This window comes from Panthera leo, chromosome E3 (genome assembly GCF_018350215.1).
Source record: "Panthera leo isolate Ple1 chromosome E3, P.leo_Ple1_pat1.1, whole genome shotgun sequence".
Lineage (NCBI taxonomy): Eukaryota > Metazoa > Chordata > Mammalia > Carnivora > Felidae > Panthera > Panthera leo.
This window is the reverse complement of record NC_056694.1, coordinates 3,343,211-3,587,003: the sequence shown is the minus strand read 5'-3', so window position 1 is coordinate 3,587,003 and position 243,793 is coordinate 3,343,211. Positions and strand designations below refer to the sequence as shown.

General features: G+C 52.7%; 1 protein-coding gene and 2 long non-coding RNA genes across 6 annotated transcripts in view; all 3 read right to left on the bottom strand.

Annotated features, from left to right (window-relative positions):
• Positions 1–4,210: 4,210 nt before the first annotated feature.
• On the bottom strand, positions 4,211–31,965 carry LOC122209546. Its single transcript, XR_006197657.1, has 3 exons — positions 31,745–31,965; positions 24,012–24,160; positions 4,211–5,340 (listed from the first exon to the last, which is right to left on the bottom strand). It is a non-coding gene; the product is annotated as an uncharacterized LOC122209546 (long non-coding RNA).
• A 20,984-nt stretch (positions 31,966–52,949) lies between these two features.
• On the bottom strand, positions 52,950–122,572 carry LOC122209544. 3 transcript variants are annotated; one of them, XR_006197655.1, is made up of 4 exons: positions 122,453–122,572; positions 121,791–121,939; positions 116,003–116,134; positions 52,950–53,092 (listed from the first exon to the last, which is right to left on the bottom strand). It is a non-coding gene; the product is annotated as an uncharacterized LOC122209544 (long non-coding RNA). The 3 variants fall into 3 exon arrangements; XR_006197654.1 differs by lacking the exon at positions 52,950–53,092 and adding an exon at positions 97,053–97,171; XR_006197656.1 differs by lacking the exon at positions 52,950–53,092 and adding an exon at positions 114,545–114,828.
• A 57,562-nt stretch (positions 122,573–180,134) lies between these two features.
• The window catches only part of SDK1 (sidekick cell adhesion molecule 1), a 531,480-nt gene continuing 467,821 nt past the window's right edge, over positions 180,135–243,793 (bottom strand). For both annotated transcript variants that reach the window (XM_042922245.1, XM_042922246.1), the window contains 13 exons: positions 242,834–242,969; positions 241,282–241,341; positions 239,256–239,357; positions 218,399–218,514; positions 216,662–216,848; positions 215,068–215,205; positions 209,270–209,431; positions 208,240–208,365; positions 199,147–199,311; positions 196,128–196,265; positions 193,240–193,360; positions 192,704–192,833; positions 180,135–180,558 (listed from right to left, as the gene is read on the bottom strand). In XM_042922245.1, the coding sequence (XP_042778179.1) occupies positions 180,307–180,558; positions 192,704–192,833; positions 193,240–193,360; positions 196,128–196,265; positions 199,147–199,311; positions 208,240–208,365; positions 209,270–209,431; positions 215,068–215,205; positions 216,662–216,848; positions 218,399–218,514; positions 239,256–239,357; positions 241,282–241,341; positions 242,834–242,969 (1,833 nt within the window). In that variant the 3' untranslated portion in view covers positions 180,135–180,306. The remainder of the gene's footprint in view (positions 180,559–192,703; positions 192,834–193,239; positions 193,361–196,127; positions 196,266–199,146; positions 199,312–208,239; positions 208,366–209,269; positions 209,432–215,067; positions 215,206–216,661; positions 216,849–218,398; positions 218,515–239,255; positions 239,358–241,281; positions 241,342–242,833; positions 242,970–243,793) is intronic.

Here is a 243,793-nt window from a genome sequence, read left to right as displayed (position 1 = left end):
TTACAGTAGCATCAGCCTGATCTTCAGGGTAAGTACTTCCTGCCTTTCCCTGATAACTTAACCAGCTTTAGAGCTGCCTCTTCCCTACACGTGACCCAGGCACCTCAAAGGCCGCAGCAACGGCCGGCACACAGTAGGCATCGACTAGATGTTGCTCAAGTGGGCAAACTAATTTTGACAGAGCAACCAGCAGCGGCAATGCAATGGTGAGCCTTTCCGATAAAATGGCAAAAAAAACAAGTAAGTCAGGGGAAGTCGGCTTTCTAACCTCGGCAAGCCTCCTCAAATCTTTTTTGAAGCAACAGGGCATAAAATCAAAGGCGGGCGGGGAAGCGACCGCTCTAACAGCAGCGCAGCCTGGGGGCTCCGCGAGCGCCCAGCCAGGTGACCAGAGAAGCCAGGCGCGTCGCCTCTCGTTGGCGCGGCCCCCTCGCATGAAGCGCGCACGGGGCACCCGGAGAGCGTCCGCGGGGCCGCCGCGCTCGAGCGCCAACTCGGGCTGGGCAGGCAGCGGCGGGGGCCGAGCGCTCCGCCGCCGGGGCCACGTGGACGCCGCAGGCCCCGCCCCCGCACGGCGCGGGGTCTTGGGGCCGACCCGGCGCCGCGCGTGTGACCTCGGGCGGGCCGCCCCCAGCTTCCCCTCGCCGAGACTCCGGGTGGGCGGGAGGACGCGCGGTTGTCGCAAGGACGCAACCGACCCACGCCCGGTCGCGCGCAGACCGGAAGGCGCGCCGTGACGCTTGGTGCGCAGGCGCGACGAGCGGCGCGGCGCGCGGGGCCGCCACCAGGGGGCGCTGCGGGCCGCCGGCGCCGTGGGGGGAAGGGAGGGTCCGCGCCGGGACCGGACCACGTGCGCACCACGTGGCGCACCCGGCAGCCCCGGACCGCGGTCGGACGGCCGGGCCGGCCGGGTCGCGCCGCCAGCAGCCTGCAAAGGCTAAGGGATCGGTCTGCCCCTGGCGCCCCTGCTGACCTCTGACCTCCGACCCCACTACCTTTCGGGTTGCCCCTCGCGGGTGGCCGCGCGGTGTGTTTATAAACAGAGCTCTCGGCGGCGCCCAAACCCCGGATCGCGGATCGACTCGCGGGGAGCGGAGCCTCCTGCGCATGCGCCCCGCGTCTTCCGCGGGGCTCTTCCTGCGCAAGCGCCTTGGCGGGCGGAGGGCGCCGCTGCGCCGGGCGGGGACCCGTCGGGAGCCGGAGGGCGGCGGCCGGCACGAGCTGGGTTCCGCGGTTGCGGCCCGGCTGGGCCCCGCCCGCTCCTTCCCGGGATGCGTTCCGCGGTTGCAGCCCGGTGTCCTGAGGCCGGGCCCCGTGTGGGAAGTAGGGCACAGGCGGCAGGTCGGGCAGATGAGCTCCTGATCTGCGCGCACCCCCCCCCCCCCCCCGGCTGTCCTCCCTGGCCCACGTGGCCCTGGGGCCAGTCCCCACCCAAGAGAGCCTTTAAACCCAGCAGCCCCCAGCCTCCCGCCCCCCCCCCCCCCCCCCCGTGCTGATGAATGGGTGCTCAAAAGGTGTTTACACACAGTGGGATACTGCTGAGCCTCAAAAAGCCAGAAAGATACTGTGTTAGCTGTATCTTGTCTCGATGAACAAGGAAGACAACTCTGACCCAAGCCACGAGGGCCACGAACCTGAGGCTGAGTGACAGAAGCCAGACACGGAAGGACCACTACTGCACGATTCCACTCACAGGAGGGCAAATTCATAAGGACAGAAAGAGTAGAGGTGCCCAGGGGATGGGAATTCTTTGATGGGGACGCGGCCTGAGTTTGCGAAGATGAAAAAAGTTCTGGAGACGGATGGTGTCAGCGGCTGCACAGCAATGTGAATGTGCTTAATGCCCCTGAATCCTGCACTTGAGAATGGTTATAAAATGGCAAAGGGTGTGCGGTGTGTGTGCTTTACCACATCCTCCCCAGTCAGTATCTCATCAAGTTCTGCCAGGCAAGATCCTTTCTATGTTCTCAAAGGCCCCGACCTCTCTCATCCCTGCCCACCTCATCTCGAACCCCTCCGGCCCCAACCAGTCGCCTTTCTTGCCTAGAACACACCATTTTTGCTGCTCCTTGCTGTTCTTGCTGACAGAAATGCTTTTCCCTCTCATCTTCGCAGGGCTGTTCCCTTCTCGTGGACTCGTCCATTTCATACACATGCTTATTTTCTGGTAGGCGTTATACAAGACCGGGCGATGCACAGGTGATCAAAACAGGTTAGGACTCTCCTCTCATGGACTTTATAATCTGGCAGAGGGTATAAACGCAGAAAAATGTCAGATGGTGTGAGTACCATTAAAAAAAAGGCATGAGGCAACCGTGGACCGGGGATCTAAGCTAGATGGGGTAGGCCTGAGCGACTCACTGAGAGCTGGTGGCCTGAGCTGAGACCCTGCAAGATTGGGAGAGGGGGAGAGAGGGGTTTCTCGGAGAGAGAGGGCAGCTGGTGCAAAAACCCTAGAGGCCAGAACCATTTTCGTGTGTTTGGGGAGCAGAAAAAGACCAGGTGGGAGGAGTATGCGAGTGAGAGAGAGGTTTAAGAAATGAAGGCAGACCCGGGGCACCTGGGTGGCTCAGTTGGTTAAGCGTCCTACTCTTGACTTTGGCTCAGGTCGTGATCTTGGGGTTCGTGAGTTCGAGCCCCGCGTCAGGCTCTGCACTCGTGGTGTGAAACCTGCTTGGGATCTGCTCTCTCTCCCCCTCTGTGTGCAGTCTCTCTCTTTCTCTCTCTCTCAAAATAAATACACTTAAAAACAAAAAAGAAATGGAGGCAGACAGGTAAGTGCTCCTGTTACTTTCCGGGAGGGAAGGACCCTCACACTCGCTTGGGAAAAGCAATTATTTTGTTTGGCCCGCAGTGTGCTAGGTCAAGAGTTCACTTAGGGCTTAGCTATTCCGGTTTTCGCTTGGGGGTCTCAGGCAGTTACCATCAGGTATTGGTGGGGGTATGGACATCTCTTTTTTTCTTTTCTTTTTAAATTTTTTTTAACGTTTATTTATTTATTTTTTGAGACAGAGAGAGACAGAGCATGAACAGGGGAGGGTCAGAGAGAGGGAGACACAGAATCTGAAACAGGCTCCAGGCTCTGAGCGGTCAGCACAGACGCGGGGCTCGAACTCACGGACCGGGAGATCATGACCTGAGCCGAAGTCGGCCGCTTAACCGACTGAGCCACCCAGGCGCCCCTCTTTTTTTCTGATTTTAGACATAAAAAAATCTATTTTACAGGCATGCACACACATGAGCGTGCACACACACACACACACACACACACACACACACACCAGGTGCTATGTAACTTACTGAGCCACGTTCCTGTGTTTCCCATAATCACTGCTGATGACTTTGCAGTAATAAACAGAATTTGGTAACTGGGCACAGAGAGGGTCCTAGAGGTGTGGAATCGCCACATCTAAAAATGTTAGAGAAGAGGTCTAAAGCAGTGATATTCGAAGTGAGGTTGTAGACCACCCCTGATCTGCCCGCTGTTTCCTGGTCTCTGACAAGAAAGTGCAGACGTTGGAAATAAACATGTAGAAAGTTCTTTAGGGGGCGCCCGGGTGACTCAGCCAGTTGAGCGTCCCACTTCGGTTCAGGTCGTGATCTCGCGGTCTTTGAGTTCAAGCCCTGTGTCGGGCTCTGTGCTGACAGCTCAGAGCCTGGAGCCTGCTTCAGATCCTGTCTCTCTCTCAAAAATAAATAAGCATTACAGGGGCGCCTGGGTGGCGCAGTCGGTTGAGCGTCCGACTTCAGCCAGGTCACAATCTCGCGGTCCGTGAGTTCGAGCCCCGCGTCGGGCTCTGGGCTGATGGCTCGGAGCCTGGAGCCTGTTTCCGATTCTGTGTCTCCCTCTCTCTCTGACCCTCCCCCGTTCATGCTCTGTCTCTCTCTGTCCCAAAAATAAATAAAAAACGTTGAAAAAAAAAAAAAAACAAAAATAAATAAGCATTACAAAAAAATTAAAACAAATAGTTCTTTAGGAATTTGACTCTTTTTTTAAAAAGGTGTTTATTTATTTTGAGCAAAAGAGAGCGACCAAGCACACTCGATCAGGGGAAGGGTGGTGGAGAGAGAGAGGGAGAGAGAGAGACAATCCTGAATCCCAAGCAGGCTCCGAGCTGTCAGCACGGAACCCGACACGGGGCTTGATCCCACAAGTCGTGAGATCATCACCTGAGCCAGAATCAAGAGTCAGATGCCCTACCGACTGAGCCACCCAGGTGCCCCTAGGAATTTGACATTTTAATGACATCCGAGAGTGGATCCCATGGACTCATCATCTGTTTTGTAAAACACATTGAGAAGAAGACCACAGTCTGGCCCTTCACTGCACATGGTTTGGGAAGGACTGGAATCAGTAAGTCGCCTAAAATGTTTGCGCACGGCATGAGCCGTATCTAGAAACACAAGACAACTGGAAAACTACCGTAAGATGAGTGGATATGAAAAAAAATCAATAGTATTTCTATGTACAAATAGCAGCTCCGCAGAAAATACAGTGGAAGAAAAGATCCCTTTTCCAGTGCAAAATAAATGGAGACACCCAGCAATAAAGCAAAAATGTGCAATGTCTGTATGAATGATTTTTTCCCTTTAAGAGCCGGAAGACACAAGAGGTTTTCTGGACAAAATTGAGGTTAAGAGGGACCTTCACTCACTTTGCAATAGGCCTAGAACACATCCAAGGAAGCCACGGTGTGGTTCTGGAAACTTCATGGTTTCTTGAAGGCACGCACGAACCCACGTCTGTCTCCTTGAACCTGCCTCGTCTCGATACTTCACGTAAATGGAATCACGCGGTATTCTTTTCTGTTTGTCTGGCTCCTTTCACCGGGTATCGTGTTTTCAAGGCTCGCCCACATTGTAGCAGGTGTCAGCCTTTCGTTCTCTTTTACAGCCGAATAATATTCCATTGTGCGGACAGACCACGTTTTGTTTCTCCACGCATCTATTGACAAGCACTTGTGGATGAACGTATTCCTTTCGGCTCTTGTGAATGATGCCGCTGTGAACATGTACCTACAGGTATCTGAGGCCCTGTTTTCAATTCTTTCGAGTATACAGCTGGGACTGCCAGTTGCTGGGTCACGTGGTGATTTCCGTTTTACTTTTTGAGGCACCGCCATCCTGTTTCGCACGGCAGCCGCACCTTTCTGCGTCCCCAACCGGCAACGTGTGAGGGTTCCAATTTCTGCACATCGTCACCTGCCCTTGTTAATTTCCGTTGTAAACGTTACATCCATCCATGCAAGGTGGTGTCTCACTGCATTTTGATTTGCACTTCCCTAGCGGTTAATGATGTTGAGCATCTTTTCACGTGCTGGCTGGACATTTGTGTTTTCCCTGGAGAAAGAAATGTCGGTAGATACTAAGAAGTATATTAGTAAAATTTAAGAAAATATTTTTTCTGTGTTTTTTAATGACACCCCAACAAACGTAATTCAACACATATTTCAGCAAACTTTATGAGCAACATCGAAAGATAACAGGAACCTAGACAAATGATGGTTAACACGCAACACAAAGGGCCTAGAATCTACAAGTCTCCAGTAATAGCATATCTAGCACCCAGAACTTGATCTTTTTTTAAACAAAATACTGAGAAAATATTCTTTAAATTTATTTTTATTTAAAAAAAATTTTTTTTAACATTTATTTTTGAGACAGAGAGATACAGAGCATGAACGGGAGAGGGTCAGAGAGAGAGGGAGACACAGAATCTGAAACAGGCTCCAGGCTCTGAGCTGTCAGCACAGAGCCCGACGCAGGGCTCGAACTCGCAGACCGCGAGATCATGACCTGAGTTGAAGTCGGACGCTCAACTGACTGAGCCACCCAGGTGCCCCTCTTTAAATTTTTTTAAATGTTTATTTATTTTAGAGAGAGAGAGAGCATGAGCATGCATCAGTGGGGGAGAGGCAGAGAGAGCGAGAGGGAGACACAGAATCTGAAACAGGCTCCAGGCTCCCAGCTGTCGGCACAGAGCCCAATGCGGGGCTTGAACTCCCGCCTGTGAGATCACGACCTGAGCCGAAGTTGGATGCTCAACCGACTGAGCCACGCAGGCACCCTGAGAAAATATTCTAATATAAAGCAAAAGCCCTCAAGCTTGGTTTTACCTTGGAATAACAGGGGAAGTTTAAAAAGAAATTAAACTGGGGTCTCTGGGAATGCTCACATCAGTATTTTTTTAAAGCCGCACAGGTGGTTTATTTCAACATGCAGATGGCCTTAAGACCGGCATTCTAGAACAGAGCATCTCAGACTTGACCGTGTCTGTCTGTGAATCACCTGGGGGACGGGTTCAAATGTGGCTTCTGATCCAGGAAGTCTGGGGTGGGGCCGAGCTCCGGGGTATTGCGGATGGAGTCAAATGAGGACCACATTTTGAGTCGCAGAAATCTCCCAGGTGCTGCTGATGCGGATGCTGTTGGTTGCTGGACCACGTTTTGAACATCAAGGATCGACTGGGGCCTAAGAGCAGTGGCCGCTGGGGCTTTCTAGAAATGCAGGCTCTCAGGCACCACCCCCGCCCGCTGCCTCGGATGCTGCATCTGACGAGGACCCAGGTGCCTGCTAGGCATGTAACCCTGGGATGAGCCCCGGTCGAGGGTCCTCCCTGTCTTGGCCCTGTGGTCTCACCAGCTCATAGCGGAGGGGACGGGCCGTGAGTGTCTGGGCTTCTGGCTTCTGTCCCTGGAAAGCTCTGAACAACTCCCTGCCCCCCACCTCCCCCCAACCAAGGGAGAATAGTGATAAGTGACTGTTTCTCAAGTGCCCCGACCTTTCTTGGATGGAATGCCCCCGGTTAGGAGGAGGATTTCGTGTTTGCGGGCCGAGTTGGCCGCGCCTCTTGTCATCCTGGAGATGGCAGTGCAGGACGGCAATTGAACAAGGCCGTGGCCGCAAACCCGCAGCAGCTCCTCCCAGATGCTGCCATCATCCCTCCCACTGTGATTGCCAGAACTGGCCCCGTTCTCCCCCCGGGGTCCCAGCCGTGAGGTCTGGTTTCCCCCGGCCACCGGCCACGGTGGGGGGTGTGAGGCAGGCGCCCCGCCCCGAGCCTGGTGGGGGGGGGTGGGGGAGGGCGGGGTTTGTGTATATCTGCCTCAACAGGAGATCGTTTGATATTCCACCAGCATTTCATTGACTGCCTACTGTGTGACATGAAGCCTGCTACGTGCTGGGGACCTAGAAGGCAAAGCTAGCCCACAGTGCTGGAGCCTGCCCAAAGCCACGAGCCAGTGCTGCTGCGGACAGCTGCCTGGTGCTCAGGGCGGGTGTAAGGAGGGTGGTGACCTCATCTGGGAGGTGAGATCTAAGGGACAGACAAGGAGCCCGGCAGGAAGCACACGTAGCGACTTTGAGGCAGAAACCGCATGCGTGTCAGCACATCCGTATAGTTTCCAAAGATCACTGGTACAAACTGGTCCCAGGCAATCAAAGCTGGGATTTATGGGCCATCCTGTTAGAAAGGGCACGCGCTTTTCGGCAGGAACGGCCCCAAACGGTGAGGAAATACCTGTCCTCAAAATAATGAGCGCGTGTTCCTAGAGCGGGGGCCGTGTGCAAGATGTGGCCCTCGGTCACGTGGAGAAGCGACGGCCCGGCTCTTGTCTGCAGAGGACTGCTGGTTTTACTGAAAAGGTTGGAAACCGCACGTGAAAAGCAAAAAACGAAACAGGAGGCCAGCGTGGTTTATGAGATGGCAGATGGGTGATGGAGGGTGTTGGGGTTGCGTGGAGTTCACAGGGGAGAAAGTGGGTGCAGGGGGAGGACGGGGGCGGTCTAGGTGGGTGAGAGGCGGGGGGTGCAGGTGAGGCCAGCGTGGGTGAGTTCTGAGGGACGGGCCGGGGGGCCCAAGCCTGACGCTGTAAGCCGGAGCCGTTTATCCCGGGCTCGTCCAGCCCGGTACCCGGTACCGGAGGAAGAGAAAGAAGTCTTCTAGGGTCAGTCCTGCTGAAACTCCCCCAAAGCATCCGCTTTATCTTGCAAAATGCTCATACGTTTTGGATTCGACTCTGTGACAGAGGCACGTTTAGCATAAAAATAATGTTTTGAATTACTAGCTACAAGATTTGAATTTTCTTCCTTAACACTTCCGACAGTCTGAGGTTTTAGGAAGGCAGACGTTTCCCTGTTTCCCTGACCCACTCCTCAGCAGGACACAGGGGCTGGGCGGAGGCTTCTTCTGGGGGGGGGGTGGGGGGGCATCAGGGCTTGATGGCCTGGGGTCAAATCCCGGCAAGGCCTCCCCATGTGACCTGGTGGGGGAGACCCTTGTCTGGCGGGTGCCTGGGCTCCCTGAGAGGGGAGGAATCTCAGGACCCACCTCACAGGTTTGGGTGAGTACTGAATGAGTGAGTACCCATAAAATACTTAGCACGGCACATAGCACACAGTTGATCAACGTCAGATGTTAAGATACTACGTTAGTCAGTAAATGGGAGATGTTATGGTCACCAGCATCACTGACAGGTCACGGGCATCTTGAATGGTTCCCACTTCAAAAAGTGTGTCCAGGTCTGGAGCGGGCAGTCGAGGTCCTAGGAGTTAAATTGTTGTGATTTTGGGGGCCGGTGGGGGTGGGGGGGCACGGTCTGACGCATGAGGACCTGGCTGCCTTTGGCTCTTGGAGAAACCACGCCACACCAAGTTCACCAGCTGGAAAGACCGGGGAGGGGCCCTCGTGAAGGGGGCAGGTTGCCCACCTGTCCTGGAAATCGATACGGGAATTGGATCTGGATGAATCTTTGCCCACCTGCCCGTTGGGTCTGGATGAATCCTTGTGTCCCTCTGAAATTCATCTGCTGAACCTGGGCCCTCGGGTGTGGCTGCATTTGGAGGCAGGGCCTCTGAGGAAGTAATTCAAGTTAACTGAGGTCCCGAGGGTGGGGCCCTGCTCCCACAGGATTAGCGTCCTTATTAGAGAGCTCGATGTGCTCTCTGTCACGTAAGGTCACGGCGAGGAGGTGGCTGTCCACAAACCAGGAAGAGAGGTCTCACCAGAAACGGCCTGTATGGGACTTGACCTCGGACTTCCAGCCTCCAGAACGGGGAGAAAGTAGATTTCTGTGGTTTAAGCCGCCCAGTCTGTGGTACTTTGTGACGGCAGTTGGAGCATAGCTGGTGCAGGGAAAGAGGCCATCATTTATTAGATACCTACTGTGTGCCATGCCCAGAAGGCTCTGCACAGATGCTATTTTTAGGCTCAGAGAAGTGTGTTCTCACCCTTTTCTCCAGCTCTCTCCCTCACTTTGTAATTATGCATTCTTCAGCTTCTTTCCTCATTTTATTGGTCTGTATGTGTGTGGGCCTTCTGCCGGACTCCCAGCCTCTCACGGGATACTTGGAAGGGCAGGTGGTGAATGGAGGCACCTGAGGTACACAGTGGGTCCTCACCGAGCCCTCGAAACACTGAGCCCTCGAAACAGGCAGGGGTGGGGTGCCTCGTGACAAATGCACACATTTGGACAGTTGTGGCTGCGGACGGGAACCGGGTTTGACTGGCTGCAAAGATCCCGGGCCCCCCACAGGACCCAGCCGTCTTCAGTGAGCTCGCGTGTAGACATGGTGAGCTTCCCAAGACGGTGGGGGTCGGGGGGTGCCGCTCTGGGGTCCAGAGGCTGCTCGTGGACGGGAAGGATGCTCGGTTTGGGAGGGACATCACCGCGCCCTTCCTCCAAGACTGCACTCTGGTCTTCACGGTCACGGAAGGCGGTCACCGGGGGCTTCGCCCACGTACCTGCTCATGGGATTCCCCACCACAAAGGGTCTATTGGACCTTTTTTCGGATCGTTTAAGTTCTTCCTCGTCCTGAGCTGATATCTATTTCCCTTGTTTTTTTTTTTTTAAAGATACACAGGACAGAGCCGTGAGGAGAACCTTGAGGTCTCGAGACCTTTCTCTGGCTTGAACAGCAGCCCATTAATCAAAGCTTTGCATTTAGTTTTTCGCCTCTTCTGAATCTGTCTCACTCCACTGCCCTCAGCCGGTATTTGTGGAACCCGCCCACGGGAGCCGCCTGAGGACCTCTCCCAAATGTCTGGCTACACGCCAGACGCATCGTCTCTGGAGTCTCCCCTCTCAGGAAGGGAGAGCTTCCTCTCGTATGAGTGGTCTCTGGGTCCAGGCGGTCCCCAGAGGACCCTCAGCTCCTGCCTTGTTCTCCTAGGGTTTACGAGACTTCAGGATTGTTGCCCAGCCAGACGTGGAGTTCTGAAGCTTCTGGAATCTGCCTTTTTTGGCAAAGAGGCACAGATGTTCATCTCTCCTCCGCTGGCACCTTCCCACTGCTCGGGGCTCTGGGAGGGCGGGGGCTACATCTGTCACGGTCACCGTCCCGCTGGCCCGCCGCGCCCCCAGAGCCTGGCAAAGAGGACGTGTGTCCTCGGTAACTGTGTCGATCTGCCCCGAGCTGAGCTGACGCCGGTCCGACAGTCTCACTCATAGGTTCTGTCGTGTGCATGATCCTTCCGATTTCCCAGCTCTTCTCAAAACGTGGCGTATTCCTTTTTGCGACTCTAAAAGGAGCACGTGCCCACTGGGGATCTTGAAGGTGACCGAACCAAAGGCAGTCCACGCTTAGGGCTCGAAGGTCACCAGTACCAACGGTTCCGACTCTGGCATCCACTCACCTACTGAATGTTTCTGCCAGGGTGTCTCGAACGCATCTCAAACCCTCCCTGACCCCAATCGGCCTTCTCATCTTCCCCTTCACACTGCTCCCGAGTTCCCAGATTGGTTCACAGCATCGCAATTCACCGGATCGCCCAAGACAGAAGTCTTACGTTACTTTCCACTTCACCCCCAACATCCAATTATTCATCAAGGCTTGCCCAGTCTTGCTCCCCGGAATGCGGCTTCTCATCATTACCGCAGCTTCCCCGGACTCTAAAGCAGCCCGTCATCACTGCTAATCTGAATCATCGCAGCCACACTCTTACTGGTCTCCCGACCTCTCTGGCCGGGGCGACCTCATCTCTCCAGTGCTGCTGGGATAAGACCATATTATCCCTCTGCTCAAAAAATGTCAGAGACGCACCGTTTTCCACCGAAAAATCCAGCATGACATTCAAAGCTGTGTCTTCATCCCCCATCTACTCAAGGGTCACCTCCTCCAGGAAGTCTCCTCTGATCTTCAGGACCAAAATTAACAACCCCATTTCCCTGTTCTCCCATGGTGCTTTCGCTGGGTGCCTTTAACAGGTCTTACCCATCATTTCATGGTTTGTCACGTAAATCTCTTGCTCCCTCTCTGGACTCAGGAGCTCATCAGTACCAGGGACCACTCCACTCACCGTCGTGTGACCCGAGAGAATCACAGTATTGCTCGGGTGGATTTCAGCACAGAATTCATCTGGACGTAGAAACTGGAACTTGTAAAGCACAGATATGCAATCTGAGTATCACCGTAGTTCCCTGGCACTTGTGTTTTCGAAAAGTTTTCAGTTAAAGTGTTACATGGATTTTTGTCTTTTAAATTTTTTTTTTAATGTTTATTTATTTTTGAGAGAGATAGAACAGGGGGGTGGGCAGAGAGAGAGGGAGACACAGAATCCGAAGCAGGCTCCAGGCTCTGAGCCATCAGCCCAGAGCCCCATGCAGGGCTTGAACTCATGAACTATGAGATCATGACCTGAGCCAAAGTTGGACACTTAACTGACTGAACCACCCAGGCTTCCCTGGATTTTTGTCTTTTAAACACTGAATTTAGATTTTCTCTATTTAAAGTTAAAATACATGTATTTCCCAGTTACCCACTTCCTCTGATTTTGCTTGAGGAATCTCCTGTCCCTTTCCCATTGGATACAGTTCAATGGCAGTGAGTGGGGTTTATAATCAGGAGGGAATCTGCCCTCCACCCAGCACACAAGGCATCACATGGCCCAAGCTAGACCCAACTGCATGCTTCTTCCTCTGGAGCTGAGTCCTGGGCAAAAGAACAAAGGGGCTACAAAATGAATGGAGTTCTTTGCCACGCCCCAACTTGTGGGATGTGCCACAATTAGGGCCTCGCCCCTTGCGGGCTTAGGCGACACTTAACCTTTTTGACAATTACAATGAGATGGAAATTTCAGGGCTCCAAAGGGTTTTGCCAATAATCTTCTTCCTGGTACTCCCAGCTCTCTGCTGGAGGCAGGTCTCATCACTTCCTGGACCTCCGAGCTGGCAGGGCTTACCTGGCGTGAGGGGTGGATGCAGGCAGCCCCCCATGCTTTACAGCTTGCCGTGGTGGGGAAGTCTTTTGTGACAGAGAAATGTGGGCACAGATATTCATGACTTCTGTTTTATCTGAGACACTGAGAAGGTAAGTTTCTCCCCGGAAATAGATAAGAATAAACCAGCAGGATCTCCAAAGAGGGACTTCTAGAAGGCAAATGGATAGACTTCTCTGTTTTTCTTCTTTTCCCAACCTAACGCTTGGGTTCCAGGAAAGGATGTGGTTTGCTTTCAGACACAGGTGACTGTTTACTAACCCAGCTGCTGCTCTCTCGAGAAGGAGGATTACCACACGCGGGTGAGGAGGTCACCCATAACTTTGTGGGTGTGGTTCTTGCTTCTTAACTCTCCAGCTGCCTCCATTCTTGCCTGTTTTTAAGCCAGGTTCTCCAGTTTCTTGTTGGTCCTGCGAGCCCTGGATGGCTCAGGGATGAGTTTGCAGGCAGTGGAAAAAGAGTGACTTAAATATCAGGCAGCTGGTCCGGTCTGTGGCTCCAGAGAGTCACTAATGTCACAGACTATTCTTGTCTCTCTGCTCTAACCATCCTCAGCATGGCGCTTCGATCCTTAAGGTCACGTAACGTCATCATTGCTGCTGCGGCACCAGCCATCATGTTGATATCCCATACAGGAGGAATGAGGAAGGAGGAGGGTCAAAAGGGCATTGCCAGCGCAGTCAGCCACTTAAAAACAAACAAACAAGCCAGAAAAACCCTTTCCCAGGATTCCAACCCATTGGACTTCCATTTATATCTTGTCTGCTGTAATAATGTCACACGACCACACGGAGTTTTAAGGGAAGCTGGGCAGTGGGGTTCAAATGGACATGTTCCCACTGTGACAAAGATCAGGCTTCTTTTAGAAAGGGAGAGAGAGAGAGAGCGAGCGAGCGAGAGAATGTTGGGTGGGCAAGTCTCACTCTTTGTTTTGCCTCAGCCCCCAACATCCTTCCTAGGACTTGTTTTTGATTAGATTAATTTGAGTTGCTTTCTGTGACTTCAACCAAAGAAGACTGAAACCGGAGCTTGTTTATCTAGACCTGTCGTGGGGGAAAAGGGAAAATACGTGAAAGAAAAAAAAATCAAAATCACCTGTAATGCTACTATCCAGGGATAAATGTCGTCAAGAATATGTTAATTACAGTAAATATTCTACTAACTTGTGGTTTTTCTTTTTCTTTTTTAACATTTATTCATTTTTGAGAGATAGGGAGGGACAGAGTGCAAGCAGGGGTGGGGGAGAGAGAGAGGCAGACACAGAATCCAAAGCAGGCTCCAGGCGCTGAGCTGTCACACAGAGCTCGACACGGGGCTCGAACCCACGTATTGTGAGATCGTGACCTGAGCCGAAGTCGGATGCTTAACCGACTGAGCCACCCAGGTGCCCCCCCAAATAAACACAATCTTAAAGAGATGCAGCCTTCCCCGCCACATTCAACACCTCGTTTTTTTTGGGTTTCACCCTGGGGTTTGTGTGCAGTCGACGGGCCACATTTATGGGGCTGGCCACGCTGGTTGCTCGTGGCTGGGCTCTGTTCTGACCGGCTCGTGCCAGGCCGTACTGACCGTTCAACATTTTTGTGAATACATGACCTATTTTTAAAACTCTTTATTTGGAACAAATTCCAGATTCTCAAGAAGTTGCAAAAATATATATATACGGGGGGGTCCCCTGAACTATACCCAGTTTTCCTCAATGGTAACATCTTGCATAATTATAGTACAATATCATACCCAGGAAAGTGACGTTTGTATAATCTGTAGAATCTCCTCGGATTTCACCAGTTGTGTGTGTGCGTGTGTGTGCGTGTGTGTGCACGTGCAGTTTTGTGTCATTTTATCTCATGAGTAGATCTGTTAACCAGCACCACAATCCAGACACAAAGAGCCCCCTTAGGCTGTGTCTTTCCTCTGTCACACCCACAGATTGGCTTTTCTCCTCCACTCGGCGTGATTCCCTTGAGATTCGTAAAAGTTACTGTGTGTATCCACGGTTTCTTCCTTTGTATTGCTAAGTAGTATCCGCGGTGTGGATGTAACGGTTTCCTTGAAGGGTACTGGCTGTTTCCAGTTTGGGGCCATTATGAAGAAAGCCACTATGAGCAGTCGTGCACAGGTTTTTGTGTGCACATAAGTTTTTATTTCTGGGCGAACGCCCAGGAGTGTTAATTTCTGGGCAAATATAAGTGCATATTTAGTTTTGTAAGAAATCGCCAATTTTCTAGATGGCTGCGTCATTTTACGTTTCTGTCAGCAACGTAGGCGGGATCTAGTTTTTCCGCGTCCTCACCGGCACAGGGTGTTGTCTGTTTCTTTTTGTTTTAGCCACCTCGGTAGGCGTGTAGCGATCGCTCACTGTGGTTTCAATTTGTGGCTAATATTGTCGAACTCTCTTCATGTGCTTAATTCCTGTCTATCTTTTTCAGTGAAAGGTCTTTTTGTTCCTTTTCCCCATCTTCCAAGTCGATTTTATTTTTGCTATGGATTTTTGAACGTTCTTTTTAATACGTATAGATTCTAAATACAAATCCTTTGCAAAATAAGTGGTTGGTAGAGGTGCCTGGGTGGCTCAGTCGTTAGATATCTGACTCTGGATTTCGGCTCAAGTCGCGATTTCGCGGTCATGAGATCAAGCCCAGCGTCTGCTTGAGAGTCTCTCTCTCCAAAAAAAAAAAAAAAAAAGTGTTTTGCAAATATTTTCTCTCCGTCTGTAACTTGTTTTTCATCCCATTAAGAGTCTTTTTTTCCCCCCTATTGAGATATAAATGACACACTGTAATTTCACGCTTTTAAAGCGCACGGTCCACTAGTGTTTAGTGTGTGCATAATTTTGTACAACAGTTAATCACTATAAAATTCCTGAGCATTTCCATCACTCCAGGAATAAACTCCAGACCCGTTAGGCAGCCCCTCCTCATTCTGCCCCTCCCTCCAGCCTTCACATCCACTTTTGTCTCTGGATTTGCCTGCTCTGAGTATTTTGCACAAGTGGAATCACGCCACACGGGATCTTGTGGGTCCGGCCTCTTTCTCTCAGCAGCATGTTTTCAGGCCTTACGTTTTGCAGGCTTTCCGTTCCTTTTGGGGCTGGACAGTATTCCCTTGTACGGACAGACCGCATGGCGTCGGTCCATTGTTCGGAGCTGGATTGTGTCCTCCAAAAAGGAAATGTTGAAATCCCAGCCCTCCGAACCTCAGAACCTGACCTTATTTGGATACAGGGTGGTTGCCCATGTGACTAGTAAAATACAGTCATACTGAGGATCAAGCCCTTAAGGACTCGCGTCCTAACAAGATACACAGAAGACGGCCACGTGACAACAGAGGCAGAAATTGAAGCGACACAGTCACAGCCCAGGAAATGCCGAGCTTGGCAAGAGAGGAGCCCCCTCCAGCTCCCGGAGGGGCGAGGCGCCTCCGACACCTTGGTTTCAGTCGTCTGGTCTCCAGAGCTGGGAGCCCGTACATTTCTGTGGTTTGAAATCACCTGGTTTGTGGCCGTGCCTTTCGGCAGCCGGAGGAAACTCACGCATCCACTCATTAGGGCCATTTGGATCGTCTCCACCCATTGGCTGTGGTGAATCATGCCGCTGTGAACGGTCCCGGACAGGTTTCTGTGTGGATATTTGCTTTCAATTCTCTCGGCTCTGTACTTCGGAGGGGAACTGCTGAGTCATATGGTTACTCTGTATTTAATTTTCTGTGTGTGTGTGTGTGTGTGTGTGTGTGTGTGTGAAAAATACGCGTAACGTGAAATCTATCATTTTAACCATTTTAAAGTGTAGGATTCAGGGGCACTAAGGAATCTGCAAATTGTGCAACCATCACCATGATCTAGGTCCAGAACTTTCCCCCCACAAACTGAAACCCTGTAACCAATCCCCCTCCCCCTCCCCCAGCCCCTGAAAATCACTACCCGGCTTTCTGTCCCTATGGATTTGTCATCCCCAGTATCTCATCTAAACGGTTATATCATATGCGTCCTCTCGTGTCTCATCCTCTCGTGTGTGGCTTCCTTCACTTCCACCTTCCAGTTCAGCCACGTTCTGGCCTGTGGCACCACTTTGTTCCTTCTGTGGAGGAGTGGTACCTTTGAGAGAGAGAGACAGAGCACGAGTAGGGGAGGCGTAGAGAGAGAGCAAGGCACAGAATCCGAAGCAGGCTCCAGGCTCCCAGCTGTCAGCACAGAGCCCGACGCGGGGCTCGAACTCACAGACGGCGAGATCGTGACCTGAGCCGAAGCCGGACGCTTAACCAACTGAGCCCCCCAGGCGCCCCGAGGGTTCTGTTGTCTATAAGCCACCCAGGCTGTGGAACTTTGTTGCAGCAGCCGGAACAGACTGAGACAGTTTTGCCCCGTTTTAGAACATAACTGGGCTCCCTTGCTCAGCATAGCGTCTCCCAGACTCCCAGATACTATGTTGCCAGAGACGGGACTTGTTTCTTCTCACTGCTGTACCAGGTTCCATCACCAGAACAGACCACAAGCGACCACCCACTCACTGTCGGGGACATCCGGGTGGTGTCCAGCTTTTGCCTGTCACAGATAAGGCCACAGGGGACATTCTGGAACGCGTCTTCGGGTGCGTCCGGGCTCTTGTTTGTCTTGGGGGACGTCATGGGGCACGTACGTAGCCCTAGCAGGTGCTGGCAGATGTATATCCGAGGTAGGCGTACCACGTGGTGCTCCTGTGTAAAGGGGGAGACTTTGCTTTTGCCCAGCCTCTTATGGAGTTGCAGTTTTTCTTCGCATTTCTTCGATGGGTAATAATGTACAACAACTCCTGGGGCACCTGGGGGGCCCCGTCGGGTAAGCATCCGACTTCGGCTCAGGTCATGATCGCCTGTGAGTTCGAGCCCCGCGTCGGGCTGTGTGCTGACAGCTTGGAACCTGGAGCCTGCTTCGGATTCTGTCTCCTGCTCTCTCTCTCTCTCTCTGTGCCCTTCCCCACTTATGCTCCCTCTCTCTCTCTCGCTCTCAAAATAAATAAACATTAAAAAAATAACGTGGGACACCTTTTCATATTCCAACTTCTCACTTAATGCTATGTTTGAACAGCACTCAGTATAAGCCTGAGAGGTTGGCATTCTTGTGTCGTTGGACGGATGGGGACGTTTGGAGGGCGGAAGGGGCCGGCGGCTCGCCTGAAGAGGAACAGCTGGTACAAGGTGGATCCCGGATAAACTCGGATGACAGGGCGTGAGCTCCTACCCGCTGAACTGCGGAGAAGCCTTGTTCTAGGACGGGAACGAGCTCTTCTGCCTCTCGAGCTGGAGGAAGACGGGCAGAACTCAGATCAGCCCTTTATTTATTTTCTTCAGATCAGCACGTGAATCACTGGAGCCTGGCAACACACGGGTTAAGAAGGCTCTTTGGGGAACAGGCTTTGCTCTCCCCGCGTTAGCCCCTGCTGTTATTTTTACGGGAAAGCATGTTCTGAGTTCCAAGCCCGGACGCCAGAAGGAGGCCCGGTGCATGGCCCGTGGGAGCCTGTCTGTGTACCCAACGCAAACATCACGACTTGAGTAATAGCGAGTCCTGGAAATGATGACGGCCGCTTCCAAGCTTGTTGCCAGCCACTTGCTGGCCTTTGCAGAAACCTGAGACGCAGGCATGTGTGTCGGGAGGCGGGAGGGAGGCGGGAGTCCCCGCCAAGGAGTCTCAGGTTTCGCAATCTCCACGACAACGATGCTAGAATCCGTTTTCCCCTCCTGTGTCCGTCAGGCTGCCCGGGAGCAAACCTGGAGACGGAGATTGGTGTGCAAGCTGTCCGCTGAGGTCACGGTCCCAGGGTGGTCTGCAAGGGGGGGAGGAGACCAAGAAGCCAAGGGGGGACGGGGTTTTCTTCGGCAAAGTCTCCCTGAGGGTTTGTCCAGGCCAGGCGGAGGCGCTGGGCCTTCATATCCAAGTACCTGCGTGTCAGTGACCAAGGGTTCACCAGGGGACAGAAGCCCGGGCAGCTCTCAGCATCCGCGTGTACACGCGAAGTAACTGCAGGTGCACGCCGTGCGAAGCAAAGCACCCCAAAGACCACGGAGGCCGGAAAGAATCACAAGGCTTCAGGGGAGCTCCCATAGCACACTGGGGGCCGCCCGTCTTGCTGGACTCACACAAATCAATCTCCTCGGGCTCCAACCGTGGGATAAGTTGTTCAGTGAGGTGCCGATACCTTGTAACATTTTCGTTGCTTCCAGAAAACAAGAGGCCAGTGATACTTGCCAATGGCAAATGCCAGAAACAATGTGAGCCGCAGCCAGAGGCAAGGATTCCTGGTCACCAATCCGGGAGGTCAGCCTGTTGACACAGCCGATCCGAGGAAGCTGGCCTCCTTCTGCAACCACACACCGTCTGTGATTCCCGGCAGCCGGGGAAAGAACGCTACTCCCAGAGGCTGGGACGGCGGCCCGGCGGTTTTCTCTCCCCGCCTCCTCCGAAGCCTTTCCCTGCCCGGCGATGCGTGGGACCATCTACCGTGACACTATTGATCGCAACTCAGCATGCTGATGGAAAAGTGCAAACGCGTGAGTGTGTGCAGACGGGTGGATTTTCCCAACGTGAACTCATCCATGTGACCCCCTCCCAGGAGCCCCTCAGGACTTCGGGAGATCCCCCGGGCGCCCTTTCGCTCCCCGCCCTCCGCGCCCTCCTTCCCAGGGAAGGTGCCATCCCGACGTCCGACCCCAGAGGCTAGCTCTGCCCGCCACGGACATTCTATACGAGCGACATCACGCGGGGTGTGCTCTTTCGCGGCCGGATTCGTTCACGCAGCCCCACCTTTGTGAGGCTCGTCTGTATGACGGTTTGCAACGGCGGTTTGTTCTTTTTCCATCGTTGTCTACTGTGCCGCAACTTCTGGATCCTTCCCACCGCTGACGGGCATCAGAGCTCGCTCCCGTTTGGGCCGTTGGAAACGGTGTGCCTGTGAGTGTTCTAGAACGTGTTTCTGGGTGCGCGTATGTGTGCATACTGTTGGGCGCACACCCAGGGGAATGCCTGGCTGTCCGGTATTTGCATGTTCAGCTTGATTAGGTGCAGCCTGTTTGCAAAGTGCACTGATTTACACGCTCGGAAAAGTGCAGCCGTTCTGGGGCCTGCACCACCTCGCCACCCAATCATAATGCAGGGAATGATACACTTCGATATTCTCCACCCTTACGACTGCGGCTGGTTTTTATAACATCTTTGTGGGAATCGGAAAAAGGACCCTCCTGCCTTAAGACCCTTCCGCCGGATGAAAATGTGATGAAAGCTGGTTTTGTCAGAGCGTGGCATGTGACTGCCCTCTGCTGGAAGACTGTTGAAATTCATAGTACAGAGCTTGGATGCCGGCGATGGAAATGGCAGCCTCTTAGGTGTGGTAGCCTTGGGCAGTGCACACCCTGGACAACCACACATGGTGACCCTGCCACTCTTCACTCTTGTTCACACACACTGGAGGTGACGGTCAGGACTGGGCAGAGGCGGCCCAATGAAAGCTCACAGAATGATGGCCCGGGGACTGAACCTGGTCTGCTGTTTTTATTCGACCCACAGAGGGGGAAAAAAAAATGGAGCTAATATTTTAAAATTTGGCAGATTGTGTCTAATGATCTGGAAAAATCTGAGACATCAGAGAAAGTAGAGAAGCTGGGCCCTCACTCCCAAATTATAACACAGAGCCTGCTCTCCATGTGTCTCCAGTTAGCCTTTGTCTCCGCCATGCCCGACTGTCCCTCAAGCCTCAGGCCTCTGTCAATGGCTATAGCGAAATGAAACTATGCTAATGCAGCGTCAGATGCCTTCCCCAAGTGTCTTCCCTTATGTATCAGCAATCTTCACTGCTGCTGGAGGCCTATAAATTTGTGACCACTGTCTTGACACTGATGAAAAAAACCCCACCCCAAGCTGATCCTTAGATCGTAAGATCAAGTAACCCCTATATTCTTTGTGCTCTAGTGAAAATCCCATCGGACAAGGTTTCGGTGGAATCATAGGGTCGAAAGGCTGGAGTCTGCCGGCCCCAACCCCTGCCCCAAGGGGTTGGTGCTTCACCAGCTGGTGGCCCAGGAAGGGGGGAGGTGGGGGGATGTGGCGGGAGGGCTGGGCGAGCAGGTGAGGGTGAGGGGGTTGCATCTAGAACTTGCTCGGAGGGAATCCGGTGTCCCAGGGATCGGGGCTGGGACAGTGTAGCAGCCTGACAGTTATGGGGCTGAGACAGAGTTGACGATTTCAGGTGTTCCCGTTACATTGTTCTAAGCTAGTCTCTTCATTAACTCAAGACTTTTTCACTCATTTCTCTCTCTCTCTCTCTCATCTATCTATCTATCTATCTATCTATCATCTATCTATCTATCTATCTATCTATATCTCTCATCTTTCTATCTATCTATCAGCATATACTGGCTAAATCAACTAACTTTCAAGTAATTTCTTCATCGTTTTTGTTAAAGATGAATGGTCCTAATACTGCATGTGTTTATGCAGCACCTATTTTTTTAAGTATTTTTTTAATGCTTATTTTTGAGGGAGAGAGAGAGAAAGAGAGAGATAGTGTGGGGGAGGGGCAGAGAGAGAGGGAGACACAGAGTCCGAAGCAGGCTCCAGGCTCTGAGCCGCCAGCACAGAGCCTGACGCGGGGCTCGAACTCATGAGCTGTGAGATCGTGACCTGAGCCGAAGTCGGATGCTGAACCGACTGAGCCACCCGGGCGCCCCATTATTGGGCACTTACCACGTTCCAGGAACTGCGTCACGTCAGGTAGCCTTCACAACGATGCTGTCTGCCCTACTGTGTGTCCTCTGATAAGCCCTGTTTTGTAGACAAACCGAAGCCCGAGGCCCAGATCACACTCAGGGGTGGCGGGAGGGCGGGTTTGAACCCAGACCTTCCTGATTGCGGGGCTCCAGCTTCAGACGCCTTTTCTCTTCTGCTCAGAGAGTGTCTGATTTAGAAGCAGAACCTCTTAACTTGTGGCACCAGGTGGAATCTAGGTGGGAAGACAGAACTTTGTAATCATCACAGATGTGTTGGTCTGGTTTTGCTGCTCTCTGGGAGATGTGAGTCCTTTTGATTTTCGATGTCACGAACTCTGAGCGCCCACAGGCTGAAAACCACTGATGTCCTACCTTATCTTTCTCTTGCAGGGCCTCCCAGAGTGACCTGACGCTTTGCACAAGGTCACACGTCCCGTCTGTGCCACAACCGGAATCGGGAGCCCGGGTCCTGACTCACTGATTTTTCTCCACCCGACGTGCAGTCTGAGTTTCCAAATCCGGCAGGCATCAGAGCACGCTGCTCTTTAGAAAGATGAGCCAATTTATATTCTTCACCGGCAGGCCACGGGCTGCCCCCTCTCCCGGAGAGGCCTTTTTCAAACTGACATCTGTCAGCAGCCTTGATCCGTGCGTGGCTTTTTCCAAGCGGTGGTCCTGCTCGGGGACCTCAGCTCAACTTTGATTCCAGCTGCGGCACACGGGCAGCCCCTCCCGGCTCCAGTAAGATGGGTCGTGCCCTGGCTGCGAGGGACAGCGTGGGGGCAACCGGGCCCGCGTTGTGCCCTTGCAGGGGTGGGGGAAGGCCCCCATGAGATGCGGGCACGCAAGTGTTTGGAAGAATCATGCGATGTTGGGCAAAGGCAGAGCGTTAGGATTGCGGTGGGTGGGGGAGCGGGCGGGAGGAGGAGGCAGATGGGCGGGTGCCGTGTCCTCTTCTGGAGTCGGGCCCAGAGCCCAGGGCTCCCCTCCCCTCCCTTCCCTCTGACAGTGCAGGGCTCGCCAGGTTCTGTGCCGGCAATCGAGGGAGCGGGGTCTTGGCCTTTGTAGGGAGGGGTGCGGGGGATGGGCAGGGGGCCGTGACGTGCGCGGGGTCCTTCCTTGGCGGGCAGAAGTCAAAACGGGTGGGACGTGTTCATTCACGTATTTCCTCATTAAAAAATAATCTACTGGCGTGCACGCCTCGCCTTCTGTATGGACCCAGCCCTCGGGGCCCAAAGTGCAGGCAGAGATGGATACCCACACGAGTGACTGAGGAGGGCACCGAGGCGGGAAGCGTCAGTGCTGCTGGGGAGGTGGGTGTCAGGGGATCTTCTGGAAATGAGGTGACGTTAGCATCTTAAAGGATGCATGAGATTTTCCCAATTAGACAAAGAAGGGAAAGGCGTTTAAGGTGGAGGAATGGCATGAGCAAAGGCCCTGTGGCTGGAAGGAGCAGGGAGGTTTTGAGCATAAGGGATCACCTGGGGTGGCTGGAGCATGAGGTGCTTGTAGAGGAGGGGGAAGCCCAAATCAGGCTGTGGAGACCCTCTGATACTGTGGTGGGGGGCTGTTACCACTCCTTGCCTCATATTTCCACGGGAAGGGGCTGTCTCTAGGAAGGAAAAGCACAGTTGGAAGACTTTGTCTGCCTGCCTGTCACCAGAGTGACACCGTGCGCTCAGAGGCACAGCAGACCTGTGGCCCTGGGTCCCCTCTCCCACTATGTTCCATGCGGACGGCCGGGGAGGTGTGCCTGTTGAGATCCAGACCCATCCACGGCAGCTAAGCTCCCGGGGAGGCTGGATCCTGGAATGTCTGGGCGGAGCAGAGGCCCCAGCCCATCAGGAACAGCCCTGCCCGGGTCTGGTCCAGGGATGAGAAGGGCATTCTTGCCGCTCTAAGCCCCAGCACATCTGGGGTTGGTTACAGCAGCTAGCCCGAGTCTGATACATCAGGTGTCGGGAGAGGAAAGGGCAGGAGGAGAGGAGCGGAAGTGACCCACGAGAGGGACTCCTTCCTTGGGGCGCCTGCAGGGTAGCCATGAACATGCGAGCACGCAGCAACATACTCACCACTAGGGGGCGCCGATTCACCCTGGGCACCAAGAGCGGCTGAAACTAAGCTTTAGGTAAAAACAAAGCACAAACACACACACACACACACACACACACACACACCGTGGAAAATGAATTCCAGCACTGCCTCTAATCTACAAGTTTTGTGTTTTTCAAAGAAGGTAACAGCCAATGATTTACTGCCCTAAAACTTGAAAATAGATTATTTGGGGTTTGGGCATGCTGACATACACCGAGTTGTCTCTCCTATTTGCATAAAACATGTGATTTCCTTGTCAGTGGTTGCCTTCCGTCTCCAGACAAAACCCTGAACGTGCCAAAGTGGTCTTACACACCGCACCACACACGCTCTGGATAAACCGCTCGCACTCAAATCTACATCTCAGCCCTGCCTCTGGGAGGACCCAGATGAAGACAGCCAGCTATGATCGCCAATTACATAGAAAATGGTGATAAGAAAACCCTTGACATTGGGGCTTTAGTTAAAATTGCGTTTCCAGGTCTGGGGCTGTACGTCCACCATAGACCTTGAAATGTGTGGATGTCTGATCTTATCTACTCAGGCTTCCGTGGAAACTGCCCCTTCTCACTCAGCCCGCCCCTCCAACAGCCGTCTGATGGTCGCAGTGGGAACCGCCATGTTTGTTCGGCGTCTGCTGTTGACGAAGTCCCTTGCTCTGGAGGCGACTTCACCACGGCTGATCCAGGCAGAGACTTTCCTGGCGCGAAGAGACTCCGGGTTGGCTGGACTTGGGCACAACTCTCTCGACCCCAGGTAGAGAAACCCTGAGTGCCTTTGGCAAAGACCATCTTCTCCCCGGTTGGCCAGGCGTTCCAAGAAGGCAGAACGGATGCCTGGGTTCCCTCAGGTGCTCTGGTTCCTGGCTGTGGTCCATTCTGGAGCCGACACTCACATTCTTACATCCCTCGTCTGAAACTCCCATCTGGTTTTGGTGGTAACCCAAAGAAGCCAACGAAGTCCTACCTCACATGGAAACAGAGGCTCCCAGGTGTCCACAGAGGCTTGTCATCAGCGTGGGATCCAAGTGTGTTTAGCAGCAGATACTAACGGAGTCTGCAGAGTAGAAAGCTCTACAACAGCAACAGTCAGAGCAGCATGGCTTCGGCTCGACTCTGTCAACCAGAAACGCAATTAATCAAAGCCGTGCATTTCCCAAGCTCCCCGTCGGCCTGACGCGTTACTGTGTTGGGAGATGATTTAAGAGGGAGCCGATGCTACAGAGGAAGGGGACAGGCGTGCATTAAATACAAGCAAACAAACAAACAAACAAGGGAGGAGAATGGCTGGTCACTCTGATTGCCCCAGGCTCCGTGTATGGTTCCGAGAGTGACATCGGATCTCCTATAACCCTATGGGGAGTCTAACGTGGGACGTTTCCTTCCTGCTGTAGCATCGACACAGCACAGATTCACAGGGAAGGGGGCAAGGACGGGGCATGAATGCAGTGCTGGGTCCACCTGGCACCTTGAGAGGCACCCCACTGGGTGTTCACAGGCAGCTTCCTCAAAGCAAACCAGGGAGCAGCTGTCGAGAGAGGAATTTCTCTCCTAGAAGGCAAAGGTGGAGTCTTAAGTATTTACAGTCTGAGCGAGGATCTGGGCCCATGGGCGGTGCTCAATACATACCTATAAAATAACGAATGAGTCAGTGGAGTCTAGTCTTCCCAAACTGCCCAAGTTCAAGGGGAGGGGACACAGGTCCCATCCCTCCACGGGAGGGGTGTCAAGCTAGAGCAGGTGGGATGAGAGATGATGTCTGTGGTCCCTTGTGGAAAACACAACCTGCCTTAAGACTAGAGGGAGACAGTGGCACAAGGGAACCAAAAGATTTGGAAGAACCTTCCGCCAATCCCACCGAGGATCCATGTTCCTGGTTTAGATAAAGGAAATGGGGTAGAGGGAGCGTGGTCTGTGGTCCAAACTCGGCCCGTCCACGTATTCCCAGAGTGACCTTTGACCTGCACCTCCCTGCACCTGTAAGAGCTGGCACGTGTGATGAGCGGTGGCTGGGATGCCTGTTAGGGTCACCGCTACCCGTTACAGCGGGTCGGATCTGCCGCAAGGCCCTTTGCCCTCTTAGTCACTGGGCGTGTGGTCTGTGTGTGACATGCCCTACGTCGTTATGAAGGCTGACACTCTCTGGCACTGACTTTGTGTTGGGACAAGGCGGATCCTGTGTGGGGGAGGAGTACCGCCAGAGGAGGGACATCTGGAGAGTCCAACGACACAGAGGTCCGGTGTTTGTCGAGAAGATGGCATGGACCCAGGGAGCCTGGGGAACAATGCTGGAGGGCAGCCTAGTGGGTTGCGTCTTGGCTGGGGACCTGCCCCGGGTGGGCTGTGTGCTTGCAAAATCGGAGTCGGGGGGGTTTAGCGGGGGCGGCCTCCGGACTCAGAGAGATTCCACGATTCTCTCCAGGTGGGCATTGCAGTGCTCTCGTTTTCATTTTTTTATTGTCTTCCCATCCCAACCTCCAGTAAGAGTCTCTGGGTCAGGGTCGGGGTCAGGGTCAGGGTCAGGGTCAGGGTCAGGAGAGGGCAGATTGTGTGTCCCGCCTTCTAAAGGGAGGTGTCCAGACTTGGCCTCCACCCAGAGGCTGGGCTTGGGCTGACTCTAGATTCCCCCAGGCAGTGGGGTGGGGACCCCTGCCCCTCTCTTGGGAGACGAAGCTCTGCACTGAACTTTGGCCAACGCTCAGCGCCGTCTTGTGTGAGCAGCACACCTCACACACGTCTTGTGCCTGCCTTTTCCCATCCGCAGTCTCTCCTCCTTCCCTAACTCCCTCGCAGGGATACAAAGTGCCTGCAAAGTACTTTTTTGTTCGTCAGACAAAAAGAAAAAAAAAAGGCACTACCGAAATAGAAGATATTATTAATACCTCACGATTGTAAAAATGGTGATCAGGGAATTGAATTAAGGCATTATGGGAGAGCTGCGGTAGTGAATATTTTAGAAATAAAACACACATGATAAAAGAATTATCAGAGCTACTAATTATAGAGCAGGGACTATTAAGGGAACAGAGGAAAGTCTGCGCTGAGGGGAAAACGGGAAGAAAATTGGTGAACGGAGAAATGGAAAATAAGCAGGAGGGAAATATTTATGTGCGTTGCCTTTTCTGTTAGCGTCATCTGAGATGTGATGTGTAGAATCGAAAGGAGTCGTTTAAAGAGGAAAGTGGTCGTTCGTTGAGTAGGAACGATTTATTTTATATTTTTACGCTGACGTCAGTTTCAATGAGGTATAATTTACATCTAGTGAAATGTACCCTTTTCAGTGTGCGGTTCCATGAATTTTGACAAAGATATTGTCATGGACGTTCCCCTGCAATGAAGATCTAGAATATTCCATCACCCCACTCAGTCTCCCACAATCTGCCTTATGCCACCACCTCATCCCTGGAGATGTCCTGCTCCAAGCCAGGAAGGACTTCTTGATGACTGAATCCAGCAGACGTCTTTGAGATGGTTCAGGTGTTCATTCAGCTGAGTGGGGCCGGGACGAGGGTGTGCACACAATGGAGGCACGGGTGTGTGGGGGGAGTAGAGGAGACATGGAGGAACTGAGACCACAGGGTCTTAATCCTCTTGAAGGGAGAGGCCAGACTGCCCCATCAGAGTGTTGAGGTTGGGACACTGGATAAGGTGTGAGGGGGGCCGGGAAAGCCGGGAAGGATCTGGAGGAAGAGGAGGAATGAAGAACGTCCCGCTTCCTTGTCATCAAGGGGACGGGAAGGTGAAGGGAAGGAGCGAGGCAGGGCTGGGTGTTGGGACAGAGGCAGGGGACAGGTGACGAAGACGCGGCTGTGTGTCAGCCTCGCCCACCAGATCCTTGGTCATCGGGGACTTTCTAAGTGCAGTGAGGAGCTTCAGGGACAGGACTTCCAAAACACCTGGCTACAACCTCTTCGTTTCAAGATAAACTTGAGCAGATGGTCCAGTTAGAGTCCCTCCGCACCTGTCTCCTGCCACTGTAGGATGGGGTGGATGTGGGCAGCCAGCTCGGACCAGAAGCCTTCTAGTCTTTCCTGTCTCCAGAGCTGAGTGTGACCTTGCACTCCAGGACAGCTCAGATGGCGAGACTGAGTGGCAGAAGCCAGCCTTCTGCCCTGATGTCCTCAAGAGTCAAAGAGGACACTTCTCAGGGCTCAGTCCTCGTTTCTTCCTGACATGCTCTCACTTCCTTGGTGACCTTGGCTGCACTCAGAGCAGATGCCCAGCTGGAGCTCTGTCCCACGCAGCTCCTGGGACCCTCCTCTGAGAGTCTGCCTGGTACTCTGCTCCCACCGTGCCCTGGCTCCCCTCCGTGTCCCTGTCATACCTGTCCACCCCCCGCCTGGGCACAGGCCCCTCTCCAGGAACACTGTCCCCTTCAGGCAGTTCTTTGTTGACATCGGCACCTTCCTCAGCTATCGGGCGTCCTCCCGGCCACCTGAGCAGAGAGAGTTCACCAAGTGTCCAGGGGCTGGTGGGGTCACAGATCCAAGGTCAAGACAGAGCTGCCTCTCCGGGCCTCATCCAAACCAGGTCAGGCCAAACAGAGCCAAACTGACGAGCCAAACAAAGCCACTTCCTGTAATTCAGATTCCGTGGCAACTGGCCTGTGCACGTCTCTAAGGATGTCTGTTTCGTTCAGCCACTGTCACGGCCAAATGACTTAATCTAGAACATTTTCTCGTTCGGTTTAAAACAGATTGCTCAGTTTCTTTAGAATTCAGAATACGAAACTCAAAAGTAGTTTCCACAGACTCAGGGATGCTGTACCAACGGCCCTCGAATCTCACGGAGGGCGACCTCGCCTTCTGACTGCAAACAGTTCACACCCCAATGCAAAAACACTTGAAAAAAGAAAAGAAAAGAAAAGAAAAGAAAAGAAAAGAAAAGAAAAGAAAAGAAAAGAAAACCTGGCCAAACAAAACCCCTAGACCAGCCCACAGAAAAAAACCAAAGATTAAGGATCTTTCATACACCTGCACACACACACACACACATACCTTACACAGACTTACAGGTTGTCCGTGATCTACGGGCAATGATGGAGTTCTGTTTGTGTAAAAGTACGAGCGTGCGTGTTTCCAAAGCTAATGGCATCGTCGGCAGCACATTTGAATGTCTCCCTTTTCCCTTCTGCAAGGGGTTATGAATTTCTTTTTGCATTGTAAGTATTCTTTCCTCAGTATCCGTTTCTATAGCCCTATGGTATTAATTGTCCAGTTAATTATTATTTTTTTTAATGTTTATTTATTTTTGAGAGAAAGAGAGCACGAGCAGGGGAGGGGCAGAGAGACACGGAATCTGAAGCAGCTCCAGGCTCCGAGCTGTCAGCACAGAGCCCGACGCGGGGCTCGAACCCACGAACCGCGAGATCATGACCTGAGCCGAAGTCAGATGCTTAACCAACTGAGCCACCCAGGTGCTCCAATGATTTTTAAAGGAGAAGTTTCTTGTGCATACTTTCGATCCTTGGGCACGTTCCCAGTTTCCATCTCATTTAGCTCTCCAGGCCACTGGAAGGGAAGTCTTCGGGCCGTTTCGTGGGAAACTAGGCCAATGGAGGCTCAGAGAAGCTGTATGGTTTTTTGTTTCTTGTTTGTACCTGGAGTTAGAATTCCTCACCAGGTCCTCTTTAACCAGCAGCCTCTTTCACTGTATCTCAGCTGCCTTTAACTCAGAGACAAATTAAAATTCTCCAGAAGTTATCTCTAAGGCGATTTTCACTTCTAAAATGATCTTTTAATAACTTTGAAGAGCCTAAGCAATCTCTCCAGACTTTAATGTACATTTTATATGCAAAGGATGCTGGAATTCATAAAGAAGCTTGATGTGTTGTTATGACTTAAATCACTGGTTCTCAAACTTTGTTCCTTGGAGCTGGGGTGCCCTGGGGCCATCACAGCACAGAGCACAGGGTGAAGGGGGCAAGTGGGAGTGTCCTCTGCCCATGTGGGCTTGGACCATCCCAGCTCTGATTGCCTGTGACTGTTCATACTGGGGGGGCGGTCTCTGACTGTATGTGCAGGGACGGTCTTTTTGAGAGAAGTATTTTGCTGCTAATAAATCAAATATAACAGACTAAGATGTTCTCTGTGAGTTTAGGACAGAATTGAAGACCTCAGATTCTATAATGAGATGATTGCAAAGGCGTGATCCCGTGGTCTAGCCTTACAGCCAGGCTCTGCTATTCAAAGGAATGAAGCAGAGAATTTGGCCCACGTACGATTTTAGGTGGCTTAGAAGAAGAATGTGTGTTAAAAATAGGAAAACACACATAGATTAAAATCTGCCTCAGGGGACAGCAGAGTAGAGTGTGGCCCTGGTGAAGGGCTGCCCCGGGAGGGAAGAAAGAGCAGAGAGGGCAACATGGGGACAGGGGCATCCACTCTAGCGGCCACTGGCCACACGTGGCTCATGAGCACAGGGAAGTGGCAAGTGTCACCAGGGAACCTCCGTGGGGGCTGGGGACAGGGAGACAGGGGTGAAGCTGGAGGGGGTGGTGCTGCTCAGAGGAGTGGGGTTTGGTAGCCACGGTTAGGATTTTGGACTTTGTCTTAAGAGAAATGGAAGCCACTGGCGGTAGTAAGAGGACAGCCAGAAGGACGGAGAGGGAACAGAACGTGCGTGCAGAGAGCAGTGCAGAGGGCGCAGGGGGCCAGGAGGGAGAGGAGGAGGAGGCGGACAGCTCGGGCTCAGGCACGGCTGGGGAGGCAGAGGGACGTGGATGGAGTCTGGAGGTCTTTGGGAGGTGACACTGGCAGGTCTCGGGTTGGGTCTGGTTACCCCGATTAAGGGACACAGCCTCAACCAACAGCATCGGGCAGAGAGGCTGCTGTGTGAGTCTGGAACCAGGGCAAAGAAACACGTGCACTCCCACCTGGTTCTTGTGTGACACTCGCTCTCGGATACGGCCACCGCGCTGCAAGGAGGCCCAAGCACCCCACAGAGGCCACGCGGGGATGCCAAGTGTAGGTGCCCGGGCGCCCTGGTGAGGTTGGGGCCTGTGGGCCAAGTGCCAGACGTTTGAGCAAAGACCTCCCCTCCCAAGTCACCTCTCCCTCCTGCCGCGATGCCAGCGCCTGGCCTCCAGCCGAGGCCCCCAGGTGGGAGGGCAGCAGACCCTTCTGTCCCCGCTGCGCCCGGCCCCATTCCAGACTCACAGAATCCACGCACAGAACAGCGCCATCTGGGCTCTCGGGTCTTGGGGGGGGCGGCGCCTCCTGGGATGCCCCTGACCTCTCGGCCTCTGACGCACAGCCTCACCTCCTGGGTGGAGGCCTCCCTTGGGCCAGGGAGCCCGTGCGGGCGGCTGCCGGGAACGGCTTGCTTTGGTTAGGCCGAGCCTTCCTGTGTTTTTATCCCGAGAGGGTCTTTGGGACCGTTGCACACCCTCTAAAACTCAAACTAATTAAGCTTCAAATTAATTAAAAACATAAGGCAATTGATCTGAAAAGCCATGTACTGAGAACAGAAAGGAGGTGGAACCCAAGTCTTAGACGGAGGGCTGGAGGCTGCTCTGCCCACCGAGTGGCTCCTGTGGGGGATGCGGCCGTTTCCAGTCAGGGCCCCTACTGCTTTCCTCCACGTCAAGGGGGCCTCGGTTCTGGAATGTTCCACCACACCACCGTGTGCATGAGGTCCCCGCTGCTGCTTCTCAGAGCCTGACAACCAGCCCATCTGTTAGATGAAGGCAAAGCCGGCCCAGACGAGGCCCGGGAAGTGACCCTTGCCCTGATGCAGTTGGAAAAGGTCCTGATAAGGAGTGCTGCTCCTACGTCTGCAGGCCCCCGTGTTCCTGACCCATCACATGCGTGAGCTCGTTCTGCTGTCAGAGCGACTCCATGCCAGGGAAGGTGCTGGGGGTGGGGGACTCACCCCTGGAAGGGCACCCAGTGCCCCTGAATGGGTCAACTTAAAACAGTTCACTTTATGTGATGTGAATCTCACCTCCATAAATGATGGACACATCAACAAAACAAACGCCTCCACGGAGCTGACTGTTACAAGCCATTGGACGGGGAAGGACTTTGGGCCCAGAGGTGACTGGCTTGGCTCCCAGCAAGTTCATGGGGGACCCGGGATCTAAATCCAGGTTTTAGCTCAGAGTCCGAGCTTTTTTTTTTTTTTTTTTTAAAGTTTATTTATTTATTCTGAGAGAGAGAGAGAGGGAGAGAGAGAGAGAGAGAGCGCCAGAGAATGGAATCAGGGCAGGGGCAGAAGGAGAAGGAGACAATTCCGAGCAGGCTCCATGCTGTCAGCGCAGAGCCTGATGCAGGGCTTGAACCCATGAATCGTGAGATCATGACCCGAGTGGAAACCAAGAATCAGACACTTAACTGACTGAACCACCCAGGTGCCCCAGCTTTTGGTTTTCTTTTAAAGGTTCCCCCACCTCTGCCTGTCCTGATCATTTCCACACTACCTCAGTTACAGTCGCTGTATGATAGGCCCCATCGTAGGTCTAACTCGGTAGCACAAACCCTCCGACTTTCTCCTCCTCCTGAGTCTTTCCCCTTCTCCACCATCGCCCTGTCCATGTCCAGCCTTCTGCATTTCCCTGTGAATTTTGGTGAAACTCCCCTAGAAGACCGTTTGGCAGGACCTCCCCGAGCTGAACCCGTTTGCACCCCACACCCCGGAAGTCCCACTCGGGGCCACGCCCTCGAATGAAACGCAAGCGCAGGTTCACCAAAAGACACGTACCGGCACGTTCCTGTTCAGCGGCACAGTTCAGGGAGGCCCCAAGCCGGAAACTGCGTGGCCGCCGGTAGGGGGCGGTTGAGTGCGTTGTGCACGGTCACACCTTGGACTGCTGCCCGGTGGTGGAAATGAAGGAGTTACCGCCACACGTGGATGAATGTCACAAACGTAACGTTCAGGGGGTGAACGAAGGCAGACAGAGTTGGAGTCATCCGTGTGATTGCATTTCTGCAAAACACAAAACCAGCCTCAGCTCATCTGTGCTGTTGGAAATCGAGAGAGAGGGTAGCATTTGGGGGCATAGTTGACCGGAAGGGGGCCCGGGAGGCTTCTGGGGTTCCCGTCACCTTCTCCTCCTGGATCTGGGTCCACGGCCGGATGGGGTTTGGGAAAATACACTGAGCTTCACGCTTGTCTTCTGTTTACATCTGCACGTAGGTGACGCCTCCGTAAAAGGTTTTTAAAAATAGGGGTGGGGGCGGGGGGGGGGGCGTTTCGCTGCTTTCCAAAGGAAGGACAGCTAGTGAACTGTCCCTTAGAAGCCTCCTGAACGGTACAAACGGGCAGCCCTGGGGGTGGACATTCTCTGGTCCCCTCGCCCTTAATGCCCTCCTCTTCTCTCCACCTCCTCCCAGCCGGGAGTACCCTATTCATCTTGTTTCTCCAATCTCATCTACGTGTGAGAGAACATTCTAGTTCTCGGGGCCCAGGCTTTTGAAACTCAAAAAGCCAAGAAATGACCGTCTCAGTCTGTTCAGATACCACAACAGGGAGGGGGTGGGGTAGCTTTTCTCACCGTCCTGCAGGCTGGACGTCCAGGTTCAAGCCACCTGCACGGTCATGTTCTGGTGAAGGCCTTCCTGGTTCATAGATGGCGGCCTGTCCCGCCGTGTCCTTATGGGGGGGGGGGCGCGGGGCGGGGAGCTCTGTGGGGCCTCTTGACGTGAATCCCGTGTTATAAGAACCCTCCACCTTCACAACCCGAGCACCTCCCAAACGCCCAACTTCCTAACACCATCACCTTTGGGGGTTAGGACTTGAACTCGCGAATTTTGGGGGGCCAATCTCTCAGAGGGTAGCTATGACTCACTTTCTTTCCGCATTTCTGCTTTGCCATTTATTTACTGAAGCACGACCGGCAAGGTCGAAGGAACTATCAGGCACGAAAAGGTAACCAGTGAGGTTTTGAAATCAGGCGGAGGTGATGGCTCGATCCCATTGTGAATGTGCCAAATTCCACCAGACTTCACCCTCTAAAAAAGTTCGTCTTATGTATGTGAATTTCAGCCCAATAAGAAAAAGAAGGGCATTCGTTAATAATTCAAAAACGGTATCGCATCGCATTACGGCATATTCTCTGAGCCAGGTGGAGGGGTGAACCCTGCACCTTTAAATCCATCCTTGTTAATTGTGGTGAGCTGAAGCTTCTGGCTGTAGCAAAGCAACTTTATGTGATTAATTTAGCAAATGTCATGGTCAAGAGGACAAGCTGTGGGGCAGGCTGAATGGGGTCGAGGCTCGGCTCTGCCACTTACGAGTTCTGTGACCCTGGCAAGATTTTTGATTAAAACAAAATTGTTCAATTATTATCAACGGCCCGAGAGGAAATGCCTGACTATTCTCCCACTGCCTGTGTTTAACTTGTAACGTCTGATGAACTTTCACCCGAAGAAATGGCGAGTCCAGCCACGAAACATCCAAGAAGGAAGAGGGTAGTCAGATGTCATAACATCCCCTGCATGGTTCCAAACGTTAAAAAAATGAACCACCGGCCGACGAAGAACGCTTCTGGGAGTCACAGATCCTGAAATTCTTTGTGCTTCTGTCTCTTTAACAGTGAATCGGGAAGTGATAACCCACCCTGTCTCGGGGCAGGGACAAGGGGGTTCGGCGCCCGTCTCGGCAGAGGGGAGCTTTGCTGCTATTGTTGTGACGATTATTTCTATTAATTCATCTGTCGGTTTTGAGCGAGCTCCGTGAGGGCAGGAACTTGTTTTCTAGAACTGGAGACTCCGCTTTTAATAGAGTGCCCAGCACTTGATAAATAGTTCAGTGAGTAATTGGATGAATTATGTTAATATTAAAATCCCCCAAAGTCTACGCTTTTATCTCTGAGGCTGGAGACTGAACACTTCTGTCTGCTATGCCAGTTCTCAAATTCTTTGTGACCCCCTTGTGGTGCCCAGCAGGGCGCCCAGGAGGCTCTAAGAACACGTTGGTTGAATGAATGGTTGCATCACGACGGACACTTTTCTTTTTTTAAAAGCTTATTCATTTTTGAGAGACAGAGAGAGACAGAGCATGAGCGGGGAAGGGGCAGAGAGAGAGGGAGACACAGGATCCGAAGCAGGCTCCAGGCTCCGAGCCGTCGGCACAGAGCCCGATGTGGGGCCCGAACTCACGAACCCGTGAGGTCACGATCTGAGCCGAAGTCGGACGCTTAACCCACTGAGCCACCCAGGCGCCCCAACGATGGACACTCTTACGGCTCTTTGCATACAGAGATTTTGATGAGCGTTACTTTGTGGTTGGAGAGAAGTATCCCTCGGGAGTCGAGCCTGGTGCGTAGAGCCCCTGATGCTCTGGGTGAGTCTGGGGGGTGTCAGCTGGTGGCACCGGCCAGCTTTGTCCCCGGCAGCTCGGGGAACCACGCAGCTCCGACCGGCTCCCGTGTCGTGGACCCACCAGCAGGGCTGGCTGAGCCGAACACACGGCCTGTGTGTCTTTTCCGTGGACGGCTCATCCTCGCGGCGGGAGTCACTCCTTACACGTGGAATCCTGCCAGGACTGGAGGGCCAGCCTCGGGGTGGGCAGTGATTGCTGTCCGGGGGCCCCCTGGGACCGCAGAGCTCTGAGGGGTTGGCGTGGACCAGTGTGCGTGGCTGAGGCCGCAGCAGACCGTGGCTTTGAGCATCTGAGGCCAGAGAAGCTCCCGAGAAGACGAAGCCGGCGATCCAGCAGGACCGGCACGGGGAAGCGGCCAGGGTGGTGGACACAGGCTGTCACCTTCTGCTTGTTGACAATGCTCTACCTCTGGCTTCTCCTGCCATTTCCGTAAGTAACTCTGACTTTTGCAGAACCCCACTTTGGTGCATGACTCACTGGCAGCCCTGATGGCCCTCCTCCGTTTTCTGAGAGGGAGAGAGGGAGAGAGGGAGAGAGGGAGAGAGAGAATCCCAAGAGGGGCACAGGGGGAGAGAGAGAGAGAGAAGCGGGGTTCACCCGAAGCGGGGCTCAAGCTCACCCAATGTGGGACTTGAGCTCAGACAGTGAGATCGTGACCTGAGTCCGGGTCAGATGCTTAACGAATGAGCCACCCAGGCGCCACGTCCTCCTCCTTTATGGTGACCCATCTGTCCCCCAGTAAAAGGATGCTTCCACCTCCTGTGTGCCAGGGCCCGGCCAGGTCACCACGGGGAGCCCCATGCCACCCTCACGTTCTGATGAGCAAGTCTTGTCTGCCCAGTTACCTGAACGCTTGACTGCATTTTGCCTTCGTCTTTCAAAATAGTACTCTTACAAATGACCTACTGCTAAAGCTGGGAGCTGGGGGGCTTCAAACAGAAACGTGTTCTCCCGCAGTTTCAAAATCCAGGCGTCCACAGGCCCACGTTCCCCTGAGGGCTCCAGGGGAGGATCCTTTCCTGCCTCCTCCAGGTTCCGGGGGCCCCTGGGCTTCCTTAGCTTGTGGCCGCGTCGCTCCGATCTCTGCCCCCCGTCTTCACACAACCTTCATCCGTGTGGCGCCCCTTGTCTCCAATCTCGCTTCCTTCTCTTACAAGGACACTGGCCATCGGGTACGAGACCCAGACGCAGGATGAGCTCATCTCAAGATTCTTCATCACGGCCTCAAGGACACGGTCTCCGAGTGAGGTCACATTCGCGGGGGCCTGCAGTGCAGGCTGGGGCGTATCTTCATGAGCGACACTGTGGCCGCCGAGGACGAGGAAAGCGCTTGAACGGATTCCTCTCTCACTGCCTGGCAGACAGCGGGGTCACGTAGCCTGGAGAAGGAGGTCAACTATTCCCACTTAGGATTATGCCGGTAACTTCCGTCTGCTAATGTGTTTTCCTCCCAACCTTGGTCGTCCTATTTTTGAACTTACACACACCTTTACAGAGAAACTTCTCAAGCGTTAGCTCTAGGCTCCCAGCTGCAGATCCGGGGGTTGGAGGTCCGATCGACTGGCCGCTATCCTGGGTGGGGGGAACGGGAAGGGACAGTTGGGTTGCGTCCAGCGCCTGGAACTGAAGGAGGCCCCGTATGCAGCAGACAGGTACTAAATTCTTAGCGACGGCTATTAAAATGATGTGAAAAACACAACCGCACCAGGAGGTTTGGGATTCCTGTCATCCACACGTGAATTACCATCTGGCAGGTAGAGGGCGGTATCCAGGAATGAGAGGGAGCCCGGGGGACAGATGTTGCAAGGAGAGATATTTATACATTCCCTTCTTTTGGCTAAAAGGTCGTTGGAAAGCCGGAGGTCCCCTCCCTCCCTCACCTGCTTCTAAATTGGGCGGACTCTCCTATTTAAATCTCTGCGAAAGTTTTGATTCTTTATGATAACACCATCCATTACGGAAGGCCTACTTTGGAGATCTAGGCATGGCCGCCACCTGCCTTGTAATTTATCCGCCTTCGCGTTTCATTTGGGATTTGGAAGGCCGAGATAGGTCAGAAGCTACACGCTTCTGCCTTTTTCGGTTTGGATTTACTGTCAGATGCAGCAACAGAGAACGAAGGCTGCAAATCCCCGCTCTCACCCCTCGGGCCCTGCAGAAGACTTGGGAAAATTCCTTATCAAAAATCAGATGCAGACATCCCTTCTCCATATTCAAGGACAGCAGCCTCGGGCAGGCCCGTCATCTGCTTTCACAAGGCTTTATCGAACCCTCAGACTCGGAATATTTTTCAGGTTGTAAATCTAACACTAGGCGTAGTATGAAAATACTATGTTCCTTGCATCAAAACATCACTCGTGTTTATAATTAGCTTCCTATCTGCACCCCTTTGTTCCTACTTTCCTGAGACGCCCTTATTTCCCAGGACCGCACAGATGGACCTCACGTTGTGTTTCCCACTTTCCCCCTCCTTCCTTCCTGTTTCTCGTAGTGTGGCCTTGATCACGTTGGTTCTCCTCTTGAATGTCTCATGGGCCACGTCGTGGCCACGATGCTCTGAGCATCTGACTCCCCTTCTTCTCCCGGTTCCCCGTAAATGAGGCGCCCAAAACTGTTTCTCCAGACATGCCTTCATGGCTCTCTTTCGTGCAAATTTTACTAACTGGCTCCCAAAACCGTCTGTCGTCAGGTGTTCATGGGCCCGGCTCGGAGACTCCCAGGGAGATAGTAAGACCGCTTAGAATAAGAGACAGGTCCAATAAGATTATGGGAAAAGAAAAACGAATCAAAGCCATGAAAAAGAACAAGTAAGATTCCTCAAGGACTAAGCTACTGTGATTACATTTTAAAACTTGCACCGGAAATCCTAGTGGTCTGGGCAGTGAGGGAAATAGCACTGCCCGAGTCACGTTATTTAGTGGGGAATAAAGCTGGCTTGTTTGTCATTTTCTGGTTTTAAACTATAAAAGGACTTTCTCGGTGGATGTCATACAAGGGACGACGCTGAGTAACACAAAATGCAAGACAGAGAAGACCTTGACCTGAAAGCTTCCTGCCCACCCCCCCACTCCCCGGGACCCGAGACATCCCCTCCTTGGGGACACTGCTGTGTGCCTGAACTACAATGCCCCCCGCCATGGGACTGAACGGGCCGACCACCCGAGCACAGGGGACAGAGGCGCCCGTTCCTTGTGGGGCAGCACTAGCCGAGCTCCGGCATAGACTCTGCTCTCCAACTACCTTCTGCTCCCTGTTGGTGCCACGAGGGGCATGGGGTGGGCTCCGGGCCGACTGCTCCCTGGAGCCACTCTGGGTCTCTGACAATAAGACAAGCTCATTAATTTTACCTGGGAAAGCGGGCAGCAAGCGGGTTTTTCCACAACCTTGGCTTCACCGCTGGCCAAAAATCATTACCTGGCCCAAGGGAAGGCCTCAAAAATGATGATGTGACGTCCGTGACCAATCAGCAAACCTCAGCCTCACCTTGGTTTACCTGTCCCTCGACCTTGGGGCTTTCCCTTTCTTGGTTTCTTCCCTCGTGTTGGTAGAGGGCACCTTCTTATTTTTATTCCCAGGCTTACTGAGATGTAATTTACAAAGGACACTGTGAAGGCATCAGGTGCACAACGCGACCGCCCAGCTACGTGCATACACAGCAGAGTGCTTCTCACGGGAAGGTTGCTTAACTCACCCTTTGCCTCACGTCTGGAGCTTTCTGAGAAGAGATGCATCATGGTACTTTTTTTTTTTTCCTTTAAGAGCTTGCACACCTGAATGTGATTCTGCTTGGGGGCTAGTTTAAGCATACAATTGTAGGAAGGTCCGTAGGCTTGGCGTAAAGCTCATCACTCGCCTCGGTGTGGGGGTGGGGGTGCTCATCTGGCCAGCTGACCAAAAACTGGGCAGCGGCTTGGCCAAGGGGACCCATAAAATTAACCATCACAGGAACAAAAAGACATTTCCCCCCTTTTTGCCTAGAAGAGAACTCCCCCTGGGCTATTACTGCTGGGTGAGTGCTGTCTGAACCCCCTCTTTTGCTGCGTATGGTTGCAAATCCCAGCTTAGTTCCTTAGTAAAAATGCTCCTTTTCGCGGGGGGACGTTCTGGGGTTTCAGACTTTCCAGAAATGGTGCCAGAGGCCCCACCCAGCAGTGGCCAGGTGTAGCCCAGGGCTCTCTTGTCTGCTGTGAGGAGTCTCAGGTTTCCCCTCAGCTGGCAGCCCGGCCCTCTGGCTGATTCAGCCCAGGACTTCCTCTTCCAACTTGTAAGCATCACCGAGAGGCTTTTTTCTTTCCTGGCAGGTGCAGATTCCCAGGGAGGCACAATCGTACTTGGTATTGGGAGAAGCGCGTCCAGGGGGACCCTGGTAGAGGCTTGTTAAGCTCGGTGTGCTAGAGTCAGGCTGTTCTGTTCCTGGCACACGCTCTTAAGGAGGCTTGTTTCCCTGGATGGTTCTGGAACTTCAGTTTCCCGAGCAGCCTGAGATTCACCTTTGGGGAGTTTGCACACATTTGCAAACTCTCCCCCCCCACCCCCCCTTATTTCCAAGGCTGCTTTTCTTCGGGCACCTTCTCAGGAGGCGCCCTGGGGCTGACTTGAGCAGGGAGGGAGTGTAACTGAGGTGAGATGGTGCTTGTCTATTGATTTCAAGTTTCAACCTCCCAATGAGGTGTGTGTGTGTGTGTGTGTGTGTGTGTGTGTGTGTGTTTAACACAAAGGGAGAATCACTGATACGCTAGAAAAGAGATGCTTTGGCAAAATTATTAGGAAGTTAATGTAACAATAGACTCGACACACAGACGGAATGTTGGTGGGGCTGTTGAGGCTAATCCAGCTGTGATCCTTCGCCCCAGGCCGGGCCCCTGCGCGGAAGGTTAGGCGCTCACGACCAGAAGGCCAGCAGCCAGGGTCTCTACTGCAGGAGGCTCTCCGCTTTGGATTTCCTTTCCTGCAGACCTGACCTGAGCCTTGTTTCTGAAATCCCACTTCTCCCGCTCAGGCCCTCAGTGCCCAATTACTGCCTAAGAACTTCCTGGACTTCCTTCCTCCGAAAAAAAAAAACCCAAAAAAAACCAAAAAAAAAAAAAAAAAAAAAAAACCCCGACAACAATAATTTCCTTTCCACTTTTCCCAGATCAACTCCTTCGTGGACGCACCCCCAGACTCACAATTCTGGGACCCTGTTTTGCACAGTGAAAACATCAAAATCACAGCCGGAACTCAGCGACGGGTAGTTTTGGTGTTATTTATTTAAGTGACAGAAGTGAAAACTCGGAGCAAGTGTTTTATTTATTTTTAAAATAACTGTATTCTTTTTTTAAGTTTATTTTGAGAGAGACAGAAACAGTGTGTGTGTGGGGGGGGAGGGGTGGGGAGAGAGAGAGAGAGAGAGAGAGAGAGAGAGAGAGAGAATTCTAAAATTCTAACCAGGCTTCACGCTGTCAGCACAGAGCCAGACCGGGGCTGGAACTCACGAACTGTGAGATCATGACCTGAGTGGAAACCAAGAGTCGGACGCTTAACCGACTGAGCCACCCAGGCGCCCCAGAGCATGTGTTTTAACATTAGCTCCATCTTTTTCGGAGAGGTGACACTGTCCCCTCTTGTCCGTTTGCGGTGGACGACTGGAGGGCAAGTCTCCCTTGTCATTCATTCATTCATTCATCCGTCCATCACTTTCTCAATCAACAAACACGTCTCAGACTTATGGAAATCTGCTAGACTGAAAGAGGTCACCGGTGTCTTAATTTCCTAAATCCCCTGGAAATCTAGCAGGGCTCCTGAGATCAGTGAACAGGGTGGTAACCGGGGGTTCTGAGCGTACAGGCCACGCTGGCTTTCCCTCAGCATCTGTTTTCCCATGTGGCCCTGGAGGTAAGAATTCAGACGGTTATGAGATTTAGAGACAACCCACGTCCCACCAAACACGTCAGAAAGCACGGGGTTATGCGGTCTTCACAGACAGGCTAAGATGTTCGGACTCTACAGTACTCGCAGACAGTTCGAGAGAGACTTGAAATTCTCCGTTTCGATATTTCCTGTGTCCTCTCTCCTTTTCCGTAAGACGTCACGAACCCCTGCGGTGACAGGTAGTAAGTCGCATTTCATCTGCTCTGGGTCAGTTCTGTCCTCATTAGGGGCAGGGCTCGTTACATTTAGATTAGTAATATGTTTTCTTTCTTCTCCCAGGGATTTTGTGATTTTGATGCAAGATGTTTTATAAAGCAATGTGGGGGTGAGTTCTGGAAACTTCCAGCTGACAGGCTTGCTAGGATGAGGCCCCTGTGGTGTGGACGGTCTCTGTCGAGAGCCCCTTGGGATGAAGCCTTCTAGCGAAAGCCGCTGGAGCCTTCCCTTCCTGGATCCCATGAGTCACCAGGTCGAATGTGAGTCAGGCCGGGAGACCTGCAGGGCGTCACTGATCTGCGGCCATTGGTGCCCAGGGACCCCCAGCATGGCTTTCTGTCTCGTGATTACCCTTCTTCTCCATTTCCCCTCCTTACGTCCCCTTTAAGTGCATAAAATGCATTATTTCAAGCCCTTGTAATGTTTGCCCATCAATGCATGTCATTACCTCTTTCCCACGTGATTCACTTTTCATTAAAAGCCCCAAATCCCTTATTGAAATTTTGGATTAAATATGTCATTTTGAAAAGTGGGCTATGGGGCCATCGGTGGGGAAACCATTTCTGTTCAACTTTTCTTACTTTCTCTGCAAGTGTGAGGTTTGTTTGTTTTATGTTTCAACATTAAGCCAAGATTTTTCTTTCAATAAAAAAATACGGAAGAGGGGCGCCTGGCTGGCTCAGTCGGTTGAGTGACCGACTTCGGCTCAGGACATGATCTCACGGCTCATGAGTTCAATTCCTGTGTCGGGCTCTGCTGACAGCTCAGAGCCTGGAGCCTGTTTCGGGTTCTGTGTCTCCCTCTCTCTCTGCCCCATCCCTGCTCGTGTTCTGTCTCTGTCTCTCTCAAAAATAAATAAACATTAAAAAAAATTAAAAAATATGCAGAAGATTGGGGCGCCTGGGTGGCTCAGTCCATTAAGTGTCTGTCTCTTGATTTGGGCTCAGGTCACGATCTCATGATCTGTGAGTTCGAACCCACATCAGGCTCTGTGCTGACAGCATGGAACCCGCTTGGGATTCCCTCTCTCTCCCTCCCTCTCTCTCTCTCTCTCTCTGCCCCTCACCTGCTCGGCTCTCTCTCTCAAAATAAATAAACGAACTTAAAAAATATTTATTAAAAAAAAGTATACATGAATATTTCTGTACTCCAGTCTATGGACTTGAAGGCATGTAGGATATTTCTAGATCACGGTGGTTACCGGTGCGCTGGGGTTTGGTGAGGCCGAGGGAGGGGTGGAGTGTGGGGCTGGGCTGTTCACAGCCAGCGGGGGTGCCCCTCCCTCCACCCCTCTTCATCTTCTCTCAGTGGCCAAAGAGAGGAAAGTTGAATATATTCACACAGAACTGATATAAATAATAAATAGAAATATAAATAATAATGGAAATATTTCTCTATCTACCCATATCTAGTGAGGTAAAGCAACGTTGTCGCTCTCTCAGAAAAGAGCAGATTTATCGTGTATTTCTGTGACATAAATACTCCCATTGTGGTCCATTTCAAGCTGGTTTGGCATCCAGCTCACAAAATTCCATGGTGGTGGTGGTTGTGGTGTGTGTGTGTGTGTGTGTGTGTCCATCCAGATGGGTGTTTGTTTACAGGTGTGTGTGTGTAAAAGGGTGTATGTGCATCAATATGGGTATGTTTGTGTATAAGTGTGTGTGTGTACAGATGTGCATACAGGTGTGTGTGTGTGTGTGTGTGTGTGTGTGTGAATATGTACGGGGTGTGTGCACACACATTAAAGGGCAGGATCCCAGCAGTTGTGTTGGGACATCGAGGTCCCTGGCGCCAGTGGGCTGTGCGGGTTGAGGGGCAGCGTCTCCCTGGATTCATTAGCCAGCTCGGCCACCTGAAAGCTGGGGGATGTAGTTATTCAATGCTGGGGAGCCTCAGTTTCCCCATCTGTGATACAGGGATGATAATGGCACCTATAGTGGGGTTTTGGTGACGTTGAGGACGTTAATGCAGTTGACGCTCTCCTGTGATACGAGACACCACTGAGCCACCTAGAGTGCTGGCCAAGGTCGCTGAGATTCGTACTTGCTGTGCAGGCTCTTGTCGGCTGCAGAAGCGACACAAGTTGCCTGGTTTGGCACAGATCTATTTTTTTTTAAAGTTTTTTTAAACGTTTATTTATTTTTGAGACAGAGACAGAGCATGAGCAGGGGAGGGGCAGAGAGACAGGGAGACACGGAATCTGAAACAGGCTCCAGGCTCCGAGCTGTCAGCACAGGGCCCGACGCGGGGCTCGAACTCACGGACCGCGAGATCGTGACCTGAGCCGAAGTCAGACGCTCAACCGACTGAGCCACCCAGGTGCCCCTAGCACAGATCTATTTGCTGAAGAGCCAGCTTGCTGAATGACTCAGTCCCTGGATTCCTGAAGATACTTTCTGAGGTTCAGTTCTTCCCCCACGCCTGACTCTGCTGCGAAGAAGACGGTTTTCCTGGAACACACTTTACTAATTTGCATCAGGACGTATGTCCTGCCGTGACACCTGCCCATCCCTTGCATTGTCCTTTCTTGGGCCCCCCTCGGCCCCCATTCTGTGGGCACACTACTGTTGTATTTTTGTGGAGTGATGTCTCTGTCTCTGACATTGAAACGAGAGTGATGGAAGTTTCTGGGCCTCACATCTTGCAGTTTTGGCGAACAGACTTATCTTGAGTTAAGAACGAGAAGGAAACGCTGGGCTTAAAGCCAGACCACGTTGTCATGGCCGCGGCCACACTGGCCAAAGCTTGACCCTCCTGATCGCGGTGGCTTTCAAGAAGCTTGCGTCATTAAGCCCACGAGCCTTTGTGTCATGCCACAGGAACGGGAACTAATGATTATTTAAGTGGCCTGTTTGCAGAGTAGTGTGGCCTCTGCACCCGCATCTGCCTCCGCGCACTCTGGCTGCTGTAACAAAATGGCATGGACGGGCCAGTGTATAAACAGCAGGCGTGCATTTCTTCAGTTCTGGGGGCCAGATGTCGAGGATCAAGACTTCGGCGGATTCGGTGTCTGGCGAGGCCACTTGCTGGCTCATCCCCTGGCACCTCACGTGGCGGGAGCAGAAGGGAGCTGGCAGGGGCGTCTTTTCTAAGAGCGTGAACCCCAGTCCTCAGGGCTCCACCCTCACGGCCCTCCTCTTAGTACCACCACTGTGGGGGGTAGGCTTTCAACCTGTGAATCTGGGGGGAGGGGACACGAGCCTCCAGATCACTGAATTAGAAGGTGGCCACGCAGAACAGATGATTCCTTCGTTCATGATTCGTTCAAAATCAGCGTGACCGCGGCGGTGCACCCAGGGCCCAGGAATGCAGAACTGAGCCAAGTGTGTTCCTACTCAGGGGGTCTCGTTATTATTATTTTATTTTATTATTATTATTATTTATTTATTTTTTTTTGAGACAGAGAGAGACAGAGCATGAATGGGGGAGGGGCAGAGAGAGAGGGAGACACAGAATCGGAAGCAGGCTCTAGGCTCTGAGCCATCAGCCCAGAGCCCGACGCGGGGCTTGAACTCACGGACCGCGAGATCGTGACCTGAGCCGAAGTCGGACGCCCAACCGACTGACCACCCAGGAGCCCCTCGTTATTATTATTAATGCAACGTCTTTAGTGTATATACAGTGTGACAGATGTCACCATAGGCACTTTCATGAGATGCCGCCAGGTTTTGGAGGAGGAAGTCAGGACAGGGGGCATGAAGCCATGCCCTCCGTGGTCCCATGCCACCTGTGTGGGAGGTGCCCCGGTGAGGGTGTTCTACAGGCATTTCTCCGGCTGGATGTCTGGCCCGTGGGACCTGCCAGTGAACGGTGACAGAATCGACAATCTCGGTCGTAAAAAAGGTGCCTTGGGACGCCTGGGTAGCTCAGTCGGTTCAGCGTCCGACTTCGGCTCAGGTCACGATCTCACAGTTCGTGGGTTCGAGCCCCACGTCGGGCTCTGTGCTGACAGCTCGGAGCCTAGAGCTGCTTCCGATTCTGTGTCCTTCTCTGCCCCTCCCCCGCTCACACTCTGCCTCTCTCTCTCAAAGATAAACATTAACATTTTTTTTAAAAACAAAAGAGGTGCCTCAATGTTTGGAAGGAGCTTTTGAAATATTGAAAAACATAAAGGCAAAGGTAGCCAGCACCACACCCTACTGCTCAGAACCCAGAATTTAAACCATTAATGTGTTGTTTTGATTTCAGATCAATATTTTCTAATATTTAAGGGCCTCAGGCTAATGCGATAGAGACGAAATACCCTCTGTACCCCTCCCCAGTTTCAATCTCTCTTTTTCGCTCCCCGGAGGCAGTATCATCATAAATTTGTTATGTGTTTGCCTACTCTATTTAAAATGATTTCATCACGTTTCAATGAATATGTATTTCTATACCATATTGCAGACTATCATTTCATGCATTTTCAACTTTTACACAAGTTATTCGTTATGCATAACATCCTAGAGCTTGATTTCTCATTCAATGTTGTGTTTTCCAAGCCACAGACATCTTGACACATATATTAGCTTACTAACTGTAAATGCTGGACGGCATTCTTTTTTCTGTCGAATGACTATTCTATGATTTATTTATAATTTTTTCCCTACTGATGGACATTTAGGTTGTTTCCACTTTTTTTTTTATTAATGTTTATTTATTTTTGAGAGAGAGAGAGAGACAGAGCACAAGTGGGGGAGGGCGGAGAGAGAGTGAGGGAGACACAGAATCTGAAACAGGCTCTAGGCTCTGAGCTGTCAGCACAGAGTCCAAAGCGGGGCTCGAACTCGGGAATCGCAAACGGCGAGATCGTGACCTGAGCCGAATTCGGACGCTGAACCCACTGAGCCACCCAGGCGCCCCGTCCACTTTTCTGCTCTTACCAACAGTGTTGCAAAGATGCCTGTACATTTCCTGGTGGAAGGCTGCAGTTTTGGACCGCAGCGTGCATGTGCCGTACCAGATCAAGCCACAGCGCTCTCCAAAGCCGCGGGACCAATGTACAGAGCTTGCACGTTTTAATGCATCTTTCTATTAAGCCCCCGGTGTCGTCAGGCTTTTTGATTTGCCAGTTAGATGTGCGAGATGGTAGCTCGTCGCCAGCCATGTGCTGAAGCTGGTCTGGATCCCAGGAGAGCCGATCGTGGCCGGGCTCGGGGATGTCACGATGTTAGCGTGGAATCGGCTCTGATGGGAGCACCGGCACCACGGAAGCCGGCCAACACCGCCAGTCAGGGTTTTCCTCTTGGGGGGCCAGGCGAGAAGCACTGACCAGCACAGCGCCGAGGTCCGCTTTCCTCCCCGAACCCCGTCTCCTTGACCCCCAGGTGACGAGGTTGAGGAGACTCCTCTTTTTGATGGCCGTAAGTCTTACACAGGGTAGCTGTGACAGCCGTCACCGTCACAGAATTTAACAAGGTGGCGGCCACCCCACTGTTCCAGACTGAAGGGGCGCCAGCGAGAGGCTCTCCTGTAAGCAAATTTTAAAATACATACAGACTGCACAGGTCTCTTTACCGAAAGGCTAGGCAAACACATATTTAAATACGTTACTACCCCCTGTTCTTAGAATCCTCTACTATCGAACTCTTTTGCAGCTTTATTTTTCTCAGTTAACAATATTTTTGGGAATCTGTTGTACAGATTATGTTATAATCCGCTTCGTGCCTTTTTACAGCGTCCAAATGCTCCATTTTAGGGGTCTACCACAGTAGGACTCAGTCCCCTACTCATGGACATTTGGGTTGTTTCCAGTCTTTTGCGTATACAAAAAATGCTACAGTAAATAGATTAACGCATGGCCATTTTGCATTTTTGCTAAGGTGTATTAAGGATCCATTCTTGGGTGCAGAGTTTCTGGGTAACGTATAGAACACGTTTGTTTGTTTGTTTTTAAACAGCTTTATTGAAGTATAATTTATATACCATAAAACCCAACTGTTGTAAGGGCAGGCTCACTGGTTTTTAGTAAATTAGTATGTTCTGCACCCACCTGTTATCCTGTTTTAGAACAATTCTGTCACCCCCCGCAAATTTTCTTGCGTCTGTTCCTAACCTCAAAGTCAGGCAATTATTGGTCTGCCTGCCATCTCTGAAGTGCTATCCTTTCTAGAAATTTCATATAAGTGAAATTATACAACATGTAGACTTTCGTGTTGAGCATAATGCTTTTGAGTTGCAATTGTGCTGTTTAATATATTAGCAATTTCTTCCTTTCTATTAGGGAGTCAGAGCCCAATGTGTGGATGTATCACTTTTTGCTTATCTATTCACCAGTTGATGGACCTATGGGTTGTCTATTATGAGTCATAATACCACGAACATTCGTGCACAAGTCTTAATGTGGACATATGTCTTCATTTCTCTCGGGTAGAGACGTACGAATGGAATTGCTGGCTTATAAGTGTACGCTTAACACTTAAAGCAACTTCCAAGTGTTTTCCGGTTTTACATTCCTACTGACAGTGTGTGAATTGAAGCCCCTCCAAGTCCTTGCCAACTGACAGTCCTCTCGATTACAGCTCCCTCAGGAGGTGTGATGGGGTTCCACAGTAGTTTTAACACGTGTCCCCTTGATGACTAATAATACCAAGCATTTTTGCTTGTGCTTATTAACTATTTTTTGGTGAAATGTCTCTTCAAACCTTTCACTCATTTCTAATTGGGTTGTCTTCTTATTATGGGCTTCCTAGAGGGGACTTACATATCATGCAGGTTCTTTGTCAGATACATGATTTGAAAATACCTTCTTGGGGCATCTGGGTGGCTCAGTTGGTTGAATGTCCGGCTCTTGATTTTGGCTCAGGTCATGATCCCGGGGTCATGGGATCGAGCCCTGCATCAGGCTCTGTGCTGAGTGTGGACCCTGTTTGGGATTCTCTCTCCCTCTCTCTCTCCCCTCTGCCCCTCCCCTCTGCTTGCATGTTCTCTCTCTAAAAAAAAACAAAAAACAAACTTTCTCTGTGGTTTGTCTTCTTAATGGTGTCTTTGGAAAGCAACAGTTTTTCATTTTGATAAAGTCTCATTTATCCTTTTTAAAAAGGATTGTGATTTTGTTGTCACACGTAAGACGCTTTGGCCTAACCCAAAGTCACAGGGCTTTTTTCTTCAATGCTTTTTTCCTTCTAGATGTTTAGGAATTTAATTCTTACAGTTAGGCCTAGGATCCATTTTGAGTTTGCTGTTGTACACAGTGTGAGGTAAGGATATCGACCTGTGCCATCACTGTTTATTGAAAAGGTGATTCTTTCCCTTTGGGTTGCCTTGGAGTCTTGGTGATAAATCAACAGGCTACCCATAGGTGGGTCTGTGTCTGAATTCATTTCTTGCTTCTGTGTATCTCTCTCCTTTCAATAGGCTTTTAAATATCCTTTGGATGGGATCACTTTCTTTTTCTTTGAATTGGTCTTTTTTTACTGTTCACTGTAGGGCCTCTTCTTCTTGGGAATCTGGCCCGGGTACCCTTAAGGTTTGGGTCAGGTGAGGTGTTCACGGGTGTCTAAGGCTGTCTTTTGAAAGCATTTTCGTTACTCAGCCCACCATTCCCAGTCCCGGTGGGCCCCTGCCCCATGGGACACAGTACTCAGCTGGGCCAGGAACCACCCATCTCCTCCAGTTTGCCTTTCCTTGGAGTCTTCCTAAGACCCTAGAGATGCCTAAAGTCTACGACCCTCTGCTATACACACCACAAAGTCATGAAGCGTGCATGTTTATGGTCATTATATGCCCACTGGAATTACATTCCATCTCCAAACATTTGGGTCTTTGCTCTCTGCCCTGGATGGCTGAGAAACTGCCCGGTTACCATCATTCCTTCATGCACCCTCCCCACAACAGCCCTGGCCTACCGGGGAGACACGTGTGGACCAGCAAACAAGTCGCCATAATAGTACTTGAAAGGATGGGGCATCTGACTGGCTCAGTTAGTTGAGTGTCCAGCTCTTGGTTTTGGCTCAGGTCATGATCTCGTGAGCCTATGAGTTTGAGCCTCCATCCAGCTCTGCACTGACAGCGTGGGGGGGGGGGGCTGCTTGGGATTCTCTCTCTCTCTCTCTCTCTGCCGCCCTCTCTCTCAAGATATGAAAGGACAACAACAGAAATACAGACAGGGCAAAGGGGTGGCTCCCAGAGAGACTGGTAAACTCTCCCAGCATGCTGTAGGTGGTCAGATGGGAGAGTCTTTGGAAAGTTGACGTGCGAACTGGGTTTGGTTAATAAGTAGGATAAGGAAAGGAAGATAACCCCGGGGAGAGGAAAGAGAATGGTCTACCCTACTCTGGCGTAGACCAGCAGAGTGTCACCAGGGAGTCTGGAATCGGTGGGATCGTGAAGCCCCAGGTTCGGCTGAGGGATTGCGGTAGCTGTGTGACTTCACCCCACTTAAAAAGATGTTATAGACTGTGATAAAATACATATAACAGCTTAACCATTCTTATGAGGAAGACTCCATGGTGCTGAGAGCATTCGCACTGTTGTGAGGCCATCACACCATCCATCTCTAGAACTCTTCATCTTGCAAAACTGGAACTCTGCCCCCATTAAATATGGACTCCCCACCCGCCTCCCCAGCCCTGAGGACCCACCCTTTCATCTTCTGTCTCTCTGAACTTGACTACTCTGAATCGAGGGGCACTCCATGATAGAATCACACAGTATTTGTCTTTTCGGGACCGACGTTTCACTCAGCACAACGTGCTTAAGGTTTATCCGCACTGGAGCGGGTGTCAGAATTTCCTTCCTTTTTAGGGCTGAGTACTATTCTTTTGCACGTATGTATAGGCCATATTTTGCTTATCTGTTCATCCGTCAACAGGTACCGGGTGGCTTTCGCCTGTAACAGCGTCACCAAGTAACGCTGCCATGAACATGGGTGTGAAAATACCCCTTCGAGGCTGTCGTTTCTCCTCTTTAGGGTGAATACCCAGAAGGAGAATTGCAGGACCATATGGTCATTCTCTTTTTAGTATTTTGCAGAACCATCATACTTTTCCCACAACCACAGTACCAATTTCACATGCCCACCTGGAACGAGGGTTCCAATTTCTTCACATCCTGGCAACACTTACGGTTTTCTGTGTTTATTTTTCTTTGGGTGGAAGCCATCCTAACAGGTATGTTCACCCCACTTTTGACAAGAGACTCATTTATCTCTGAGCCACTGGATTGTAAAGATTAGCTACAGTTAATGAATTTTTAAAAAAAAATTTTATGACCAAGGACTTGAGTGAGGTCAGTCAAAGCTTGGTTCTTTGCATAGCAACAAGTCAGTGAGGGTCATTTCTGGATCGTCAACCACCAGGTGGTATTTTCATTGCAAACCTTGCCAGATAGGTTCTAGTTCACCAGAGCTCTGACTGACCCCTGCTGCTGCTGAGCCCTCTGCTCTGTGAACATGAGCTGCTCCTTCTGGAACAAGGGAACAGGGCGGCGTACCGAACACAGGGAGGAGGAGAGAGAGCAGGTGAAAGTCAGGGAAACAAGGACTTATTTCTGAGCATCGCCACTGAAAGCTGGAAAAGGTTACCTTTTGGTCTCTCCTCTTTTTTTTCTCTAAGTGAAATTGTGTGAGTCCTTGGCTCCCTTTAATCAGATGAGAGAGTGTTGGATGTTCTTGACAAGCTCACGGGGCTGTTATAAGGATCAAATGAGATTGTAGATGAGCAAGCACTCAGGTTTGAAGTGCTACATCAATGTACAGGATTATTATTAATCTCCCATTGATCTCTTAATACAGAAAAAAATAAAGTCTCATCCCATGGGGTTTCCATGGCAAAGAGATGGCTGTGACTCTCCTCGCCCCGGCCCCGCCTCCCTTTGTCTGCTGGATCCAAAGTTCCGGCCCTGGAAATTTAATCGCCTTTGTGCATTATTACCCATTAGACTTCACTGAAATCGGAGGTTTCGAGTCTGTTCTGAATCGGGTGCATGTATTTGTTTTGGCTGGCTCGTAGAATGTTTAAGAATCTTTTTTGTTGGCAAATTACAGAAGTCAGGAGAGTCCCCGGCCAAAAAGCAAAAATCTGGGTTTCCGACATGTTGGGGAAAATGAGAAGACAGGGCCACGTCGGGACCGCATTTCTACCTGCTAACAAGGGTCCTTTCCCCTCCTGCCTGGCTCGCTCTGGGGGCTTGAACGGCAAGTCTGAGGTGAGCCAAGGACCTTCGTGAGGATGGCAAGCTTGAAACCGACCGGCAATCTCCTTGGGGAAGTTGTGGACAGCATTGAATGGGTTTGGCGAATGTCTGATTTTGGTGTGTCGTGGTGTGTGTGTCCTTCCTGGGGCCTGGATGTGGTCCTCGTCCCCGTCTCCTGGTGACTTAAGTCCCTCCGAAATGCTGGGAAGCAGTGTCAAGGCTCAGAGTGATTTTCAAAAACTCACTTTCAGGATAAGCCTACGTGACGGTTCGGTTTTAAGAGGAAACACATCCCAGACAAACTCGGAGTGTAATCGGATTAGGGGATCCGGAATGATGAAGGCGTCCAGAAACCAACGTGTGAAATAAAAAGTCCTGGGGTGATGCCAGCAAGATGGTCGAATAAGACGTTCCTCACACGTGCTCCCTGCCCCCAACATTCATGGACAAACACGTCTTTGTGGGAGCCCTGGAATCCACGTCGGAGACTGGAGCCTCGGCCCAGCCCGAGACCAAGGTGAGGATTTTGGGAAGGAGGGGTCTGAACCCAGGCAGCTGGTTTGCCAAGTGCAGTCCTTGCCACAGCCCCAGAAAGAGCTCTGTGCCCCCAAGAACTCGGCCACGCCCCACCGGGCTTGGTCCTGTCATCGGCACCGAGTGCACGGCACCGGTAAAAACAGACACGTAGACTGATGGAACAGAGTCGAGAACCCAGAAACAAACCCATGCGCATATGGTCAGCTAATATTTGACAGGGAAGCCAAGAATACTCAGTGGGGAAAAGACAGTATTTTCAGGAGCGTTGGGAGAACTGGGTGTTCACGTGTAAAAGACTGAAACTGGACCCCATCTCACACCACTCCCGAGAATGAACTCAAAATGGGTTGGAGATTTGGATGTAAGACCCGGAACTGGTCTAGAAGAAGAAAAGGGGGAAAAATCCCCTTGATATTGGACTTGGCAATAATGTGATGATGTTTTGGATATGACACCAAAAGCATAAGCAAAAAATAAAAAAAGGAAAATAAACACACAGGCTTCCATAAAACTAAAAAGCTTCTGCACGGGGTACCTGGGTAGCTCAGTTGGTTAAGCATCTGACTCGATTTTGGCTCAGGTCATGACCCCAGGGTCGTGAGATTCAGCCCCACATCAGGCTCTGTGCTGAGGTGGGGGGGGGGCCTGCTTGAAATTCTCTCTCTCTCTCTCTCTCTCTCTCTCTCTCTCTCTCTCTCTCCCCCCCCTTCTGCCCCTCCCCCACTTGTGCGTGCTCTTTATGTCTCTAAAATAAAATTAAAATAAAGTAAAATAAAATAAGCTTCTGCACAGCAAAAGAAACGATCAACAAAGAGAAGAAGCAACCTACAGAATGGGAGAAAATACTTGCAAATCATTTATCTGATAAAGGGTGAATGTCCAAAATACATAAAGAACTCACACAACTCAGCAGCAAGTTAATAACAATAATCAATAATAATCTGATTAAATAAAATGTGGACAGAGGGCATGAACAGACATTTTTCCCAAAGAAGCCGTACAAATGACCAAGATGTACATAAAAAGGTGCTCAACATCAGCCACCATCAGGGGAATGCAAATCAAAACCACAGTGAGGTCACCTCACACCTGTTCCAATGGGTGTCCACGGGGATGTGGGGAACAGGGAGCCCTTGTGCACTGGTGGTGGGAATGTGAATTGGTGTAGCCACTACAGAAGGCGGCATGGTGGTTCCTCAAAAAATTAACAACAGAACTACCACATGATCCATCAATCCCACCTCTGGGTATATATCCGAAGGAAAGGAAAGCACTATCCCCAAGACGTGTCTGCACCTCCATGCTTGTTTTAGCATTATTCACAATAGCCAAGACACGGAAACAACGTAAGTGTCCATCAATGGATAAATAGACAAAGAAAATGTGGTGTGTGTGTGTGTGTGTGTGTGTGTGAGAAAGAGAGAGAGAGAGAGATATGTGTGGTTTATATACATATAAAATGGAATATCATTCAGCCTTAAAATGATAAGGCACAATGCCATTTGTGACAACATGGATGAACACTTTGAGGGCATTGTGCTAAGTGAAATAAGTCAGACAGAGAAAGACAAATATGATACGACCTCACTCACATGTGGAATAAAAAAGAAGAGTCAAACTCATAGAAACGGAGAGTAGAATGGTGGTGGTCAGGGGTGGGTGGGGGGGGAAATGGGCAGACCCATCGGTCAAAGGGCACAAACTTCCAATGATGGCATGGCTACGTTCTGGGGATCTCGCGTTGAACATGGTGACTGTAGTTAACAACATCATATTATATACTTGAAAGTTGCTAAGAGAGTAGATCTTGAATGTTCTCACCGTCCCCCCCAAACACCATCGTAATTATGCGATGTGATGGATACGGTAACTAACCTGGTCGTGGGAACCATTGCGTAATGTATACTCGTACTTTCCGGCTTGTTGGTCCGTTGTCTTCTAGCACCAGTGCTGCCAATGAGAAGATAGAACCCAATTTGACTTTTGTCAAATTGACAACATTGTAGTCAATGGACAGATTGTAGGCAATCTGTTTCCTTTTATTTTTGTCTGCTTTTTAGGACTTCCCCTTTATCCTTGACGTTTTGAAATTTCCCAGCGGTGCTCTGTAGGTCCTTATGTGTTTCATGCATTCTGATCAACTTCCAGTGAACTCACTCAACCCCGATACTCGTGTGTTTATTTAGCTGTGGATAATTTTATTATTAATTTTTTCTCCCCTTCATTCCCACAATTCTCTGCACATGAAATTCATATTAGGTGGCTCTTGGAATGGTTTGATTATCCAGGAAGGAATTCGTTTTTAGCTGCATCGGCGTACTGGTCACCTGATCTGTTGAGTTTTGAGGTTTTAATATCGAATTTTAAACTCCTTTGACTTGTGTTAAACGTCTGATTCTTGGCTTCGGCTCAGGTCACCATCTCCCGATTCGTGGGATTGAGCCCCGCGTCGGGATCTGTGCTGATGGCTCAGAGCCTGGAGCCTGCTTCAGATTCTGTGTCTCCCTCTATCTCTGCCCCTCCTCTGCTTACGTGCACTCTCTCTCTCTCTCAAAATAAATAAACATTAAAAAAAAATAAGTTTCTTCGACTTGTACTTGGTCCTTTTGTAAAACTCATTCCCCTTCCACCTCCACTTCTACGCACATATCTGCTTTACTCTCACAAGGCGTTCTGTATCTGGGGCAACAAAAAACTTTACGAGAAAACAGAAACCTTTTCAGTGTTACCCAGTATTTCAAATAGCTTGAAGATTATGCATTCGCAGTTGACCTTCACCCTGGTCAAGTGCGGGAAGATCTGAAGGAAGTAAATCAGCCAGAAGCGCTGCTGTCTGAAAAAAAATTACTCCTGTCAAGGCTAACGTTACCGATCTTGAGATTCATTTTAAGCTGAAGCAGCATGGGACTTACTCTATTCCCCAAAGAGGGACAAGTAAGCGAAGCAGACATTGTCTAAAAAGATTCAGGAACTCTGCCATTGCTATTCCGACTTGTCACACAGCCCTATCCGTAAGCCTAATTTTAGAAGCGTTCCTTGTTACAAAACCAGGACATTCTGTTTTCGTTCAAAAAGGAATGACACACAAGTCAGTTCAGCTGCTTTTAATTCATAAAACAGATTTAAATTTAGCTGAGGAAATAGAGATGTTAATTACGGCATTATTTATAATAGCACACATTGGAAACAACCCAAATGGTCAAAAAGAAGGAAAGGAGAAAATAGATCATGCTACATTCAATCAAAGTATATTATGCAGACATCAAAAATGAGAGCTATGAGGAGTCAGTGGCAAGATGAAAAACACTTATATAAGGTTAAGTGAAAAGCGGGACATAAAATTATATATGTCTACAAATTATACATAAAAATGTATTATTATGCATATGTAAAATACACTCGAAAGTAGGGAAATAAAAAAGAAATATAAAATATAAAAGAAAAGGCAATGAACTGGGATGCTTTCCTATGAGGGAATCTTTTTATTTTTATTTTATTCATTTTAAAAGATTTTATTTATTTTTTATTTATTTTAATGTTTATTTTTGAGAGAGAGAGAGAGAGATACAGCATGAGTGGGGGAGGGGCAGAGAGACACGGAGACACAGAATCCCAAGCAGTCTCCAGGCTCTGAGTCATCAGCACAGAGCCTGACGCGGGGCTTGAACTCACAGACCGTGAGATCGTGACCTGAGCTGAAGCCGGATGCCCAACCGACTAAGCCACCAGGCGCCCCGAAAGATTTTATTTTTAAGCAATCTCCACATGCAATGTGAGGCTCAAATCACAACCCTGAGATCAAGAGTGACATGCCCCTCCCACAGCCAGCCAGGCACCCCTTGTTTGCTTTTTAACGCCGAAGTTTTGTAATCTGAGCTTACTTTTAAAGTATTAAATTATTTAGGAGAATATTTACCAGAGGTACAGAATGTGATAGAGAAGTCAGTGGACAGCCGGGAATTCTGGGTTCTGCTCTGGGCTTGGAGCGTCCCTGAATGGCTTTAGCTTTTGTGTTGCCTTTGGGCTATTTTTTGTTGTCTTTTCCCCTATAGTGTGTCATATCCTGTGTACTTCCTATTTTTTATTTTATTTTATTTTTTATTAATTTTTTTATTTTTGGGAGAGAGAGTGCGAGGGGAGAGGGGTAGAGAAAGAGAGAGAGAGACTCTTAAACAGGCTCCATGGTCAGTGCCGAGCCCAACTTGAGGCTCGATCCCACGACTCTAGGATCATGACCTGAGCCAAAATCAACAGCCGGATGCTCAACCAACTGAGCCACCCAGGCGTCCCATATCCTGTGAACTTTCTGTACTTCGAAAAACCTTCTAAAGTTCTGCTGTAGTACTATTACGTGTTTATTTTCTTTAAATTATATTTTCTGCCATTTTATGGGATTTGGAATCAGAGGACAGTGACACTTCGGTACGTCATTTTGTTATGTCTCCATTGTGTATTTTTCATAGACTAATCGCAGTCTGTGTTCTTCGAATGGCATTTCTCCCATAAATCTTTGTTTCTTTTAAACCATAAAGCCTCATTCAGTTGTTTCTAGAAACTTAACCCATGAAGCCAGGCATAGGATAGTATATGCTATTTGTAACTCAACTTTAAGATTTATTTCAGCCTTTAGTAATTTGTCGCCTCTTTGAGTTAAATGAACGTCTTATTGCTCATGGTATTGATTATGGATCTAGATTTTTGCTCTTTGTTCCACACAGCCTGGGTACGAGGAAATTTTCAGCACTTATTATGTGACATCACACTGAAAGTCACAATGCGTGGGCTCTGCTTTTAGCCGAGGCTCCATCTTACGGAGCAATTTAATCTCGCCGTATCAAGTTTTGTTTTACTTGACACGTATTTCACGATGAACCACCCCCTGTATTGGCCAGCCCAGGACCCATTCCTTAAAAAACAAACAAACAAACAAACAAACAAACAAACAGCGTCAGTGGGTAAATGTTCATGGGACTAAACTGTGGCTGATTAAGACGGCGGTTCCATAGCGGTCCACTTTTGAAAATGTGGCTACTAGAAAAATGTAAAATTACATATGTAGCTTACATTTACATCTTGCGTTGTATTTATATTAGGGCTGAAATAGAGAACCCAGAAATCGATCCATATGCATATGACTGATTTTTTTAGCCTTTGAAAAAAATGCTTATTTATTTATTTTGAGAGAGAGAGAAGGAAAAAATAGGAGTGGGGGAGGGGCGGAGAGAGAGACTGTGCTGTCAGTGCAGAGGGCACAAAAATGATTCAAAAGCAAATTATGAAACTTAAAGACATTGATAAATTGGACTTTAGAAGGCATTTAAAACTTCCTGTTACAAAACCATTAAGTAAACAACAGGGATCATTGGAGGGGTTTTTCATTTGTTTGCCACATTTGTAATATGTAGATTTTACAAAGGGCTCTGGTGATACATATCTTGTTACAGCTCGATGATAAGAAGATGAATTGCCAAATATTTGAAAAGACAATTCACAAAAGGTGATACTGTTGGAAGACAGCTCCTCATGGGTTTCTTGTATTCCTGCATGGTCCAGGCCACCTGCACAAAGAACACGCTGGAATAGCAAGCCCGTGCTGGAAGCGAGAGATGCTCCCACCAGAGAAACGTAGAGAAATACCTCCCTGGTGATGTCTCCAGATAGGAAAGATAAAATCTCCTTCCCCTTCTTGAAATATTTGCTTACGTTCCGGGGGAATGAATAATCTTTCTCTTCAGAGAGGAGGACAAGCAGATACGCCAGCAGCTTCACGAAAGTTCAGAGGCTTTCGAGTTTAGGGTCCTGTGGCGCCTGCACCCCACTGCACGTACGGATAACCTGGCCCTCGGTGCCTGGCCCTGTGGGGATTAGGGTAACACACAGGATGCTGCTCTGTTTATCGTTCTTGCTGTGAGTAGTAACCCCTCCCTGTCTCTGACCCAGGGGTCTTGTGTCCTTCTGCTAGGATATGGATATAAATTCTGGCAAACCAAGCACTTGGGATGCAAGTTCAGTAAAATCCCAGGCCCTTCCCAGATTCGGACTTAACGCTTTTGGCAATGAGGCTGGGGTACTGGGCTTCTGGACGAGGCAGATGAGGGCCCTGAAGACCAACTGGGGGGACCTGAGGGAAGTTCAGGAGAACTGGTACTTGACACAGTGGCCATCCTGTATGGTCAGGCGGGTGACACGGTGTCCTCTGGTTTGTTGCCCGCAGATAGGATGGTTTGGAGGTGGCCGTGGGGTGGAAGCAAGTAGCCCACATGGGGTTTTGGGTGTTGCCCTCTCCTGCAGGTAGAGGGAAAGGGTTGCGCGTCCCAGGGCTGGCAGAGGGCTTTGGGTGGATTGTGGACATTGGGAGACCGGTCGGTTGAGCCACAAGCGGTGGTCGTGCTGTTGAAGCCTGAATGCCAGAGACTCGTTCTCCATGTCACCCTCTGCCCCTCGGTGGCTTTCGCGGTTCAGGGTGGGGCCGAGGTCTCCTCGTGCCAAAGGAGGACTGGAAGCCTGGACATTCTGTGAGGAGAGCATCTCAACTTCTCTTTCTCTGTTGGCCATGGGTACCTGGGTCACCACCGTACCTGGTCCTGCGGGGGAAGGGGCCCCGGGCGTGGGGGGGGAGGAGAGAAGGTACTGTGACGGTTTATTTCATGCGTCACCTAGGAGGCTGGTTTTGGATGAGATTCACATTGAAAGTGGTGAACGCTGAGTAGGCGGGCCGCCCTCCAAATGTGGGAAAGCTGTATGTGCAGAACCGAAGTGCGTTAAGCCCCTACTGTTCGCTGCCATCGATGGATCGGCATCTTGCGGGAATGCTTTTAGCTGTAGGGGACAGACCAAGCATGAAGACATTGCTAACTGCAGTCCCTGGGCTCCAAAGGGAGGCAGGCTTCCCCAGGAGGACCTTTGGGGTTTTGGACTTGTGGCTTTGGCTTGCCTACTAGATACATGACTTTTGAAAAGCAGCTATTAATACCTTGCTACTGACCTTTTTCTGAAACTGAACGCCTGACCTCTAGATGTCTGGGATTCTCCGCCCGACATTCCTATTTTGGGGGGAGTGAGGAGCCCTGAAGATAGCAGACGGTCTTGTATGAGAACGTGGCCGCCGGTCTCCCACTCCGCTGCCTTTAGCAAAGGAGTCGCTGGCTCTTTTGGGGTCGTTCATTCACAAAATTTCCCCCAAACACCTGCGCTTGGCTAAGCTGACACCCACCAGTGTCTCACAGGGGAACACGGCCTCAGCATGGGCCGTGCAGGCTGAGCACGGACAGGTCTGTTCCACCAGCGAGGGGAGCTCAGACTCTCAGACCAGGGTAGATCAAGGACACCCCGATTTGAGGTCATGAACTGTGGAAACAGATCACGATTGCTGAGTGAGCTGGCTGGGTCCCTCCTGGAGGTGGGACAGGGCGGGACAGGGTTCCTGCCGTGGATGGTAAGGTCTGTGTTCACCGGGCACTCGCTGTGTTCTCTGAGGAGACCCACGGGAAGCACGTGGTGGACGGGGCTTGAGACTTGTCTTCAGTATTTCACAAACAAGGCCGTGTGAACATCCAAGGGCATGACTTCTGTGCATAAGGGGAGGTGTGCATCCAAAGAGACAGAGCTCTGGGGTTGCAGGGTGTGAGAATTGAAAACCTTTGGAGACGCTGATAAATTACCTTCCAAAGCAGGATAAAATGTGCTGTTTTTCCTTGTGCTTTTTAGTCTATGGCTTAAAATATATTTTCCTAAAACGTAGAGTGTCTGGCTTATGTTTCATAACAGTATTTTCGTTTGAAAAGCTCTAGTGCCGCCTAGCACCTGATACGTCGTTCTCCACTCGGAAACACTTCCCGAGCACCTACTCTCCGCCGGGTGCTGTCCTAGATGTGAAAATGCAGCCGGAAGCAAAACAAAGCCCCTCTCCCTCGGAGCTCCAGCTGGGAGTGGGTCAAGTCAGCAGCACAACGCACGCTAGCGGAACGGAGGTCAGGCAGTGGCGGGAGCTAGGAAGAGAAGCAGACGCGGTCGAGGGGGTGGGGGGTGCAAGGGGGTAGGGGGTGCAAGGGGGTAGGGGGCGCAGTCTTCTCTAATGTGGTGCCATACGCACTTAGAGCAGTACACGTCCAGGAGAGTCCACATGAGTGGCCCCAGCCAGAGGCCGTGGATGGAGGACCATGGATTTGGATGGACCCCAGACCCCTCCTGGACCAAGCTGACGACAGTTGCCAGACCAGGGAGCAATAGGGCTTTTTTTTTTTTTTTTTTTTTTAATGTTTATTTATTTATTTAGAGAGAGCTAGAGTGAGCGAGAGCATGTACGCAGGGGAGGGGCAGAGAAAGAGGGAGAGAGAGAATACCAAGTAGGCTCCACTCTGTCAGCACAGAGCTCGACATGGGACTCGACCTCACGAACCACAAGATCATGACCTGAGCCGAAATCAAGATCAACACTTAACCGCCTGGGCCCCACAGGTGCCCCACAATAGGGCTTGTTTTAACCAGTGGTGCACACACCGAGGGGATCATTCCGTTCTGTCCACGGCCGAAGTTGTCAATTGTTCATCAGCAACCCCCTGTCTGGGATTTAAACCTTGCCTTTCCGCTCAGGGCTTTTCCTCATGGGCACACTCTCCTCTGCCTTTTGAACAGACTCGACTTTGTGCATTTTATTTAAGCTCTGATTAGTCTTTGTTTTCATTTTTGACGGTATCCATGCCGATCTAAATAAAATAAAGACACAAAGAGTCAAAGATGTGAAAAGGTCAGAAGTAATTTTTATTCATCTGCAAAGCCTTGCACGGAGGATTAGCTTAATTTCGGTGTCTTTGTTGTCTGTGGCCTCTGAGCACTCGGCTGCCGATCCCTGCTGAAACGTGGTGCCCCGGCGGGCTCCCGCCCCGGCAGCCGTGCCATCAAAGATGACCACCAGCAGAAACTAACTCCCCAAAGGCTTTCCAAGCAGGCCTCTCAGACAGTGGAAGGCCAGACAAATGTCTCCATGACACTCAGGAAACCGGAGAGAATTTACTTTCCATAAGAGCAGGTGATCCGCTAGAGGTTTGCGCCGGGCTTCCAGCTGTCTGGGCTTCGGAGGCACGTCATTCTGGTGCTGACGGAGCCTCCGCGAGGCTACTCCGGATGCCCGGTGAGTGGAAACGCACGGAGCCAAGAGCTGAGCCAAGATTCGACAAAGTTTGCTCACGACGCTGAAGACGGCAGTGAACGTAGCAGCACTTGGGGCACAGACGGTGTCCTCGTGGCCTCCAGTATTATACTGTGCTCTTCAATAAAGATACGACATGGAAAATACTGTCTGATGCCTCGTACTTCTAAGTGGAATGTATATACTATGCTGCACTCTGATGTTACTTAATTTTGATGTGTTATGTTATGTTTATAACTTGATGATACGATATAACGTGACACAACATGGCACAACGTAATATAATACAACACAATATGATATTCATAGGATTACTTGGTTGTTTGGGCATCTCAGTCCTTGGAGGAAGAGCTTTAAATCAGATAGAAAGAGCAGAAATCCAATCTGATTGTTAAATAGCTGGGATTTAATCCACCCAAACTTTGCTCGCTAATTAGGCTGGAAGTGTGCTTCTTGAGCTCTAATGAGCACATAAATCGATGGTGATCCTGTTTAAGATGTGCAGTCTGGTTCAGAGCGTCTGGGGCGGGCCCTGAGAACCTGTGTGTCTGACCGGCTCCCGGGGGGCCGGATGCCGCGGGCCCGTGGACCACATGCTGAGCAGCAGGGACTTGGGGCCTCTCCGTGGCCAGCCTGGAGACGCCGTGTGCCTGGTGTGGGTCCTGCGGGTTGAGATCTCTCTCTGCAGCCAGGCAGACCCTCTTGAGCCAAGAGCAGCCCCCACTTTACTCCAGCTGTTCTGTTTTTCTATGCGTTACACCAGGCCAAGAACCAGCGGAACCATCTGTATCGTCAAATTCTTTGGATTTCAAGGGACAGAAAACCACAATCCAAGATGATTTTGACGAAAAGGAGGCATGGGTTCCTGCATTTGGAGTGTCTGGGAACAGGCCTGGCTTGCAGCATTTAAGTGGTGTCACCTCGATCCAGTGTTTCCCCACATTCTCCTGGGTCCACGTGGCACCAGGAAGGGGCTGGCTCCCTTGTGTCCACACGAGCGTGGGCTCCTATCCTTCCGTGACGGGCCCCAAACAGCTGGCCACGTCGGACCTCACGTCCTCCAAGCTCCAAGCTCTGACCCAGAATCTTAGCGGTGTGTTGTTGCATCTGATTGGCTCCTGTTGGGTCACATGTGCCCATGACTATACAAATCACAACTGTCAGCGGGGTGCCTGGCTGGCTCAGTCAGTAGAACATGTGACTCTCCTTCTTTCTTTCCTCTTCTTTCCTTTCCCTTTCCCTTCCTTTCCTTCCCTTTCCTTCCCCTTCCCTTCCCCTTCCCTTCCCTTCCCTTTCCTTTCCTTCTCTTCCTTCTTTTATGTTTATTTATTTATTTTTGAGAGAGAGATAAAGAGAGCCAAGCGGGTGAGAGGCAGAGAGAGGAGGACAGAGGATCCTGTGCTGACAGCAGAGAGCCCGACGCGGGGCTCGAACTCACGAACCTCGAGATCATGACCTGAGCAGAAGTCAGATGTTTAACCGACTGAGCCACCCAGGCGCCCCAGAACGTGTGACTCTTGATCTCAGGGTTATGAGTTCGAGCCCCACGTCGGGCACAGGGATAACTTAAAAATAAAATCTTAAAAAAAAAAAATCACCATTGTCAGTGATTGTGATTGAATTGTGTCCCCAAAGAGATGTCGAAGCCCTAACCCTTAGTAACTGTGAATGTGACCTTATTTGGAAATAGAGTCTTTGCAGATGTAATTAGTCAAGACGAGGTCTCGACGGTGGCCCGATGACTGGTGTCCTCATAGAAAGGGAAGTTTGGGCACAGGGACCGGAGGGCACACAGGGAGAAGGCGGAGATGGGGGGGATCCCTCCACAAGCCCAAGAAGGCCCAGAGTTGATGGCAAACCACCCGCGGCCGGGAGAGAGGACGGAGCACACGTCCCTCGCAGCCTCGCAGGACCCAACCCCACCACCCTGCCCTCAGACACCCGGCCTCCAGACCGGGAGACGGTAGGTGCCGCGGGGTAAGCCACAGGCTCCGTGGCCTCTGTTTTGGCGGGCTCAGGAGACCAATACCCGGGGCAGCGCGGGACCCACCACGCTCTCCCGGCACTGTCCTCCGCTCCGTGCCCAACCCGGTGACCACCCCGGGCTGCCCTTCCTTCTCCCCTCTGCGCGCTGCCCTGCTCCTTCAAGCGGCCGGCGAGGGACGCTCACCACGTGCTCATTGTCCATCTGGAATCCCCGGGGGTCAGGGGGCAGCTAGGACAAGGGCCTTGGAGGCCCGAGTCTCGGGAAGCCGGCCTGAGCCGTCCCGTCCTCAAGCCTCCCTCGTTTGGGGTGCTCAGCTCAAAATCTTAGCACTCACTCCTCGCGGCACTGCCTGGACCGTTGTCTCCTCTCATCGCGGCTGCAGCCAGGCCTGGGAGCGGAGGGCCTCCGTCTCACTCGGGCACCATAGGCACACCAACTGGCAACTGGGGTCTAGATTTGGGAGGAGAAAACTGAGACCTCCCCTGTGGCCTGTGTGTCAGGAGAGGGACCTGTTTACCCACGACCTCTTTCCTCTCCACATCCTGCCATCGTTCACATTTGTGTACGGCCCGACGTGCCTCGGCGCGGTTCTGGAGAACCTGGCCTAATTTACGACGTTAGGAGGCAAAACCGCTCCTGCTTTTCCGAGAGTTTTAAAGCGAGGAGTTATTAGCGGGAGCGCCGGCTGTTCATCAGCCAGAGGGAAGCGCGGGCACCGCTCCGGGGCTGGTGCTGTGTGTGACAGCTCGCCCGCCAGCCCCATGCCTGCTGCCGGCCACAGGCCCCTGCCACGGGTCTTCTCAGGCTGAAGGACAGGGGCTCCGTTCTTGCTCAGCCCGTAGGACTCTGGCCACACGCGTGGCTGGCGAGTCCCTCTGTGCCAGTCCCAGGGCTCTCCCCCGACTCCGGCTGCCAGGACTAAGAGACGAAAAGCTTACGCTAACGGTGGGGAGGGCCCTCCCTCTCCAAAGAGCCTTGAAACAGGATAAGAACTCGGTCAACAAAACATCAAATCGGCGTTTTATTTGCCCAAAAAGGACACCGAGCTTACCAGTGAGGCAAGGCTGGCTCTTTTCCTCCAGGCAGAATGGGTGGCTAGATAGGGCTGCGTGGGAACACCGGTGGACTCAGGAAGAGCGTAAGTGGTGACAGACACCTGCACAAGCAGCTATCATTGCTCCCCTCGAGTGCCCCCTTCTGTGGGCTTCCCCAGCCTGCTGCCGTCGGCACTGACCCTGGCCCAGGGGGTGTTGGCGGACATGACGTGAGCAGGAACGTGAAGCGTGCTTGTGTGACTGAGCATACACTCTTGACCTTGGCCTTCTACCCTGACAGAAGAAGAGCGTCCCCTAAGTTGCTTCTGTCCTTTAACCTGGACCCCAAGTGAACGCACGGAATCCCAGAGGAGGACGGGGAGAGGCCAGACAGACTCGCAGCTTGAAGAAGCTGGGACCCCCGATTGAGCCCAGCACAGGCCAATAAATGCATGTCATCTTTCTCTGCCACTGAGATTTTTGTGGCTGCTTATCAGGCAGCAACAGCTGACTGGTACAGGGGGGCAAAGGCACCGGGAAGGAGTTGACAGGCGAAACTGTCTTCTGCAGGGGCCCTGCTCCCGTATCAGAGACCACAGGCCCACGCGTGGATTTTTCAATCACCGAACTCTTCTTGCCTCCCTCATTATGATTTGCGGGATAATGATGTCATTAAACAGCTTTTAGAACTTTCACATTAGCCAAGTGATGCGATCGTAACCAACACTTTGGCGAGATTTCAAAACTGAAGGGGAGTTGTGAGGTGGGTTCGTTCGTAATAAAATGAAACGACTCAAAGGTTTTAGTTTTCAATTATGAAAAGTTCTAGTGCCAAAGGCTCAGCTATGCAGTCTGGTCCTCAGCTGTTTTCACTAATATCTCTTCTGTACCTGACACCCAGATACTCAGTCAGTGGCCATCAGGGAGCTCTTATCATGGGCAGGGCTGTGTGTGCAGCCGGCGGGTGGGGGGAGGAACACAAGTGAAAATCCTCCCCACTCTTCGGGAACTTATAACTTAGAATAAACCTGAGCTGCCAAAGAGATCAATTATTCATTTAAAATGCTAAAAGAGCTTTCACAATGGGCTCTTTAGGCACCTTCTTTTTATAAACCATCATAATGATTTGTGTTTATTTTAAATAACTTACCAAATATAAAAAGGCACAAAGAAAATACAGATTGCCAGTAATCCTAACACTCAAATAACTGTTGTTAATGTTTTGATGAATAACTTCTCAGGCATTTTTTTCAAGGCATGAACACAGTAATTTTGTACACGCATTTCCTTTTTTTTTTTTTTTTTTTTTTAAGTATCGTATTGTTCTTTTCACTTAACATGGCATGGCCATCTTTGCGTATCAGTGACCATCGATCTGTAGCGTAATTTTAATGGCTGCAAAGTAATCCTTTGCACAGATATGCCACGATTCGCTTCATCAATTTTCCATCAATTTAGATTGTTTTCTGATTTTCTGGTTATAAAGAGCAATGCAGTTCACACCCTCCTACATTTGGGTATGTCCAACGGTCCCCTTATGACCTTAAGACAAGTTGTGATGCCTAGAATTCTTAGGTCAAATGTAAGCTTTTTTGTATCAAGCATTGGATATATTTGGGTAGCCTGACTTGCAAGGGCTCAATTGCAAATGTCTTCTCTAAACAAAGTTAGTCATCATGATTAGATGATTATGTCACAATCCAAACATGTCATGGATCGGAGTCTCTCTCTTGAGGTCCAAGGCTGTTCTTTTCAAGTTTATAAGTTGGTTCTGAAAGCCTGATGCCCTCGTGACTCTGTCAAAAACTTTGAGGGTCGTTCCTTTCGACTGATGTTTGCCAGTCCTTCTCTTCCCTGTGGTAAGGTCTGGCCCGAGGTAGGGACGGCCATGCACGCGCATCCATGGAGGGACTGTCGTGCACGCGCACCTGCGGGAGGGACCCAGGTGCTACTCATCTCTGCCGACTTCGGCCCTAACTTGCTCTGCACACTTTATGCTTCCCCTCCCAGCCCACTGACCCACGATAACGCTTGTTTTCAGCAAACCAGTGCTGACCTCTCATCGCCACACACCTCTTTTTGAGCTGGGAAATTGTGGGTGTTGAAAACACGCAGCCTGTAGACTCACACGTCCCCACTGGTCCGCGATGGTTAAGGCTGCTGGGTTCACCCACCTTTGCTCCCGCCTTGTTTCTGTGGGTACATGGGCGTCGGCTCTCCTGTTTCCCACCCTTTTCCACCCGTCTCTTGTCTTTAAGAGGCACATCTAAAGCATAAGGCCCACAGAGGTTGAAAATAAAGAGGATGGACGAAAAGGCCTATCTGTAATACACCACCCAAAAGACACTGTACTCGGGTAAACAGTAGGCAGAAAGAGTTCAAGCCAGAACGCGTGGGAAAGCATGAAGCCAGTCTCTGTGCGACAGCCCGGGCTCTGCTCAGTGAGAAGAGACGGCCATCCCAGATGTGGAGTACCTAACAAGACCCATGCGGAGGAAGCCAAGAATGGACAGAGCTGCAGGGGAAATGGATAAATCCACCTTTACAATTATTCCCATTATTGGAAGTAATCAGACAGCAAATAAGCAAGGCTATGGGAAATCTGCACGGAGCTGAGCATTGGCCTAATTCAGCCTGAGGGCTGTAGACCAGCCTGGCGCCCACGGGTGGTGAGCGGAGTAGGGGCTGTCGGGTAGCCCCTACCTGTCTGACGGGATGGCTTTCAGACAGCCCATGTCATCCGATGGCATCGCTGTGAAGTCAGAAGCTAACACGGAAAGACAAGTTAAAAAATGCACACTGGGTGGGGGGTGCCTGGGTGGCTCAGTTGGTTAAGCATCCAACTCTTGGGTTTGGCTCAGGTCATGAGCTCCAAGTTTGTGGGTTTGAGCCCCACGTGGGGCTCTGCACTGATGGTGTGGAGCCTGCTTGGGATGCTTTCTCTCTACCCGCCCCCCCCTCCCCTGCTCAAGTTCTTTTTCTCTCTCTCAAAATAAATAAACTAAAAAAAATGCACACTGGTTGGGAATTTAATAACCTATGGCTGGATAACTTGGGGGTTAGAAAAGAATTCTGAATGGAAGTATAAAAAGAGCCAAAAAGTTGATTATCTTTGGGGGGAAAAAACCCCAAACTAAGGATTGCAGACAAATTTCTGGAGACACTGATCAAGGCCCAGATAAATCATGTTTTATATGAAGAATTACAATTATGGATGAGGTGGAGATTTAAAAAATAGAAGAATACTATTAATAGACACCGTTGATTTCAGTTCTTCCAGCAACTGTGTTCTTCAGAGAGAGAGAGAGAGAGAGAGAGAGAGAGAGAGAATGTGTGAGCAGGGGAGGAACAGAGTGACAGGGAGACACAGAGTCAGAAGCAGGCTCCAGGCTCCGAGCTGTCAGCACAGAGCCCGATGTGGGGCTCAAACTCATGAACCGTGAGATCATGACCTGAGCTGAAGTTGGACGCTTAACCACCGACTGAGCCACCCAGGCGTCCCCGGTGTCTGTGTTTTATAAAGTCACCACGAACACTGAGTTAGTGAATGCTGAACCGTGGCTCCCGGGCTGAAGTCGGGTTGTGTCACTGCCAGCCTCTCTGGTCACGACATTTTCATCAGCCGATCAATACATCACCTTGTTTTATGTGCATTTCTGTTTAAAGACACCTTATGGAATATATATTGTTGATTCATTAACATTGAACCCACAGCCAACAGCGCTATAATTCACGCCTGAATCAAGCTTAACTAAGTCGCGTATTTTCTCTGCAAACAGCCTCCTGGCACTTACGAATCCTAGAAAGCATGCTAGCACTGTGCTTTGGGGGCCTTTTAAATAGCAAAAAGCACAAAAATGCAAAAACCATGGCACCAAATAGATGCAGAAAGGACACTTGTTTGCACAGCGAGAACCAAACTAGAGGCCAAGGGCTGCCTCCCTCGACCGTAGCTAAGAATGCGTGGATTGTGCGAATCCAATCTTTCACTGCTCCGCCCATGTCTGTGGATGACCCCCCAAACTCTGCAGGTGTTTACCTTGAGGTTACAAATAGGTTTTAGTGTGTACGCAAAGCCAGAAATTTGGAATCTGTAAATAAGGAGAATCAACTCTATGTGCCAACGATTTTTTTTTTAGAGCAGTTTTAGGTTCATAACGAAATGGAGAGGCAGGTACAGAGGTTTCCCGAGTGCCCCCCACCCCCAACACAGCGTCCCCACTGTCAACATCACTCACCAGGATGGCACATCTTTTACAGAGGATGGACCGCACAGACGCATCATCACCCAAAGTTCATGGTTCACCTTCAAGTTCGTCCTTGGTGTGGTACGGCCCGTGGGCTTGGACAAATGGATAGTGACACTCATCCGTCACTGTAACATAACACGGGATGTTCGGTGCCCTGAAAACCCTCTGTGCTCCGCGTATTTATCTCTCCCCCCTCCCCCACCCAAGAAACCACTGATCTTTCTACTGTCTCCGTAGTTTTGCCTTTTCCAGAATGTCATATGGTTGGAATCACACAGTACGAAGCCTTTCAGACTGCTTCTTTCACTTCAAAATATGCATTTGAGTTTCCTCTATCTCTTTTCGCGGCTTGAAGGCTCATTTCTTTTCAGCACTGAATAATATCCTGCTGTCTGGATGGACTGTAGTGTATTTATCCGGCACCTACTGACGGGCATCTCGGTTGCTTCCAAGTTTGGCCGTGGTGAATGAAGCTGCCGTAAACATCTATGAGCAAGCTTTTGTGTGGACGGACCTTTCCCGTCGGTCTGGGTAAACTGCCAAGGAGCAGCACTGCTGGGTCCTACGGTAAGGGTGTGCATGGGTTTGTAAGAAACCACCACACTGTCTTCCACAGCGGCCGTCCCACCAGCCCCGAATTCGAGAGCGCCTGCTGTTCACATCTTGACAGCGATTGGCGGTCAGTGTTCAGGGTTTTGGTCGTTGTCATAGACGTGCAACAGAACCTCTGTTGCTTTAACGTGCGTTTCCCTGATGACGCCTAATTTGGCCAAGGTCCACTTTCGTCAAGGCAAAGCACAGAGCTGAGATGATGTGGAGAATTTTACCGAGTTCCTGGACTCAGCCAGACTCCAAGCTGAATGAGGGGGAAAACTGGTGTTTTAGTCACCGCTGACTTTCTAGTACTGAGAATGGGGCTCGTCGGATGATAGAAGCCTTATCTGCTGAGTGAATCCTGTTCGTTAAGCAAGACATTAGCACGGATTTGTTCAGGAGTCAGCAAATGTGGCCTCGGTCTGTCATTATAAATAAAGTTTTATTGGGATACAGACACACCCATTTATTTCCCTGTTGCCTAAGGCTGCTTTTGCACTAAATGGCGGAGTTAAATAGTTACAAATAAGACTGTCTGGCTCCCAAACCTGAAGGCTATTTATTATCTGGCCTTTCGCAGAAGTTTACCTGGCCTCGGATTATCTGCCAGGAGGGCAGCATTTTGCAGAACGGATGGGGCACCTATTTCGATTCCTCAACACTTCCTTTTACTTTGTCATTGGTTTAGTCACACGTTGTACCGAGGCCTCAGATTTTATGGACGGCCAGGGAGCCAACATGTCTTTGCTGGTGTTCAGGCTGGTGGGGTGGAAAGATATGTAAATGTCTTTTATATTTTATTTTATTAATTTTTTTCATGTTTATTCATTTTTTGACAGACAGAGACAGAATGCAAGGGGTGGCGGGAAGAGGAGACAGACAGGGAGACACAGACCTCGATGCGGGCTCCACCGATGCGGGGCTCAAACCCACGAACCGTGAGATCATGACCTGAGTTGAAGTCGGACGTATACCCGACTGAGCTACCCAAGTGCCCCAAGATATGCAAATATCTTAAAGGTCCACGATCCTCACATGTAACCCCGAAATCCGGAAGTTCTGCAGATGGAAAGAGTTTTGAGACTCTTTTGGTTGCAAAACCTGACCTGAACTGATGAGACACTACTTATAATCATTATTTTCCCCGCTTAGTCTGAATATTCATGTGTTTTCCTACAGAAATATTAATGGGTTTGATTACAGGGTGCTGTCCCCCTGGAGCCTTCGGGATTTTTAATGTAATACAGAGCACATGCATGCATTATCTTTTGGAAGCTGCAAAGTTCTGAATTCCCAAACACATCTGGCCCAAGGGTTTCAGATAAGGCACGTGGGCCTCTAATGGCAACACGACACAATGGAGTTCTAAGTGAGTTGTAATCAGCGCTCAGCTTGGAGCTGGAGGCCAGGTGCGCGCAGTTGGGGTTTTGGGGCCTCGAGGAACTTGGTGGGTACCTGGCAGCTGAACCCCGGCCGTGAGCGCACCTGAGGCACTCAGGGCACTGGGGCGAGACAGAGGAAAGATGGGGCAGCTGTGCCAGAGGAACTTTCTGACTGTTCCTAGGACTCATCCGCCTCCAGGCGAAGTCGTGATGTTTGTATCGCCCTGGTGTGCTGTCCATGCTCCCTCTCCCGGACACCTAGTGGTCTTGAGCTGGAGAAGCCCTGCCCCCCCATCACACTTCGGAACGGGTTCTGCCAGGACTGTGTGCCCCTGAAATGATAGGGAGCCCCCCTCCCTGGCTCCTGACGTCACTAGTGCAGGAGTCGGTGCGGGCAGCGCGTCCGGGGATGAGCCTGAGCTGCAGGTGGTCGAGGAGAGTGAGCGCCCAGCACTCGTCCTCAGCCCTTCCCCCACCACTGAGAAGCAGGGCCTCGTCGAATGTTCGGGCCGAGATGCTGGCTGGCAGGATGAACGGCAGGGCTGGAGTGTGTCAGAGAAGGGGGATGACAGGAAAGCAAGACGGAAGCAGAAAACCAATGAGGTTGTCCGCTATCCTTCGGTACCGGTTTTCTCTTCTTGTCCACGGCCGTCTTTGCATTTCCCCCCCTTCTCACTCGGGATCAAATTATGCTTTCAAAAGCTAGTCATTTTTTAGGGACTGATTGAATGACTTCATTGCCTTGAAAAGAACTTTCTGCCAACTGGCTTTAATTGCTTTTTTTCCTTTAAATCAAAGGTGCTTATATTCCGTCCTGGATCTCCTCCAAATTAAGTGATTATACGTTGTTGCCTCGATCCTCGCCTCTAATTTCCTCCAAGTAAATGGACTATTCACATCCCTGCCTAAAAGTAATGACCCATTCACGGAGGGAGCACCTGGCAGTGTGCGTGATTGCCTTCCCGGGGAGAGGTGAATTTGCACAGGTAGGAAACTCCCTCAGAATTCTGATACAAAGGACCAAACTAAAAAGGCAGAAAAAGGTCAGGGGAACAGGCGGGCACCAGGATGACAAATTGAGAAGCACGGTGGCCGTGATCAAGTTGCTTCCCCCCTTGGAGTCGACTCATTAAAACGCGGGGAGAGACAGCGCTCATCCTGCGAGCGCATCCCTGCAGGAATTGTCAGGGGGACTCGGTGGCGTCGTTGAGGAGGACGGTCCAGGAGGAGACACAGCTCCAGCACAGACACAAAGGCAGCCGTGAAAAGAGGCGTGATGGGGTATAACTGCGACGCCTCGGGCAGCCGACGCCGGGTCTCCGGCCCCACGTCTGTTTTCCCAGCCTCTGTGCCAGCAGCTTCTTGTGTGACACCAAACCCCTTGGAAAGTCAGTTTCTGGGGCGGCCTGCAAAGCACCGAATGCAAGTTGCTATCATGAAATATAATCTCGTTACAACAAATTGCCCAGGCATGAAGGTGAATTAGCTAGAGACGCCGACTGGTGGGGAACTGCCTGATTTGGTGATTGCCATCTGCTCAATTATCAGGGTGATGATTATCTGAAATGACCTCTCAGCCCATCTCTAGGATAGCACAGGAATAAATATATTCCCCGACACATTAACTGGTTTTATTTATTTTTTTTCCTTCTCGCTTTTGTGTCTTAGCTCAGTTTGAACGCAGGGAATTTAGGACAAACTGACACTAGATAGGGGCACGTGGGTGCCCGTGTGAGGTGGGGGGAGTTAGGAAATGTACCCCAACAGCATCCCCAGATGGGAGGCTTCTGCTATGGGAACAAAGGAGGGAAGAATCCAAGAAGGTATCACAGCCGAGAGAAGAAAGAGGAAACGAAGTTCCTGCCTCGTGAAAGTCACTCTCTACTCAGCCTGTCACCTCCTGCAAACATCGCCTTCCTTGGTGGCCTCTGTGGACATTCTTGGTGGCTCAGTCTGCAACGTGGGTGCCTTCGCTAACCTTTCCAGTGTCTCTCTCCTCCAGTGTTTCCAAGAAGAAGATGCCACCACGTGAGGGGTCAGGAAAACAGTGCTGAAAAGCAGACACAGTCCCCTCAAGGCCTCCAGTGCAGAGGAGGAGACAGAAGAAGCCTTCGTAAACCATGAATAAGTCATGGAATTACAGATTCTGAATGGCCACAAAGGAGAAAAGGCAGTGGAAGAGAGAAGCAGATGGAAAATGAGCTTAGGGAGGGTTTCCCAAGCCAAGACCTGGGGGAGGAGGCATCTGCTTTGCAAAGGAAAGATTGTTTTGAACAGGACCTACAAAAGTCCTGAGGCAGATTGCCGCAGGGTTGTGTCCAGTAAGTTTTTGGAGTTTCTCAAATAATTTGCTAGAGAAAAAAAAAAAAAAAAAAAAAAAAAAAAGAAAGAAAGAAAAGATAAGAAAAGAAAAAGAACAGACTGGGAGTGAGGAAATCTTCATGGAAGGAAGTTGTCAGCACCTTCCCAGAAACTCGAGGTGTGTGTCTTCAAAGGCTGACAATCCCACCTTTGGCTTTGCCTGCGGGTGAATTATTTTTCTTGTTCCCGTGTTGGCAAGAGAAAGAAGTAAATTAATAACCCCTATAAGAGCATGTCCGGGCCTTACGGTTTATGTTTAAAGATTTAACATCACCCATTTATAACATCTTCATTAATTTACGAGGTTACAATGCTGTAAGTTACCTAAAACTCTTGTAGAGATGTTGTAGGATGGGAATAAATACGTAAGTAATTACAATGATGGTGTCTTCTGAGCCTGGGGTCGGAGAAAATAAACCATCAACAGTTTCGGGCTATTTGCTCGGCTGACCGCAGACTGCTGCTTTGTTGTTAATAAGTTCAGTAATGGAGAGCTCTGGAAGCGTCAGGAATAAAACATAACACTTGGAGAAGAATTTCATAGAAATTAATGACATCATGCTCGAGGTGGGAAAGCGATCGATAAATACACAATAACAATACCCAGAGTAGCCAGAGGCCAGTCTCATGCGGTGTTGGAAGCTGGGCTCCAGGGGCAGACCCGATCGCTGCCACGCCACTCGTGACTGTCCGACCTTCCGGAGTCACTCAAAGTCTATGCCTCAGTTTCCTCATTGATCCAGGGGCAACTTCGCTATCACTCACCTCACCATTTTTTTTGGGCCCTCATGTAGTGTAATCTGACCTGACACTTTGTATGGGCTGTGAGCTGAGAATGGTTTATACATTTTTTTCTTCTAATTTTCTAATGTTTATTTATTTTCAAGAGACAGCACGAGCGGGGGAGGAGCAGAGAGAGAGGGAGACACAGAATCAGAAGCCGGCTCCAGGCTTTGAGCCGTCAGCACAGCTGACACGAGCCGTGAGATCGTGACCTGAGCTGAAGTCGGACGCTCAACCGACCGAGCCACCCACGCGCCCCTGTACATTTTTCAATGGTTGCGAACACGAAACAAAACAAAAACCCAGAAGAATAATATTTTGTGACACGTGAAAACTATGTGAAATTCAAATTTCAATGTCCGTAAATAAGCTTTTGTTGGAACACAGTCGCGCCCACCAGTTTAGGTACACCTTGTGGCTGCTTTTGCCCACACGGCAGCGTGGGCAGTCAGATCGAGACCGCACAGCCGGCCAAGCCGAGGGTGTTTTCACCAAACCCAGCTGCCCAGGGGTGTGGAGGTGCTAACCAGCACCTTGCCGTCAGAAACGCAAGCTGGACTGCGACAGACAGAAACCTGGTTTTGTGCCGAAGATACAATAAAGGTTACAATCATGCCGTGAACATTTAATTGTCAAGTAAATGAAAGGTAAGAATCACACCAGAAAAAAAATGAGTACACTTGAGGAAAAAAAATATATATACATATATATATATATACATATGCTCTCTAAGTATGGATTTCAATAGAAACACAAATACAAGTTCAGTAGGACATCTAGTTTTCAAGTTTTTTTTTTTTTTTGAGAGGGAGAGAGCTCACGTGGGAGAGCGACAGAAGGAGACAGAGAAAATCCCAAGCAGGCTCCACACTCAGCACGGAGCCCGATGCAGTGATTGATCTCAAGACCATTGAGATCACGACCCGAGCCAAAATCAAGAGTCAGACACTCAACTGACTGAGCCATCCAGGCGCCCCTCAACGGTTGATTTTTAAATGTGTATCAGGTTAATAAAACCGCCTTCTTTCCTGAACATCTCAAAATGAAGCTTTTCATTGCCTCTGAGCCCAGCTTTCTTTCTAACCAGCCCAACTGGCTGTTTATGCGGCATCATTGAGCAGTTGTGTGTTCTGTGGAAGTTGAAACTTTATCTTCCAATTACCTTCCGTGCTCACTGGGCTTCAGGTTCAGGCGGAGACAGCGGTCAGTTTTGGCATTTATGGCACCCGCGTTTGGGAGTTTTCCGTGACGCGACCCTTTCCCCCAAGGACGGGTCTCCCGGCGTGTGTTCCTGTGACACAGTATGAACCATGATGGGGCATCAACAGGGCAGGACGTGTCTTCGCCTTTCCCTGAAACATCTGCGGGAGGTAAGTCACGGTCTTCCTCTGAAAGTTCGAAGTTCTGTGCTTTTAGGTTTTCCAAAAATAGTCTCATGGCCTCTGCCTGCCAGAATCCCAGGCAGCCGTCTTCAGGATGCAGAGCTCATCTCAGAGAAATAGTAGTCACGCTGCTCTGGGGAGTTCTGCCCTTGGAGTGGGTACTTCCTTAATGCATATTCTGTCCAGGGTCTTGGCACAGATGGGAAAATTGCTTTAGCATTTCAGAGTATTCCTAATCGGCCCAAAATGTTTCACTGGCGCTCATAGCTATGCAATTCCACATGCGAGAATTTCTTTTTTTTTTTTAAAATTTTTTTTTCAACGTTTTTTATTTATTTTTGGGACAGAGAGAGACAGAGCATGAACGGGGGAGGGGCAGAGAGAGAGGGAGACACAGAATCGGAAACAGGCTCCAGGCTCCGAGCCATCAGCCCAGAGCCTGACGCGGGGCTCGAACTCACGGACCGCGAGATCGTGACCTGGCTGAAGTCGGACGCTTAACCGACTGCGCCACCCAGGCGCCCCAACATGCGAGAATTTCTGATACAGGGGAACCAGTGCCCCACTTCCTACATAGCTCACAATTCAGAGGAAGAGCAAGGAGAGAGACGGACTTTGTTCTGAAGAGTAAATCACAGAGCTGTCACAGGACGGGGACACGGAAATCTCCTGTCTCCAAGCTGGGCCGGGACAGGCAGATGTCTGGTGGTTCCATCAGCAGTAGCCTGCTTGGAGAGAAGGCAGAGAATTTACATGGGGCTTGAGAAGATGGGGAGAGGAGGAGCCCTTTGGAGCGGGAGCGGGTTGGGGTGCCTTTGCGAGAACGCTTGGGGTAACCTGACGCGAACTGTGTGGAGTGGGTACCAGGGTCCCTCCTGAGAAATGCAAGGTGACAGCCGTGTGGAGAGCCCCCTGGTGGCAGGGCAGAGAATGAGGGCTCCTCGGGAACAGGCTACACCCCGTCAATGGCGTCAATGGCGATGGGACCGAATGCACTCGCTGGTGGCGGTGAGCGGACGGTGACCCAATGGGGACTCAAGCACTGAGCCGCTCGAAAGTGACCCCCATCCTATGAAGACTGCCTGGTGGGCTTGGCGACTCAGCAGATGGGTGGACTGCAAAAAGCCTGGGGTTGTTGGAAGCAGTCAGATGGAGGAGGCCCTGCTTGGGCCGGGGAAGTGGAGTGAGATTTCCAGCAGTGAGTCCCTAAGGGGACCCCACAAACACCCTTCAGAGCATCTGCCGTATCCAGGACGCTCCGACCTAGATCACAACCATAGCAGCCAAGCAACAGCTTCCTTCTCGTTCCTCCCCTTCCCCCGACGGAGCCTGACCCTGGGGGACCGATGGTGACAGCTGGTGAGTGTGCATGGACACCGAGCAAGAAACAGGAAACATGGGGCCCTTCGTCTTCACACAGAGGTTGTTTCTGTTTTTGCTTTTGCTTTTTTTTTGTTTTTCGTTTTTGTTTTTTATTTTTTCCTAAAGGCAGCCAGCCCAGCTGATGGAGGAAAGACGTTTCAGAGCTAATGAAAATAGAAAACTTTTACGCTTTATCTCTGAAAAACAAATGCTGTTTGTTGATGGTTTCTGGAAGTGACCCCAACCGCTTTGCGATCTGCCTGAGATTTCACGAAGGGGTGAGAAGAAACGGAGTTCCAAGAGCCAGTAGCAGGAGAGAAGGAAGGTGCTTCTGTCTGCTCCTCTGAGGCCAGCTCCAGGATCAGAATCTTCTGTGGGCTTCTCCAGGAAGGACCGAAAGGCATAAGCCAAATGAGGAGTTCATTGTCCTAATTCAAGGGAGCCCATCCCTTCCAGGCCGTATGTGGGGATCCGCGGCTTATGGGGGGTCCTCAAACATCCACCCTAAGAGGCAAAATGTACCGGCACATACAGCCAACAGTGCCCCGAGTCCGAGGGGCTTACGAGAGGTGTCCTCAAGCTTGGGTGAGGGCAGGGGTTTAGCATTGGGGCCGTATCTCTCAGGGGCACACGGGTGGGCTTCAGAGGTTCTCCAGACCCCACAGGACCGCGGGCAGAGACCGTACACGCTAACGTACATTTTTGTGGGGGCAAAACGTAGCCTTCGTCATTTTCGCACAAGGGTGTTGAGGTTTCTAGGTCCAAGATGGAGCTGCTCCTGCCTGGGATGCCACGTCCGCAAACCCAAACGCTGGGGAGCGCTCGCGTCCCTGCGAATGCTGCGCTTGCCCAGACACGCACTACCACGGCAGCCAGTCCCCAGCCTGCACGGTTTCCTCGTTCCAGCCTCCGTGGTTTCCAAGGAACTCCATGAGTTCCTCACTCATGGTTTCCTCGTTCTAAATAAGGGCGGATTTGCAACCCCTCCAGTCGGCTAAGGACACACGCACGCTCCTCATTCCCTCGACTGACCTGCAAAGAAATCCCCGGCCTTCTGGCCAATCAGGCCGTTTCCTCACCGTGCTTCTAATGCCCCATAAAACTCGCTCTTGCCCGAAACCCCTGGGGAGGGGCCATGTTTTACAGTTTGTGGGGCCCTGCACTCCCCCACCCCATGGATTGCTTTCCCTGGAATGAAGGATGTCACCCTCACTACACAATTGCTTTATTTTTGTCACTTGACAAGGGTCTCTGACCTAAAAACGGCAGCGCTTTTGGTGCCAGGAGCCATTTGAGCCAGAAGGGACAAAAGTCCCACCCCAGTGGCCAGGGGGAACGGCTTGGGGTCTCCAGAAGCAGACACAGTGATGAAGTGTGGGGCAGGATGGTCACGGCAGCCCCCAGCACCTGCAAAGGGAACCGGAGGAAGCAGGAACAGTCAGGTGGCCGCCGTACGAGCCCAGGGGCCCTGGAATGAGCAGCACCCTGTCCCCAGGCTGGGGTGGCCCCGGAGGCTGCCCTGGAGCTCCTTCAGCAGATGTGGAGCCCCAGGAAGCGATGGCCTCTGCAGGGGAGGCTCCCCAAGCTGGGGGTCCCGTGGGCACAGCCCAGTATCCCCCACGGGGATGTTGCCTGTCGTTCAGGATCATCGAAACCAAGCCCTCCAGAAAGATGGTCTCCCTTCCCTGATTCGCCTTCCTTGCTCAGAGCATCGGGCGGGCACCTGTCCCTGCCATCCGGATAGCTTAGGCTCATGGCCACAGGCGGCTCATCTCACATGTGCTCTGGAACGCTACTGCAGAAGGTGCCCAGGCTTTTAAAGAGCGTCACGTTTGATGTTCAACTTGGTACCTTTCCCACGAGAGATGCACCATTCCAGTTTCCAGAGCGTCTCCACCGCGATTTCTAGAGCGCCAGAGAACAATCGGAAGAATCCGGAGAACGCCCAGCAAGGTGCCCAGAAGGGGCATCCGTGGCTCCTTCCAGCGCCAACCTGCTCCGCCTGGCGTGTCCGCCCCAGGACGGAGCGCCCGCCTGCGCCGGCTCACGGCCTTGTGGGGAAGTCTCGCCCCCGTCAGACTCAGCGTGGACTCCTCTGCTGGAGCACGTGTCTCACGCTGCACTTGGCCAACCCCACTTCTGTATGTGTCCCCTTGGGGTGAGGGGACAAGGCCCTCCTGTCTCAGCACGAGAGGGGCGTGGGTGGGCCACTGCCCCGCATCGGCTGCCGGGAGGGACCCGCGGGCCGTGGGGGACAGACGCCCATTGCTGAGGCTGCTCCCGCTAAGCCTCTTGTCTGTGTGAGCAGAATGTTCCATCCAACAGTGGACTGTGTTGTGTTTTCCTTGGCAACCCCGATGCCAAAGTGCAGTGGGCGAAAGAGCTTGGATGTCCACGCCTGGCGACCGGCAACGGGTGCCCCGTGCCCAGAAGTCTCGCCCTGCAAAGTACTGGTGTGAGAACCCCCTGTAGGAAAAATGTAAGGAGCAGTATATGCAAAAGAGCTAGAATATATCAGGTTGTACCTGAGTAAGCCGTACGTCATGCATATCATCGTGGCATTTCAAGAATCCTAGCCCAGTTGTAGGAGACACGGAACTGGTTTTATTTTCCCTATTAAGTAAGTTCCAGGGCCATAAATTTCATGGAACTGTCGCTGGTATGGAGATGAGGAACCATTGACCAACATGGCTGAGATGAACTCACAATTCTGAGATCTGATCTGACGTACCGCACAGACAATCGTAATCCTTCACTCCATCGCCCCCTTGGTCATGAATTTAGATCAGGATGCCGGGTCTGGGAGGGGGAGATGTCCGGAGGCTCCAAAGGAAGCGAATTCTGCGGTTTTGATTCACCGTCACCAGAGCCTGTGGCGGCTACAGACATAATGACCAGCGTGTGACCGGTGGGGGCGTGGGGGCAAATACTGATCCCTTGAGTAACCCAAGCATTGGATGGAAAACTCATTTGTATATTAGTTATCATTCTTAGAAAGTCGCTCTTAGAAGTGAGACTATATCGCTGCCTTGCTGTTGCAGAGAAGGAGAGAGACCACTCTTTCCAAGGCGGTGGGTCCGGGGCCACATGGCAGGCACCTCACTGAGGACTTCGGCATCCTTGACCATATTACTAATTCCCCTGATTTAGGGGAAACCAGCCCTGCTCACGTCCAGCTTCCCGGCGCCCTCATTCTGGCTGAGCCCCGAGCCCTCTGCTAACCTAGAGGTTGGAGAAGCGCAGGTTCTCCCGGGAGGCTAGGGAAGGCCCGCGTTTGATGTCATTCCCTTTCAAGAACTTTAAAGGCACCCAGCTCTGCAGGTGTGGGAGACAGAGATGTCACTTGGCAATGTTTTTTGTGGAGAAGATCTGTGAGCTCCAGTTAACCACAGGCTGCTTGGAGCCAAAGCAGCAATGTTCCCGTAAACAGACGGATAAACCGCTTCCCAATCACAGGAACTGCCACCACCAGTAAAATGTCCGTTTTCCAGAACACACTGGGGTATCGGGTTCGATTTCTCCTTCGCAGGTCAAGAGAGACGCTGACGGGGGTGCCTGGGTGGCTTAGTTGGGTGAGTGTGTCTGACTTGATTTCTCATAGTTCGCGAGATCAAGCCCCAAGTCTGTCAGCACAGAGCCCGCTTCAGATTCTCTCTCTCTCTCCCTCTGCCCCTTCCCTGTTCGTGCTCTCTCTCTTTCAAAATAAATAAATATTAAAAAAAAAGAGACACTAGCCAATTAAAGAGAATTGTGATGTCGGGAGGAGTGAGCCTGGAAAGCACGTCGCAAGAGAAGGGGACGGAAGGACTGGAGATACTTGTTGGTAAAGGCTAAGGCGCCTGCAGGCGGTGATTTGGTAGAGGAGGGTTCGTTCAACACCTGCGAGGAGACGCTTAGGGTGTGCTCTCCTCTGCTGTAGATGCCAGGATGTAGCAAGAACCAAATGGATATGGTACCCACCATCAGGGAACCGGCATCTGGGGGGCAGGGCAGGTAAGGGGACACATACTACAACAGACTAACCAGTATGGTGGGTCGGAGGGAGGTGGATAGGGCCTTGGGAGCATGGGGTGAGGCTGCAATTTTAAACGAAAGGGTCAGGGAAGACTCTAGAGATGATGTGATGTCAGAATGGCCCCCGAGAGGGGAGCCCGGGTGCCACGTGGGTGATGCAGGACTAGCACGCCAGGCAGAGGGACAGCTGGAGCAAAGGCCCTGAGGCACGAGCGGTGGGAGGGGGGATGGGGACTGGGTCAAGGAACTCCCTGTGGAACACTGAGCTACCTCCTAAGCTGGGACCTTGGAGGGTGCCGTCAGTGCTGACGTCAGCGTGGAGGCCCGAAGGGCAGCCCAGACAGCAGAGAGGGGCTGCGGGCTGGGTCCAGGCCAGTGGCAAGGAAGCGTCCGATTCTGAAGGGGCCTTGCGGGCAGAGGGACGGCGGGTCCTGATCAGTCCTCACTCCCCGGGCCTGAGCGTTGCAAGGACGGGGCCGTATTAGCTGAGCCAGGAGCACGGAGAGGGCCCGGGCCAGTGGCAGCGAGGAGGCCTGCTGGAATAGGAGGGAAGGGAGTGGGAATCTGAGTCTCAGGGGTGGGGGGGACTCGGCTGGGGCCCCACCAGCATGAAGATGGAACCGAGAGTCCCCAGCACGGGTGAGGCGGCCACCCAGGCACAGAGCTTATTGGCAGAGGGACCAGAGCCTGTGCCTGCCCGACGCGACAGGGAGGGGAGGACGGTGGGAGGTGGCAGAGGGGTCCGGGAAGGAGCCTCTCCCCTCCCCCCCACCGAGAGAGAGCCGGCAGGGAAGCCCAGGGGGCTGGTGTCCTTGTCCTGGGAGCCAGAGAAAGCGGCCGGACAAGAAGAGCGGGAGGGGGGCAGGGGACCAGTGATGTCACGTGTTGCTCCTGGGAGCAGCGAGACACAGGCTGCACACAGAGCACTGCTCAGGGCGCCATTCTGGTGAGTCCACAGAGGGCGGCTGAGCCGCAGTGAGCCGGGGAGATGGCAGAAGGGGAGCCGGCCGTGGTTCCAGGAGCAACATCAGGACCCGCGCTGGGTGGCGTCTGGAACAAAGAGCGAATGACCGCTAGGGTGGCCCGTGGCGGACACTGATCAACAGGAGCCCCTGTACCGGACCTGGTCCGCCCGAAACCCACGCGCACATTCGTCAGGAACGCCGTGGCAAGGATGTCTGCAGCACGTGGAAGGTGGCGAGAGGTGATCTGGAAGGCCACCTGCGGCCCTAAGGCTCTGTCGTTCACTCTGTCGTGGGCTCCGTGGAAGTCACCTGCGGTGGCCACACGGTCCGCGGGAGTGAGAACATCTCGTCCCGGTGGCAGCATTAAGGCAGACAGAAGCTCTCGCAGGAAGCCTCTGTTTCCGCCCTGCGTTCTTTTCTTTTCTACACTTGTATTTATATTCCCAGCTCCTCTTCTTAAGCTGCTGAATGATCCAACTCCCCAAAGAGGACGAGGATCCTTCGTCGGATCAATAAGCAAGATGGAAAGAAAACCGCCCAAAAGGAACTTGCACAGTAAGCAGGGCCTCCCGGCAGAGAGGGAACAAATGTTCTTAAATTAAAGATGAGAATGAAAAGTCTCTCCAAGATGGAGCTGCATGGGGTGTTCACAGGCCGGGCGCGTTGTTTCCCTGAAAGGAAGGTTTCCAGGAGCCGCGGAGGGGCCGGCTGGGGAGGGAAGCAAAGTCACGCCGTCACTTTCAGTAAGAAGGCGGCTGGAGTTTTGAAAAATGTGCGTGGTGCTCAGTGTGGCTTTTCACACACGTTACTCCATGTTTTGGCCCGAATGATTCGTGTCTCTGGTATCACGACCCCATCGTGCCCTTTTATTTTCTGCGAGGGTCTGTCACACTTGAAAATGATTACGTGCCTCCTGCCGATGTATCCTCCCTAAAATGTGAGTTCCACGAGGAACCTCAAAAACCGTCTCTGTCTTGTAGATGGCTTGGCATCTAACGGATGCTCACTGTGAATCTATTTACTAAATTTGATTCTAGGTGGTCGAGGCGATGGCACCAGCCTACTTCCCCAGGGTTGGGAGTAGGTGAAGCTCTGGGATGGGCCCTAATTAAAAGAGATGCTCACTGTCAGATAGCAACCATTCCCAGCTCCCTTCTCTATTATTTATCTTCCACCTTGAGAACGCAAAATGGCCAGATGTTGGCTTTCCAGTATCTTGTTTTTTCTTTTATTGCCACAAGGGATTGTCACATGTCATACTCCTAAGGGGATGCACTGATGGGCTTCAACAAAAGCTCTTCCTCTGGTGTTTATAAGAGAGAACAATTACAGGAAATAACCTTTGGCCACTGCCCCTATTGTTTCCTGCTTTTGAGGTCATGACGCCCGGAGCTGCAGCAGCCACCTTGTGACCATGAGGCAACAAGCATGAGATCAAAATCTCACATCTTAGAGATGAAGGAGCAGAAGAATGCAGTGATCTTGGATCTTTGACGACTCTTTTAAGCTAAGGGCAGCCACCACATGTCTCCTTGCCAAGTGAGTAAGGCTCTATTAGTTGAATTTTCTGTTACTTGCAGCTAAGCGCATTTTATGTGATATGACAGCTGGCACATGGATGGCATCTGTAAGGTCAACGCTAGGCCTTCCAGTCAGTTCCCAGGATGCTAATGAGTCAGGTTCTTGGTTGAGTCTTGAGTTCCCTATGTCTAGGGCCACGTGGATGCCTGGCCATTGGTGACCGACTTCTACAGAATGATGGAGAGAGCCTCTGCCTGCAGCAATGGGTCTGCTGTAGGCATCTCTGAGGCTTTGTGTTGTCACTTTAAACATTTTTTTAAAATGTTTATTTTTGAGAGAGAGAGAGAGAGAGAGAGAGAGAGAGAGACAGAGCACGAGATGGGGAGGGGCAGAGAGAGAGGGAGACACGGAATCGGAAGCAGCTCCAGGCTCCGAGCTGTCAGCACAGAGCCCGACGTGGGGCCCGAACCCACAAACTGCAAGCTCATGACCTGACCTGAGCTCATGACCTCACCTGGCAACTGAGCCACCCAGGTGCCCCCGTGGTGTCACTTTATACAGGGTTAAGATTTCGGGTGGATCCCTGATGGAGGTTTGGACCTTCCTCCTCTGAGTGTTTCTTGCTTCAGATTACTGATAACAACTTAACATGTAAATGCAGATATAAATTCAACTCCGCTCCTCCTGCATCAGAAACACCAGAAATACACATGCGGATAAAGGACAGTCTCTGCCCTTGAGATGCGGTGGGCATGAGAGCACAGAGGAGGGAGAAGACAGAATCGTAAAATAATTGGGATATCAAGTTACTTATAATAAAAGCATGCATAGGGAGTGGCGCTATCATCGAGTGGAATGTTGATGAGCATCTTTAACGGCTATATTCTACTCGGCAACGAGAAAGAACAAACTCCTGCCATTTGCAACCACGTGGATGGAACTGGAGGATATTATGCTAAGTGAAATAAGTCAGTCTGAGAAAGACAGCTATCATACGTTTTCACTTATATGTGGAACTTGAGAAACTTAACGGAGGACCATGGGAGAGGGGAAGGGGAAAAAATAGAGAGGGAGGCAAACCGTAAGGGACTCTTAAATACAGAGAACAAACTGAGGGTGGATGGGGAGGACAGGGGCAAATGGGTGATGGGCATTGAGGAGGGCACTTGCTGGGATGAACACTGGGTGTTGTATGTAAGCGACGAATGACGGGAATCTACCCCAAAACCAAGAGCACACCGTATATACACTGTATGTTAGCTAATGACAATAAATTTTAAAAATGAGTTAAAAAACCCAACTATATTCTATTTAATTCTTAGAATATTTTTGAAATAGGTGTTATTACATTTTTTGACTGAGGGCACTGGGGCACAAGAGTTTACTAACGTGTTTAGCCGTACACAGTGGGGAACTGGGTCACCAGAAATTGGCCTCAAACCTGCATTCCAATCAATTCCAATTTCCCCCGTACTTTCCAGCCATTGGAGGTAACGGATGAAGCCAGTGCACACGTAGTGGGTTGGGTGTGCGTGGTCTGTGACACCTGTGGAGGGGCTGTTTCCGAGGTGATGGCTTACTCCCCCCTGGTTCTCTTGGGGGGGCTCACTCCTGGAACCAGATGCCATGCGATGAGGGAGCCCAACTAGCCCCTGCCCAGGGACCGCAGAGAGGTCACAGGTGGGGATCCCGGCCACCAGCCCAGGGCGGGTCCCGGCGGCCAGCTGGCACCAGATGCCGACGCAGGAGTGAAATTGACTTTATGTGTGGGCTGTCCACGTGGTAAGCCATCAGCCACGTGACGCCATTTAAAGGTAAACTAATTGAAATTACGTAAAGTTTAAAATTCAGTTCCTTGGCTGCACAGGCCCTGTTTCAAAAATGCTCAAAGGCCGCATGATACTGTGTCACCCCAGCTTTCGAGTTTGCCCAGCGGAGGCCTCAGACCTGGTGGAGGAGACGTAGGTGACAAGCCGCCCCCAGTGACCCGAGTCTGGATCCACAGAACCTGGGAGCGTAAGAAGGTGGTCGCTTCCTGCCTCTAAGTCTTGGGTGGCCTGCTGGGACCCCGGGGAAGGGCATGCTGGGATTAGCACAGCTGGGTGTGCATGGGCAGTGCGTCCAGAGCTGAAGCCCATCCCAGCCACCTTGCATGTCAGTGTAGGGGCTGGAAGGGACCAGAGTCACGCGGCTCCCGTGTGGAACCTCCTGTTCTTGGGTGCGGGTTTCCCGGAAGGTTTGCATCCTGGCCTTGTTTTGGCAGTGGCCTTGGAGCCTCGCCGTGAATCATGAGAGGCTGGGTCGCCTAAGAGGCGGCATCCCGTGGACAAATTGCCTCGCTTCACCTCCATTTTATTCCCTATTTGCCGTCCACCAAGGTTACCGGTGATTCCTTTTATCGTGACTTTTGGAAAGTGATAATAATAAAAAAAAAAAAAAATATATATATATATATATATATATATAAATTTCACCTTGGGTGTAATAAAAATCACATATATTTTATAAATAGGAAAGCAGCGGCTATGACCGAGGTGTTCCTTGGGTAATAAGAATGAATGTGTTTGAACGCTTTTTTCTCTACCTGGCTGTCAGAAAATCTGTCATTCGGAGTAAAAATCAGTAACAAGAGTAAAAAGTGGAGGAAAAAAGGCTGTTGGTTTGGAGTAACATTTAAGGTGTAGGAGACAAAGTTTAGATCTATTAAAACCATGTGTTCGGTAGCGATTTTTCTCTGTGAGATTCCTCCCAGATGTAAGGTGCGGAGGCGTGGAAGGGGGTGTCTCTGGACAGTGGCCTGCAGGCTTCGCTCCCTCTGGTGTGGGCCCCACGCTCTCGCAACACAGAGCCGCGGGCTCTCACTGGCGTAACAGTCACTGTCGCGACTGCCGTCTTCCCCGCAGAGAAGGCCGAGTAGGAAAACAAACCAGGATGGTGGAGATCAGGCACTCGTTTACCAATATTTCTTCCTTTCTTTCTCCAGAATTGTTGTCTGTTGTAGGAAAGTCAGACAATGAACTCAACCAAAAGATACAAGAGGAAAGTTGCCCAGAACTCTGTCCACCCACCCCCGGAGCCCCCTGCCAAGGTCTTATGTCTCGCCTTATCTCCATGCAGATGTGTGTGCAGCGTTTAGAAACTCTGGGTTACACTACGTGGGTATGTGATGCTGTGATCTCTCTCGCTTGAAAATATATGCTACTTCCCATGCAGTTTTCTTCGAATTCAAAAGAACTTTCTAACCTGAGTTGAGGAAAACAGGATGAATAATCAGTGCTTTTTATGCTTCTTTGCCAGTTGAAAACTTTAAAAATTTTTTTTTTTAACGTTTATTTATTTTTGAGACAGAGAGAGACAGAGCATGAACGGGGGAGGGTCAGAGAGAGGGAGACACAGAATCTGAAACAGGCTCCAGGCTCTGAGCCATCAGCCCAGAGCCCGACGCGGGGCTCGAACCCACGGACCGTGAGATCATGACCTGAGCCGAAGTCGGCCGCTTAACCGACTGAGCCACCCAGGCGCCCCATGCCAGTTGAAAACTTTAAAGATATGGTCTCTTGGGTCACAGGATACAAATATATTACCTGAGAAGATGTTATTAACTGGAGGACTTAAATGGGTCAACAAGAAAAGGAAGTGACGATACGCATCTCTAAAGGATGCTGTCTGTGGGGCTGGGCCAATTCTAAAACAACTCTTTTGGATGCGAACCCAGAGTACTGAATTTCATCGACGGAAGCAAGAGGGTGGTCTGTTCGTAGTAAATGTTCTCTCTGGGATCTCTTTGTAAAAGTTTAGGGAATTTTGGCTGGCTCCTTGGGGTTAAGGCCCTAGCATTTCGGGGTGAGGGTGAAGGTCCTCCCTGGCTAGTGGTTGCTATGGACTCTGGGTCTCCTCCAAACTCCTGTGCCGAAGTCCTGGAAGTGATGGTTTCAGCAGGGGCCGGGAAGGTGGAGCCATCCTGAGGGGATGAGTGCCGAGTGGAGGAACTCGAAGGAGATGGCTTGTCTCCGTCTCTGCCCCGGGAGGGCGCAGCGGGAAGGCATCTATGTGCAAACCGGGCAGAGGACCCTCACCAAGAACCCGCGTATGCAGGCACCCCGCTTGGACTCTCAGCCTCCAGAGCAGCAACAAATAAATGTTTGTTGTTCAGGCGTCCAGGGTAGGGTAGTCCTGTTAGGGCAGCCGTAAGGTGTGCTGTGTGCTGTTGCCGTCCGGGCGCCTCCCAGACCGCCCCCAGGCCCAGCGATTCACCGGAAGGGCTCATGAACGAGAGAAGATGCTACACCCACAGGGAGGGTTTATGGCAGCAGAAGGATACTGGCTAAAATCGGCAGACGGCACCCATTTCTCCCAGCAACGACCCGTGACCATATGTGCGGAGTGCCGCCCACCGGGGACGTTCACTCACACCTCGGTGTCTAGAGTGCTCGTTGGGGTCCGTTTCGTAGGCGTGGCTGACCACCCACATGGCTGAACTTAGTCTCCGGGCCCTCCGGAGGCCAAGCTGATACCGTGTGGCCCAGGGATGCCACCATAAATCACGTCAGCAGTGTTGACTGTGTGGCCGGGCCCGGGGCCCCAGGTAGACAAAGACACTTGTGTCAGGCAGGATATCCTAAGAGCTTTAGCAGTCAAGGGCAAACCTTTCATGTGTGGCCTGTGGACGACCCAGAGCTGCTGCTTAATCCTTTACAGGCACAGGCCCCCTCTCACGAGCGGCCACCTTATCCACGCGCGCCGTGGTTTAGGCTTCTCCAGTGCCGTCCCTGCCCTTGACTTGGAGTTTGTCCGGGGGCCGAGATGACAGATGATGAGTGAGCTGTCAGGGATTCCCTCCCGCCCAGCTCTCGCCCTTGAGTCTAATTAAGAAACTAAGAAAGGACTTAAAAAACTTTTTTTTTTTTATGGCAGGTGGTGAGGTTCTTCCTGATGTGTCGGTAACCAAAGAATGGTTGGATAAAAAAGGAACGCCAGCTACACAGAGCCGGAAAAGCTCGGACTGTGGTCAAAACATGAGGGGGCTATTCAGAATCTCACGGGCCCAGGCAGAGAGCTGGTAGTGTTTAGACTCCCCGGGGCCTCGCGCGGTTTAACGAACACAAATGTAGGCTAGTGGTTCGAGGGAAAGCGTAGTGGATGTGAAGGAATCGTGATGTGGTTTTTCTGGGGGGGGCGGGGGGAGTAGGGCTCTCTTCTTATCGGGATGTTATCGTTTATACGTTAGTGTTCCAGTGGTTCATATCATTACTATGATCTCCCCGTTAAAGGCACTTTTAAGTATTTTGCGTAGATGACTTTTTTTTTTTTGCTTGAAAAAATCCTCAAGGTGAACAGAGAATCCACACACACACACACACACACACACACAACCCTCCCCATGCCGCACACATGGGTTAAGGAATCAAGCACTCAATACCAGACTTTTGCCGCAAAGCATTCAGTGGACGACAGGCACGTCCTCGTTAAAGACGATGGAAATGCAAATGACAGGCTTACGTATCAGTGGCAACACTTAGAGACACGGACTGTAGCAAAGGCTGGTGAGGACGTGAATCGGGAGGAATATTCATGAACCCGCCAGAGACCGCGGCAGTCGATGTGATGACCTTGCAGGCCATCTGCCGATACCCAGGGCTGGAGGGGCGCCCACACCCGCCTGAGAGCCACTCCAGCACCCGGGGCGGACCCTGGAGGAAATCCGGCCCACGTTTGCAGGGACTTGTTTGGGAACATGCAGCACAGCGGCGTCACGAAGGCAAAACCACGGGAAGAACACGAGTGTCTGTCACCAGGAGACTGGGCCACACGACGGTGCCCGTGGGTATGGCCCCTGCGTCCAGTCGCGGGGTCCCGTGACGGAGCCCAATCAGCACTCATGCGGCGGGACTGGAACTGCGGGGTGTCAGCAGCCCCCAAGAGCTGTCCCCGACGTCGGCCGCTGGAGGGTGGTGGCTACTGAGCTCACGGGCCTGTCCTGTGTCTCTCGGAGCCCCCGCAGGGTGGAGCCCCACGCTCCAAGCCTGAGCCAGGCTTTCCTTTCCCTTGTTTGTCTGGAGTGATCCCAACAGGCAGGGGTGCGGATTGTTATTTTAAGAGTTGTCATTTATTACTACTATTTTTATTTCCCTCCAAATAAATGACCTGGCCCCCAATCCCCGTCTGAGGGTCGGCCTTTGGGGAAGGGCAGCCTAAGACGCGGCTGGCAACAAGCTGTCTCTGGGAACATCCCGGAAATCCTCTGCAGATGTCCTGCTGGCTCCACCGCAAGAAGCACTAATGGTCTCTACTTCCCTCATTTCCCTCTGCTGACTCCCCGTACCCTCTTCTCTGTAGCCGCCCCCCCTCGAACCTCGGGCAGGAGAGGGGGGCTCTGGCCCCTGACCATGCCCTGTGTTGTTTCTGGACGGGAGCACCAGCTCGGAACTTGCTAACCACACTCCCCAGAGAGGTTTATCTCCATAAAATTCCTCCGGGAAATCTCCGCAGCTCTCAGTGCAAAAATCTCTCCTCTGCTCTCAGACGTTCAGACACCCGAGAACAGACTGACTTGTGTCCAAACAAAAGCACGTGGTTCTATCCGAATGTTTTCATAAAGGACCCTGCTGCTCACTGTGTCCCCTTGTCCTCATATTCTGGATGCTGGCTACCCCGCAGACTGGGGAGGAGCGTTCCTGCTGGAGTGACTGATCTTCAAATGGAACATGGACGGAAGCCCCTGAAGATTGTGTCCTCTCGGCAGTAAGGACGAGTCCGATAAATGATTAAGGATGAAATAAAAGAAAAACTACTCAGTGATCCTAATTTTATTTATAGTAACAACTCATCAAGTCAATGTCATTCTAGCTTGAAACTAGTCATTTTAACGAAACGCAGGACGAAGACTGGAAAGGGCTCTGGGCCCCCAAAGCTGAGTTAGTGAGGCTGAAAGCCGGGGTGGCCCAGGTCTTTTACGTGGCCTCAATCTCTTCTGGAACAAGAAGGGTTATACGACGGGCTGACCACATAATTGTTTTTGGCCCCAACTGGGAAAAATCTGAAATGAAAAATCAATGCTAAAATGGAGATAATGTGAAAAATACTTATTTTTTGGCTGACAAATTCGTTTCATTATCTTGGTGGACCTACAGTTCTTTTCAAAAACTGTTTTCAAAACATATATATTTTTTAAAAACCTCCAAAATCTATGTGCATTAAAGGAAAAACAATTTAGAATTCTTTATATTTAAGAACATATCTATACCATAACATACTTAAGATAGTGTTCATCTGAACACTGGATAATCACGTGGGAAGGATAATGATCCCTGACAGCTCTTCTCTTGACATATTTGTTTTTAGCCACATCTTCTCCTACTATAACATCACTGATGTTCTTCTGAAAAACAAAGTTTTTTAACGTGTTCTAGTTTATTTTTCATCAAATTGCCTGCAGACTTCTTCAAAGTGGTTTCTTTTATGGTCCATGAATTTGAAATCCTCGATACCTTCCATCAGTTTTTTTTTCCGTTTTTCATATTATTTAAAATTTTTATTATTTATTTTTGAGAGCACACAAGCGGAGGAGGGGCAGACAGAGACGGGGGACAGAGAATCCGAAGCAGGCTCTGTGCTGACAGCACTGAGCCTGACGTGGGGCTCAAACTCACAAACGGGGGGATCATGACCTGAGCCCGGGTTGGATGCTCAACCGACTGAGCCACTCAGGCGCCCCTCATAATATATTAGATTGCAAGAAGGCTTCCGGAAGGCTTCCCCGTGCAGGTGCTGAGGTACCTGTAAGCTCAGGACAATTCCAGTGAACAGAGACTATTGTATATTCTATTAATTTTGTGTTAAAATGTCTTAACATTTCAGTCCAAATTTTTATAGGTCCTTTTTGCTTCCATCCAGAATACTTTCTGCTGACAAATATTTTTGTGAATCAAAATTCGTGAACTAAGTTTACTCTATTTATGATTCTTTTGAGTGTCTCGCCGACCAAGGATGCTGGGAAGTTGTATGTACTAAGTATCAATGTATCCAATAAAAAAATAGAAGCTTTGTCAAAAGAGTCTTCCTGTAAGTCTCAGTACTCTTAGACACACTTTTAGAATTTTAAAATTAAATCTTGTCGTGGGTTGAACTCATATCGCGTAACGTGTTTACCTCCATGCTTGCTTCTGTGGGAACACGTTCAATACCTTCCTGATTGCAGACTGTATTTTCAATAATTGCATTTTGTGAACATCTTCAAGTGCTGAAGATCTTTTGGAACTCTGTGATTACTTTAATTAAATATTTCCAACTGATTTTTTTTTAAGTGGACACAAAATTTGGAGGATTCAGGTATTTTTTAAGAAGTCACTTACCACTGTAGGATACTTCAAGTTTTCTCTAAAGCTTCAGACATTTCTAAAACGCAACCATGGGAAACCAGGAGAGAAAGTGCCAAGTTTTAAAAAAGTTTGTCACCGGTTTCATTTCAGGATTTTTGTAGTCAGGTTCCTCTATGCCTAAGTAGAATATCGTAAACTGTGACAGGCAGGGTTTCTGTTTCTATGGGCAGAATATTGCTGCATATTTGGAAGTAACTGTGTGTGTACCTTATATGGGCATGTTTTTGTCCCGCAGATCTTAAAATTTAGTGCGAATGCTGGTTTTTTTTTTTAATTTTTTTTTAACGTTTATTCACTTTTTTGAGACAGAGAGAGACAGAGCATGAATGGGGGAAGGTCAGAGAGAGGGAGACACAGAATCTGAAACAGGCTCCAGGCTCTGAGCCGTCAGCACAGAGCCCGACGCGGGGCTCGAACTCACGGACCACGAGATCATGACCTGAGCCGAAGTCAGACGCCCAACCGACTGAGCCACCCAGGCGCCCCATGAATGCTGTTTTTATCTCAATGTTGTTCTCCATCAAACGTGTACTGTACGACCACCGGCCCCCACTTTTTAACTCTAACGTTGAACTTTTTAACTGAAGTTTCAAAGGCATTCATAAAAATTTTAGACATTTTACCTTCAACAATATGATGCATTTTCAAAGGCTTTATTTTGATCATAGGAATGGGATGCGAGAAAAAATCAAACTCTACTTGGAATGAACTGATTTTCTATTATAAAGATTTCAGGGTGCCTGGGCGGCTCAGCTGGTTGAGCTGCTGGCTCTCGATTTCGGCTCAGGTCACGATCTCGCAGTTCAGAAGTTCGGGCCCCGTGTCGGGCTCTGTGCCGGCAGTGCGGAGCCTGCTTGGGACTCCCTCTCTCCTATTCTCTCTGCCCCTCCCCAAGTTGCACGTGTGCCTTCTCTCTCTCTCTCAAAATAAATAAATAAACATTAAAAAACGGAAAGAAACATCTCACGACTCTGATACAGAAGTGGCATCACGTGGCTGCTTGTGAAATTCGTCCGCTAATGAAGTGAGCGCATTGGCAGCTACTCCTTCACTTCTGTGCAGAAGTGATGAAACTCAGGAGTAAAGATGAGCGACGCCAATTTAAAAGAGCGATCGTTTGATCCAAGGAGGAAGCCATGCTTGGAAGATTACTATGTGAACGTCACACCTGCACACGCGGTCACGTGGTCGTCTTTGAGCAAAGTTCAACGGCAGTGAACTTGTGCAGTGGATGCTAAGCTTCTCTGCCTTTTTCCCATTTGCACACGGGGCGGCGGGGGGTGGGGCTATCACAAAAGCCAGTTAGTTTGTGCTAAGTACGCACTTCGCCTTTTTATCTTCAGTTTATTACTATTTTAAGAGTTTGCTGCTAAATAACAAAAGCATCACTGAACCACGCGCTACACAACTATTTGCTGACTCACTCCGTGCAATCAACGTCCGAGCTGAGGCAGCAGCAGTATCCGGGTTCTTCTAACACACCCGCTGGCCGGGCTGCCTGGGCTGCATTTCCCACGCGAGTTTCGCCCGCTTGTCTGCCTTTCTCACCGGCCTCGCCAAATGGGCGCCCGGCAGTTAAAACCTTCTGCAGCCAAACCACAGCCAGCCAGGCTGAGTTCTTTCCCCCGCCCCCACGCTGGACGGAGTTAGCTGTGTCTGGCCTGTCCTGTCCGAGTCCCCCCCCCTTTCATCAGCAAGCCTGCTTTGTTTCACCAGCGAGACCCTCACTAGGAAGAGAGGCAACTGTTTGTGCCGGAAATACGTGAGAAGCAAGGGATGGGTCATCACCACGGGCGCTGCACGCCTGTCTGGCGCTCGGCCGGACCGCCGGGTGGCCCGGGTCTTGCGCACACAGAGCGTGCTCTCCGCACGCGGCCATCGCAGCAGGTGTTGCTGCAAGTGGGGAATCCGAGATGAACGCCAACCTGGGACAGAGGACGTAAACGGGTACTGTTCGAGGCACATCAGGAAGTGTCCCACCCTCGTGGTGATAGATGAAGACACAGATGGATGACAGAGACGAAGGCAGGGTAGCTGGTAGGTCGATACACAGGTGACAGATGGCACGGAGACCGGACAGATGACAGGTAAACGCATGACAGACGGACAGGTTTGCTAACGGGCAATTACTTCTAGAGCCAACTGTGTGCGAGTTGGTCGCTGATATTTGGCAAACTTTGCTCTTTTGTGATATGGGTGGTTTCACTGTGCGCTGAGAAGGCTTCTCTGCTAGGAATTTATAACTAAATTCCTTCCTGTTTGGTTTCCTTATTTTGTAACTGAAGGTAAGACACACTTCCTGCTCATAACATGAAGGTATGACATCGAATCGGACAATGTTTATGAGCGAGCACTGGAAAACGTGAACTAAAATCATTCTCTTTTCCTAAGAAAAGGATGTAAGAGCTCGGTCATTCCAGACTGTATCCACAACTCTGCCGGTTCCGTGAGGGGAGAAAAGGAAGGGATTTCTCATGCTGGCGAGATGGGAGACACGGGGTAGAGATGGCTGTTTTTCCACATTCTTAGGTGTGTTTCCTCTTCTTCCAACTAAAAGAGATCACTTACTGTGCTTGATCTTTTTTTAATGTTTTATTTATTTTTGAGACAGCGAGAGACAGAGCATGAGCCAGGGCGGGGCAGAGAGAAAGACACAGAATCCGAAGCAGGCTCCCAGCTCCGAGCTGTCAGCACAGAGCCCGACGTGGGGCTCGAACTCACAAACTGTGAGATCACGACCTGAGCTGAAGTCGGACGCTCAACCGACTGAGCCACCCAGGCGCCCCGTGCTTGATTTTTTAGTTGAAATATTTATCCAAGTATTATGGACATGTGGTTAAAAAGTCAAATACGTAGTATCACAGGGCTTACCCTGAAAACCAGTCCTCCTTACGCGCAAGTCCCGCTTCTCACAGATAACCACCCGTAACGTTACTATGGCAGGAGACACTAACATAAATTTTACCATCATAACCATATTTCAGTGCAGGGTTCTGTGGCGTTAAGCGTGTTCACACTGTCTGTCCGTCACCGCCATCCGTCTCCAGAACCCTTTTGTGTTCCCACACTGAGACCCTGTCCCGATCACACGCTACCCCACCCCCCTCAGCCCCTGGTTCCACCACCAACCTTCTGTCTGTGAATCAATGTCTCCTGGAACTCACAGAAGCACAATCATGCGGCATTCACCTTTTGGGCCTGGCTTATTTCACTTAGCATGTTTTCAAGGTTCATCCATGTGGTGGTAGCAGGTGTCAGAATTTCACCGCTTTTGAAGGCTGAGTAATCTTCCATTTATGTGTAAATATATGTTTCAATGGAACATACTATTTATAAAACAACACGTATAAAACATATATACCACATTTAGTTCATCCATTCCTCTGTCCCCGGGCACCTGGGTTGTTTCTATGTTTTCTACTGGGAACAGTGCTGCTGAGAACATGTAGGCTCCAGAGCAGGTGGTACATTTAAAACATAAGTTTAGGGGGGGCCTGGGTGGCTCGGTCGGTGAAGTGTTCAATTCTTGATTTCGGCTCAGGTCCTGATCTCATGGTTTGTGGGATCAAGAGCCATGTCAGGATCTGCGGTGATCATGGAGCCTGCTTGAGATTCTCTGTCTCTCTCTCTCTCTCTCTCTCTCTCCACTCCCTCTTTCTCTCCTTCTCCCTCTCCCTCTCTCCCCGACCCTCTCTCTCAAAAAAAATGTTTTAAACATTAAAAAAAAAACACAGACATTTACATTACAGACCACCCAGCTACTGACGGATGAGAGAACTATTCTTTAAGTCTTGACCAAATCTGATGCTGAGAGATCGTGGCACTGCTCCTTCGGTGTCCTCTGCACATGGGGAAAATTCTCTACTGTGAGCAAAGCCACGTGGTGGGAAAGTAATCGCTGTCGAGAGGTTGGTAACACCAGGAATGTGACTCTACGTGGAAACTCACGGTAGCCTCGAATGACGGCACGGGGCGTGTCGGTCCTCGAGTTCTCTCTTGGGTGTTAGGACGTCTGGGGATACGGAATCCAAGCAATGCTGGAAGGCTCCGCCCGGCCCCCCGCCTGCCAGAGGGGGAGGCCCGCCTGTAGGAGTGAGGGGCTCGGGGAGACGTGATTCAGCACACCTGTCAACACACCTGGTGAGGAGCCACCCGTGGTTACAGATCGGAGCAACCAGAGGTGACGCGTGAGGTCGTGGCGGGATCTGGAAACTCTGGGGCCCCGGAAACGGCTGACTCCACTCCGATCCCTCCACCAGGGATCTTACAAGTGCCGTCCCGAAAGTAGTGCTTTGGTGACTGTAATCATTTTGCATTTCTTAGCAACGCAAGTGAGAGGCCAGGCAGACTCTAATCCCTTCCCTTCGGGACGCTAGTTTTGGGGGAGACACAAAGTATGCAGGACAGTGGCCTCATCTCCAAGCACAGTCTTATTAGATCTGTAGGCCACTCCAGCTTCGGACACGGGACAAAGGGATGTCACCAACCCTGCCCTTTGGCCCTCCGGGCTCCAGTAGCACTCAGGGCGACACCGTGACCCGTTTCTCAAGATAAAGCCAAGTGGGCAGTGGTGACACCGTTCTGCCTTTCCAGAAAGAAATCCCTGTGGCTGATGAGCCAGAGACAGCGGACTTGTAAAGGCCAGACAAGCTCTAATGCTCCCAAGACCAAGGGCGTCTTGGGCTGGATGTGTATTGTCCAAGAGGACAAGGACAGAGACTCTCTGGGGAAAGTAGAGAGAGGGCAGACGCGGGGCGGAGGGACGGCCCAGGTGTTTTCCAGAACACTGCGGAGCTTGAGTTACCTGCTCCAGGGAGCCATGGCCGCTGCTGGCGGAGCAGGGAGGTGATGCTCTAGGGTGCCTTCCGGCGAGCCCGGAGCTTCCTAGTCTGGGCGCTTCTCAACCCCATTTTCACGGTGCATCTTCCACCATGTCTCCATCTTCCCCCCCAAGGAGGCATCTGTGGGTACAGAGGCGTCCCCACCCAGGGCACTGGGTCAGGGAGCGCCCTGGCCTCACTCCTGCCGGGCTCCAGCAGGAGGCGCTGCCTCTCCCTGTGTGCGTTTTCCGGCTGGCGTCCACTGAGCAGTGGTCCTTGTCCAGATCCCAGGATTCGGTGGGCATCCGCAGGTGACTCCCAGCTAGGATAATCACAGCCTGGCCAGTGCCCTTCTCAGCGGGGACGCTCCTTGTTGGGGTTGGTGCTGAGACCCCACCTCATGCCCGATGCCAACAGTTGTCTCGCTTTGGTATCGTGTGCTTCAGGAACTCCTCCAAAACCAACTTATCTGAACCACAGATTTCCCAAACAGACTTTTTCCAAGATATGAGGTTGCTCGACCGGTAAGACATTTGCTTATCAAACAACTGTATTCGCCAAAACTCCTTCTACATCCTTGCCTTACTGTGCCCACCAAACCTAAACTATTACGTCGAGAACTTCGCACAATCCCAGAGACGAGGGGGCCAAAGGCGAGGTGGGGGCAAAGCGCAAGCTAGCGACCTCCCCCCCGCCCCTGCCAGGTGGGGTATGTGTGACATTCCTCAGGCACTCGCAGCTGTCCGAGGGCAAAGGAAGGGAAGAACCAATGGCTAACTGTCAGAGATCAGTCACCCAGGACATGAGCTTCTATCAGTTTACAGAGGTCTCAGTACATCACGAGAAAAAGGCAATCTTACCAAGAGCCGAACCTCCAGAAACCCACAGACTCAATTTCCTGGAGCCCCCACATCATCCTCCCCTCCACAGTGATGGAGGGGACAAAGGTAAGACGAAAATAAAATAAAATAACATTTCTTTATAACCTGCAGCCCGCTGACAAACATTTGAGACAGGCAGAGTATAACATTCCTCCAATTAGCTCCCGACTGTCTTGTCTCAATGTTAATGCTTTACTAGAGGGAAAACAACCTCAGCTCGACAACAGCAAGGCCTCCAGTATCTTGTAGTAAACAGACACACGTGTGGTATCTCTGTAGCATACGAAAGTCCTTTCGCAAACCTCCCTTCTTCCTTACCTCCCCCAACTCCCAGGTCACTCCTCACAACCCCAGCACAGCTCTTTTTGCCCAGGGGTCCTGACCCTGTGCTCTGATGACATCGAAGTCCTTCTGCACCAAAGACGTCTCAAGAATTCTTTCCTGGCGGTCAGCTCCAGACCCGCCCCCACCACCCCCAAACCCCATCACCGGTACGGTCTCCCTGTCCAAAGCCCCACCCTAAACCAGTGAAGACGCGTAGGGGGCTGAATGGTGGCCCCCAGACGAACGTCCACAGCCTCATCCCTACAATCTGTGAATGTGGCCTTATTTGGACAAGGGGTGTTTGCAGATGGAAAGACGGGTCTCGAGATGAGGAGATTCTGCCGGGTTACGTCGACGGTGCCTGACTTCAGTGACGAGTGCCCTCACAAGGAACACGGGGGCGGGAGAGGAAGCAGCACTGCGGCCACAGAAGCAGAGACTGGAGTGCCAGCAGCCACGAGCAGCCGGGGGACAAAGACCGGATTCTCCCCTAGAGCCTTTGAGGGGAGTGTGGTCCTACCAACACTCAGCTTTGCACCTCCGGGCTCCGGAACCGTGGCAGAAGAAATCTGCATTTTCTTTTAAAGCCACCCGGTGTGTGGCGGTTTACCACAGCAGCCACAGGAAACGGATACAAGCCTCTCGCTGTGGGGACCCCACCCATGTGGGCCCCGGACCCCGCGTCCGAAGCGCGCCTACTGCCGACGAAGGGTCGTACCTCAGTTCCGGGGGTCCGACGCGCGGCTCTGCTGGCTCAGCAATTCCACGCGGGCCTCTGGGGGGCCGACGGCCGATCACTCTCTTCCCTCGTCCTGCACGCTGTGTCTCGGGGCTCCCGAGGCCCTACAAAGAGGACCAGCGACACTGGCGTAAAGACACGCGTGAAAGAGAGAGAAAGGCACAGGGAGGGGGCGTCGCTTCACGCGACGATTCTCGCTTTGGAATATGTTGCGTCTGTCCCGGGGCATCTCGATCCAGAACACCGGTAGAGTAATTCATTTGCTGTACCGGTCACACATTTACTGGGTTTGTATGTTTGTTTATACGACATTTTACCAGGGACCTTGGGAAACTAGGGTTAGGACAGAAAAACAGTTAATGGCGTGCAGAGTGGAGAATGCTTAAATAAAGTAGATTAAGTGGGAAGAAAACACACATCAAAAAGGTGCATTATGGAGGCTTAATGGGCTATATTGTATGAGTATTGATGCTTCGCCCAGGACGGGGCCACTTCCTGCTAACGGCGGTCACTGCGCACAACAGGAGAATTACCGCATGCCCGAAAATACCCAGAAAGGGAAGGAATCGCAAATTTAGCACCACTCAACGTGGCTGCTTAAAGACGTGCCGTTGTGTCGGTATCGATACAGATCAGCGTGGCACCCACGTGCCCAGATCGTCCATAACAGTCTTCCTTTCAAATCCTCGTCCTTCGGTCAGATCCTGTGTTGTCACGTGAGCACTGGGTTACAGGGAGAAGCCCAGCCAACCCTGGGAACGATCTGTTCGTCTATTCAAGAAATATCCGAGTGACACGAAGTGGAAAGTCACAGATGTCAGACTCTGGTACTGCATGACCTGTGACCTCGGGCCAGTCGCTTCGGCTCTCCCTGAATCTGTTTCCTCCTCGGTAAAGGAAGGTTGGTAACTGGTACGGAATAAATGAGATCACTCATGTGTAGGGATGACTTTGTGGCGAATTCACCCGGTTCCTCCTCTTCTCTGTTTGTCCCTGAACGTTGTCACTTATAGCCTGAGGACTCCACCCCCACCCACCCCCCCGCCCCTCGTGGGCCTTGGCCCAGGGGGACAGGAACATCAAATCAAATCATCGGATTTCAGGTTTTAAAGAATTAAAGCCTGGAGAGGAGGCGGCGAAATTTGGTGTAAGTACCGTGGAGTCAGCATCTCCAAACTGGTGTCACAACAGGGGAAATATATTTCCAAATCTGGGGTGAGAAGCCAGTTGGAAAGAGGCTTCTGCACCCCACGTCCTCCACCGGGTGGACAAGAAGGGTAGAATCTTCTGGAAAGTTCTGGATCTGAGCATAGAGGGGATGCCTGCCTTCCTTCCAACCTGGGAGGGGTCCTCTTCACCACTGAGGTGTGGGGACAGCAGAACAGAGGCGAAGCAGGTGGCTGGCAGCTCACTGTGCTTTCTGCGGCCCCTGAGTAGGAGGGGCAGCAGCCAGGTTTCCTTTGCAGTAGGCTGTGTGGAGAAGGCAGCAGAGGTCTGTGAGCTCAGAGACCCGGCGGGAACACGGGGCTCCCAGGGACTTCCGAGCACCCTTTGGAGCCGTCTGGAACCCTCTGGAACCTTCTGGAAGCTTGTAACGCCCAGGAAGAGGCAGAGTCTGTCTCCTCTCTTGCATCTGGGTGGGCTCTGACAGAGGAAGGGACAGCTTCTGCCATGCATGCTGGAACGCTGGATCTTCAGAGCCATGCAGGGAAGTCTGATTGTCCTGAGGTCACCATGTGGTGAGGAGGCCACGTGGAGAGGCCGTGAGACTGTGTGGAGTGCGCCCTGCCCCATCCTGCTGTTCCCGGCCCACATGCCGTGTGGGAATGAGAGACCCGTGGCCAGAAACGCCCAGCCAGACCCCTCGTGACTTCATGACCCACGAGAACTGCAAAAATTAAGAAATAGATGTTTTCGTTTTAAGCCTTTAAGTTTTTGGGTGACTTGTTAACGTCGCAATCGAAACCTAAAACCAAGGCTGACACCACCGAGGACGCCCAACACTGTGAGTAAACCTCTCACTGGAGGGAATGGAAGTTGAAGAAAAGCTCACTTTAAATAAACTTGTATTTTATTCTTTGCGTGGTGGTTTCGAGCCCTGGAAGTTTATACGCACGCTGCCTGCGTCCCTCGGCAGCTAGCAGGGTCCCGAGGGCCCCCCAGTGCTGGGTGCACAAGGCTGGGTGTGATCCAGGCTCGAGGGCCTCACGCTCGCCTGCCTGGAGCTCTGCTGAAGAGGTGGGGGGAGCGCAGCCCCGGTGGTCCTTCCGGAATTTATTGGAAGAGGAGCGTAGAGAGTCCAGCCCATGAGTGGTCTGAGGGCAACGTGACATCCCAGCACCCCAGGGTCCTCTAGAGCCCATCTCCGGCTTGGGGCCCAGCCCATAAGGGAACCCAAATCAGTAGCCCCTCAACGGGAGCCCAGCTAGCCCAGTCCTGAGCGTGGTGTGGGATGGGGGCTGGGGAGGGGACTCTGCAGCCCATCCCAGGCGGGTCTCACAACTTTGCCTTGTATCCTCACTCCTGCTCCCACCACCCCCAGCTTGACAAGCGTGAGCTCATTCTTCCCGGGAGCTGGATAAGGAGGAGGGCACGACATCACAGCTTACCAAAGCCTCCCAGAGCACGCAGATTTGAGTTTCAGTATTGCCTTTCCAAGATACTCCCCTGTCCTGCAAAACGAAAATATGGCCGTGTGTAACAAAAGGAATATGGTCACTGAAGACAGGAAAAGGGGAGTTCGAACCCCGTCTACGGTGGCCAGCCTCCGAGCGGGCCCCTGATGGATACCGTCCTGGTATTCACAGCTTGTGTTGTGCTGGGCTGGTCCGTGTGACCTGTAGGACACAGCAGAGGTGACGGCTTGTTTCTTTCTACATTGGGTTATTGAAGACACTGCCCGTCTGATGAGGAGCTGAGGCCTCCTGCCAATAGCCTATCCTCCAACCCAATCGAGCCTTCAGATAACGTCAGCCCTGGCTGACAACATGGCTGCAGTTTCCCGGGAAACCCCAAGCCAGGACCACCCAGCCAAGCCATTCCTGAATTCCTGATCCTTAGAAACCACGGGGGATCATCAGTGTTGCTGCTTATATCTTCTAGGTTGTGGGATAATTTGTTACACAGCAAATGTAACTACTACACCATCTCTCCCAGTTATTGTTGGGTAACCTTGAGCACGTGGCTTCCCGTTTTTCATCCATAAAATGGAGACATCAGTGCCCCACCCATATCCCCTTGGCCCTACCAGTGGGTCCCCACGGCTGGGTCTTACACTCACTAGCAGCTCCCCGTGTCCCCTGCCCAAGTCCATTCTTGTGCCACAGGCGTGTCCCTGGCCCACGCATGTTAATGCCCTGGGAGAGGCCCTCCGCCAGTGCAGACGGGGTGGTGGGTGGGCACCCCAGCTCCCCTGCTCCTGGCGGGAGGGCACTTCTGGATGCCGTGCACAGCTTTTCGGAGGGTCTCAGGGGACAGTTGTCACATTCACACACCGGCTACCCGTCCTCGTCTGTCTCGCTGGCCCACTCCCTGGCTGTGCTCCCTGGGGTCGCTCTCAGATGAAATACTTGTTCCCAAATCCTTGTCTCAGGCTTTGCTTTGTGGACAACCCAAACCAAGACGTCCTGATCAACTGAGGTGTCGTGGGTGATGGGTAGTTCTCTTCCTTTCAAGGAGCCTGGCCTGGAGGGCTTGGGGCAACGGTGTGCTGCCCCTGAGACACCTTATTCAGAGTGCTTCAATCATGGTGCGGCTTAGTCGTGGGTGACTTCCTGTGTATTGAGTCCCTTCCTCTCCCTCCTTTCTCCTTTCCTTTCCTCCCTCCCCCCCTTCCTCCCCCATCCCTCCATCTCCCCTTCCTTCCTTCCTTCCTAACTTCCTTCCCTCCCTCCCTCCTTCCTCCCTCCCTCCCTCTCTCCATCTCCCCTTCCTTCCCTCCTTCCTAACTTCCTTCCTTCCTCCCTCTCTCCTTCCCTCTCTCCCTCCCTTCCTTCCCCCCTCCCTCCTCACCTCCCTTCCTTCCTCCCTCCCTCCCTCCGTCTTCCCTTTCTTCCTTCTTCCCTCCTTCCTAACTTTTCCTTCCTTCCTCCCTCCCTCTCCTGTCCCTCCATCTCCCCTTCCTTCCTTCCTTCCTTCCTTCCTTCCTTCCTTCCTTCTTCCCTCCCCCGTCCCTCCATCTCCCATTCCTTCCTTCCTTCATTCCTTCCTTCCTTCCCTCCTTCCTTCCTCCCTCCCTCCCTCCTCACCTCCCTTCCTTCCTCCCTCCCTTTCTTCCTCTCTCCCTTCCTTCCTTCCTCTCTCCCTTCCCCCTCCCTCCCTTCCTTCCTTCCATCCTCCCTCCTCCCTCCCTCCCTTCCTTTCTTCCTCTCAATTACATTACGTGCTTTTTATTTCTTTTACATGTAAGAAACAATACCTAAGCATAGAAGGCTCAAATTTGAATGACGAGTTGATGCATGAATAGAAGAACTCAGGGAACAGTTTCTAAAATACATGTAATTAAATTCTTTCTTTCCTTGGTGGTCCCTCTTCTAAAGAAACAAACTGTACCGTAGTGATTTTTTAAATTTGTTTTTAATGTTTATCTTATTTCTGAGAGAGACAGAGTACAAGCAGGGGAGGGGCAGAGGGAGAGGAAGACACAGAATCCGAAGCAGGCTCCAGGCTCTGAGCCGTCAGCACAGAGCCCGACGTGGGGCTCAAACCCACAAACCGCGAGATCATAACCTGACCTGAAGTCAGACCTTTAACCCACCGAGCCGCCCAGGCCCCCGTGTACCCTAGTGATTTTAGGAAAACCTTTGTAAACTCCATAAAGGAGGTTGTGCAAACATCTGGACATTCAGCCTACGAGTGCTGAGAATTATCTGGGACCAGGGTGGGGGGTGGGCGGGCAATGAACGAATTAAACAACCCGAAAGGCAGCTCAAGCGGCTCCTTCATACTGAATGGGCTGAGCCAAGCTTCGGGGGGTTCTCTTATTCGTAGCTCTGTCCTATGAGGTGACTGAACACACAACTGGCAGATTCCGGAGCGACCTCGTTTACGTTCCGGCCGGTGCCTGGTCACACTTGGGTCGGTCAGTCAGGTCAGAACGTGACTCTGTGCCGTCTGTGTCCGGCTGGTGCGTCTTGGCCAGTATACGCTGAGGACGCGGGAGCTGAGCTCAGGACGGACAGCACCACGACCCCGGGCTGAACGGCGCTCAGCTCTCCGCGCCTCGGCCGCTCAGCTCGCGGCAACCTGAGCTTGGGGACACCGGCCGGCACCTCCGCGCCGTGCCCGAGGGCCACTGTGACGGCAAAACGCCCAACAGAAAGCACACAGAGGTGGAGCGCGTGCGCTACACGGGGACACTTGTGAAAGGGACACTTGTCGGCAGCGCGGGAGCAGCCGTGGCAGGCAGAGCGGTGGCCTCGGCCAGCCTCCGCCTGAAGCGAGTGTGTCGGGCCACCGTGAGGGGCGGGACGGTGGCCCCTCCGCAGGTCCGTGCCCGGAAGGGGTGACCCCAGCGCGGCAGGATCTGACTGTCGGGACTCAGGCCTCTAAAGAGGCGGTTCGGTTCACGTGAGGTCATGGGGTGGGCCCCCGCCCAACCCGACCGGGGTCCCAGGAGGAGCCCGGGACGCACAGAGGGACCCCAGCGGCCCCTGGCCGCACAGGAAAGGCCGGGCGAGGCCCCGGCGGACCGACGGGGACCCCTGTGCTGGCGGGACTGCACGTGTTCCCAGGCGAGCACGGAGGCGCCGTGAGCACCGAGGGCGGTTTTGAATCAATCTTAGCGGGGACGCGGACCCCCGAGTGTCGGGTGCACGCACCGCGGGGGTCTGCTGGACCGCCGCCCAGGCCGGCACCCGGGGTCTCTGTGCAGCCACCATTGACTCTGACGGCGCCACAGCCCCCCCAGAGACAACAGGCCGGGACCTCGGAGTCCCACACGAGCGGGTAAAACGGGGCCCGTCGGGGAGAATTTCTCACCAAGAGCCCGGCTCAGCGCTCTCTGGGGTCTGTGGTTCCCCAGCGCAGTTACACTTGGTTTTCCCTCCACAAAGGTCATTCACTTCGTTTTAAGTGCTGAACATCGTTTAGGGGCCAGAGCCCGAGGCGGGGGACACCCCAAACCCGAGGGGCGCGCGGGCTTTTCCCGCGCACCGATGCCACGTGGACGGGTGCCTGGCCGTGGGCCCCGGGCAGCCGCAGCTGGGCACCGAGCGCTGACCACTGAGCACTGGGTACTGAGCACTGACCGCCGAGCTCTGACCACCGAGCGCTGACCACTGAGTGCTGAGTACTGAGCACTGACCACCGAGTGCTGACCACTGAGCACTGGGTACTGAGCACTGACCACTGAGCTATGACCACCAAGCACTGACCACCGAGCGCTGGGTACAGAGCACTGACCACTGAGCACTGACCACTGAGCGCTGGGTACGGAGCACTGACCACTGAGCTCTGACCACCGAGCACTGGGTACTGAGCACTGACCACCGAGCGCCGACCACTGAGTGCTGACCACTGAGCACTGGGTACTGAGCACTGACCACTGAGCTATGACCACCGAGCACTGACCACCGAGCGCTGGGTACATAGCACTGACCACTGAGCTCTGACCACCGAGCACTGGGTACTGAGCACTGACCACTGAGCGTCGGCCACTGAGTGCTGGGTACGGAGCACTGACCACCGAGCGCTGGGTACCAAGTGCCGACCACCGGGACAGCGCATCCCACGGCCACATGGACACACCTCTCGACTCCTTCCCAGCAGTCATCAGGGATTTGCACGGACACATCTGCCCTTTTAGCCCGAAACCCCTCAGATCGCTGGCTGGGACTTAAAGGGTGACTGCAAGGGGTGAGCAGTACCTCTCGTGATTCCCCCCAAATACTGACCCTGTGACACTGGCCCCCTCAGCACCTGCTGCAGCAGCAAGGCTACGGCCCAGGTGGAGGCCCTCCCTAGCGACAAGTGGCCGTTACGTGCCCAGCTGCGGCGAAGAGCCTCTCCCTTTATTCCCCAAGCACACATCTTACTCCGCGTTTTGACCAAACGGCGCCATGCTTCACGCACCCCTGCGCGTTTCAGAGAAGCTCTCATCGCCTTAGCGAGGACCTTTTTTAATGAAATGTGTGGATGTACAATAATTATTTTTAAATCATGGAGACGACAAAACTTTGTATATCCTAAAATTAGATTTTTTTCCTTTTCAGAGTTGATCAATTAGCAATCTTCTAGATAGAAAATACATTTGCGTGGTTCCAAGTTCGGAAGATTCAACACGATCCGTGAGGAAAATCTTCCTTCCGCCCCTGTGTCCTGCTACCTACTTCCTCCCTAAAGAGGAAACCGATCTTACGGGTCCTCGTGTGTCTGTACGTTTCCACACTCTTGTTACGTGCAGGTGGCTAAATAGGTGTGTGCGTGTGAGCACATCTGTGTGTGTGGACACGTGCACACACACACACGTGCGCTCGGAGTCTAGCACATTCGCTGCTCCATTTCTTGTTTGCTCGACCACTCTCATGCGTAGGTTCTGAATTTGGGGATTCGCCTGCTTGCTAAAATCTGTTTGCACCCCGCACATCAACGCTCACGGTGTAGACGCTCCTCGGAATAGGGAAAATCCGAGTCTCGCCACTTCCACGCTCCCAGCTGAGGTCCAGCAAAGCTAAGCTCCACATTCTTGTCACTGTTACTACTTTTTTAGAGAGTGATTTTTGGTCACGCATTCGAATTAGCTGTTGTTTTATATGTTCCGTATTTTTTTTTAACCTGTATTTATTTTTGAGAGACAGAGAGGGACAGGGGAGGGAACAGGGGAGGGACAGAGAGAGACACACACAGAATCCGAGGCAGGCTCCAGGCTCCGAGCCGTCAGCACACTGCCCGACGTGGGGCTTGAATCGACCAACTGCGAGATCATGACCTGAGCTGAAGCTGGACACTCAAATGACTGAGCCACCTAGGTGCCCCTGGTCAATCGTTTTTTATATATTAATGTCCCCCTTCCTTCCTTCCTCTCTTCTTTTTTTAAAGTTTAAATAGAAGTTAGTTAACATACACTGTAGTCTTGGCTTCAGGAGTAGAACTCAGTGATTTATTTCTCACATGACACCCGGTGCTCATCCTGAAAAGTACCCTCCTCGGTACCCATCTTTTCTTTTCTTTCCTTCCTTCCTCTCCCTTGCTCTTTCTTTCTTCCTCCCTCTCTCTCTCCCTCCCTCTCCCTTTCCTTCCTTCCCGCTTTCCCTCCTTCCTTCCTTCCCTCCCTCCCTCCTTCCTTCTCACCCTCCCCCCTTTTTTCCTTCCTTCCTTCCTCCCCTCCTTCCCCCCTTCCCTTCCCTTCCTCTCTTTCTTCCTGTGGTTTTACATAAAGCACAAATCTCCCTTCCACTTGTGACCCAATTTCGCCCCACTTCCACTGCTGATTCTCAACATTCACCCTTCACTCCCAGGGGATTGTGTCTCCAGGGCTGGCATCCAGCTTCTGTGGTTGCGGACAGGCCAAGGCCCTCCCTTGCCAGAAGTGACCTTTATAAGGACTCTTTCTGAGACGTGCAGCCACAGTCGGCCACATTTCCTGTTATTCACCAAGACAGTCCCAACCAATAGAAAAGACAGCATGGTGACAGCCAGACCTCAGCGATGGGGCGGGGCTGGGCTGGGCCTGAGGACATTGTTGCACCTGGGCTGGGGAGAGGTAGACCTTGGAGGTTTCAGTTACAGGAGCCGGTAATGCTGTTTGGTGAGAAGCCATCCGGCCCCTGCACCAAAAGCTTCCTCAGTGACTCAGGAACGACCCTCTATTCATCCGTGTGGCTGCCATTCGCTGGGTGTCCTTTCGTGACGGGCACGTGTCCTGGCCTGGGGATTTCCATCGTCAGATAGCGGAGATCTATCTTGTTCCTTGGAATGTGTCACGTTTCCCTAGTTCTTCACGTTCCTTGTAGCTTGGCATTGGTGTCTGTGTATTTAAAGCAGCAGCCCTCTCCCAGGTTTAATGGACTGGCTTTGACTGGGACAGACCTTCACCATCAATGTGGCCTGACGTTCTGGGTCGTTCCTGGCCGCCCCAGATGTCCAGTCTTCCCGGCTCCCCTCCCCAGGAGCCCACAATCTCTTGCTCCTTCTGGTGTCCGACTATGCCAGCTCCATGCGGGGCAAGATAGAAATCGGCCCCTCGGGTACGTATTGAGCGAGCCTCCCCCTGCCAGTGGAGTGAGGAGGACCGTGGCCATCTCAACAACTCTCCTCCACCTGTCCTGTCACTCATGGAACGAATGACTCAGGCCACCGAGGTGGGTTGGACCATTGCAAAGTTTAAAATGGCTTTCGATCCCACAATTTGAAATGGTTGTCTTTAGCCATTTAATCTTTAGCCGTTGCTTCAGGCAGACACTGTTCAAAGGAGAGACACATATGGAACCCCGAATTTTAAATATAAGCTAAATAGAATAGAAAAGAAAAAGGAGTCTTTACATTTGACTCAGGTTGAAGCCCAACAGCCCTTTACTAGGTCCACAAGCTACGTTGTATAGAAAATGGCACAATGAGCTTCCTTTGTATGTTAACCACTGGCATTACGAAAAGACAGTGCAACCCTGGAGTCAGCTCCCTGGACGTGCGTGCCGTCCGTGGGGAACACGGTCTGTATTCCGTCGGCCTCTGCCCTGCCATGTGCAACTTGTGACAAACCCCTGGCGGCCTGAAACTCTCTCTCTAATCTTTTCACTTAAAAGTAAAACACAACACTGATTTAAAAACAATCATTTGAGGGGCACCTGGGTGCCTCGGTCAGTTAAGCATCGGACTTCGGCTCAGGTCATGATCTCATGGCTCGTGGGCTCGAGCCCCACATAGGGCTCTGTGCTGACAGCTGGGTGCCTGGAGCCTGCTTTGGATTCTGTGTCTCCCTCTCTCTCTGCCCCTCCCCCCACTCATGCTCTGTTTCTCTCTGTCTCCCTCTCTCGCTCTCAAAAATAAATAAACATTAAAAAAAAACCACAGTCATTTGTTTTGAAAGTAAAGATTCAGGAATTTCAAACATCAAGCCAATTTATGTCCATTTTTAGGATGTAATGAACAGTTGAATTTCAATTTATATTTCCATACTCGTTTACTTTTAGTAATTTTTTGCAAACAAATCAAGCCTTTTGTACAGAGTTTATTGGAAAATACCCGTTTCTCTAGATTTCATGAAATAAATATGGTTGCAAAATAACTTGTGTTTAGGTAGACTTGTGAAATCACAGTGCCTAAAATGAAGTATTTCGTCTTACAATTCCTTCTTCGTCATACACGGTGTGTGCAGAATTATCTGCTCATCTCGGCTGGGGCCGAGGACTGCCCTTCCTGGGGACCCCAGCCCCTCACGCTTCTGGCTAGACTTGGTGGTGGAGACCAGATGAGGAGGCAGTGACAGCCGCTGTTCCCAGAGGAACAGCAGGTCAGGTCGGAGGGGGCTGGACAGAGCCGAGGGGCCCCGGGGTCCCCCTGCCCTCCTTGCCTCCGCCCTGCCCGGGGCTCCACGTTACGGGCCCTCCACACTCACCACCTGCACACCCTCGGCTGCCTGTCCGGAGGGATGGCAGCCACACAGGATTCGTGGTCCTGTCCCCAGCCTTCCCGGGCGCAGCCCACTGGGGTTGTGGCTCGTACTGGGCTTGCTGACGTCCCCCCAGGAGCCACTCGCCCTGTGCTTCAGGGGGACGCTGAGTGACTTCTCCGGGATCTCCCAGTTCCGCCCTCTAAGTGTTCATCTCTCCAGCCTACCCCACATGTCTGTAAGTGTCCGACGCCTGTCATGCACCCCCCATCCTGTCACACTTGGGGTGGCTCTGCTCGGCTGGCTGAACCCTAACAGATACACTGAGAAGAAAATTTGTGAGATGGCTAAAATTCCCAAGGTGGTTCCCGTGATTCAGAATAGGCTGGAAAGCCCTTGACTCTCAGGCCTGCCACTTGACCTGCCAACTCTCCAGGAGCTGTTACTGCCGTGCACGAGACAGCGTGAGCAGGGGACATCTTGCCCTGAGTGTGGAAGCTTACATTTTGGTCAAATGACGCTTCGGTGGGTTTTTTTTTTTTTTTTTTCTGCCTGCGAGATCTCGGCCCACTAATAAGATTTTTATCCTTCTGTTTTCTTCTTTTTTCTTTCCAGTCCTTTGTGGGCTTGCAGAGCCTGTCCGTCTGGATGATATTGTCTGTTTCCGAGACCTTTGGTCTGTCTACGGCAGGCAGCGCCTAACGAGCAGGTCTCATCTGGAGGTTCCGGCGTTTTCCAAGGTTGTGATTTCATTTATTGTTGTACGGATTTCAGGTCAAGTTTTTCTTCCACTACTTCAAAGTCCCTCTTGAATCATTTTCAGGTTTTCATGGCAGGTTTTCCTGCAGCGATTTTGGGGCGGTCGATGTTACACTCGCGTCATAACGGCGTGCAGGGTGGTGCAAGCCCCCCGTTGTAACTCCATCCCTAGTATTCCTTCCCCTAGCGTTCCACGCTCCAGCCAGATCCACGGACACTGCACACATTTCCTTTCCGCGTAAGCCTTTCCCTTCCCTGAGCCGCCTGTGGACTCTCAGTCTCAGCTGTCGTCTTGGGAAGGTTCTCCGGTCTCCTGGGGGAGCGCAGCCCTCCACCATGTCTCTGGGTCTCTGTGGCCCCGGCTCATACATCTGTAACGGCACCTAAGTGTTTTGTGCATGGGGCACAAGTCTGCGTTTATTTCCGGCTCACTCGTCGGCTGGGATTTGCTCGAGGCCGGGGTTGGCGCTGCTTGGCTCCAATGTGAGCTCAGCCCAGGTCTGCTCTGTGTGTCTCTTACTCTTCTAGGATCTCGTTCAGGGGCACCTGAGGCGCGTTCTTCACGCGGGGACGGCCTACGTGCAAGGGGGCGAGCCCAACTGGATGAGCGTATTTTGACCCTTTGGATCTCACCCCGCTGGCCAAAACGTGATGTATGGCCAAGCCCTGTGTCCAGTCGTGGGGAAATCCTCTGCCTGCCATGAAGCCACGGCAGGGACGTGGATATACGATCTAACTACAAGAGAGCAAAGAGTTCACGCCAGCGATTCAGTCTACCCCAGCGCACTTAAATATGTGTTGCGTCCACAAATATGGAATGTTCAGGACATCCAGGAAGATTCCTCATGGTTGTATAGAATCTAGCAACTGCTAATTTACCCACATGCGAGACTAAGCTTCTTCTCACCTGTCCCCAGCACCACTCCATCCATTTCCCGTTTTTAAATTTATTTAATTAAAATTTTAAGGTTTATTTATTTTTCAGGGAGAGAGAGACAGAATGTGAGTGGGGCAGTGGCAGAGAGAGAGGGAGATACAGAATCCGAAGCAGGCTCCAGGCTCCCAGCTGTCAGCACAGAGCCTGACGCGGGGCTCGGACCCACGGACCGCGAGATCATGACCTGAGCCGAAGTCATACACTCGATGGACTGAGCCACACAGGTGCCTCCCCACCCCATCCGTTTCTAAAGCAGCAACGACTGCCTCAAATCAGCCTGAGGGTCAGCACCCCAGGGCTCAGTGTCATAAGCTGACAAGAGCCCCTTGGCTGGGGTTGTCCAGCCGCATCGTGAAGCCACACCACACAGCGCCATCTGGGTCACCCTACGTTCAGCCCTATTTCTCTGTGAACATTCCCTCCTGCATCAACAGGGAACAAAGGGCTGAAACCATATGAAATTTTTGAAGACCATCTTCCTTATTAGCTCATCGTGGTAAGACGAGTTTTGGCGTATGCATGGCATTATTAACGAAGCTTACAAAAGAGCAAATATTTTGGCTCTTTATTGTTCTTTTCTTAATGTTTGTTCTTTGGATTATTTGTGGAATTCTATTAAAGAAAACCGAGGGAGATGGGCCCTTTCCTGCTTCTGGCCCACTGATGTTAACCTGAGGGATTTTTTATACAGTGAAATTTGTTTTTCAGGTTCGCTTTTGTCATGTTGGTGCTGAATTTTCCATCACAATTTGCAGCGAGGCAGAGGTCAGGAATAATATGCATAAATATTTATTTCCTAAAAAGTTAATTCTTACTCCTAAAATGATTTTGGAAAGTTGAAGGGAATAAATTTTCATTATGTAGCAGAAAATGCTGAATAATTCAGTCGGCATTTTCAAACACCTGCCCACGAAGTAAAGGAAGGTGCATTAAGGGAAGGGATGTTTGGAGCTGTTCAGATGGGGAGATCGGCCGGCGGCACCGAGGGTGGGAGAGGGACGGGAGCGACACAAGGGATCGAACCAGTGAAGGACGCAAAGCCTACTGATCTGGTTCCCATCACTTGAAGCTGGAGAGGAGAGCAATGCCGACGCTGTCCTATTGTTCATTACTGGCACTGGGGCGTCCTGCCCGCCAGCCTGCCTGTGTACCTCCCTCGAGAGGGCAAAACTCCAGACTTGCGGAGGTGAGGAGGTTCTGCTGGGAAGTGTTTCATTATCATCATTTTCTACAGAAAGCACATGAACTGTTTTAGGGCGATGTCTCACTGCCATGGTACCGCGGCAATGATGAGTTTTATAAAACACCTCATCTGTGTGGGCGTCTTAGCTTGGGCAACGTTGACCTCGTTTGTGCGGCCGTGCGCTGCACCACAGAATGTGCAGTAGAAGCATCCCTGGTCCAGGGGGACAACCAAAAAATGTCCCCAGACATTGGCAAATTGTTCCTCGGGGTGGGGGGGCGGCGCAGGCAGGATCGCCTCTGGTTGAGAACCACTGCTCTCATCCAATCTCAAAACAATTATGTGGTTGGTAATCAGGGACATGCAAACCAAAACAGGAATTAAATACTATTTCCCCCACTAGGTTTGCAACCACATCGAGCTGGATGATGTAGAATGTTGGCAAAAGGACAGGGAACAGGTTGTTCCTGGCAGGAATGTTAGAACAAGTATTTAGGGGGAGGGCATTGGTAGTTTCGATTGAAATAAAAAATGCACATATCCAATGACAGAGACTTCTTTCCAGTATCAACCAGCAGAAATAGCGACACTTTTAGATAAGGAAGCACTGAAGCAACATTCACTGCAAAATTACTTGCTATAGGGAAAAATGGAAAGCCTACGTGTCCACCCACAGATAAGTAGCTAATTAAGTCATTGTGACTGGTGCTACGGACTATTTCGCAGCAGCTAAAAATAATTAGGTACATCTGTCTGTACTGACATGGAGTTCGACAGAACATCGAGACACAGCATTAAGAAATAAAAAGCAAAGTTACCAAATGAAAGGTACTGAATAATTTCACCCATGCTGCTCTCTGTCATGCACACAAACACCGCATTTTCTTTAGGTGCACGTTTCTGTACGCAAATAGGAATACGTAAAAAAAAGATGTAGAAACACTGGGAGTGGCAGGGCCACTATGACCCTCATCTCCTTTTCCTTAGGGATTGGTGAGGGCTGGGTGGCAACTACGCTGGGAGCCTGGAAGGAGAAGGACGGGGAGGATGAGTTGGAGAAGGAGAAGGAGTTGAGAGTCTGCCTTTCAGAGCAGTGCAGACATCGAAGAAGCTGAGGTGGGGGGGGCTCTGGGGAGAGAGACTAGGGGGAGGCATCAGGGGAGACAACGCAGACCAGCATTTGTGCAGAGGGCATCATAAGTGCGTGTTCACAGCAGCATCATTCACAACAGCCGAGATCTTGGAGGAAACAACCCAAGTGTCCACCAGTGGATGAATGAATCAACAAAATGGAATCCATCCAATGGCTCTTATTCAGCCACAGAAAGAAAGAACTCCTGACACCTGCTACAACCTAGATTAACCTTGAAAACATGATGCTGAGTGAAAGGAGGCAGACACTAAAGGCCATATACCGTGGGATTCCGTTTATGTGGAACGTTCAGAGTAGGCGGATCTGTAGAGGTAGAACGCTGGCTGGTGACTGCCAGGGGGTGGGAGTGAACGTCATCATCAGTCATTGGGAAAAGTGATTTTTTTTTTAAAAGTAGGCACCACTGATTCTGAGAACTAGGGAAGAAAACAGGCTAAGCAACTCTTCCATAACACCAGAGCCAAGAGCGAACCCTTTACGGATTCATGTCTGCTGTCGGGGATGTGGAAATTTTCACTCTGTTAATTGACAGAAGGCAAATACTTGGACTCCTGGCAAAACACCAAGGTAGTAACTCAACTTTGCCAAACGCTTCGTTGAAAAACATGGAGGAGGCATTGACCTGGTCCTCAAGGCCTCGGCAAGTACAAACAGTCACGAAAACAATTATGTGATAGACTGAGTGCCAAAAGGATGTTTCTCGTTTAGGGGAAACACAAAGAAGGAAATTCCGAACTCCCTGGGAAGCTTGGAAGAGGAGGAAAACTCCTGAGGGAGGTCCTCAGTCTTGCTGGGGGGAGAGGGCCGGCAGGGGAGAGCCTGAAGGTACCTCCAAGGGCACACAGAGCACCCGTTTGAGATGGCAGGAGACGAGGTTTACCTGCAGGCGGGCCTCTAGCGTGAGGGGAAGGCCGTCCGGACTCTGGCACGTCCGTTAGGTTCCAGTCATGTGCAACGTTGTCCGCTATCCCGTGAGAACTTCAGCTCTTTTCAAACCCATGTCCACGTCCCAACTACTCCTGCCCTCATTTTAAGAAGATGACTCTGTGTCCTTCCCCATGGAGAAAAGGGAGGTCACCAGCTTGAAACGCCTCTTGACTTCCCAGTCTGTGTCTATAGGTCTCCCTTCCTTCCACCTGCTATGGCGGGGGGGGGGGGCGGGGGGAGAAGGTGTTACCCCAAGTTAGGGCCCGGCCCTCCCCTGGGCCCTAGAGCCCCTCCTCCACAGTCTCCCTATGGTTTACATCTCACATGGTGTGGCACAAAAGGGGCACCTGGGTGGCTCAGTCAGTTAAGCATCCAACTTCAGCTCAGGTCATGATCTCACACTTGGGGAGTTTGAGCCCCACGTCGGGCTCTGTGCTGATAGATGGGAGCCCGGAGCCTGCTTCCCATTCTGTGTCTCCCTCTCTCTCTGCCCCTCCCCTGCTCACGCTCTGTCTCTCTCAAAAATGAAAAAAAGTTTAAAAAAATTAAAAAAAAAGGAAACACTGGAAGGCCCCGGTTGCTTCTGCTAACAGGCTGGGGGTCTCTGCAGCCGCGGCCAGGCTGAGTCTGGCCCGCTTACGCTGCTTCTCGGGCGCTGCCCGGTCCTGGGTCCCTGCTCACCTGGCCCTGCTGCCCCACGCCCTTGCGGTCCTGCGTCTTTTCCTGTGTTGCTCCTGTCGCGGTCTGTGAAGCGTCTCTGTTCTGGCTTCACTGGCTCCTGGTTCTCTCACGAGATCCTAAGGTCCAGTGGAGTCACGCCCCGCCCCCCCTTACTTCTGCAGCACCAAGCACCTCGCCCGGCTGGCGAAGATGTGCTCAGTACACGCTAAACACGTTTACTAACGTTAATGGAAACGCTGATTGGCTTTCACACACCTGGGAGGCTGTATCAATACTCTCCAAATGCGTGCAAAAATCATCACAATCGCTCTCGTCCTTGTTAGCCGAGAATAAATTTCTCACTATTGCCCATCTTTTGAGTTGGAAGGAAGTTTGGAGGAGACACGGTCATTGACCGTTTTAGGCCAACCAGCCCACAACCGAGCTAACCTTGTCGTCTGCAGGCTCCCGGTGGTGGGGGAGGGAAGGGTGTGTGGTTAAGTGGAGACTTGCACAGAAACCCGAGCTGGAACCCCGGAGTCCCCTTCATTTCCCTGTGAAAGGCAGGCCTCTGCCGGGATCTTGACGTGAACTTGGCAGACTCATTCACTCACGTCAGTCTTAGGTTTCAAGATCTTTATTGTTTCCCGAGAGCCTGTTATAAGAAGGTCGCAGAGAAGCATGAGAATGGGGGACTGATGTCAGGGCAACAGATTTTCCAAGGATAAAGTCGCACAACACTTAGCGAAGATCTTCTCTGACGGGGCCCAGCCTCCTGTCCAACCAGCAGCCCGTTATCGGTCTGAGCGGGCCGCCTAACAAGGCACCACAGGCTGGGCGACTTAAACTACAGACTGGTTTTCTCACACCTCTGGGGTCGTAAAGTGCAACACCAAGGTGTCAACAGGTCTGGTCTCCCCTGAGGCCTCTCTCCTTGGCACGGAGACAGCCACTGCCTCCCCGTGTCCTCACGCGGTCGTCCCTGTGTGTGTGTCTGTGTCCTGATCTCTTCTCGTAAGAACTTCAGTCCTCCTGGAGGAGGACCCACACTAATAACCTAATTGTAACCTAATTACCTCTTGAGTAGGAGACGCTGTCTCCCGATGCAGGCCTTGCGGGTTAGGACTTCAACATGTGAACTTGGGGCAGGGCACAATTCAGCCCATCTACGTGAGTAACAACGGACAAGGTCAGAGAGGACACAAGCACATACAACCCTGTCCCGAGGAGTAATGCCAGAATTAGATATTCTTTAAGTGATATTTGGATCAAAAGGAGAGAAAGCCCACCATGACTCATAGAATCAGCCTGACATGTTTACTTATCACCTAAATAAATTTGGAGAGCAGCCCCCACAATGTCAGCAAATCTGACAACGCAGTCACGGGGTATGACACAGATGGGGAGTAAATGTTTAAAGAATTAATCAAAGACATTTTCATCAGCGGGTGGCCCGTGCTCCTGTAAACAAAGCCCGTTTCTCATCCGATGGCAGGGCCGGGTACGGTCCTCTCCTCTCCGGGCATCTTCACACACCTCTGGAGACAATCCCTCTCCCCTTATTTTTCTATCCACTGCCTGGGGAAAGTGTTCAAGCTGCGCAGGTTGGATAAGAGGTATTTTTAGGCAAACGGAACCTGTGGCTCTTCCTTGGGTCTTTTCTCACCAAGGGTCCCTGATGGCGCATCATCTGGCGAGGGGCTGGGGCTAAACTATCCTATACTTGACATCTTTGCTGGTTTTTGATTTCATAAACAAAAAATATTTTGCCTTTAGGGTTTTCCTTAGCAGAAGACCTAGGGAAAAAAACCCCATTTGTTCTGCTCATAATGCTTGTGGAGCCATTAGTATTTGCCAAGCATGAAGTAGGGTGCTTGCCTGGGTGGACCCGCGAGCTTGTCTCTGCCTTGGGGTCGAGTCTCTCCATTCAACGGTGAAAAATTTTTAGATGTTTCCAGAAGCGTGGCCCAAAGATTTCTTTTGGTCAACTGGGACACTTGTTAAAAATTTAGATTAGAATTCCCTTATGAACATATCTGTGAAACTCCCATTTCCTCTATGCTCCAAAAAAAAAAAAAAAAAAAAGAAAAAGAAAAAGAAAAGACTAATAAAAGAAGCAAACTTTGTTTTCGGCAATGAAAGTAAAGAAGAGAAAGGGAGATGCTCCCGAGAGCATCTGCGTTGTGATGAGAGCTGGTGCAGGGAAACGGAGACACGCTGAGGCCAGATCTAAGGGGTGACAGTCCAGATGCCACAAAGCTCAGAAAACATCAGCAAAAACACAGTTCTGTAGGGCCAGAGACACATCCTGACGGGCACAGCTTTCATTTGTTGTTCCATTATGGGGGGAGGGGGGGGAAGGATTGACAAATGCCCCCACTGGAACCACGTGGGTTTAGAGATGTCAAGAATCACGAAGACAGGCCATACAGGAAGCTGTCTGTTCTGGTTGTAACTCACAAGCAAGAGCTGGCATCATGAAGGCTACAACCGGGTCCTCCCTGCCCTGATTCATGCAGTAGTAAGTAATACGTAGAGAGAAACATACGAATATGTCTTCTTACTTATGTTACTACATTTACGCCTACATATGTCTCTCTCTATGAATACATATACACATATATCTACACGATGTACTAAAAGAAAAAAAAAACAGCAGCAAATATTTATAAAGAATACTCAGATATTTTGCAACGTGTATTAGTTTCCTATTGCCACAAAAATTGCCACTAGATTAGTGGCTTTAAACAACACAAATTTATTATCTTACAGTTTTGGACGTCTGCTGAGACTGGAGTCGCTGGGCTGTGTTCCTTCTGGAGGCCCGGGGGCTGACTGTTTTCTTGTCTTTTCCAGCTTCTGGAGGCGCCTGCATTTCTGGGCCCACGGCCTCTTCCTCCAGCTGCAAAGCCAGCAACGGCCAGTTGAGTTTTGGTTCTATTTCACCACTCTGACCCTCCCCTTCCACACTCCAGGGTGCTTGTGATTACATTACACCTACCCAGATAATCCAGGGAAATATCCCTATATTGAGGTAATCCGATTAGCAACCTTAATTCCATTTGCAACATTTATTCCCCTTCGCTACATAACACAGTGCATTCACAGGGTCCATGACCTAGCACGTGGATATTGTCCTTGGGGGCGACACTATCCTGCCTAGGGCTCCACAGCATCGAGAGGAAAACGGCAAACAACCATCTCACCGTGAATTTTTAAAACCTTAAGGAAATGATCTCAAATAAAGGAGACCACAGATACAATGGCCAAAATATCAGGTGAGAGAGAAGGGGGATAAAACAAAAGTTGACAGAACTCAGGAAAAAGAAGAAAGAAAGAAAGAAAGAAAGAAAGAAAGAAAGAAAGAAAGAAAGAAAGAAAGAAAGAGAAAGAGAGAGAGAGAAAGAAAGAAAACCATCTCAGGAATGCAGAGAGAGTCGGAGGGAGCAAAAGGGATGCCACTGAGGCCAAAACTCATACAAAACAACAAAGCAGTAGCCTGCCTCTCATTAGAGGAGAGAAAGGAAAAGAAAAAAAAAACCGAAAAGAGACACAGTTTTAAAATGGAGTGCAGAGCGGAAGACACAGAAGCTGTGGGAGAAGAAACCACGCATGTTGTAACTGAAGTCCCGGAAGGAGGAAACCAGAAAGGGAGAGAAGAAATATTTGAAGACATGGTTCAAGAAAACGTCTTTGAAAGAAAAGAAGCCTTGAGCCTGCGGAGTGAAGGAGCACGTCAGGGTACGCGGAGCGGATAACGCTGGAACTAGCTGGTCGCTACGCTTCAAGGATAAAGAAAAACTTCCTTTGGGCAGCCATGCAAGAAAAGGGAGACAAGCTGAAGAAAAACCCAAGCAGGTCTCAGATGTTTTTATAGCAACATTTAAAGCAAAAAAAAAGAAAGAAAGAAATAAAGAAAGAAAAAAAGCAAGCAAGCAAGCAAGCAGAGAAATCCTTACAACATTCTCATGGAAAGAGGTTGTGAGCCACAATTTTACATCCATCCAAACTCTACATAGAGTGTAAAGGCTACCCACAAAATACCTCTGACATTAAAGACTAAGAAAACACCATTCTACGAGGGCTTCTTGGGGCAATTACCAGAGGATCTACTCCAGCCACGCAGTGTGTGCCCAGAAAAAGGAGGAGATGTTTCAAATTCTTTTTATGAAAAGAACGTAACCTTGACATTAATACCCACCAGATTGCGGTGGGAGCAGACACAGTGATGGCAACAATAAAAAAACACTCACGAATGCAGATGTAAAAACTCTAAATAAAATATATTAATGGCAAGATTTCATTCTTTTTTTATGGCTGAGTAATGTTAATTATACTTCAATGAAAATGTATTGGAATGAACTAACCCAGTAACATTTTCGAATCCATCATGACCAAGTATGTTACGTGAGGAGTATAGGAACAATTCAATTTGAGGAAATCTAATGAAATAATATAATTCAAGGGAAATGGAAAGATCATCTTCATTTTATGCTAAGGGGGCATCTGAAAAATTTCAATATCCGTTCCAATTAAAAAAAAAAGTACTCAGAGAAACAGGGGTAGATTCATACTAGCTTATCCACCATGGATACATAATAAAACATTTATCCTAGCTCAAAACCCAGCGTCATTCCTAATGGCAATCCCCTACAGGTGTTTTCACTAGAATCAGCAACATGAAGACGATGCTTTATTATTATTTAATGTTGCACGGGGCGGGGGGGGGGGTTCTAGCCTATGCAAGGACACAAGAGACACCACCTAGAGTCTCACCAAAAGGATGATACATGGGCCGCATCAAGCCTTTGGATTCAGTTGCCAATTAAGCGAGGGTCACGCTGAACTGTGCTGTGGGGTTGCAATCAGCCCCAGATGCCCCAGATACCCCAGAACTTTCCACAGGTAAATTGCAAGAAAAAAACGGATGTAAGGGAAATGGCGAAATTGAACGCAACTTAAGAGACATAGCACGATTTTTTAAAGTGGGCGAGACTGAACTGTAGTGTCCTAGGGATATGCACTGGGTGACCTGTTCAGGAATGACAAGAGGCGATGGCCACATAGCTCAGGAGAGTGGTCACTTTGTGCAGAGAGGGGGAAGTTGCGACGGGAAAGATGGCGATGGTTTCTGAGGCTGTTCCCGTCCCAGGCGTAGTTTACAAGGGTGTCTGCCTTAAGACCACTCATTAAGCTAGACATCTCTCTTATGTGCTTTCCTGTACAGAAATTTTATTTTGCAATAAAAAGGTTCTGAAAGTGCTCAGCTCTGCACAGCATAAACCACCATAAAAATACCAAGTCAAAAGACAAATTGCAACACTGTGTTGGCAACTTCGATCAGAGGCAAAGCACCGAAGACTTTCTTCAAATTAACAAGAAAAAAAAAAAACCCACCAGTTTATTGCAAAAACTGACAAAAGACACGAACACGGGGCCCCCAAATCTACAAAAGATCTATTGCTTTTCGCTTCACTTGTGGGGGTATCCACGATGGCGCTTGTCAGGATTTCTGGTTCCCCCTCTTTTCCGGCCCATGTGCCTTTGAGGTCATGTGACTGGCTCTGGCCAATGGCACGAAGCAGAAGGGAAACGTGTTAGTCGTAGGTAGAAGCATTTAAATGCCTGTGGAAGAGGGTCTGGCACTCCCCTCCCTCTCCCCTCCCTCCTGCCCAAGTGGTCCTGGGAGTGCGTTTACTCCCAAGAAACAAAAATGAGCCCCCGCACGGAGAGCAGCTGCAGAGACATCACTCAGTTCCGCCAGGACTTCAAGTGGGCAAGACACAGACCATTTCTGTTCCAAGGCACTGAAACCCAGGGGCAGTTTGTTGCACAGTGTCACCTAGCCTATCTGAGTGTTACGGATGTCCTAGGCGTGCCCTGTGACAATTATTATCTCGGTCCAGACTAGGGAGAAAAATGCCACCGTTCCCAGCGGTGAGCCATCGACTGCATTACAAAGTGGCGAGGCTTCTAAATGCAGCTGATAAGATGAAAAAAATGACAGCCATTTTCGTAAAGCGGAGTATCTTCGTATTTCAAAATGCTATGCTGCAGACAATACGTTTTGATGACCACACAATTTCATTTCCTTTGTGATCTCAACAAATGCACTCTATTATGAAAGAAATAACCGCCACTTTCTTTATTTCACTTATTTATTCAACAAATATTTATTGAGCGCCTACTCTGAGTCTGGCACTTTTCTGGGTGATATATCAGGGAATAAAGGAAGTAAAAATGCCTGCTGGCCTAGAGTTTACACTCTGGCGGGGAGACATGGACAGTAAACACACATAGTACATAAATAAAGGGCACAGCATGACACAAGGCATTAAGGGCTGTGGAGTAAAAACAGAGCAGGATAAGAAAGATCGGGAATTCTGGGGGAGGTGATGGTATTTTAAATGAATGGACAAGAGAGAACTTATTGAGAAAGTGACCTTCAAGCAAACATCTGAAGGTGGAGAGATGCCGAGCCATACAGCTGTCAGGGGAAGGGTGCTCTAGGGAGATGAAGCAGTCTGTGCAAAGGCACTGGGGTATTAGAGGAACAATGAGGAGGCTGGAATGGAATGAATGATAATGGATGAGTGAGAAACAAAAAAGGGTAGAGAGAGAGCAGTTGGAGGACCCTGCAATAACCCATCATACGGAAGCAGGGGAGGGGACGGAGGGGAGCTCACATTCTGGGTTCATGCTTTCAAGGTGGAGGCTACAAGATGTCTTGACAGTTTGTGAAATGTGCAAGAGCGAGAAATCAAGACCGTCTCCCAGGTTGTAGCCTGAGCAGCTGGCAGGAAGGATGCAACCGACTCGGGCAAGGTCCTGAGTACAGTGGCCCGGGGAGGAACCCAGAGCTCGGTTTCTGGCACGTCAACCATGAGACGACTATTAATCACGGTGTCGGATCCCTGTACGAACTCCCGTGAACCAGGCGGTCTAAAACAACAGAGATTTCTTCTCTCGCAGTTCAGGGCACTAGTCCCAAATCCCACAGGGGGCTCCAGGGGAGACTCTGTTCCTGGCCTCTTCCAGCTTTGGGGTGATCGGTATTTCTGGGCTTCCGGTACCACACCGAACTCCCCTTCTATGGTTACGCTGCTTCCTCTCCGTCTGTGTATCTTTCATAAGGGTGCTTGTCATTGGATTTAGGGCCCGTTGAGATAATTCAGGCTGCTCTCGTCACAAAGTCCCTCAGTTACATCAACAAAGACCCCTCCCCCCAACCCACCTTTTTTTTTTCTAAATAAGGTCACAGTCACAGATTTGAGAAATTAGGATGTGGACATATCTTTGGAGCCCCCATTCAGCCCCCCCCATGTGTCTTCAGTGGTTTAGGGAGGGTCTTTCCGTGGGGAGACTCTATGGGGATTGTGCAAAGCTCTCGACATAATGGTTTAGGTTTGGTGGGTACAATAAGGCAAGGATCTAGAAGGATCTGGCGGGAGGTCTAGGGGCAGATTTCCGAGTCCCCAAACACAGAAGGGGCCCAATGGGCACGACGGCCACAGTTAACAGCAATGGTCACAGCAAGAAGCTGGGGTGTGCCCACTTGAGACAGTAACAAAATAATCCTACCTTCCTAAAATGCAATTTGGGTCACGTCAACTTTCAGCGCATCCTATCTAGTGGCCAAACAGTCCGGTCACCTGCTCAGGGCTCGGCGGTCAGCTCCGGGCTGTCTGACCAGTCTAGCTCTCAGCACAGCCCCCACCTGTCTCCGCTTGCCTACCACAGGCCACTTACTCGCCCCACCTCACCCACTGGGTTTCTTTCTTTTTTTTTTTTTTTTTTTTAGGTAAAACGCACTAGTCTGAAGTGATATGATTTGATGGGTGCTGACAAGTACACACACCTGTGAAAGCCAGACCTCTATCAAGATCTAGACTTTTCTATCCCCTGGCTCATTCTCTCGTGCCCCCTCCCTGGTCAATCCCTGGAAACAACTACTGATTTGCTTTCTGTCACTACAGATTTGCGTGTTCTAGAACTCCACGTCCATGGAATAAAACAGTACATCCTTTTATCGTGTCCAGCTTCTTTCTCTTATCAAGATGCTTGTAAGCATCATTCAGGCCACCGTGTGTGTGAGCAGTTAGCCTAGGGTTTCTGCCCAGTGTGACAGGATGCAGTGGCCATGGCAGATCGCAGAGAAGCTGTGACCTCTGCCGTTTTCATTTGAATGAGGATGGTTCCGATCCCTGAGACCAGCTGAGAAAGGAGGAAAGGGGGTCGGGTGGGTTCAGAACCACCTTTCCCAAGCACCACAGGCAGGCCCTCTCGTGTCTCCTTAGACACTGACGCTTTTAGGTGAGTTTTCGTTTGGGGATGAAAAGAAGTTTCTTGTCTAAACGTCATCTGGGAGAGCGTGGGCTGGTAACCTAGGTGAGCTCACCGGCATCTGTTCTGAGAACTGAGCGCACCTCCAGATAGAAACCACCTTCAGTCGAGCGAGGTGGAGATTTTTAAAGTCAGCGAACAAACATTTGGCTGCCCCGCGTGGGCAAAGCACGTGCACGACTCCGTGGAAGATTCCCGAAACCTCTAGACTGTACCTGCAGTGGTCCACAGCCTCACTGGCGAGAGGAGCGACAACACTTGTCAGGAGCCCTTGCTGCGTTTCCACCGTGAGCTACACTCGGTCCCGTTCAGAGAGCGCAGGCCTCGCAGAAAGCCTAGGCCCCTGACAGGCCGTGGCTGAGCTCTGAAATAGAAGGAAAAGAGGAGAGGGGGTGACACGTGCCATATGCTCACCGTAGGGTTGTTGGCGACACATTTTTGTATTTCTGCACAGGTGCAGCTTTTTGGGCACACGCTCCTGAAACGGGATCCTGGATGAGGACCAACTTGGGGAGTTAACTGCAGAGGGAGAGAATTCCGGAGAGATTCGCCGAATGCTGCGGGAGGAGGAGGGGCGCAGTCCTGGGACGCCGGGCTTCCCTGGCCCCCAGAGAGGCTGATTTACACCCAGAGGGTTGGGGCAAAGACGCCCTCGGAGCCCTTCCCAGGCCACTAACTCACTACAGCTTTCTGTGTTGGCCACATCCCGCTTCTAGGTGCCAATTTACATAAGGGCACAAAACAGAGCCTATGGGTTAAGGACACATAACCCATGCGACAGCCCCACGGTCCTGCGTCCTGGCCGTGGGGTGGGTGGGGCTCCACACCACACGAAGTCACCCGAGACCCAGGTCCCTTCCCTCCTGCGCTCTCTCACCCCCTAGACTCCTGTCCACACGGAACACAGTGGAAGCGGCATTGCTCCCGCATCTGCTTCCCAGCCTCCGAACAGAACGGAAAACGGCAGACGTCTGAAACAAGCCGCCCGCGCTTACGCCTGACGCTGCTCACTTCTCTTCTCACACCCCATTGGCCCCTAATAGTCACATGACTACAAGGGGCTGAAAAGGAGGCTGGGAGAGTCCTTCTGCTTACCTCCCATTGGCCCCTAATAGTCACATGACCACATGTGCTGGGGGGAGGCTGGGAGCTACCCTTCCGCTCGCAACCCTCTAATTGGCCTCTAGTAGTCACATGGCCACACGAAGCTGAAAGGGAGGCTGGGAGATGTAGTCTCCAGGTTGGCGGCCCTGTGCCTGGCTGAAAACTCCATTAACATGGAAAAGGAGAGGGAGAATTTGGGAACACACTCAGCCCTAAGTCCTTGAGGGATGGCAGAATTAATTCGTCAACCTGGGTGGGTTTTCCTTCTCCCCTGCCAGGGTTAGGCTATAAACACAGCTCCGTTTTTTACAGCCCGGCCTCCCCTGCATCTCTGGACCAGATGAGGAGCCGGCAGGTGCGGCCGCCGGGTTTCGGGGTGAACCCCTCATCCTGGGACCTGCAGGTTACCCGGTGTGCTCCTCGGCTGCCAGCGGCCTTCCCGCATTCCTCCATTCCCCATCCCGCACGGTTCTGCTCCCTCCTGCCCGGTTGTCAGTCCGTACACGTCCTTTGAAGTCTGTGGGCTGTATCTATTTTCTGGTTTTCCCGAAAATGGAGTTTATGGGGTTTTTAAGTCCTCCTTGTTCTTTATGCATGATTTCCAGGAGGAGACGTAGAAAAATGGTCTTATGTGGCCACGTTCATTCCGAAAGGCAATGGACTAGTTTAACGAGTCACTTTATTCTGGTTAGGAGTCAAGGACTTAGCCTCTCTGGAGACGGTGTTAAAAGGGATTTCTCTGTGGGGCGAAGAGACTGCGGCAAGTAGCAATTTAGGCTGGCGACAGAAAATCGGCTTGATTAACGACGACAAGATCAGACAAGGAGGGGAGAATGCATCTGAGTTAGGGTGGAAAGCGGAACAACCTTGATAACATTGCTCTGGGCAAGATGTGAGCTGGTTTTCCAGCTCGGAAATTGGTCCAGATGTGCCTCGGGTAGGATCATAGGTAATGATCCCACAAAAAAAGTAAGAAACTACAGGAAGAGAATGTGTAAATGCCACTGAGTAAATGCAGAGAGATGTCCGTGGGCCCCGGCATCCTGCGTTGGGGGCAGGAACCAGCTTGTAGAGTTACCCAGAGCAGAGGTCAGGGAAATGTGCTGTGCGGGCCACACTGACTACGTCCTGTGTCCCCGACCCATTCTGGCGCCACGTGACTGTGCCTTGCAGCACATTTTCTCCACAGCATCCGGATTTTCCTTCTGAAGCAGAGTGCTGGTCTCAGAGCCAGAACCATGAACGCTTCTGTTATCATAATGAAAACCACCACCAGGTTAACTCTAGACATTTTGCGATGGATTTGGATAGATAAAAGCAGCATGGCTTTCTTCCCGGAGCGTCTCTGTTCAGGACATCCTCGGGAAGCCAGGTGCCCTGCGGGATGCTGGGGACGTGGTGTTGCACTTTACAGGTAAGTAACTGAAGCTCAGAGGCCTCGCGTGTCTTGCTCAAAGTCACTAGGATATGCAAGCGGTCAGGTGGCTTGGCTGGATACCACTAACTTGTCTGTAAAAATCCTCATCCCTTTCTTCCTTGCTAACAGGAACCCGGGTGTAAGGCTGCAATGCACCTAGCCCCAGATGATGACTTATGATGCAGACAATCATGACAAAGCTGTTTCCCAGTTCCTCAGTCCCTTCTGCAGCTAGGGGGAGCCATGTGATCCAGTTTTGGGCCATGAAACCTAAGGAAAACACTGTTACGTGTGGCTCTGAAAAGCTTTTTGGTAAAAAAAAAAAAAAAAAAAAAAAAAAAAAAAAAAAAAAAAAAAAAAAAAGATGTGGCTCACATGACTTTTCGCACTTCCTTCCTCTCACTGCCTTGTTAGCAGATGTGATATCTGGTGCTGCTGCAGCCATCTTGTGACCGTGAGTGGGGGAAAAAAAAGAAAGAAAGAGAAAGAAGGAAAATCCTGAGTCTCAGGCTTAACATGGCCTGGGTCCCTTATGGTATTATTAAAACAGGTAAAGCAATGCCAGCAGCTGCCTACCTCCAGATTTCTATGAGAAAAATAAGCCTCTCTTTTACTTATTTAAAGTGTCTTTATTTATTTATTTATTTATTTATTTATTTAGAGAGACAGAACGAGCGATCAGGGGAGGGGCAGAGAGAGAAGGAGAGAGAGAATCCCAAGGAGGCTCTGCACTGTCAGTGCAGAGCCTGACGTGGGGCTTGAACTCACCAACCACGAGATCATGACCTGAGCTGGAGTTGGAAGCTCAACCCACTGAGCCACGCAGGTGTCTCAAGCCTCTTTTAAAAACCCACGTTGTTCAAGCTGTCTCTTGATTGTAGGCAAATGCAAAATTAGAATGTCTTCAGAGCTGTCTGAGCCTAAAGTCCTGTGGTTTCCACTCTACCGTGGAGGCTGCTTGGCCAAAGACGCATAAGCAGGTTCTCAGACTCCCAGCGAGTCTGGCAAAAAAGTCACGCCACAAGGTCAGGCTGAAGGAGTCACGAGGCTGAGTCTCACCTTGTTGGATGCCAGTCACCCCGGTCCTTTTTGCCCAAGGCCTCACTCAGCCCTAAGCGGAGCCCGCCCACACGCGAGGTCTGCAGCGTGTGCGAGGGCGGGGCAGGTAGCTTTGCCGGCTGAGGACCAAGGGCACTGAGGCAGGGAATCGGTGGCGGGTCTCGTCCTAGAGGAGCGTTTGGAGTCTCCACCCCAGGCAGCCCTGGGTAGGCCAGCCTGCTGTTAACGCAGCACCGGCCCTTCCCGGATCCTTTGAAGCGACTGGCAAATTGCTGTTTTTCTTTGGAGAAATATAGTTTCCGTTTTTTGCAAAACAAATTACCCTAAAACTTAGGGGCGTGCAACGATACTTCTTTTATTTTTCTCATGATTTCGGGGACAAGAAGGTGAGGAGGGTTTCAGGCAGTTCTCAGTTGGGCCACTCATGCTGCGGCCGCCAGATGGTGGTTGACATTCAGCTGTATGAGGACCTGGCGGGACGGGCATCCGGGATGGCATGTCCAGTGGCCTCCCTCCTCAGGCTGGCGGTTAATGCGGCTGGTGGCGGAGCGCCTGTGGTGGCCTCTCCAACAAGGTAGTCTCAAAGCTGCTATATTTCTTTTATTTAAAAAATTTTTTAATGTTTATTTATTTTTGAGAGAGAGAGATGGAGCGCTAGCGGGGGAGGGCAGAGAGAGACGGGGACAAAGAATCCGGAACAGGCTGCAGGCTCCAGGCTCCGAGCTGTCAGCACACAGCCTGAAGCAGAGCTCGGACACATGAACCGTGAGATCATGACCTGAGCCAAAGTCGGATGCTTAACCGACTGAGCCACCCAGGCGCCCCTCAAAGCTGCTGTATTTCTAACATTGTGTCTGGTTTCCTCCAGATGCCTCCAGAGCAAGCATCCAAAGAGAGAGGGCTATTTCTGACCTGACCTTGGAAGTCATACAGCATCACTTTTCAATTCACCCTGCTGGGTCACGAGCAACTCACTGAGGTCAGCTTTGCTGTGGCAGGAGGGACATAGCAGCAAAGAATTCTGTGGATGAGTTTTTAAAACCAAACACAATCATCTGGAAGGAAATTCTTTCTGCTGGGGAACCATCTAGAAGGGAAATGCGCTGTTAGCCAAGAACACGGTACTGAAGGCAGAGATGTCCCTACACTGTAGGCCATTTTTATAATTGTTCTGTTATTTTTTTTATTTTTTCAACTTAGTTATTTTTAACTTAAAAAATTTTTAATTTTTTATTGATGTGGACTTTGTTTTTTTTTGAGCATCCATTGCCTCTTTCTGATAGAAAATCATATGTGTTAATTGTGGAAGCTCTGGAAAGCAGAAAGTTAAAATCATGCCGCACGTAATCTCATCAGAATTTGAACCACTGGTGACGTTCTGACAAGTTTCCTTTCAGCACTGTCGTCCCCAGGATAATCTCAGATCACATGTAGTTCTATGCAGGCAATGAAACGGGATGGTGACTGGAACTGGCCTGGGGACTGGGGAGTCACTGCCTTCGATGTTGTCAGGGAGGCCTCTCAAAGGGGGTTTCCACTGAGACCAAAATGAGGGGCGACTCGGTGGCTCAGTCACTTAAGCATCTGAGTCTTGATTTTGGCTCAGGTCATGATCTCACGGTTCGTGAGTTCGAGCCCCACTTTGGGCTCTGTGCTAACAGCTCGGAGCCTGGAGCCTGCTTCGGATTCTGTGTCTCCCTCTCTCTCTCTCTGCCCCTCCCCTGCCCAGGCTCTGTCTCTCTCTCTCTCTCTCAAAAATAAACATTAAAAAAAAATGATAAAAAGACTTGGACAAAGAACAGCCAGTGTAAAGGCCCTGAGGTAGCAGAAGATCTGGAAGGTCTGTGGATGAGAAGGGGGGTCCAGTGAGCTTGGAGGGCACTGCATTTCGGCAGGAGGCATAAAGCAGGGTAGGTGTCGTCAACGACTGGGCTGCGCAGGGCTTGTCTGCCTTGGTAAGGAGGGCGGATTTTATCCTAAGCATGATGGCGAATTTTAAGCAGAGTGGAGAAAGGGTCCAATTTAAAAACAATCTCTCTGCGTCTGATAGTTTGCTGGGGCCACCATAACAGAACACCACAAATGATGTGGCCTGAATAACAGAAATGGGTTGTCTCACCATTCTGGAGGCCACACGTCTGAGGTCAAGGCGCCTGTGTGGTGGGTTCCTTCTGAGGCTGAGAGGGAGGGTCCGCCACAGGCGTCTCCCGCTCTGCTTCTGACGGGGCTCCAGCAGCGTGTGGCCCTCCTTGGCTTGTAGGGGCATCGCCCCCATCTCTGCCTTCATATTGATGTGGCCTTTGCTCGTGTGATGTCTGGGTCCAAAGTTCTCTTTTTTACGAGGATGCCGGTTGTATTGGATTCGATCCCGTCCCGATGACCCCCTCTTTAGCCGATCCCCTACAAAGACCCTATTTCTGAATCAGGTCACATCACAAGTACCGGGGGTCAGGGCTTCAGCATCTTTTGGGGGCTAGGCGGCACAATTCAACCCATAAAATCGGTGTTGTGTGGGTAGATGAGTTTGGGAGCGAGGGTGCAAGGCAGAAGTCTGACCTCATTTCCTGAGCTTTGTTCTCTATTCTCCAGTGGTCAGAGGCCAGAGGCAGGCAGAGTCCCTGTGCTGGGCTGACCGTGTCCCCGCTGGTGGCCTACCCCCGGCCCACGGCTGTGAGGCTCCTGTGAAGAAATCAGGCTCGTGAAGGTCACCAGGGCCAGGCCTAGCAGGCCCCCCAGGACTCAGTGTCCAGGCTTCTTACCAGCATGAGCCTCGTTTTGGCCCCGCTGTGGCAAGGCTGCTCCGTTCTCTCCCGTCCCATGACTTTCGTGGGACAGGGTGACAGACACCTTGCTGGCAGGTCTGCTTTGTCTGATATGCTCTGTATCTTTGTCGTTATCATGGGCCCAGACCCGGTAGCCTGATCCCAGGTCTGATTAGAAGAAAGCTCTTTCTGCTTATACTTAAAATTCAACACAGTAACTCTGAGAAAGGAAATATTTAAGATCCCGACGTCTTGAGTTGAGATAGTAAATCCATGGGGCTTAGCAGGCGCTTGAGGGATGGGACTCATATGGGCTGAACTGCACATTAAGCCACATTTTACAGTCCTGACGGCCGGTATCTAAGAAGGGCTTGCGTCTGTAAGTGGTACCTTGGAAAAGGAAGGGGTAATTAAGGCCAAATGAGGTCCTGAGGGTGGGCCCTAATCCAGTCTGACTGGGGTCCTTCTAAGAAGAGGAGATCAGGACACAGACGCACGCGGAGGGACAACCACGTGAAGCCACGGGGAGAAGATGGTCATCTACACGCCAAGGAGATTGGCCTCGGAAGGAACCAGCCCTTTGGAGCCTTGATCTTGGACCTCCAGCCTCTGGAAGTGTAAGAAAATAAATTTGTGTTGTTCAAGCCCCCCAGTGTACGTGCTTTTTTTTATGGGGACCCCAGCACACTGATACGGGGACACAGGATGGAGATGTGTTGATAGGGAAGGTGAACAGAGGTTTAGAGTATGAGGACTGTCCCTTCATCCAGGGATTACACATTTACAAGTTTGCCAGCTCCTTTAAATTTATTTGTGACCCTGAGATGAACACCCATGGCGCTTTCGTGGTCATTCACAGACCTGTGCACGGTGGTGACAGATCTGAGTCACCCAGTGGGCATGTTCCCAGCTACGATGGAGACAGGCCACCCTCTGCCTTCTTGTTTCAGCTCATACCTTTGACTTTCATGCCTTTGGCTGGTGACTCCGCTGTTTAAAACGTCCCCAAGCTGAAGCCAGGAGTCCACGGTCCAGTGGTGATGATTCCACGATATATACGGGTGAGGTAGGCTGACCTTAAGCAGAAACGCACGTACGCAAGGTTATATATTGATCTGTTCACGAAAACCTTGTGACCAGAGGCTCCCTCGGGAAGAGTGTATTTCCCCCGGGAGCGATGGTTCTGCACTGGAGATTCAGCTTTAGCAGCGGCTTCATAGAACACTTTACGGAAGGGACGTATCTTGGCTGCTAGTGCGTGAGCGAGGCGCTTTGTGTTCACGTGCGGACGTCACCCACCCATCCGTTTCCATTGTTTCCGTCAGCAGAGATGATAACTGAGTGTTCTTTCCACATGGGTCGGTCCCGATATCAGCATTTTTGAGTCACCTACTGGCCTTTATATTTAAAAAAGTTTTTTTTTTAACGTTTATTCAAATTTTTTTTTGGGGGGGGAACAGGTGAGGGAGGGGGAGAGAGAGGGAGACACAGAATCCGAAGCAGGCTCCAGGCCCCGAGCTGTCAGCACAGAGCCCGACGTGGGGCTCGAACCCACAAACTGTGAGATCATGACCTGAGCCAAAGTCAGACGCTCAACCGACTGAGCCACCCAGTTGCCCGTTGGCCTTAATTTTATATCAATGAGCATTAGGAGAGAATACGGTTTGTGCTAGGATAGAGGCTAGAATGTCTTCATGTGCACGTGGCCACGAGCCCAAGTGCCATATGGTGGGTTTGTGGAATTAACACCTTCAGTTCTAGTAAGGTGGGGGCACTGGCATCTATTCACATTCTAAATTGGACAACAGGGGTACCTGGGAGGCTTAGTTGGTTAAGCATCTGACTTCAGGTCAGGTCACGATCTAGCAGTTTGTGGGTTTTGAGCCCCGCGTCGGGCTCTGTGCTGACAGCTCGGAGCCTGGAACCTGCTGCAGATTCCGTGTCTCCCTCTCTCTCTGCCCCTCCCCTGCTCGTGCTCTGTCTCTCGCTGTCTCTCGAAAACAAACATTAAAAAAAAAAAAAAAGTAAATTGGGAGAACAAATTCGTTTCTCTTTGAGAAAAGGTTTTCTTGGTTTTATTTTATTTTTTTTTAGTTCTTAGCTTGAACTTTGGTTTTACTTTTGATCATCTGGGGGCAGAGCTCTCTTTCCATAAGATGAACCACAGAAATTTCCCAGAAGGTAGACGAGAGAAATTTAGCAGATTTCTAGAAGGGAGGACTATTTTAAAATAAGGGGTTGAGAGTGCATTTCACTGGAAAGGGAAGGAGAATAAAGTCCTTTTATCCCTACATTAACTCTGGATTCTGAAGTCTGAAAAGAAAGTACCGCCAGGGTCTCCCCCTTTCTCCCGCATAAAGGACCCAGAGCCACGTGACTATTGATTACAGACCTTGGAAAGGCGGAGAGGGAGCTGAAAGTCAAAATGAAGGGCCATCAAATAAGGAGAAATACATTTTTCCTCTATTGAGATATGCTCTATATTTTAGCCCAGCGCCCATTGGGAGATATAATTAACGTTGGGCAGGCGGACAAGACAAATCACAGCAAACTGATTCAGCAGAAATCATATCGGAGCTGGTTACTGACCTCAGCAGGGGAGAGAAAAAGCAATCAAGGAGGCTCCTAGCTGCCAGTAAATGAAATGCACGCCGCCCCTCCCCCCCGGCAGCGCAGCCCTCTACTTGGGATGAACGATTGGTAATCTGCACGCAATAAAATAAGAACGGCACATAAACAATACTCAGTGTCTTAAAAAATGGAACCATTAGTGTTACTGCATATGCGGCCCATCCTTTCCCTCCTGAAACGTGTGAAAGATTCCTTCGCCAGGGCCAATTAGGATCTTCCACTCCGTGTGCGAGAAGGCCACTTAATATGGGTGACAACATAATGCTGAGAAGATGCTTAGAAATAAAATCCAAGCCGTAATCATTTGCCTGAGTAAGAGTCCCCGGCTTTGGCGGCCTCCTGTATTTGCTAAAAATTCTCCTTTCCACAAAGGTTAGGTCTCTGTTTACTATTTATTACTGTGCGTGTGTGTGGGGGGGGTGTGGGGGGACGGACGGGAAACTTGGTCCACAACTTGGGTGTGCCAGCAATGGTTTACGTCTTCCGTGTCTTTAAATCTGCGTAATTTTATCTCTGCTTGGCCGGTGGGAATACAAGAGGCATTTTTAGGACGCCCTCCCTCTGAAGCTTCTTCTATAGACTGAGCCTCGCCTTTGGAGTTCCAGGCAGGGCAGAGGCGGCTGAGAGGGTGCTTGGGGTCATGGATGGGTGAACGCAGGGACCCCATCGCCAGCCCCCACGGACCCTGCAAATCTGAAGCTTTACTGCTGCCTCGGAGCTAGGTCTGGGGTCCTGGAATCTCTGGTGAAGCCGGGAGTCCAGACTGAATCCACATCCCTGGGGACGGCTGTCTCTGAGGTCTGGGCACAGTTTGGCAGAGGTCCCCGTCTGTCCTGTGGCCTGTGCTCCACACACCCAGGAGATACTCCTTTTTTATCTAAGAGAAACTCTCTGCCTCCACATTTCCCTCAGGAGCTCACTTCTCTCTTCAAACTTCTCTTTCCAGCAAAAAGGGTGGATTCATACTAATCCACGTTTCTCTTCTCCTTTTGGTTTCTAAGACCCCATTCAGGTCCCGGTTCTGGGTAAGAACCTGTGTTTTCCCCTGTATCCAATGACCCTGATTTAAAGCATTACCAGTGGCGATGCCAGCGGCTGCCATGTTTTCCCTCCAGCCTGGCTTTAACGCAGCTGGAAACCCAGATGTGAGCTGTGGGGCACAGCCAGTGAGTGCTCAGGGGAAGCTTCTAGCCCTGGCTCAAAGTTGGAAAAAGGGAATCCTAGTACCCAGAAAGCACAGCAGTGCCCTGGGCTTCCTTTTCTCCCTTCCCTCTCCATTCCCCCATTGTCTCATCTCCCAGCCCCCGGACGGTCCCAGAGACAGTGGCTGGCGAAGGGGCCAGTGGGAGCCCAAACTCAGAGAGGGGCGCTTCCTTCTGTGTTCAGTGGAGCTGGGACCCTCAAAAGGGCGCCAACCCTGGGGACTTTTCTCTCCCTGTCCTCCCGCCACGTGGGCCCAGGTGCAGTCCTGATCGCACAGGTGGCCAGCAGACCGCAGTGACCGGGGCCGTGAGCCTTGGCCGGAGGACCATGAAGGGGAGCCTCAGAGATGTGGAGAAGTTGTACACTTAAGGTTGAAACGATCCTAAATACAGTTCCCAACAACAGTTGAATTACATGAGGGATTAATGGCGGGAGACAATTTGGGAAACTCAGAGAGACACAGAACCAAAACACACACTCCTAAGTAACCCATGGGTGAACGAAGAAATCACACAATTAAAAAGTATTTTAGCATGAACGAAAAAAAAATGCAACATACCAAGATTTACAGAATGCAGGCAAAGACTGCTTAAGGGAAATTTATAGGAGTTACACAAAGCAAAACAAAACACAAAGAGGGAGGGATGGTTCAAACCAATCACCAGCCTTTCCACCTTAAGAAACAAGAAAAAGAAAAGCAAGCAAAACCCAAAGCAAGTAGAAAGAAGGAAGTCTTAAAGATTACAGCAGGAATATGATAAAATAGAGACTAGAAAATCAGTGTAGAATAATATCAACAGAACAAAAATGGGTTCTTGAAAAGACCAACAAAATTGACAAACTGACCAAGAGAAAAAACCAGAAGAGTCAAAATACTAAAATCAAGACTGAAAGAGACGGCATGCTTAGTGACTTGACAATAATAAAAGAGATTATAAGAGAATTCTATGGTCAATTACAGAGATAACTGTGGTAACAGAGGAGAGAGACAAATACCTAGAAATTCTCAAACCACCAAGAGTGTCTCAGGAAAAAGTAGAAAATCTGAATGGATCTATAAAAAGTAAAGAGATTGAATTAGCAATAATAAGAATAAGAATAAGAATAAGAATAAGAATAAGAATAAGAATAAGAAGAACAACTTCCCATGAAGAAAAGCCCATAACCAAATGGCTTCATGGGTCAGTTCTGTCAAACATTTAAAGAAGAATTAACATTAGTGCCTAACGAACTCTTCCAAAAAAGAAGAGGAAGAACATTTATGAACTAATTCTGAGGCCAGAATTACCCTGATACCAAAACCAGACAAAGATATCACAAAAACAAAAACACCCCAACACTACCCATCAATATCCCTTATGGACAGTGATAAAAAGAATCCTTAACAAAATATTAGTAGATGAAGTCCAGCAATATATGAAAAATATTATATACTATGACCAACCGGATTGTACCCCGGAAAGGGAAGCTGGTTTAAGACATGAAAATAAATCAATATAGTAAAAATATTGATAGAATAAAGGACACAAACCATCTGATTGTCTCAATGGACACAGAAAAAGCATTTGACAAAATCCAATACTCTTTTGTAATACATTCAACAAACGAGGAATAGAAGGGAACTTCCTCCACCTGACACATAGCATTTATGAAAAACCTGTACTTATCACAGTTAATAGTGAAAAACTGAAAGATTTCCCACCAGGATCAGTAACAAGACCATTATGCCTGCTTTTACCACTTTTGTTCCACGTTGCACTGGAAGTTTCAGTCAGTGTAGTTAAGGAACAAAAAGATATAAAAGCATCCAGGTTTGAAAGGAAGAAGTAAAGCTCTCTCTATTTGCAGAGATGTGATCTTATATTTAGAAAATTTCAGAATATACACACACAAAAAAAAAACCCTATTAGGACAAAGGCCGAGGTTAGCAAGGTTTCAGGATGAAAGACTGACACACAGAAATCACTTGTATTTCTCTACACTAGCAGCGAACAATTCTAAAATAAAATGAAGAAAACAATTCCTTTTATAATAGCATCAGAAGAATAAAATAATTAGGAAGAAATTTAAAAAAGGAAGTTCAAAACTTGTACACGTTAAACTAGGAAGCACTGTTGAAAAAAAGTTCAAAAGATCTAAAGAAATGGAAAGACATCCCATATTCATGGATTAGAAGACTCATTTCTATGATGGCGATGCTCCCCACATTGGTCTACATATTCAATGCAATCCCTATCAAAATCCCAGCTACCTTTTTTTGTTGTTGTTGTTGAAATTCACACACTAATCCTAAAATCCATATGGAAATGTGAAGGACCCAGAATAGCCAAAAAAAGTCTTCAAAAGGAGAATAAAAATGAGTACTAACATTTCCTCATTTGAAAGCTTGCTACAAAGCTATAGTAATCAAGATAATATTGCACTGGCATAAGGATTGACATTTGGATCAAGGGAATGGAATTGAGAGTCCAGAAATAAATGCTTATATTTATGGTCGATTGATTTAGAAAAGGCTGCCAAGACAATTCAGTGGGAAACAATAGTCTTTTCAGGATATGGTGCTGGAATAAGTAAATAGCCACATGCAGAGGAACAAAGTGGGCCCCTTCCTCGCATGATACACAGGTATTAATTCAAATGGACTGTAAACCTAAGGACTAAGCTAACACTACAAAATTAGAAGAAAACACAGGAGCAAATCTTCATGGCCTTGGGTTAGCCAAGGGCTCCTTGGATATGACATCAAAAGCACAAATAATAAAAGAAAAAAAGAGAGAAATCTGACTTTATCAAAATTACAAACTTTTGTGTTTTCAATTAAAAAATTTTTTTTCATGTTTATTTTTGAGAGAGACAGAGCTCAAGCAGGGGAGGGGCAGAGAGAGAGGGAGACACAGAATCCAAAGCAGGCTCCAGGCTCTGAGCTGTCAGCACAGAGCCCGACACGGGGCTCAAACTCACGAACTGTGAGATCATGACCTGAGTTGAAGTCTGATGCTTCACCAACTGAGCCAGCCACCCAGGCGCCCCTTTTGTGCTTTAAAGGAAAACATCAAGAAAGGGAGAAGACAACCCACGGACTGGGACAAAACGTTTGCAGACTCGTATCTGATAAGGAACGTAAAACCTCTTAACAGCTCAGTGATAATTGATTTTTAAAAAATAACCCAACTTGGAAAAATGCGGGCAAAGGATCTGAACAGATATTTCTCTGGAGAACACATGCAAAGAGCCAAAAAGCACAGGAAACGATGCCTAACATCCTTACCATTAGGGGAATGTGATCAAAACCATGAGAAGCAACCACTCCCTCCCCCGCCCTCCCACCCACAATGGCTGCCGTCACTAAGACAGAAGACGCAAAGCGTGGGCGGGGACGTGAAGCCAATGGGACCCTCCCGCGGTGATGGCAGACACACGGAATGGACTGACCACGTTGGAAAGCACTTTGGCAGTTACTCGAGACGCTAAACACAGAGTGATCATCTAGCCCGGAAATTCTGCTCCTAGGTACATACCCAACAGAAACGAAGACACACAACCTTGTACGTCAGTGCGCAGGCAGCATTGGGATAAAAGCTCAAAAGTGGGACGCAACCCAAGTGTCCATCTTTACTGAGGAAATTATGTGCTATATCCATGCAGTGGGATCTTTTTCAGCGATAACAGAGAACGAATTACTGACACATGCTGCCATATGGAGGGGCCTCGAAAACATGTTAGATGAAAGAAACAGTGACCAAACAGCACATACTGTATGATGCCCTTTATCTCAAATGCCCAGAAGGCAGGTCTTTGGAGAGAAAGTAAATTAGTGTTTGCGTGGGGCTGGGGATGGAGGTGACGTGGGGGGTGAATCCTAAGGTACAGGGTTTCCGCTGGGGGTGATGAAACTCTTCTAAAATTAGATCGAGGTTGGTTGGTGTCAATATACTAAAATCCACTGAATTGTGCCCTTTAACTGGTGAATTGTATGGCACCTGAATTCTCTCTCTCCATCTCTCTCTGTCTCTGTCTCTCTCTCTTTCTATACATATATGTATTTAAAGAACCAGCACAGGATTCCGGCTGATTCTTATGACCTCTTTACCGCTGACATCAGAGTTTTTAAGTGTTAAAATATCACGGTATTCTGGGCTGAGGTCTCACTGGTCAGCTCCTGTTTTGGCATGTGAAACGGCACTGGACTTTGGCCCGGTATACTCATCAGGATGGAAGCCTCTGTCAATCTGGGCGAGAGCTAGCAGGTCTGTGACGCATACGTTCAGGTCCCAAGCAACCCCAAGCCCTGTCCTGGTTAGAAGCTCCACCTCTAGAGACGGCCATGGGCACAGAAGGGCCGCTGAAAAGGTAGAAGTCCTACCTTAAGGCGGCCCTGGCGCACAACTCCAGGGGGCACTGTTGACATTGCGATCTATGTAGGGGGCGACCTCTCGTGTGAATGACTGCACCTGCCGGCTCACAAGCTGTGTCCTTACACACTCTCCGTGAGTTCTCAAAGCCAACGATTGCAACCGGGGGATGTTTCTTTCTTTCTCGATGTTCATGTGGCCCATTTGAACCTGCAGAAAGGAAGACAGGACACTATACAGAAGCTCATGAAACCACCCCAGATTTATGACCCTTGCAGCCTCAGGTTGCTGCCTGAGGAAATGACGGGGTCGCCCCCGACAGCAAGCCACACGGGGAGTCATTAAGGGAGCCCTGAGGAAGGGGAAAGTCTGGTAGTAGTTGTGTTTTCAACAACCTCTTCCTAGTTTAACTTTTATCCGCCCCCCCCCCCCGCCATAGGATGGGCGTAGCGAATGACCTTCAGGCGAATGCTACAGGTGCCACACTGTTTTACCTTTCCCCAAATATCTAGACTCTGAAACCATAGTTTTAGGACCATGAGTATAAATGTGAATGAACAAACCAAAATCTACTGGAGTAGGTGGTGGGATAAACCAGACAGAATGACTGGGTTCATAACGCAGCTGGTTAATCCGAATCACATTATTTTGTTTGGCTCAAAAAATGACACTCAATCTTCTTTATTATCTGTGCCTCAGCTGCTCTCCAGGAACGTTTTAGTAACTGTTGTTGACAGATTATGAGACGGCCTGGCTCTCCGAGCTAAGAGGGTTTTTGGATTTCAGGGTTACATTTTATTTTTTCAACTCTCTAGAAATTTGGGTCACCTTGTGCATTATTAAGGACGTTTCACCATCCGTGTTCATCTGCGGTGGCCAAGGATGGAAAGTAAGCCAGGATTCTGCACAGCCAAATTCAAAATGTGGAGGAAGAGTGTTTTCCACGGGAGGCAAGTGGCCTTGAAGGACCAGCACCTGGTCCTGGTGTCCACAGGGACGTGCGTGCCTCTGAAGCGTTCTCCTGGTTTCTGACAAAACACCTGCCGTGAGCCAGGAGTGACAACCTCTTCCGATGAAAGAGATAGTAGATTATCAACTGGGAATCAAAAAAGAAAAAAGCAAACCCAATGACATGTTTTTGTTGTTGGTAACACTTCAGTTTTTGTTCTACACAGGGGTCTGGAACGGAAAATTAAACCCTGATCTCCTTCGTTAGAAACAAAGAGCCATTTCCTTATCCAGGTCCGACATCTGTCTGTTCTGCTTTTGCTTCGTCAGGATTTGTATTTGATTGTTTTTGCCTACTTGTGACTCATGGACAACTTTCAGTCTTTTTGTTTTTTTTAAATTTTTAGTGTTTATTTATTTTTGAGAGACAGAGAGAGACAGAGCGCAAGCAGGGGAGGAGCAGAGAGAAAGGGAGACACAGAATCCCCAGCAGGCTCTAGGCTCTGAGCTGTCAGCACGGAGCCCAACGAAGGGCTCGAACTCACAAACCACGAGATTATGACCTGAGCTGAAGTCGGATGCTCAACCAACTGAGCCACCCAGGTGCCCCAACTTTGAGGCTTTATCTGAGTTGACATCACTACAGACTTTTATTAAAAAAAATTTTTTTTTCTTAACGTTTATTTACTTTTGAGACAGAGAGAGACAGAACATAAACTGGGGAGGGTCAGAGAGAGAGGGAGACACAGAATCTGAGACAGGCTCCAGGTTCTGAGCTGTCAGCACAGAGCCCCACACAGGGCTCGAACTCATGGACCGTGAGATTATGACCCGAGCCAAAGTCGGATGCTCAACCAACTGAGCCACCCAGGCACCCCAACATCCCTACAGGCTTTGAAAACTGAATCACGTGATTTTCTGATTATAAGGTCAATTCACGTTAATGGTAGAAAATTGGGGAAATGCACAAAGTCATGGATGCAACAACAATCACACCTCCCAAAAGCGAGCGTTCCAATCTTGCTGTGCTCTTATTTCCAGGCAATCCTTGCACGCTATTACCCAGTGCTTGCCATACGTCAGGCACTGCTCTGTTCAGTATTTTTTTCCGTGCACATTTCTCTCTGTATTTACTTACTTTAGATTCGGATCTTGCTTTCTCCCCCCTAATGTTTTATCGGTTGCATTTCCCCAGGCCATTTGGTAGCGTTCTCACTGGTACGGAGAACTGCCATACAGGCTTATGGTTTATTTAACCGTTTACTTATTTTTACATATTTAGGAGATGTCTCATTTCTGGTTGTTAGTAACTCATATCTTCACCTAAGCTTTTGTGTGTTTATTTAACCGCTACTTAAGCATAAGTTGCTAAGTGAGACTCGTAGTCAAAGGTATAAACATTGTACACGTGGTGAATGCTTATGCCCCAATGGTGCTCCAGAAACATTGTGGGACTTTTCTCTTCTGTGAGCAGTTGAATGAAAACATCCATTTCATTGCACTTATACTCACGGTGTATGCTGTTTTTTTTTTTTTTAAATCTTGAGGCTTCAATTTTTAAAACTTCATTTTTGCATTGTTTTATATTTTTGATGAATATATCAAATATTGTACATGTCTGGTAGCTATTTATTTTTTCTAGTTTCAGAACTTTCTTTAAAAGTCAATTTTTTTGAGGGGGAGCCTGGGTGGTTCAGTCGGTTGAGCGTCCGACTCTTGATTTCGGCTCAGGTCATGATCCCAGGGTCGTGTGTGGGATTGAGTCCTGCATCGGGCTCTGTGCTGGGTGTGGGGCCCGCCTCAGATTCTCTCCCTTTCCCTCTCCCTGATTTCCTGCGCTCTCTTTCTCTCTCTCTCTCTCTCTCTCTCTCAAGAAAAAAAAGCCATCATTTTTCATACACACTGCAAATGTTTCTTCCCACTTTGACTTTCCTCTTTTAATTTGGTTTGTGGGGTTTTTTTTTCTCCCTGATATCAGCATGTTAGTATAATTTCATTGATCTCTGTTGCCATTTCTTTCACATTTTTATGCTTGGAAAATCCTTTCTACCTTCCTATATACTCCCTATATTTCTTGTTACATGTTGGCTTGGTTTTTGTATTTAACTCTTTAGACCATCCATCATTTATTCTGGCACATGATCCAAGGAGGGAAACCGACCATTTTTGTCCATTAGTCACCTATCTAGCTGCACGTCGCCAGTGAGTCGCGGGTGGTGTGAAACGCCCTGGCAGATACGGACGTAACGAAGCAGGATCTGGGGCCCCACTGCTGGCCTTCATGTCCCCAAACCTCTCTGTGCAATCCCTAAAATGCAGAGAATAGCAGACTTGTTTTAAACATCAAATTACTATTTTTAAATAGTTCTCCTTTGAGATGTAATTCACACACTTACGCAATTCACTGATTCAAAGTGTGTAATTCAAGGGCTTTTAAATATATTCACGTGGTGGCATGTCCGTTACCATAATCAGTTTTAGAACATTTTTATTACTCCCCAAAAGCATCCTTGAACCCTCAGGCGTCACCGTTCAATTCCTCCATCCACCCCAGCCCTAGGTACCACTAACTTACTTTTCCGTCTCTATAGAGTTGACTATTCTGGCTTTTTCTTACAGAGGGAATCACACAATAGGTGGTCTTTTGCGGTAAGTTTCTGCCACTTGGCATGTTTGCAAGGCTCTTGCATGCCCCCGCACGTACCCATACTTCCTTCCTTTCTTTGCCTGAATTCTGTTCAACTTCGTGGCTATACCGTGTCTCACTCACCCATTCGCCAGCTGACGGACATTTGAGCCGTTGCTCCTTTTTGGCTCTTACGAATTACGCTGCTGTGGATATTCCTGATGCATTTTTGGGTCATCGTTTACTTTCATGTCTCGTGGGTGCACGCCTAGGGATGGAAATGCTGGGTCATACGGTGACTCTGTTTAATTGTTCGACGAACGGCCGGACTGCTTCCGAAGTGGCTGTACCAGCCTACGTTCCTGCCGGCAGCGTGTGGGAGTTCTGATTCCCCCACGTCTTGGTCAACCCTCGCTATTTATCTGACTTCTTTAAAAAATTTTTTTTTTAAATTTTCTTAATGTTTACTTATTTTAGAGAGAGACAGAGTGCGGGCAGGGGAGGAGCAGACACACACACACACACACACAGAACTTGAAGCAGGCTCCAGGCTGCCAGCACAGAACCCGATGCAGGGCTCAAACTCATGAAGGGCGAGATGATGACCCGAGCCAAAGTCGGACGCTTAACCGACTGAGCCACCCAGGCCTATCTGACTTCTTGATTACAGCCGTCCTACCTGATGTGAAATGTGGGTGTGATCTGCATTTCTCTGCTGACTAAGGAAGCATTTTTTTCACGTGCTTATTGGCCATTTGTATATCTCCTTTGGGAAAAAAAAACATAGAATATATAGACAACCATGTCCTTTGCCCATTTTAAGTTGGGTTACTTGCTGATTATTGAGTTGGAATAGTTCTTTATACATTATAAATAGAGTCCCTTGTCAGATCTAGATTTATATACAAGCACAGTCCCAATCAGATATAGGATTAGCAGTTTTTTTCTTCCGTTCTATGGGTTTTCTTTCCAATTTCCTCATGGTGTCCTTTGAATCACAGAAGCTTTTAATTTTGATGATGCCTTACTTTATCTATTTGTTCTTCTGTTGCTTACTGTTCTGGTGTTGTATCTAAGAATCCATCCTAATATAAAGTCACGAAAATTTACACCTCCATTTTATTCTGAGAGTGTTATACTTTTAGCTCTTACGTTTAGGTCTTTGATCCAATTTGGAGTTAATTTTTGTATTTGGTGTGACGTCAGGGTCCAATAGTCTCAGCACTATTTGTTGAAGAGACTATTTTTTTCCCCAATGAATGGTCTTGGCACCCTTGTGAAAAGTCGCCTGACCATAGATGTCTGGGTTTATTTCTGGACTCTCAGTTCTATTCCCTTGATCTTTATGTGTAGGCTATGCCAGCACCACACTTTCTTGACTGGCACAGCTTTGCAATAAGTTTTGAAATCTGGACACGTGAGTTCTCCAGTTTCGCTCCTTTTCAGGACTATTTTTGCAATTCCGTGTCCCTTGAATTTCCACCTAAGTTTTAAGATCATCTTGTCAATTTCTTCAAAGAAAGGGATTCAGGAGGAATTTTGAAAGGGATTGTACTGAATCTGTAAATCACTCTGAGGAGCACTGCTGCCTGGGAAACATTAAGTCTTTTGTTCCATTAATATGGGATATCTCTCCATTTATGTAGATCTTTAATTTCTTTCAACAGTGGTTTGTAAAGTGTGAACATTTTATACTTCTTTTATTAAGTGTATTCTAATTCCTTCCGATGCCATTGTAAGTGGGACTGTTTTCTTAATTTATTTTTGGATTGTTCAATGCTAGTGTATAGGCTTTTAACTGACTTTTTGGATTGATTGGTCTTGTATCTCGCAAACCTGCCGATCAATTAGTTAACATTTTAACCAGCAAGTATCTGGCCCCTAGTAAGAGTAATGTAGCTGCTGAAAATAATGAAGCAAAATAATACAGTGAAATGAAATGAAACTGTCATGTGACACCACAGAATGGTCCCCACGGCTTTTCTTTGTGGCACGGTACGACTCAGACCACTTTTTCAATTTCTTCTCCACCTTCTCAGGTGTCCTAAATGTTCGTGAGTTAACTTTGGCCCCTCACAGTTACCTGAGAAGTCATTTGTTTCATCTAAATATTCAGATTTGTTGGTTGATTAATAATTATTCATCCTAAATCCAGAGTTATTCCCACAAATATCGGGAAGTGGGAGACGGAACGTGGACAGAGAGTGAGCTCATTTCTGTGTCTCGTGTAGCAGGAGCCAACAGAGAGTAGTTCATTCTTACTAAAAAACAACGGTTCAAGGTTTTCTTTTAAACTCAGCAGTAGCCACTAAGGGATAATTAAAAACCGTCTTTCGTGGGGCGCCTGGATGGCTCAGTCAGTTAAGCATCCGATTTTGGCTCAGGGCATGATGTCTCAGTTCGTGGGTTCGAGCCCCGCGTCGGGCTCTGGGCTGACAGCTCGGACCCTGGAGCCTGCTCCGGATTCTGTGACTCCCTCTCTCTCTGCCCCTCCCCCGCTCACACTCTGTCTCTCTCTCAAAAGATAAATATTAAATAAATTTTTTAAAAAGTTTATTTTTTTAATTTAAAATTTGAGTGTGGTTGAAACTAAGGGAAAGTTTCTGATTTGAGGTGGGGTGATCCGGTCATGGCACAGTGTCATTCTCGGTCTGTGCACCGTGCTCCTGTGTCGTGCTCGCCTGTTCATGGCACCTTAATGCCTTGTCCCGCTCCCGTCGCCTTCCTCCACCCCCACCATGGGCAAATATTCTTTCAACGCCTATCTTTCATTTGTGTTTTTCGCAAAATGCGTCTTGTTGCTTTGTGTGGCTGGGTCTTTAATTTATGTAATTGTTTTGTGCCCTGTTGTCATTCTTTTTCCATTTTTCCATTCTTCACCGGGCACCATGAATGTAATTAAGATCCATGTTTCTGTCTATACGTCTAACCCGCCAACTCCTAATGCGTGCATTGCGCATATTGTATGATCCACTGTGTTGTACCCATCAGCCTCCTGTGCTGATGGCCCAGCTGGCTTCTGTCTATTGTATGTGCCCTGCAGACTGTGGGAGAGGCACCCTGGGACGTATTTCCTGGGGCGGGACATCATCGTGGGGATGATGGCCATTGCTCTTCAGACTGGCCACTCCGCTCTGTATTGCCACCACCAATCTACGAGGCTCCTCCACACCCCCCCCAACCCAATCCCACCCAGTAGGAATGATTTGATTCACCAAAACACCCTAGCCAATGGATCTATGGATCCCTCACTGTGTCATTAAAGACATAGCCCAGCAAGGGGTCTGGCCCTTGCCCCGTGGCTTTGGGAGGTGAGCTCAAAGCCCTTGGGATATCATGCTTGATAGAAGTGCGTTTGCTCACCCAGGGGCCTTGGGTCATGCCAAATAGTCGCATGATGTGAATTAGGGTGGGGGCCGTGGGTGTTGCAACATCAGTGCGACCTCCAGGGGGGCCTGAGGTCAGCCACCAGGAAGTCAGTCGAGCTTACACCCCAGGGAAAGTTGAGGGCACCCCAGGGAAATTCCTGGCTCAGAGGAGCCTCCTTGGCTGGCGATGCTCTGCACGCTGTGTGACATCATTGCAGGAAGGTCATACTATGCATGGCTCCGCCTGGGAGGGGGCAACCGGAAGCCCCAGGCTTGGAACCTTCTGGGACCCTGCCCTGAGCACCGCTTTCCTGGGCCTTTCACTGTATCCTTTCGCTGCCTGAAACAATTACCATGAGCCCAACAGCTTTCAACAGGTTCTGTGGGTCTTTCGGGAAACCACCGAAGCTGAGGGTGGTTTGGGGGACCCTGACCTTGTAATTGGTATTAAGAGTGAGGGCGGTCTTAGGGACTGTCCCTGACAGTGCATTCCCAAGCCAGCCCGGCTTCTCGTGGACACACCCCAAAGCCCACGGGGACGTCCAAATCAAATCCGATGAAAAGTAAAACAGTGCCGTGTTGTGTCAGTCTCTCTGCAAGGCTCCATGAGAATGGCCGGGGACGGGCACGACCGGGGAGGACCTCATAGCAAGGAGTGCACACCTCCCTCAGGGCGGCACCACAGGGAGGGATAAACCGGGGGCTCCAGTTCCCCGTTTCCTGCACGGATCCGAGGTCCAGGCAAGGAGAGCGTTAGGACCAGGAGAGAGCGGAACATCTTTGCTTTTGGACATTCATGTAAATTCAGATGATGGAAGAAGGCCAATGAGTGCTTGGCTCACTGCTTTCCCCCAGTACCTGGCGAGTACGGACGAGGCCATACTGGTGGCTCTCAAGTCCAACGTGACCGGTGTCATCATACGAAGAACGCCGCATGAAGAGACAGACACGTGGAGAACGCCATGGGAAGGTTGGAGTGACGCCATCACAAGCCAAGGAGCCACCAGGAGCTGGGACGGAGGAGGACGGACGGGAGGCGGGGCTTGCGACGGATCCTCCCCCTGCGCCCGCACGGTAGTGTGATTCTGCCGACACCTCGGTCTCAGACGTGTGGCCTCCACAACCGTGAGCCGATATTCCTGATGGTTAGGCCCCTGGGTTGGTGGTACCTTGTTAGGGCAGCCCGAGCAAACTCATACAGCGGAGTGGAGCCGTCGTCCAGGACCCAGGCTTGCAGCGACCGCATAGCCGCACGGCGGCTCTGAACGGGACGGGCTTTGCAGCAAAGGCTGGGCCTGCCTGGCTCGTGACATTCTTACTCCAGGTGAGTACAGAATTAATCCCTACTGTGCCTGACTTGTTGTGCAAAGCGATTTAGTTAAATAGGTTTCAGGTGATTCCCCTGATTGTGACCAAGAGGCTTTATGCGAAAAAGGACGCAGACTTAATATCTTTCTTTGAGGCTGTGCTTGTTACGGATCCAGCCCACACACGGGGCTGCTAAATCTTCCTTGGTTCGCTGCTCGCCTGGGCTTCCGATGCCTCCGTGCCTGCCTCATTTGTTAGGCTGTGACCCCACAGCGAAGCCGGAATGTGACTTGCTCATAACCACAGCTGGAAAATTAAATTTTATTTTCAACACATCTTTACCCTTCTTGCCGCTGATTTGTCTGGCTCTAAGCCAGTCTCCCTATGGCTTTGGTTTTAATATGTGGCCATAAACCCCTCTGTGTTACAGCCACTATAAGGTGGTCGTCCCTTTTTCTCAATACAGTTAATTAAATTCCAAGCACAGTGTGCAGACGGAGATGATAAAACTCCTTGGCTGGAGGGGGTTGGTAGGACACATCCAGGCGAACATTCAGATTATCTTTTTACAATGGTGTCAACGCGGAATGGGAGGAGGCCACCTGTGACCGGACGGAAGTGACGCTTTTAAGGTCCTTCCAGAAATTCCACGAGGCTCCCACCTTGAGATATCTACCCTGGAGAAATGAAGACACGGTCCCCAAAAGGCTTTCCCGAGAATGACGACAGCGCTATTACTGGCTTTAGCCCCAAACCGGAGACAGTTTAAACGTCTGTCACCAGGAGAATGGTACATTGCTGGGTAATAAAAAGGAACAAACAACACAAAAATACATACTGGATGATTGCATTTTATGAAGTTCAAACAGCCAGCAAGACTAACCTATAGTCACAGAAGGCAGGACAGCGGTTCCTTCTGATGGGCGCAGACTGCCTTGGGAGGAGCACGCGGAAACCGTCGGGGGTGATGACCATATTCCATGTCTTGACATGTGTGCTGACGGCAGTGGTACGTGTGTTTATCAAAGCTCAACTGGGGCGCCCGGGCGGCTCAGTCGGTTAAGCGTCCGACTCGATTTCGGCTCAGGTCATGATATGACAGTCCCGACATTGAGCCCTAAGGCGGACTCCACGCTGACAGCACAAAGCCTGCTTGGGATTCTCTCTCTCCCTCTCTCTCTCTCTGCCCCTCCCCTGCTCATGTGCGCACATGCTCCCTCTGTCTCTCTCTCTCTCTCAAAAAAAAAAAAAAAAAGGTCCAATTTATTAAGTGTGTTCTTATGACCTGGGCATTTCACTATGTGCAAATGTCACCTTGTAATGACAAAAAGGTCCATGACTATAAAACCCTGAGTTACCAGAAATCTGAGTGCCCCGCCCACTTACCTCTCAGGACAGAACTCCTCGGGCTCCGGCTAGTGCTTGGGACGGCGGTGTAGACGGCAGGTGGGGATGGTGGTGTAGACGGCAGGTGGGGATGGTGGTGTAGACGGTAGATGGGGATCATCACCAGCATTCCCTTGGAGGTAGTCACCCCTTGAACTCTGTGGTTTTATTCCAGACCCTTCCAGACATCCCCCTGGGGATAGAGCCTGTGGGATTCATTCACACCATGTTTAGATTCTCCGTCTGAAGGAGGACCTCACGGGCAGGGTCCGCCTGCCGGAGAGAAGGGTGTTTATTAAGTAGCTGCTGAATGGGCCTGGCGTGTGCTGCTAAGAAAATAAGGACTTCTGGGGCGCCTGGGTGGCGCAGTCGGTTAAGCGTCCGACTTCAGCCAGGTCACGATCTCGCGGTCCGTGAGTTCGAGCCCCGCGTCGGGCTCTGGGCTGATGGCTCGGAGCCTGGAGCCTGTTTCCGATTCTGTGTCTCCCTCTCTCTCTGCCCCTTCCCCCGTTCATGCTCTGTCTCTCTCTGTCCCAAAAATAAATTAAAAACGTTGAAAAAAATTAAAATAAAAAAAAAAAGAAAATAAGGACTTCTGTCTTTCTGAATTCTACGAGGGCGCATCTGCCCGCTCAGAGCTATCTCTAGAGCAGGTGCTGTGAGCTGCAGGTGACATTGGGTAGAACTGTCCACAGCTCACTGGACGTCATCACGACACGTTTATGTCTCTTCCAGGGGGTTAGGGGTGGTTTGGCTGTGCGCTGCAGGCCCACTGACTGCGTGTAGGGTTGGTACCACCTTTCCTTTCTCAGAATAGTCTGTGTCTACGTGCATATGGACGTCTGGTGGGCACTCGCCGTCTCCCTGGGACGGCGGACTCAACGTGGCCTAACTTCTCTGACCCTGTCAAAATGTTCTTCCCGACTCCCCCCTTTTCTGTCAGTGGTGCAACCATCCACCCGCTGTCTCAGGCACAAAACCTACACGTTTTCCTCGATTCTTTCTTTTTAAACACACCCCGTCCAAGCCATCAGTCCCACCTCCCAAAAGTCTCTCTGATCCAATCGGTTTCTCTGTATCCACCGCGGTCTTCTTCCCCACCTGGACCTCCGCCTCCTCACTGACCTCCGTGCCTCCATTTTTGCCCCCTGCATCTATCCCGTCACATCCCCCCCTGCTCAGTGCTCTCACTGCAGTGAGGTCAGAAGCCCCACTCCATCCCATGGCCTACAAAGCCCCTCAGGATCTGGACCCTGCCCTCTCCCCCTCTGTACCTCCTTGTCCCTCCACCCAGAACTTTCCATGGTAAGGCTGCCTTCTCAGGATCCTCCCGAACACTGGCTCTGAGGGATGCCCTGCACCCAACCCCAGCCCCAGCTCTGCCCCCTCCCCATTCTCTAACCTGCTGTCCTGTTGTATTTTCTTCACTGAACGTATCACCATTGCCTTTCTCTTGCTTATCACCTGTGTGCCTCCTCCCCATCCAGGAGCATTTATGTATTTGCAGGGCTCAGGGCCAGATGGAAATGCGGGTCCCCTGTCTAAAAATTAAGAATTTCAAGATCACGACGGTGGAACGTCAAACCCAGTGTGGGACTCTTATGTTTGTCTGGGTGTTCCCACCCACGAAGCCATCCCTGTCTCCACCTGTCATACCTGGAAGGTGAGCTTCTCGAGGCCAGAACCCTTGTCCTGCTTGACCACCGCCAGACCGCTGCAGCCCTCCACCTGGTCTGCTCAACAAAGGTTTGCTGCATGCACAAAAGTCAGGCTACTTTGCGCACACTGGGTAATTTCAGCGTATTCTTAACTATATTTGTTCTCTCAACACATTAGTGCTGTTGAGGCAGGATTCCCACTCTGCACCGTTCTGTGAGATCCTGGAGTCAATATCTGGCATCATCTAACACATAATTATTGGTTCAATGGTGTCAGCGTTCCCCCATCTGAGAACATTCTAGAATTTAGGCTCACACTTAAAACACGAGCCTTCCCTATGAAGGCTCCCAAGCCACTTGACCTTGTTGGGAAAGGTGCTATTTCCTCCCGAAGTTTCTCTTGCCCCTCTGGGTGAGTGGCCGGGTTCCAGGAAGCAGAAACCCTGGCCAGGCAGGTCGCGGCTTGCAATCACCCATCCCATGATGTTTAGTTGGAAGATGATGGTCTGGGGAAGGTCCTGGAAGGGGAAGGATGACGGAAAGATGGCAAAGGCTCATGGAATTTTACGAGCTGGAGGCAAGAGCCCATAAAAGCCAAGCCCCTCGAATTACAAATTGAAACCACAATGACATATCCCTTTACACCCATTAGGATGGATATTAAAAAGAAAAAAAACCAACAGGCACACAACCTAGGCAGAAGCAAGTGTCGGCAAAGATTTGGAGAAATCTGAACCTTGTGCACTGCTGGTGGGAAGATAAAATGGTATGGCCGCTGTGGAAAACAGTATGGCGGTTCCTCCAAACGTCTAGAAAATGACCACAGAACCCAGCAGTTCCGTTTCTGGACAAATACCCCAAAGGACTGAAACCAGGGTCTTATTTGCACATCTGTGTTCACAGCAGCATCACTCATGATGGCGAGAAAGGAGGAAGCCACCCAAGTGTGCACCGATGGATGAACAGATGGACTGGCGACCCACACGCTCACACACACACGCACACACACACTGGAATGCCACTCAACCTTAAAAAGGAAGGAAACCCTGACACCTGCTCCATCATGGGTGAACCTTGAGGACACGATGCTGAGTGAAAGAAGGCAGACCCAGAAGACATTACTGGCTGAGTCCACGTCTGTGAGGTCCCAGAGGAAGCAAACTCACAGAGAGGGAGAGCGGGACGGTGGGTACGGGGGGCTGGGGGGTGGGGAAATGGGGACAGAGTTTCCATTTTACGAGACGAGAAGTCATAGAGATGGAGGGAGGTGATGGCTGCACAAAATCCGTGCCCACAGCCCCTGAACGGCACACTAAAAACGGTTAACACAGTCAATTTTATGGTTTGTGTATTTTACCCTGATTTAAAGAACAAGCCAGCTCTCCGTTCGGGAGACAGGCCCCTGGGCGCCTCTGGGACGTTACCTTTGGGGGCTTGGTCGTCCGCGCCGATCCCTGGCCGGCCTGGGCGTCCGTCGATCGTTTGCTGTAGGAAACCCATCGGGTCCGGGCAGAGACTCGGGGGCGGGGGGGGTGACGATGGCGAAGCTGACAGTGACCGGTGTCCGGACGCCCCTTACTGCTCCCTTGGGGAGGGCAGGGAGGCTGCCGCCTCGATGCCCCCAGCCTTCGGCCGTGTCACATCCGGACCGTCCCCGCAGAGCCAGAAACTGGCCACCTCCTGCCCTTGTCTGCTACTGTCTGCAGCCCAGTGCCCACCTCCTGCCCTGCCCGTTCCCTTGCAGAGCGCAGCCTAAGCAAAATTACTAAGCAGGAATTTCTGCCTCTATTTTCATGTGAATTATTTTTTAGATGTCTGTAATTTTTGGACATTCAAAACTATGATAAAAATTAATTGTAAGGCAATTGCTAAAGATACATGGTGTTGTGCAGTTACGTGTTTCTTCCCAGGCTTTTCTCAAGCAATGTTTACGTGGATAAGCTGACATTCTGCGCACAGTCTTCTGTTTTGGTGTTTTCCATGTAGCATTATCATTTTGGCCTTTTCTCGTGCCGTAAAAGACTCTTCTGCAGGCAGCTAACGGCACCGGGACGAGATCCCAGCATGTGACCGTGCCGTCTTTTCTGTCACTCTTGCTGTGTTTCTAATTTATTCCATTTTGCAAATAATGTTCCAATAAACATATCTTCTTGAGAATCTTTTTTTTTGGGTACACATTTCCAACTGTCATATTGGAAAAGACTTCCAGATATTTTTTTGAAGTGGAATCACCAGGTTAAAGGTGGGAATTATTGTATTTTATTTTATATTTATGTATTTTTTATAAGCATTTTGTCTTTTTTTCCCGAAGTTTATTTATTTATTTTGAGAGAGGGAGGCGGGGGGGTGGGGGGAGGGAGAGAGAAAATCCCAGAGCCTGATGAGGGGCTCGAACTCAAGAACTGTAAGACCATGACCTGAGCCCAGATCAAGAGTTGGACGCTTAACCGACTGAGCCAGCCAGGTGCCCCTATTTTATTTGAGAAAGAGAGAGAGGGAAAGAGCCTGCAGGAGCCGGGGAGGGGCAAAGAGAAAAAGAATCTCAAGCAGACTCTGTGCTGTCAGCGCAGAGCTCGACGTGGGGCTGGAACTCAAGACGCTGGGATCATGACCTGAGCTGAAATCAAGAGTGGGAGGCTCAACGGACTGAGCCACCTGGGTGCCCCAAGGGTGGGAATCATTTTAAAACTTGCCCCTTTTAAAACTTTCCTTGTAGGAATGTGAGCTGAACACTTTTTACTTTTTTCATTATTTACTTTTCATTGTTTTCTAGGGACTTTCTACCAATGTATAGTTTCGCTGAGAGTGTTATGCCTCTAACACTTCCCACATTTCATATGTATACTTCATGTATATGTAACGTGTACATATTATATGTATGTACATATATATACACACATAATATACACATACATACAATACGTGCACATATATGTATATGTATACAATACGTATGATAATATATAATTATAATTATAATAATTTAAAAATTCTAATTTGTTACTAAAATAGAACACAGCGCTTAAAAAAATCTCTGTTTTCAGTTACTAGTGAGGTTGAATGTCTTCCCACACGTTTATTTACAGCTGTATTTCTTCTCTTATAAAATTTTTTTTTAACATTTATTTATTTTTGAGAGAGAGAGACAGACAGAGCATGAACGGGGAAGGGTCAGAGAGAGGGGGAGACACAGAATCCGAAGCAGGCTCCAGGCCCCGAGCTGTCGGCACAGAGCCCGACGCGGGGCTCGAACTCGTGGACCGCGAGATCATGCCCTGAGCCGAAGTCAGACGCTCGACCGACAGAGCCACCCAGGTGCCCCTGTATTTCTTCTCTTATGAGCGTCCTTTGAATGTCCACCTGTGGGGCCTGGGATTCTTCTCACTGATTCACACAAGCTCTTGATAAATTCAGTCTGGGAACACCTCGTCATATTTTGGCAGATACTTTGCCCCCCTTGCTGTTTGCAGGTTGAATGAACTGGTGTTCTTGGGGTTTCTCTCTCCTCCTCCTTCCTGCTCCCGGGGGGCTCTCTCCCGCTTTCCCGCGAGGGTCAGCGTGAACGGGTGCCGTGTGGAGGCGGCCTGGGGGTCTCCGCGTTCGGGCAGCTGCTCACCGCGGGGTTCGGGCAGATTCTGTAACTTACGTGAGCCTCAGAGAAACGTGGGACGGGGTCAGTGGGACGGTGAGGACAGAGACCACTACGTGGGAACACCCAGCCCTCGTAAGAGAGCCCCGCTCTCGGGGCACCACCGCCTCCTCCGCCAACGTCGCTTTCAAGCACCATTTCTGCTTTCGTGCCAGAAGGACAGCACCGCTGCGCTCAGAGAGGGTGGTGGCAAGGTGAGAACACACGGCGAGAGGAGAACGGCCGTAAGTAAAGTAGGCGGGTCTGCCCGGAGGGAAATGCGGCCGAGGAAAAGCTTTTTCTGTGCCACGAGCCTCGCCATTAAAGAGAAATCTGAGAACAGAGCGGGCGTGCCGCGTCTGGGGACACGCAGAGCAGTCTTTGGGAGTGCAGAAACTGCTTTTGAGACTTCTCTTTGCATTATTTTTCGTTGAGCCTGCAAAAAATGCCAATTTTGGAGTATGCTTTATTATGTACATAATATATTCTCACAGAACTACATGCGGTGCTTCATAAATAAATAAATACACGCACACGTGCGAAGCTCAAAAGGTGGTTGCTCACACGGGTGTGCGGTCAAAAGAGCTCAGAGCGCCCGGAACACACGGGGCGTGTGGATAAAGGCTTTGCTCTATTCTAATCGACTCCTGTGAAACCGCACTGCAGCACGTGGGGAGTCCTTCCTAGCCATGTGGGGCATTTCTTGACTTCTTTATTTGTCAGCCGCAGGCTGGCAAACCGCTTCCCCACACTTGAGCTTATTAGATGCCCACAGCAGCCCGGGGAGCGGGCGGGTTTTCGGTTTCTTCCAGGGCAGCTGCGGGGAGGGCAAGGTTCCCCAGGGAGCACCGTGTGCTTCAGGGGGGGGCAGGGAGGCCCCCGTGCTGCATTTGCTGGGAGGAGCTCTTTCTGCCCAGAGGAGGACCAGAGGGCTCAAGAAACGGCACATGATCTCCGCGGCAGCAGTGGTGGGGAAAGTCACCCCCATTATTGACGGGATCTGTGTCCACACCGCAGCAGGTGCTGCTGAGGACGTCCAGACTGTGGCCCCCCAACATCCGGAACTCAAACGGGACTCAAACTCTAAGGGAATAAAGCAGAGGCGGCAAAGGGGTCAAGAGTATCCGGGGACCCCCTAGCGCACCTGTTGGCCTCCTCGCTGGTCCCGGAGCCCTCGCTCGGAGCTCGGTGGTGTTGGACTCCCCGGGCAGATCAAGGGAATAAAGGGCACCGTCCTCCCATCACACGTGTCCGTGGCGTAAAGGCTCTGCCTGGGCCAGCGAGCGATGTTACGACATGGGCGCGGGAGAGTCTATGAGGGGACACCCACGGTCTCCCTCGCAAAGCTGGTCGTCTGCCTCTCCGCAGAGGGTCGGAGAAGGAATGAATCATGGAGGTCAGCGTCGCAAGGGGCTTCGCGGAAAAGGTGAGCTACAAGATGAGCCTGGAGAGTGGGAGACAATTTCAGTAAGCAGAGCAGAGTACGAGTGGGTGAACGTGTTCTCTGTTCGGGAAATGCACACGAAAGCCACGATAGGCGTCCTCTGCGCCCCCGCCAGAATGAGGACCCGCTGGGACGCACAGACCTCGTTGCTGGACACACAGAGTGGCCCTTGGGACTTGGGAAAACAGTTGTGCGGCTTCTCCTGAGGACAGACACGCACACGCTCTCACGACCCAAGAAACCCCCTCCTGAGTAGGTCTCCGGGAGAAATGGGTGCTTACGTCCCTGAGAAACTATGTCCAAGTATCTTTGTAGGAGTTTTTGAATTATTTTTAATAATTATTATTTTTTTTTAGAGAAAGAGCAGGAGAGAGGGGCAGAGGAAGAGAGAAAAAGATGGAGGGGGAAGAGAGAGGAAGAGAGCGAGAGAAAGAGAGACAGGAAGAGAGAGGGGAAGGGAGAGAGAGAATCTCAAGCAGGCTTCACGCTCAGCATGGAGCCTGACTCGGGGCGCGATCTCACCATCCTGGGATCATGACCTGAGCCCAAATCAAGACCTGATGCTCAACCGACTGAGCCACCCAGGTGCCCTGTTTGTAGCAGTTTTAATTGTGAGAGTCCCAACCCAGACATTCCCAGCCCTTCGTGAACCGTGGGCTGGAGATGCCTGGCGTATATTCGCAGCGAACTGTAGCCACGCGCGGTACAGACAGTTCTCTCAGACACAACACGGAGCAGAGGAGACCGGATGAATGAGAGCCCAGAACAGCCCTAGGGCGTCACCACACGTGCACGAAGTTCAAACACAGCCGAACCTCGTCCACAATAAAGAGGATGAACAGGAAGAGAAGTAGGAAACTGGCTGGGGGTTGGGGCACGGGTGGGGGGAGAACAAGGGAGAAGGACCACGACGGAACCTTCTAGAAGCTGGAAATAGTCCGTATCTTGATGTGGGCGATGGTCACACAGGTGGGAACAGATATAAAAATGAGGCCACTCTACACTTAAGATTTGTATGGTTACTGCATAGGAGTTATATCTCAATAAAAGCGGTTTTAAAAACGACCAAAAACAGCGGCATCTGGGTGGCTCAGTGGGTTCAGCGACCGGCCCTTGATTTCGGCTCAGATCACGCGTGATGTCACAGCTTGTGAATCTGAACCCTGCATCAGATTCTGCACTGACAGCACGGAGCCTGCTCGGGATTCTCTCTCTCTCCCCGCCTCTCTCTGCCCCTCCCCCTTGAGCGCGCTCTCTCTCAAAATAAATAAAACAAACAAAACAACCAAAAATAATCATCAAACTAAGAAAAAGAAAAAGGCCATTCAGGTAAGGAGAAGAAACCACATTCCAGTAATTCACAGGAGAGGCTTCTTCTGTCTTTTTTGGGAAACCAAAGTCTGATCTTTTGAGTCATTTGTCCCCCTCACACCCTTCCCGAAGCAGAAATCCATACCTTTGCAAAAACGTTTGTCCAAGTCGTTGCCTGCTCGGGTCCTCGTCACCGAAGGCTGTAACGTGTCATTCGCCCAGAGCTGCAGGGCAAGTGCTTTGAAACGCATCAGTTTCCAAAGCAAAATGGTCCTTTCCTGGAAGCTTCGTTGAACAAGATGTGTTTCGGAGACTGGAAACATGCAGATTTATTTCGTTTCTGAGAACGACACCCTGTACTTGAGGGCCGCTGAGCGAGTCTGCTGAGGGAGACGGGGAAGGCTGTTGGGACATTCGGAAAACCGTGGGCGGTGGCTCCTCGGGTCGCCCGTTGGCACCGGCGGGGGTGGGGCAGAGACGGACGAGGGCCCAAGGCGGGCGGGCGGGCGCCTTTCCTGGTACGGGTTTCCCACGGAGAAGAGAGTTACAGGGGATCCGGTGGGTGGCATGAAACGTGCCCGTGGCAGGCGCCCAGCGAGTACTCGGATGTTGAACGAATCAAAGAATAACCAGAAGGCCTGAAGTCTCTCTTCTGCTAATAGCACAGAGCCGGCTCCGGATAAACCATCCAAGTTACCCCCTGGCTTTTCAGTTCTGTCCCCTCGGCCTCCCTCGAGGGCACCCCCACCCCCAGGCCCCCACAGGTGCACCTGCCCTTCCCCAAGTCTCCCCGGCAATCGAGCCTCGAAGACACCTGTGACCCGTCTTCACACTGAGGCGCTGAGTTGGGCCGGGAGGGGGTCATGGATGAGGGGCAGGGGAGGGGGATCTGCACACTAATGGGGATCCGAACTGGAGACTCTGCTCCGAGTGTCCGTTCCCTGGCAGAATCCTGGTCACGAACCCCGGCAGCTCCACAGGACGCGCGTTTGCACGGTGCGATGTGCCTCTGGGCTTCACGGCCTGGCCAGCAGGTGCCAGAGGCCTCGGGCCATAATTTCCAGCTCCAGTAAAATCCTCACATATCTTTTTATACCTGTTCTAAATTCATTTGGGCTCTGGGCCTTTTAGGCCTCGCTAATAATGTGCAGGACTGGGACGAGGCAAATGGGGCTCGTCTGGCCTCGCGCTGTCGTCTATAAAAAGGGGAAAAGAAAACCCTGAATATTTATGCCTGGGCGCCTGGCCCCAGACCCCCCTCCATCCATCTTTTCCAGTTCCCGGACGCCGTAAAGAGCCAGCGGCCGCCCCCCTCCTCCCCGAGGGCCACACAACTCGATTCCACGGATGCGTTCCCAGCCACTGCTTTCCTGGGATTTTACACCAGAAACTCTCTGCAGCATTTGGTGCGGGGAGACATCTGGGGGCACAAGTGACATCAAAGCCATTTGGCATTTGGTCACTGATGTGCCCGTGGGTGACCGGCGTGGAGAAGGACATTTGGGTGCTCAGGGATGCCCCGCTTTCCGAAAGTTCACTCGATGCCACCTCGCTTTTACGAAAGGTCAACAGCAGTGCCTGTTTGCACTAACCGGAAGAAAGCTGAAGAGGGATTTTGGATTTTACAAAAAAAGCTGGTTTCCGTGCTAATGAGGGTCTTTTATGAACGGGCATGGCGGACTGCGGACTTTCAGGAAGCAGGGATGCTTTGCCGTACGTCACGGCGGCTTACGGAAGGTTTTACGGACACGCTCTCTCTGGGTGACCGGGGGAAGCCTGCATCTAATGTAAGCCCTCTAATGGCCAGAACTGTTGAAGTCAAAGGGTTTCGGGTGGATGAAAAGAGGCATGACATATTCTGATTCATTAGCTTGAGCATGAAAAGGACTTTAACTTCACTGTGGCTGTTCAAATGTTTCTGGAGCCCGAACTGACTTCCTGCTTTTGCAAATCCTGTGAATATAAATCTTCCTAGGACATAAAGATCATCTTAGTTGAAGTGATCACCACGCTGGAGAGGCAACTGGCAGGAATTCTAGATGGAGGGGTCTCGTGGGTGTGTTGGCAAACATCTACCAACTGGCTCCCTCCAAGGGTAGACAGTCTGGTTCGCGGTGTTTCCCAGTTTCATGATGCAAATACTCGTGTGTGGCTGACTTCAAGTTACCAGCTTGATATCCCTGCACGTCAGTGGGGTTGACCCGGGTATAATCGGCTCTCACAGCTGATTCCGGCCAGTGGGCGTGCCATTTCCAGAAGACTTTTTTTTTTTTTTTTTTAAATTTCAACTATGAATGTATTTTGCCTAAAAGCAAGTGCAGATAAAAAACAGAGGGCTGAAATGGTACCATAGGGGTCATCCCACTGTATCCCAGTCTGGCCAAATTGAGGGTTTGGGTTCGTTTTTGGCTGAGAAAAAATGTTGAGATGGTCCTTTCCTTTAAGGTGCTGTTAGTCGAGGGGCGCTTGGCGGGCGCAGTCGGTTAAGCGTCTGGCTCTTGATCCCAGCTCCAGTCACGATCTCACGGTTCATGGGATCAAGCCCCACGTTGGGCTCTTACTGACAGTGTGGAGCCTGCTTGGAATTCTCTCTCTCCTTCTCTCTGCCCCTCCCCCGCTTGTGCTCTCTTTCTCTTTCAAAATAAATAAATAAACTTAAAGAAAGATGCTAAATAGTTGGATAGGAACTAGTCCAACCAAGCTCATTGTGGAGTTTGGCTTTTACATTTCTCTCTGCTGAGAGACTGGTCTGGACTGGAGAGCACACCTCACCCTCACCCCCCTTCCCCCGCCCCGCCTGCCCCCCACGCCTTGTCCTTGAAGAAGTCCTCCCCACCCCTGGCTCCGGGGGAAGGGGAAGCCACGTGGGTTCTGCCGGCTGCTCCTGTATCACTGCCCTCCACCTGTAGAATTCCCAAGACATCCCTGGGTCCCCTGGGTTGGGCGGATGGGGACAGAAGACACAACGGAAAACAATGGCATCGCCATACTTACGTTCGAAAACTTGAGTCCTGGATACCTGCTCCTCCCCTTCCCTCCACCCTTCTTAAAAACACAGATTCAGGCACGGCTAAACCATCCTGGTAGCCACGGGTACTTTCTCCAGCGCAGAGAAGCCAGAAGGAGGGGTGTGCTGCCTCCTCAGGGAGACCCCCCTGGACCCGGGTTACCCAGGCTGGCGGAACTGGTTCCTTCCCTTCGGCGTCATAGAAGTCTGCCACTACAGTGTGAGTAGCATGGTTACAGGTGCCATTTTACCGTCGGTGGCTGGCTCCTAGCAAAGCCGGATCGGGGAGAGACAAGCCGGATGGGAGAGGATGACAAGGACAGAGGAAGAGAGGAAGGGAAACCGATGATGGAAAATGAAAGATGTTTCAAGACCCTGACTCCCCCCCCCCCCCCCCCCGCCACAATAGCTCTTTGGGGCTGGCTGATTGGCCAGCACTTACCTCCTGGAGGTTTCTGGGGGCGAAGGGTGGGGACGTGACAGTTCTGAGCCGTTTTCATTTGTCATCCTTGGCGAAGATGAGGCTTGATTCCAAACTTCCATTTCAACCTCGGTTCTAAAGCAGATTAAGTGAATGAAAACAGGTACAGCTCGGGGTCGAGAAATGGCTTGGGAGTTTCTCCAAGGAAGGATTAGATGCATTACCGAGAAAAGAAAAAATAAATGGACTCAGATGATGTGCGATGCTGCCTCTTTCCAGAGCATTCTGAAGGGGCACGGAGGCAAGGTGGCAGGCTTGGGCGCCGTGTGTGGACAGCCACGACCGAGCTCCGCGTGCGCCCGAGGCCGACGGACCTCTGTTATCGTTGTCAGGGTCTCAGACTCGTCCCCTCTGCTGAGCAAGACCGTCTGCTTCCCTGCTGGGAGTCCAGCTGGGGGAAATCATTAGGCATGGATGTTTCTGAGTGAATCGTTTTTAATCTAATGTAGCTCGCCCGAGGGAAGGCTGTTGAAATCTTGCATGAAGAGTAGATAATCTCTTGGATGGTCATCCTTTTGGAAATGTGAAGAAACCCGGGTGTCTAGGGGACCTGTGGCTGATTTGAACCAAATCTGAGGCTGGAAACTGGGACTTTGGGACTTTGGCCACTAACAATACGTTCAAAACGTGGGCAGGATGGTGAGGGAAGGGATTCACATGTGGTCTTGACCCTGAAGTCCCCACCTAACTAATGCCCAGTGGTAGAGATTTGGTTGTGACGACCAGTGGTGGTGAGACAGATTTTTGGACAGAGGCCTGCCCAGGACCTCTCGAACTCCCTGCCACGGAGACTGCCGCTGGTGAAGGCTTGTAATCCACTGAAAGTGCTCAGATCCTGGCTGCCTTGACATATGGCCATGTTAAGTTCAGCAAAAGGATAAATTGTATTGTTCTGGATGCCACCATTGGGCAGATCTAGTCATTTTACATTAACCTGCCTTCATTTTCCAAATGTGGCTGCCAATTCACCGACGACCCCTCCACATCTTAGATGCTGGTGCGGTTGCCAAGAGCCACACCGTGTCTTTCAATGCCATCAGAGTCTGAAATGACTCCAGGACTATGAAAAGGAGCTTCAAGCCTATCATCTGATGATTAATTCCTTTCTCAGGTTGAGAGGGAGGGAAGCGTTGTCACCAGCCCAGAAAGCTCAAGTCTAACTAGCTTCTGGTCGGAAACAGGCAGGGAAGAAGCGACCTCAGGCTCCAACCTACCCTTTGGTTGGGGAAAAGGGTGTGAAAGTCCTTCATCGGAACACGCATGATGAGAACAGTGTCCAGGAGACCAGGACGAGCTGTCTGCCTCCAAGATGCTGTTGCACACACCACGATTGCCAAAGAAACAGGCAACGACGTTATTTAAGAAAGGTGCCTCCACGGGGCACCTGGGTGGCGGAGTCAGTTAAGTAAGCGTCCGACTTCAGCTCAGGTCATGATTTTGCGGTTTGTGGGTTGTGGCCCCGCATCAGGCTCTGTGCTGACAGCTCAGAGCCTGGAGCCTGCTTGGGATTCTGTGTCTCCCTCTCTCTCTGCCCCTCCCCAACTTGTGCTCTCTCTCTCTCTCTCTCTCAAAAATAAACATTAAAAAAAAAAAAAAAAAAGAAACATGCCTCAAGCCAAAACGTCCTGGTTGGCTAGTCTGGCATTTTGATGATTTCTTTTCCGAGAACATCAGTATTATGCAAGCTCCTATCATTTCCCTCTTTATAGCATAAACAATCTGAGTGCTTAATTTTCAGGATAATGCCTGACAGGATTTCTCTCCCTAGCTGGTTCCATCCACCTCCCATTTTATCAGGCATCTTATGCTCCAGCCGGGTGGAGAGCTTTAGTCTTCACTGTGTCCAGAATATTCCAGGACCCTTCTTCCTCATTCTGCTCTGGGACACGTAATTTTAAGAGGTCAGTTTTAAGAGTTTTGGCAATTGTGATCACCAGCGTGCAAACTAAGATGTACACATGTCCACCACCTAGAAAGGCATGGTCGATTTGCTACCCACCTCCCATCCCCCAAACCACCTTCTGGTTTCTACCACCACAGGGTTGGGTTTTTTTGTCTGTTCTCGGACTTCATAGGATGACATCCTATTATCTGTATTCTTTCCCGTCTGGCCTCCTTTGCACAACATAGTGGCTTGGGAGATTCGTGCACACTGTGTGTCACTAGTTTGTTTCTTCTTACAGCCGAATAGGATTCCATTGCATGGAATTTACTTATCGACTTTCTAAGCAGATCCACAGTGTAATCGATTTCGTGTTGATGAATGTTGGGATTACGAACAAGGGTTTGTGTTTGACCCATTTAAATTTTTCTCCGGTGAACTCCCAGGTAAAGACTCTCTGGGTCACGGAGTAAACGTGCGTTTCATTTTATAGGAGGCACAGATCTTCAACGTGGTGGAGTCACCTTACACGCCCACCAACAATGCGGGAGCTTCAGTACCTCCGTCAACCTTTTATATCGTTAGCCATTCCAGTGGGTGAGAAAACAGTTCTCTCCTTTCTGTTTGACTAACTGCTCTTCATCCTTCGAGACCGCTCGGGCACCACCCTTTCCGTGTGGCTTTCCGGCTTTCCGCTGTGCTGAATATTCATGGCCTCAGTGACGAGTTTGAACCATCCGTGAACTGTCTCTTACAGCCGTGAGCTCCCTGGGACAGAAGTTGTGCTTTATGGGTCTCTGCCCCCAAACAGTGCTTAGCAGTGTTCCTGGCCGGTGGCAAGAGCCCAAACGAATGTGACAAATGAATGAGGAGTAGAGACAGAGTTAGAAGCTAGTTTCTGGTTTTGAAATCTTGGCATATCTGATTCTTTTAAAATGGGCATTTCAAGAGATGTTGAGGTTAAATTGTATAAAGTGTGGTCAATATACTGATTGATGGTTTCCTTTTTTTTTTTTTTTCAAAATTTTTTTTAACATTTATTTATTTTTGAGACACAGAGAGAGCATGAACAGGGAAGGGTCAGAGAAAGAGGGAAACACAGAATCCGAAACAGGCTCCAGGCTCTGAGCTGCCAGCACAGAGCCCAACGCGGGGCTCGAACCCACGGACCGTGAGATCATGACCTGAGCCAAAGTCGGACGCTCAACCGACTGAGCCACCCAGGTGCCCCTATGGTTTTCAATACCATCTCCCCTGTCCTCAGATTCCTTACTGGATCACAGTGGGCAGCAGCACTAAAATCTGTTTTGTTTGAAGCCCACGACGGTAGAGGGAGATTGTGAAGGCCAGGCTGCACTGTCCACAGCACAGAGTGCCTGCCTAGGTTGTGTCTCTCATGTGAACCTGTTTTAAAGAAGTCAACCTCCATGCACACTGGAGAAGGTGCCCGTCTTGCTACAGGGTAGTGGTGGCCTTCTGCTTCACCCTCATGGTGACTGCTAGTGCCCTTGAGGCCACCTGGGCCAGCTGGGTCCCCGGTGACTCTGTGCGTCCTCTGTATCCTGCCCCAGCGTGTTGCATGTGAATTGATCCACATCTCACCCACAGGACCCCAAGCTTCTCACGTAGCCAGCTCTGTTCCTACACATTTCTCAAGACCCCACTCAGGTCTCACCCCACCCGAGAGGATTCTGGAAATTCTAGTCCTTGCCCCATGCCCGATTCAGGGCCCTGTCCACAACGGAGGTCCGAATATTGGTTGATTAATTTTCAAGGTGATGAAGCTATAGCAATGCCTCCAAATCCACCACGTGAGATGGGGTCTTCTACAGCTGACATGACAGTGGGCACTGTGTTGGCTGCCATATTCCCCGACTGGCTGGCGGGCGGGCTTTTGTACCGCATGGCGGAGACGGAGAAGGCCCAAACTGCCTTACCTTGAGGAACATTCCAGTTCACATTCCAAAATCCCCTGGGGAAAAAGAAAGCCCTGTTCTAGGTGATCTACTGTTATGTCAACACTGCTCAGACGCTCAGGGGCCCCCCTTCCACCTTCCCATCCGTTGTGTCCCGACGTGGCCCCGCGTGATGGCTCAGGCAGCACACGCACAAACACTTGTTAGGTCAACAGGAACTCTTTTAAGGTGAACTAGAAAAACATAGAGTTAGTACATGTAGTTTAGAATTTCTAAGATATTATTTCATAAGATAAAGCGACATTGATTTAGGTTAAAAAAAAAAGTACAAAGTTCAACGTAAAGAAAATCATGGAGTGGATTATAGTACAGTGTTTGAATATGGATAAAATGGTGAAGGTAGTACCTGAACGTCGAAAAAGCAGTGGACTGTCCCAAAGCCCTGATCATGACAGAAGACGATGCGTTAAGTCATCCCCTCTGGGCCTGTTGGGTTCCCACCCCGGGGGTGGGAGAGGAAGTGATCTACGCACCTGCCTGTGGGGCTCAGCCAACGTTTGACCTGAAAAATCAGCACTGGTTGGTATCTGCACTTGCAAATTAGTCTAAGACGTGGCAATGAGCTTCAGTGGATGGGCCTTTCCTCATGTACAGACCTCGTTCTCGAGGACGCCCCACGGACAGGGACACTGGGTCCACTCACTTCTTCCCGAGCTCTTCCTGCCTCGCTTCCAGGGTTTTGAAATCTTTCTCTCTCCTCTTCCCACCTATGGCCATGTCTGTTCCAGAACGTTCTGTCCCTCTGTCCCATGACACACTGGTACTGCTCTCCTCTGAGGCACCTGCTGTCCCTCGTGCCTGTCGTGAGCACCACGTCCTCTGAACATCTGAAGTGACAAGGTGGATGGCTAATGTCTGCAGTGTGGGGGCCGTCTGTCTCCTCACACCTTCGTCTGGGGCACTTGGGTCCACATGACTTAGCCGAGGACCCCCAGCATCTGGCATGTCACACACAGCACTTTACTCGGCCTTGTCTTCTCGATGGTAGTTCGTGTCAGTGAAGCCCTCCTGTCGCTCACAGATGGCTCAGCACACATCACAGGGATGAGCAGGGAACCCTCCCAACACCCTACTGACCCTCCCCAAGACCTCGTCCTACTTTGGGAATTCTTCCCTGCCTGGATCCCTGGATTCCCCCTTCCACCACCCCCAGGACTGTCCCAAAGGCCCTGTCGAGGTGGACAGGAGCTTCCTGAGGGTCCGACAGATGCGTATCTGAGGGCCTGGAGATTTCTCATGCTTCTCCAATGTCAGGATCCTCCTCTGTCACCCCTACTGCCCTCCCACCCCATTCTCACCCCTACCTAGCTGTCCTCAGGCCCCCAGATTCCAGGGGAGAGACAGCACCTCCCCTCCCCAGCCCCCCCACCCCCCCCACAGCGACAGGCCCAGGAAGCTGCGTTCCGTTGGCGACTCAGCAGCAGGAGCGTGACGCAGGCCAGCAGGTGCGTCCACATCTCCGAGGACAGGCCTAGAAAGATGTTCATGTCCACAGCCTGGAGAGGACTGGGCAGGCACTGAGAGCTGCAGGCACATCTACAGAAGTCCTTCTGTGTCACTCATTTGACTGCTGTTATGAGTCTGTCCCCAGAATGCCAGCCCGTGCCGTCTCTTGCATAGTTTCCCTTTCTAATAAAAGAGAGGTGAAGGCTTTGCCCCCCACTAACTTCCTGGCAGGATCTGTGCTTTGGCTTCCAAGTGCTGGGCTTGTCCCTGAGCCAAGGGCACTCGGTGCCCCCAGCCTGCTTCAGGGACACATGCCGAGTCCTGGGAGGAAGGTATACGGTCCCTGCCAGCGGGAGGGATTTAACGATGTATGTCAAACACACCCTGAACACCAGGGTTTGCTGAGACCCAGGGCACTTGTAAGGAGTGACAGGATCTGTATCTGTGGTCCTCGTGTCAGCTTTCCTTCTCTTCCTGCAATGTTCCCTTCAGCACCGCCACGGGGCTGGGTGGTAAGGACACAATTTTTACACCTAAATGTGGATTGGGGGTCACAGGGGGAGCCTCATGGGGCTGCAGCAAAGACTTGAGACCAGTGAAGGTGGCACATAGTAGTCAGAGTCCGTGCGGAGGGATGGCCACACACCCCGCTGTGGCTGGCTGCCTGGGTGGGAGCAGACCGGGGGGGCAAATGCCACCCTGAGCTCTGGTGCACCATCAATTCTCCCCAAAGAGTGTATTTTTTTCTTTGTTTTTATCCTTACACATATAATCCACAAATGCATCTTGTTTTTCAATGTTAGCAGCTTTATTGAGGTATAACTGACCTATCACAAACTGTACATATTTAAAGAGAACAGCATGAGATTACACACAAACACACACAAGTCTGCACCCCCATCAAAGCAGCCAACATATCTGCTCCCTCCCCAGACTTTTCTCGAATCACGCCCTCCTGCCCATCCCCCACGAAGGAACTGCCTCCTGTCGCTGTGGATTTGTTTGCGTTTCCTAGAATTTTCTTTTTTTTTTTTTAATGTTTATTTATTTTGAGAGAGAGCATGTGTGAGCAGGGGAAGGGCAGAAAGAGAAAGAGAGAGAGAGAGAGAGAGAGAGAGAGAGAGAGAGAGAGAGATCCCAAGCATCCACGCTGTCAGCATGGAGACCGATGTGGGGTTCCATCCCGTGAACCGTGAGATCATGACCTGAGCTGAAATCAAGAGTCAGATGCTCAACCGACTGAGCCACCCAGGCATCCCTGCCTTTGCTAGAATTTTCTATGGGATGCAATCATGTTCTCTGGTTTGTCTGGCTTCTTTACTCAGTGCACTTCTTTCGAGACTTGTCTGCGAGGCCACGTGTATTCTCCATCCATTCTTTCTGTGGCCGAGCAGCGTCCCGCTATCTGAATGTACCGTGGCAGGCTTATTACTTTCCTGCCGATGGACATCTTAAACAGCCTTTCGTTCTGTGGGGTAAAATACCCAGAAGACCTAAGTTATAGGTCTAACCAGTACGTGTTATAGTCAGTCATTTTCATTTTAGTCCCTGATAGGTGGGCAGGGGTATCCCACTGTGATTTTTAAAACTTATTTTATTAATAAAAATTTTTAAGATTTATTTTTGAGAGAGAGAGAGACAGAATGTGAGCAGGAAAGGGGCAGAGAGAGAGGGAGACACAGAATCGGAAGCAGGTTCTAGGCTCCGAGCTGTCAGCACAGAGCCCGACACGGGGCACGAGCCCACGGACCACGAGACCATGACCTGAGCTGAAGTCGGACGCTCCACCAAATGAGTCACCCAGGTGCTCCTAAAACTTATTTAAAATGGTCACAGATACACAGGGGGCTGCAAAGTTATCACAAAGAGTTCCGATATACCTTCACCCCGTCACCCCCAATGGTTTCATCGTACACAGTGATTGTACAACCAGGAAGCTGACACTGTACAATGTGCGTGTGAGTAGTTCTGTGCTCCTTACTGCACCATGGATCTGTGGAACCACTGTGGCAATAGAAACAGAATTATCCCATCACCACAAAGCTCTCCCCGCTGTATCTTTTCACAGGGACAGCCACCTCCCCACCACCTCTCTCTGTTTTCCATCTCTATAATTTTGTCATTTCATGACCATTATATAGATGGGACCGTACGTTTGTCTTTATGTTCACGCAGCACGTTGGTGAGCAATTTTCTTTTTTTTGAACTGTGCTCCTCTGATTCTAGCATCAGCCTAGTACTTGCTTCATAAAATTGGCTGGGAACAGTTTTCACCTCTTCTATTTCCTGGAATAGATTCTACAGAATTGGTGTTAATTTTTCTTTAAATATTTGGTAGCGCTCTCCTGTGAATCCATCTCAGTGCAGAAATTTCTCCATAGGAATCTTTAAATGACGAATCAATTTCCTTGATAGCTATAAGGCTATTCAAATGATCTATTTCCTACAACTCCAGTGAGTTGTGGTAGTTGATCCTTTTCAAGGAATTCATCCATTTCATCTAAGTTGTCAAATTTATGTGTGTAGAGGTATTTGTAGTATTCCCTTATTATCCTTTGGACGTTTGCAGAATCCATAATGACGCCCCCAGTTTCATTCATAATAACTGTGTCTTTTATTCTCAGTCTTGGTGGAGGTTTGTCCATTTTCCTCACTTTTTCAAAGACCAGCTTTTTGTTTTACTGATTTTTCTCCATATCTGTTTTTTAATTTCTTTGATTTCTGCTATCATCCTTATTATTTACTTCCATCTCCTTGCTTTGGTTTTATTTTTCGGTTCTTTCTCTGTTTCTGGAAGTGGAGGCTTTAACTATTGGCTTCAGAATTCCCTCACTTCTGATGTAAATATTCAGTGCTATAAATTTCCTTCTCAGAGCTCTTTTAGATGCTTTGCATTTTCATTTAAATTCAGTTATACATATCTTTAAAATTTTTCCCTGAGACTCCTTTGACCCATGGATGATTTAGAATTGTATTTTGTGGATATCAAATATGGGGAGAACTTCCTGTTATCTTTCTGGTATGGGTTTGCAGTTTGAGTCCGATGTGCTCTCCGAGTATGTATTATGTACAATTTCAGTGCTTTTAAATACGTTGAAATGTGTTCAATGGTTCAGGATATGATCTTGGGTAATATTCCATAAATACATGAAAAAATGTGTATTCTGCTGTCTTTGAGTGGCTTTTCTATAAATGTCAATTCATCCTGATGGTTGATGGTGGTGCTGAACTTTTTATGTCACCTTGTTGTTTTTTTTGTCTAGTTGTTCAGTCAACTGTTGTGAGAACGGTGTTGAAGTCTACAACTGTGATTGCAGATTGGTGTTTTTCTCCTTTCAGTTCTATGAATTTCTGTGTCATATTTTCACTTCTGTTGTCTAGTGCGTACATATTTAGGATTGCTGTAACTTCTCATCAGATTGACCCTTTATTCATTATGTAATGTCTTGCTCTGTCTCTGGTAATTTTCTCTGCTCTGACGTTTACTTTATCAGATTTTATATAGCTCGATTTTATATTCCTTATCTTTTTATTTCTATTAACTTTTTTCTATTCTTTTACTTGCGATCCACCTATATCATTATATTTGAAGTAACTTTACTAGAGAGAACAGTTTGATCATTTCCTCCCTGCCAATCTCTGCCTTACACCTGGCTTATTTAGATGATTTACATTTAATGTAATTATCGAAGTGCTGCCCCTGCCATTTTGTTTTTTGTTCTGCCGTTCATTCTCCCTATATTCTGTTTTTCTGTTTTCCCTGCTTTCCTATGGGTCATGTGAGCATTTGTTTTAGAACTCTGTTTTTATTTGTCCAGAGTGATTGAGTCGCTTTCAATTTTTTAAATCATCGATCTAGAATTATATATGTAAAATATAAATATATGTATATATTAAGAGTCATAGGCATCTGAGGCATGTTATGTGTCTCACACGTACATAACTTACCACAGTCTATTTGTGTTGACATTTTATGAGTTCAAAGGAAGTGTAGAGACTTACATCTCTTTTCATCCTTTGCCCTCTCCATTTATAAAATAACCGTCTTAAATATTTCTCCTACTTGCAATGAGAACATATTAAAAAGTGTTATTTGACTTTTGCTTCATAATTTGGAAGCCTCAGAAGGGAAGGAAAGGCCGTCATATTTACACACGTTTCTGTCTGCTGTCCTTCCTTCCTCAGGGTTCCAGTATTTTTTTCTGGTTGCATTTCCTTCTAGTCTGAAGAGCTTCCTTTAACAATGTTCTTTTAGATCTTCTGGCTATAAATTCTAGTTTTCCTTCATCTGACACTGTCCTTATTCTCCCTTTATTCCTGAAGGTTACTTTCTGCTGGATATAGAGTTGTAGGTGACAATTCTTTTCTTTCAGCACTTGGAAAATGTGTCACTTTTTTTCTGGCCCCTGTGGTTTCTGATGAGAAAACACCATCATTTGAATTATTTTCCCCTAGAGTTAATGTCCCATTTTCCTCTGAATGCCCTCAAGATTTTTCTTTTCTCTTTAGTTTTCAGAAGCTGGACTATGATGTGTCTTTCTTTGAGTGTATCTTTCTTGGGGTCACCCAGCCTTTTGATCTTGTACACTTATATCTTTTCCCAATTTTGGGAAACTGCAGCCACCATTTCTTTCAATACTTTTTCAGCCACACCCTCTTTGTTTTCTCCTTCTGGGACTCTGATGACCCAAATATTGTTACGGAATTTTGTTGTAGCTTCAAATGTCTCTGAGATCCTGTTAATTTTGTTTTTCAGTCCATTTTCTCTCTGGTGTCTGGGTTGGGTTATTTCTGCTGTTTTACCTTCGACTTCCCTGTGTCTTTGGTGTGTCCTCCCTCTTCTGTTGGTGAATCCCCCACCGTGACTTTTCGTTCGGGTACTGTGTTCTCCATTTGGTTATTCTTTATAGCTTCCAACTCTTTGCTGCATTTTTAAATTTTGATCATGTTTGTAATTGCTTATTTTCTTTTTTTATGATGGCTGCTTTAAAATCCGTGTCAGATAATTCTAATGGCTGCGTTACCTTGGTGTTGGCATCTGTTCACTGCCTGTTCTCATTCAGTTTATGGTCTTCCTGGTTCCTGGATCTGGATCTTATTTAAACCTGACACCAGTCCAGAGGGGGCAGAGGGACGCTACCTTGTTACCGCCGGGTGGGGGCAGGAGTTCAGGTTCTTCATGTGGCTTCCGTGGTCTGCTGGGTGTGGATGTTTCTCATTACAGTCGAGCAGAGGGGAGGTTGGGCTTTCAGGCTCCCTGTGGAATCCGTGGGTGGAAGGGGGACAGACATCTCACTACTGTCATCCGAATGGCTTCTACTGACACTGGGTGGCGGGAGGGGCGGGGCTATTCCTACCACTCCGTGGCGGTAGAAGCCCTGAGTCTCCGCCATACTCGTTTAGCACGACCCACCCCCCCGTCAGGGAGGTGGAAGGAGGCCAGGCTCCCTCCGGGTGATGGTGGAAGCCCAGGTTCCCCATGTGATCTTGGCACCGTCTCAGCTCTCCCCTTAGCCTGATCTGGAGCCATCAGGCAGCAGGAGGGGGAGGAGTGGGGACATCTTGTCACACACAGCCTGGCGAGCTGCGAGTCTGAACTCTCTGTCTTTGCTGGCAGGGGTAGAGCCACCGTTTTTGTCTGTGGCATTTGGCTGGAGTAGAACAGGCATCGTCTAAAATGTTTGTTCTGCTAGGTTGCCTTTTCCTGGGCCTGTGGCTGGGGAGAACAGGCTTTCCTGGGAGCTTTTTCATCTGTACCTGGTCCGGGTTACTAGATTCCCACCTGGGAGCTACATGAGGCCACAAGGAAACCTGGAGAGTCACTGCCGTGTCCTTCCTCGGCTCCTGAGGTCCTTGGCCGATCTGCCATCTCTCCATTCTCCGGTCTTTTGTTCGTTTTATCTAAATACCTGGGATTTTAGCTGTACTTAGTGGGAGGAACAGAAAAAAACAAAGGCACACCTACTCCATTTTTCCGGAAGCAGGTCTCTTTTCTGGGTCTTCTTTCTAAACACTTGTCCTCCCCTCGTCAGACCCTCTGTATTCTGATCCTTCCCGAGATATTTCTCTTGATTCAATGTGTTTCTTCATAGACCTTTCCCCCTCTGTATTTACCTACACACATTCACACACAGAGAAAAGTATGATTTTGCCTTTCGGAAAGAGTCAGATGCTGTCTGTGTTATTCTGTAGTTTGCTCTGTCCATTTAATATGTCTCGGGTATCACTCCATGTCAATACACAGCATCGTCCCCATTGATTTTAGCTGTCATAAAAAAAGGGAAGCATCTTCCATATTATAAATAAATGTAATTTATGTAACTACTCTGCTACCGAAAAACTTCACGTTACCTCTAATTTTTTGTTACTATAAACAGCGGTGGTACTAATATCCTTATTCCTGGCTGTTTGAGCACAACCCCAGATTGGGAGAAAATATCTACAAATCGTGTATCTGGTGAGGAACATGTATCCAGAACATATAAAAAGGTCTCAAAACTCAATGATAAAAAGATAAATAGCTTAATGCAAAAATGGGCAAAGGGTTTCGAGAACCATTTCTCCAAAGGCGAGAAATGAATGTCTATCACACACGCGGAAAGATGTTCCACAGCATTAGGCTGCGGGGAAATGCAAATTAAAACCACAATATACTACCCTACGCCCACTAGGATGGCTGGGGTAAGAAAGACATACGATTACAAGCGTTGACAAGGACATGAAGAAAAGCCCTCATCCGTCCACGACGGGAATGCAAAACGGGGCAGCCACGTGGGCAAACGGTCTGGCGGCTCCTTGAAACGTGAGCGTTACCTACGGCCCAGCAATTCTGGGTGTACACGTCGTACGTGTGGACATACGTACTCAAAGGAAATGAGAACCTACGTCCACACAAACATTTTTACGCAAATGTTCATCCAGTATTATTCACAACAGACGAAAAGGAGGCACCATGAGTGTCTGTGGACCGCCAAACGGACGGACAAAATGCGGTCTACCCACACAGTGGAACATCACCGGGCGAACAAACTAACGAAGAACGAGTTGCTGATTCACGGCACATCTTGAAAACCTGCAGCTCGGCGAAAGGAGCCAGTCCTAGATAGAGGCCATTTGTGATGCGATTTCATTTCTGCGAAACGTCTGGGAGACGGACAGTGGTGGAGACAGGAGGTAAATTGGTGGCGGGTCAGGCCGGGGGCGGGGGCGGCTCAGGGACACGTGGTGAGTTGCCATTAGCGGCTGCAAGGTTTGCTTTCGGGATGGCGAACACACTCTGAAGCCTGAATGAGGCAGTGGTCGCCCAGCCCTGGTCACGTGCAGGTCAGGATGCTGACGTGGAGGCTGTCAGCAGGGGAGCTACGGGGCCCGGCCCGCAAAGCGTCTCCCGGTAAAGCTGCCAGGAAAACCAGAAACCCGGCGGTGGTCTCGCGTAGCCTGTGGCCGCGGTCTGCCAGCCCGTGATCTAGACCGACGACCCCACCGGCCCCGCCTGGCACCTGCCTTCTGGCTCGAAGACCCAGGGCCCTGCCCGCGAGGCCCTTTAATAAATTCTCGGCGACCGCTCGTGGCACAAACCAAACAGCACAACGGGCCGCGCTCTGGATTTTCTAACGTCTTCTCAGAAGAGCTGTGTTTACCATTTTCTCCGCCCGTGAACCCGTATCTCGCAGGATTTTGCGAGGTTTCATCTACTTGGCAAATCTCATCCCCCCCCTCCTCAAGTAACAGCGTGGCGAAGTCCATCGAGTTCCTGGTGGAAGGGCCACTTTTTCTCTGAGGCCTCAGTCCCCCCACCCCCCAGCTCTGCTCCTGTTCCTGTTACACTCACCACCCTGAGCAGCCTGTATGGCTTCTGGATTATGTTGACTGTTCATTTCTGGATCCCGTTCCCTGAAGGGCAACTCCACAAGAGGGGGGTGTTTTGTCTTCCTCACCGAGGAGCCCCAACTACTGAGCCATCGCACAGAGCCGGGGAGAGGTCCGTTCAGTGAGAGGGCGACTGTTCTGTAGTACTTTTCTTTTTTGTTATTTTTTTTTTTTCCCAGAATCAGCTATCATTTCCTGAGTATGCCAAGTGTCCCCATTTTACAGACGGGAAAACTCGAGCTCAGAGTCAGTAAGACCCCACCCCAGGTCACACGGCCAGTAGGGACGGGACCCGCTGTGAATCCAGACAGCGGGCCTCTGGAGCCCACCCTGTGGTGCCCGCCAGCCTGGGGCTGACCCCTGCGGCCACTCCGGACGGCTCGTGTTTCGGCCCCAAGCAAAGACACCTGCACGTCCTACGAAAGGTAAAGGAGAGAGCTCTCTGTCGGGCATTTGCAAACACTGGAGGTATCTTGTGAAACCCCCTCACAGGATCTCTGTGAACCCCGAAAGGGAGCGGGCTGGCCAGTTTAGAAACGACTCACGGACAGAGCGTATGGCTCCAGAAAACAGGAAGCGACATGCAGGTCCATCGGGACTTAGAGACACGGAAACAGATGGTCCACATGCTCGCACACCGCCGTCGTAATCCGCGGGGGCAAGGCTGGGAGGGGGGCCGCCCCAGGGTGCTGTCGGCAGCTGCCGTGGGGGTTCGGCTCCTGGAGACCCCTGAACCGGGAAGACGGCCGTGCAAAGGCTGAGCCTCCGGGGGACGGAGGCAAACACAAGTCTCTCAATCCTGGGCATTTTGCAATGTCATCGTCCCCCTTGGTTAGCTGGCTCCTGTGGCCTGGCTCTTTCCTGACCCCTGCGCGGCAAGGGGTCTCTCTTCCCATTCGCTAGACGGGAGCGGGGTTCCAAGGGGGCTGCACAGACCGGCTGGTGGTGAATGTGGCAGACGCGGGCACCGGGTGTTTTGAGTATGATGACTTCATCTAACCGACTGCCTCACCCGGCCTGGCATTAATCTTCCGGCTCTCCAATCATCTCTGCTAATAGCCGCCAGGATTCTCTGCAGCCTCATTGAGATTCCAGAGCGTCTCCAGTTTTAGTCCGAGCTGGATTCTGAGTTACTCAAAGGCCACAGAAAATTCAGACCCCAAATTTAGTGGTGATTGTTCTTGGCATCATGGAAGACAATCGTTGAGTAGAGGCCACTCAGGAGGCCAGGACAGGGAGGAGGTGATGGGGGCGGGGGGGGGGAAGAGGGAGCAGGGCAGGAGAGCGGGACTTGGCCACCTATGCACCTATGTTTTCAAGTCACGAGTTACATATGTAAATATGTCCAAAACTTCATTAATAATTTTAAAAAATGCATGACAGTCTGTAGTATGACAGAATTCTAAATGGAAGCCGGGACTGACCGAAGGTACAATTTCTTCGCTGAAAGGGTGTAAGTTGTTCCAGAACAAAACGCGGACCACAGTCCTGTTCCAGGGTGAGGGGCTGAACCCAGGTGGCGGACCTGGTTTGGGATGGTGTGGACGGTGTGGTCTCAGTGTGGCTGGCGTGGGGCAGGTGGGACTCCCCCCTGGCAGAGCGGGTGCCGCGGTCTTCCGCGGTGGGTCCTCTCGCGCACGCCTGGGCGGCCAGGGCGGGGGTGGCTTGCGCACCCACCGTGCGGAGGCCCCATTTCTTGCTCACGGTGCCCGGAGCTGGCGGCAGAGGTGACCACGGGAATGAACGGACAGTCACGGATCTCTGGAGTCTGCAGGCTGCTTTCCCACTCACTTCTCCCCTAAGTCTCAAAAGAGCTTAGTGTTTCATTATAGCAAAGGAATAAATCAGAGAGGATTAGCGAGTTTCCCAAGACCACACAGCTGGACGTCTTCGAATCACATCAATGTCCGGCACCCAGGATGCCCAGGAAGGACGGGCACTGGGGAGGAGGACAGTGGGCGTCCGTGCCCTGGCACTGCTCCATTTTCCTCTTTTCTGTTTGAAAAGATAATGGGGAGCCCGGGTGGCTCAGTCATTTGGGTGTCCAACTTCGGCTCAGGCCGTGGTCTCATGGCTCGGGAGTTCAAGCTCCGTGTTGGGCTCTGTCCTGACAGCTCAGAGCCTGGAACTTGCTTCGGATTCTGTGCCTCCCTGTCTCACTGCCCCTCCCCTGCTCACACTCTGTCTCTCTCTCTCTCTCTCTCTCTCTCAAAAATAAATAAAACGTTAAAAAAAAGATAATATGTGTGCATGGCAAAAAGTCCAGACAATACCAAGGTCGGAGGCAACCACTGTTACCAAGGTCTTGCCTGTCTTTCCAGAGATGGTCTCCACACATGCAGACGTGTGTGTGTGTGTGTGTGTGTGTGTGTGTGTGTGTGTGTGTATGTGTCTATGCACATGTGTGCACACGCATGAGTGACAGCATTCTTAATTTCGTTCACAAGGGCATCACTTGAAGATTGCTCTGTGCCCACAAATGTGATTGCAGTTCATTCTGCTCAACAGCTGTGTGGGTCCCAGTGTGTGCAGAGAGCAGAATTCATTTCCTGCTGCGGTGGCCTGGGGGTGGCCTGTAGTAGAGGTGGCACAGGGCTGGGAGAGCTCACGGGGGGGGGGGGCGGTGAGTGGGTGCTCCGGGGGCAGATGGTGAAGGGGGGGCTCCCCTCACCGGAGTCCCCAGGAGGCTGGGTGGCCTCTATCGGAGATGTGCCGGAGGCTTCTGAGTGGCTTGTCTGGATTTCTGTCTGGCTTCTGTCACACATCTTCTCTGGAGCAGCCGGTCCCCAATTTCCTGACCCTCAATGTTCTTGAAAAAACACTGCCTAAGACCGAGTGAGCACAGGACCCCAGCCGCAGCTCTGGGTCTCCATCAGCCACATGGGATTTTCCCCTTGGGCTCCCTTTGGGGACCCCACGGGGCTCTCTGGGCCCCCAAGTCAGCAGGCCAATTATGCCATCTGCTGGTTGGAGAATCCCACGGAAACATCTCAGGATGCCTCAGAAACAGGAATTTGTTATTAAAATATTTGAACCTGGGGCGCCTGGGCGGCTCAGTGGGTTGAGCTCAGATCATGATCCCAGGGTCGTGGAGCCTACTTGAGACTCTCTCTCGCCCTCTGCCCCTCTCCCCTGCTCATGTGCCCACTCCCTCTAAAGTAAAAGAAAAAAAAATTGAACCTGGATCACATTCAATCCTGTAACGTAGCGGTGTGCTCAACGACTGTAGAATATTGTCTCGTCCGAGGAGAAGCAGGACGTTTTAAGACCGCAGAGCCCAGAATTAACAGCTTGGAATTTGTGCCCTTGCTTGGCTGCTAATTGACTTCAGCCATTAAAGGGAAGGAAATTCTGGCAAGCCCTGAGGTCCTTGAATGAGCAAAGCTGCGGCCACGTTCAGGTCCTCTAGCGGTGGGCGTCTGGCGAACCCATCCTTTCGGGAAGATAGGTTGTTCAATCAGAAGGTTTGCAAAAGCTTCTGTGGTTCCCGAGCATAGTGTCCGTGAATGGCTGCACCTCACGACAGACCCACTGGTGAAGGCCACGCAAACCGGCTGCCACGCCATCGAATCCCGGTTTTCTCGGGAAACACGGTGCAGCGCTGGCACCAGCCTCCAGACCTGTCCTCGAGCTGCCCTTTCCTCGGTGCTGCGGGTGTCGGGGCCCAGGCTGGAGGCAGAATCGCCTTGGCGGGATCATCTCGGGATCGTTGGGCCGCGGAGGCCGCGGGGTCAGGGCCACCCCCGGACGCTGCCAGCTCCACACGCACAGGGCGTGTCCAGGTCACGCCCTCCCCCTCCCCTTTCCCACGTCCTGCGCGGTACGTCCACGGGGCCCACAGGGTCCCCCGCCCGCGGCTCAGGTCAGAGGCGGCAGCTGTGTGGACCAGAGGCCACGAGCAGGCAGCAGGGCTGTGGCTCCAAGTCCCCAGCTGCCCGAGTCAGCCCCGAATAATCCCGTCGGGTGCTCACACCCATCGGAAAACTGTCTTCTTTTTTCTATTGTCCCCCAAATGCCTCGTTTTGCAGAAAACGCACCTCAGGCTTCCATCCATAGCTCACTGGGAACCAGCCCCCGCCCTGGTCGGTGCATCTGTTCTGTAAGGACAGTCCGTTGGTCTGGCCCGAAACCGTGAGCCCAGGCAGGGTGGCTGCGGCACCCCAGGGCCGAGGGACCCTCCCCGGGCTTGGCCGTCATGGCCTCCCGCGGTGCCTCTGTGGCCTCCCGGGCTGGCCCATTGGGCAGGGGCACTGCGGGCGCTCAGAGCTCAGGCCCGAGGGGGATGAGGGCCCCCCAGGGGCAGGAAGCAGGGTTCTCCCCCTGCAAGGAGGTGGACGGTCTCAGGCTAACCTAAGCGAAGGGGACTCATGGCAGGAACGCCGGGAGCTTGCCCAGCCGACAGGAACCCAGTTTGGAAACTGGCAGAGAGCAAGGCGATGTCCCAGGTGAGATTCAAGGCGCCTCTAGCTCGCTCGTCTGCTGCCAGAGAGTCAGGTTCCCACGAAGGGGCTGCAGGCCACCCCCTGCCTTGCCTAGACACTTGTCGCCTGGGAGGTCGGCCTGGGGGAGAGGTGATGCCCCAGAGGCAGTGGGGGTGCGGGCGGGCAGGGAAACGCGTTCTAGTCGGCCAAAGCGCTAACGACCCGTCTCTGCTATCTTGCTCCTGGGGCCCAGCTCTGCTCAAGCACCCTGGCGGTACCCTGGCCCCCCGTGTCCCGTGCACACGCCTGTGGGTGAAGGAGGGGAGGACCCAGAGACTCCCTTTCCTCAGAGGACGCCTGATTCACGGCATGCAGGTCCTTGCGGCCCCCTGTGGCCCCCGCTGCTTCCGGGCCCACCCTCTGGGGTCTGGGGGCCTGGGGCCTGACTCTGCAGGACTCGGGAGCCCTGGCTCCTCCCAGCCAGGCGGGGGCACCCAGCATGCGGCCGCCACGCTCCCGCACCTTCCCCGTCCTGTCCTCAGAGCAGAGAAACCACTGTCAGGGCTCTGTGCCTGGGACGCTCACCCACGTCGCTTTTCCATCCCGAGACGGTCCACCTACCTGTCACCCAGCAAGGGAGTGGGGTTCTGTTCTCCGTGACGGGTGCTGCCTTTGGAAGGTCCTGCCTTTAACTTCCCAACAACAGTCGTCATCACGACGCGGGCCGAGCTAACGGGTCCGCTGTCTTCTTGTCAGCGCTGGAGGGGACGCCGGGGAGGATGAGGCCGCCCGCCTGCCCGCACACTCCCGCCAGGCTCTGGGCCGTGCCCACCAGCACCCGGCTCCTCCGAGGCTCTCCGTCCCGGGCTCCCAGGAAGGCTGGGGGAAGCAGACCCCTCCTGGAAGGCAGGGCGGTGGCTCAGGACCCCGGCTCTGCGGCCCCCCAGCCGCCTAGGTTTGGACCGCCCCCTGCCCCTGTGCCAGCTGGCTACCCTGGGGCGGATGGCTTCACCTCTCTGAGCATTTCCTCATCTACAAAACGGGAGCCCTGACTGTGCCTGCCGCACGTGGATCGACAGTGTTGAAGGACACAGCACGTGCTTGGCAAACGGTACGGGTGCAGTAAAGGCAACTATCTGGGACACGGAGGCTGCGGTTTCTGAAAAGCGTGCAGGTTTCAATTTCGCATTTCTGGAGGGTGGGAAGGAGAACAAGGGAAATGTTCTTACCTCTGGCTTGTCCACGGCGGTGCTGGCTTCTGGAGCAAAAGGGCGAACTTGGGACCACAGGCCCCAGTTCTCCTGCGACCCGGACCCCCATCCTCCCTGCGGCCGGCAGCCCTGCCCCTCCCCCGCACAGGTCTTACTTGCCTGCACGTGGGAACCGCCTGGGTAGCTTTCGAAACCAGAACCGCATGTCTGGGCCCAACCCCCAGAGATCCTGGCTTAGCTGATTTGGGTGTGACCGGAACACCGGGACTTGTACACATTCCCGGGGATTCTGAAACCCACCACGGCCGAGAACCCCTCTCTGAGGCTGGTGGGACGTGGGGAGGCGGGAAGCCAGGCCTCTCGGGGTGGGGGGGCCTGCACGGAGGGGAGATTCCTGCATTGCCGCCAACCCAGGCTACATTCCGTGGGGCGCAGTGTCTCCTCCGGGCTCCGTGGAGTCTGGCGGGGGCGGGGGGGCTGGGGCTGAGGAAGGCCACTGTTCACAGGATACGTGGCTGCGTGGTGCCCCTGACGTGTCTCTCCCCGGGAGCGCTTAAGTCCCTGTGACGTCTGCATCTCGACAGGCGTGGGGCCTGGGATGGCTGTGCGTGTGGTTCAGGACCGCGCTGGGGCTGAGCCTCAGAGCCTAGTCTTTACAGGCCTAGAATTCAGGAGGCATTTCGTCAATACTTGAAGAAAATCACGAGCACATAAGGAACAAAATGATGTTTTTATTAAAAATCGTACCCATAGCACCTCTCTGTCATCCTACATTTTTTTTTTTTTTTTTTTTTTTTTCCAAATGAGATCTGGGATTCTGCACAACTCCAGAAAACATTGCCGGGAAAACTTCAGGACTGACCTAAGCTCTTGATAAACCGGAAGGCGACGCTGAGAGGAATGGAGAGGAGCCTCAGCAGACTAGCTCGGGTCACGGGTTGCTCCGGTGTTCCCGCCTTCCGGACCGGATCCAGGCTACTGGGATGCCGAGTTAAAGAGAGCCAGATTTGGATACGCGGGTGGATTGCTCATTGGGAGAACGACTACACCGTGTGCCGAGAATTCGTAAAAACTAGAGACCATGCTACGATCCATTACGCAAACACCATGCTTCAGTCCAGTCGTGGTCAAATACAAGCACAGCATCAAAAGAAGTTTACAGCGTGCGCGCGACCCTTCCTCCCCGCGGCCTGGACGGATTCCCTGGCCGAGGGCCTCTGCCATCACTTGCGGCGCAGGGGACGCGCCCCCACGTTGCCCTACGTCATACTGTCCTCTGCTACGACGCTGAATCGAGTACGCCTTACAAGCACGGCGGTGAGTGAAACGGAAGGCAAGGCTGGGGCAGGACAGGGTTCGCTCTGGGCCAATTTATTCAGGAAGGGGTGCGTGAGGCCTTGCTGATGTGCTTAATGCCCGTTGGGTGCGGGGACCGCCCGCAGCCGCCCCCGCCGGTCACCTGCCTGGAAACCTGTGCCCTGGTGCCTGGGCGGAGAGGGCCAGCCCGTCCCGTCCCACCAGCTCCGACAGAGCTCGGCCCCGCCTGGCCGCTTTGCTGGCTCACCCTCACACGGGAAGGACAGCTCATCGCCCAACGACCTGCCCGGTGAGGGATGAGGGAGTGCGTGGGGGGGCTCAGCCACCGCTCACCGTAAGGCACCCGAATGACGTCACTACAGAAGAAGGCAAGATGAGGACATTTCATCTGGTCGTGGTTAGAGAAACGTTGCTTGTTCTGTTCTTAGGACGGAGATTAAAATCCAATCAATACCTATTCTCCTATGGTGTGGTGTCTGTTTTCCTCCCTACAAGGTGAGAGGCTGGGGACTGATGCTCGTGGACGCCCACACTGCCTGGGGAGGCTGAAACCTAACTGCGGACGCCCAGTCTGTTGCTTTGGTGCAGGTGTCTCTCATGGGCCAGGGCCCCCGAGGGACAGGGCGGGGGGCGGGGGGGGGGGGGGGGCGCAGGTGCTAACAGTCCGTCAGCAGCCACGGTGCCAGCAGAGCCTCAGACAGACGATCCCATACACAAAAAGTTCAGTAAAAGCAGAGAAAAAGAAAGTACAGGAAATATAATGAACCTGAAAAAAAGCTTCATGTTGTCGCAAAAACCCCAAAGCAAAGAACACACCTCCAACCAAAGGGTCCTCATTCCGAGACGTGACAACACTTTCCCCCACATTTTAAAGCGAAGTCCGTATGGCTTAGAGCTCGAAGTGCACAGAAGGCAGTTTGTCCGTGTTCTCCACCAGGCGTCTGTCTTCCAAGAAGTTCAGCTTGCAGCCTGTCGCCTCGCGCGGGTTCCTGCCCCCTCGCCGGCCGTCCTGGGGCCGAGAGGACGGAGCCGGGCTTGGGGCCCCGAGGTGCGTCCTGTCCGGTGAACTGTTGGGGGTGATTCTCACGCACAAGTGGCTTTGGGCAGAGCATCTAGGATTTTTGGTTTAGAATAATTCTGCCTCCACTCAGAAAAAGAAGGCAGGAAGGAGAGAAGGAAGGGAGGGAAGGAAAAGGAGGGGGGAGAGAGAGAGAGAGAGAGAGAGAAGGAGAGAGAGAGGAACCTTTCCACACCGTCAACTGTTGGAAAACTGAAAAGGGGCTTTTCACCCAACACAAAACTCTCCTTGGCTTCCGGGGGCCACAGGCGGCCGCTGGGAAAGCAGAGGGCCTGACGGAAGCGTAGACGGACTAGAGCCGAGGAGATACCACACGCTCTATATGGGGCCACAGGACCGGCTCCCCTACCGTCAGGGCACTGGCAGGTCACAGGTCACCCCTGCTCCTTGGGGGTGTCGACAGGGTGGCTGTGCATTGTCACGGCCACCCTCCTGCTAGCGAGGTGGGGACGCGGGGCCCTCCAGGAGCTCTGGGCACCCGCTGGTTACACCTGGACCTCGGCTCTGGCCTGGGGGGTTGGCTGCCGGCTCCTCAGTCACCTCGGCCACCTCTTGGAAGAATAATGTGATGGCTGGAGCCACAGGTACACTTCGGGCTCTCGAAATTTCAAAGTAGTTCATGCTATTCTCACGTAGCTAAAAGATGAAAACTAAAGTAGCAAAGGGGGAAAAAATAGTTTCCAGAAAACCTGTTAAGGCTGAAAGCTGGGCTGGGCTGGGGGCAGGGACAGCAGCACTGGCGGTCAAGGCAGTGGGCAGCGGGCGGGACAAGGAGACAAGGAGACAGTGGGGGGGGGCGCGCTCGCGGGAGGCCTGGCGGGGAGGAGGCAATTCGGGGCCCCACTTTCTCAGAGCTGTTTCGCTTTATTTGGAGACACCGACGCTTTCCGTCTTTCTCATGTACAAAGCTAAACAATTAATAAAAAGGCACCTGGAGACAGCAGAGACTCATTCATTTCATGTGACATAGTTTAAAAAAAGATAAAAAGATTTAAAAAATCCTCTGGTTAACAACGCACGCCTCTTACACCACAAGCAATTCTGAAAGCGCCGTCTTGCTCTCTCTGGGTTCGCGGGGTGGGCCGTGTGCTGCTCACGGGAAGGATACGCTCGAGAAGGGAGGGCCCGCGCCCACTCGCAGCCCTGGGGGTGGGTCCCTGCTCTGCGCCGTTGGCTTCAGGCAAAGAAAGGAAGAGAAAAGCCCAGGGGATTTCACCACTGGAACGATGCAAGGTGTGACCGCTGAGCCGTCAGCCGGTCAGAGGACCCCCCCTCGGAATCTCTTGCCCCCTCGCCAGGAACCTGAAAGCCAATTCCTTGCCTACAAACTGCGGAGTGAGAATATTTCAGAGATGGATGGGGTCGGGCCGAGAAGCGCTCAGCCCAGGGCACACGCTTCGCTCCGCAGAGGCCAGGAGCGGGCGGGAGCAGGCTGGTTCTCCGGAGGCACAGGAGGTAGAGAAGAGGAAGGAGCGGCCTGGACGTGGGCGGACATCTCACTTGACCCCCGCTCCTCCCGCCCCCCTCCCCCCGCAGCCTCCCTACTTGGCGTGGGATGGAGACACCCAGGACTGGGGGGGGTCTGGGGTCCCCTCGCCACCGCACCACTGAAATACACCTTCTCGTAAAAAGAAAAGAAAACAAAGAAACCCGCTTCCTGCAGCGATGTTACAAAAAGCCGTTAAAAAAACCTTTCTAATCGAAATCTAGTGTTCACAAGTAGGTAAAATCATCACTTATCAGAATTCTTGTTTGAACAAAAGCTTGAGCTCAGTTACTGGAGTTGATTGTCTTAACAAAAGGAGGCTGGAAGGTGTGCGGAGGCCCCGCCGCGGCCGTCACACGAAGGAGGAGAAGCCGGTGAGCGGAGTCCGGGCGCCGGGGCCCGCGGGCGCGAACACGGCGCTTTGTGTGGTGACCACCGTGTGCAGGTGCGGCCCCGCCTCGCCGCCCGCCACCGCCTCGTACCTGTGCGGGGCGCGCCCGCCCGGGGCTCGCCGCTTCCACGAGTTGTAGTAGGTGGGGTCGCTCATGTAGTGGTTGACGAAGGAGTGCTGGGGGGGCGTGTCCTCAGATTCGGAGTCGGTGCCCTGGGGAGACAGCCAGGCGTGAGCGGGCCTTGGGCGGCAGCAGGTGCCGGGGAGGGGGTGGGCGTGGGGGAGGGCATGAGTGGTCATGGGGGAGGGGGAGGTCAGCCACAGAGGACGGTGGGCATGGGGAGGGGACGGGGTGGCCGTGGGCGAGGGCAGGGGGCGGCCTTGGTGGGGACCCGTGGCCACGGGAGAAGGGCAGCCACAGGGGGAGGGTGGCCACGGGCAGGGGGGCTGAGCTGGAAGCAAGGGGTGGCCAGGCGGCCACACCAGCGATAGGCACCCAAAGTGAGCTGGTTTGTGTCCACGGTGTCCCACCCTCTTCCCTTCTCCCGCCCCCCAGGCCACCCCACACTCCATCCGAGGTACGCCCCCCTCCCCCACCCGAGCTCAGCACCTCCACTGCCCTGCAACAGGGACCACGTGCTGTCCCAGCTGCCCGAGTCTGCGCCTGGCCCCTCAGTGTGTGTGAGCCCGTCCCAGGAGGGGTGTGCACTGCACTTCTGCCCCAGGACAGGTCTACACTTCATCCTCTGACCCAGAAGAGGTCTACACAGCCTCAAGGGGGTGCTCTGTGCCCTCCCAAGGCAGAGCTCCTGCGAGGGGGTGGGGGTAAGAATGGTCCAGGGTCCTCGGCTTGCCCAGGACTACGGTGTAGGCTGCACTAGACCGAAGGGAGCCGGCCCTGAGCACACATGGAGGTGAGGACAGGGTGACCTCTGTGGGATACAAATGTCCGTGTGATGTCACATCCGTGCAGATCTCTGTGGGGAGGCTACCGAGGACAGGGGCCCTAGGGAGCCACGATGTCTACAGCGGCCGTCGACTCCTCCCTCCCCAGGCCCTGAGACCTGACCCCTCCGGCCACACACAAGAGCCAGCCTCGTTGATGGGTGAAGGCCAGGCTGAGGGGGTTTTCTTCCCGTCTTTATAAGAAAATAAATCAGCAGTTTCCACTGAGAACATTTAGTCCACATAGTTTCTATGTTCACGTTCTTAAAACAAAACCCTGTTTTGTGGTTTGGGGACTGACGTGAAGTCACTGAGGTGCCATTAACAGAGACAGTGAAGACCATTTTCCCAAGAGGGTGGAGGCTCCCACCTTCCTGCCCCAGAGGAACTTCGAGTACCCCGGGGGGCCCTGCCGCCTGCCCACAGGCTGGCTGGGTCGGCTGCTGGGCCCCACACGAGACACGCCCCCCACCCCCCGCTTTTGAAAACACAGCGGGTTCCTCCCTGCACCACCGGGGACCTCGCAGAGGCCACTGACGCCTTGAAAACGCCAAATATGGGTCTACAGACATGCAGCCATCTAGTCTTTCAAGTTCAAGGCCAGGGCGGGAGCCTGCGGTTGGATAAAGCCTCTCCATTCCAAGGTGCCCTGCCTGGGCTCCGTCCCTGACATGGCCACACCCGCCCTTTTTTCTCTCTCCAGGAGGGTCTCAGGAGGCCCGGCTGGTATGAAGGTGTGGGACACCTCCAAATGCTGTCTCAGAATCAGCAGGGAAGTTTGGGGAGAGCACAGATTACTGGGTATGCTTCCTGACGGAGCGGGCCTGGGCTAGGGCTGGGGATTGTGTGTTTCTCAGAAGCTCTGGGAGGATTCCCATCAGTGGCCAGGCTGGAGTGAGGGCAGGACTCATTCGATGTGTCGGCTGTGTTGAGACTGAGGGAAGGCAGAGGGTCCCTTGGTGCTCTGTCACTGTCCCTCATCTGATGGGGAGCGAACGGCCCACGTCACGCTCCATCTGGGGACTGTGTCCTGTCAGCCGGTGAGAGCAGGTGGCACCTAGGCTGTGCAGAAGCCCCTTGTGGACATGGGGGGAGCCGGACTCCCAGGAGTTTCCAGACACCGACTCGAAAATCGGGCTCTCACTGGAACATTTACAGGAAAGTAATGGTAAGTCACAGATTTGGGACTTCTTGGGACCTGTGCGTTATGGCACAATCAGCTGTCGGCAGCTAAACACCTCTGTGGTTCCTCTGCTTTGTACGGAGTCAGAGCTCACATAAATGCAGGTCTGATGACTGTCCTCTCGCGACACAGCCCAAGATGCAGGGAACATTAGTTCCTCCATCACTGAGTGGTGAGGGTGACAACAGACCACAGACCTAAGAGCAGCTTCTTCTTAGTAGACGCGACTACATACAGATTAACCCCTGCAGAGTCCCTGAAACCGCATGGTGCCTTTTGTTCCTATTTTATGGATGAAGAAAGAAGCTCAGAGAGACGGGCCAGTTGCCCAGCATCCCAGGCGAGGTGGCAGCCGCAGGGGAGCCTTGCAGCCCTGGGGCCCCTGCTGGTGCGGAACCGGTTCTCTGCTCCGGGGTCTCCTTCGTGTCTGCTGACCCGACTCACAAACCCCCGCTCATGATTCCAAAACCCTCCGTGCTCTGAAAATCAAAAGCGGTTTTTCTAGCTCACCTGGTGGCAAAGCCTGACCTACGTGGAGCTACTTTGGCAGCTATGAGCCTGAGCTGAACTGACGTGCAACTATTTAGTGTGGATACTCGCAGATTCTGCTGCAGAAATGCTAACGTGCTCGTAACGTAACGTGCCCTGCAGGGGATGCTACGTAACACACGATGTATATATCCCACCCCTGAGAAACGCCGAATTCTTAAACATATCTGGCCTGGAGGGCTGCAGGTGAAGAGACACGGCACGTGTACTTCTGGCGGCTAAGGTTCATCCTTCGTCTGTTTTCCAGACGCCTCGAGGGGCTCCTGAGGCAAAGCTCTGTGTAAACCGAGACAGGCAGGAACGACAACAAGGGTCACCTGAAGGAAGCTGGCGGGATCCGTTATCGGTCCCTGAGTTGGGTCTGTCCCTTCTGCAGACACCATATCTTGGTTCCAAATTCCTGACTTAGGAGAAAAGAGCTCGTTCTGAGCTATGTCGGGGGTGTCGTCCTCTCGACAAAGTCACAGAACACTCAGGATTGAGGCTTCACGCACCGGGGTCAGAGGTCGTGGTCATCTGACGAGTGAATGTAAGATTCAAGGTTTTCTCCCTCTTCACCCTGTACCCTGCGGTGCTCGGGCCGCCCCGTCCCCCCTCCCCCGGCTGTGCGTGAGGAAAAACGTGAGCAAGGGCACTAGGTTCAGTCTCCTTGCTTTGTGTCTGACACTGGCCAGGGACAGGGCGGGGCCAGACCTAGCGCCGTATCACAGCCAAAGGAGGGCAGAAATGAAGAAAGCCTTTCTAGTAACACTTTGGGACACCTTTGAGCACAGCCGTATGAAAGGTTAGAAGGACACTTTATGTGCTCGGTCTTCCGTCAGGTCTCCGCGTTGGGGGACATCACCACACGCAGAAGTCACCCGTGCTGGCGGTTCCACTTTGGCAGACCTGTCGGGCACCCAGGTGGTGACCCTTCGGGCACCTCTCCCTCTTCTTGCCACCCCTGTCCGCCCCTCCTCCTGCAGCTGTTTGGGGCGTCGAGAAGCCGGGCTCCCAGTGGCCAAGTGGCACTGGGTGGGAGGGGGAGGGGTGGCAGTCTGGTCTAGAAGGCACTCCCGAGTTCTTGCAGGAGGCAGCCTTTCTATGGGCACGTCCAACCTTGCTCAGGTATGAATGCCTCCCGTGTCCCACCCCGGCGTGCTCACACGGTTTCACTGGACATGTGTTCAGCTGTTACATCATTCTGTATTTTCCCAGCCACGGACCTAAAGGTCCTATAGCATGTAGAGAGGGCTCGGTGACATGCGGGTGCTAAGAAGAGGCCCGGGGGGGCTGTCTGGCTCACAGTGATGTCCCAGGTCTGGGCTTGGACCTTCCCGAAGGAACCTCAGGAAGTGAGCCTTCTCTGCCTTTCCTTGTCACATGGGCTGAATGGCTCCTCCCCGCCTTAAACAGTGATTGGCTAGTGGGTATACATGTGACTTAACCTGAGCCAATCAGAATCCTCTCTGGGACTCTTTGTGCTGCACAGGAAGAGCCCCGCCCTTTAGGTGGCTACGAGCCCTGAGCGGGCAGGGCCCACAAACCCAGCCAAGAGCTGCTGGGAGAGGTTAAGACCATCCTGCAGAGAGACAGGAAAGGCAGGTGCCCAAGAGCGGACGGTCACATGACACACAGGCCAGGCTTCTTGGAGCCTGCTCAGCCGTCCCCATTACCTCCACCAGAGAGCAGTGACTTAAATGTCATCCTCCCCCCTGCTGCCTGCTCTGTTTATTGTTTATATGACATTATTATTTTTTAATGGGGATGTATCTTAGTGAGTTACAATTACTGACGAAAAGGCAATGCTGCAGGGTCTCCTATTTTTTTTTTTTAAGTTTCCTGTGTGATCCGAAGTAGCGATGTGTGTTGGTTTCCCCGGAAACCACAGAAGGACAGCAGGTGATTGGATGTGGTGGCAGTTTCTAAAGGTGCACAGATGCCTGGCAAGAAGCTAAGAAAGATAATCTCAGCACTCTTGGTGTTATATTTTCAAGATGAAAGAGTCAAATAATATTAGGGAATTAATTAGGTACGGGGGGGTTGGTCTAGGTTGGAGCGGGAGAGATTTTGAGAACTGTTTCTTGGGGTCTTGAAAACAATTTTTATAATGCGACTTGAACAGCAGTCCTGCGTGAAAGACAAAGCCTCTCATCCCTAACCAGAGAAAGACAAAGGGCCACGGCTCATGCCATGAGACACTGACGGCCTAAGTCACAGTGGCTCTCATCAGGTTCTTGTGCTCCCATGATCCCATTCACAGAATTTCCACTTCAAGCACTGTTTCTGAAAATGGTTAAAAACATCCTGGGGAGAAAAGGACGGCATCGCTGTTTTTGTGGTGAAATATTAGCTTCGCAGAAGACCTCTTCCAGCAAAGATCGCATAGGGTTTCTGTCTCCTTACTTCCCCGGGCTCTGGAGAGGAGAGGGGGCCGGGAGGAAGGGCATTACCCTCCTCACTCCTGAGCCACATTGCATCAAACCGTTGACTAAGTCCAGGGCCAAGAACGTGTCTTACTTTCCACTCCTGACATCTCAGTGTACAATGTTTTTAAACCCAGACGCTGCCTCTGGTAGGGAGGATCAGTATCTGAAATCTGAATGCACGGGGCTCCTGGGGGGCTCAGTCGGTTAAGCATCCGACTTCCGCTCAGGTCACGATCTCACGGTTCATGGGTTCAAGCCCCGCGTCGGGCTCTGCGCTGACAGCTCAGAGCCCGGAACTTGCTTTGGATTCTGTGTCTCCCTCTCTCTGTCCCTCCCCAGCTCATTCTCTCTCTGTCTCTGTCAAAAATAAATAAACTTAAAAACAAAAACTGAAATCTAAACGCAAGTGCAAGTCACTTATTAGGTGGTCCTCTTTGAAACAGGTGCTAAGCGTATGTTCTGCTGCCCCACCCTGGGTCTCTTCTCTCTGGGACCCTTGCTCATCTCTCTGAGGGCTCTGTCTGCAGTTCGGTAATTTGCCTCTATTCCTGCGAACTTGGGGTTAAGGGGCCAGGCCAGAAATCATCACCATCTTTAGGAACCTTGGCCCATGCTTCTCCCCTCTGAATATCAGAACCATCCACTACAAAGGCAAAAGGTGCTTCCAGAATGGCCGGTGAGGAGCCAGCAGATTGCCTTCCAAGAGAGACAATGATTTAACTGGAGACAGTTATTTTATAAACAGGCCTCTAAAGTCGCTGGGAATCGTGGCCGGGACAGAGAGCAAATGGAGGAAAATTTACTCCACCAAGAACAGCAAGAGTCTGAGGCACTCGAGCCGTGACCTGCATCACCCCCCGCCTCTGACCCCCAGCTCCTTGTGACAGCAGCTCGGCAGGTATGGTCGAGAGAACCGGGTTCCCTTCCCTCACCCTGTCTTTACCCCTAGGCCGGACGGTCTATGCCACTTGTGGCAGGTTGGGAAAACTGAGCCCCAACGGCCCCTGCCTCAGCTAGCTTGTAGGGAAGAAGTTTTATACCAGAGGGGCAAGCCCAGAAGATCGGGGACTGTCGTCTCCACCCAGTGCCCTACCTGCACGGCAGGTGTGTCCCTATGGGCGAAGAGGGCCACTGTCCCCACCCCCAGCTTTGGTGCTGTGACACAGAAGTCCTGCACAGTGGGGAGAGGCAGTCCATTAGAACAGAGAGATCCCGACTCTCCTAAAGGGAATGGCTTTGTTTGGAACAAAGCAGGCCTGAGGGCACTGCCGAAAACAGTGGAATCCTTCCGCATAAGAAATTAAGAGGAAGCTGGTAGTTCTGTGATTGTAACAAGTGAAGCAATAAACCAGCCAGAAGTTTAACAGAGAGAACCACGGACAGAGACAGCTAAGGAGAGCCTCCTTGGGGTCAGAGCAAAATTCAGATTGATAACATCCTGCTACTGCAGGAGGGCTGCCCCTTAACTGGAGCAAAGCTATAGCGTAATATATAGCCCAGGGCATCGTGAAAAATAATCGAGCTAGCAAGTGGTAAAGGTTAAGAGCTGGGTGTGATACCAATACCAACAGACCATCCAGAATCTTAATAGGGGGTGAGAAAAAGAGACAAAGAGAGCCTGGCTGGGACCATCGTCATCCCTGGTATTCAGGGGTCCTGAATGTGTTCCTAAGACTGCACTTCTCAGGAGCGTGGCATAAGAGAATCCACCCCTGGGGGAGACAGTCTTCCACGGAACTAGTCCAGCCAGCCCACTAAACACGCAAACAACGAGAATGATCCTCGGGGTAGAGGATATCAGTATTCACAGTTGGCACAATACATTAACAAAAATAAACCAGTTTCAGAAAAACAGGACAGTGTGTTCCACACCTGCAGCAAAAAGCAGGCAGTGTCTGAGGAGACTTGAGTGTTGGCAAACAAAGATTTTGAAAGCAGCTATTACAATCTAGTCACAGAACTAAAGGAAGCTAAGTTTAAAGAATGGAAGATGATAATACTGTGCCAAGTAGAACATATCAATAGAGAAATTATTTTAAAAGAACCAAATAAGAAGTTTTGGCATTGAAAAATACAATGGCCAAAATAAACAATTCATTGGAGGCGCCCGACGGTACGCTGGGTCTGGCAGAACAAAGAGTCAGGCCACGGGGACGTATCAACAGAGATTATGCAATCTGGAAAACAGAAGAAAAAGCATGAACACACATGAAGAAGAAGAACAATAATGAAAGAAAAGAGCACCTGATATATGCAGGACAATGCTGAGCACACCCACACACGAGATGGTCATGAGAGCACCAGGACGAGAGCAGAAAGACAGAAGAAGAAAACACAGGGGAAGAAATGGCTTACGACTTCCCAGATTTGCTCAGAAGCATTCATTTACACGCAGAAAATCTCCATAAACACCAAGTAAGTCCACACCCAGACACCTCACCGTCAAAAATACAAAGAAATTCTTCAAATCATGGACAAGGGAACTCAAATAATGGTAAGAGTTGGCTTCTGATCAGAAAAGAAAAAGATGGGGGACAGAAGGCAATGGGGAAGTGTATTCAAAGTGTTGAATAAAAACTGCTAACCAAGGATCTTCTATTCAGCAGAACTGCTTTCAAAAATGAAGGTGAAATAAAGGCATCCCTAGGTAAGCAGAGGCAGGAAAATTCATCACTATCCAACCTGCCTTACAAGAGATACTACAGGAAGACTGTCAGGTTGAAAGCAGGTGACATAAGCAGAAATGTAAAAGAAAAGGCAATGACCAAGATGATCACACATGGGTAATTACGAAAGATAGCATCTTCTCTTACCTAAATTAAAAAGCAATTGCATACAATGATATGTATATAATTGTATTGTTGGGCCTATGATGTACAGAAATGTGACATATTTTTTTATTAAATTTTTTTTAATGTTTATTTATTTTTGAGACAGAGTGTGAGTGGGGGACGGGCAGAGAGAGAGAGGAAGATAGGGAATCGTACACAGTCTCCAGGCTCCGAGTTGTCAGGACAGAGCCCGACCTGGGACTTGAACTCATGAACGGCGAGATCACGACCTGAGCCGAAGTCAGGCGCTTAACTGACTGAGCCACACAGATGCCTCAGAAATGTGACATATTTAACAAACAGAACAAAGGAAGCAGCTGAGTGAAGAAATGACGCCCAATGGTAACTTGAATCTGCTGGAAGAAATGAACAAATAGTATACAAGAAGGGTAAAATGGTAAACTCCAGATATATATTTGCTCTCCTTTCTCATCTCGACTTCCTTAAAAGATGTAGAGTTCTGTAAAGTAGTAACTATAAAAATGCATCCTTGAGTTCGTAACATTATGGATTTACAAACATCATGTATAATAATAAATGACAGCACAGAAAGGGAGGAGGCCAGAGAGCTATATAGGAATAAAGTTTTTATACATCACTGAGATTTAGCATAAATCTTAAGTAAATGTTGATACTAGAGCAATCACTAACAAAAATAACTGAAAAAATAGAGTAAAAGCAAAAACAAGAGAATTAAAGTGGTACACTGGAAAACTTTCACTTAAAAAAGAAGAAAGTAAGCAGGAAAGAAAGAGGAATAAAGACATGAGACATATAAAAGACAAATATCAAAACAGCAGATGTAAAGTCTACCTTAGCGGTCATTATATTAAATGTGAATGGATTAAACAATCTATTCAAAAGGCAGAGATTGGCCGAAAGAAAAACCACTCCAGTTCTATGCTACCTTTAAGAGATACATTCTAGATTCAAAGATACAAATAGGTTGAAAGTACAAGAGTGGAAATAACATACTATGGAAATAACATACAATGACCAAAAGAGACCTGGGGTGGCTGACTAGTATCAGACAAAATAATCATGAAGGCAAAATTGTTACTAGGGACAAAAAGGGCCATGCTATTCTGATGAAGGGGCCAATCCATCTACAAGACGGAACTATTATAAACATACATCTAAAACAGAGCCCCTGAAACACACGAAATTAAACTGGCTGAATTGGAGCGAGAAATCGAGAGTTCAACAATAGTAGTTGGAGACTTGAGTACATGAATGGACGGCAGAAGATCAGGAATCCAGGTGACTGCCACAACACTGTAAATCAGCCAGCCCTAACAGACACATCCAGACCATTCCACACAACTGCAGAATAACACTTTCTTTTTTCAAGTGGATATGGAACATTGTTCTGGCACAGACCACGAAACAAGACTCAATAAATTTAAAAGGATTGAAAATATACAAAGCATGTTCCCAGACCACAATGGAATAAAATTAAAAAAAAAATCAATAACAGAAGGTTATTTGGGAAAGTCACAAATATGAGAAAATTAAAAAGACACTCCTAAATAACCAACGTTCCAAATGAGTGAATTGTGTGGTATGTGAATTATATCTCAATCAGGCTGTTTAATAAATGCGGTTCACAGCAAACTCTCCCATCTGAGCTGGTGCTTCCAAGATGACGGAAGTCCCCAGGTCCCTCTGTTGGGACCCTGTGAATATCTGGTGCTTACACATCTCCCAAATCCATAAGGTTCACAGATAGGACCCAGCAAGATTAGAAAGCTAATAACTCTAGAAAAAAGATGGGCCTCACTGTGTCTACCCGAGGACCCAGGAGCAGACAGGACACCGGCACAGGGGTTCTCGGTGGACTCCATGGGACCTCAGCTAGAGATGACCGTCAGAGCTTCCTGGGGGCCTGGACCCCAGATCCTAGGAGAAATTCTGCATGTACATAGAGCGTCCACACCTCTCGTCAACTTCCTGATAGAGCCCTTGACCCAAAAAGCATTAGGAACCATGAGAGGCATCTGTGGGAATTATAAAAGGAATCCCTTCCTCCTGGCACAGGGCTTGCCAAGAGGAAGGCAGGCCCCTCGCGCACTCAGCCACAGCCGTGGAGCTGGGACGGCTCAGTTCTGGATGTCGGGTCTGCTGGGAGGGACAGCACTGGGAGTCTGGCTCAGGTCTGCCGCTCAAGCTCACCCCACCAGCATGTGTGCAGGGAAGACGTAAAAACTTCTGTAAGCTTCAGCTTTGTCCTCTATTATATGAGGATCACGGCTACCTCCCCGCAGGACTTAGTGTGAAATCTACGTCCCTCTCTCCTACGCCTGCCCTCCTCTCCCACTCCCCCCATCAGCTCCTTCCCTTCCTCCTTCCTCCACCTCTGGACGTGTGTGTTTGTATGTAGGTATACGGGCGTGTGCACGTGTGCATACGACTAGTTCGGTGCCTGTATACGTTTACTAACTGTCTGTAAAAACAAGCTGAATTGGCATCTCCAAACATTCCACAGGCACGAGAGGACAAACAGACTGCTGCCCCTCTACCCGTTTTGAGAACGCTCTCATGAACAGAGTTCAGAATTTGTGCCTCCAACTCTGGCCGCTCTCGACATGGCCCCTGCCCCCAGGGGTCAAGAGGAGCCGGTGGAGGCCAGGGCCTGGCTGAGCTCTGGATGACCTCAGACTTAGTCTTGCTGGCTGGCCAGCGAGGAGAATCGCCCTACCTCATGGGACTGGTGTGAGCATTGAGAGAGCACGCCTGGGCGCCTGGTGGCTCAGTCGGTTAAGCGTCCGACGTCGGCTCAGGTCACGATCTCACTGCTCATGGGTTCGAGCCCCACGTCGGGCTCTGTGCTGACAGCTCGGAGCCCGGAGCCTGCTTCGGATTCTGTGTCTGTCTCTCTGCCCCTCCCCTGCTCGCACTCTGCCTCTCTCTCTCTCTCTCTCTCTCAAATATAAATAAAACATTAAAAAAAAAACAAATAAAAAATGGAAGAGCGTGCTTGGACCATAGTGGTGCAAGCAGTGCCTGAACCCTGTTGGACCGTTGTTCACTCCACCCGCAGGGCGTGCTGGCGAGAACTGAGGACAGACGCCCAGCACAGGCCATGCAAATGCATCTCGAAGTTGCTGGCACACGCAGTGCCTGCCGCAAGGCCGTCGTACCCCTTTCCAATGTGCTGCTTTTGGTGCAAGCAGCTAGAGAAAGCTAGACAAAAGCTGCTGTTTCCTTCTCACAAAAAGCCAGGTCACTTCTGCAGCATTTCACTTGAGAGCCCTTGACTTCAGACAAATGCAACATCGGCTGCTGCTTGCTGTTTGCACCGTGCCCAAGGCAACGGCACAGACGGGGCGCCCGGCGTCCTCTGTAAACAGGAAACTCGAAGCAGAGCGGACCCGGTGTCACCTCGACAGCCACCTGCCGTCTGTCTCGCTTGGAGCTCACATACTAACCACAACTTCAAAGAAGCCATTTTATTGAGCCTCGGGGTTTGATAAGGCCTGAATTCGGGTCCAAATGAAGGTGGGACTTATTTTAGATTAAATATTGATTTAGAGTACGGATGTCAAGAGGTAGGGCAGGCGTACGTGTCTAGCAAACGGCTTGGTGATTTTCCTCCCTCTCAACACCGGGCACGTCTGAAATAAAGACGTTTAGGACTGATAGGGACCCACCCCTCAAACTGTCACTTCGGCTGGCTTTGCTCCTTAGGGTCAGACGCTGTCAGACCCTGAGGCAGCACGCTTGTGGGGAAAGGCACTTCCGGGGGGCAGGGAAGGCTGACCCCTCCTGGAGTCTCCCATGGCTGCCTCCTCTCCGGATGACGCCCTCCCCGGCCTGCTCCCTGACGGAGGCCTCGCACCGTGTGCTCAGCTGCACACGGTGAGCACTCAGACACACAGGAGGCCTCGCAGATGCAGGCCCACGGGTCTCGGGTGGGGGTCACGTCCGCGAGGGCAAGACCCCCATGGTCCATCTGCTCAGTGAGGACAGAGACAAGCCTCAGGTCAGGGCTCACCAGACCCTGTAACTGTCCCTGAACGGTGGTGGCTCAATCCCGCTTCAGCACAAAGCAGGGCGGGTGGGAGGGGAAGGGGCTGCCGGGCGCGGGGTCCCAGTTTCTGTGGGTTTTGGGGGCCCAGGCCGTCTGCCACTCCAGCCGGGGTCTAGAGGCCAGGTTCTACGGTCACCACCAGAGAACACAGTTTATTTACGGAAGCCAAACGGAAAATCAAGTGGCTTTGGGACCGGAAGCCACTTTGGGCAAGGTGCTGATGTGAGAGCTGGCCCGGGGGCAGTGACCTCTGGGTCTGAAGGAGCCCCAGCATGTAGTTTCCTCATCGGCCAAAGGGACTCATTTGCCCCTGGCCCTGCTGCCCCTCAACTCCGCAGGGACCAGAGGGGCAGCACCTTGGGAAGTCAGAGGGCTCGGCACAGAGGCGGGGACAGAGGCCGCGGGCACTGACCTCAGATTCCGAAGCGTCCACAGACTTCTCCTTGAGGTTTGTGCTCTCGGTCAGCACGGCGCTGTTGTATTTGTTGCAGATGTCCTCGTCTGAGTAGTGCAGCCCGCCGGGGCTGGGCCGGGGTGGGGACCTAGGACAGGACGCCGTCCACGGGACAGACACGGGCTCAGATACCTGGGCCGTGGCTACCTCCCCGGGGCCCTCCTGACCCGCCCTCTGGCCGCTGCCCTGTTGGGATGGGCGGACGTCCATTCCGGTGGCACCCGTCTGCCCGAGAAGCAGGGACTCCCTAATGCTCAGCCAGCCTGCGGGCGCTCGGCCTCCCGAGACCACGCCCCTCCGCGCCCGAGACGGGCCTTCTTTTTGCATCTCTGGAACGGGAGGGTGGATGCCCCGGGCCCCCTGCCATGTGCGCCCCCCGAGACTCAACGCAGCCCTGTTGGGTTGTGGCGGGTGCCCGTGGGCACGGCGACATGCCCGCGGCCAGACCGTTGGGCAGACGTGGCCCAGGTAGGTCACGGGCGCTGCGTCCCTACCTGGTCCCGTTCTTCTTTGAGAAGGTGTTCTTGACGTTGAGGTGGCGGCTGTTGAGCTCCAAGGCGGCAAACCCTCCGTTGTCCAGGGTCACGGTCTCCTCCACGTTGGAGATGTTCTTCCCTAGAGCCGGGACGGGAGGACGGGTTCACGTGCTGCGGTCAAGGGCTCGCTGCGGGTCTGCGGGCCGCACAGGTGCTCGGCCTACAGGTGTGCGCAGCGTTCCCGCTGGAAGCGGGGCCCAGAGCCCGGCCAGACCCGCCTGGGCGCGTGGGGTGGGCGGAGGCTCGCCGGGGAGCCGGCAGCGTATTAATCGCAGCGCTCGGAGCACTGTGGTGTTCGCTTTGTCTGACAACAAAACACCAGCCTTCCTATCAGAATTGACAGAGGAGCTCTCAGGATGCATCGGCATTTTTTTTTTTTTTTTTTTTTTTTTTAAGTTGAGAATTAAGTATTTTATACATTTCAAAATGGCGACCTCATGACCACCTAATAAAACAGTAAGTGGAAAGTAGATTTGCAGGGGGTGACAGTCCAGGGGACACGGGGTCTTTCTGGGGTGGTGAAGATGTTCTAGAACCGGCTGTGCTGACGTCTGCACGTATCTGTCAACACGCGAGAAGCCACTCAAAAAAATAGGTTTACAAATACACGTGAAAATGTGTTCTAAACTATGTCGGCAGATGAAACGAATAACCGTGAGCTTGGGAGAAACCACAAGAGACGCCGAGAGTCCCGTGTCTTCCTGTCCTCAAGGCTGTCTGTCCCCTTCCCCCAGAGTCCTCCTGGCCCACCGTCCCCTTCTTTCAGCTCACAGCCCAAGCGTCACAGGACCAGAGAGCATCTTCCAGACCACCCGAGACAGCGACCGTCCTTCCCCCTCCCCCTCTTCCTCCTCCTCCTTCTCCTCCTCCTCTCCCAGAGGTGCGTAGAGCTCCCCCCACGGTGCTCATCCCAGCAGCGCTATTTTTCACCTGCTTGCGTGTTCCTTACTGCCCACCTCCCATCTCTCCTGGCCAGACCACAGCCCTTGGAGGCAGGGACCCCACCTGTTTTTCTCCCGCTGTCCTCGCCTCCAGGACAGGGGCCACTTCCAGCTTTGTTAAAACCCCACGGCACCCTCTCTGCTTTGAACCAGCGCCCGTCCCCCCTTCCCGAGGAGCCGTAATGCTCTAGGTGCACGCAACAGGAAAAGCCGGCAGGACAGAGACCTGCAGATCCTGGGTCATTCGCTGGCCAGTAGGGGGCTGACGGATGAGTGGGTGGGCAGGTAAAAAGCAGTATCGGAAAGGAAATCCAATGAGGGTGGTGTGTGAGGGAGGCTGTCGGGCTGGAACGGTGAAGGTTTAGGGTCTGCGTGTCTCCCGGCAGGAAGGCAGACATTCGAGTAGACACGTATTTTTTATTTTTTTTCTAGGCTTCAATTATGATGTTAAATTAATACTCCAGGGTGAGGCTGAGTATCAGAAGCTTGGGTCAGGTCTGGCTTTTCGGGGCTGTTTTCCAGATGCAGAAGGAGAGTGAAAAGCGGGGAGATTTTCTGTGTGCCAGACACAGGATTCTGGAATAGCATTAACTCAATAAAATGACATGCCATTCATACATAGTAAATCCCATAGGAATAAAATCTGATTTACGAACACTTGTTAGAAGTGAATTTATACAGAAAAAAATAAACCCTTTCTTGGAGGGATGAATTGCTTAACGCCAGGAAAGCAAACGGTGAGGGGCCTGGTTGTGTTAACCCGTTAGGCGCAGGGATGGATGGAACTGGGAGGCTGAGGCTGGGGAAGCCGCTTAGCCCAGCCCCTCGTCCCTGAGGGCTCACGGGGCCAGCTCCTTTGCAGGAGGACCCCCACCAGGGAGCCGGCCTCCTGGGGAGCAAAGGCGGAGGAGCGGTGGGAATGGCTCCAGCTATGGGGCCTGTCCTGCCGCCCTGGTGACACCAGGGAGCTGGTCACGTTCTCGGCCAAGCTACAGCTGTGATGGAACAGACAGCCGTGGTTGTGCCAAGAAGGGGTCTCCTAGGTTATTAGGAGAACTGAAGAAAAAACCGAGAAGAATAAATGCATAAAGTGTACTTATCTGACACGTCCAGTGACTCGTTTGCTACATGTATAACTGCCATGGGCATAGACATACGGAGCCCCATGAACCCCAAGGGGCTCCCTCACTGACCTTCTCTGTTTATACTTCTCTCCCAACAGGCAACCGCTATTCTGTCTTCTAGAAACTCCCACTCATTTTGGTGGTTCCGGACCTTCCTATAAATGGAGTCCAGCTTTGCCCCGTGTTCGTTTGTCCATTTCTCTGATGGGGCGATCCACTCAGCAACAGACACTTACTGAGAACCTTCTGTGTGCCAGGAGCTCATACTGGGGAGGCAGTGGTGAGCCGGGCGCCAGAGGGCGCGGAGCTGGGACGTGGGGTTTAAGGTGAGGTACAACTCAACCGCTGTCTGGCTGAACCCCGCACCTTGTTTCCATCGGCGGCTCCCTGAGCTCACCGATGCTCCGGAGACGTGCCCAGCACTGCGTTCCCGTGACACTGAATAGTCTGGTGATTCATCTGGTCAACGCTTCTGGCTAACGCGTTATAGATCACGTTCAAAAATACCGCTGCATCTGGGAAATGGTGCTTATGGGGAAAACAGACGCAGGGAGGCCAAAATGACCCAAGCGACGGACAGGACACACAGCTCATTTGCGGGCAGAGCCAGGGCCAGAGTCCCGGCCGCCGAGCTCTAGGACGCCTGCGCGCTGCACCCAGCCGCCTCCCGAAGGAAATCCGTTGCGCCTGTCTTATCACCCGCAAAGGGGATGCTGGCCCCACAGACCCTGGAGAGATGGGAGAAAACAGTGGCGGGGGGAGAGGGGGGCAGATGCCTCACCTGTGCCGCAGTTCTTGTATCTCTTGTTCTGCCCGTGCAAGACCAGAGCAAACACCACTAGCAGCAGGACGATCAGGCTGGACAGCGCCATCACCAGGAGGAACCACCACTCCCCGTAGAACGGGGTCTCCACTTGCGCTGAGGGGCACACCAACACAGTCACACGCGATGGAGACTCCTGCCTCCTGTCCGGGAACAGGTGGCGGGGCTCCGTGCAGGGTGGGGGCGGGGAGGGAGGAGGCGACGAGCCCCGAGTCAGGGGGAGGACGGAACCACGGGCTGGCGTGGGTTCCAGCTTCCCAGACCCAGGCTCGGGCGTGACGGGCTCTGCGGCCGCTGCTCCTTCCCTGCGGGAACCGGGCTCGGGGCCCCCGTGGCACCCACGCTGCCCTTTCCCGGAGCTCGCCCTGCCCTTGAGCATCTGCACCGTCCTTCGCTCTACTTCCTGTGACCTCCACATCCACCTGCCCGCGGATGTCGTCCGGGGTAAAGACAGGAAGGATCGGAGTGCCTGGATGCCCTCCCCTCTTCTAGGGCCCAGGCTTCCCTCCCGGATGGCCCCGCGGTCCCCTTACCCTCTCCACCACGGCCACCACCCACCCCTGCCCGCCACAGCCTCTTCTCAGGGGGCTTCTCCTCTACTGGACTCACCCCAATCCACTCCCTACACTGTCACCAGAGACATCTCGCTCAGATGGAAACAAACCGTCCCTTCCTAAAAGCCTTCGGTGCCCCACGTTAGCCACGGGGCACAGTCCAAGCCTGGGGAGCCCCGTGGTCTGACTCCTGCTCACTCCCGGTGCTAGATCCCATCCACACCTGCACAGAAGCCTCCCCGCTGGCCTGTTCTGCCACACCAGGGCTCCCCAAGGGCCGCGGTTGTAGTTTATTTATTTTGCGCCTGCAGCAAAACTGAGCAGAACTGGCCCATCTTTCCATATGTTTTTTGAGGCACCGAACAGAAAAGGTTCATTTAGAAGTTGCTTTGAAGAAGGATACCCTTCTTGATCATGTTTTATTCTGTTTACTAAGAACAGAACAATGGGAACTGTTTCTTGTAGGTGCCGGATGGCCTCGGGGTCCTCCCCGGAGAGCTGGTTCGGAGGGAACAGGAAGCCTATTACGGGTGAGGCCAAGGTCCACCTTCCAGCCACCGAAATCCACAACAAACACATCTACCTTGTGTTAAATCTCTCACTGGGCAGGTGAAAAATGTGTGCGCGCTGGGGTTGAGAAAGGGGGATTGACTTTGGATAATGTAACAGCACAGGGGTTCCGGGGAGCTGGCAGCATTTGGAGTCCAGACACCGGAAGTGGTTTTCAGGCTGCACGTTAGGGCCCCCACGTAATGAGCCAACAAACCCCAGCCGACCGCCCAGCGGAAGAGGCCCAGGTGGGCCTGGAAAGGAAAGGCCTCGGTGCCCGCAAGATTCTCCCCCGGGGCAGATCTGCGGTCGGCCCCGAGGCAGAGCCGGGCAGGTGCCCGCCTGCTGGCTGGTCTGAAGGGTGAAGGGAGCCGAGCACAGTCCTGCCGGTGGCCACGGTGGGCGAGGGGGTGCGGGGGGTTTCAGAGAAACAGCACGGTCACAGACCCCATGAACAGCAGGGTAGGAGCGCTCTGTTCTCCTGTAGGAACCAGCTTTTGCCATCGGCCGTGTGTGTGTGTGTGTGTGTGTGTGTGTGTGTGTGTGTGTGTGTGACCAGAGTCTCCACAGGTGAACCAAGAGAGGCTTGAATTGGGGAACTGGAGTGACAGTGTCCAGGGATTCCTTATTCTAGTCTCTCTTTTTGGGGACGTATTAAATTTTTCACGAGGAAAATGAAGGAAATGAGAAAAATTTGGTGTGTTAAAGTCTAATTTGTTAAACAAGCCGGCGGTGTGCCATGTCTCCTCCAGGCAGACCCCCTCACGGGCCACCGGGACTTGGGGGGCCCGAGTGCACCCACGGACACTATCCTTGTCCAACGGCAAGTCCAAAGGCAAAACAGGAGAGGTGTTTTCAGTGACACAAGAGAGTCAGTAGCTTAAACAGACCTACGTGCAGGGGAAGTGAAACATGTTTCTCTTACTGTAGGGACACCCGTCTGGGTCTCTGGCCTTGCCGGTGACCCTGCCTGCAGGGGACGGCCAACTTCTTTTCTGAATCGCCCTCACCTGGCTCCCTACTATCCCTCCAGAGCGGGCTCCCAACTTGGGCTGCCTGGGACAGGGGAGGGGGGGGGGATCCGCTGTGGAGCCCCTGGAGGGGGGCGTTCTCCAAGCAACCCCCAGTAACCCTGGGGCTGAAGGCAGCTTCCCCCCCCCCCCCCACCTGCCATCTGAGACTTTGTGCTGCCTCCTTCTCCTGTGCCCTCCCCACTGTGAACCCTTCACCACCCAGACCCCCTCTTCTGAGAAGCCCTTTCTGACTCCTGGCGGTCACTTTCTCCCCATCTGTTACACCCCCGGCCACATGGCTGCTGACGGTGGCTAGTCTGTCCAGCTCTGGGAAAGAAACCTCACCTCTCCCACCCAGAGTGGAGCCAGGGCCTCACCCTACAGGGTGGCGACCAGCACGGGCTCACGTCCCCGAGGCCCCCCATCAGACACAACCTATGTCTGGCGCTAAGACACTCCCCAGGGGCATCTGCTGGGGCGATTTTTGCATTTTAGGCATCACACAAGCCTGCACCGTAAGGAGCCTGCAGCTCATGGGAGGGCTCAGGGTGGCCTTCACCCCCGAGGGCACTGCTCACCCCAAGTGGACTGCTCTGACTTCTGCACAAGCCTCTGATTAGGGAAAAGTAAGGATTGCTCAAGCGGAACATGGTAAGGGCAGTCGGGGGGCCTGGTGGTGGTGCCACGGGATCCCACGCACACCGCTTCCCCAGCACCGAGTTCCCTGGGCCCTCGGCGGGGCTGCCTACACGAAGCACGGTGTTGTCCTCTGTCTTTTCGTGACGGCCCCATGTCTCCCTCTCCTCCCTCAGGGGACAGGGCTTTGTCCTGAGATTCCCCTGCTTGGGCAGGGCTCCCTACCTGACACGGCGGTAGAGGGGCTGCTGGGCTCCCCGTAGCCCGCCTGGTTCACGGCCACTACTCGGAACTCGTACGTCACTCCCTGCCTGAGCTTGTCCAGGCTGACGGTGTAGGAGGTGGCACTCCGGGGGATGTCCTTCGCAAACATGTCCCACAGGCCTTCATCTGAGGACACAGCACAGGAGCAGAGGTTAGGGTTTTCTCCCGCCTTCGACCTGGCGCCCACTCCGCGGCCAGCTCACCGTGGCCCTCGCGCAGTGCAACTGACGGGAGAGCCAGAGCCCGGGTGGGTTGCACGGGGCCAGGCTGGGGACGAGGTCAGCCCTCTCCCCGACAGAGAGACCCCGCCAAGGCCCTGGGGTGGTCATGGCATGTTCCTGAACATTCTCCTCGCCCTGTCACATTCCCATCGGACTCCAGGCCTCGTCTCTGCTCTCTGACTTGATGTCGTCTCTAGTAGGATCTTTGGTGTATACAACAGTGCCTCGCACCGAACGCGTTATGGGAGGACATATACGGAGGCTGCTTGGCAAAAAGTGGGCTCAGAGCCCAGAACGTCCATGAATTGTAATTTCCTTTACAGGCACAGGTATGTGATCCTTTAAAGAGAGCAGGAGGTCCGGAGAGGAAAGGCACGTTTGAGTGTGCACGCACACGTGCGGACAGCTTTGCAGAGAGCTGAGGGTTATCTGGCACCAACCTGCTCACGCACCTTGGAACGCCAGATGCGCTCGAGTGGATTAGCCCAACGGTACACAGGAAGAAAAGTGCTGGCGTATAAGTCTGTGTTTGCATAGGATTTAGAGTTTGCACCGATTAAGCCCTTACGGTCACAGGTTAACGAAGGCACGGACGTGAATGAGATTTTAAAGGCACAAATCTGGACGGGCAGAAAAAGAGCACAATGATCATTTATTCCTCAACTTTCACGTTTACGCTCATTCCTCACCGAGGTGCCCGTTACGGTAATCACGTCAAAATGGCCGGCCGGCCACAGCTCCAAGTCCCCCGCCCCGACACGCTGAAGTCTGCACACGGGGTGGCTGTCGGCTGTGGTTTTCGTTCTGAGTTTGCACGACAATGACCAGGAAATAATGGGCACCGAGAGTGCCCTGCTCTATAGCCCTGCTCTGCCCCGGTGGCCCCTTCCTCCCCCTCCACTGCCTCCTGTTCATTCACGCGTTCATTACACAGACACTCGCGTGCTCACTCTTTGCTTGGGCTGTTCCGCCCATCGGGGAATCAGGTGAGATTTCTGCTCGCACGAGCAGCTCCTAGTCTAAGGGCAGTGTGCGGACGAACATGTCATTTCACCCTTTCAGACTCGTCTTGACCTCACTCCTACGCTTTAGTAAGGGGGTTGCCTCCACCAACTGGCTTTCTGAGCACTCTTTCACATTTACCTTTCGGCACCACGGTGCCCTGCGAGTCTTCAAGAGTTCAATAAATATCTGTTGGGGTGGTCCATCCTTCCATCCATGCACCCACTTACCTCCCCTCCCTCCCTCCCTCCCTCCCTTCCTTCCTTCCTTCCATCCACCCATCTATCCATCCTTCCTTCCTTCCATCTATCCATCCACCCACTTACCTCCCCTTCCTTCCTTCCTTCCTTCCTTCCTTCCTTCCTTCCTTCCTTCCACCATCAATCCTTCCACCCATCCATCTACCATCCATGCATCCATCCACCCATCCTTCCTTCCATCCATCTACCCACTTACCTTTCCTTCCTTCCTTCCTTCCTTCCTTCCTTCCTTCCTTCCTTCTACCATCAATCCTTACACCCACCCATCTATCCATCCTTCCTTCCTTCCGTTCCTCCATCCACCCATTTACCCTTCCTTCCTTCCTTCCTTCCTTCCTTCCTTCCTTCCTTCCACCATCAATCCTTCCACCCACCCACCCATCCATCCATCCATCCTTCCTTCCTTCCATCCATCCACCCACTTACCTCTCCTTCCTTCCTTCCACCATCAATCCTTTTATCTATCCATCATCCATCCTTCCATCCATCCACCCATTTTCCTTCCTTTCTTTTCCTTTCCTTCTCTTCCCTTCCCTTCCCCATCAATCCTTCCATCCATCCACCCATTTTCCTTCCTTTCTTTTCCTTTCCTTCTCTTCCCTTCCCTTCCCCATCAATCCTTCCATCCATCCACCCATTTCCTTCCTTTCTTTTCCTTTCCTTCCCTTACCTTCCACCATCAATCCTTCCTTCCTTCCATCCATCCATCCATCCATCCATCTGTCCATCCTTCTATCCATCCATCTTTACCTCCCCATAGCACTTTGCAGGGCCTAGCACAATCAGCTTTTCAGTAAACAACCACCACCATTTTATTTAGCACTTACTATGAGCGAGTCACTATTCTAAGCGCTTTAAATGTTGACTGAATTGTTTCTTTTCTTTTTTGTGTGTGAGAGAGAGAGGGAATGGGGGAGAGGGGCAGGGGAGACAGAGAAACAGAATCCTAAGCAGGCGTCGAGACTGAATCGGGGCCTGATCCTGTGACCCTGGGATCATGACCTGAGCCAAAATCAAGAGTAGGATGCCTAACCAACTGAGCCACCATGGTGCCCCTGCAGTGTTTTTCTTCTAAAAGGGGAAGATAATTTTATGCTGTAAAAAAGACAAGCAAAAAAAAAAATATATAAGCTCTTTTAAACTGGATGTTGCTTGAACCACTGCAGTGCAGGGACTAAGTGTGAAAGGAATTCTCAGACTGTTAAGAGCAGGTCTGAACTCTTCTGGAATGACTTCTCCAAGTGTCTTTTGCATTAATGTTTCTGTAATGCTTTCCTGCTCCCGAAGAAAAAAAATTATTTCCCCTTCCTCCACCGTCACCTAAAGGCCACATTTTATTTTAAGCGCTCTGTCACAGCCCCAGGAATTGTGTGCATTTTTCATAAAAACATTTTAAAATATTGATATAGAATCTCAACACAGAACAATTTATATAGCAATCCGTTTACACTGAAAAATGTTGGGGGAGGGAGAGTCATGCCGAGAGAATTTCCTTCTGAACTACGAGAAGAAAATGTTCACATTTTTATTTTGCTTAATTCCTCCTTGCCAAAATTAGCACATTTTGCGTTTTAGAATTTGCTTCTAATTCACAGGGCTATTTATCTATACTGATCTTTACATCGTGATCACGAGCGGGTAGGAAAACTTGGCAGCTGTTAACGCGTCCACTCTCTTTCCCCACCGTGGATTGTTTTTTTCTCGTTTGTATTGTGCCGTTAAGTATCTCAATAAATCAATGATGGAGAAAAGTATCTCTACAAATTAGGGGGGAAAATAACATTACAGAACTATTAGCCATAATGAGGTTTGTGCAACTGATTTTCCATGCAGAGGGATAATCCCCAGCGTCCGGATTTCCATCTCAATCAACACTTGAGAGCAGTGTGGGCCTTCGTTCGTTCCAAAGGCGGTTCTGGGGGTCTGATTCAGCCAGCCCTCAGACCCAGGTGAGACTGGCCCCCACTGGGATGCTCAGGGGACCCCGGCCTGGCTTCCCGTCTGCGCTCGGGGAGCTCCTGTGTCCAGATACCTTCCAAAGCTGCATCCCTGAATGGCTGATGCCTCGTACTGTGTCCTCTGCGGGCTCCGGGGCGTTGGACTTCCTGGGGGCGTGGTCTTGATGTCTGTGGGAGGGGGGCCCGTGGCGGGGGAGTGAGCCCAAATCACACTTGTGTGCGGGGCCTGCCCCCTATTCCTGGACGCCTGGGGGAGCACCTCCCTGGACTCTTGCCACTCAAACACCTGCCAGGGACAGCAATCCTGCCCCCCACCAGCTAAGCGGGGGGTGGGGGGGGGGGGAACACTGCTGAGAGAGAAACTTTGCAATTATCCTTAAACACACCCCAGGTCCCACCAGCCTCGGGGGAGGTGGCAAGAAGCCACACACACGGTCTGGCTCCTCAGCGGGCTCATGTTTCGGGAAAGAACGTGAACTCTTTGTTTTGCTGCCTGCAGCGCATTATCTGTGCGTCAGACACGGGGAAGCAGCCGATGGTCAAGGTCCTTGCGGAAAGAACCCTCTTCCGGTCTGAACGGTTTTGCTGCCTCACGACAGGCCTGCTCGCGGCTCACAGAAGGGGCAGCCCGGCCTCTCCCCCGCCCCGGCAGCGGGAGGCACATCTGCTCCCAGATGATGTCCTAATAAACATGGGCGCACGAACACCTCTCTTCTGGATCGAGATGGAGCCCAGCTCGGGCACATCCGCGGGTTGCTCGATTTATCCCTCGAACGCCCAGAACGGAGCTGTGTGCCACAGGTATTCAGGCGGGTGCCAGGCCAGCACGGAAGTTTGATTTCACGGACAATTAAACAGGGTCTCCGTGCTGAATGAAACTGTCACTCACGGGCCCGAGATTTCTGGTTCCACTAACTCATGTCACCAACAACCTGACTGTCAGGCTGTGGCTCGGAGCAAACGGACGCCCGTCGGCCATGTGTTTCTTAGACGCTGCCATTTCTGTCGTATCCGCGGTCAATCTCGGTCCGAAATTTGACTGAAGCAGGTGGGGCTCAAACATGAGGCTAAATACCTCGCAGGGGAGGAAAAAAAATTCCCTTGTATCTGATCCAGTTGTAAGGCAGGAGACAAGTGGGGATGAACGTCTAGAAGCAAAGGAGGCCTGTGACAGGCTGAGCCCAGCGGGCGGCAGGGCACCCGGGCGGACGGGCGGTCAGCGGACGTGGGTGTGAGGAGGCCGGGAGTGGGTGCCAGGCCGGGCGCCGTCGGACCTGTGCCCGCAGCTCCTTCCCCCTGCTGAATTTGCTGACTTGGGAATTTCCATGGGTTTTAAAACCTTTGGGAAAAGACTGATTTTGTTCTTTGTTCAACTGAAAATCCCTTGGCCAGAGGCTGACGGTGGGGAGTGGGGAGGCGGGTGGGGGGCTCCCAGGGGGACTCCACGTGGATGAGGCAGGTCCAGATCGGGGATGGGGACGAGGAGGGACCAGCTCTCATCTCTGGGCTAAAGACACTGCTTGTGAAAAAGGCAATACAATGTCTGTCTGCACCGGGTACGTCCTAAGTATGTATTTCACGGCTGCTTCGGAGAGGAAAATATATTTATAGTTCCCTTACTGCCATTCCGGTCTATTGTGTAAATATGTAAATTAGGTTTCGTGATCTACACAGTAAAATGCCTTGGGATAATTTGTGTAAATAAATCATCCGCCTGTGCCCACTGCATAGTCTCCGTCGCCTTCCAGGGAACTTTGCAACGCGGATTCGGAGCAAACGTGCACGCAACCAGAGAGAGGTGTCTCTGGCCTCGCGCCCGCACTCCCTGACTGTCCTTCCCCAGAGTAAGAGGGACTCTGGGCTCCAGCCCGACAGTAATGTCATGGCCGCCGTCTGGTTCTGTCTCCACGTTAGGGAAGCAGTGAGCTACTCTGCAGAGATTGTAGGGGTGACGGTTGAGGGTACAGAAGGGTGAGGGGGGCTGCCCGAGCCCGCTGGCCACCTCGAGGTGCCAGCCACCCAGCTGATTAGCCACCTGCCTCCTGGGGGCTGAGACAGAGACTCAGCTGGACAGGAAGACGGCGGGCCGGGCAGACAGGTGGGGGTTCCAGGGGCCACCTAGTGCCAAGTGGCTCAGGCTTCCCAGATACCCAGGGGTGTGCCGGGTGGCTCCTGCCCTCCCCCCCACCCAATAAAAAATAAGGCCTCCTCACGAAAACCCGGGCCCGTCCACCAAATCCCCACTCCCTTTGACACCCACGCCCCTGCCTGGAGAAAGTCTTGCCAGAGAGCTTCGGTGGAGAAAATAAGATAGAGCGTTTAATGTGTTGTGTAATGAGGCCTGTAATAGATGGCAGCTGAGATCCAAAGCCCTAAGGCACCAGCAAGGTGTTTAAATATTGACAATCCATAAAAGCATTTCATTTGCCTCTGCGTCGCTGCTGGCCTCAGTCACGGGAGGGAGGAGGCCTTTCCACGGGAAGACGGCGAAGCCCTGCAGCCGCTCTGCTCGGGCGGACGGTCTGAAAGGGGGAATCGGTCGCAGGACACCAGGGGAGGCAAGATCTCTCGCGCCCGCTGAACGAGACGGCGTCTTGCAGGCCAGCTTCCTGTGGCGTCTCAGTCCCTGGGGGTTGGTTTCCACGTGGCGGCATGACCCCCGGGCCTCGCTGGTCTCAGGAGGCGCCCGCTCGGCCGAGGACCTCCGGGCGGGGGGCTCAGTATGAGACCCGGGCCGGCACCCCGATCAGCTCTTCCTCACACACCCCCTCGCGGACTCCCTAAAACTGCACTTCTGGCCAACAGGCCACCGGCTTCTTTCGCTACGGTGGATGCGTGAGCATCTGCTAACCTGATGAGAAAGCAAATGGCTCCCAGGCAAGTCTGAGGATCAATACCTTCTCTTTCCTCAGAAGGTGCCGGAATGTGCTCTGCACTGTTAGGATTCCGAGCCCTTGCGCCCGTGTCTGGCTGCTGCTGTGGCACATTCCCCACGGCTGGTCTCTGACATGAGAATGCTCATTTCAAAGACGTGCCGTTGCACTTGACTGAACAGGACACCGTCCGTGGGATACACGTATGTATTTTAAGATCTTGAGCGGAGCTTTTTATGTTGAGATAACTGTAGAGCCCCACACGGTTATGGGAAATACTACGGAGAGATGCCACGCGTCCTGTATCCGGGGTCCCCCAACGGTATCACCCCTCAGAACAACAGCGAGGCATCGCAACCGGGAACTGACGTCGACATGGTCCAGACACAGAGCGTTTCCGTCGCCCCAGTGACCCCGCTGTGGCCTCTCACATCTATACATCCACTGGGGTTTTTAACACTCTGTCGGGGAGCAAGCGTGCGGGCCGAAGGAAATGACTTGGCAAAGGTCTTCCACTTGTGTCACCGAGGACAAGCCTTCTTGTCTCCTCCCGGTGCCACGGACCCCTCCGGCAATCTGCTGACTCTGAAGGGAGCCCTTCTCAGAATGGCTTTAGATGCAGAAAATAAAACTAAGAAGGAAGCCAGCTACGCTGCTAATGACTGTAATTACCCAGAGGGAGCTGGAGGTTCACAGCAACCCTGGGTCCCAGGGATGCTGACTGTGTGGGTCACGTGTGGTTTTCGATGCGCCTGTTGGGCTCTGTGGTTCTTTGGAAGATGGGGTGCAAAGCCTTGGATTCCTCCAGGGCCGCGCTGGAGCACAAGTTCCAGGGAACGTCTGGATGGCGAGGTCCACCACCTTGTGAAACACCCACCCCAGCCGGGTCGGGATGGGAACCAGTGTGGTTTCTACTGCTGACAATTCCACAGGTTGTGAAGTTACTTACGCGGTTTCAACCCAACTGTTGTAGGTCGAATTGTGACCCCTCAAAATTCACGTGGTCGAGGTCCTATCCCCAATGTCTCAGAATGTGACCTTATTTGGAAAGAGGGTCTTTGCAGATGTAATTAGTCAAGGTGAGGTCTTGCGGGTGGGCCCTAACCCGGTATGACTGGTGTCCTCATAGAAGGGGCAGTTCGGGCACAGGGACCGGAGGGCACACAGGGAGAAGGTGGAGATGGGAGGGAGGGGGCGGGAAATCCCTCCACAGCCCACGAAGGCCCAGGGTTGATGGCAAACCACCCGAAGCTGGGAGAGAGGACAGAGCAGACCTCCGCTCACAAGCTCACAGGACCCAACCCCGCCACGCCTGTCCTCAGACACCCAGCCTCCAGACCGGGAGACAGTATGTGTCGCGGGGTAAGCCGCCTGGTGCAGGGTACGTGGTCATAGCAGCCAGACAACACGAACACGCCTACGTTCATAAGGGAAGAAAATGCTGAAGGTCAGTTGGTGGTGAGCGATGTCCACAGATCTCCCGAATTCTCTCAGGAGCCCTTGGTAGCCTGAAAGGGCACAAAGGAACCTTTGCAGTGAATGCTCTCCCTAGATTCGGGGAGAAAGTGTCGACTTCCTTCCTTGGGGTCCGTCCATGAAGGCTCCTCAGCCCTCGGCTGGGCCCAGACCTCACCAGGCCTGTATTCGAGGCTCCTGCCAATCTCTGAAGGTGCCGTGGGATCGAGTGTCCTCGGCGGAAAGCCTGCTGTCTGCTCTCGGGGCCGCCGGCTTTCAGAGGGACGCGGCGGGGGAACCCAGTGGCCGCAGGAGGCCCGTCGCCCATCTGCGACCCTCCGTTTCCAGAACAGGCCGAAAGCCTCGCTCGGCATAAGCTCCAGGACCCCTCGGGGCGGGACGCTGAACGTGTGAGTTCAGGGGCTGAAGAACTTTACATATTGCCTTTCACGGGGACTGTTTGGGTCTCGGGCGCCAGATTTCTACCTGGAAGTTTCTAGGAGGTGCTTACAACGAGTAACCTCCGAAAAGCACTTTGATGGGGGAGGGGCATCTGGCACAGTCCTAAGTGACGCCCGGCGCTGAGGGTGGACTCCGGCGGAGGGCTCTCTGCCCGCAGCCCTGGCGCAGCCTGTATTTTCGTGCTCAGGCGTTCACGATTGAACGTGCAACCACCTGCAGGCCACAGAGGACGTGCTCGGTGTTCTCTGCATTGGGTGATGCCCCCATGGCTCCAAGGAGTAGTAGCCGACTCCACACAGCATTAATCGATCTTCCAGCAACGTCCATGCTTCGTTATTACGGCTGAACGGGAGGAAGAGAGCGAAAACCCTCCTCGGGCAGATAGGGTAGGGAATGGACTGAGACCTCATTTTCGGGAGCCTGAAAGATGGGGCAGAGGGTGTGGACAGGAATCTGCGCCCTGATCGGGAGCGAGCGGGACTCTGTCCGTCGGGGCAAACAGGCGGAGCCTGAGGCGAGCATCCGAAAACACTCTTGGATCTTCCCGAGGAGCCGCAAGGGTCTGTAAGCGTCCCTGTGTTTTCATGTACGTGTTTCTGAGGATGACGACGACCGGGCTCTGAGGCACGTGTACTGTGGCCAGCCATCGAGAATCTCAGGCCCGCGAGGTTACGGCGGAGGGAGGGACGCCCTCGCCCTTCCTCGAGTCGCCCTCGTGGTCTCCGCATCTTTAGAGAGAGGCCAAGCGGAGGCCGGAGGGCCCTGGCACTCGCCTCCGCTAGGCTGAACAGGCTCCTTGGCAGGTGCCCAACCCCCTCCTTACCTGAGGGCCTGGCCTCGATGACGTAGCCCGTGGTGGGAGTCCTGCCCGCGCTTCCCTCCGTCCACTGCAGGGTCAGCTCAGAGGCGGACTTGCTGACCGAGACATCTCTGGGGGACCCCGGGGAGCCTGCGGGATAAAAGAGACAGGGGAGGGTGGACGTGGGCACTTGGGGGCTCCTCATCCCACAGGGGGTCGGCGGCTCTGGCCAGGTTCTGTCTCCTTCCCCAAGCATGTGGCTTAGCCTCGCTCTGTCACAGTCTTCTCATCCTAGACGTGGGAAAGCCACCCTGGCCTCCCAGGTTGACCGGACGTGAGCAGAGACGGGCCGTGCAATGGGCCCAGGACCGTGCCTGGCGTGGGGCGGGCACCCTGTGAACCGAGGTCCTGTCACCGTCGCCTTGCTAAGGATGTCAACAAATGCCCAAACCATTTAGGTGGGTGGGAAGCCACGTGGCTCCTCTTCGTGACGTGAACACTTTAAGATTTTCTTGCGTATGGGGGCGCCTGGGTGGCTCAGTCGGTTAAGTGTCCAACTTTGGCTCAGGCCATGATCTCGGTCTGTGGGTTTGAGTCCCACATCGGGCTCTGTGCTGACAGCTCAGAACCTGGAGCCTGCTTTGGATTCTGTGTCTCCCTCTCTCTCTCTGCCCCTCTCCCGCTTGTTCTCTCTCTCTCTCTCTCTCTTTCTCTCTAAAAAATAAACTTAAAAAAATGTAAACAAAAGTTTCTTGTGTATCTAATTTCAAAAATTCATTTTTCCCAAGTTTTTCCAGAAAACAGCCCCAAACTTGACATGCTTAACACCGAAGAGTTTGCTGGTCTGCACACAACAAGCCTGTCTGTAGACATTGCTGTTAACACAGGTGTTTGGAGACACCCATGCCGCCGGAACATTCCTGCGTTTATGGCCGCTCTGGGTGGGCCAGAGCTGCTTGACGGGCAGCGAGGGGGGACCCTCTGACCGGACGGAGCCCGGGGTGGGCCGCTCGCGCTGCACCGGCCGCGGGGCCCCCGGCGGAGCTCCACTTACCCTCGGCGGGCCCGGCCGTGACGTTCGCTTGCAGCTCGGGCCCATAGGCGATGGTCCGCGCTTGTACACGGAAGAAGTAGGTCACTCCTTTGGTGAGATCCCGGACCTTCAGCCAGCGCTGCCGGTTCCCCTTCACGTCCACCGTCACCACCTTGCTCACCCCTGGAACCACCGAGAGCAAAGGCCAGGAGGTGGCCGGAGTTAGAGACGCGGCCGGATGCCGCCTCCTCCACCGCGACCACAAGGACGGCGTCCCCAGCTTGCCGAGGAACTATTTCTTGCAATTAGGAGGAGTTTAAGTGGTGGTGATAGCCAATTTTCAGCACAGATAAGTGTAATTAGAGTTTAAGCCTGATAAGTGGGGCTGACAAACCCAAGAGCCAGCCTCACGGCGCGGCGCGGGGAGGTGGCCCGGGTCTCCCTCATCACACCGGGGAGGCCCCCGTGCTCCTGCCCCTGGCCCGGGCCCCCCTCCCCTCCCGCTGCACTCCGAGCCGCACCGAGCTCTGTGTCACCTGTGCAGGTGACCTGGAGCCTCCTGACTTCGGAGGAGAGAACGGGGAAAAAGAGGCAGGAACCTTCATCATAGCTAAAAGCTGGGCTTCCTCCAAGTGGGGCTCTCCAGCCTGACCGGGCTGGCTAACCAGTGGCCTAGAGGCCTCCGGCCCCTCGTGAGAACTTCCTCCTGGACTCCGAAGCAAGGACGGAGAAAGGCTGTCGCTGCAAATATCACTGCCCAGGTTCAGACAACTCTGACCACGGACAGACAACGTTTTCGCTCATGAACACGCAGACGAAGGGAAAGTGTTGGTTGTGTTCGGTGTAGCTGGAGAACTGAGATTCCACATTTCGGGAGGAAGACGCACAGTGAAAATCATACGAACGCAGCATTTTCCAGGACGGAGATGGGGCTCCCTGGTTAAGTAAGTTTGAAGATGACGTGTTACAGAAAGGCCTCGTAGGCTCTCCACTCGGGATTTCTGAGAGCTTTCAACACACCGGTGTCTACGGCTCATCCCCCGGAGGAGCAGGAAGAGGTGAGGTGGCCCCTCTGACACTGGTCAGCAGAGCCTGCCAGGAGCACTGCCCGGCACCTGCCGTCCGCCCCCAGCACGGCCCACATGCACCGTGAACACACTGCCCGGCGTGGCCACCGCCGGGCCTGCCCTCAGTGCGAGCAGCCAGAGCCATCGGCACCTTCCATCCCCGTGTGGCCCTGACCTCAGAAGAGCCCAGCCAAGCGCGTCCTTACTGCGAAATGGGCTCATCCTTCAAACTCATCAAAGCGAGTGTCTCTTAGCCTACAGCTCTCCAAGTACCTTCCAGTCGGCTCGCCGTGTTCATATCATGCCTTTTATAGAACACTGATCCAGCTAAATGACTCCCTTCCAGATGATTTCAGAGTGATCCTGCCTGCGTTTGAGTGACCTCCAAATTTGAGCTTTTCTGTACAGAAACAGGGCCGTGTCTGCCCAGGGAGCCTGGCCCTCACCCTGCATGGCTCAAGGAAGGGGTTTTGGGATGCCAGTTTGCACACGCACTGCCCATCATCAGCAGACGGATGGGGTCCATTTGGATGTAAAATTAATCTGGAGAGCACCCCGTCACTTTTTTTTTATGTTTTATTAAAAAATGCCTTCCTTTTCCCCAGAGCAGAAACAAACCCATGTATGGATTTTGTGAATTCTATCCCACTAGGTCGTACAGCTAGTCTGGCCTCCCCTGCATCTCAACTATGTCAGAATCTTATTTATTTAGTCCATTTGTAAACCGTGCCCTGCAATACAAAGCCCCGGGGTGCAATCACATAAAATACTACCGTTTAAAACATCTTAAAAAACATAAAAGTAACTCTGCCATAAAACCCATTCCCTAAGAACACGGCTCCTGCTCCGTGGGGCTCGGTGCTCCCCACCGTGACCAGGGCACTGGCGGGGGACGGCGGGGGAGGAGCCGGGCCTGTCTTCTCCGTGGAGGGATCGCAGGCAGGGTCTGCCCATGCCAGGTGGGTGTTCTGCTCTCGAGGAACGTCTGGCCGGCCAGGAGGCAGGAAAAACGGCCAGCAGAATCGCCAGCGGGTGAGACGACCGTTTGACGGCCTTCCTCCCTGCAGAGTTAGGATTCCAGCCCCAGATGTTTTCACCACACTTGCAACCACATCTCTTGGAAATGCAGCGGTTCTGTGAGGCATTTTAAAGAACTGGAAATTGTTCGGAGACCTGGTTGCCACCCCCGCAATTCCCTGTTGGAAATCCGGATCCAACGTGAAGGAGGCAAGGGTTGGGTTCCTCCGAGAGACCCCCACTCGAGAGGCCCGCACGCTGATCAGACCGGCCAGCCGATGCCCTAGGGGAGGGGACAATACGCTTCTCGGGGAGACGAGGGTCTGGGAACGGAGGCGGGACAGCGAGGGCCGGACGAGGGGCCGGACGCTTTGACCTCAGCCGGGCGCAGGACGCCGCGCTGTGTGTGCTTCCCAAAGCTGCCTTCTGTTTAGCCACTCGGAGCATCTGGTCCTTTTCCGTATGTGACAGCACGGCCTTACTTTCAACTGAAAGATCCCCTCCTCCCCTCTCCAGCCTCAGGTCAAAATGCCCCCGAAGGGCCTGGGGGCAGAGAGAGGCCACAGGAAAGTCTCTCCTGCTCTGAGTTCCTGCCCTCTACCGGCCTGCGTTCCTCCTTTGGCCCGTGTGGCTGCAGAGCGTGGCCAGCTAGAAGGGGTCGGATCTATTGGCTGCTGTCTGGCTAAGCCAGGGGCTCTGGCAGATGCCATCAGACCAGGCAGGCACATGGTGGGACCCGGAAAAGCAACACCGGTGTTGGCCAGTGGTCAGGGACACCCCCGGAAGGTCACAGGGTCAGGGGCACTCAGGAAGAGGGCTGGTGGGTTCTGCTCACGGGGAACAGGCTGTTTGCTGGGTTCCAGGCAGGGAGGCCGGGGGCGGGGGGGGGGGGCGAGGCCAGCCTCACCCCCGGCCGGAGCAGGGGCAGAGCGGTTTCAGGAGGGGGTCTGCCGCTGAGAGGAAGGACCCAGCGGAGGCCCCTCCGACTCCAGCAGGGTCTGCAGCTTAGCGGCAGCTGTGAAGCAACCATCCCCAGCCCCAGGCCCGGACCAGCCGCATGACAGACGAGCAGGAGTCAGGGGGTCGGGGGTGTGCCCGTGCCGCCTTCAGGGCCAAGGTTTGGGGGTCTGGATGGTTGCGTCTCAAGCGCCCAGGGACTGCACCCTGAGCTTCTGGAGAGACCTGTGAGCTGCTGACTGAAAGTACCTTCTCCTGCCCGGTTCCAGAGCGTATATACTCACTGCCAAAGACGGGAAAATCCAGGCAGAGGAACCAGCCCTCCGGACAGACGGGAGGGCCAACGGAGTGACAGAGGGTCTTACTACTTGTGAAAAGAGGCGAGATGCTTGCGACCAAGAAGGTCTGCCTGTTGTCACCAGAGAGAGAGGGAGAGGGGAGGGAGGGTGAGGGGGAGGGAGGGAGGGGGAAGAAGGGGAGAGGGTAAGAGGGAGAGAGGGAGGGAAAAGGGGAGAAGGGGAGAGGGAGGGAGGGAGGGAGGGGAAGGGAGAGGGGAAGAAGGGGTAGGGAAGAGAGAGAGGGAGAGGGAGAGAGAAGCAGAGAGAGGGAGGGAGAGAGGAAGAGAGAGAGAGGGAGGGAGGAAAAGAGACAGGGAGAGAGGGAGGGAGGGAGAGAGAGAGGGAGAGAGGGAGGGAGAGAGAGGCGGAGAGGGAGAGAGAAGCAGAGAGAGAGAGGGAGAGAGGAAGAGAGGGAGGGAAGAGGGAGGGAGGGAGAGAGAGAGGGAGAGAGGGAGGGAGTGAGAGGCGGAGAGGGAGAGAGAAGCAGAGAGAGGGAGGGAGAGAGGAAGAGAGGGAGGGAAGAGGGAGGGAGGGAGAGAGAGAGGGAGAGAGGGAGGGAGCGAGAGGGAGGATGGAAGGGAGGGAGGGAGGGAGGGAGAGAGGGAGGGAGGGAGGAAGGGAGCGAGAGGGAGGGAGGGAGGGAGACAAGTGCCATGGGCAGCTGTGACACGCTGATGACCGCTTTTCCCGCTCCCTGCTGTGATGTTTGTGGCATGTGTCCCCCCCCAAAGCCCACGTGCTCCAGACATTTCCCCATCACGGGCTCTCAAACCAGCCCACCTGGGGCCAAACCCCACGTGTGTCTGCATTCTCCACCTGCAGGCCCTGGGCGGTCGTCTTAAGGGCTCGGAGCCTGATTTCTTGTGAAATACGAATAAAGGCGGCCCGGCCGCCGCGTGAGGACTCAGAGAGAGCGTGTGCCCTTGCTCGGCGCCGGGCGTCTAGACGGCGTCTGGTGAGCCACGGCCGTGCTGCTGCAGAGGCCACGTGACCACGGCCCCGACAAGGCCCAGGGAACCAGACGTGCAGGGTCATCTCCCTGGAAGGTAGGGGGAGGCCGTGGGGACAGATGTGTGGCGAGCCGGCAGGACTCCGGGACGTCGCGAACGCAGAGATCGGGGGATCGCGAAGCAGGGCCCACCGTGGCTCCCGGCCGGGCGGAGGCCACGGCCACGGCCACGGTCTTGCCTGGATGGCAAGTACTTCTTTATAAGACGAAGGCAGCCAGCCCGGGGGCCGAGGCGCGCATGCCACGGAGTTTCTAGAGAGATTCTACAAGCCCATCGATGCAGAATAAGTCACTTATTTGAGGAGGTACAGGAAAACCCGTACCTTGATGGGGAGGGGCTCCAAGGTGGCTCGGGACCATGGTTTTTGGCCATCCTTTCCCCGTTGTGTGGCACTAGTTAAAAGGCGTCTGCAACGCCCGGGCCACCTGGTCCCCACGCAGGCACTGGGCCCTGAAGAGGACGCAGCGGGTGTGGCCGCGCCACCTCGGGGCCGGTCCCGTGCCCTCTGCCGTGTCACACACCGCACACCCGTACCCCCTCTACTCTTGTTTACCAAAGCGCATTCATCGCTTGTCTGAGACTCTCTCCCCTCTGATTTGGGATTGATGACGCCAACATACTGGGCTGCGGTTTACGGCCGGCCTTTTTTCTTTCTTAGCACTTCGTAAAATAACAATGAATCTTAGAGTCGATAATGGCATTTTAGATTCGATGAAATGAAATCTGGTGCTTAAATTTTCCTCAAATCAGCCCCCCGTTTTACTTGAATGTACTTATTTTAAAAGGAAACTTTTATCACGGCTTTAAATGGAGCGCGAATATTATTTGATGTGTTGGTTATATTTTCTCCTCCTAGGCATTAAATAATCTACAACGTTTACGGTCTGGCCGCGCACATTTCCGGGGGGAGCCCGCCCTGGGCCGGGCGCCCTCCTGTGGCACCGGTGCCGGGCACAGAGTGGGCGAGCAAAAAGTGCCCGCGGAGCCCTCTGACAGCGGGGCAGCAGCGAGCGGGGAGGAGAGAGACGCGTCAGAAATTACAACAGCACCAGAGACAGGCAGCAAGGCAGCAGGGGCGGATCAGCACCTCCGGGACCAAGGGGCGAGGGTGCGCTCCCGTCTCTGCCCCCTTCCCGTGCAGCGGGCGGGTCCCCCGGGCTCCGCCGCGAACACGCGCATCCCCGGTCCCCGCTCCACGCCCCCAGAGCCCAGGCTCCGAGCCCCTTGCTAGGCGCTGCTCGGCCGGCACCCCCTCCTGCCCGGAAGCTGCTGGTTTCCTCGTCTGTCCCCGCCTCGTACTGGGCTCTACGCCCTCCTCGCTGTGCCTCTGGCAGGCAAGACTCCCCGCCCTGCAGACGCTGTGGAGTGCCGTGCCCTCCCCATGCGCGCCCTGTGGGGCCGGCCCTCCCCATGCGCCCCCCTGGCCTTACCTTGCACGGGCGCTAAGGGCTCGTAGACCACTCTGTAGCCCTGCAGGACGCCGTTGGCTGCCACCGGCTCGCCCCACGAGACGTTAAGCGTGGTAGAGGTTATTTCTGAGAACGCCAAAAAGCTGGGGGTCCCCGGAGCTGGAAGAATGGGACGTGAAGGGACTTTTGGTAAAGCTCCGTTCTAGACCGTTTCCACACATGTCTGTGCCTCCACGTACAATAAAAACGCTACTGGATGTTATTTTCAACTCCGTAAAAGTCTCAACGCCGTGCGACCACCTCTGAACTCTCCAGGATCAATCAGACACCTGGACTCTCCCGAGAAGAGGAGACAAGATGATGGGGTTAAACACAAGGAGCCTAAGGGACGCGGTGACAAAGGCAGAAAGATGAGTAAAGAATGAAATGCAGACAGCCCCGTGAGGCTCTGCCCACCTCTCCTGGCCTCTCCCTTGGGGCCCCAGCCGGCCCTCCTCTGAAACGTCACAGTGTCCGCCCTCGGGCTGGGGACAGGGGAGCCCAGTGAGCCCCCCGGGCGGGGGGGGGAAGCTGCCTGCAGAACGCAGACAGCCAGGCGGGTGGCCGGGTTGCTGAACCTGCTCGCCGCCCCCTGCCTGGGCTCCGTGTGGGAGTCGGTGCCCGGAGCTGCCCCCGCCCCCCCAATCAGCCCTCCACATACACCCCTATCTGCTGTTTTTCCAGTCCCTGGGGGCCCTTTTGCCCCATGGCCTGCCCAGTCCCCAGTGCTCTGGTGAGGAACGGGTGACCCACCCTGGATTCCAGAAACGGCCCCTGTCCGGCTGCCGGACGAGACCCAGAGGAAAGAGTCCCGGCACGCTGGCCAGTCCTCTCTCAGGCAGGACGCAGGATGCCTGGGAGCCCCGAGCGGGACGGGTCTCCCCGACTTCCCCAGCCTTACACTTCCTGGGTCCCACAAAGTGCATCCCAGGTCCGCGGGACCAGGGTTAAGCTGACACTCCCTTGGAATCCTGACTCACTTCCTAATGTTCTCTAGGCCGCTGGGGAGCCGGCACTCATGACAGAGGGAGCCACGTGCTGTGTGTGTGGATGTGGGGCCACAGGCGGCGAGGCACGTGGCAGTGCAGTGCTCTTGCCTGGCTGGTGGCGGGTGTCTGAGAAGCGGCTGCAAGCTGTTGCGGGTGTGGCCCTGAAACCCGGTGACCCTGGAAGCGCCCGACGCCGTGGCCTGGGCTCGGCCTACAAAGAACTCACTTCCCCCGGGATCTGGACACGCCGGTGCTGAGCCCCAGCAAGAAGCTCCCCAAGGGAACTGGAAGGAGGCCTGGGTGCAGAGGCGGAGCCCTCCTGCCCTCGGCGACCTGGGAGGGTCCTCGGGAAACAGGTGCCGTCTCATGGGCGCCGCCGTGCAGCAGGCCAGGGCTGGGCACTGGGGAAAGCAGCTGAATGCAACCCAGGCCTTTCTCTCCAGAAAGCCCCGGGCACACGACAGCCGTGCGTCACAGGCTGGGCAGAGCAAAGGGCTGTGGGCACAGGGAGGGGCCGCTCATCCAGCCTGGCTCGGCCACCCGCGGCCGTGGGGAAGGGGCCCCCGCGGAACACGCCGCTCTCCTACCGGCCTGGTGGGTGCGCCCCTGCCTGGGGTCACTCCGGGGCCCGTCTCCAGCCGCATTGAAGGCCGAGATGCTGACCCGGTAAGGGGTGTGGCCGGTCAGGTTCTTCAGTTTCAGCACGGTCTCCGGCAGGAACAGGACCTTCAGCTTCTCCGTCTCGTTCTGGCTGTCTGCCTCCCAGTAGTAAACCTGCCGGTAAGAGCCAGAGGTCGGAGGCGGGCCACGGGGCCACGGGGCAGGGGTGGCAGCCCTGGCTTCTAAACTGGTGGGGGAGGGGCCCAGTGAGCGCTGGGCAGGACTGGACCTCGGCCCGTGTTTCTCCCGGGTTCACTTTCTCCCCCACCGCCCGGCCTGCACGTGCTCGTGGGCGGACTTGAGGCCCAAGCACAGAGGCTGGAGGAGGTGGGCTGGCAGGACCGTTTCCCGGGACAGCCGGCCAAGAACCACTGCCCCGAGCAGGCGCGAGCCCGGCTGCCCAAAGACAACACCCTTCCGTGGATCCACCTCGGCTCCGGGGGGCGAAACCCAGCCAGGCCACCAGGGCCACTGGCCCACAGGGCAGAGAGCCGCAGAAAGCTTGGGACAGCTTTTCTGCCCCCAGGCGGGCTCCCGGCCACGAGCACTGCTGACTCCCGCCCGCAAGATACGGTCCAGTCCTGCTCTCGGAACTGAGCAAATCTGATCCTACGCTTGAACAGGCCTTACTGACTTCAGATCAATACCCAAGTTCAATGTCTTTATCATTAAGGAAATTAGAAAACATATTTTGGACATACATAAATAGCATCTTGCCTCCAAGCTCATAAGACTTCCCATTACCTCATTAATCACTGTAACAGCCCTGCCGTGGAGGAAGGTATTTATTTTCATAAAACACCGACCAAAATCATTTTTAAATGGACATTTAATTGGCCCGATAGTCATCAGGGCAGGCTGGCCCACAGAAGCTGATGACTGACCAACCTGGGCTCCGACACACCAGTCGGGGAGAGTCATTCGGGAGAAGAAAGGGGGAGATTTCAAGGGACGGCCCCGGCCTGCTTTCTTCAGGCTGTTTTTAGCTGATCCTTCTGAGTTGTCTCCGAAAACGTGGCCTTCCAGGCAGGTGTGCAAGGAGCTTCCCGCCCCCAGATGAACCTACTCTGGGTAATTACTCACTGGCCTCCTGTCTTTCCTCTGCCCCATCTCCGGAATGTTGAGCTAAAGTGGAACCTTAGTGTGGTGGTTCTCAATGTGGGGTGCCTAGGAACCACACCCCTGGGGGAACTTGCTAGAAATGCAAATTCTTGGGCCCCCTGCCCTGGGCCTCATGAAATATTCAACAGAGATCCAAGGGCAGTGTCGGGCTGGAGAACCTGTTCTCTTCAGCCAGATCAGTTCTGCTGTCAGCAAAGATACTGGAGGCTCCCAGAGCGGGTGCAGCAGCAGGAAGGGTGCTGGGCAGGGCCTGGGAGGGACGGGCTGCCGGGCACAAGCCAGCTGCACGGTGAACCAGGCCCCCACCCCCAGGCCGAGAGGCAAGGTCAGGCCGAGCCTGCCCCAGCCGCTCAGCACCGACCCCGGCTGTCCGTCCTGACGGTCAGCTGTGCGTGCAGGGGCAGGACGGAGTGAGCCGGGGGCAGCAGCCGTGGCATGCAGCCAGGGTTCCAGCGGAGCCGCTGGGAACTCTGGATTTAGGCCACTTTCCGGGCCTCCAAGTGACCTGGAAGGAAGAGCCAAACCATGCGAGAGAGCATTGCCTTGTAGCCCTGGATGTTCCCGTTCTGGCTCTCGGGTGGCGGCGGCTCCCACGTGACCTCCAGCTGGCTGGCTGTGAGCGGGGTCACCTGGACGTTCTGCGGGGCCATGGCCGGGGCTGGGGAGAGAGCAGCACAGGAGAGGGGCTGAGATGGCTTTTGGCGGGTGCGGGGCCCCTGGCTGCAGGGTGGGCGGCCTCAGAGCCTGCCCCGGGGCCGTGCAGCTTTTAGGCCAGGGAGCGCCACACACGCCCTTCCCGGAACCACGTTTTCAGTTGGCATAAAATGGAATCTGGAGGATTACGAAGAAAATTATATTAATTATAATAATTATATTGAGACGCGGTTGGCAGAGTGTTCAGAAACAAAAGCGTGATATGGTCGTCTACGTGCGTCGTGGGTGGGTGCGGGACGTGGGTGGGGGGCTGTTGCTGAGCGAGCTGTGGGTCCCGCTGGCCGCACGCACCATGCTGCCGTGTTCACGGTGGAGGGAGGCAGTGCGTTTTGGACGGAACGCGGAGAAAATGAGGCACCCACGTGTCCGTCCCAAGTTCAGGAATCTCGCGTTGTGGAGCCTGGCTCCCCGGGTCTGGGCCGTCCTTCAGCGGCGACAGGACCAGCCTAGGCTGGTCCCCCATCCCTGCCCTCTACCCAGGCCCCTTATGGCTGGAACTCTGAGGACCCAGTCCTCGATTGCGACCCTGCCCTACCGCCCTGGGGACCACGCTGTGCCCGGAGAGGCGGAGAGGACACCATGGCCGTGGCCCGGCAGGCAGCCCTGGGGAAGCTGGGATGGCACCGAGAGCACGTGTGCACACACAGGACACGTGTCCGCTCCGTCTCTGCATTCCTCGCCGGGCATCTCTGCCTCCCGGGAGTCCTTCCCTTCTCCCGCCTGTGTGCACCCCAACAGGGCTGTGCTGGGCTGGACCCCGGAGCCCTGGGAGCCGTCTGGGGGGGCTCGGCCCGCGGGCCCACGAGCACTGCCTTCCGACTCAAGCACGTTCCCGGCCACGCACGGAGACCACGCAACAGCCACTGTCCGAGGGCGACAGCCCAGCACGCTGGCTCTCGGGAGAGAACGACCTTCGAGAGTCACCCCTTCCCCTCTCCCCCCCCCCCCAGTGTAGAATCAAATAGTAATTAACACCCACTCAGCCTGACACCGACTATTTATTTTGTTCTAACTGTGTGGTTCCCGTATTATCGCTGCCCACCCTGCCGTTAATGGAAATGTTAATAACCCACACCAGGTTGTTGTGACAGATGCTTGGCCTCATTATCAGAAATTCTTATTTACCGCTCCATTAAACAACAGAATCACACAAAAAAACAATTCAATCAAAACTAACTGGAGGAATTTTAACAGCCACATTAATAATCCAAAACATAAATAAAGTTAATGTCTTTTGCATGTTTGCCATCGGCAACTCTATCGCAAAATTACTGTTGTACAATTAAAACGTGAAAGGCGAAATTGAGCATGGCCATTACCCCGGTAGTCGGTTAGAACCGTCTGTGCGTGGTCTCCCCCGACCTCCGACCCCAAGGTTTCCTTTGCAAACCCTGGTCCCACGACCCTTCTCCGGACACGGAGGTCCACAGAAACCGGTGCTTCTGCAGGCTCGAGGCGGCTCCTGGAATTCAGGGGCCACGTGCCTGGACAAGACCCGCCGGTCGCGTGCAGGGCGGCTGAGCCACGCGAACTGCCGTCCCCAAGCTGAGATGCTCCGATGTGCCCACCAGCTGTCCTGTCGTACAGAGCTTTTGTGCCGTAAAAATGCCGCAGGGAGTGAGGGTTTTTTTGATGATGACACAGGCAGGGAAGAGAGAGAAATGTGTGTAAACACAGAGCAGAGCGTGTCGGTTTCGAGACCTACTTTTCAGGCTCCCGGAAGCTTCTGGGTCTCCGTCCCGGCAGGACGACCTGACTGGGGAAGGTCCCCTTGTGTACGGCCCCAGATGCAGTTCTGGTTTGGCATGGAGCATGTTCGGAGGGAACTGATGGAGCCTCTGATGAGCCCTTGTCCGATGGCTCTCCCCCCTTCGCCCCCGTGGTGTATAGAATGCTTTGGGAACATGCGTGAAATCAGTTTTTAGAAGCAATTTAGCGCAGCACGCTCTGGCATTTGCTGATAGCGGATCGCCTGCAAACGGCACCGAAGAGGGGCTCACAAAGGTGAAGGCGCAGAGTGGAGGTTCTCTCCGCACGTCTCATGTCGGGGCTGACGATGCCGCCACACAGCTGTGAGCCAGTCCTTGGCAGCCACGGAGCCGCCAGAGACAGCGCGAGCTTCTAGAGGCACCCTGCGCCTGGAGATTTCTGGAATCTCCCGGGCTTTTGGCTGGTTGTGTAGGGAGGCCCTGCAGGTTGGGTGCTGGGGGCTGCACGCTGGCAGGCAAGCCCCACAGAGCAGGACGGGCAGCTTACTCAACCCCCTAGGCGGACTCGCTGCCCCCGACGTGGCCACCAGCCATCAGTCACTGGGAAACAAACGGCCACTGGAACAAAATGGCTGTCTCTGGCTCAGTCTTAATTTGCTGGGAAGCAGAGAGTGCTGGCTCATGGCCACCTGGCTCCAGGCCCACTGGATCACCAGAATGACCTGGTCACTTAACAGTCCTGAGCTACAGACCCTCCACCCTCCACCAAAACATCATCCCCTCCCATGGGAGGGTCATCCGTCTGGCCCGTGGAAGTCTCTCTCTTGCAGGGACCCTGCAGACCCTCCGCCTCTGACTCTAGTTTGGTCGATGACAGGGGAGCGGTAGTGACATGTGGGTAGGGGTGACATAGGCCACCTCCCAGCAGAAGCTTCCAGAGGGTTCCCTGGCCGGTTGCACGGGGACTGACCCCTCAGTCTGTGTCTTCAAAAGAAGACGACAGGAAGCTGGAGAGAAAGAGCTGGCCTTGAAGGATGGGGAAGGTGCACGAGAGAAGTTGCCACTGGTGTTTCAGCCACGCGGAGTCTGTAGTTATTTGTTGCCATGGCACAATGTGCTGGAAATTTCCTGAATGTCAACGGGCCTTAGGCTTGGCGCTGAGGGGTAGGTGGATACAAGGATGCGGAAACAGGTGTAACAAGAGACAGGTCACAATAATCATGATACAGGGTGTAACGTGAGGGCAGGTTCCAAGGGCCACGAGAAGTCACTTCTGGCTGGGGGACACAGGCTCTTTCCTGGAAACAGAGTATCCTTCAAAAATGGGGCAGATTTAACATGGGACAACGGGCCAGGGAAGCACGGGCGAAGTAAGAGACAGGAATGGGAAGGGCGAGGGTACGGAGGTGACAAGGCAGGGTACCTGCTGGGGTCACATCAGACAGATGGTCATCAGATGCCAGTGCTACCTGGGGCCACACCAGGCATCTATTCATGCCGAACCATGCTAAGCCATGCTAGGCCATGATAAGCTATGCTAGGCCATGCTAGGCCATTCTAGGCTATGCTAAGTTATGCTAGATCATGCTAGGCTATGCTAGGCTATGCTAAGTTATGCTAGATCATGCTAGGCCATGGTAGGCCATGATAGGTTAAACTAGGCCATGCTAGACCACGCTAGATAATTCTAGGCTATGATAGGCCATGCTAGATCATGCTAGGCCATGTTAGGTTTCTACTTTCATTTTTTGTAACCCAGTGATTCATTATTTGGGTAGAGCAAACTTTTAACTGTTACTTTGAGGATCATTGTTAACATTTGAATATAACGAGGTTAAGTATTTCTTTATATAATAAAAAAAAATTACACATTTCTCAGTTCACTTTAATTACATCAACCCCTTTCTGGCCAAACACTCTTCCTGATTTCCTGTCGAAGTAAATAGGAAACAGAATTCTCTAATGTAGTGTACCTTCTCAGCACACTTGGCCAGCACATCTGTTCCCCTAAGCCAGGATACCTGGAGACAGGCTCCAGCTCGGGGTAATTATCTAACCTCCGGGGCCTTCGCAATACATAAAGGAGGCTTAAACAGATCATGGCTCTTCAGCTCAGCGGGGGCCAAGTCAGAACTGGAGACAGAGCAATGACTCAGAGCAGGGAAGTCGGGAAGGAGCAGAATCTCAAAAGGTGAGCCGGGCCTGCAGACACAAAGGCTTCGTTCCCTTCTGGGCAGGGGTACAGTTCACAGGAGAAAGACAGGAGAATCACTGCCGTCACCGAACATAAAGCCCGATGCCCGCGGTGCCCCACGAGGCCGCCAGCCCTGCCTCGAGAAACTCAGGGTCTGTCAACGACCATTCGGTGCGACATCACACGGTAGTTTTTTTTAAAAGCCTGCAACAGACAGTTCAAAGTGAGAAGACGGTGTTTTATAAATCCGTGATAAACAGAGAAGACTAGGATTGCCCCTTCCTCAACCTCCAGCCCCCTGTCTCTAGAAATCTGCAGGGTCTTCTGTAGAGTGCTCTCATCTAGTCTGACGGCTGCTGGAATCCTAGCAGCCCACGAGGGGCATGACGACGGCGTTGAGGGCAGCATTGAAGCTTGGCGTCCGGGCTCACTTCACCCTCATGGCCCGCAGAGGCGGGGGCTCGTCGCTGCCATTCATGCAGGGGAGGCTGGGGCCGGAGAGAGCAGGGCCCGGCCCCAGGTCTCCACTCGCCCCTCACTCTAAGCCGGGCAGCTCGGCTCCCAGCACCATGCCTGGGGGTGGGCAGGGGATTCAAGGCCACGTTCCTGGGGTCCTGGGGCGGCCGCCTCGGCCCAGCGCCTTGTCACTCAGGCTGGCGCTCTGCCCTCCAGCTCAAATGTCTGTCTTTGCTCCAATCACCTCACTGCTGAGCCAGAACAAACACAATTCTAAGGAAGCTTAACAAGAAAAATCAGGAAACTGGTCACAGAAAACCTATTTTTCAAAGTAATCAATGCCATGGACTCCAGGCTACAGAGGCTGCAGGCCGGAGGTTGTGGGAAAAGCCCTGGATGGTGAGTTTTAGGATCCAGGCTCAGCCTGCGGGACCTCGGACACAGTTCAGTCTCCTGGAGCCTCAGTTTCTTTTGTAAAATAGGAGAAAATACCAGACTCAGTGGGTTTCAGAGACGCAATGAGCTAAGTCTTGAGAGGGTACAGATCAGCGGCCAGCAAGGAGGAGGCGCTCTGTAAGGCGGCCTGAACACGGTGTCTCGCTCCGAGCTCATTCCCCCGCCCTCACCGACTGGTGAATGGCCCAGTGGGTGCGAATGGCACATTGGTCCTGCTTGGCCTGTGTCCCCGTTGGGACTGTCGGTAATTACGTCACCACGTGCTGACGCGTTTAAACGTCCGTCTTTCCTCACGGAAACGTCCGTCTTTCCTCCTCATGAACCAGGAGCTGCACAGGCATGTCCTGGGCACTCTGCCTTCCACAGCCCTGGACGCCGGTACCTTGGATCACGGAGACACTCCGAGGACCCGCCTTCTGCTCCCCGCACCCTCCCTTATGTCATCTCCTCTTGGGAACACTTGCTTCCGACCACAGAACATGGCAGACACGGTGGCCAGTGGCACCGTGATGAGCTTGCAGGAGACTGTCTCTCCATAGCTCGTGCCCCTCCTGCCGGCCCTCTGCCCTGCCCCCTCCCGTACCCGCTCTGACGAAGCCAGCGGCCATGTCGGGAGATGCCCCACGGAGAGGCTCATCAAGGCCTCCGTCCAACAGCCCACGAGACACAGTCCTGCCAACGACTACACCAGCTTACAGATGGACCCTTTCCTGGTCCAACCTTTGGATGAGACAGCGGCCCTGGCTGGCACCTTGGGAGAGACCCAAAGTGGGGGACGCAGCTAAGCTGTGCCTGGATTCCTGGGCCCCACACACTGTGAAGCGGCACAGGTGTGTTTGAAGCAGCTGCGCAGGGAAAATTTGTTACGCAGCAGGAGCTAACCAATACACCCAACAGGCAGGAAGGCCCAGACTCTGCACATCCTGGGCTCTGCCAGACGGGCTCGAATCTGGTTTAGCGCTGCTCATAAATGTGGGATTTCATGGTGTTCAAGCGAGAACTCCTGTTATGTCCAACACGTGTTCATAACTGGTCCAGACCCAGCTCTGGGCTTGACACCGCGAGGGTGCAGAGGAACACCGCTCCGGGCCTTCTGATCGATAGATGTGCCTCAGGCACTACGGAAGAGTCTGGAGCTTGGGGGGGTTTGAGGGGTTCTGCTACCGGTGCCTCCAGATCAAGGGCGAGGGTGAGATTGGGAAGGCTCTGAGTCATGACCGAGCGAGCTTGGACGTGTGGCAAGGAGGAGCGGGGCCCAGGCAGGGGACTCAAGCAGGGGACAGGGCAGCAAAGGTGTGCCGAGGACACTTAATCTTCCCCGGCTTGGGATGTGGGCTGATCTGGGATCACGTGGCAGCTGCAATCCCAAGATGCTGCTTTCACAAACCGTGGCTTAAAAAGTTGCTTCGGGGCGCCTGGGTGGCTCGGTCGGTTCAGCATCTCTTAATTTCGGCTCAGGTTATGATCTCACGGTCTGTGAGTTTGAGCCCTACATCGGGCTCCGTGCTGATGGTGCGGAGCCTGCGTGGGATTCTCTGTCTCCCTCTCTCTCTCTGCCCCTCCCCTGTCCACATATTCTCTCTCCCTCTCAAAATAAATAAACATTTTAAAAACTTTTTTTTAATAAAAAAAATAAAAAACAGTTGTTGCAACAGGCAGGGAGGTTGAGGCCTGAGAGTTTCAAACCCATAATCGCACATGTGGCTCTGTCACCGCTATTTCAGTGATCCAGGTGAGCGCCGAACATCTGATTCCATCCCGTGACGCTCCCCGCTTTCCGCCATCACCGATGCCGTCGCCGATACTGACTGCCACCACCTGCCGGCAGGAGATGCAGGGGTGAAAGCCGCTCGGACAAGCCAGCTGTGCACTGGCACCTGCTGCTGGGCTTTTCTCCTCGCCTACGCAGTGACCGTCCCGCCAGAGCAAGACCCAGGCCCTGCCAGGCCCCGACTGCATTATAACCGCTGGCGGTCTGTGTAACGCAAACCACAGCCCGCATCCTATGCGGACCGTGTTCGCCAAACTCAAGTGAGAGGAAGGATGTTTATCCTCACGTCACACCTTCGAAAACTGAGCCTGAAGGGGTTAATTTGTTTGGCCCAGAGGGGGCTGGATTTGAACTTGGGTCTGCATAACCAGAAGGCTGTGTTGCCAAGGTAAGGGCTTTGGGAAGCTTTCTGTGAAGGGCCAGACAGCATTTTAAGTTTTGAGGGACACAGGTCTCTGTTGCAACAACTCAACTCTGCCTCTGAACGGCAAAAGCAGCCGCAGACAGTAAGCAAACGAATGGGCGTGTCAATAAAACTTTATATAAAAACGGGCACTGGCTGGATTCGGCCCCTGGGCCTGGTTTGCAGACCCTGCTCTGAGTCAATACAGAAAGGACAGGGATGGGAAGGGGGTCCTCGCCTGCCAGCTTTGTCATATATAATGAGTCGTGTCATGTATAATGAGGAACGTCCCCGGCCACCAGCCTCCCGAGCTTGTCCCCGTGATGTAACCCTGCACCCGTCAGGTACATCGGGAACAGCCACCAGGTTCTGGCCACCGGGGACCCCTGTGAGGGTCGAGGGATGGATAAGTACGCGTGTGCCCGGGCAGGCAATGGGGGGCCCGGGAAGTCTGGAGAGGCAGGTGACACGACGCAGGAAGCCCCAGGGGATGAGGCTGCCAGAGACTGGCTTTATTCATGGTGCTCTCATTTTTTTTAAAGAATGGATAAATCTTTTTTTTTTTTAATTTTTTTTTTTGGGGGGGAGAGAGAGCACAAACAGGGGAGGGTCACAGAGAGGAGGACAGAGGATCTGAAGTGGGCTCCGTGCCGACAGCAGTGAGCCCGATGTGAACCTCACGTGAGATCGGGACCTGAGCCGAAGTTGGACGCTTCATCAGCTGAGCCACCCAGGCGCTCCCGTGGTTTTCTCAATTTTTGAAACCCCATGTTCTGATTTTGATTCCAGAGGGCCTTGTTTTCTAAGAAAAATAGCTTCCTTGGATGAGGTGGCTACACTGATGTGTCCTGCGACCACTGACCAGCTGAGCATTCCTGGAGAATTCTCCGGAAGCTTGGGTGCTTCCATTTTTCTCACCTGCAAAATGAAGGTAACCTCTGAGCCCCACACCCACTGGGATGTGGCAAGTTTGAGCCAAGACAAAGGACACTGCAGGCAGGGTCGCGGGGTGTCTCCCCCCAGTTCCTACTCTTGTCCCACGTCCCAATGCTGGGACCCACTGTGCCAGATGCCAGGTGACCTCCAGGCAAAGCTCCAGATCAAAGGAACCAGTTGAAGAAGTCCGTGTCGGAGTGAGGCTGGGGATCAGGTCGCCAGCAGGGACACGCGGAAGTAAGCCTCCGCCCTGCACAAGCTGGGCTGCCCCTCACCCCAGCTCTGACAGTGGGGGCGGGGCAGCTGCAGGCCTACGGACGCCCTCCTCCCCACCACCAGGGAGGCCGGCGCAGACCTTCCTGCTTTACAGGAAGGGAAGTGAGACAGCGTTCTGACAAGGGCAGGCTGGAATCTGAGCCCAGAGCGTCCTGTTCCAGGTGTGGCCTCAGGGATGCTGGCCTGCCCCAAACAAGCCGGGGAGGTGAGAGCCCACGATCAGCTAGTCATCGAACGACTACAAGGCACGTGCTGGGGAGGTCAAGGCACAAGAGAGGCCTGGGGCCTCGGGATGAAACTTGGGGCATCTGTCCCCAGGCAGCAGGTGCACCTCATGCAGGACGCAGATGTCCGTTCCTCCCTCCAGGGTGAGCTGCAGGCTGTGAGCTGTGGGGCATGCAGGGGGCCCCCCACCACGCCTGGGCCAGAGGCGAGGAGGCAAGGAGGGCTTCGTGGAGAAGGACTTGAAGACTGGTGAGAAGAGTCAGGTGGGGCCAAGTCGGCTTTAGCCATCAGACGTCTTTCCGGAAAGGCTTTGTGAGCGGGCAGGGAGCACCGTGGCCACAGTCGTACTCTTGGGGATGACAGGGCTGCACCCGGGGAGGCACTGGCCGTGAGGACCAGCTGGGCGACTGCTATGACGCCACAGGCAGGTGAACGAGGGCGGTGGCCACAACAAAGGAGAAAGTGACAGAGTGTCTTTGATGTCGGGTACCGCGAGTCAATAAATGGCGACTGGCCGACGGGTCATGGGGATCGAGGACTGGGAGGAACCAAGGCCATCACCCGAGGGGCCGCGTGGGATTTGGGGATGGATGGAGGCATTGCTCCCGGGGCCACATACAGGTGTAGACTCGGGAACCGCGTGGCCCCTGAGGATGTGGGAAGGAAGGTGACTGTCCTGAGAGAGGGGACCTACAGAATGGAGTGAATGGCACCAAAGAGAGGGCCAAGGTGGAGCCGGGAGCCAGGGTGCCACCGAGACCGAGCTGGAGACGGCCTCAGTCAGAGCAGGTCAAGGGCAGAGCTGGAAGCAGCCTTAGAATTTCCAACAGCAAAAGGGGCTGAAGCTGCTGAGTTTCGAAGTGGAGGAAGGAACTGAAGGCGGAGGGGAGCTAATCCCCCGGGAGCCTGTGTGCTGACTGCATACTTGATCATGTGAAGGTGTTATTAATTTTTCTAGATCTGATAATGGCCTCATGGTTATATATATATATACACACACACACACACACACACACACACACTATATACGTATGCACATATGTATGTGTTTAAGGAGTTCTTTTAGGGATACGCGCTGGGGACGTTTTTGAACGAAACGATACGATGTTTAAAAGAAAGGATAGGATGTCTGAGAAATGCTTCTGAGCCAGTGGGCAGAGGGCACAAGTGCAAATCCCGAGGAAGCAAGACCCCGCGTCGGTGCCGTGGCGGAGCGGGCGGTGGGGGCACGGGGGCGCGCAAAGCTGGCCCGTCTGCTGCTGGGTGTGCCGCAGGCTTCCCTGCTCAGCGGTGACACAACAAACAAAAGGGAGAAGGTTCTTGAATTCAGGAAGAGCTTGGCCGGGAAGGAGAGGCACAGGCAAGGCCCCGGGCTCCGGGGAGAGACTCTAGGGTCGGAGCTCTTTCAAATCCACCGTGTGGGGACGATGCCTCCCTCCCCCCAGGGGAGGACCCGTCGTCTCTGCACCCAGCAAGCACGCCAGTCTCTGTAAGGCGTGAAGACCGCGCAGCCAGTAAGGCTTGACCCTGAACAGCCACGCCCCGTCAGAGGTCACAGGCCAGGCCATCTCTCTGCCCAGAGTGTGTGCTGCCCAAGGGCAGGGCCTGCCTGGGCCTTTCCCCCTTCGGTGGCCTCTGGAGCTGCCGAGCGAGTGGGCGCTCGGCCGAGAAGTCTCAACCCATCGCCAATATGGTAATCAGACAAATCTCCCGAGAAGCCGGCCGAGGACTTGGACTCCGGATTGCACGATGTTTGGGATCCTTTCCAGATACAGCATTAGGCATTCAAATATTCTCCATAACCTTCCTACATTGATGGAAATTAGGTTATTAGAAATGTCATTTATCTACCAACATCTCCTGGGCCTCACGTCTGCTAGGAAAGGCAGCAATCCAAGGCGGGGAGCTGCATAGGGAGCCCGTGGCACGGGAGAGAGGCGTCCAGGATTGGGGGGCCAGGAGATGCTCACTGTGGCCGGAGGGGTCCCAGGGGCCTGTCTCAGGAGCAGATTTTATTTTCCCCCTACAGACAGTGGGGACCCACTGAGCGGTTGAAACAGAAAAGTGATGGGATGAGGGTGGGTTGGGGAAGGATCACCCACGCAGGGGTGTGGAGGGTGGGGTGGACATGGGGATTCTGGAGGCTTCCACAAGTCCCTGCTGAAGGGCTTTCAGTCACACCTGTGGACACAGTCCGTGTCCCTCGCGGCACTGCAGCCCTGTCCAGGCTCTAGGAGACTCCTTTCCTGCCCTCTGTCCCGGGAAGCTTCTCACTGCACAGCCAGCTTGGTCCTCATGGCCCTCCTGGCTCAGCCCTCCCCTCCCCTGCTCAGTACCCTATCCCCTGTGTGCTTGCAGTGGCTTTATAGTTAACACGGCTGCCTGGCTCGGTCATCTCACTCCCCTCATGGCCTCTGGACAGGGTTTCCAGGGAAAAGGGATGCTGAAGACTGCCTGGAGGAGGTGGCAGAGGGCCAGGACCGTACCTTGCAACTCTCCCTCGCCTGGGGAGGGGAGGGGCAAGCTCTTAATGTCCTCATCAACATCTGCCCAGTCTGCCAGCGTCAGGCACGGAGACACTGGGGGAGGCCCCTTGGTGGGGACTCTCCAGTCTGGACTCGGAGGCAATGGCTCATCAGGTGTTTGTGCATCACGGGAGCCCCAGAGGGTGAGAAGGAGCCTACGGAGCCGCCTCCAGGCCAGGTGAGGAGCTCTGAGCACCTGCTGCTCATCTGAGAGCCACGACAGCGATCCTGCCTGGCGCGCGGCAGGTCTCGTGCCGCAGCTGACGCCCAGGCCACAGGTCATGACAGCCCGCGTGCAAGCCGTGCCTCCACCTACACACGGCCTGGCCGACTGGCAGACCGGCCGCCGAAGCTGCCCGTGGTTTCCATGCCGTCATGAGCCTGCGTTCCACGAGTAGTAACCTGGAGATCCCGCTGCACGAGGACGAGATACCGTGGGCCCGTGAGACGAGACCTCTGCACGAGTACCGCTGACTCTTGGCCGCACAACCGTCCGAGGCCAGGGGCGCTCGGAGCCTCCGCCTGTCCCCTGGGGTTCGAGACCAGCTCTGTCTGCCGCTAGGGGGAGCCACAGCAGCGAGGAGCCGCGAGACTGGGCTCCCAATCCAGCCAGCAGTAATTAAAAGCTGACAAGAAAGGTGGTTCGCAGCTAAGTCTCTCGTGCTCTGAAAAGGAGCAAGGCAGTCGTTCCCAGATTCCCTTCAGTCTTGTGCCGCGACACACAGGCTCAAAGCCACCCGATGGCACCTGAAACAACCCAACGACTGCAGTGTGGGACCGTCAGTTTTCCCTCTTCAGCAAAAGGTGTCCTGTTTCAGTCAAAGGCCCCACACGGGGCACTGCTGACCTGACCTCTCGTGGGCGCTTCCCACCGGGCCCAGGAGAAAGTCCTGACTCCCGCTTTTGGAGACAGAACCTTGCCAGTCCTTCTTTTTCCCAGAGGGACAACTGCGGTGCCTGGACAGCCAGGTGGGCCTGGGACTCTGGCTGCCGTGGGCACAGTGAGGACAAGCTGCTGGGGTGTCAGGGCTCCCAGAGATCACCCTGCCCGGACCCAGTCCAGGTGACTCCCAGGGTGCAGCCAAGGGCAGGGCCGCTCCAGGGAGGGAGGGGGGCGGCGAGGGGGAGAAAGGTCTGCCGAGGGAGGATGAGCTCCGTGACTCCTCGGGGCACTTTTATATCCGTTTGGAATGTGACACACGTTCCGCAAAAACCCGGCAGAATTTGTCAAAATGATGGCAAAGTTCCTAAGAATGGCTGAGAAGTTCTGTAGGACAAAAAACAGGACGAGCGCCACTAAACAGGAAGAACGCGTAATAAAGGGGGGGCGGGCGAGGGGACGGCGGCACCAGGGCATCGGGAGGAGAGGTCACGTGGAGATGGTGGGATCGGAGCGACGTCTCCGAAAACCGACCACTGAGAAGCTCACTTTGACCAGGCACCAAGGCCGATTCTGGAGGCGTTAGGGGGCGTCTGGGAAAAATGAAACCGTGAAAATCTGGAAGACAGTCTAGCTACACGCGGGGCTCCTGGATGCAAGCGGTGGTCCAGCGCGTCCAGGGGCCCGACACACAACTGGAACACAGGGAAATCAGCAACGAACAACAGAAAAGGGAAAGCGTGGGCCACCAGCAGGGTGGAACGTGACATCCCTAATGTAAACGGAGCCCTCACACATCAGCCCGAGAACAGGAAGCCGGTGCGAAACGGCACCGCCTACAGTCACGGGCAGTTAATGGCAGAGCAGTGACTTACAGGCCTGAGGACTGAACAACAGTGACACAGATTTTCTCCTAACAGACGAGGCAGGACCTAAATGTGGACGCAGAGAGGCCACGAGACCCACATCCTGGTCGCCACTAAGCGGGGTGTCAGTGTGTCTAGGTTCCTCCAAGCAAAAATCGCTCATGTCCTTTGAGCCAGGGGTTCTGCTTCTAGCGTTTTCCCCCAAGGAGAGAACCAGAGAGGTTTTAAAAGACTGGCAGCAGTGTTCACAGAGGGTTTGTTTGAGACCGTGAGGTCCCGCACCCAGCGCCCCATGCCAGCATCCCCCGTCGGCAGAACAGCAGGAAGAACCCGAGAGGTTGTTTGCGAAGGTCCCCTGCCAGCTGGACCCGGCCCGGGCCCGCCCCATCGGTACCACCGGCCTCGTTCAGGGGAGGCGTCACCCATGCAGCAGTGAGCCCCGCTCGCCCGCTCCCCCAAACCCCTCGCACAAACACACCATTCACCAGATCCACGCGTGACCTGGCCAAAACCACGAGTCCCAGCTCCTTTGAACCAGCTTGCAGCCCCCAAGCCTCTCCTGTGTGGAAATTCTGGAGTCCCCGCTGCTTCCGGCCCCAGGAGGGGGCTACCGATGCAATCCCAGACCCGGTCTGGAGCCACCCCTTCCAGACCCCGATGCAAAGGGCAAGATCTGGAGAAGCCTGGGGAGGCTGGGAGGGGGCTGGGCCCAGGGACCCTGCGACATCGGCTGGACCGGCGGGGCAGAGAGGACAAGTGCACTCTGAGCGTCTGAGGGCTCAGCGGGCGTGGAGGGGTCTCCTAGCCTGTCCCGAGCGGGAGCACGTGTGGGCTCCATTCAGCCTCCGTGGATGGGCGGGCGGCACACATAGGTTAATTCGCGCACGTCCGCAGGAAGGTGCCGGGGCGCTCACGCAGGGAAGGAGACGGAGCAGCCAGACTTGGGAGCGCGTGTGGCCTCTGTGCCGGGGCACCGGGACACAGGGGCTGCACCGGCCCGGCGGCCCCGACCCGACGGGGACGGCTCTGCCTCGGGCCTTCGGTGTGCCGGGCCCGTCTGCAAGTCCACGGGGATGGGGAGGCTGGGAAAACCAGTGCTGGGCCCTCCACAGTCGAGGCAACGGAACAGGAGGCCCAAGAGGAGACTTGAAGGTTCGGATGAATGTCCCAGCTGGGCCCCCGCTGAGCTAGTGCCAATAGCCCAGCTGTGTCGCAGAGCAGCCCCCACCCCCAGGCACCACCGGGCCTTCCCTTTCATCTCTTGTCCCCCAGCAGCGGGAGGGCCTTGGGAGCGGGCGGTGCTTCGGGCACTGGGGTCATCCCATTTTACAGGATGGAAAACAGAGACCGGAGTAGTAACCACCCAAGGACCTGCCTCGCGTGCTCCCCCACACGCGTGCCCTCCTGCTCTCCTCTGTGACACAGGGCAGTTCCCGAAGGCCAGAGGGGCTGCTCAAAGCTCTGCAGGGTTTCGACTTTGCTCTTGGACCCTGGCAGAGAAGCGTCTGTCCGGGGCCACTGACACCGTGGTCAGGCCAGGGGAGGGTCCTGGGCCTGGTGGCTGGACCCCTCCTGAGCCCGATGCCCATATGCAGAAGAGACGGGTGGCTTTCCCCCTGCAGGACGCCGTGGGGCCTGAGCTCCCGAGCCCACCCTGCCCAGAAGCCCTCGGAAGCAGTGACCCGCCAACATCTCTGCACGGCGATCTCTATGATGGCAGCTTTTCATGGCAGGAAGTGAAAGGTGAGGCTGACCTTGTGTTTCCTCCCCCGGAGCAGGGCTGCTTCCCCGAGAGGCTCCTGCACACGCACCCCTCCCCTCCACGGCAGCCCGCCTCGCCCCAGGCGCCCAGGGCTCTCCTCCTCCTGCGTGTCCGGTGATGGCTGGAGCCCCGATGGGGCCATCCGACCGCACACCCGGGTCACAGTGTGCGCCCGGCCTCTGTGGCCTCTGCAGCGTGCCCCGTGGTCCTGGAGCCAGACCGCAGTCTCCGGGCCCACGGCCAGGCCCTGAGCATCAGGTGTGCCCGGGCCGTCAGCTCAGGCCCAGGCCGAGCACTTGGCTGCCTCAGTCACTTTCTGGGCCAGAACTGCTCCCGGCCGACATCTCCCCGTCAGGGTCCCACTGGGTGTTCTCTCCTCTGCCATGACCAGCTCGGCGCTCTAGATGGGCTCGCGTGAGTTTGGAGAGGGACTGCGTTCTGTCTTTAAAACTGGGCGGAGGGGCGCCTGGGTGGCTCAGTCGGTTGAGCATCTGACTTCGACTCAGGTCATGATCTCGGGGTTCGTGGGTTCAACCCCGTGTCGGACTCTGTGCTGACAGCTCGGAGCCTGGAGCCTGCTTGGGATTCTGTGTCCCCTTTATTTCTGCTCTCCCACCCCCCCTTGCGCTCTGTCTCTCTGTCTCTCAAAAATAAACATTAAGAACAAAACGAAACTGGGCCGAGGCTCAGAGGGGAGGCAGAGCTAGAGGCGGTCAGGAGCGGCTCACCTTGCCCCACCCCTGAAGGGCAGGTGGAACGACAGCTGTCCATGCGTCCCTGGACCAGGGCGCCAGGCCAGGAACCTCTCGTTCTTCAGCCTCACCGGATCTTCACCATGACCCTGTGACAGAGGCCTCAGGAAATCTAACCCCAATCCACAGGGGCTCTCGCAACACCCCCTGCCTCCCAAATAAGGCGGCTCGGTTAGAGCCCGCCAGCGGCAGGGACGGGCTGCAGCAGACCACAGCAGAGCTGAGCGGGGGCTGCTGGGCTGGCGGGTCGGGGCAGGTGCCGATGGGCTGAGGGGTCCCCACGCTGTGAGAACGAGTGCCGTCATCCCCCTTTCCTGGCTGCAGGAGCGGGAGGGTCCTCTGCTTCCACGACCCCCACCGTCACAGGGGGAGCAGGTGCTCCGGCCCCACGGGTCAACCCCAAGCGTTCATGATGGGATCACTTCTTGATCAGAGTGGAAGGGGATCTGAATGGAAAGCCCTGGGCTTGGTTTGGGGCCAGTCAGGTCTGCTCTGCTGAGTTTTGTGAGAAGCCCTCATGGTGTCGGGGCTCCTGGGCTTCTGTCCTCCCTGAACGAACAGCGGCCGCGGGGCAAACGGGAGCTGGGGCTTCCCAGGGGAAGCCTCCCTCTGGGACCTCCACGCGTGTCCCTGACCCGGGGTCTCCGCCCTCTGGGGCTCCGCCTGCTGTCATTTGTCTCTGGTGTCCGTGCCTCTGACCTGGGCTGCTGGTTCCCACCACCCCCACGCCCCCCCTGCCCCCCCTGCCCGCCCACAGTGCTCTAGAGTACTGCTGTGTTCCAGGCAGTGTCCTGAGGACGTTGGGGTGAATCGGACGGGTTCTCCGCTCCGTGGGGTGCACAAACACAACGCAGATGGGAAGTGCAGGGGGCTGTGTGTGCAGCATGTTCTGGGACAGGGTGGGGAACACGGGGTCTGCCCGCAGAGACGGGGAGGCAGCTACTCCCCCGAGGTGCAAGCCCCGAGCCCGGGCTGTAGGAAGGCTGGGGTCTTCCCGGGGACGGGAGGCGAGAGCAGGGATTGTGGGAGGCAGAGCTGGTGTTCGCTCCAGGGGAGAGTGGCCTGGGAGGCCTGGAAATACAGGCAGGGGCTCATGTGCCCGGCCCTGGCCCAGGGCAGGAGGGCAGCCTGATCCCGCAAGTGGGGGCCCATCCTTGAGTGCCATGTGTCTCGGAGGCCAGGATGTGGGCTCCTTTCCGGAACCGAGGACACAGAGAGGGGCCTGGAGATTCTACTAGGGACGACGGGAACAGCAGCCATGCCACGGCATCCCCAGACGGGGCTCTGCACCTCTCCCAGGGAGAGTTCTGGCCGCTTGGCAAACTCTGCCACCAGTGCTATGCACCCTGCTAGAGTGAGCACCCATTCCCCTGGGGATCCTCCCTCCCCTTCGGTCCCTGTGCTTCAGGTACAGATGATATCGCCAGCTTTGCGGACCTCAGGCCATTGGCCACAGCGTCTGGTATGCAGATGGGTCATAAGGGCAGGCTCGGGAGAGCCAGTGGGTTTCCCCTGTGGGTGCTGTTGAAGGCAAACTCCCTTCCTGCTCCCTGGAGCTGCAGGGCCACTGAGATGAGAAGCCTGCCCAAGACAGGAGCAAACAGGAGAGTGGAACCAACAGGGGACAGCATCCAGCTTGTTAGGATGCTGGATCCAGCCATGCCTGAACCCGTATCCGGGCTCTTCAGCTGTTTTCTGTTACGTGAGTTAATAAATGATTCTTTCAGCTTAAGCCTGTATGCCTTGGGTTTTTATCTCCTGCAAACTGGAGTCCCTGCTGATGTATTATCTTTATCGATTTGTAGTGCCCAGACTCAGAAATCAATCTCAATGAGAAATTTCCTCAAAATCACCTTGTCTCCGTGAAATGAAACAGACTTGAATATTATACATTTGGGCTAGACTGAGACCTTTTGACTCAAAACATTGCTTTGCAGATGAGGCCCGGCAAGTCGAGTGTCTGACCCAGGGTCTCAATCATCTGTTCACAAATACTGACCGGCCCTGTCCGTCACATTTCGCACATTCATCCTGTGGGCGGGACAGATGAGTCAGGGGCAGAACCAGCATGAGGACCCAAGTCGCCTTAGTCTTAGCTCACAGTGTTCCCCTCTGCTCCGTGATACCTCAAGGCTGGGCCCAGAGTGCTTAAGTGACTTGCCCGTGGTCACACAGCCAGGTACAAGGGATGGACTCCCCTGCAGCCCCAGGGCAGCGAACATGAGCACCGAGAAGCCTGCTTCCCTGTCTTCTCCCCCGAAATACCAAACGCCCTCCCATTTCATCACCTGGGGTTGTGGTCCTGCTCCTTCCCGAGTCCCGAACCTTAGGGCCCAAACCCTGGTCAGTGCCCGTCTCCCTCCGACACAGGCAGGCAAGTCTCACCCTTTCTCCTCCGGGGTGCACGGCACCCCCTCTCCTGGTGTCTGCCCGCCCTCTCTGCCTCTGTGTTGTGTCCTCGGGAGGCTGGAACCCACATTATGGTGGAAGCAGCAAACACACAACCTCCCTCCCTGCCGTCAGCCATCCGAGGTCGCGCGGGGAGAGCAGACCTGTGGGGCCACGTGCCTGGGGGTTTTCACGTGTGGCTCCGAGGGGAATCCCCTGGCGCAGAGCCTGGACCTTGGCACTTAGGGGGCTCGTCTGGTCCCTATCCCCGCTGTCTGCCTGGGGGAGGGAAGGGGTGGCCTCCCAGCACCCTGGCTGCCCGCTTCCCAAGGGTTCGCTCCTGCACCCTGCCTCGCTGCCCTCCCCTCCCCTGTGTCAGGAAGAGTGCTCCGTGGAGAAGCATGGCCACCGCACGAGGGTGCCTCGGGCAGCAAAGGTACGGGGGTCACGGCAGTCAGGGGCAGATGCCGCCGTCACTCGTCGCTTTGCTTCAGGATGAGGCATCACGGATTAGCCCTGCCCCCCACTTACTCCCGCCCGCCCTGAGACACGAATTCCATCCACTTCATGGCAGCTGATGTGGGCACCTCCCGGTGCCAGGAGTCCCTGAAGTTGCTCTCCTGCCTCATCCTCATGGGAGTTTGGGGGCCTCTGTTTGCAGGACAGTAAAGGCGTTCAGGTCCCCTTTGGTCCTAAGCTCAGGACGAGGAGCATCTTGAGACGTGTGGTCGTGGTCCCGTGAAGAGGAAGCCAGGCCAGTCCCATCTGACAAGGGAAGGCAGAGGTATTCGCCGAGCGCCCAAGGCCCCGGGCACAGAGGGAGAAACGTGGAACTCTTTCTGCGGGGGGTGTCGGAGAGCTTTCTGGAGAAGCCGCTGGAGCAGGGTCCTGGGCGGCAGGGGGAGGAATCCAGGGCTCCGGGGGAGCAGTGCTGCACACACTGCATATAAGTCCGCTTGGGGACTTTAAAGCCCTTCTTGGTACGTCCTGCACATGCCCTTGGCAAGACAGCTGGCTCTCCAGAGCGTGTGCGTGGGGCCAGATGGCCCTGGAGCCCGGGCTCGGTGGCTAGGGCCTCCCTTTCCTGGGGGCGACGGGTCCAGGAGGCTGAGGCCGGGCGAGGTGGGGAGACAGCATGGGGCGCAGGTGCGTGAGGGACGAGGCGGGTGGCAGGACCGGCCTGGAGGGAAGAGCTGGGGAGGGGACCCCTCCCGGAGAGGGGAGCGAGACAAGGGGCCTGGGCCCCGCCCGCGGCCTCCTGCCCACCGGGGCTCGGCGTCAGCTCAGCGCCGCTGGAAAATCCCCGTGTGCCATTATTCACAGCGGCTCTTCTCCCAAAACCCAAACGGCGGTGACAACCCAAGTGTGCGTCAGCGGATGCAGAGAGAGAAAACGCGTGTGCACACAGCGGGATACTCCACAGCCACGAGAAGGAACGAGGTGCCGAGATGTGCTACGAAACTCGAAAACGCGTTCAGTGTAAGAAGCCAGGCACAGGAGCACAAACATCGTGGGATTGATTCCACTCGTATCAGACACTCCGAACGGGCGAGACAGGCTTCAGTGGGGGTGGCGGCGGAGGGGGTGGTGGGCAGAGGGGAGGGACCGCCGGATGGCGAGGGCTCGGCTCTGGGAACACGGGGCTCCACACACGGGTGGCGGTGAGGGCGGCCCAGCATCGTGAACATGCCCCAGGCCGCTGAGCGGCTGGGACGGTGGAGTTTACGTCGTGTACAGCTGACCGCGGCCCAAGACAAGCCGACGGGCCACCACGGCATAGAGCACGGAGCTGGGCTTCCGGCCCGTGGTGATGCGGCCGGCCGACACGGCTCCCGGCGCCCACCTGCCTCCTCCCTCTCTGGCCGCAGCCCTTTCCCTGAACGTCCGCCCTGGTCTCTGGGTTTAAGGCTCTGCCTCTAGCGACCCCCGGCCGGCCTCAGGTGCAGCTAGAGCCAACGAGGGGGAGGGAGACAAGGGGCCCCGGCCCCGCCTGGGCAGTTCAGGCACCACCGATCCCAGCTGGCTGGCCGTGCTCTCCCTCTACCCACCCGCCCTGGTGACCCACGTGGTCCCAGGTGCCAGAATAGGACTGGAGCCCCACGCTTACAGGCAGCGGGTGCCTCGTCCCCTCCCTGCCCGTGCTCCTGCCTGGCCTCCATGTGCTCCTGGGAGGCCAGGGGCGTCTGCCCCGAACTCCGACTGCCCAGCCCCCACACCGCTGGCTCTGAGGAGCCCGTGGGGACAGATGTGAAGACAGGCCAATGGAACCTGTGCTTCAAGCATCTCTTTCCCTCATCCCTTGCTTGGCCTTTCCAGAAAAAGCCTGCCAAGTTAGGCCCCCGGCGCTGCCATCTGCCATCTGCCATCTGGTTTATGACTGTAACCTCTCCGAATTTCGAAAGGTCACCTGACGCGTTTCTGTGGGCGGGCCCAGTGGCCGGACCTCCCTCTCCGAGCCTGGGGCTCTGTGCTCAGGGGAGTTCTGGTGGTTCCCGGCCCAGAGCACGGCCCGCTCACTGCCCCCACAGACCCGAGCCGGGTTCCCCCAGCAGAGGAGGAGGAGAGCGGGCAAGGGCCCTCGGGCCGGAGGGGAGGCAGGGGACGGAAGCCCGAGCCGATCTCAACGCAACATGATGCCTCTACAGAAGGGACAGCCCTTGAAACAAACTCAGGATCCACGTCTTATCTAAAAGGGGAACAAGCAATGATCCGGGTGGCTTTCCGAGGCCTGAGATGGGGCCATTGGCAAGAGGTCGGGCTGAGGCCCAGCCAGGGACCGAGGGCGACAGAGTACAAGCATCCCCTGCAGATGCCAAGGTCCCCACACGCCCGGATGCCAATGTAGGCCGCAGCCTGTCTCCCCTGGAGCACGTCCTGGTGAGCGGGAGGGCTCCAGATGCCAAACAAACCGTCGGGCCTGGAAGCAAGACTGGGAAGCATCACCCCGGCCGTTGGGACTTTCCAGCCCTCGGCAGATCCCGACTTGCCCAGCGGTGACCTGGAAACCTCCCGTCCGCCAGCATCACGCTTGGCGCCCGAGAGCGCCAGGCCAGGCCTCTCGGAGCTCAGGGGCGCTGGGAACTTACCGGCCTCGCCGACAAAGACCTCGACGGGCGCGCTGGCCGGGCTCTCGCCGATGATGTTGTAGGCCGTCAGGACGACCTCATAGCGCCGGTATTTCTTCAGATCTACGGGTCAAAGGAGACAGCGGTCAGCTCGCCCAGGTCCGGGCCCATCTCCCCGCCTGAGAACCACACCAAGGGGGCGGTGCCACCCGGGAGTCGCGGGGCCACGTCACGAGCGTTTCCTTCCTCCTCCTTCCCTGGCCCGGGACTAAAGGTCACCCTGTGCAGCAGCAGAGACCCGTCCCACTTGCACTCAGGGTAAAGGCAGCAGCAAGGCCCCCTTCGGAGGAAAGAATCGAGGTGACAGAGTGTGACGTGGGCTTTGCCGCTGGGTCCAGAATCTCTCTGTAAGAACCGACGGAGTGAGACCCTGGCGGTTAAAAAGGAAGTACATTGGCCTCGGAGTCTTTAACAACCACATCCTGGGAAGAGAAGGGTGTGCGAAGCCACGTATATAGGATTACACAGGGCACGCGGCCAAAGCAGCCGACCTTTGAGGCAGAACATTCTGGAAGGTTCTCCCGCTGGTGGATCTTGTTTCGTCACAGCCTGGCTTTCCTGAAGCCCAACGTGCGGGTCTGACCCCCTGAGTGAGTGGTGACTCGCGCCAGGCTTCGCATCGTGCCTCCTAGCGAGCCGCCGGTCAGCAGAGGTTCCGAGCCTCAGGGCGCCGAGTTCCTTCCACCCCGGCCTCACAGAGGTGCCCACCCGGCCCAGCAGGGGCCTCTCCCCCACCCTCAGCCTTGCCGAAGCCCTGATGCCTCGGAACCCACCGCCGTAGCTTGTTAGTCTCCACCCCAGGACCGTGGGGCTCTTCAGTGTTACCTGAGACAAGCCAGGGCGTATATGGACGGGGTGTAGTGGGGCCCCTCTCTTGCTTCAGAACCCAGACTGAAAAGGCCGGAGCGAGGTCCGGCCGGGAAGCCTCATCTCTGGAACCCGGGCCCCATCTAACCCTCTGAGCTGATCCTCAGCCTGGGACGTATTACATGCACACGGGGAGCCAGGCAGTAGATGGGGACGCGGGGCAGATGACAGACGATGGGGCGTGTTTGGGGTGCAGTGTGGAGGAGGAGAAAATGGCTCGCCCGAGGCCTGCCCGGGCACTACTGGGATGCAACGGGATGGCACTGGTAAGCCCTGGGAGAGCGCCCCCCTTGTACCCACATTCCAGTCCAGGGAGGCCCTCTGCACGGAAGGGGGTCCCATCGGGGGCCCCCTCAGCCCCACATTTGGACCGTGAGACCCTCTGAGGACCAGGAACACAAGGACAAGTGACGTGGTGCCACCAAAGGGAAGGGGCGATGGACGGACGGATGGCCGACATGGGCTGAGTGCACGCGGTGGGGCGCCGCTCAGCCTTGGGGAAGGAACAGTGTCTCGAGCAGGCTCCGGCAGGGACCGAGCTCCAAGGGGAAGAGGACAAGGGCTGTGTGGTTTCGCTCGTATGTGTCCCCGAGGGCTCAGATGCAGGGACAGAAAGTGGAAGGTGGGCGCCAGGGGCCGGGTGGGGGGACGGATGTCCAGTGGGGACAGGGTCTCACTGTGGGAGAGAAAGGAGCTCTGGAGGCTGGCGGTGACGGGCGCACGGTGCTGGGAGCAAGCTTACGGCTCCTGAGCCTCACATTTCCCAACCGCTAAGACGGTACATTTTATGGATATTTTACCACAGTCAAAAAAAGGGGAACAAGAAAAGGCCACAGGGAGCCAGACGGGAGATCTCGCTCAACCCGACTTTCCTTTCTGTCCCAAAGTCAAAGACCCGCTGTCAGGAAAACCCCTTCCCAGCCTCGGTTTCTAGAAGTTTCTTTTCCTGTCTCCCTGATGGTTTTGGTGTGTTGAGAACAGCGTTTGAGAGGGGAAATTCCAGAAATTAGAGCCGTTAATCCAAGCTGCTTTTCACTGGGTCCACCGAGAGGCCAACTGGTGCTGGCCCCGGCCTGCCCCGCGGTCACAGCCCCTCCTGCTGAAGGCGGCGCGCACTTACGTGTTAATTCATACGTCGTTAACGTGGAGCTGCTGTTCACGGTCTTGAAGCTGCTTTGGGCTATTAGGGGCGAGCAAGGCAGAAAGGCAGTTAGCACGCGGGGAGCGGTTATTGCAAACGATGGGCCGCGGAGACGGAGGGGACGGCACCTCGCTCGGCAGCCGCTGTGCCTCCCACGCTGCCCGTCCAAGGGCCACAGAGACCACTCTGCCGTCTGAGCACTTCCTCGGGGCTCACCAGGGCAGGGGGCGGGGGGGGGCGTGGCCTGCACTTCTTTCTTCCTGCGACAGCCAGGCGCCCGGCCCGTGACAGGTGGGGCCTGCGCTTACCCTCTGATTAAATGCATGGGATTAGAATCTGCCACAACAGCACAAACAACACTAGAGGAGACGGGAGACGGGCTTCTCCCAGGGTGCCGACTCTTCCAGACGCCCCGCGGCAGGTACGGCTGTCGGCCTGCCTGCGCTCAGGTAAGAGCCCCGCTCTGTCTGATGCGGGCCGGCAAGCCACAAACCAAGAGCACAAACCAAGGACCCAACCACATCCTGGCTCCTTTTATTTGGTTGTTTCGAATCTGCTACAAAGCCTGGGGGGGGACGCTGTCTGGCCATCAGCAGGGAACACCTGTGGGGTGGGGGCGGGGTGGCCAAGAGCCTGGGCAACAAATGCCACTGCTTCCTGTCAGCACCACGCCTGGGGCAGGCAGCCTCGAGCCGCTGTGGGTCCGAGGCCCTGCGACCCCTTGGTGGTCGGTGGCAGACAGCGGGCATGGGGTCCCCGAGCGCATGCTCTGCAGCCACAAGGAGGTTGAGGGGCCAGAAGTACCTTCTGGGACACCATCTGGGGGACACCTTCTGACCCCCTTCTGAGAGAGGAGGATGGAAGAGAGCAGCGGCCTTTCCAGAAGTTCCAGAAGCTGCCTCTGCCGCTGTTGTATCCAAGTCCTAGCCCGAGCCAGGGGTACCGGGAGCAGAGGTGAGCAGGCGGATGGGCCCCGGGAGAGAGGAGGCGCCACTCCACGCGAGGGCTATGTGTGCACCGAGGCCGGGGAGCCCCCCGACCGGACCCCATCGGGCAGCGGCCAGCGGCGCGATACCCCCAGAGGGCCCGGCCGGTCTCCTCCCTCCCGGCCACACCCCACCAGCCTGACGCACCAGGGGCTTGGGTGAGGCCGTCCAGGAGCCCCTCAGCTCTTCCTGCCTCCTGACCATTTAGCTTTGCAGGGGCCCTTGTGAGTCACGCCTTCCCTGGCATGAAATCCGTCTCCGGGGCAACCTATCTCCCGGGACTCCTGCTCCTCGAAGCCTCCCCGGTTACCCTCCCCGTGGAGTTTTCCACCGGCCAACACCTCTCTGCATGCTGGGGCTGCTGCAGGGACCCGTCCGCCCCAGTGGCTTCGTTCACCGGAGGCAAGCGGCATCTCCCCTGGCCCTTCAGGGCATTTCCCACCATGCCTTGCATGCAGAAACATGCACACTGGTCACCCGGGGCCCTCACTGCCCGCCTGGGAGCGCGCGGCGGTGCCTCCTCCGGGAAGGGGAAAGCGTCTCACCTGTGAGCTCGGCCCGTAGAGCCGAGGGCGTTTTGAGCGTCTTGGAGGCCGTGGCTGAGGAGGCCTCGGACTCCAGCTCCCGGTAGTAGATGCGGTATCCCTGGAGAAGGCCGTTCAGGCTCTCGTCTCTCGGAGGCTGCGAATACATCACGGTCAGCCCACCGCAGGGGTCTGGCGACCTCTGCTTCAAGTTGAGTCAGCCAACAGCACTGGGCGGGGGGGCATCACTGATTCAAACAGGCGGCTCTTGGTTATTTACGAACAAAAGGGCCAGTGCCACATTCACGCAGAGGAGCACAGGGCACCCTGAGGCAGAGGGCCAGGCTGTGGAGCCTTCTCTGAGGGCCCAGGTTTTCTGGTGCTGGTGTGTGGGCACCGGGCCTCGTGACCCACGTGCAGCCTGTAGGAGCCCCCGTGGGCAGGGGACCACGCCCAGGTCGCAGAGGGGCGAGGGAGCTGCCCGTTGCCTGGTGAACCCGGGACTCACGAGAACTATGCATGCAGCCCGGCTCTGCCTCATCCCCGGGCTGACCCCACCCTGTCCCTGACGGCCACCCGGGCTTGTGGCAGCCTCACTGCCCCCCACCACAGGCTGCTCTGCATGCCAGGTCAGCCCCACTCTGCCCTGACTCAGACCTAAGCTGGAGCCCCTGGGCGTCCCCCCCCCAGCGTCTGCTGGCATGTGACGGGCCCAGGGTAGGCTGGGTGCCCATCGCCCTTCAGACACCCCGTGGAATAGGAATGGTGGTAAGACAGGCCCTGGGCTCAGAATTTCACCCGCACTGGGATCCGCTTCTCAGCCAAGGCCCAGCCCACATTCTCCCTCCCGTCAATTTCTGTCGACTAACGAGTATGGGGACGGCTGTAGCAGCCATCGTGCCAGCCAGGGGGCCAGGGGCTCTGGTTCTGGTGTTTCCTCTGGGATAGTCAGCAGATAAGGACAAGAACCACCCAGGCTGT